This window comes from Nematostella vectensis, chromosome 4 (assembly GCF_932526225.1).
Source record: "Nematostella vectensis chromosome 4, jaNemVect1.1, whole genome shotgun sequence".
NCBI classification, from domain to species: domain Eukaryota; kingdom Metazoa; phylum Cnidaria; class Anthozoa; order Actiniaria; family Edwardsiidae; genus Nematostella; species Nematostella vectensis.
Window position 1 is genome coordinate 12,122,547 of NC_064037.1, and position 278,727 is coordinate 12,401,273.

Below are 278,727 nucleotides of genomic sequence, written 5' to 3' on the forward strand. Positions count from 1 at the left end.
CATGGCCAATAGCGTGGCACAGCTTGCGTTCAAACAATATGGACAAGTCAAGGCCAAAACATTTCTTGCGTAGTAAAACCGGGACTTCACGCTACAAACGCATGAATTGATACATTTGTTTTTTTATTTTTTCTCTAGCCTACGAAACAGGCTCTCAAAACGCGCGCCAAAATAACTCCCGGAAAAGCCGTTCTATTGGACGTAGCGGCTCGGCTACGAAATCTGCTCTCTCCGACTTTCACGCAACTTAGCGCCTATCGAGCAGGCTACTTTTTCTTGCACTGCAAAAGGTATTTAGGTGCTGCTGGAGTGAGTGCTTTTTGTAGCCATATAGCTGACAAAAGAAAATTTATTGTCTTCAGACCCGTAAACAGGGGTAAAATTTAAAGTGGGACATGGAATAGCGATATGACAAAGGACCCAAAAATTGAATCTTTATATCATCGAGTAGCGCTATTTCGAGGCTCCATTATATACCCATTCGCTTCACGCTTTCTATGCCCTTTATTTTATCTACCGGAATTAGTGACAAACAATACATCACATAATACCTGAGCACGTACGGCGTTTTTTATGATACGCCCACTATTAGCACTTCCGGTCATGCGAGTCAAGTTACTGCCCCCCCCCCCCCCTTCCCTATTGTCCGAACATCCCCCCTCCCCTCCCCCAAACACTGTCATCCTTTTCCTAGGACATGCGCACTGGAGCAGGATAGAATGTACCCCGCTGTGTTTACACTTGGTTTATATTTATTAATATGGTGGTACAGGATGGTTTTAAGAGGCCATTTTGAAACTTTGCAAAAGGCACTGTGAAGAATGCCCTTTTTTCAGATTTTTTTTGTGTGTGGAGTCACCGTTTTTGTTGCTGTGTCTTATTGTTGTTGTTTTTTATTGATTCAGGGAAGAAGCACACCATCTCAAATACTACCACAATTATATTGATTCAAATACATTTCACACAGACATGCATTTAATACATGGATGCGACCAAATTTTCTTTAATGTCATTTTTGATTCTTGCATTAATAGAATGTTCCTTTAAGTAATCTAAAGTACTGCTCGTTATTTTCTATTTCGATAAGTGATTATAGAAGGATAGCACAGATGTCCCCTGTCACTTTTGTCCCATACAATCAAAACAATTAAAACATCACAAATAGCATATTGTGTCAATATCCCCCAAATCATTTTAAAAACCCAATAGTGATGGCGAGAAGTGAAATTTAATTCACGTCAATAACTTTGTTCGAGAAACGTTGGACGGAAGAGTTTTGTAAGCCGTTTACACAAGAAGAGAAATATGTGAGCATCTTTCACTATTTCAACACATTTAAAAGTATTGCTATCAAATGAAAGTATTTCAAACATAAAAATGTGCTTCAAAAAAGACTTAGAAGTGAAGGATGCAATCAACACTTGTTAAATACTGGCGGTTTACTAGTCTCGACATTGGAGGATTTCTGTAGCATTTCCAGAGAAACAGTGAGTGAATTCAGGAACTATTATTTCACCTATGCATCTCACCCTTAAACAGAGTCCTCCTGCTTTTGTTTTCTTCAAAACAACTTCCTTTACCAATTCTTATTCCGTTGATTTCATTAACAATTTCGAATTCAGATAATTTAAGTTCAATAGTATAATAGTAAAAATATAGCTGGGAAGTTAGGTCTTGGTATTGAAATAAACGTGTTAGACAGACACATTTTTAGTATTTTAATATTTTTCTTCTCCTCCTGCTTTTGTTTTCTTCAAAACAACTTCCTTTACCAATTCTTATACCGTTGATTTTAATCACAATTTCGAATTCAGAGAATTTAAGTTCAATATTATAATAGTAAAAATATAGCTGGGAAGTTAGGTCTTGGTATTGAAATAAACGTGTTTATTTCATTTTTAGTATTTTAATATTTTTCTTATAAATGAATACCGGCGAAACCAGAGCTATCTTATTGAATGATCAGGGGGTCGTTTCTCAAAACTCCCGGTGATATCCGGGCCCGTTAGGGTACCGGGAGAGTTTTCGGGATACTTTCCCGGGCGAGGAAGAGCGTTTCTCAAAGCTTGCGGTAGCGTCCCGGTTGTTTACTGGTTTCCGATAAGCAAATTATAATTTTCAGAGTTAACGAATAGATTGGCTAAATAATTATTGAATATCAATAAAAATCGTAGACTTGTCGATGTCTGTAGACAACTGGTACCCCAAACACTGCCGTGGCATCGGCACTTTTCAAAAAAAAGACAAAGAACAAGTAGATAACGTATCATTTTGTAGCAAAACTTCCAATACCTTCGCAAAGCTGTTTACATCTTTTTCGGCTCACGGTGACAGCTAAATATCAAATCATTTGACAGAAAAGAAACCTGATTGGCTGGTAGGGAATCCCATAAAATGATGTTAGTCGTGATTGGCTCACTTCTTATCGGGCAGTGGAATGGTTTCCTCAAGTGATGAAAACTCAATACAACTCGACACAACTTGAAAATGGCTAGATTTAATCGGAAAAATAGCACCAAATTGGATATTTCAACTTATGGCTAATTCAAGATGAATGGTTGATCTATAAATTCAGCTGAAAATATTAAGGAAAAACATCGTTTTGGGTACCAATTTTCGCATTAAAAGTAATTCCCGATAAGTTAACTGGAGCTCTTGAGCTCCCGTAAGTTACCGGGATTTTTTCCGGGCCCGAAAATAGCGGGCGTTTTGAGAAACACCCGAAGTGTTTATTGGGGGCTCACCGGGTGACTTTCCGGGTTTCCGAGGTTATCGGCGTTTTGAGAAACGACCCCCTGGCCCGTACCCAGGGGGGGGTGCAGGGGGTGCGAACACACCCACCCACAACGGCCGAAAGCGAACACACCCACCCACAACGGCCGAAAGTCCACTATTGGTTCTCAATAGACGTGCTATTTGTAGACAAAACTATAAGCTAGTCTGGTATGTAGCCAAATCCGACAATAAACGCCCCGTGGAGATACTGCAAAGGCAGCATTAAAAAATCCCTTTTTGTTCTTTCGGAGTTGGTTAGATTTTTATCAAAGAACTCCCCCCTCCCCCACCCCCCACCCCTGGAAATAGAAGGGCCACTTTTTCGGATTTCGTATCCCCCCCCCCCAAAAAAAAAAAATCCTGGGTACGGGCCTGATGATTGATACATTTTCTCCTGCATTCTGTTAAAATGTAATGAGACTCACTGACCCTTCGGTTGCAGTGACAACATTTATTAAAACAGGTGTATGTATTTTGGGACCTTCCAAGTTGATAGTATTATTAAGTTTTTTTTTTTTTATCTTCAAGCAGAGAAATTTTGTTTATCATTTAAACCTGAATTTCAATCTACATAGAAGCAACTCTAAAAAAAGTTGCAAATACTATCATATTTCTTCCTTCACTTTATAATTCAAACGATTTCCAATTCATTCTTGTTAAACGAACCTAATCTACCCAAATCAAAATTCAGAAAGGGTAGTTATCCTCAGACCTGCCAAGTCACTTTTACCCAAAAATGCAAAGAAAGACTTTGATCACTGTAAATCTGTTTTAAAGAAATGGAATTAAAGAGAAAAGCACACCAAAAAACCTCTAATGACGTCATAATTATTGAATCGAGAGAAACGAAAAAGAACGCAGCAAAATAGAAGAATAGCTCGTTTTCTGTGTAGTTCTATCAGCATTGAAAAAAATGTAAAAAAAAGGGGGAAACATTTATACAACGCTAACCGGAAATAACACAGTTTTTAGCTAAAAGACCGTGTTTTACCTATAGAGGATTTTACGCTGTTGCAAAGTAGCTTAAAAAGGTCTGGTGGTCAAAGAAGTGATTGCTTGTATGTGAGATGTCGGAAGCCCTTTTTACATTGCCTAGATACTGACATTCCTAGAATAAATATATCAGTTAAGCGGTTTGCTCTTTAACAAATAAGAGGCCGGTGATGAAACAGGTGATTTTGATATTTCGTCTAGATGTTAGAGTGTAAATGACTTAATGAAACCACGCGAAAAAAAGCCCAAGCGAATGTCATCCCGCAAGGAATTCGTTTAAATCACAAGCGAAACATCTTTCGCGAGATCAAAGAAAGTGCTTGGAAAAGTAAACCGGAAAGGCTGTTCGTTTTCCCAATATTCCCACCATATAGGTAAGAGAAAACTTGAATTATTATGGTAATTAAACTCTTCCAGAATATATCGACTAGAAAATCAAGGCAAAACAGCTAGCCTGAAACGCAATCCCATAAGCATAGATTAATTTTTTATTTTTTTTTTCATAAAAAGTCAGTTGCTCCATGGAGATATCCTAATGAACCAATAACAGCTGGTAGTGACCGCTATATAAGACACTCATGAAATTGAACTTACTTGATCTTACATAACGTACTCATTTTAAAAGCAGAAAATATAACTCGTTTAATTATCTTATACCGCTATTGATTCTTAAGGAAAGCTTCATTGAAAGCTGCTAAGGGAAGAAAAAAAGGTTTAACAAAAGCGAGGTTGCTTGAGGTCATTGCCGCTGCGAATTAGGCTATGGGTGTAAGAATGACGATGGTATAAATAAACTCATGGGTGGGTTTCCTGCATTAAAGAAATTGAAATGTTGCTTGCCACATGGTATTTGCCGAAAAAAAAATTGTTATTTCCCCTAACATTATTTGAAATGGGTGTATGTTGTTTTAAATTTGACTTGCTTTTCTAAGGAAATAAACGCTGAAACCAAACATGACAAAAGGAGAATAACTTCTTACGAAAGTCCTAATGTGTTTAAACAGTTTCTCAACGTCATATTTACTATTTTCAACACTTTACTATTTGCGTCTGTCTACGTTGTGATGAAAGCACAATGTTTTTTTTAACTTTTTTCCCCCTCTTTTTTTCAGTTATCTCAAGGCGTTAACTCGGACATAACACAATGAACTCTTCAGAGGAGAGCGGCAAAATGGAGACTATCACCAGATCCCTTCCCATGATGCTACTGGCGCTTGCAGCATTTGCCGAAAACGCTCTCGTTCTTGTTTCAGTAGCAAGATTCAAATCCCTCCGTCGGTTGCCAGGCAACGCTTTTATCGTCAATCTCGCGTTGACTGATGTGATCGGTGCCAGCGTGTGCATGCCCTTGGCTATCTCGGCCGTGTTGAGCAATCGCTGGGTTCTAGGTGAATTTATCTGTCAGTTCCAAGCGTTTTTAATTGTGGCTTTATCAAATGTGACGTTTCTGACGTTGTTTAGCTACAGTGTGTACCGATACTTTATGGTCACTTCATCAAGGCAGCCCACTCGTGCCGTCATGTGGACAAGGGTAAAGACAGCTTTGTTAGCTATTTGGGCAGTAGGTTTAAGTATGAGTGTGCCTCCCCTTGGGGGGTGGGGAAGGTACGAGTACATCCCGACATTCTATGCGTGTACATTGGATTGGCATGCAAACAAAAGTTTCAGCGTCTCTATATTTATCATTATCTACTTTATTCCACAAGCAATAATGGCGTTCTCGTACTATAGGATCAGTATATTTGTGCGTCGACATAAAAGGAATCTTTTGAAACGAAAAAAAGAAAACGCCATGAACAACTTCCATAGCAACCCCGCCATAAACCTAGGGTTATCAACCAACAAAAATACTGAACCCGCGGAAAACATCACAAGAAGGAACGAGCGGATGTCAAATGTCCAATTACCCATAATCCTCCTAGAGCATCCCGAGGAGGACCCGAACAAAAAGGTCCTTTTCGGCCGAAGATTTCACGATTCCGGTGACTCACCGGACGAGTTCCCTCTTTTCGACTCACTGCGAAGACCAAGTGCTCTAAACGCTGTAAGTCCGGTTCTATCAGTTGTTGATCTGAGGGAAACTTTCCGTAGTCCTTGCTTGTCAATGGGAAATATCTTCTTGGATCAAAACGAGGTTGAAGAAGATGCAACTGAGCCCGTGGTAATTCAGAATCCGGCCAGCGTGAGCAATAATGAATTGCCTCTCAACCTAAGTCGATTCGAAAAGCGTTCAAAGCCACAGGCAAAGGTACAAAAGTTCGTGAACTGGAGACGCCTTTTCCGTGAGACGAGATTGATCAAGCTATTGCTATTCACCCTGTTGGCATTCTATGTTTGCTGGACGCCATTTGCTGTTGCAAGTTTTATGCAAACTGTCGGATTTTTGGAGCCCAGGCCTCCTTATTTTGACGTGGTGTCCATGTGGTTGGCATTCTCAAACGCCGTCTGTAACCCCGTCATTTACGCGCTTCTCAACAGTCAGTTTAAAAAGGCGTTCAGTAAAATATTGAAGAGGTTGTTCTGCTGCGCGTGTTAGAAGCATTAGTCAAGGTTAGTTCTCACTTAGACGTAAGCTTAAGCGCAGCGCGCGTAATTTTCCGATTCTCATTGAAACGCAAGCGCTCGAGTCAGAGCTTGATTTTCTTGCGCTTGTGTTTGACCGATTCTCATTTCTGTTTTGCGCTTACGTTTGCGCCTTAAGAAGAGGGCGTTGTCACTAAAGGTTGGTTCTCACTAGGACGGAAAGACAACAAGTGAGAATCGGTCAAACATAAGCGCAAGAAAATCAAGCAGTTGCGTTCTCTTGAACTTGCGTTCCAGTGAGAATCGAGCAAGGCGTGCGTTGCGCTTGAGCTTACGTCCAAATGAGAACCAACCTTAAGAGGGAAGCACAGATGCCCCGAAAAGTTGGGTTTTTGTTTTGTTTCTAGGTTTTTACAACAAACTTGCCTGCTAATGTGTATTAATCAAACTGTTACTGACATCGTTAATTAAATTATTTAAACTGTTGCTGATATCGTTACGGGATGGATAAAAATGACGAACATTTAAGGGTCACCCCTCCTCCACTTTTGAAGAAATATTCCTAAATTCAAAGAAATTCCAACATGTTTTGCTGTGGGCTACAAAAATTCTCAAATTGAATAAAGACAAAGACTTCCATTATTAGAACCCTTTAAACACCTACAGGGAATCGCACCCACTCCACGCGGCCGGTACACGGCCACGCATGCTCTCTTACAACACTGAAGTTTCGTGTTGTATTGGGCGAGGAAAAAACATCTTGTGGGACCAAAAACCCCTTAGTTTCCAACCAGAGTAAAACCTCGATGTTGTTCCAGTACGAGTTAAGGGCGGGTAAGCTAAACGAAACAAAATAATCACATCGACAAGATTGCACCATACGTCCTGCCTAAAAGCTTAAAAACGATCTGGCGTATGAATAAAAGACAAATGTGTGAAATAGGTCAAAATGTTCCGTAAAAGCGCATTGGAACTTTCTTGCTACATCGAAAACGATGTACTGTCAAAATGTTTTGAGGAGCAATAAGTCGCGAGGTCAAATCTCGTAATATGTTGCTTTCAACAAAAATTCTTTTTCTGCTAAATACACTTAACCTTGAATCAGCAGTCGTTGTTGGGAAGAGAAGTAAAACGACATAGCGCAGCGACTGCTTGGAGTCAACAGAATCGACCTTAAACTGTTTTGACAGCCGATCTTGCGGTAACATTGTTTTGATTATCTATTTTTGTTTATAACAAAAAAAATATATTTTCAGCGGGTTTCGCTTAGCCTTATTTGCAGGTTTTGTTCGAAGGCGCATAAATATTTAAACTGTAAGCCGGTGTTCCAACTATTGGAAACAAAAAATTTAAAAAACTTCCCTCGCCTATATTTTGCTATGATTATGATCTGAGAGCTCTGATGTTGACCAACAAAGAAGCGAGTATTTATACATAACTATGTCCTCGTCTCGAAGGTTATTCAAGTATCTGCTTGTGTTTGTTCTCGTACTTTCTGTCAATTCAGACATCAATGAACAGGTAAAAAAGAAGGGGTACTTGACTGTTCAAAACACGACCGCGGATGGTCGTAGAAAAGCCGATTTCGTAGCCACAATAGATTTAAACGGGACGACGGAAATTCAAGAGACTTTTGAAGATGATAAAAGCAAGAATAAGAATTTTGGTGGCCCGGATGTTGGTATTTACACTGGCTATGACGACTTGAATAAGATTAAACCAATAATGGATGGAAGTATGGTGAATGAACCACAAAATGAACCGGTGGCAAATGGAAGTATGGTGAATGAACCACAAAATGAACCGGTGGCAAATGGAAGCATGGTGAATGAACCATTAACCGAGCCGGAGAGAGCAGCAGGAAACAAGCAAGCATTTGATGAATATACAAACAGCACGGCTAACCTTGCCAGGGAAAACTACCAGAATAACAGCGGTAGGTTTTATGAGAATAATAGCAGTTCTATTGATTATAACGTATATGGCGAGACAATCAACGATGCGTCAATTGGTGCAGAGATGGCGAAACAATCAGACGGGTCAGCGGATAAACATAGCAAAAACGCAACTACTGATAGTCACGTGGCTATTGAAAGTGAAAGCCCGGATGTAACTGAGAACAAGAATGTGATCGATAGCTTGAGAGGAGTGAAGGTTGAGCCTCAAAATGTGAAGACTCCCGCTGGCGAGTTCACGATAATAGATGAGCACGACTATTTAACACAACAAGAACTCGCAGAAGAGCAGGACGAGGACACGTCCAATGTCTCGGTGGAGGCATCCTGGCATCACCCCCAGGCTCCATTAGCTAGTTTCCAGGGCTACAATGACGGCTACAACTACGCCCAGCCTCTCTCGGATGGAGAACGCGCCAAACTTGAGGTTAAATTCCCGCGGTTTTATCGCGTCCAAGGAACACTGAGTCTCCCGTATGATGAGATCGTGGAACCGTTCGAGGCTTGGTACGCGGGGGACTACAACATGAGCCGCATTGACTATTATTACGGTAAGGTAAATGCGCGCATTGAATATTATTACGGTAAGAAAAATGTGCGCATTGACTATTATTACCGTAAAAGAAATGCTCGTATTGACTTTTATTACAGTAAGAGAAATGCTCGTATTGACTTTTATTACAGTAAGAGAAATGCTCGTATTGACTATTATTAGGGTAAGGGAAATGCCCGCATATTAACTATTATTTCTGTAAGAGAAATGTGCGCATTGACTATAACTACGGTAACGGAAATGCCCGTATTGACTATTATTACGGTATGGGAAATGCGCGCATTGACTATTATTACGGTTAAGGGAAATGCGCGCATTGACTATTATTACGGTAAGGGAAATGCGCGCATTGACTATTATTACGGTAAGGGAAATGCGCGCATTGACTATTTTTACGGTAAGATAAATGCACGCATTAGCTATTTTTACAGTAAGGGATGCGCGCATTGATTATTATTACGGTAAGGGAAATGCGCGCATTGATTTTTATTACTGTAAGGGAAATGCGCGCATTGACTATTATTACGGTAAGTCAGACGCCCGTATTGACTATTATTACGGTGCGGGAAACCAAATTACAATAACCTCACTGTTGTCTGGATTTGTTCGGCACTCGATTACATTGATCGCCCATTCCCATTTTACTTTTGGCTTGAAGAAAAAGAAAACGATTGGCGGTGAAAAAGATAGTGCTACCGATTTACGTATCCTAAGACTAATAAGCCTAAATTCCAAAATTTCAACTTTCATAATACAAACCTTTAAATGATAAATAGCTACTAAAACAGACGGACCAGGAAAAAAATAATTCCGCTTTTGCTGCCGGCTCAGTTTTGTTATTTTTTTTTTCAACTAACAACTGGTATATTATTGCTTACAGCACTGCTAAATATCACAACAATGGGAAAACACCGATTGTTCATTGGCCAAAACAAAAACACATGACATATGTGATCTACAAGCTGGTTAAAAACTGGCCAATGAACCGAAGGGGAAAGTTTTTTCCTTTTTATTTCACGATATGTTTTCTACTAATAGATAGTTCAAACTATCTATTAGATTCGTGACTATATGACTATATGAATGGCAAAGGCTGAGAAGACGGAAAATGCAGAGATTCCTGTACGTATTGCTGGCTATTACTGTTGCTTGCGGCTTCTTTTTGCTAGGGTACAAACTAGCGAATATTTTGGGAAGATATAAGAAACCATCAAAAGAGAATAGTATCGCTACTAAACTGCGGTTCGATTTGCCCTCGGCCTATCACGCCATAGGCACTCTTCATCTTCCATACGACAACATCAGAGAACCCTTTGAGTCTTGGTACGCTAGGGATTATAACATGAGCCGCATTGATTATTACTACGGTAAGTTGCGTCTGAGGTCGCGGGTCACTGCTATTGATGACTAGGTCAGAGAATCTTTTTGGCTTGGTACGCTAAGGATTATAACAAGGGTTCGCAATGGTTATATTATTAAGGTAAGCTGGGTCTGGGGTCGCGTGCATATCGCGTCCTTATAGCGACCAATTACAATATCAGATAGTCCCTTGAGGCCTGCTATACACTGAGATGTCACCATGGGACCATTACTATAACTACGGTGTGTTGAGTTTAAAGTCGCGGCCTTATCGCGACTGTAATGCGACCATTATCGCGAACTTATCTCGACTTTACTGCGACCAACCTCGGGGCTAGAATCAGAGAAGTCTCCCAGATGAAATTCTGCCATAATAAAGATTTGTATTGCCTTTCCAGGAATGGACAAGACGTTTCAGCGCGGAGACCTGATGGATTACGGTGTCCTGGTGAAGGTGGTCCCTGCGCACTGGGGGAGAGATGAAGATCTGGACAAAAACACCATCAGCTGCTGGTACCGTCCAGGGTTCAGATGGTCACAGCAGCGTGGACAATCAGTTCTCCCTGCTCATCTTGAACATTTCAAGGTAACCATAGAAACATCAACAAGATCGCTATACAGTAGCACCCTCGAGAGTTGTCACCAAAGGATTTTCCTCCGACATCCTCTATTTCTCAGCATTTTAACAAATGAGTGGTTTCGGGGGGGCGGATACAACGCTCCCTACTCATCTGGGTCTTAATGAGTGTATTTTACATGATGTCCGAAGTATTGATTACGCTAATTACAATTGCCTAGTACTAAGAATTTGTTTGCATGGGGCAGCTATTTGCGAGCCAAAATCTTTTGCTTAGAGTTACAAGGTCCGGTTTACCGATAATAAGGTATATCTCCAGAAGGCACAGTTTCCATTTTATGGTGGAGCTCGAGAAACCCACCTTCCTCTGATCGTCCACGTAATTTTGTATTCTACATAGTTATTTTTTAATTTCCATACATAGCTCGCTCTGTAGAGCAATATGCGAGGGTCGATCGATTATATTAATACATTTTTGATTGCATACTTAACCACTGTAATTTATTACTCTATATTCATTACAAAGTTCATTATAACATCATTTATTGTATATTTAACGACTGCATTTATTACACTATATTCATTACAAAGTTTATTATTACACTACTAACTGATTATATATTTAACGACTGTAATTTATTAATCTATATTCATTAAAAAGTTCATAATTACATTATTGATTAAACATTTCACCACTGTAATTTATTTCTCTATATTTATTACAAAGTTTATAATCACATTAACAGTTTATCGGCGAGGAGATTCGTAGCGGCATGCCTACTTTCAAGTATCAGCGAAACACTACGATCTTCCATAAGAAAAACTCTTACACTTTCTGGATGACGAAGGCTAAGCCCCATCGTCCCTTGCGCTACGTGATGCACGGCTATGACACTCTTCTGAACTCCTTCTACGACCACTATGTCATGGACTATCTCTCCTTTCAGCCCTGGAAGTTTGACTTTGAAGTCATGAAGATTCCTAAAGGTAGAGAGTGGTTGGAAGAGGGGAAAGGGGAGGGGTGTGTGGGTGGGGGTGGGGGTGGATTAATCAGGTAAAGAGGGTGGGTGTAGATGGTGTAGGGAGTGGGTTTAGCTTGTTATAAGGGGTGGGATTAGATTAGCTATGGGTAGGGGGTGAGTGCAGTTTTGTGTAGGGGTAGTGTTAAGCTTGTTTAAGTGGTGGATGTAGCTAAGTCTTACTGGATGTAAGGGGTGGGTGTAGCTAGGTTTAACTGGATGTAAGGGGTGGATGTAGCTAAGTTCAACTGGATGTAAGGGGTGGGTGTAGCTAGGTTTAACTGGATGTAAGGGGTGGGTGTAGCTAAGTTTAACTGGATAAGGGGTGGGTGTAGCTAGGTTTAACTGAATGTAAGTGGTGGGTGTATCTAGGTTTAACTGGATTAAGGGGTGGGTGTAGCTAGGTTTAACTGGATGCAAGGGGTGGGTGTAGCTAGGTTTAACTGGATGTAAGGGGTGGGTGTAGCTAGGTTTTACTGGATGTAAGGGGTGGGTGTAGCTAGGTTTAACTGGATGTAAGTGGTGGGTGTAGCTAAGTTTTACTGGATGTAAGGGGTGAGTGTAGCTAATTTTAACTGGATGTAAGGGGTGGGTGTAGCTAGGTTTAACTGGATGTAAGGGGTGGGTGTAGCTAAGTTTAACTGGATGTAAGGGGTGGGTGTAGCTAGGTTTTACTTGATGTAAGGGGTGGGTGTAGCTAGGTTTAACTGGATGTAAGGGGTGGGTGTAGCTAAGTTTTACTGGATGTAAGGGGTGGGTGTAGCTAGGTTTAACTGGATGTATGGGGTGGGTGTAGCTAAGTTTAACTGGATGTAAGGGGTGGGTGTAGCTAGGTTTAACTGGATGTAAGGGGTGGGTGTAGCTAAGTTTAACTGGATGTAAGGGGTGGGTGTAGCTAGGTTTAACTGGATGTAAGGGGTGGGTGTAGCTAAGTTTAACTGGATGTAAGGGGTGGGTGTAGCTAAGTTTAACTGGATGTAAGTGGTGGGTGTATCTAGGTTTAACTGAATGTAAGTGGTGGGTGTATCTAGGTTTAACTGGATTAAGGGGTGGGTGTAGCTAGGTTTAACTGGATGTAAGGGGTGGGTGTAGCTAGGTTTTACTGGATGTAAGGGGTGGGTGTAGCTAGGTTTAACTGGATGTAAGTGGTGGATGTAGCTAAGTTTTACTGGATGTAAGGGGGGAGTGTAGCTAATTTTAACTGGATGTAAGGGGTGGGTGTAGCTAGGTTTAACTGGATGTAAGGGGTGGGTGTAGCTAAGTTTAACTGGATGTAAGGGGTGGGTGTAGCTAGGTTTTACTTGATGTAAGGGGTGGGTGTAGCTAGGTTTAACTGGATGTAAGGGGTGGGTGTAGCTAAGTTTTACTGGATGTAAGTGGTGGGTGTATCTAGGTTAAACTGGATTAAGGGGTGGGTGTAGCTAGGTTTAACTGGATGCAAGGGGTGGGTGTAGCTAGGTTTAACTGGATATAAGGGGTGGGTGTACCTAGGTTTTACTGGATGTAAGGGGTGGGTGTAGCTAATTTTAACTGGATGTAAGGGGTGGGTGTAGCTAGGTTTAACTGGATGTAAGGGGTGGGTGTAGATAAGTTTAACTGGATGTAAGGGGTGGGTGTAGCTAGGTTTTACTTGATGTAAGGGGTGGGTGTAGCTAGGTTTAACTGGATGTAAGGGGTGGGTGTAGCTAAGTTTTACTGGATGTAAGGGGTGGGTGTAGCTAGGTTTAACTGGATGTAAGGGGTGGGTGTAGCTAAGTTTAACTGGATGTAAGGGGTGGGTGTAGCTAGGTTTAACTGGATGTAAGGGGTGGGTGTAGCTAAGTTTAACTGGATGTAAGGGGTGGGTGTAGCTAGGTTTAACTGGATGTAAGGGGTGGGTGTAGCTAAGTTTAACTGGATGTAAGGGGTGGGTGTAGCTAAGTTTAACTGGATGTAAGTGGTGGGTGTATCTAGGTTTAACTGAATGTAAGTGGTGGGTGTATCTAGGTTTAACTGGATTAAGGGGTGGGTGTAGCTAGGTTTAACTGGATGTAAGGAGTGGGTGTAGCTAGGTTTTACTGGATGTAAGGGGTGGGTGTAGCTAGGTTTAACTGGATGTAAGTGGTGGATGTAGCTAAGTTTTACTGGATGTAAGGGGGGAGTGTAGCTAATTTTAACTGGATGTAAGGGGTGGGTGTAGCTAGGTTTAACTGGATGTAAGGGGTGGGTGTAGCTAGGTTTTACTTGATGTAAGGGATGGGTGTAGCTAGGTTTAACTGGATGTAAGGGGTGGGTGTAGCTAAGTTTTACTGGATGTAAGTGGTGGGTGTATCTAGGTTAAACTGGATTAAGGGGTGGGTGTAGCTAGGTTTAACTGGATGTAAGTGGTGGATGTAGCTAAGTCTTACTGGATGTAAGGGGTGGGTGTAGCTAGGTTTAACTGGATGTAAGGGGTGGATGTAGCTAAGTTTAACTGGATGTAAGGGGTGGGTGTAGCTAGGTTTAACTGGATGTAAGGGGTGGGTGTAGCTAAGTTTAACTGGATAAGGGGTGGGTGTAGCTAGGTTTAACTGAATGTAAGTGGTGGGTGTATCTAGGTTTAACTGGATTAAGGGGTGGGTGTAGCTAGGTTTAACTGGATGCAAGGGGTGGGTGTAGCTAGGTTTAACTGGATGTAAGAGGTGGGTGTAGCTAGGTTTTACTGGATGTAAGGGGTGGGTGTAGCTAGGTTTAACTGGATGTAAGTGGTGGGTGTAGCTAGGTTTAACTGGATGTAAGTGGTGGATGTAGCTAAGTCTTACTGGATGTAAGGGGTGGGTGTAGCTAGGTTTAACTGGATGTAAGTGGTGGATGTAGCTAAGTCTTACTGGATGTAAGGGGTGGGTGTAGCTAGGTTTAACTGGATGTAAGGGGTGGATGTAGCTAAGTTTAACTGGATGTAAGGGGTGGGTGTAGCTAGGTTTAACTGGATGTAAGGGGTGGGTGTAGCTAAGTTTAACTGGATAAGGGGTGGGTGTAGCTAGGTTTAACTGAATGTAAGTGGTGGGTGTATCTAGGTTTAACTGGATTAAGGGGTGGGTGTAGCTAGGTTTAACTGGATGCAAGGGGTGGGTGTAGCTAGGTTTAACTGGATGTAAGAGGTGGGTGTAGCTAGGTTTTACTGGATGTAAGGGGTGGGTGTAGCTAGGTTTAACTGGATGTAAGTGGTGGATGTAGCTAAGTTTTACTGGATGTAAGGGGTGAGTGTAGCTAAGTTTAACTGGATGTAAGGGGTGGGTGTAGCTAGGTTTAACTGGATGTAAGGAGTGGGTGTAGCTAAGTTTAACTGGATGTAAGGGGTGGGTGTAGCTAGGTTTTACTTGATGTAAGGGGTGGGTGTAGCTAGGTTTAACTGGATGTAAGGGGTGGGTGTAGCTAAGTTTTACTGGATGTAAGGGGTGGGTGTAGCTAGGTTTAACTGGATGTAAGCGGTGGGTGTAGCTAAGTTTAACTGGATGTAAGGGGTGGGTGTAGCTAGGTTTAACTGGATGTAAGGGGTGGGTGTAGCTAAGTTTAACTGGATGTAAGGGGTGGGTGTAGCTAGGTTTAACTGGATGTAAGGGGTGGGTGTAGCTAAGTTTAACTGGATGTAAGGGGTGGGTGTAGCTAAGTTTAACTGGATGTAAGGGGTGGGTGTAGCTAGGTTTAACTGGATGTAAGGGGTGGGTGTAGCTAGGTTTAACTGGATGTAAGGGGTGGGTGTAGCTAAGTTTAACTGGGTGTAAGGGGTGGGTGTAGCCAGGTTTTACTGGATGTAAGGGGTGGGTGTAGCTAGGTTTAACTGGATGTAAGGGATGGGTGTAGCTAGGTTTAACTGGATGTAAGTGGTGGGTGTATCTAGGTTTAACTGGATGTTAGGGGTGGGTGTAGCTAGGTGTAGCGGGGGGCAGGGTGGTGGCCAAGAAGGGTTGGTTTAGCTGTCTTCCCAGGATTTGAACCCAAAGAACATGTTGAAAGCAAAAGCGTCTGCCTAAAATAGTAAAATGCATATTCATAAGGAATATTCATATTCATAAGGAATAATAACTATCGGCATGCATACTTTAGGTACGAATTGTGAACAAACGCTGAACAAACTCAAATCAAAATTTCACTTCAACCCAATGTCCGAGTTTATGCATGAGAACTTTGACGACGCGGAGGTGATAGGAGCCTACGAGCATTTTAAACAGCGGCATAACAAAAGTTACCCGGATGTTTATGAGCACCAGAAGCGAGTCCATATCTTCAGACATAATATGAGGTAAGTCGATAAGTATTTCTGCCCTTTAGATACAGTAACAACTTAGTTCCTGGCCTTCCGTTGGTGACAGTTTCAGGTGACGTCACATCATAAACGACAGGCCAGGAGACCCGAAAGAACTAGGCTGATACTGGAATGGTCCTGGCTTCCCCAGCCAGTAGTCCAGGGCTCTATTCCTGAGTCAGGCCAATTTGAGATTTAGACATGTACGAATATCTGGACATACATTGAGGTCTGCGTGTTCCGCTGTTCCGTGTCCTCTCGGATAAGTTTGTTAGGCTTGAGGTTCCGTATCTTTAGAAGAACAGCTCCGGACGCCCTTAATTACCTATACTGACGGCCACAACCGAATGTGAAGCTTATTGAAACTTTATAATAAGCATAATAATAAAAGACGGCATTTAGTCTCAGTTTACAGTGACTCAGTTTACAGTAACTTGTTTCCGTCCACTGACTGATTAGGTATATTCGTTCCCATAACCGCGCCCGTCTGAACTTCACGCTCGCCCCCAACGAGTTTGCGGATATGACAGATGAGGAATTCGAATCGTACAAGGGACTCTTGATCGATCCAAGCGGAAGCGACGACGCTCTTAAACGCCAAGAGATCCCAGAGATAAGGTTTAACGATAAGATCGAAGTTCCTCTACCGGACAATTTGGACTGGAGGGACTACGGTACGTTCTTATCCCGTATATCCGGTATTTAACATTAACCGTGCTCTCCAATTAAATCCTTCTCAGGTTTAATGTAAATGTACGTCTTCCACCGTACGTCTAGTGTTACACCTTTCGTCTAGCGTTACACTTAACGTCTAGTGTCACACCTTACGTCTTCTGTTACACCGTACATCTAGTGTTGCATCGTACGGCTTGTGTTACACCGTACATCTAGCGTTACACCTTACGTCTAGCGTTACACTTAACGTCTAGCGTTACACCGTACGGCTTGTGTTACACTACGTCTAGCGTTACACCGTCCGGCTTGTGTTACACCGTACATCTAGTGTTGCACCGCACGTCTAGCGTTACACCGTACATCTAGCGTTACACCTTACGTCTAGCGTTACAATTAACGTCTAGTGTTACACCTTACGTCTTCTGTTACACCGTACATCTAGTGTTGCACCGTACGGCTTGTGTTACACCGTACATCTATTGGTACACCGTACGGCTTGTGTTACACCGTACGTCTAGCGTTACACCGTACGGCTTGTGTTACACCGTACATCTAGTGTTGCACTTACCATCTCAGGTGCTGTGACTCCCGCAAAGGCACAGGGACGGTGTGGCTCGTGCTGGACGTTCTCCGCGATGGGACCAATAGAAGGCGCATATGCACTGAAGGTCAGCGATACACCGGACCTTACTTAACACAGGGTACCCATGGCTCTACTGCAGGGTACCCATGACTTTCTATCAAATAATATCCATCTTCTCTAAAAAAGAGATATTGCGGAGCTTCTCTAGCACGGTAGGTAGCAATCCAAGGGTTAGAAAGCAGTTAGTTAAGCTGTCCGATCATGATAGTGAGTCCGAATTTTATTTCGTATGACATTTTTTAAATTCCAGTGATACACCCCTATCCCAAATAGATGCGGCCATATAATCTGTAACTCTTGCTATTGCAGACGGGAAAGCTGAAAGATTTCTCAGAGCAACAGTTACTGGACTGTTCCTGGGGTTTTGGAAACAATGGCTGTCGCGGCGGATTCTCATGGCGTGGTTTGGTCTGGGCCAGGAAATTTGGTGTTACGAGCAGTAGGACATATGGGCGCTATCTAGCACAGGTATGTGGGCAGAAAAGGGGGGATATGAGGGCAGGGGGGGTGGGTATGAGGGTAAGGGAAGGTGAATATGGAAGGTGGATATGATGGCAGGGGAAGGTGGGTATGAGGGCAGGGGAAGGTGGGTGGGTACGAGGGTAAGGGAAGTTGAATACAAGGGCAGGAGAAGGTGGGTATAAGGGTAGGGGAAGGTGGGTATGAGGGCAGGGGAGGGTGGGTATGAGGGTAGGGGAAGGTGAATATGAGGGCAGGGGAAGGTGGGTATGAGGGCAGAGGAAGGTGGGTATGAGGGCAGAGGAAGGTGGGTATGAGGGCAAGGGAAGGTGGATATGAGGGCAGGGGAAGGTGGATATGATGGCAGGGGAAGGTGGGTATGAGGGCAGGGGAGGGTGGGTATGAGGGCAGGGGAAGGTGAATATAAGGGCAGGAGAAGGTGGGTATAAGGGTAGGGGAAGGTGGGTATGAGGGTAGGGGAAGGTGGATATGAGGGCAGGGGAAGGTGGGTATGAGGGCAGGGGAAGGTGGGTATGAGGGCAGGGGAGGGTGGGTATGAGTGCAAGGGAAGGTGAATATAAGGGCAGGAGAAGGTGGGTATAAGGGTAGGGGAAGGTGGGTATGAGGATAGGGGAAGGTGGATATGAGGGCAGGGGAAGGTGGATATGATGGCAGGGGAAGGTGGATATGAGGGCAGGGGAAGGTGGATATGAGGGCAGGGGAAGGTGGATATGAGGGCAGGGGAAGGTGGGTATGAGGGTAGGGGAAGGTGGATATGAGAGCAGGGGAAGGTAATAATGATGATAATGATGGCGAAGCTCACTATGATGACGCTGGGTGCTAACGATGATTATTGTGGCGGTGATTGTGATGACATCAACAAGCTTTCTCGTCGTATCACAGGAGGGATACTGTCACTGCGCCAAGACGGATAAGTGCGACACTGTTCATTTTGAGCGCGTCATGACAGTGCCCAAGTACAACCAGACCGCACTGCGCCGCGGTCTAGCGCTGTACGGGCCAGCGTCTATCGCCATTAACGTAAATCGGAAATCGCTAAAGTTTTACAGTGGCGGCGTATATGATGACCCACAATGCCGTGAGTACGATACACGCTTTCAAATGGATTAACGAGCCATAATCGGCCGTACCTTAAAGCCGCATTGTCACCAGTTCACTTCCGATGAACTGCAGATGATTTTTAACGGAAAACGCGAAAAATATTTCAAATTTGTAAAAGGTGTGTTTATTAGAAGTTTCTTTGAGGATGTGTTTGATAATTTAGACAATGCGGCTTTAATCAATTGTTTTTATTCATTGAAAGCAAAGAATGAGACAAAATATAAAAGTAGCCATCTTAAGTTTAATATTCTATTGATTTTATCTAACATTCGACAATATCGAAGAGGTTATTTAAATCTGCCTATTGAAATGGCCTAAATAAAGAGAAAGCAAAATACAAGCATTTTTAGGATAAATCCACATGAGGCAAGGGTTTTCTAAGAGTCTAACCGTCAGTTTCCCACCGAAAATGTCTTGGGTCAATGAATGATTGTAGAGAGAGAGAGAAAAAAAATCGATCGATAAGTGTATCGATCGATTTATCTATCTATCTACCTACTTTTTCTTTTTGCAGCGCCGAACACGAATCACGGTGTAGTTGTAGTTGGCTATGGCGTCGAGGAAGGACAGCCGTACTGGATTGTCAAAAACTCTTGGGGAAAATTCTGGGGCGAACAAGGATTCATTCGCATCTCTCGCAAAAAAAACCAATGCGGTGTTGTTTCAAACGAACCAATATTTGTGGTATTTGACGCAAAAGAAGATATGACAAACGATAACAGTGTGGATTTTCCTTTCCAAAGAATGGATAAAGTCAAGTTTGTGGACGATGAAAGATTTTTAAATGTCTCGGCACTTAAGTTGTCGCCGTTTGATTACAAGCGATCTCACATTGACTTATGGACTCCGCCAGTGTTCATAAGCGGGAAGAAAAGGAAAGAAAATCTAGGATAATAGCACAAATTTCTAATTTCTCATAATTTATCATTAAAGTATGTTTTATTATTTCTTCGTGGGTTTTGTTTTTGTTCATATTACAAAAGCTATTTTTATGTTGAATATGTGTCGCATAAAAGATTATTATTATTTCTTTTTCTCAATTTCGGTTCTCACGAGCACACAGGGAGCCCGCGCGACAGAGACACACAGGAATCCCGCGCGAGAGATACACACTAGAGCCCCGAGCGACCAAGACACAGTTTGCGCAACAAGCCCTTTTATATGAATCGAGTATTGTGATATGTATATGGTGAGAGTGATAATAGAGAATCGATAGAGGTAGAGGCACAAATAATTGTGATACCAAAGAATTTGTACTTTTCATTTCAGTGTGTTTTAGCCTAAGCTATCAGCAAACCACAAAGTATAACGCGCATAACAAACAACTTAAAACAAAGATTATAAAGCATTTCGCTGTTTCTTCAGTACGACCACGACCACCTAGTTTTTCTGTAGTTTTTCTAGTTATAGCATCCGTTATCTAAACGGTAATGGGTTCATTTCTTTTTCCCATTCGTCTTTGCTTTTAACCTCGTGTTCAACTTTCCTTAAAACTTTATAAGGAAACTCCGCCACATGTTTGCTCTTCTTCACCGCTAAAAGAGGGCCGTTTAGCACGCCACAGGTATCCCGGTCTGAGGAGATTCTGATGTAGCCGTTCTCACCCCACAAGTGACCCCAAGAATTTTTTATCAGCCAATAAGAAGCGTTACTGTGCTGAGAGCCGTAGCCGATGGTAAGAACGGCGTGGTTTGTCTTGCGCCCTGTGAGAAATCTATATGGTTAGAAAGATAAATTTTAAATCCTTATGGCCTACTTTAATCACTAAGCCATGGATTAAGGTCAAGCAAAATATAAAACTCACCGCATTTAGGGTCATCGTAGATGCCATGGCTATAGAACCTGAACGTTTTTTGGTCAGCGTTTAGGGATGATGCGATCGGGCCGTGCGTAGCTAATGCAAACTTCAGCAACGTGGGGTTGTGTTTCTTGACTCGCATAAAACCACTTATGTGATGTGTTGTGCAGTTGCTTGTCTTACCACAGTGGCAGAATCCCTCCTGTACAAGAAAAAATAAGTAGTAAAACGGGGTCAAACTGGCAAGGTTTTCTGGCATGGCGTCACTGTGATGCCAAAGCGTTTGTGGAAGTCACGTCATTTTATCTGCCGAAATATCGATCGAAAATGCGTTGTGTCGACTTTTATTTGATGATAATCCAAAGTAAAATAGTACTTTTAAAATGTTATTTGATCCTTGTTCAAACCTGAGCGAGATAGTTCCCATAATCCTTTTTGGTTGCAACGCCGTTTCGCTTTATCCACTGCAGTGTCCTGTCCTGGAATCCGCCTCTGCAACCATGGTTACCGGCAGACCACGTGCAGTCCAGCAACTGCTGGCGGGACAGCTTCTGTAGGTCACCTGTCTAAAGTCAATCTCTTCTGAAGTTACACTCACAAAGTCTAAAGTTACATTCTTTCAGTCTGAAGTTACACTCACGAAGTCTAAAGTTACATTCTTTCACTCTGAAGTACACTCTTTCACTCTGAAGTTACACTCAAAACGACTGGAGTTACACTCAAGAAGTCTAAAGTTACACTTTTAAGTCTAAAGTTACATTCAAAAAGTCTGAAGTTTACCCTCAAAAAGTTTGAAGTTACACTCAAAAAGTCTAAAGATACCCTCATCATCACAAATCTGAAGTCATACTTAAAAAGTCTAAAGTCTCTCACTAGAACATATTTCTCTTGGAAGCCAAAGATCAATTTTACCTTGAAAAAGTGAGCGCCCTCGACGGCACCAAGAGCAGAGAACGTCCAGCATGACCCACACAAACCCTGACTATCAACACTGGTTACCGCACCTACAGAACGGATAGAATCAATCAAAATACCCAGATAATCGTGTTCGTTAACCAGAGTATAAATATGGTTCGTGGTAGTCGACTACCAGGTTTTGATGAACTAGAGAACAGATTAGATATTATCATCACCGTCATCATTATAATCATCACCATCACCATCGCCGTCACCGTCACCGTCATCGTCATCGTCATCGTCATCGTCATCGTCACCATCACCATCACCATCACCATCACCATCACCATCACCATCACCATCACCATCATCATCATCATCATCATCACCATCACCATCACCTTCACCATCACCACCAACACTGTCATCTTCGTAACAAATCATCATCAGTATCACCTCCACCATCACCATCACCTTCACCATCACCATCACCTTCACCATCACCACCAACACTGTCATCTTCGTAACAAATCATCATCAGTATCACCTCCACCATCACCATCACCTTCACCATCACCATCACCTTCACCATCACCACCAACACTGTCATCTTCGTAACAAATCATCATCAGTATCACCTCCACCATCACCATCACCATCGTCATCATCATCATCATCATCGCCATCACCATCACCATCACCTTCACCATCACCATCACCTTCACCATCACCACCAACACTGTCATCTTCGTAACAAATCATCATCAGTATCACCTCCACCATCACCATCACCATCGTCATCATCATCATCATCATCGCCATCACCATCACCATCACCTTCACCATCACCATCACCTTCACCATCACCACCAACACTGTTATCTTCGTAACAAATCATCATCAGTATCACCTCCACCATCACCATCACCATCGTCATCATCATCATCATCATCGCCATCACCATCACCATCACCTTCACCATCACCATCACCTTCACCATCACCACCAACACTGTCATCTTAGTAACAAATCATCATCAGTAACTCCTCCACCATCATCATCACCATCACCATCGTCATCATCATCATCGCCATCACCATCACCATCACCATCACCTTCACCATCACCACCAACACTGTCATCTTAGTAACAAATCATCATCAGTATCACCTCCACCATCACCATCACCTTCACCTTCACCATCACCATCACCATCACCTTCACCATCACCACCAACACTGTCATCTTCGTAACAAATCATCATCAGTAACTCCTCCACCAATCATCACCATCACACCATCGTCATCATCATCATCGCCATCACCATCACCATCACCATCACCATCGCCATCACCATCACCATCACCACCAACACTGTTATCTTAGTAACAAATCATCATCAGTATCACCTCCACCATTGTCAACACCATCATTGATTTTCGAGTATTACAATGATTATCATCATCATATTGTGGGCTTACCATAGTCCCTCCAATCCAGCTTGACCGGAATCTTGTGCAGGGCTTTCGCTAAGTCAAAGTGCAGGCTTTGCGCATGTGTGCACTTTGTGGCGTCATCTAGCAAGCCATTTGTCCTTTGCACTTCCTTCTCGGTCAGGTCCGCGAGGTGATTGGTCTTTAGTTTGTAGGAAAGGTTTTGGCGATTTTTAGAACTTATAAACCTAAGAAATTAACTCAAAGTCTTTAGATATCAAAATAAGCTTATGAAAGTCAAGAGAACCAAGCAGAATGGCAACATGTGGTGAGGGGGAGAGGGGGGATCAGGTAGCGGTCGGCGGTCTAGGCGGGTAGCGGTCTAGGATTGTTCGCGCGTCTTCTGCACCTATCATCCACTGATCAACTCCGCGCTTGAAAACAGACTGAAGTTTCGACAAAAAAAGATGAAAAAGGCGTTTACTGCAGCTGCCTGTGCTCGTCTAGTCCTGGCCTGCAGAAATATTGTTTATAAACAAAAAACAAATCAGCGTTGTTGTTGGCATTTTTCTTTAAAGTTCTTATTAATAATCAACTGTCGACGCAGACCACAAGGTCCGACGCACAGTAGATAGAGGCTGTCCGGTGGTTTCCTCCTTACATTCTTGTTATGACGTTGGAAATCGTTTTCGATTGATAATATGTTCGAAATTTATTATTAGTGAGGGAATCAGAAGGAATTCGTTCAGTGCTCGTTACGAAAAAGCCTGGCATTCGGGTATCATTTTACCTGAAATTATGTTTGTAAATGTGTTTTCGCTGGTCGTGCTCGGCGTGTGTTCGGTAATGTTTGCCGTGCTTCGCCTTGTACTCGTGATACAGTCGGGCTAGCTCTCGGTCCTTCGCATGGTCGAAGTGCATGAATTGAGACATTGGGTTAACAACATAGTGCGACTTGATCTCGTGGGCTTTATTTCCGCATATGGATTCTGAAATCGAAAATAATGCTTTGACCGTGGGGGGGGGGGGGGGGGGGGTGAGGGGCACTTGATTTCTGGTCGTCTTAGGGGGGTTCTTTGTTCTCTGTTCGCCTTAGTGGGAAGGGAATGCTTTGATCTCTGGTCGTCTTAGGAGGGGGGGATACTCTGATCTCTGTTCGCCTGAGTGGGGGGGCATCTAAGGGGGGGAGAGATGCTTTGACGGCGCCTGTATAATCATTTTAACGACTGTCACTCGGAGGGGGGGACTCTCAATTAAAATAGGCGGCGGTCCTTGCCCTATCTTTTGGGGTTTAAAATTCCGACCAACTGCTATTCCTCAGGGGTTATTAAAGGATTTTTGCGAATTTGCTATCTCAAAGGTTTTAAAATTTTCGATCACGTGCTATTCCTTGGGGCTGTTTAACGGTTTTTCCGATTATGCCTATCTTTAGGGTTAAAAATTCCTTCTACCACACCCAATTTGCTATCTCTTAGGGGTAAGAATTTCTGTTGACCACACCCAAAGTGCTATCCCTTATTTATGTGATATTCAAATGATGAATATTAAAAATATAAACAAAAAACGTTGTCACGCAATATGTATCCACGCACTTAACTAACTTTCGGGAAGCTGGAAGACAGTAGAGTTCAAAGTCCACTCGTCAAATGTGACGTAGTCGATGAGGTAGTGGTCATAATGAGACGTCAGCATGTCATCGTAGCCAATCATCTCAAAGCGGAGTGGCCGATGAGGCTTATGGGTAGTGATCCATAGAATGTACGTATTTGTCTTGTTCAGCTCGCTGAACTTCCGCTGGAAACGAAAGCTTGGATGGCCGCGGTGCGTCTCTATAGCAACCATCTAGGAAAGAGATAACCACGCAAAAATTTTTTTTTTTTCAAATGAATTCGTCTATTCGAGATATGAGCGGCTTGAAGTGCAATTTTCAAATGTTCAAGTATGAATTCTACTCGTTTTTGGGAGAAGTCGGGCACTGATCAGAAATTAAGCCAACTTTGCTCGCTAATATCTGAATTTCATATCTTCTAGATTTCTTTAAAATTTTGAATTAAGCTTTTGGTCAGAGGAACTCCTTGTACGCGGAATCTTGAGCTTATATATTGAGATTTAGAAAATTTCATGCCATTTTTTTTTCTCTCTAATCACGCCGATTGTTGAGAGTCGGCTGGTTACAGCGGTTTTCAATAGCTGGCAATTTTTCTTCTCGATTTTTCTTCTCAATGCAGTTAACGCCACGTACCTTGAATTCAGTGAGGTTGGTAGGTACGACGGACTGTCCCGCCCGCGGTAGCCACGTGGCCAGCGGTTTATACCAGCAGCTGATGATATTTTTGTCTGAAGGTGTGACGACATAGTGCATTGGGACGATCTTGAATAGCATTCCATTAGCGCCCAGGTCTCCTCTTTGAATTGTTTTGTCCATACCTGGTGAATAAAAAACCATGCATAATACTAGATGATACTATTACAGCAAGTAGAGGTGCTTAAAATCGTAAGAGTTCCTGTCAGCAACCATTTTGTCATTCTAGCAAAGTACCAAGTGTGAAAAGACATCCATTTCCATCGGCTGATTTGGGGATACTATTTCATTATCTTAGATTTAATTCGGGAAACGAAGTTTAAAACATTGCTTTTAGATGGTTATTAATCATTAAAAGGTTGTTGCTTGAGAAGGGCTTTTAATCATGTTGTCCCTGGTTAGATAGGACTTTAGGCTGGTAAGACGCTGTTCATATTCATGTTCCCCACATCTTCCCACAACTTGCGACGTGCGGGCGAAACCGAGGTCAGACATCAAAATTATAAACAAGATGTTTTATTTTATCCTCGGTTTCACGCTCACATCGCAAAGAGTTGTGGGGAGATGTGGGCAAGGTAAATTTTGCAATATTTAAGGAACGTTATATATAACAAACGTGCACCACACATTCGCCCGGAACCTACATACCATAATAGTAGTCAATCCGGCTCATGTTTAAATCCCCCGCAAACCAAGCCTCAAATGGCTCGACAATATCATCAAACGGCAGCGTCAGGATCCCTGTGGCGTGATAGCGCCTGGGAAATATCTTATCGTATCCCTCGTCGTATCCCCCTACGATACTCCTCCGGTTGCCACGTGACAATTTCCCGTTTTTCTTGTAGTGATGTGCTAGTAGTACAAGCCCGCACGTCAACACGAAGACGAAGAGGAAAAAGCGGAATACCCACAAGCAAGGGTTCAGCTCTGACATTATGAAAACAACCGTCGTGATGCACAAATTTTACCTCCTTTCGCTTGCCAGCTCACACAGTTGTAACTTGTCTTTGATAATATCACTGCTCCAGAATTCCATACGCTAACAAAACCCCCAGTTAGACTTACTCTTTTTTCGCATATCGCCTACGCAATATTTTGTCTCCTCACCAGTTTGGTTTGAAGAAAAATATTTTATTGCTGCTGCTATGGCCACTTCTTGTAGAAGGGAGTTCGTAACACGTTCTCATCGCACATTTGAATTGACTGGTAAAGCATCAGTTAATGAATCTTGAGGAACGGGTCGAGGATGAATTTTCGTGCCCGAAATGACCCAATCGGGCACCAGCAAGTATTCGACTTCCTTTGTTTCCCTTTTCCTATGAATCTTGTTGCCTTGAGCGGAAAGTTGAATCTGCAAGATGATTTTGCTCATCAATAACCACAAAAACATGTAAAATTGTTAATGGGATACCATGAAACAGATAAATTAGCAATGAAAAAGCAGAATATCTGAAGATTGAGGCCTATGAAATATTAATCATATTTTGAAAATAGTTTACTACCTGTATTCGGGATTATCGCCATGTTAAGAAAACAAATATAGAAAACTACTGGCATCTTTAAAAGATGATTATTGTAAAACGCCTACTGAAAGATCATTACAAATGATAGCAGAGGGATTACTACTGTGATCATTTGATCAACTAGAAATAAAAAATAGGCAACATAGTTCGACAGTTAAAGAATTCATGTAATAATATTTTTGTTGAAAATTGGGCGAAAGATCAATAAATTCTTCCGGCTTGTCTATGCAATCCCCAGTGTTCAGGTAAGAAGGATTTGTATTTTAAGATGTTGGTCGCAAATGGTCGAGCCAGTCAGAGGTCAACTGGTTATATATAACCATAGCAACTTGGCCGTGGAGTTGTCATGTGTTTTTCATGAATATTTGGCTCGATTAGATTATTTACAAGAATATTTCCTCAGTCTTCTCAAGAGTATCCCCTCCCATTTTAGAGGAGGAATTCTACAAAGGTTAAGTGGAAAAATTGCTTCCCCCTAGTGAATATACGAAGGATAAAAAACAGTCTTATCCTAATGACACCTCAACTGGCCTGTACCGGCTTTGAGAGGTACCCACAACACAAAACAATCATAAATGCAAAATGTTTCGATCAACACGAAAAGACAGCCGCCATGTTGGTACAAGCATGCCTAAATATGGAGTGCGTCATATAAGGCAACACTTACACAGGAACCCAACTCGTAGCACAAAATAAACACAACGAGATGAAGATACTCAGACATCAGTCTTAAGGATAAATAGTCTTGAAGATATGGATTAAATCAACGTGATAGAAACTACTCTTTAGCCAAATAATAGCTCAGGTTCTTTGAGCCAAACGAGAAAAAATCCCCATAAATTCCATCTTTGCTTGTAAACATCTGTAAGCACAATACTCAATTATTCAACTTGTGCTCGCAATAACACAGCGGCGACAAGTGATTAGAGGCAAGGGGTTAGGGACCGCAATGCATTGTTAGAAAGCTTGGATACCGCTGACTGAAGACATTGAATATTGTTACATATCCCGTTGATTGATACAAATCCGGACGATATAGTAATAACCCCGTTATAGCCGGCTAAACCACACAAAGTTAACTAGACAGAGTGTTAAATATTGGGGTCTTTCGGTAGCTTGTGCGTCTCCTGGGTGTTGACAGGTTGCTATGGTCGTGTAACACCCCCCTACCAATGACTTGTGTAACACAACAGGATGCGGATTGAATTGTCATAATACTAAATTAGATTTTCTCAAACTTAGGTAAACACTTATTGTGGATATAATATTCCGCATCTTTCGGGAGTATACTATTATTATTAAAACCATAAAAAGGTATTACACTTAATCAACAACACAACACATAATATTACCATTTCCTATTTTACTTGCCACATCCTGCACCCTATTTCGGATTATATCTCAAACTATAATATTTTGTTACGTAGAAACATTCCTTATAATTTTAAGAATGTCCTCCTTTATGAAATTGTAAAACTATTTTGCAACCTTTAAGATAGCACAACAAACAACAATGAATTATTCCTTTTGGCAATTTGCGACCAACCACATTGCAGCAAACTCATTTTCACCCAGACCTTTAATATTGAATTTAAATTAAAATCTACAAAACTTATTCGGAATTGATCCAAAAAGTGTCGAAACTCTTGTTAGAAACGTGTTATGTGTTATGCACCTGTATTTCTTAACTTATTAAGTTAGTATAAATATAGCTTGTAATTTAGAGAATATTCACTGCTACTACTAGTACTACTACTACTACTATCACTCTCACTACCACTACTACTACTACTACACTTCACTACACTTCAATCTCTGTACTCGACCATTACTAAAAATATAACAAATAACACGCACGGGCAGCCTAGCTTGTTTTATTTTAAGTCAAGCGAAAAATAATATCACCCATGCAGGCCATATATATATGATGAGTGGCGTTACATGCTGAATATTGAGTTACATTATTCGTTCGATCACGGCATCCACCTAAATATAATACTCTTCGTTTTATGATATGGTGACGTTATTTCAAGCATACGTCAAGCGTTTTTGACACATGGTATTTATGTGAGGGATGTCCGGGTATTGTGTCCGGTTCTAAGGGTGTCCGGATTGGTTTAAATGAGCTGGCAGGCTTATTAACAAAAGCCACAAGACTTGAGGCAGCGTGACTGGAAGAACGTTCTGAGGCGGTACGAACCAGTTCTGCAACCTCCTTCTTTGGGTATGAACTGTTTGCATACGTGCGCGTTTGCGTCCTCGCATCCTACAGGGAAAGAAACAACAACAAGTGAGTCTCTGGGAAGCAACCTGATGAGACGGGTAATGTGGAACGAATATTATGTTACAGGTTTTGCTCGATCTGGAGGGAAAGTAAAGATGTTGGAGGGAAGTTTTTATTTTTGAAAAAATGTCTTTAAACAAAACAAAGCTGTTTAAAATGATTTGATTTTTTCTGGTGTATACAACCAGCCAAACGATGATAAACATCTTGGATGATCAGAATTGCAAAGGCACCACAGCGTCTGACGCATATGTACCAATGGGAAGATGTAATTTTGAACTCACAAAGCTCTTTCTAGTTCAATTATGTTGTTATCGATCGAAACAAGCTGGAAGATGTAAAAGGCGACAGTTACTTACTGCAGTCGGTTTTTCCTGGCCTGAGAGCTGGGAATCCATCCGCACAACATCCGTAACGAGCACGTGACCCGTAGGCGGCCTCACACCCTTGCTCGGGGCTGCGAGATTCTATTCAGAACAAAACCAGAAGTGTTACGAGTGACAGTGCTGAATAACGTATGCGCATGCGCGTGTTCTGGCGAGAACAAACAAAATCTCAGTGTTGACTCGTTCGAGTAAAGGTACGAAAGGCCGACTTCGGTCGCTGTTTTGACTTACTGTACAGCATTAAAACCATACTGTACAAAAGATGACAGATTTGTTTGATAATAAGGGAGTCATAAAGAAAATTATAGCCTTAGGTTTGGTCTAGGTTTCTTAGCATTCCTCGAAATATGACAGTTCGCCGGTAAAACGCCGCCATTTCAAAACAAAAAGGCTGGTTTAACTGCGCGGTACTGGAACTAGTCTTGCGTTTTTCAGCACTGTCTACAAGAGTCTGGTCAATAGAATTGATGCAATACATATAATTTGCCTTTGTAATACATCCTCTGACACGGTGGCAAAAACAATTTCCAATTGCGTGCTTGGATGAGGAACTATTTCTAGTTGTTGTTGTTGCTGCTACTGTTAATATTTACTGAAAGTAATTTTGTTTTCGTACTGTCGCATATTGAACTAATTGACGTTGTATTTGTTGTGGTTATTTTTGTTAATACTGTTATTTTTGCTGTTGTTTTCTGTTGTTTCTGTTTTTGAAGATTCAGCATCCTCGGGGACCCAGGGCGTCGCGGAGATCGGGCACACATGGAGCGCGGCGCGAGAAAGAAGTCTTTCAGTGCTCTTTCTTTTCGCGCGCTCCCTGTGTGCCCGATCTCCGCGACGCCCTGGGTCCCCGAGGATAAGAATTCAGCTTCTATGTGAGTTTTATTGAACTTACTGCAAAAAGAGCAGGAGAAGGGGCATTCCTCTCTGAAGCGTCTGTAAGCTGAGTAGCATATCCTCTTGCTTATTCCCTTGCAGGCAGAGACTCGTGCGTCGTAACATAGTTTCTCTGAGGAAATAATAGTATATTTAACTAGCAGTTCTTCGACGTCGTGTTAAGGCAGATACTTTACAATACATTCCACGCGGTTTACCCAACTGGAATTTCGGAATACATTTTTTATCTTTAAGAACATTTTTATAAGAACTCCCATTGAACGAAATGATTATTGTGGACAAGACTATTGACTATTCTAATTTATGTTGGAAGTCGAAAGTAAAAAATGCACGGCTGCACTTGTCACGGTTGTAAGTATTGCTATAGCAAACCAGGGCCGTAACAAGGGGTGAGGCACTGGGGGCATGTGCCCCACCACAATATTTTCAAAAATTATGACCTGTAAGGGCGTGGCTGTGCCCCCAATATTTTCTTTTCTGTATTCTCCAATATTTCAAGGCCTTCTCCGGCACTGCGAGCACGAGCGCCATAGTAAGTATAGCGTTTCGAGATACGAAGTTATAAAAGTACGCCCTACTAAAGCACTTACTAGCGCATCCTATTCCGTTGGGTCCATCGGCCAAGGTCCTTCCATCGATGCATCTTCCGAAGTCTAAAGAAGAGGATCGTGTATTTGGTCGTTTAGTACTCCATGCCTAACCAACCAGCAACATCTTTCATATTTGGCCTTATCTATATGCAGCAACTTAAAACTGCATATTCTTTTCCTGTCATTGACTTGACGCGCATATACTCACCCCCTTTTCTCCCTCATTTGTTTCTTACTTGCTGTTCCACTCTCATACATCCATTCCCCTCTATCATTTTTTTCTTACTGCTCCACTCTGACCCATCCCGTCCCTCATTTTTTTACTTGCTCCACTCTCAAGTCATCCCTCCCCTCTCTAATTTTTCTCACTTGCCCCACTCTCGCTCCTCCTTCATTTTATTTTTCTTACTTGCTCCACGCTTTGCACTGCTTTTGGTGGCAGCGTCGAATTTCGCTAGCCAAGCTTTGTCTTCCTCGTTCATAGGCTCCACCCCGCTCAACAGCTCCTCCATTGGGTCATTCTCAGTTTCTTCGTGGTGAATCAGCTTGTCCAACTCATCTATTAGAGAGTCTGTAAACCAAACCACATATTTAAATATCAATCCCTGAGATATCAAAGCCTGAGATTTTATCAATTTTAAAAACATGCTAAGATCATGCCTAGGCTCAGATAGCGTTCTAAAATGCAGAATCAAATTGTGCTCATAGTAACAACGTTATTATTGCTATTGATCATTGGTGTAATTCTCTTCCTAATAATTCATTGGGTTTTATATTTCAGGGCCGTAGCAGGAGCTGGGGCACTGGGGGCACGTGCCTCCCCTCCCCCCAATATTTTCAAAGAATAAAAGGGAATGACCAGTAGGGGCGTGGCTGTGCCCCCCTTTGCTTTCTTAATGTTTCTGTATCCCCCCCCCCAATAATTCGGGGTGTGCTACGGCTATGTAATGTTATATACACTAAAGTTTAAGAACATCGTTAAGAACATGTCTCAAAAATAAGAACGGTCCAGTTTCAATGCATGCGGATACTCAAATATAAAGTTTAACCAACTCTTGATCGCGCTCCCACGAAAATATAATTTTCCGCAACACATTCCTCAATTATTCCTTTCTAACTGCTGAACACCAGATTGCAATAGTAAAGCTGTTCTAGATAAGAAACCAAGCGTAAAGTACTTGAATTTTGAAAGAAAGTATTGTTTTAGATAACGCACATGTGTGTATAATTGAATACTTAGATTTTGAGATACAGCATCAAGGTTACTATGAAAGATTTATCCGTGCAGATATGCAGCCACAAATTATTGACTGCGTAGGCGTGAGGCGAGGTTATTATTCAGACTGCCAGACTCGTGGCTCTAGACTTATGTTCCTGATCTATCAACGCCCGAATTACTCTCTAGTCTCATGTACGACTGGTATTCAGGACTACGAAAATAAGAAGCTTGAATAAACGCTAGATTTTATAATGTAGCATACATGACATGAAGTATTCCTGAACAATAGTGATTCTGAAGAATGCCATTTTTGGCGTTTCCTACCCCTTATCTGTGATCTGATTTCAGATTTAAAGACCCACTTTTAATCTAAAGTCACGCAAGACATAAGCGTTTTTATCGACACCGGGCTGTTGTTCTTTATCTAATCATGGATTTATTCTTTTTTCTTTTTTTAGTTTTACCCATGTTATCAAGGTAACTGACATTCGGCAAGCAACACAATTAAACTTTATAAAATAGATTACTCTAAGTAGATTCTTTCATTAGAGTGGAAAATTTCTAAGTTTCCGGATTTTTTTTAGCACGGCGTTGGTAATCCGGCGGTTAAGAATTCTAAGAGAATGTCTGGGGTATTGATTTAAACCATTTTGCCAAAATATTGAACCTAAAGGTGATTGAGTTGGACATATTTCAAAGGTCTACTCCATGAGAGACATTACAGCAAAGGTCAACTCGATGAGAGACGCTACAGCAGAGACGCTACAGCGCAAAGGTCAACTCGATGAGAGACACTACAGCACTTGATGCCTCAGCAAAGATGGAATTAATTGGTTCGTACTGTAGATTGTCCTGACAATTTTATCATTTCGATAAGGGTCAGGAGAGCAAGGTGTGGCAACAAAAACAACCTCTTTCAATTCTCCTAAGCTCGTATCAGGGCTTTGTAAATCATATTCCTTTCTAAAGCTATCGTGCGATACTTAAACCATTATAGGATAACAGTCCATCGATTGGGGTTCTCTCACGTAATGTGACGTCGTGATACGCGATGTTCTCGTGTATACCAAGATCAATGAAAAACAGCTGTTTTTTAAATGCTACACAACGGCACACGTTGGAATGCAATCATTTCTAATTTGATTACTTAACAGTCTTCGAAATCATACAAACGTTATATTAGTAGCTGTTTGTCTCTGTGGATTATGTGTATAAATGAGATATGCAATCTAGTTGCTTGTTTTTACTACAGAGATGCCTATCATCAGGGGTAACAAAATTCCTTTGTGATATTTTTCTTTTCGAAACGTTCTGGCAAAGACGTACACACGCCATTTGTAAATGTTTTTTTTAGAAATTGAACTATCTAAGCTAGCAAATGAAGTCATTTATAAATGTTTTAAAAATGGACACTGTCTATCTGCGTAGAAAGCAAATTTTCCAAATATTCGTAATATCAATCAATGCAAAAATTGTTATTCAGAATGCCAACTACCTATCTGCGCGTGCTAAAAAAATATTGAAACTAACAATGCGAGCCTTACCGGTTTGAGGCGCTGCCAGGGCAGTGCACACACATAGTAATAACACTATCAGGACCTTCATGATTGCTCGGTTTGCAGCGAATCCGAAACTTATTCTGCTTCTTTCTTGTTCAGCTTGCCAGCCTTGTGCCTTTAGGTGTACTGAACGACCCTTGTTAAAACCCCTCTACTTATACCAGTGGTCTATTACAAACATTTTTGGAATGCGGGGTCGTTCTCATTGACGCGCAGTGTCGGATTTCTGATTACGCGCGAAGCCGCACTTCAAAGTGGACGTTCTTTGAAGCATCAAAATGCTTCTATTAGCATTCCTGGTGTTGTGTTACTTGTTTTCAGACACTCTGTATCCTGATACCTTGGTTAAGGGCCTTTTTTGGTTACTCAGCTTTAGGGAGAGGCCGCCAGTAGAATTAAAATTCAGCTGACGACATTTTGCCCGCATGTCAGCTCCCCGTATAAGTCCCCGTATATAAGAACACTTACACAACTCGACACTCTTTGTATCTATTTCTGTTTAAGGAGTGCACAAATGTTATTATCGCATTCTAAGTGTGGAATGCCAAAATTGTTTTTCAGTACTACTCTATTTTTATTTTAGAAGTTTTGGGATTTCTAATTAACAAGTGAAGAGCACGTACAACTTTCCACGCAACGGGGAGTAGAGAAATTTGCGGTTACGTATAATCCCACCCTTTACCGACTAAATCAGCACGAATGCGAATAGCAAAGTTTGGACATTAATTTTCAAGATGTAGAGGGCCCTTGTCAATAGTTTAAAAGCCTGGATCTTATGTAGTTTTGACATATTTTGTTTTAAACATAATTCAGCCTACTGGCTGAGACGTTGACATTTAATGAATCTATCTATCTATACTATGCGGTCGCCTACGGCGCCTGTTAAGTTCTGCACACACAGCTCTCTAGATAGCGGGGTAAGCTCTGTTTGGCCACCAGAGCTGTAGCTGCCATCTGTCAAAGGCAAAATTACTCAACAAGTTCCACAAAGAAAAAAAGAAAAACAATGCAACCTAACTGGCTGCGTATAAGAAATATCGAGCAGAAAAATCAGCGGTTAGAAATACTCCCCCCAGATATCCAATGGTCGTCCCTTTGTTTTTGTATGAAATAATTTGAAATTTATTATCTCTTAATCTTTGACCACACAATTGATTTATTAGGTATCCTTCCTTCCCGCGTAGGCATTCACTATTTTGTTTTAATAACCATCTGGGGGATTAAAAAGCTACGTTTAGACAACACTCAGACATTGATAGCACTAATGAAACGATTTCACTTAAGGCTAATCCACCTATTTGTGGTGTCCTCAAGCACGATTGACAAACCAATCAAATTATCCATTCAACACAATGATATCTCAATGAAAAAAAAAACTATTTTCCAAAATGGAAGTGTTTCGGGATGTTTATGGGCGACTCTTCGAGGGCGTGTTTGATCCATCAATTGACTCATTCTTCTAAGGTTACTGGTTATCAACAAACCTTAATTATCCCGCAATGATTTCCACCCTAGATAAAGCAAATTTAGCAGGAAAATCTCGATCTTGAAGAATGCATGAGTCACATTATTGGCTTTTCTCTGAGGCCTTATTGTCAATAAAATTTTTCTTTTTTCAAAGTTAAATTTAATAAGAAGATACGTTACTTTTTACTTCTTTTTCTTTAATGAGCCAGTGAATAATTTCGAAAGTAAGGTGGAATAAAAGTCGTATTTTCAGAGTATTCAAGCAAATCATTTATTATGAAGTACTGTTGAGCCAAGATGGGGTGTCAAAACGAGATAACAAGGCACTATGTTCACAAGAAACAAGACAGTTAATATGCGAAGATAACACTACTGGATCCACACCACTTCTTGAATTCATGGATTTCTAATTGATTTAGTTCGATAAAGCCTTTTCCAAGTTGCGTCGTTACACGATTATTGCGGTAGTAACTATGGCAACCTTTTTTCTTTCGCGCGTTTCTTTCCCGCCTAGCGTCCCGTTTGATTGATGAATCCTTAATTTGACGTGTGACTTTAAATCTTTCACGTACACTATTTGATTGCGTTTTCTTAAAGCGCTTGATGCTGCTTGTCGTCTAAAGGAGCGACAAAGTGCTATTTTTATAACAAAATTTCGCATTAATTCAAAGGGTATTTGCTGGGAAACCCGTCTCCCAACCCTCTATCGAACTTAAGCTGTGCGAGAAGACTGGTAATGAGAACTCAATCCTCCTCAAGCAAGCTGTTTATAAGACACTACCTTAAAAATATCAGTGCTTCATGAGAGAAAATCGCACTTCCTTTATTCCCCTCGAGCAAAATTTGAAAAGTTTTAACCACATCCCCATCTCCTACCCCACAGCAAAGTACAGCAAATCAGTTTTAATAATAGCAATTAAAATCTCGATGAAGTTTGCCCGAGCAGGGCTTCTAGATCGCTACCCGCCGCGTCACGGCCACAAATACTTATCTTACGAGCCAAATATTTGTAAAAAATTACTATATCGTTACGACGTATTCTGATAACCGTTGTGGTAATATTTTTTTTATCTCCGATGCACAGAAGAGGCAAGTTCACCTTGTCGGCCGACGAAACACAGCAACCAGACAAGACGCCGGTGGCACACAGCTCCTTGCTTAAAAGTACTGACAGATAATTGGACCATGAAAACTCGTCGAGACACCAATCTGTCATTGAAAAGACGCTATGACCACGGCATCGAACGAACGAGACAAAGGCTTGGCATTGAGGCCAGTACCATTTTAAAAATAAGTGTTCTATATATACTCCTGTTTTCAATTAAATGTGTATACTCTGTTACTCTATATATCATTTGGGTGTTTGAAACATAAAGACGCGTTAGTATATATAAAAATTTTTAACAAATAAAAAATATTTGGATTGATGATAATTTGATTAATACTGATAAAGTTGTAATCTACTTTTTGACCCCTTCATCTTTAAGTGTAATACCTCCCTAGGCTCTTGTTCAAAACTATAGGGAGTATTATATGTCCTGCATCTACCAGACCAGAGTTCTTCACACACGTACAGCCAAAGGGAGTAACCTAAAAACATGCCATTCACTCATCCATGGTTCTCAAACGTGCCTTGAAAACGCTAAAACTAAGTAGACTACATTCATGTATATAATGTCGATTGTTAAATGGACAAATGACGTCAGAAAATACCGTACACCAGACGAATGCCGTCTTTCATTGCAGTGTGATGTCTGTCTCCATTATTCTAGTAGCATATTTTCCTGCATACGTGAACTATCGACACAAATTGATGGTGATTCTCTCTTGTGTTTTGTTTGCCTTTTTAAAAGTCCATTTTCTTTGTTACTGCTTGAATCTCCTCATGAATTTGTGAGTAAAAGTTTTTAGAAATGAGCAAAAGCTATGTTGTCCTGCAAATTTTGTGTGCGTTTTCTTTCCATCATTGTTATCTACGTCTTTGATTACATTCCAGCATATTTCCGTGCATGCTCCTCGAGCGAAGTCATAACCCAGTCAGCATATATTTTTGCACCCTCTCGTTGTTCTGTTTTCTCTCATAAGTTGCAGTAGGGCAAATAGAACATGTTCACACGATGTGATAAGGTAGTTTAGCACCGACATATTTTTGGACACTCTTGTGTTTTGTGCGCGTTCTTATTAACTCCAATTTTCACGGTCTAGCGAGGACGGGACCGTGTGTGCGCTCTGAAAACTAGACTATCCTTTTTCAGAAATAAGGTTCTAGGCTTGTCAATATTTTTTGGGGGACTACAAAAACTTTTATCAAAACTAGTTTATAATTGAGCGCAAAGCATGAAAGCCTTTTTTAAGTTACGTTTTCCTGCCGTAGTTGCTTAAAATCCCCTGCCAGTATCTTAAAAATTTAATATTATTTTGATTTCGTAGATCACAAGTAGCCCTGCGATTGGCGGCAAAATTATAGGAGTAAAACCCATTTAGAAAAGCGTATACTACGCAACAATAGTCAACGAGGCGCGTATTTGACTCATAAAATAAAAAAAAAACGAGTAGTTTAATTTTTTTAGTATAAATCCACTTAAATACTACCTTCGAAGAAATTATGATTTTAATAACTCAAAGTAATAAATAACCGCTTTTGGCGCGAAAACGCCGGCTTTTTTGACACTCATCATCTATGGCTCAATGGACAGTGAGTACGGAAGCGAATCGAATTGCGAGATTCATGATAGTATGTGAGTGGGTTTATACTAATTTTATGATATAATATATATCATATACTAGTATATAACAGTAACGCAGAATTTTTGTGCCCTAAATCTTGATGCGCTAAAATTACTCGCGCAAAAATATATACAAAACCAATTTTTTTTGTTTTGCTTTGTATGTTTTCAGTTTCAGAAATGCATGCCCTCGAATACGAGATACAATACTCGAAGTGTCGATCGTCGTTCTACTTCAAAGCGATCACGTTTTTCAGCATTGCTGCTGGGAGGGGCCAATTAGTGAAATATTCCAAAGCATCTTGAACCTGCGTCGCTTTTTCCTTAGTCCCACGCTCTGGACATACCATACTCAATGACGCGACGCGTAAAGCTTATCTGTGTTGGATTATTATGTACCAAATATAGTGTATCTAGGGATATGATCTGTGACCTCTTTAAGCATTTGCCCTCAAGCCATTGCTGTAGTGTATTTTAGGCGTACGGGCGTTGTCGTCTTGTAAAAGGAAGAGAGTGAATGTTCGCAAGCTGTAAAATCCCGTTCCACCCTCTAAAGCTGGTGCATCTCATGGACTAAGCATTCTTCCCAAGGACAACTCAAAATTGAACAAAAGAAGAACGTGAATTCAGGAACTTTCTATACTACCACAAGGTCATTATTAATTAAGAGTAAAGTACAGTAAACACTTGAAGATATATGCCTCGCCGTCATATGATATCCTCTCGTAGGATGTTGAATCAATTGCAAATACTTAATTAAAGGGCCCTTAAACAGTTGGTGAGTGTGGGCAGAGAATATCTCATAGAAGCATGCTATTTAGCCTTCTTTTTCAACTCCATCGGAAGTTTCGGAAGTAGTCATGACTCCAACTGCCTTCCTTACGTCATTTCCATTCCTTGCTCACGTCAGTACGCGCTGGGGCTTGAGTACCAATGGGCTATTCCTGGAGGATATGTGGTGAACACCTAGGCCTGGCGTGCGTGATGGTATTCTCTAAAGATGCCAATTATAGATTTGTCACATAATCATAAAATTATCTTCATTAATCCTGGCAAAGTGGCCATGCATGGCCACTTTGCCAGCCGAGGCAATTTCAACTTTCTAGACCATCTTAATGAAATAAATATGAAATGACTTGTAGGTGAAGAAGTAGAAAGGTGTATTTTTTATCTGGGAGTCTGGGTGTCGCAGCTAGCGGGCGTTCATCTGTAGCGCATGTTGTTTCTACCACCGGTTAGGCTTTCAGCGCCAATGTGTCTAAGCCACAGGCGTTCACAGGATTTCTGATGGGGCTTCCTGTGGTTTACAAGAGTTGTGACGTCGCAGGAAACTATCTCTCTGTTCTGGGTGAGCTCGTCCCAGACCCCAAGCTGCCTCACGGTTTATCTCAAAGGACAGAAAACCCGGTAAGACGCCTGGGACAAGGCCGCGTGTTCGTTCTCTTCTCTACTTCGTGCATTTTTCTTGCGGATTTATCTGCACAAAGAACCATAAAACTTAATAAGCGGCCGCTAGTTACGGAGTCTAAGCCAGTACAACCTCTTCTAGCAGTACCTCATGCTGTGTTCGCGATAGATGTCGCTATTTATTTCATTGGCACTGAATGTTTTATTTAAAAAATCCACGCCTCATATTCAATGTCCTTTAATAGACATATTTCATATGTACATTCAGTCGGAATATTTTCGTATTACAAAAATTATCCTTGAAATATTCCAACGATTGATAACAATATATTACACTATAACTAATAATCTCCTATTTCACAAGCGTTATGTCAACCCGCAAGTAAACCACGCTAACAGTGTACTCGAGAAATTTCAACAAAAAGGCTATTATCAGTTATAAATCAGCCTTGCTGTTAAACGAAGTAGTCCCCTTCGTCGGTCAGGGCTCACAAAAGCTCATTTAGAGCCTACAAAAGGTGCTGGGATGGGGGTGGGGTTAACACAGATGTGATATCTGTCCCACTAACTGTGAATTTTAGTAATTCATCCATGAGGACGAAGATTACATTCTATAATGGAACCACGCTAACTCGAAAAACATTTTGAGCTCTTCAAGTAGAAGTGAATGACAATTGGTAGCCTCTAGGGAGCTAAAAGTCAATTTCGATTTCCCTAAGTATCATCCCGTTAGTTTTTTTATTCTGGCCACAGTTCGTGTTAACAAAAGTAATATTTTCGCATTTACAATAAGGAAGAAATTTGGGGCCAGTTCCTAGAAAATCATCATGTGATATAGACAGCAATTTCATTGGGTTTCTAGGAACCGGGTCCTGGCCTGCTTATAAAGGTCCACACCATGAGAAACTTTTTGCCGCTGACAAAGATGGTCAGAATATTTTCTTATAACATTTTTAGAAGAATATTTTGATCTCTTCTCGTGAGCAAGTTCTGAAGCAGTATACTGGCATGTCTGTGCAAATAAACTATTCAACTCCAAGAGTGTTCCAACATGACGACCGTACACTTGTCACTACGGAAACCTGACGGTTATCTATAGCTCCTTGCAGTGTTCGGGTGGTTTATGGAGTCCCTCAGAGTCACGTGATCGCATGGTCAGTTTACGCATGTCGAACAGAGGTGTGCCGCTGTAATGCAGTCATCGTGACAAAAGGCGCCGCACATTCGACATACCTTCATCGCCTTCATACGACAGACGCAGTTCTTAGGAATAGTTCCCTTGAAATTCTTGGTTACAATTGTTGCCATGCTCGAGGAGCCCATCAGACTCGAGATTGACTTACTGACCGAGGTTTTGGACAGCTCCTTTCTTGATTTTGTCGGCGGCAGTGGGTTGGCCACTGCTCTGCTCGCCACCGAGGCCTGGGACTCGCTCAAAGAGTTCGACGACATGGCTGGATTATTAGCCTCTGTTTTGGAGGTTTCGGTACACGTTGTGGTTTTCCTTTGGTTTAAGGCTGACGCCCTGCTCTGTACCTGAATGGCTGGTTCCCTGACGGCTCGTTTTCTGGTGAGGAAGGCTTCTGCTGTCACCATATCAGTGGGTTCTGTGGTCCTGATCGCTGTCAACGCCTCTATTGCTTGGGTTTTGGTCAGTACAATACTCACCGCGTTGGCTTTTTCCAGTCTTTTAGCGGCGTCAGATTTCCTTGAGGCTGACACCCTCACCGCTTTTGTGCCGCTATACCTTCCTTTCGCGACCTGAGAAGGCAGTTTGTGCACCGGTACGGTCAGCGGCTGTGTCAGATTATTGCGCACGCGCTTCGTAGCCTTGCCGGGAGAGACGAGAGCTTCAGCTTTCGTAGCTGTTGTGTCAATCTCGTTTGGATCGGCTGGTTTCCAAGGCAATGTCAAGTTGTCGGGAAATAACCCAGTAAAGGTCCCATTTGGAGAGAGAAACTGGGGCGGCATCATAGCGTCAAGCGGAGACAAGTTCCTGCACAGAAAATAATAAAAAATAAATCAAACATGCTGCTATTTTCTTCTCACGCGAAGTCACTCTGACTTCCGTCGAGCAAGCGCTTGAGCTCAGCGGAGTGCTAATGAGCGGTGATGTTCAAAATAAACCCATTATGCTAACAAAAAAACATTGAAAGAGAAGGGTAGCAAGCTTTCCGCGACCTCAATAATTAAAGCTAATAAATTAGATACTTTTATATATATATATATATATATATATATATATATATATATATATATATATATATATATATATATATATATATATATATATATATGTGTGTGTGTGTGTGTGTGACTACGCCATAAACAACAACACAAAACCTAACAGCAAAACGAAACACAGGCCGGAGAGGCACTACAGAATGTTAGGGGCCGTCCACACTAACACGGATTCGTTTGAATCCGTATACTTTTCGATACGTTTACGCCTTCCGTACACACTAACACGGGCCATCCACACTAACACGGATTCGTTTGAATCCGTATACTTTTCGATACGTTTACGCCTTCCGTACACACTAACACGGGCCATCCACACTAACACGGATTTGTTTGAATCCGTATACTTTTAGATACGTTTACGCCTTCCGTACACACTAACACGGGCCATCCACACTAACACGGATTCGTTTGAATCCGTATACTTTTCGATACGTTTACGCCTTCCGTACACACTAACACGGGCCATCCACACTAACACGGATTCGTTTGAATCCGTATACTTTTCGATACGTTTACGCCTTCCGTACACACTAACACGGGCCATCCGCACTAACACAGATTCGTTTGAATCCGTATACTTTTTGATACGTTTACGCCTTCCGTACACACTAACACGGGGGTCGGATCCAGTAAATCCAGATACTTTAGAAAACGCTTTCGAAAGTGAATGGAAATTAATCTGTATACTTTGGTTTGTAGTGAGGACGGGCGAATTCGTATCAAAATGAAAACGAATGACGCTATCAGCTTGCGCATATCATAAAAATTACGTAACGCCCTAACTTTCAGCGTTTTCTGGCGTTTGAATCCGTGTTAGTGCGGACGGCCCGATCCAGGCGAAAACGCTGCGAAAACGATAGTGTGGACGCGAATCAAGTGATGCGTTGCCGGCGAAACGAATCCAGATACGTTTAAGTCCGTGTTAGTGTGGATGACCCCTTTATGTTACTAAAGTATCCAATTTAAATCTATTTTTTAATATTTATTCGCCAATTAGCACAATGTTATGACGGTGATGGCAAAAATACAATGGTTCAGTGTTCGTAGTCCCTGAAATGGAAACAACCAGAAAATGTAAAGAAGTTATACTTACTTCTGTCCCCAGATTGGTTCAAAATACTTAGCCTGTAGATAGAGAAAGAGAGAAGTTAGCTTTTATGCATGCCACCTTCTGCAGAATTTAACACTAGTTTTTATCATTTTTCATCAACAGAATATTACAACAGAATAGTACAACACTTATAAAAGTTGACATGGGAGAGGAAACGACAACTTACTTTCCAAGGATCTAGTTTTATTTGTTTTTCTTCTTCAATCTTTAGTCTTTGTTGCATCTCTGGTGTGAATTCACCTGAGAAGAAGTCACCATTATCATTAATGCTATTAAAATATTGTTACCTAGATAAATAGCTAGAGATTTTTTGTAAAGGTTGGGGGTAGGAGCTCGTTTACTTGTTAACACTTGATACAAGTAGTTGTCTAGTTGTAAGGAAAAAAAAAGAACTATTTACAATTTAGGTATCTTGGTAATTTGTAGGAATAGCCAATTGAAAAAAATTCCTCTGGTGAGTCAGTATGTTTGCGAGTGTTATATTATAACTCCATATAACCATTCAGAGTTGATAGATTTTGTCAATTATTTATATTCAGCTTCCAAATGGTATGTGGTTCGTATGGACCCTATAAAACAGGCGTTCGCGCGAATAACTCAAATGTGTAATATTGGGGTATTTTGGCAACCTTCGGAAAAAAGGCCGTGAAGTGAAAGGCCCAGGTCCAGTTATTTGTGACGTAGATCGAGATGTCAACCAAATCACATGAGAAAACATATGCGCGCGCTAAACCGGTTACCGTCGCTTTAGAACGTTGTGTGGTTACAACTTTTACCGTCATCTTTATATCTAGACCTGGTAGTCAAATGATTATTTGACTTCAGGAAACAAATCTGCAAAATTAAGCAGATATTTTGTAGTCTTTGAATTGTTTTTGCATTGTGCGCGCGCTGAATTTGCAATCAAGAATGGCGACATTCTCACGTGCGCGCGCTGTTTTTGAAACCTACAACAAAACTATATTATTTTTTCGCATACAATTCTCGACTTTAGATTATTCTTCGCTTTATTGTGGGTATATTTTGTGGTATTGCCGTCTCTGAATTTTAACGGAATAAAGAAAAATACGTTGTTTCAGATTTTCCCGCCAAAACTTGGAATTATTCACTCGATTCAATCTCCTTTCGCGCGGCCAGGAAAATTTTCAAAGATCTGTAGAAAATTCAAATTTCAATCAAATTCAATTCCCTTTTCAGAATTTGAAAGTTTATCTATGCTTTGTTTTGGCTAGATTGATATAAGTGAAGGTTTTTTTAAGAGCTTTAAGCTGTCTGTGACAGATTTGCCCTTAAGATGGGTAACTGCCTAGGGGTGTGGTCCTGGCTTACCGTCTCGCAGACGCTCTCTCCACATCTGGCAGTTACTAGTGAAAAACTCATTCGTAAATGCTGTAATAGATGGTCTGTAGAAGAATAATTTTTGTTATTCCATTGGTTACACAATACATATTGGATAGCACAAATACATAAGACATAGAGATGTCTCAAAAGACTTATCATTTCTCCATAGAGGCCGGCCATTTAACTTTTAAGGTGGGAGGTGGATTTTTGGTTTAAATAAACCTTCATGCCCCTTGGGTTAGAAAAGAATTCCTGCATCGTACACAAATTTTTTTAGAATTTTGAGAGGTGCTAAAGAGGGGAAACACATAGAATAAAGAGAACAAAGTCGCACCTTTAGTCCAAGACAGACCAAACTGCCCTTAGCAATAAACATCACATAATCATCAAAGCACTGTCCTACCTTAGTCCATTGTCCTGTCCAACAATCCGGTCACACTTTGGCAGTAGCAGTAGTAGCTGGTATTGATAGGCAGGCGGCAACATGGTGAAGGTGCGATGATTCAGGAGACTCTGTTGAGGAGAGAGCCATCATGGGTACACCACAAACACTTCTTTAACTGGTACTAAACTCTGCTAAATTTTCGTCTTTAACTACTGTATTGGCACTCTTGGGAGAATAAAATACAAAATTTTTTTGGGGGGGACATGTCTGCAGTACACCCCACCCCCCTTCACCCACCCCTCCCCCCTTCCCCAGCATACTATGCCACTTAATTTGTTATCATCCTTTCACACAAAAAGAACCCAGGCATCAAAATAATGAGTTCTCATTTTCAAATACACTACTTTCCAATGACTTGTCAAAGAAATAGAACAATCCCCAGTCGAAAAACCTACTGAAGAGTATAAAAACCTATTATTTTTGTTCCAGAGCAGTTCCCAATCGCGATTAGTTATCTTTGCATGATATTGTTGAGTCAGTTTTGTGTCATGTAGATTAATTTATTTTGATGCTGGCATTAAATGAAGGATATGTTTGATTTCCCTCGACTCACCCTAAGAGGGACGCTTGCTAGGATAGATTCTGGGGACTGAAGATCAACTCTTCCCTCCTTTGTTCTCTTAATTTGGTCAGCTGCCGATCGAAACATTATCAATGAGTTACAAATACTGAGCTATTACTAATACCTAAAATGGACATAAAGGACTTCTGTAGAAGGGGCCCGCAAAACCGAGTTACTTACACAGAATTTCATAAATAACAAAAAATATCTAAAACCAGACATACAAGACAATCTAAGGAGGTCAAGATTTTTAAGAATTTACAATTACTAGTAAAGTGACAGCAGTTAATACTAAAATTTAATGGCTTTCATATACAATTCATAAACTCAATTATTTCTTACCTACTCCCATCTTCTTGTATCTTCGTTGCTATAAAAGACAAGGTACATAATTATTAACAATTTGTTTCAAATTTGCAGGGGATACTGCAGAAGCTTACAGAAAAACTATTAGCCTTTATGCTTAGCAAACAAAAAAAATTCTACTGCCTCTAAGAGCCAGCAGTTGAGATGGGTGTGTAAAAAACAAAGAGCTAATACCCCAAAACAAATCCCCCAAAACAAAGACACAAAAATGAAGACCCTGTAAAAAGATTGGTTGATGATTGGTTGAGAATTTTTCAAGCACAGTTGAATTTTATCATAAATCCTCGGAAGCTTGCTCAGACGGATGTTTTCCAAATACACTTTTGTGAATACGTCTAGACATAGAGTAGAATAAAGACTTAATATTAAAATGTAAATATCTTGAGCTGTCTATTTTAGAAGTCATTTATCAAATCTAGTTAGATAAGCATCCTGTGGTGTCTCATTCAACTGTGTATAACTCACTTCTCAATTCTAAAACTATTTCATATTATTCTAGTTCTAAACCAGACAGGAAATGCTTCATAGCATAAGCCTTTGCTACTGATGAAAAACCTTTTCTTAGATAAAAAAAATTAAGACATTTGTCTGTTAAATGAACTTGTCAGTCTTACTGTACAATAAGAGTCACTTGGCAACCATTGATGAGTGCCATTAGGCACTTATTGACCTTATTACTTGATTGCCTAACCACCAGATACCACCTAGCTTACAGTACAAAACTAACAATATCAAGCATCATTATATGCTATAGATTGTGATACTAAGTAACATTAAAATAATAAAACTGATACCACCACTGCCACCAGAGTTGCTATCATATCTATAAACACAAGTTGTGATAACAAGTTTTAACCAATGAGCTTGCAAGCATCTGAAAGGTTTCTTATAGGATTTTGTAAAATAAACATTACTTGACCGCTTTTGGAAACATTTTTATTTCCTTGAGCATATTTATTATCTATTTTATCACTTGCTCACTATGCTGCGCTCACTTCAAGATAATTTATGTTTGGGATAATATCAACACTTGAAGATAAAATTCATATATGCACGCAACCATGTAATCAGGCCCGTACCCAGATTTTTTCTTGGGAGGGTGCAAAATCCAAAAGTGTGGACCTAACTTTTCCGGGGGAGGGGCTTCTCTGAAAAAAATCTAACCGCCTCCGAAAGAACAAAAAAAGATTTTTTTTATGCCTTTTCAGTATTTCCACGTGATGTTTATTGTTGGATTACAGAGTGATCTAGCTTACGATTTATAGTTTTGTATACAAATAGCACGTTTAGGAACAAAAAGTGGACTTTGGGCCGTTGCGAAAGCACCCCCTGCACCCCCCCCCCCTGGGTACGGGCCTGGTAATATCCTCTAAACTCAAATTGATCAAAGGGCAGAACAAACACCTTCTTGGTGACTAGCCCTGAGAACTTGACCATGTTCCTGGCAGCAGCAATCTGGGGAGTGGTGTGGGAATGCATGTCTTCATCGACATGGCTGCTTCCTGCTGAAGGGGGTGGCTGGACCGGCTTCTTTACCTGAGAGCAATGCGAATAAGCAACAGTCAGAAAATTATAATAGTTAATTTTTTTGCTTGTTTACTTGAGACAAAAAGTTATGTTTCTTTTTAAATAAAATGTTCATATGTAGAACACACATCATGTAGTCTGTGGGTCATGCATGCAATGTTTATTCCATTTCAACAGTTATGAATTCTTAGTATGTATGCACAAAGCTGTATGTAGTATAATAGCATAGTGCTAAGAAGTGTGAAAGAGTTGCTCACATTACCTTTACTGTCTTGCTATCTGCAGCAGGGCTTGAATGTCCAACTTTCAAATTCTTCAGGACATTTTTAGCTACAGGTCTTGGCCGGGTACTGCTAAGGCGTGGTTTTTTGGCGGACTGCCCCCCTCTAGGTCTAGCTTTTTGACTCCGCTTACTGGCCCCTACCTTAGACCTGCTATTAGCTGCCTTTCTTGGTTGGGGTGGAATAAGATTCTGGGCAACTTTTGGTTGGAATACAACCTCCTTCTCAGTTGGTGACCCGCAGATAAGAGTCTCCTCTCGTGCAATATCTGGGACCTCAATGACTGTAGGTGATGGGGTGGTTTCCACCTCCATGGGTGTTGGTGGGTGGTCAATACTCTGAGGTGGAGATAATGCGTTTGTTGCTGGTGTAGAGGGTTCAGAGTCAGATGATAATGATGGTGGATTGGATACAGTACTATTGCTTGGTGAGGCAGATGACCTGTCCACCTTCTGAATGCTCTCACCTGTGCCTTCCTCTAACAATTTGTGTTTCTATAAATGAAGTCAATAAAAGTAAGCTATCAGTGCTGTGTTGACAGTTTCAAGACAGGATACAGTCTCAATACTTTTTACACACAAATTTACAATGGATTAAAGTTTTGCATGTCTATGTGTAAGAGAAACTATAGTAACAAACATAAGACTAAACAATGTAAAAAGCTAAATAAATCAACACATGGTTGAAATTGTATTTTTTACACCATTTATTTTTTCCAAACTTAAGTGAAGCTACTCTGTTCTCACAGAGGCACAAGACATACAATTTTAACCTTGTGTTGATTTAATTACATGATTCCAGGCAGACTACCTAGTTTTTCCACAGCTCATCTATAGTTATTATAATCATACCTAATAACAATGCAAAAAGGCCACAACTGCTTGAAAGATAATTATCCTTATCTTACCTTCATGCCATAGCAGCTCATACGACCATCTACTTTGTAGAACAAAGCATCAGGACCTCGGGAATGATGGTGCAACATGGCGTTTAGGCAGGCCAGAGTAGATGGGTTACTAAAAATCATATATCAGTAAAATCAAGGATTAAATACAGCACAAATTTGAAGTTGCTGTGGCCCAGAACTAATTTTGTGAATGCAGATTGTGATTTCTTGCTACCGAATTTGAAATGCCAAAGATAAAATATATTTATTGCCTTCTATACATATATCTTAAGAATCAGCTGTAGTGGGAAGGGAGCAATTAGAAAAATACACATTGTTTTGAATTATAAATGTATCATGTCTTGCATGCCCACATTTTCTATTGGCTATGGGCAATGCTATTTCAGGAAATTCCAACAGTGGGGGAGGGGGGGGGGGGGCTTGAGTAAACGGAGACATTGGCGGGTGAGGAGAAATATTACCAAGTGAAATTTTTTTGAGTATTATTTCAACAAATAGCACAGGAAAATAAATCAAGGGAAATATATCTACATCCCCTAAGGGAATCCGAAGGTCACTCTAAACATTGTGTGAACACAGGACATTTTGTAATTGGATATGGTGCAGCCATTATCACACTTCTCGTTATATCCTAGAACAGATCCATTCATTCCTTACTTGGAATAAAAAATTCTAAAGGATAACGGATTACGAGATAACACCCCATGAAGCACATGTTTTGGTCGTGTCTGGAAGCCATGTGATGGCTGAATATATTATTCACGTAAAACCGAAATTAGAATCGAGTCTATATTTATGGTATTGTATAAAAATATTGATTTCCGTTTTCAGATTGTTTTTCCTCTAAAAGATAAGTTTGAGAATTAAAAATGGATTGAATATGACATTTATTCATGTCGCTGCGATGCCGCTTACTTGTACCATGGCATTGAATGGCGTTTCGCCCTTCGCTTTCTTTACAGTCAAACTCACCTTACATCGCGAAGATTTTCTTCTTTTATCACCTTTAAGATTTCCTTATGGGTCATAGGACGGTCGCTCCGTTCCAAAACCTACACAGATGCAAAGATACAACGGCATCGAATGTAGCAATTCCATTAAACATCGAAAAGAAGCGAAATGTGTGGGTGAAGTAAAGCGAGGCGCAACATACCATTTTCGAAGCTTCTGCCCATGTTAAACCCTTGCTTTTTCGCTTAATGTCGCTTTTTTCTGCGCTCATGTGGAAGCCTTCGATAGGAACGCTATGGTAAAATCAATAGATGGCGGGCTTGTTGTGGAAATTAGGAGTATAGCATCTTAAGAGTTGAGTAAGCGCTTACTCCGACATCATTTCGCCCGCCATCTTGACAAACGAACGACTTACGGCACGTGTCACGTGATGGGGCTGCACCGCTCAATGGGATCCAGTCCCATGAATGACTCTTTTAGTCACGCAATAAAGTAACACAACATCAAGTCTTTGTCAGCTGCGCCGCTGACGTATAAAGTACGAGATTATTTGGGGTAATTTACACGTGGCCCTCAGGTTAACATGAATAAATATAGATTTAGCCTTTGCCTAAAGGCGGTGCTCTTGGATTCATTTTTTTTTGCCGCCAGAGCTCTTGTTATATAAGAATTGTATCATAAAGTGAATAGCTTCAAGCCGGTTTTAAAACCTTGCTTTTGAACGTGCTGCAAACATTTTTGGGTTTGAGAACGACATTTGAAATGCCTCCCCGCAGAGCTTTCTGTGTATTTCGTTTATTTTCTCCACTGCACAGGAGGGTAGTTTGTGCTGAGCTAGACAAAAACTTACAGTGAATGAAATGAACAATGAATGCCCCCTTAGTGCCTAGTCAAGACCTGGAGTCCTGGACTTACTTTGAACTCGACATTAGCGCAAAGAGAGTCAAGTCTAGACTACTAGATAGTAAAACCTTTAAAAGAAAAAGTCGACAACAACGCAGATTTATGTTTTTTAGAACGATATTTCTGCAGGCCAATACCTGCCTTCTTCAGGTTATATATTGGCCTGCCGAAACATCGTTCTAAAAAACATAAATCTGCGTTGTTGTCGACTTTTTCTTTTAAAGGTTTTATTAATTAATTAACTGTCGACGCAGACCATAAGGTCCGACGCACACCAGCAGATAGAGGCTGTCCGGTGGTTTCTTCCTACGTTTTTGTAAATACTAGATAGTGTCACGCTCGAGACTGAAATTCCCGCCAAAATATCCGCTCGACCAATCAGGTCGTAGGGGCACCAACAAACACGACGGCGCATCCCACAGGAATCCCCTCGCGATCGACGGGGTTCCTGTATAAACTTAAAAAAAGCAATGATATTATTTATATTCTCTATGTATAGCTATCGTTTAAAAATTCGTTTTTTTTATTTTGAAGTGCCAAAGCAAAAATAGAAAGAGACTACTATAATAGGAGGGGAGAGAGTATTTGAAAGTTGAATAATGATAACGAAATAAAGCTGAACAGAAGAGTAACTACAATAATGCGATATAAAAATCGCATCAATTTTGTTATTGAAATATTCTGGTTATTCGGGTGTACTCCCTTGTATGAGTGAAGCTGAATCCATTTAAACTCTAAGAACTTTTGAAAAAAAAAAAGTTTACGAATGTATACGTACGAGTCAACGGGGCTCCGTCGAAAAGATAAAAACACAAGAAAAAAATAATAAATAAACAATATTTAGACTCTTTACTCATACAGCTATGAAACAATTACAGGTGTCCAATATCTTTGCTAACTTATTATATAACTAGTACTTCTTAGCAAACGGTCAAAAGTAGCAAAATGCCTCCCTTTTTTCTTCCCCCTGCAATGGCGACCGCGGTGATCCTAGAACCTAAAATTTCTTAGAACCTAAACAGAACCGAATCAGAACCTAAACAGAACCGAACCAGAACCTAATAGCAAAGTGCGTAATTGTTAATAACAAAAAAAAAAAAAAAAATCAAAATTACCTATTTTCTGCATAGAATTACAGAGTAGGGCTGGAAATACGTCAAAAAAATTTTATAGCTATTTTTGCGCTATTTAGCGGATTTAGGCTCAATTTCTATTTCAGTCATCACTAGCGTGAAATACTCAAAAGGTGTGATCCAAGCGTGACTTCCACTTAGGTGGTCTTCACCGTTCACAGCATTCATATGTCGACGCCAAAAAAATTCAAAAGTAGAAGATTGCTGTTTGAAAACTTAGCAATAACTAAGCGCTAACTCGGTATAGAAACGTTTTAGAAATGCATATTATTGCTACTTCCTTGTGATTGCATAGAAATTAGCAAGCGTCTTAAACCAGAAACCAGACAAGGGATTCTAATCAGACATTAGTCTAGGATCCACACAAATTACAGAAGTTGCTATGAATAATTCAGGAAGCCATATTTATATAATGCCTTTTCATCGATTCTAGCTGATTTTACTCGTTAAATAGATATTTTTATTTTTATTATTATTATTTGAAGTACCCCCCACCCCCTGACCGTTTTTAGGTTCTTATTCGGTTCCGATTCGGTTCATCTTTCGGGGACCCAAGGCGTTGCCACAGGGAGCTCACCTCCACGGTCTGAGTAGTTTTAGTTTTTTTTTCGGAGCGTTCCTACGGTTTAAATAAAGTTCCGAACCGCGTTGCGTTGTTGTTTTACTGCGTATGTGCCGCTTGTCTGCCGGGATGAAACTCTGGCTAATTCTTCTGCCGCTAGCGTGTTGAGCACATGCGGACGGAAGTGAAATTACCGGAAGTAATTTCAAAGCGTGACGTCACCTTTTCAAAAAACTCAACGGCAACAGAGCCACTAAATCTTCGAATATGGCTTCGGCTCTGGACATCGTCAGCTGGTAAATAACAGTGTTGAGTTGATAATATTCTTTCATTTGCTCTCCCAATTAAAAAGTTTTTTCCAGTACCTGCCTTCCCTGTAAGAAAGGTATAGTGGCCGCCGGCTATTAAATCTAGTGCTAGCTTTTGATCAAAGGGTAACCTGGAAGTACATAAAATACGGTATATTAAAATATGACAGATTTTAAACCCAAATCTACTGCGAATCCAATCTGTTACGAATGTTTATTCCTAAACACAAATTCGGAAACATTTCTCAAAAGTGCCGCATAGAAAATGTTTAAAAAAAGGTTTAAAACAGGAATAAAGTATTTTTCGACAAACAAATTTAATAAAAGAGACTAGTAGAAACAAAGAGAAGTGTACAATCTTACATGTTTTTATTTCAAGAGTTGTCTCAATCAAACATCGTAGGCGAGAGAAGCAAGCATGGGCTGGCGCGATTCGCTTATTAGTATGCAAACGGAAGTAAAATTTCATTGATGCATCTACTTCCGTCCGCATGCTTCGCATGAAACGGCAGAATAGCGGCAGAAAATCAAGGATTTGCGAGATGCTGTATTGTGGGGTTTACGTACGAATTTTAGGCCGATAAATTTCAAAAAAAAGGAATTTTTCTGGCGTGTTTTCTAGCGCAGGTAAAAAGAGTTTCATCCCTTTTCTCTCTTTGTAAGGTATGTCGTGATAAGGAAGCCATTTCGCAGTCGAGACGACAGCCGTTAGACCGCTAACCAATGAGACAAGCGCCAGACAGCGCCAGGCAGACAAGCGGCACATACGCAGTAAAACAACAACGCAACGCGGTTCGGAACTTTATTTAAACCGTTGGAAGGCTCCGAAATTAACTAAAACTACTCAGACCGCGGAGGTGAGCTCCCTGTGGCGTTGCGGAGATCGGGCACACAGGGAGCGCGCTAGAAAGAAAGAGTGTTCTTTCTTTCTCTTGCGCTTCCTGTGTGCCCGATCTCCGCGACTCCCTGGGTCCCCGAGGATGGATTCGGTTCTGAGGGATTAGGTTCTAGGATCACCGCGGTGCAATGGCGTGGTAGTATGGCGTATAATCGACAACTGATCAAACATAACACCACTTACTATAAGTGCTTAGTTGATCGTTGAGAAGATCTTTTCGGTTCTTCCTGCACTGACATTACTACATATACAAGCAGTCCATCTCGAGCGAAGGAGCAATTAGTTTTGAGAAGAAAAGTTATAAACATAGCTTGAAGCTACAAAACGCATGAGAAAAGGCACGTTTTTCTTGAAGCAGAATGAAATATCTATCAAGCCGTTTGCTGAACATAATTGCCCACTTTCGAGCGCATGTTGAGTGGCTCTTAGTCAATTGTCATGCGCACAACCGGGCTGTTTCTGCTCTGCTCATGCGTATTAAACTAAAAATACCTTGCGCATGCGTGATACACGCCACCTGCCTTCTTGACCATGCGCAGTGAAAGAAAAAAGTTGTAAATATGTTCGCGAAAGTATTTACAAAGGATTATGATTGGTCTAAATCTGGATGCACTAATATCAACCAATCAGATGCCAAGCTAGTAATGAAAAGGATACTTCTATTTGGTATTTGTTTCTCGGGGCGCATTCGAGTAAAAGCTTATACACTGCCGTTGGGGCTACTCGGGAATTTCACACAAAAAATAGTTATTTTTTTAATCGAGGGAGAAAGCGGTGTTGTGCTTTGACTTGGGTCCTTGTGAGGCCGTAGCACGCTTTTGGTAAGTCGGAGGATGTTAGACCTAACGGAAAAACATTCCTTATGGTTGTTCTGGGCTTTGGCTAAGGGCCATCATCTAAAGGAAAGGGAAATAAGAAGTCGTTTGTAGACTCAGCGTTGTCTGTGCGTCGGCAACATCTGACGTTATATCATCTCGCCACGCCTTCTTTGGAAAAAGGATCTTCTAACAAGTAGAACTCGTTTTTTAGTTTTCTTTTTGCTTCTGCAATGCGTTGTGAATGTTACTTTATAAAGCAGAGTCTTTCGTGCCGTTGTTCACGACTTTCGTTTTTCATGGCCAGACGAGTTTTAATCAGATGCATTTTTAACAAGACGTCGTTGGCGCTATGGACTAGGAACCGTTTGATCTTTTTCCTAAACCAAGGCTTGAAAAAGATTCTTTTAACCTTTTTTTAGCGATTTTAAATCTTTGTTTTAGTCTAATTTCTAGCACAGGCCATTGATTTGAGATTGTTCAACAATGCCGCGTAAAGAAAAGCAATTTCAGTTTGCGCTGATATAATAAAAGTTCCCATCAAAGGAAAAGTGCTAATGTTGGAAAGCGTATGGGATGGTCATTGTCATATTATGATCAAATGTAATAGCTTTCTTATTTAACTGACATTGATACTTATGTTTACAGGGGGCGCAAAACAGCATTGATTATTTTTATGATCTTGAATGAGGTCGTTTTGCAGAAGACAAAATGGATAAGAAATGGAGGAATGAAATGGATCGATATTTTCGTTGTTCATAATACCTTGAGAAATAGATTGTATTCTAACTCTATTCTCTTTAACAGAAAAAAAATATGCCTCCCGTGATGCGAGGAATGGTGACGAGGGCAATGAGAAGAGATATTATAGAAGCTCTTTCAGTTGCCTTTGCAGCAGGAATGGGATACAAGCTCTTTGTTGCATGGCCAAGAAGGAAGGCATACGAAAACTACTACAAAAAGCTGGACCCTGACGCAGAAGCCAAATGGATTGAAAAACAAATGACATAATAATGTTGAATCTACGAACTCCGGGGAGGGATAAGCAATGGTATGTAAAAGGAAGTATACTGACTTACAGACAAGTAAAGACATGATGAAAGGGATTATTACAGCATAACGGGATTTTAGAGCGTCAGGAAATAGGAGTTGTAACTATGATGTATTGCTTTATTCCGGCTTACAAACTGTGCCCCATGGACCAATTGAGACAGCGCACTAGACAGTATCTGATGAATTAATCCATAAAACACGACGATAAGTGACCTCGGTTAAGTAGCTTGCCCCTAAAGTGACAACTTATGCAAAATAATGTAAAACCGCAGTATTATGGCTCGAATCAGGAGGTAAATAATATTTCTCTTTGTTTTTTAGGAACGTGTGCAGTGGACCATACATATTTCTATATCTATTTTGAGTAGATGGAAAAACATCTTATAAAATAAGAGCCATTCAGTAGACAAATCAAGTCTACGGACATTTTGTTTATACAGTAAATAATATTTTTCAATACCATTTCCACTATTATATCTCAGGATTTTTTCGACCTTTTATGTAAAATATCTTATTTAATAATAACAATAAAAATCTTTAAGATTGAGTGATGATATGATTCGCTTGGCTGCTTGCGTGATGACAAAAGTTATATTCTGATATAGTTCGTCTGATAACATTTTTGACGACTAAAGCACTTAAAAATATTTTTTTGTGAGTGTGAAGATAGTCCACTAGTTTATAAGTACAATAAGTAAGCGTTGACTGAAAAGGCTTTTCAATCTCTAAGATCAACTATTGGCTGTTTTATGAGTGGTGCCTGCTTTTATTATTCACAAGAATGACATTTTTGAAAGATGACTGGTGACGTCACAATCTTAAAAACCATTTCGGTTTTGAGTTGGCGAAAGTCTACAGCTAGACGCTGGCGTAATTTGGATTTTCATCAACAGAGAAAGCCAGGACTTCAACTCTTATATATTGCTTTTTGACAGTAAGTACAAATTTTAACTTATTTTCAAATTATTTGTATTTTCTTCATGTTCGTGCATCTTTGCACGCCTTCTATTCTGAACCCGGTGCTATTCAGAGAACTCGCTCTTCGCATATTTATTGTCAAGAGCATAAAAACCATGTCGTTTGGTCAGGTAATTCGAAGACTTTCTTAGCTGTATATACTATTTCACTTGTTTCTGTCTGAGGTAGAGAATTGTTTAAACCTAGTGTTTGCTTTTTGTTCAATATGGGAACAATACGCGGAAAAGAAACTATTTTCACGGATTAACTGCCTGCGCGGTATTTATGAATAACTAGAGAGTTAGTATCACGGCATGGACATATCAACTTGCTTCATACCGCTTTTTATCCGTAAAAATTCACTATTAAATGAAGTACTATTTCTATTACATCCAGAAAAGCAAATATGAGGTGTATTAGACTTCCGCTTTATTGGAATTTCCATTCGTTCTTACTAAGAAACAGTTAAAAACAGTTCTTTTTTTCTGTCAGGAATAGATACATTTCCATTATTATTTTCACCGTTATTGTCTTTATTTTAACAGAAATAAACTACAATGGTGCCCCAGTTGCGAGGTTTAGTACAAAGAAACATGATGAAGGATATTATCCAAGCTACTGGCGTTGGAATTCTAGCCGGGTTCGCGTGGAAATTTCTGTATGCTGACCCTAAAAGATACGCTTATGAGAGTTATTACAAAAATCTAGACGCAGAAAAAGAGGCTAAAAAAATGGAAGCTGAGATAGCCGCTGCTTCGCAATAGCTAGAGGCGAAATGTGAGTAGAGCGCGCTTACGCGAAATGACTCAGCATGAGGCCAACGAGGTGAACCTCTCTCATCTGTGTTTGTTTTTTACTACTTAGAAACACGATGTGATGGATCTTTTGAATTGCGCTATACTAAAACTAGGTATAAAACTAAGTATGATTATTTTCCGATTAATTTCTTAATTGGTTCCTTTTCAGGTTCAACGATGGAGGGAGGCAAATGTGTAAAAAAATAACTGTTATTTCTGTGTTCATATTTTTAATGGCAGCCGTTTTCTGTCGTTATCACAAGATGTATATTCCTCGTTTACGCTATCGCCAGGGCATAATAAAATAATCGCTTATTATTTGTTAGTAACATTTCTTAGTCCTCTTTGCTTCGCGGGGGTGTTTAGCGCACGCCATGTAGAGTTTGCTCCCACAGGTTTCTGGTCAGCAGCTGCTGGTCAACGTGTATGCGCATGAACCGGTAAATCGAGCACGAAACGCCAAGGTTGAAATTACAACTCCAACAAGAGAATTTCAAGTGAGTTTTCCATCGATTATTTCTACTCCTTTTCTTGTTTTGTTACGTTTGATTAATGAAATACGATTATTAATTCTTTTGCTTAAGCAGGCTTAGTTTTTATTGTCCTACAAGGCCTTAGTTTACGGAGAAAGAAATTGATTATAAACGCGTTGTAGTTTTCTTAGTGGTAAATCGAGAAGATAAGTGCTTACACAATTCACCTTACAAAAAGAGATCACTAGTACTATAGTAAGTTTCTTGTATGTTTAGATTCTTGTTTGATTTTGGAATGCTGAGTTGTCAAAAATATAAATAATAATCATTCAGAGGAGGATCTTGTGTGATTCATCCTGAATTCTATGTGCAAACCTTATAAGATTTCCTAAATCCTAGAAATTGGTTATGATAAGGATGACAAGTTCAAGAGAATAAAAAATGGAATGTCAGATAGCATTATTGTATGTTATAACCCGCTATTTATGTGCTAAGGGAATGGGTTTATACACCTTTTTCAATAAAGGTTGTCAGTGCGAACGGTGAATGGCAATTGCCAAATGGCAGTTCTACGACCGAAAGGTGTTTATGAGTAGTAATTATTTGTAAAAATAAAGGTGATAAATAGACTAAAGCGATAACAGAACCATATAAAAATTATATTAAATGGATAGTTGTAGGTTTTATTTATATTTTTCTGAATTTGAAACAAATATTTTGGGACCCACGAGTCCTTTCGGTGGTTTAACTGCCATTTGTCAATGGCCATTTGCCATTTGCACTGATGATGTTTTTTGAAATAGGCGAATACTTGAAGCCCCGGCTAGAGTAACACATTGTTGAACATTTCTTAGTTTTTGCATGTTTCTGGTATAAATCAGAAACATTTTTATGTAAACATGTCTATTTGTTTAGCCTGTCTTACTCTGAGAGAAAACATAGTCATAGTAAAACACCTTAATTATATTTATATGAATTAAAAGTGTTTTATTTATCTTTTAGAGAGATTTAAAGCTATGGCTCCTCAACTGCGTGGAATAGTTGTACGCACCCTCAAAAAGGACATCCTCCATGCATCAATTGCCGGAATTGTTGCTGGCTGTGCCTGGAAGTTTCTTTATGCTGATCCGCTAAAAAAGAAGTATGCAGATTTCTACAAGAACTATGATGCTGAGAAAGTGGCCAAGGAGATGGAGGCAGATCTAGAGAACCAGTAGCAGAAAGTAAGGTGAGGCTGACCCGCTATAAGATCTGTTGCAGAAAACAGATGACTCTACAGTCAAACTTCAATATACAGTAACAACACAGGAAAGGACCAAACATTGCATGTTCTATAAAGAACATTGAAAGGATTTCACATATATCTTATGGATGCTGGACCGCAAATCAAGATTATTATACCAAGTCATTTGAAACCCCAACCCCTATCGTCCCAGGGAATTTCAGGGTTAACATGGGGCTTTAGAGTACTTTTGAACCAGAATCTGTCCTGAGGGATTGGTGGTGTTGACTGTTTTTTGACCGCTCACCCAGGAGTAGGGGTTAAAAATGACTAGAGCACTATTATTATATTGAGGTATCACTGTACTTATCAAACATACTACTTAGCTCCAAAAAGCTGCTTAGCTTGCTTGAGTCTAAACTATATTAAATTGAGAAGACTCAAAGTGTGTGACGTATAAGCCCAGTCATAACGCAACACCAGATTTCTTATTATTTCTCTAACAAGTTTTTTCTTGAAAGAAAACTTTAAATAACTTTACATGATACGATCATAAGTAGGGTACAATTAGGCTTTTACTAATATTTTCTTTTCTTTTCAGATCATTCGACTTCTAAATGCGTGTGTGTGCTAAATTCTTTGGAATCACCAGCTTGTAAATTTACAGTTTGAAATAAAAATTACATTTCTTGTTTGCTTCCAGTTATTTTGACTTTTTTTAAGCAATTAGTCCAGCTAATTGTCTACTAATTGTCTGACTACTGTCTTTTGTAATTTCCAAGTTGAATAAATGGCACTGTTTGATGTTGAATATGCATGGGCAATTAACCTAGGGGCCAAAATTTCCTGGCTAACAATAGCAGAAACAGAAATATCTGAGCTTTTTTTTAGTGTATAGAAGATGAAGTGGCCCCTTTAATGTGTATGGGTGCCTCCATGCCATTTGAAATACTGGAGAGATCCATTTGACTATAGGGGAGACTAGTACATTTGTTAGTAGCCTGCTTGCAAGCATTTCTGCATCTTGGGGAGGGAGAAAAGGAACACTGCACCATTACTATTTTACTCATGAGGGGATGCAAAATAGCTACTTGATGAAGGTGTGAATGTCGGCAGTAGTATAGGTTCTGACTGACAGGTGGAAGGGGTTGAGGGTGCTTTAAGTCGAGTTATTGGTATAGTGTGGCTGATAGTAGGGTACAGGGTGTGATGAGTCAAGTGATAGGCATAGGGTGCTGTTGATAGGTGGGAGAGGGTGCATGTAAGAATCAAGTCCTTACTTTGAATAACTGCAATTCTTCAATTTTGCCGAGGTAATTGTACCGCAAGAGCTTTGTAAACTTTATGACTTGTCATTAGGTGAGAGAAACAGTGAATTGTGATCGTCTTTAGTCTCTAGACTAAATAAGGTGTGCTGAGTCAAGTCATTAGTATAGGGTGTGGTTGATAGGAGGGGTAGAGGGTGCCATAAGTCAAGTCATTAGGGCCTGTGTTATTGATAGGAGGGTTAAAAGGTTCCATGAGTCAAGTCATTAGTGTAGGTCCAGGTAATAGATTGCTTGACCCAATAATTATTGATGAATGCTATTCATGTTCATTGGAACATTGTGCAAAAATATTCAAATATTACATAACAAACTATTGTGCCTTTTATTATTTGGTTCAAAGCATGTTAAAATATTTCTATGTATAAAATATCTTTATACATCTCTTATATTTTTCATCTGGTTTTCTACCACTTATTATGCCTAACAGATATAATAATACAAACAGAACACATATTTATGTTTTGTATTTTGTAAAATAACTCTAAAACAGGGAGAGCTTGGACCTAGCAAAACTTTATATCTCTATTCAAAATTCTCCACGCAAAGAAGTAGAACTAACCCCCTGGTAAAGAAAGATCTGCACTATAAAATGTAATACAAAAGTGGAAAATAGTCTCATTTAAATTGATATACAGTATGTGGTGAAAAACCTTTCAAAAAACAATTAACAGCATTAAAAAATATATATGATGGAAGCAAATTAATGAGAGATTAGGCCCTAGAACATATAAACTATTCAATGGTTGATAGTAGCCCCCCCCCCCTCCATCCCAATTACAGTTCTCGATATGCCAATAATCAAGTGTAGTGCCATTCCACCTGTGCCTCTAAGTTTATAGATAGGGGAATAAACAGTAGGGGCTATGGCTGCTCCCTCCCCCTAGTTTTTCTAGGCCCATTAAGGCTCTAAAATGAAAATTAAACTTTAAAAGCATTCTCTGTTCACTGTGTAACCATGATTAATTACATCTTGGTAATAAAACCTGTCTTTGGTCTCCAACCATCTATCAACTTAAGCACCTTCTTGCGCTGAAAAGCATTCATTCCCAGTGACTCTAACACTTCTTCATCCAAACATACAAACATCTCCCCATCAATCTGATTATACTCAAATTTGTCAGCAAACTGGCCGAGATGGACTTTTACCAGGACTTCAGCAACTTCTTCCACTGTCAGCTCTGAGAGATCATCAGGTATTGGTTGGACATCAGCTCCTACTTTCTTTTGTTCTTCAGTTTCTTTAATAGATGAGTCACCTGTGTTTCTCATATTTTCAGAAGAACCTTGCATTGATTCTTCAGAACTTTTCATGTGGGTATCATCAGAAACACCCTGTGTCTCTATGTTGTCTGAGGGAAGGTTATTTTCATTTTTGTCCAATCTAGAGCTTGCAAGTGATGTGAGCTCTCGATCAGATATATACGTATAGTCATGCTTGTCATCATCATCATCTTCTTCATCGTCATGACTACCAGACAACACTTTCCCACCACTTTGCCTCAGGCTCTCCTCGAATTTAGCATCACTTGAAAGAAAGCTTGGAGATTCAGGAGAACTGGGTTCTGTGGTGAGGGTGTGGTCATAAAGGTACTCTCTTATTGTCGAGCGGGATGCATACACATTGTGAGTATCCATGTGTTCAATGCGTGACAAGTTTACACCATCATGGAAAAAACGGCATACACGCATGTAATCTTTATCACCAATCAAAGCTCCCTGTGCAGCAACAACTGTGACTTGGAGATTCTTAGGAAATGTCACTATTGTTCGATCTTTGCCTTCTTTGGTTGAGCAAATAATACAGGAATCAGTGTAGACTCTCTCACATCTCAACACTCCAAGGCCTGAATTAAACACTGACACTTCTCCTCTTGCACCTACATTAGCGGGATCGACAAACTGGAAGTAAAACGGCCGAGGCAGTGTCTCGACCAGCTCTTTTAGATAATACTCGAGACCATTAACCAAGGGTTGAAACCCCGCTACCACAGAAAACGGTAGCGTGACGGGAAATCGATCTTGGTTTATGCAAACCAAGCAACTTCCCTTCTCAGTATGGATGACTTTTTGTAGCTCTAGTTTATCGCCAGGGTTAATGCTCAAGTCATCGTTATCCAGACTGTAGTACCCTTGTGTTACACGCACATATCCAGGAAAATGACGCGCTAGATCGTATACATTATCGATAACGTCTTGCATATTAGACGGGCGCTGTTCGACCTTTTTTGAACAATTCAATGGAATGTGTAATTCTCGTCTTCTTCGATCTCTTGCCATAATTTTCTCGGTGTGTTTAAGTGAATGGATAAGTAATATTTGCTCTGCTCCAAGACAGGAATCTTCGTCTGGGCCATAATATCCTTCTTGGACCTTGACAATTTGGGGAAGATAAAACTTATCCACAAAGTCGCTGATCTTGTATTCTTCTTCACTCCAGATTAGGTTGTCAACTTCGTTCAAGGTAAAAGCACTCGATCCATTTTCATTAGGGCGCGATGCTTGCATTTTGTGCTGCTAATTTGGAGCCTAAATGCCTTCTCTTTGCAATAGGGGGCTTCAACAGAGAGCTTGTCGCAAGGGAATCGATATAAAAGTGCTGGATTGCATATACACTTACCAGACTTTATGCGAAACTTGTGACAGTTTTCTCTTCCGGGAGGAGTGCGCAAGTGAACATGCTCGCTCATCTGGAATGCGATACATCTAGCCTCGTCCCCAGGCTACTCCCTTGCTGTCAGCTCCATGATGCTTGATGATGATGATGATGATGATGAACTTTAATAAAGTGTCGGAGACCGTCTAGCTCAGGAAACGAAGTCCGGACTTATATATGGGGCCACAACCAAAACATCGAAATGAGAGGAAAAAAATATATATATCTGTAAATACTAAAATTAAAGAGCTATATATACTAATACTTTGTTTTGATACCACTACTACCTGACTACTTTATAACTAAACATTCCCTAAGATATATGGGGGCTAAACTATGGAATAGCCTACCTAGGGCAGAAAGATCAATTGACAGTTTAAAAAGTTTTAAAGTGACTATGAGAAAAAAGGATTTCGAATTTATAGAAAATTGTAAGGGCTGTGCCCTATGTTCCGCATGATAATTTTTAAATCTAGTCAATTTTTTTTTTCATAATTTCATATAGATTACAATCAATTTACATGTATTTATATATATATATATATATATATTTATTTAGCTTTATCAGTAAGAATCTACAATTTTAAATTTTTAATAATCAGTATAATTTTTATAATTTTATCTTTTTTTGTGTCCCCCAATTAGTAGGGGTTTTATCCCCGGCTAGAGGTTGTTTATGACACTTTAATAAAGTTTCTATCTATCTATCTATCTATCTATCTAATTTAATATAAGATATAATAAAAAAATAAAAGAAATAAAAAATATTCGTATAAATGTAGAATTTTAAAATAGTTATTAATTTTTGCACAAAGAGCAGCATTTTGTCCCATCATCAATTAGGAGGGAAATGTCGATTTCTCTTATTTTGCGTTTAAAAGTATTTAAACTCGGTGACGATCTTATAGTGACCGACAGTTTGCCCCAAAGCTTTGGCCCAAGGTACCTTAAGAGTGCTTTCCATAAGTAGTGGTGTTGTACCTTGGAAGGGAGAAATCTGCTTGCCTTAGATTATAGTTGGCACTGTGTCTGTTAAAAATGCCGCAGATATTAGGAGGGCACAAGTTAAATGTGCACCTTGTAGATTAGTATAGCAATGTCCTGCAGCCGTCTGTTTAAGAGGGTAGATAGCTTAGCCCGTTCGAGGAGGTTAGCGTAACTAGAGCTTTTGTCTTTAAAAACAGCCCTGAGTCCTCTTTCTTGTACCCTTTCGAGCTTGCGCTTGTCACCTGATCGGCAAAAGTGCCACACAAGGTGACATTAGGTGAGATGAGGCAGAACTGCCGATTTAAATAGTTGTAGTTTGGCGTTGGTGGGGATAAGATTCCTGAGGCGCATTAGAACACCAGCTCTTTGACTGGCTCTTACAGATTTCATTGATATGGGTGCTAAAATTTAACTGGTCGTCAATCGTGACACCTAGTAGTTTGAGTTCATTAGTGTCATTTATTATTTCACCATGCACATAAAGAGCTGCGTTATCGATTACCAGTAAGATGTAAAACCTGATACTTTTTTAGATTGCCGGCTAGGAGGTTTGAATCGTACCACTTAGTAGCATGGTCTGCACTCACTCTGAGATCTGAAATCACGGTGCTAAGATCGCTTCCAGTGTGATAAATCTGATGATCATCAGCATACATGGATAAACTTCCATCAATGTGGTAGCATAGGTTGTGAGTCTGCGTGCTTTGCACCAGACTCACACTTTCCAATATGGCGGACGCTTCAAGCTGACTTCGAGTAGCCTGGCAGATCCTTCACTGATATCTCCGTTTCTCCAAAAAATACTGTTTATTTCACCAGCGATCAAAGTAAAGGTGTGCTTTGTAAGTTTTCAGTAGTTTTTTTTAGTAGGTTTCGCTGCTTACATCAGAAAAATTCGGTTTGTCAGTTTTGGAGTAGATGGAGGGTTCGAGAGCCTCTAAAAACTCTTCCCTGAGGCCCAAAACCGTACCCGTTTGGCCAAGACGAGCTAGTAGAAAGTATGCAGCTAGTTGGCAAGAGCTTGATAACATGAGTACGCTGAAAGGAGACGCTAATTTCCACGCTAACAACTCTAAAGTTCCTCCTTTCAAGGTTAGTGTAAAAAAGCTTTAATATTGTTACTGAATTTCAACAGTTAATGGCAAACTCCATACACTACATAAATGATGTAATATTGCTTACATTTGCTTTTTTTTCAGAAACAAAACTAAAGACCATGATGGCTATAGGTTTTAGAATCCTACAAGACAGTTTTTAGATCAACAACAGGACTGTTATGCCATTTGATGATATTGCCCTGGTTCTTAGAAATCAACAACATGACATTAAAGCAGCCTTTCCTTCTCTGAAAAAGAAACGTTCAGGGAAAGACACAATTTCCAGCTGCCAGTCATAGGGAGGAGTTTTAACTGGATTCAGTATCTACTTAGTCTTAGTAAAACAAACACACACAAAAAAAGACAGGTATCTGTCCCACAATTTTTGCTGTCTTTAATCAAATCTTGAAAAAAGACCTCTAAAGTTTAATGCTTGATAAACTATATGAAAAGATAATTTATCTGATTGCAAAGGATGCTGTTAGTTGACAATGGGAAAGGTGTAACAATTAGGTAAAAACATAGAATGGCGAATCCTTTTCACATATCAGTTTTTTTCATGAGGAAGCTTCAAAATAACAGTCTACAAATGAAGTCTGATATGTTATTGACAATATTTGAATGAAAATATCTTGGTCACTCGCTTGAATTAGCTGATGCAAATGGATTCTTTGCGTGACTTGGCATTGCACGGGAGCATAAAACGGTGCCATGTTTGGCCTTCTTTAGATTTGTTTGTTTTTATGAATGGGTCCTTTTTGTAAATATAAAATATGCAAAAGTACATGGCCGTAGCAGGGGGTTTCCCCAAATAAAAAAATGTACAAAGAAATGAGCATTAGGGGCATGGCTGTGCCCCCCAATATTTTGTTGATGTACTGTGCATCACACCCCCCCCCCCCCCCTACCACCACCTAAATGAATAATATATATTTTTTTCGATATATGTGCCTAGGTATGTGCTACAGCCTAATATGTCTCTCTGCACACAATGAAATTTGTTGCAGGGCTTTACTTAAGTTATCATTTAACTTAACAGCATTCATGTGCATATTTGTAAATGATGTTTGGACTTCTTGGCTCGAATGTTGCTGTATGGCAGCAAATCTTGGAGACTTATAACCGGTTGGATATCCAGCTACTGATCCATGAGGAAAATGTGCTATTTTTTACTCTGCAAAAAAGAAAATATGCTTATAGGATACACTTCCCTTTGTATGAATGAATATGTTGTATTTGATTTAAAGATTACAGTAAGTGTCAGAATAAAAGGGATGTCTATATAAAATACCTTACACTACTTTTTTCGCAGCATAACTTCTAAATGGTTAGCTATGTTTACAATAAATTTCAAATGAATATAAAAAATATATTCCACCTTTACAGTGAGGAAGTTATTTGGTCGATTAGTATCAATGGATAAATCATTAGTCTCAATGGCTGGTAATCAAAGAGTGTTGGGGCCTTAGATATAAATAAGTTATATCTAACATAGCAAAGGCAATATGCATGAAAGTTGGATTCAAACTCTGTGACAACAATAACATGAATGGGTTTTGACAATTCATCAAAAGCTAAAAGGGATATAACTTCTGAGTTCCTTTTATGCTTTAACAAAGTTTACGTGAAATTGTTAATCATCTGTTGGAAAGAAAAAAGCGTTGTTAGAACTCTACTAGAACTCAAGTGGAGTCGCAAAGTGCGAATTAATTTTCGAAAGCTTTACTAAATTGGTGTCTTAAGCCACAGTGCGATTTTTTATAATCAATTTATGAAAAAGGAGCATTTACCATTTGAAAGATTACGTAAAGCTGTTTATCTTTGTGCCAAACATGATGTCGCTCTCATAACAAGGTAGAGCGTGATAGGCCCGCCGAGAAGCAAAGAGACGAGGCTACGATACATCCACAAGCTTGAAACCTGTGAAGTATGTCATGTGAACCCGACATGAAGACAAATATTTTCAAGTGTTTATACAGAGATAAAACACAATGGAGCCGTCAAGTTCTTTTAGCAACTTTCAAAAACTTTGCTATTTTAAAATCTCGTGACTTTTCGAAATACAAACAGCAACACTTTAGGATACCTGTGGTAGTAGTGCCAGTCCTTTTAATTGTAATTCCAACTCTCTTGTTTCGCTGTTTGTTGTGTTTTTGCGATTATGGCATGGCTGTACATAGCGTTATCGCCCTTCGTAGCCGTCTTTATCTACCCCGTTATCGTCTTATTGGCGATGTACTCTGCAGCTCTGTTCGTTAATGTCTATCTTCATCGTCGACGTCAGTTATACGATGCGTACTCGGAGAATTTTTGGATCGGCGCAACGCAGACTGTTGTCGATGCGCACGGAGAGTTTTGGCACGGTAGGTTAGAGAAAAAACTTACAAGGCTTTCATAACGCCTCCCTACTCCTTCCCCCTTTTAGCTAGGGGAAAAAATGGTAATGATTTATGATTAGACGTGAATCTACGTGCCTCCAGATGGACTCGATAACCGAAGATCTACAGGGGTCAAGTTCAACCTTACACTACTAATTCTCACCATTACTATACATTAATATGAATGCTCTAGTAGTTGTTTTTACAGCCTTTATAAGTTTTAGTCTAGGACTGTTTTTTATACCATTATTACCAATGCGTGCGAGGGTGTCGGGGGTATTACGCCAAGGCTCTGGTGTATATACTCGTGACCGGAAGTAGGGCTTTTCAATCCATGACCCGTGTTTTTGCATCACGGTGGCTTCAAACAAACTAAGAGAGTATGTATTATGCTGACCTGATTTGGAAGGGGTATGAGACGTTTGAAAGTCGGAGGAAAGTTATTGGCTTTTAGAGCTCCTGTACAATTCTTCAGAAATTTCCCGGGAGGAACGGCTCTGGGAACAAGGCGTCCCCTATTCCCCTACCCCCTTTCCCTGCCCTAGTTCCCTCCTCCGGCTACGCGTGGGTGCTATAGGAGACTGCTTATATGCGCATGGCTTTGTAAGACGACCTTTCGGAGGTATAGAAACAGTCATAAGAATAGAGTTGAGTTCATGTGCAAGAAAAAGCAAGAGTCCTTGATGCATCAGACGTAAATATACACTTTTTTTATAAGAACGTCTGATTTTAAATTGAGGTTGGGCTGTTCTTATTTTTGGGACATTTTGAGTCTGAATGTGTTCTTAACGATGTTCTTAAATGTTAGTGTATATAAGAATATAATACTTGAATTATTATAGGAAGAGAATTACATCGGGGAAGTGATAACACTATTAATAATAAGCAATAAAAAGGTTGTTACTATGAACACAATTTGATTCTGCATTTTAGAACGCACCAGGACTAAAAAATAAAACTTTTTCTGCTATCTGAGCCTTGGTATGTTTTTATCATGTTCTAAGCATGTTCTTAAAAAAGGTTCTTATAAAAAAATGACGTACATGGCCTTTTAGTTTCACTTCTCAAAATATCCTGCATACCTGATGAACAAAGCAAACGATAAATAATAAAAAAGACCACGTTCGAAGCTCTGATATTTCCTTTTCAGGTTATGAAATGTTGGGCATAGAGAAACTACCGGATGCGGGTGCAGCACTTCTTATCTATTACCACGGCGCCATCCCAATAGATATGTACTACATCATGGCGAGGCTGATTCTACAGAAGAAACGCCGGCTGAGAAACGTCGCCGCTACGTTTCTGTTCTACGTCCCCGGTACACCAACATTGTAGCCTGCCCTACCCAAATATTTTCATTATTCTCGGGAAAGCCAGATTCTTTAGGGACCTACCATTTGGTATCCATCCTCCCCCCCCCCCAAAAAAAAAAATAATAATAATAATCAACCAAGTCTTAATGTCAGAGCCTCAGAACCCAGCTCAAAAATCACTTCTACTGGCCTTTAATTTCTTAATTGCTTGTATAGATTAAGAACACAAATGATAACATCTTCCGCAACATTATGGCTTGTCATTAGGAAACAGTGAAATGTGATCATCTTTAGTCTCTAGACTAAATAAGGTGTGCTGAGTCAAGTCATTAGTATAGGGTGTGGTTAATAGGAGGGGTAGAGGGTGCCATGAGTCAAGTCATTAGTATAGGGTGTGATTGATAGGAGGGGTAGAGGGTTCCATAAGTCAAGTCATTAGTATAGGGTGTGGTTGATAGGAGGGGTAGAGGGTGCCATGAGTCAAGTCATTAGTATAGGGTGTGATTGATAGTAGGGTTAGAGGGTTCCATGAGTCAAGTTATTAGTATAGGGTGTGGTTGATAGGAAGGGTGGAGGGTGCCATGAGTCAAGTTATTAGTATAGGGTGTGGTTGATAGGAGGGGTAGAGGGTGCCATGAGTCAAGTCATTAGTATAGGGTGTGGTTGATAGGAGGGGTAGAGGGTTCCATAAGTCGTCATTAATATAGGGCCAGGTTGAACCAGGATTTTTCTTGGTAGGGTGTTAAATCCGAAAAAGAGGACCTAATTTTTTCAGGGGGGGAGGGTGAGGGAGGGAGTTCTCTGATAAAAATCTAAAAACCTCCAAAAGAACAAAAAGGGATTTTTTATGCCTTTTCTGTATCTCCACATGACGTTTATTGTCGGCTTTGGCTACATACTAGAGTGATCTAGATTATGATTCTTAGTTTTGTCTACAAATAGCACTTCTATTGAGAACCAAAAGTGGACTTTCGGCCGTTGTGGGGGGTGCGGGCCTGTGTTATTGATAGGAGGGTTAAAAGGTTCCATGAGTCAAGTCATCAATAATTATTGATGAATGCTATTCATGTTCATTGGAACATTGTGCAAAAATATTCAAATATTACATAACAAACTATTGTGCCTTTTATTATTTGGTTCAAAGCATGTTAAAATATTTCTATGTATAAAATATCTTTATACATCTCTTATATTTTTCATCTGGTTTTCTACCACTTGATTGATTTAAATTGATTAACAGTATGTGGTGAAAAACCTTTGGATATAAAACACATAAAACCCTTTCAAAAAAGCATTAACAGAATTAAAATATATATATGATGGAAGCAAATTAATGAGAGATTAGGCCCTCGAACATATAAACTATTCAGTGGTAGAGAGTAGCCCCCCCCCCCCCCCCCCCCTCCATCCCAATTACAGTTTTCGGTATGCCAATAATCAAGTGTAGTGCCATTCCACCTGTGCCTCTAAGTTTATAGGGGAATAAACAGTAGGGGCTATGGCTGCTCCCTCCCCCTAGTTTTTCTAGGCCCATTAAGGCCCTAAAATGAAAATTAAACTTTAAAAGCATTCTCTGTTCACTGTGTAACCATGATTAATTACATCTTGGTAATAAAACCTGTCTTTGGTCTCCAACCATCTATCAACTTAAGCACCTTCTTGCGCTGAAAAGCATTCATTCCCAGTGACTCTAACACTACTTCATCCAAACATACAAACATCTCCCCATCAATCTGATTGTACTCAAATTTGTCAGCAAACTGGCCGAGATGGACTTTTACCAGGACTTCAGCAACTTCTTCCACTGTCAGCTCTGAGAGGTCATCAGGTATTGGTTGGACATCAGCTCCTACTTTCTTTTGTTCTTCAGTTTCTTTAATAGATGAGTCACCTGTGTTTCTCATATTTTCAGAAGAACCTTGCATTGATTCTTCAGAATTTTTCATGTGGGTATCATCAGAAAAACCCTGTGTCTCTATGTTGTCTGAGGGAAGGTTATTTTCATTTTTGTCCAATCTAGAGCTTGCAAGTGATGTGAGCTCTCGATCAGATATATACGTATAGTCATGCTTGTCATCATCATCATCTTCTTCATCGTCATGACTACCAGACAACACTTTCCCACCACTTTGCCTCAGGCTCTCCTCGAATTTAGCATCACTTGAAAGAAAGCTTGGAGATTCAGGAGAACTGGGTTCTGTGGTAAGGGTGTGGTCATAAAGGTACTCTCTTATTGTCGCGCGGGATGCATACACATTGTGAGTATCCATGTGTTCAATGCGTGACAAGTTTACACCATCATGGAAAAAACGGCATACACGCATGTAATCTTTATCACCAATCAAAGCTCCCTGTGCAGCAACAACTGTGACTTGGAGATTCTTAGGAAATGTCACTATTGTTCGATCTTTGCCTTCTTTGGTTGAGCAAATAATACAGGAATCAGTGTAGACTCTCTCACATCTCAACACTCCAAGGCCCGAATTAAACACTGACACTTCTCCTCTTGCACCTACATTAGCGGGATCGACAAACTGGAAGTAAAACGGCCGAGGCAGTGTCTCGACCAGCTCTTTTAGATAATACTCGAGACCATTAACCAAGGGTTGAAATCCCGCTACCACAGAGAACGGTAGCGTGACGGGAAATCGATCTTGGTTTATGCAAACCAAGCAACTTCCCTTCTCAGTATGGATGACTTTTTGTAGCTCTAGTTTATCGCCAGGGTTAATGCTCAAGTCATCGTTATCCAGACTGTAATACCCTTGTGTTACACGCACATATCCAGGAAAATGACGCGCTAGATCGTATACATTATCGATAACGTCTTGCATATTAGACGGGCGCTGTTCGACCTTTATTGAACAGTTCAATGGAATGTGTAATTCTCGTCTTCTTCGATCTCTTGCCATAATTTTCTCGGTGTGTTTAAGTGAATGGATAAGTAATATTTGCTCTGCTCCAAGACAGGAATCTTCGTCTGGGCCATAATATCCTTCTTGGACCTTGACAATTTGGGGAAGATAAAACTTATCCACGAAGTCGCTGATCTTGTATTCTTCTTCACTCCAGATTAGGTTGTCAACTTCGTTCAAGGTAAAAGCACTCGATCCATTTCCATTAGGGCGCGATGCTTGCATTTTGTGCTGTTAATTTGGAGCCTAAATGGCTTCTCTTTGCAATAGGGGGCTTCAACAGAGAGCTTGTGGCAAGGGAATCGATATAAAAGTGCTGGATTGCATATACACTTACCAAACTTTATGCGAGACTTGTGACAGTTTTCTCTTCCGGGAGGAGTGCGCAAGTGAACATGCTCGCTCATCTGGAATGCGATACATCTAGTCTCGTCCCCAGGCTACTCCCTTGCTGTCAGCTCCATGATGCTTGATGATGATGATGATGAACTTTAATAAAGTGTCGGAGACCGTCTAGCTCAGGAAACGAAGTCCGGACTTATATATGGGGCCACAACCAAAACATCGAAATGAGAGGAAAAAAATATATATATCTGTAAATACTAAAATTAAAGAGCTATATATACTGATACTTTGTTTTGATACCACTACTACTTTATAACTAGTTTAATATAAGATAGAATAAAAAAATAAAAGAAATAAAAAATATTCGTATAAATGTAGGATTTTAAAATAGTTATTAATTTTTGCACAAAGAGCAGCATTTTGTCCCATCATCAATTAGGAGGGAAATGTCGATTTCTCTTATTTTGCGTTTAAAAGTTTTTAACTCGGTGACGATCTTATAGTGACCGACAGTTTCCCCCAAAGCTTTGGCCCAAGGTACCTTAAAGACTGTTAAAGAGTGCTTTCCATAAGTAGTGGTGTTGTACCTTGGAAGGGAGAAATCTGCTTGCCTTAGATTATAGTTGGCACTGTGTCTGTTAAAAATGCCGCAGATATTAGGAGGGCACAAGTTATTGTGCACTTTGTACATTAGTATAGCAATGTCCTGCAGCCGTCTAAGAGGGTAGGTAGCTTGGCCCGTTCGAGAAGGTTAGCGTAACTAGAGCTTTTGTCTTTGAAAACAGCCCTGAGTCCTCTTTCTTGTACCCTTTCGAGCTTGCGCTTGTCACCTGTTCGGCAAAAGTGCCACACAAGGTGACAGTAGGTGAGGTGAGGCAGAACTGCCGATTTAAATAGTTGTAGTTTGGCGTTGGTGGGGATAAGATTCCTGAGGCGCATTAGAACACCAGCTCTTTGACTGGCTCTTACAGATTTCATTGATATGGGTGCTAAAATTTAACTGGTCGTCAATCGTGACACCTAGTAGTTTGAGTTCATTAGTGTCATTTATTATTTCACCATGCACATAAAGAGCTGCGTTATCGATTACCAGTAAGATGTAAAACCTGATACTTTTTTAGATTGCCGGCTAGGAGGTTTGAATCGTACCACTTAGTAGCATGGTCTGCACTCACTCTGAGATCTGAAATCACGGTGCTAAGATCGCTTCCAGTGTGATAAATCTGATGATCATCAGCATACATGGATAAACTTCCATCAATGTGGTAGCATAGGTTGTGAGTCTGCGTGCTTTGCACGCAGACTCACACTTTCCAATATGGCGGACGCTTCAAGCTGACTTCGAGTAGCCTGGCAGATCCTTCACTAATATCTCCGTTTCTCCAAAAAATACTGTTTATTTCACCAGCGATCAAAGAAAAAGTGTGCTTTGTAAGTTTTCAGTAGTTTTTTTTAGTAGGTTTCGCTGCTTACATCAGAAAAATTCGGTTTGTCAGTTTTGGAGTAGATGGAGGGTTCGAGAGCCTCTAAAAACTCTTCCCTGAGGCCCAAAACCGTACCCGTTTGGCCAAGACGAGCTAGTAGAAAGTATGCAGCTAGTTGGCAAGAGCTTGATAACATGAGTACGCTGAAAGGAGACGCTAATTTCCACGCTAACAACTCTAAAGTTCCTCCTTTCAAGGTTAGTGTAAAAAAGCTTTAATATTGTTACTGAAATTTCAACAGTTAATGTGGCAAACTCCATACACTACATAAATGATGTAATATTGCTTACATTTGCTTTTTTTTTTCAGAAACAAAACTAAAGACCATGATGGCTATAGGTTTTAGAATCCTACAAGACAGTTTTTAGATCAACAACAGGACTTTTTCTATGCCATTTGATGATATTGCCCTGGTTCTTAGAAATCAACAACATGACATTAAAGCAGCCTTTCCTTCTCTGAAAAAGAAACATTCAGGGAAAGGCACAATTTCAAGCTGCCAGTCATAGGGAGGAGTTTTAACTGGATTCACTATCTACTTAGTCTTAGTAAAACAAACACACACACAAAAAAGACAGGTATCTGTCCCACAATTTTTGCTGTCTTTAATCAAATCTTGAAAAAAGACCTCTAAAGTTTAATGCTCGATAAACTATATGAAAAGATAATTTATCTGATTGCAAAGGATGCTGTTAGTTGACAATGGGAAAGGTGTAACAATTAGGTAAAAACATAGAATGGCGAATCCTTTTCACATATCAGTTTTTTTCATGAGGAAGCTTCAAAATAACAGTCAACAAATGAGGCTGATATGTTATTGACAATATTTGAATGAAAATATCTCGGTCACTCGCTTGAATTAGCTGATGCAAATGGATTCTTTGCTTGACTTGGCATTGCACGGGAGCATAACACGGTGCCATGTTTGGCTTTCTTTAGATTTGTTTGTTTTTATGAATGGGTCCTTTTTGTAAATATAAAATATGCAAAACTACATGGCCGTAGCAGGGGGTTTCCCCAAATAAAAAATGTATAAAGGAATGAGCATTAGGGGCATGGCTGTGCCCCCCAATATTTTGTTTATGTACTGTGCATCACACCCCCCCCCCTACCACCACCTAAATAAATAATATATTTTTTTTTCGATATGTGCTACAGCCTAATATGTCTCTCTGCACACAATGAAATTTGTTGCAGGGCTTTACTTAGGGCTTTACTATAAGTTATCATCTAACTTAACAGCATTCATGTGCATATTTGTAAATGATGTTTGGACTTCTTGGCTCGAATGTTGCTGTATGGCAATCTTGGAGACTTATAACCGGTTGGATATCCAGCTACTGATCCATGAGGAAAATGTGGTATTTCTTACTCTGCAAAAAAGAAAATATGCTTATAGGATACACTTCTCTTTGCATGAATGAATATGTTGTATTTGATTTAAAGATTACAGTAAGTGTCAGAATAAAAGGGATGTCTATATAAAATACCTTACACTACTTTTTTCGCAGCATAACTTCTAAATGGTTAGCTATGTTTACAATAAATTTCAAATGAATATAAAAAATATATTCCACCTTTACAGTGAGGAAGTTATTTGGTCGATTAGTATCAATGGATAAATCATTAGTCTCAATGGCTGGTAATCAAAGAGTGTTGGGGCCTTAGATATAAATAAGTTATATCTAACATAGCAAAGGCAATATGCATGAAAGTTGGATTCAAACTCTGTGACAACAATAACATGAATGGGTTTTGACAATTTATTAAAAGATAAAAGGGATATAACTTCTAAGTTCCTTTTATGCTTTAACAAAGTTTACGTGAAATTGTTAATTATCTGTTGGAAAGAAAAAAGCGTTGTTAGAACTCTACTAGAACTCAAGTGGAGTCGCAAAGTGCGAATTAATTTTCGAAAGCTTTACTAAATTGGTGTCTTAAGCCACAGTGCGATTTTTTATAGTCAATTTATGAAAAAGGAGCATTTACCATTTGAAAGATTACGTTAAGCTGTTTATCTTTGTGCCAAACATGATGTCGCTCTCATAACAAGGTAGAGCGTGATAGGCCCGCCGAGAAGCAAAGAGACGAGGCTACGATACATCCACAAGCTTGAAACCTGTGAAGTATGTCATGTGAACCCGACATGAAGACAAATATTTTCAAGTGTTTATACAGAGATAAAACACAATGGAGCCGTCAAGTTCTTTTAGCAACTTTCAAAAACTTTGTTATTTTAAAATCTCGTGACTTTTCGAAATACAAACAGCAACACTTTAGGATACCTGTGGTAGTAGTGCCAGTCCTTTTAATTGTAATTCCAACTCTCTTGTTTCGCTGTTTGTTGTGTTTTTGCGATTATGGCATGGCTGTACATAGCGTTATCGCCCTTCGTAGCCGTCTTTATCTACCCCGTTATCGTCTTATTGGCGATGTACTCTGCAGCTCTGTTCGTTAATGTCTATCTTCATCGTCGACGTCAGTTATACGATGCGTACTCGGAGAATTTTTGGTTTGGCGCAACGCAGACTGTTGCCGCTGTTGTCGATGCGCACGGAGAGTTTTGGCACGGTAGGTTAGAGAAAAAACTTACAAGGCTTTCATAACGCCTCCCTACTCCTTCCCTCTTTTAGCTAGGGGAAAAAATGGTAATGATTTATGATTAGACGTGAATCTACGTGCCTCCAGATGGACTCGATAACCGAAGATCTACAGGGGTCAAGTTCAACCTTACACTACTAATTCTCACCATTACTATACATTAATATGAATGCTCTAGTAGTTGTTTTTACAGCCTTTATAAGTTTTAGTCTAGGACTGTTTTTTATACCATTATTACCAATGCGTGCGAGGGTGTCGGGGGTATTACGCCAAGGCTCTGGTGTATATACTCGTGACCGGAAGTAGGGCTTTTTAATCCATGACCCGTGTTTTTGCATCACGGTGGCTTCAAACAAACTAAGAGAGTATGTATTATGCTGACCTGATTTGGAAGGGGTATGAGACGTTTGAAAGTCGGAGGAAAGTTATTGGCTTTTAGAGCTCCTGTACAATTCTTCAGAAATTTCCCGGGAGTAACGGCTCTGGGAACAAGGCGTCCCCTATTCCCCTACCCCCTTTCCCTGCCCTAGTTCCCTCCTCCGGCTAAGCGTAGGTGCTATAGGAGACTGCTTATATGCGCATGGCTTTGTAAGACGACCTTTCGGAGGTATGGAAACAGTCATAAGAATAGAGTTGAGTTCATGTGCAAGAAAAAGCAAGAGTCCTTGATGCATCAGACGTAAATATACACTTTTTTTATAAGAACGTCTAATTTTAAATTGAGGCTGGGCCGTTCTTATTTTTGGGACATTTTGAGTCTGAATGTGTTCTTAACGATGTTCTTAAATTTTAGTGTATATAAGAACATAATACTTAATGAATTATTATAGGAAGAGAATTACATCGGGGAAGTGATAACACTATTAATAATAAGCAACAATAAGGTTGTTACTATGAACACAATTTGATTCTGCATTTTAGAACGCATCAGGACTAAAAAATAAAACTTTTTTCTGCTATCTGAGCCTCGGTATGTTTTTATCATGTTCTAAGCATGTTCTTAAAAAAGGTTCTTATAAAAAAATGACGTACATGGCCTTTTAGTTTCACTTCTCAAAATATCCTGCATACCTGATGAACAAAGCAAACGATAAATAATAAAAAAGACCACGTTCGAAGCTCTGATATTTCCTTTTCAGGTTATGAAATGTTGGGCATAGAGAAACTACCGGATGCGGGTGCAGCACTTCTTATCTATTACCACGGCGCCATCCCAATAGATATGTACTACATCATGGCGAGGCTGATTCTACAGAAGAAACGCCGGCTGAGAAACGTCGCCGCTACGTTTCTGTTCTACGTCCCCGGTACACCAACATTGTAGCCTTTTCATTATTCTCGGGAAAGCCAGATTCTTTAGGGACCTACCATTTGGTATCCATCCTCCCCCCCCCCCCCAAAAAAAAATAATAATAATAATCAACCAAGTCTTAATGTCAGAGCCTCAGAACCCAGCTCAAAAATCACTTCTACTGGCCTTTAATTTCTTAATTGCTTGTATAGATTAAGAACACAAATGATAACATCATCCGCAACATTAATATATGCATTGTTTTAAATTATACTGAGCTACAAATTCTTATTAAACACTAACCCGTTTATTGTGTGTTTAGGAATCCAGTTATTATTGGAGGTGTTTGGTGTGGTGGAAGGGAGGACAAGAGAGCAGTGCCATGAGATTTTAATGGTGGGTGAACGCCTAGGGTTTGTCTGAACGGCTAGGCCTTTCTCGATTATGCTGTTTTGGCATTTCGAAGGAAAACGAGAAATTTTTTTTTTTCTTGAAAAACAATTGCTAGCATTTTCTGTCATTTTTCACGACGGTGATCCAGATTTCAGCACTTAGAACTCAGAAGGATAAATAATCCTAAAGTTTCACAGTTTTTATTACTTGATTTGAATATTTTCTTTCTGTCTCCTCTGTTTGTGAATTTTCGTTGGGTTACTTGGTTACGATGGGTGGTCGGCGTTAACTCTTTCTCTTGCTCAGCCAAGTGGCCTCGGCCACGAACTTGCAAGATAGACCAGTACCATTAGCGGATCCATAGGGGACGAACTTGCAAGATAGACCAGTACCATTAGCGGATCCATAGGGGACGAACTTGCAAGATAGACCAGTACCATTAGCGGATCCATAGGGGACGAACTTGCAAGATAGACCAGTACCATTAGCGGATCCATAGGGGACGAACTTGCAAGATAGACCAGTACCATTAGCGGATCCATAGGCCACGAACTTGCAAGATAGACCAATACCATTAGCGGATCCATAGGGCACGAACTTGCAAGATAGACCAGTACCATTCGGATCCATAGGGCACGAACTTGCAAGATAGACCAGTACCATTAGCGGATCCATAGGGGACGAACTTGCAAGATAGACCAGTACCATTAGCGGACCCATAGGGCACGAACTTGCAAGATAGACCAGTACCATTCGGATCCATAGGGCACGAACTTGCAAGATAGACCAGTACCATTCGGATCCATAGGGGACGAACTTGCAAGATAGACCAGTACCATTAGCGGATCCATAGGGGACGAACTTGCAAGATAGACCAGTACCATTAGCGGACCCATAGGGCACGAACTTGCAAGATAGACCAGTACCATTCGGATCCATAGGGCACGAACTTGCAAGATAGACCAATACCATTTACCATTAGCGGATCCATGGGGGGGGGGGGGGTGGGGTGGCAGAGAGCGCGGTGCCCCTTGGCCCCTCCTTCGGACGGAAATTTTTAGAAATGTTATTTGCTTCATATATTGGTGCCTCCCCCCTTCCTTTGGGAAATCCTGGATCCGTCTAAGAGATGCTTCAAAAATGACGTGGCCATTTTTCTGGAATGTTTTATGACAAACAAATATCAAGTATCATCTGTTGTTGATGTGAGCATATAATGTAAGAAATTGTACGTTTTTGTTTGAAATAAAAACAAAGCATCCAATGGCATTTTCTAGGGAAATCAGGCATTAGCAGTTTTTGGCTTTATTCGAGAATTTCTAGTAGCATTGAATGCCAGTTTTACTAGCATAATCGAGAAAGATGTTTGAAGATGAGTATTCTGTCAGGGCCGTAGCAGGGGATGTGGCCGCGTCTCCCCCCCCCCCCCCCCCCCCTCAATACTAAAAAATTGTAAGCATATCGATTAATGGTTGTCGTTTTTCTAAATGGTCTAAAAGAGCCTGGGGCGAGCGTGCGGGAGACTGATATTCTAAAACGTTAGGGACTAGGCTCCATTTCCAAGATGGCTGCCATCAAAATCGTAGTAAACACGAATTCCTGCAAGTTTACGTGAAAATATTCGATTTACAAAGCTCTAGAGTGATAAAAAAAGAGATAAAAATGATTGAAGCGGACTCCTAAATATGGTCTCTAAGGCCTAATAAGGAAATGACCGAGCAAGTTCGAAAAACGACAGTTTTTTAAACAAGATTGACTGATATGGGAATGACCAATAGGGGCGTGCCTGTGCGCCCCCCTCCCCCCAAGATTTTCTTAATGTTTTTGTATTGTGCCCACCCCCTCCCCCCAATCTTACGTGGCCTGCTAACGGCTCTGTCTCTTATTCTATAGCCATTCCTGGGCTCCATAAAATAGGTAACTAAACAGCACACAAAAGTCATAACTCAATCACTTTCTTACTGTAAATGTGGCACTAGTCAATTCAATCTATCCAATGGCTACATTCGAAATCTCTCATCACTGCAAACCTTGGACAGCCCCTCCCCCCCTCCCGGACACGCACCTGAACGCCTATAGAAAACTGAAGTAAGAAGTCCGGGTTGATGGCATATCATCAATTCTAATCCCAAGGAACCCACAAGAGGCAGGGGGTAGAAATAGAAGTGGCTAGTTGTCCACAGGTCTCTGATAATTTTCCGATCGGTAGGGCGCGCCAAAGTTGATGGAAAAGATCAAAAGTTGCATTTATATGTGATAGCTCTTTCTATAATATTTTGGTGTACACACTTGCTTTTTGGAAAACTCACTCCCCTAAGCCAATTTAAGTGCCTCTCCTACCGTGGCCAACTTTTACAGTTTCGTGAAGTTAGACAATAAAGATGCGACAACCTTACTGTTTGTTTACATACAACGAAATGCTTCAGTGGATATCAGAACACGAGGAAATCCTCCTTGGTGTCAAAAATGTGTTAAACGTTTTGAGCTTGGGTATTTTTGTAAACGTGTTTGTTATATCCTATTCTTAGAACGGCGATCTCCTAGCCATATCCCCTGGGGGAGTAAGAGAGGCTTTGTTTTCAGATGAGTATTATGGCATGATATGGAATTCACGCAAGGGCTTCGCGAAAGTTGCACTCGCAGCTAAAGTTGTAAGTAAACATTAAAGTAACTTGAATAAGAATACACTATTCCCATTCATCTTCATCAACTACTAAACTCAACGTAAAGATTGCAAGAGGGGATGGCAAGGCCCGGTCCCCGGGGGGGATGGGGGTACTTCCTATATCCATCGGACAGGAATCATCGTCGTATCTTTTATGGTGTAAATTAGGAGCCTTGGGTATCCTTTAGGGGTGAAAACGAAAATGCCCAGATTTTTTTACCTCTGTATATTTTAGGGTGCTATTATAGCCATCACTCATCTAACTTGTAGCTCATGAAACAGCTCGGTGTTTTTAGATCACTAATTATTTACGTTTGTTTGAGGTATCTTTTGGGGGTAAATTCATGCCTAACCACGCCCACATTAGTATCTTTTAGGGTGAAAATATAACCATACCACGCCCACTTTAGTATCATGATTTCCGTCCGTTTAATTTTGGAGTCCCCCCCCGGGGGGGCCCGGTCCAGGATGGTTTTCATATGGTCGCACACAATCGCAGATGACCGTGTATAATTATATGGACACGAGTTCACTCTTCGATCGAGTGCATTCGTGTGCGTGTGGAAATTACTTTATGATCGGAATGCAATCCGTACGGTTAAATTATCTGCGATCGTGCGATTTCTAGTGAAATGTCCGATTTAAAAGGACCTAACTATTTTTGTTTGACATGGAATTGGAATCTGTTGATAAAAGTAAAAGCACTCCCAGGTTTTTTAGAAAGTGAGTGCACTTTTCTAAGGAAGAGAGTACTGAAAATGCTTTTTCTTTATGTTACAGCCAGTTTATCCAGTCTTCACACAAAACGTCAGAGAGTGCATACGAACCGTGAAGACCGGACGGGGTATGTTATGTCGTAATGCCTTCTCTAACCTACAAGACGACATACCACAGACATGCTAAGTCATGGCTCGTGTATACATGGACAAGAGAAGTCCCCCTGGATTCCCTTCATTTTTATTCTTGACGTCTGACACGCGATGCGGGGCATTGTAACAATAAAGGGTTGAGACATGGTTAGGGTAGGGGGAGGGGTTGACACCCTTCCCATGATGCACTTCGTCAAAGCATATTATCAACCGCCGCGCGTCGTGATGGCGCGCAGATGATCTTAGTCATGAAGGCAGTAAGAGCAAGATGGAATAGTTCCGATGCATTCCGAGGAAGAAACTACTTTGATAATCACCGAATGCCTCGACAATGAAAAAACACACACATGAGCTAGCTTGTAACTCTAACTTTTATTCCTTAGGTTTCATTGTACTTGTTTTACACATTAAAAAAGGATAATTTGACATTTTCTCCGATGCATTTTGACGGGTTTTTTTCCGCGAATTTCGCACGTTTTTTTGCTGCTAACTTAGAAAATTCCGCGCAAGTGCTCATAGACAGGGTGTCAGAGGGGGGAACGGAATGACAAGAAAGAGCGGTTGAGCAGTTGGAAGTTATTGACGAGAGTTCGCAGACTATTGAAAACCTCTGTAACTTACAAATGCCATTGTTTTTCTGTAGGATTTCTTCGCAAGCTGTATGAATGGACGAAGTTGCCCCTGGTGCCGTTATACGGAGGATTTCCTGTTAAAATGAGGTGGGACTTTGAAGTATCGGTACTCACTTTGCGAGGAGAAACGCTCCGAGTACCATTACAGAGATATATAGATACTTGAAATTCATTAAAAAGCTGTTAATTTATTAAATTTAATCTTTCAGAACAATTATTGGAGATCCTATACCATATGATCCTACTTTAACCTGTGACGAGCTTACAGAAACGGTAAATCCTAATGTACAATTCTTTTTTTGTCTTTTTGTACAAACAGGATGGAGGGGAGAGGTGTCATTATTTTTTAATTTCACTTTTCAGTATGCTGCATAGCTGTAACGAATGTTTCAGTCTTCTGTTTTTTTTCTTCAGGTTCAGCAGGAAATCGAGAAATTGATTTATCGATACCAAAGGATACCAGGAAGCATTCTAGCAGCCTTTGCAGATCGATGGTCAAACACGCCATGGGAGAGACCCATTAACAACAATCATAAAAAGACCAACTGAAGTATTAAAGGGGCAGTTTCATTTCTTCCTGTTTTCCTTGAAGTGGGCCTTCAGCCGGCAAGGCTTGGTCATCAAGTTGCAGTCCGGAATTGTTCTCAGGAAGGACATCTTATGGTACTGTGTCCGGGAAAAGGGAATTTCGATGCTCATGTTGTTAAAGTGGCGCGAGGGTCTTGTTATGGTTTCCATGGTAACAGTCTTACCCAGGTCCACCATACCAGAATGGATCTTGTAAAACAGGCTAAGCCTTAGATATTTCCTCCTCACCTCAGACATTGATCCAAGTTCACCCAGCATCTCTGTTTAACTACAGGTGTTATGATATCTGTTTAGTGTAAAGCGTGCGGCTCTACGTTGGACCATTTCTATCTGATTGATGTTTTTCTGTGTTCACGGGTCCCAAACAGGGCATGCAAATTCTAAGGTGGGGTACACAAGCGTATTGTATGCTGTGGTTGCTAGTGTAGGGTCAGCCACACATAGATTTCTTCTGAGGAAACCTAGAGTTTTGTTAGCTTTGTGAGTGATGTTGTTCACTTGTTCGTTCCAAGATAGATCATGCAATATAGCAATGCCAAGATAGGTTGCTATGTTTGTTGATTCCAACACTTTGTCATGAAGCATATAGTCAAACTGTAGGGCTGATCACTTTCTTGTTATATGGAGAATCTTGCATTTCTCAGAATGGAATTTCAATTGGCCAGCTTATCAAGATCTTGTTGTAGTGCTTTGCAGTCATTCACTGAGTAAATAGTGTTGTCTGCAAATAACCCCACGTCTGCTGTAAGCAACTCTGGCAGATCGTTGATGAAGAAGAGAAAGAGGCAAGGACCTAGTACAGATCCTAGTGGGACCCCAGAAAGGACATCTACACTTTCAGAAATCTCTCCGTCCAGGACTACCCTTTGAGATCTTCCAGTAAGGAAAGCCTGTATCCAACTACTGTATTAGTAAGGCCACTTATTCCGTAATGATGTAATTTGTGGACAAGGAGATGACTGACTTTGTCAAACGCCTTGCTAAAGTCCATCAGGAGCATGTCTATTTGATAGCCATCATGCATGGTATTTACGAGATTGTTGACAAAGCCCAGTAGCTGAGTTTTGCATAATCTCCTTGTTCGAAAACCATGCTGCAAGGGTAAAGTATGTTATGATAACTTGCATTTCTCATTAAAGAGCTTGTGATAATATGCTCCAGTAGTTTACAGCCTATACAAATAAGGGATATGGGTCTGTAATTTGCTTAATCACTCCTTGTTCCCTTCTTGAAGAGTGGGACTACATTTGCCTCACCCTATCTTTGATTTATCAAAATTGTGAAAATGTACAAATGGATCCACATAGAAGCACTTTTTGAAATCTTTTATAAATTGGGAAGGTTAGTAATCATCTAACACTTTAAAAAAAAATTCAATGATGTCATGCATCATTGTCACCAATAGTTAAAGAGACCGAAGCAACTTTCTTTTTATACTGTGGTATTTTTTTTTAAAAAAACATTCTTCCACAAGTTATTGGTATTTATAACTTATAGACACTAGTGTCATAGCCAATCAGAGCACGCATTTTGTAAAATATCACAAAAAGAATTTTAATAAAAAAAGTCACCATTTTACATCCATAAAATGTTTCTATTTGGAAATAAGAATGAGGTGTTTAGCTGTGCTAGGATTCAAAATGTAAATATTTATAATTGTTTCCTCAAATACTATGTAGTATTCTTTAACCAATTTTACATAAGCACATCTGAATAAAGATAAGAACATAAATATGTGTATTTTTAAAGCTTTGGGAAGAGGTGGGGTGTGGTTACATTTCTACCCTATTTTTATAACTATACAAACTGGATCAAGCTTTTTTACAAGAAGCAGCTTTGGCTAATGACCATGGGGTGTTCTAGATTGTATTTGTTCTTGGGTGATACAAATATTGTTGTTTTGTTTAATTTGCTTTCAAGGTATAGATATTTTGCAAAAATGTGTACAGACATTTTATGGTCATTGAATATGAAATACCCATTTTGGGTGGTAGAGGGGGATGCACGCACCCCATAAACACTCCCCTGGCTATATACCTGCGCTGCACCATACTCTCCCAGGGACTTTAGATGAAGACTCCAGCTAGATTAAAAAAGGTTAGCCTTTCTCACTGGGTCTGCTACTTCTTATAACAGCTTTACACAGCCATGAGAATACCTGCCTTTTGGAGGCATAAGACCTGAATGCCCTCAGCTAAACTCTGAGAGCTGGCATCCAGCCAACTACGCCAATACCCTTAGTTTAGTCATCATTGTCTGCTTTAACATGCTTCCTAAGTCCTTTTCTCTCTTTGTGTTTTCTCTTCACAAATGTGACTTTATCTTCTCCAGTATCATTGGACACTTCTTTGTTTTCAGAGTCCCTCTGATTCTCCCCTGTAGTAAGAGTTGTCGTGCTGATCTCCTCTTCCTCTACTTCTTCTTGCTCCACTTGTAAATGTGTTATTCCCACAGTCTTTTCCTGTGATTTGACACTCCCTTGACTCTCATCCCTTGTAACTTTCTTTTTCTGCTTGTCTGGTTTTTGACCAACGACATATTCAGGCATCATTAGAACCCCTTGTTTGCCATGAGATGATGGTGACAGCACCACTTTACTTTCCGCTACATGTTTAGTAAATACATGCTTGTCACTCTGACATGTATTTACCGCTCCGGAATCCTGCATTTCACTTGCATCCGTTCCAGTTCCTTCCTTTCCAGTTTGCTTTCTCTTTTCCAACTCAGCTATAAATGATCTTGCAACGTGTTTATTCAAGTCATTTGGCATAACCCCACTGAACTCTTCAGTGCCATCCTCTTCTAGCGAGTATTTGGTCCATTTTTCCGGGTGTAGCACATGGTCCGGCACACGATTTGGCCGTCGTCTTCTACCACGAGTGACTCTCATGTTGTCGGGATCATCACCGTCTTCCTCATGTCTTGTCGGTTCTAGGCGATCTAGACTACTAAAAACTGAATCACTCCGTTTTTGGAAATCCTTATCTCCACTGATATGCAGGAAATTCTCTTCTTTCTCACTCATACTTGGTTGAGATCGCCAACAACTGGATAATACAGCTACAGCTCTTTCGATAGAGGAAAACTGGATCCCGAAGCACAGGAAGCCCAAAACTCAGTTCTAAAGACAACAAACATCCCAACACCCTCTCAAATTTCCATTTAATCTCTTTAGTAAGGAATAAAATAATTTAATCTACTTTGGAAGTTGCATTTATATGTATCATTGTTCTTTCTAGTATGGGATTAATTTTCATATGTCTGTTTTGTTCTGGGTTTCCTGTGTCCGCCGTCCGTCCCTAGAAACAGCGCGAGTTTAGTTAGCAACCAATATGGCGGCTGTCAACCTCCTCCATACGAGAAGCCAGATTCAACTAGGAAAATGAGTGAATTAGAAAGACGCCCGGTGGCTGTCACCGCTGCGTTCAACTCGCAGCTAAAATCGTTATGCATTAAAGAATTCCCATGCGGATTTGGTCAATGGGTAAGATATAAATTGTCGTTGTTAAATTTATCTGATCGCCATGCATGACACGCGAATGTTGTTGTTTTAATCAACGAAATGTTATTGGTTTAATTACTTTCTCTAATACGAAGAAGTGTTCCAGTTTTAGAACCAGTCGCTCAGAAAAAAGATGGCACCTTTGTGTGGGACAATATACTTTAGCAAAATGTTTGTGTTCTTACTTATTCAGCCTGAAGGGCATTTTTCCCTCTAGCGTGTGCCATCAGATACAATATATGGTACTACCGTTAAATCAATGACATCTCCTGGTGTGATTACATCTACAGTACCAGGTGAGAATTAAAATCAGGTGATGACCAGGTAACTCATGTTATGTAAGGCTGTGTTTGGTGATATTGGTGTAACTTATAATCAAAATAGTTATATACAATAGTTTTTTTTCAAGAGTTTATGAAGTGTTAAACATTGGGTTTGAAATTCAAAATCATTCTCCGAAAGTTTATTTCAATTTGTGTGGCAGCAGACTAAAATTCTGAGACTATAATTGGGGATTATAGGTCTGCACATTTTTGTGATCATCAATGGTTCTTCTATCAGAAAGCATGAGTGAAGATGCATGAAATACCTGAAAATATTGCGAGCCCCTCCACCGCTCACCGTGTAATGGCCCCGCCCTGTTGTATTATAACTAGCAGAAAGCTGTTGACTTTTTGCTAAAGGCTATTTTATAGTCATGCCAAACTTACCTGACCATATACCAGGTTTCAGTCATTTGTACGTTTAAACATCTTTTATACTTGTAGAGCCTACAGCATGTTATGAGACAGTGGAAGACCTTCAAGAACTAGCAATAAAGACACCATACAATGTCGACTGCACCTGGAGCAGTGAGGCAACTACCCTTAGAGAAATTGCTGTCAAGAATCCAGAGAAACTTACAAATAGCTTTGTGTTGAGCCACTTTAAATCCCTCAGAATAGTTGACAAAAAGGTACTGTGAGGATGCTTTTTCATAGAAATCATGTAACCTAACTGTGCTTCTGGTACATTATTTATATATAAATGTAACATTGGCCCTCTCAGCATTTTATCAATGTGTGAAATTAACTGCTTATACACTGTTTTTAGGTGACAGAAATTGATGAAGGATTGTTGAACTTCAAAAACTTACAACAACTAACCCTCAGTGCAAACCTTATATCTCTTGTGGACTCCCAAAGACTGCCAAAATGCTTGAAGGTCAGTTTTTAGAGTGTTTTACAATGAAACCATGTTTTTAATGTCATGTTGACTTGAACTGTGTTAGCTTTTGCTGTGTTTTGATGTATCTGATAGAATGCTGTTCTTTATCAAGGGAGATAATATATAGGTGAATAGGACATAAGGTCCCTTATTGCTAAGCCTTTTTATTGTATTCGTTAAGAGTAGGCCTATATAAGGCTCACAGGGGCTTCATTAATGTTCAGAGTGGGTGGTGGAGATAGATAAGTAGGGGGAGAAAGTTAATTTTATTCTATTAAAGTTCAAATAAAACTTAAATCAATTTTTTTTTAAAAGTAGCCAGTGCTCAGTAGGTGGCGGTTCCTCCAGCCCCTAAAGGCCTAATGAAAACCCTTGGCTCATTATTATCATTAATTATAACTGTTCATTTTTTCACCATTAAAACACAGGAACTTGAGTTATCAGCAAATAAGATCTCAGATATCAGCTCACTGTGCCGGAATCCTCCTCCTCTTATCCACCTTGGCCTTGGCTATAACCAGATCACCTCCATCTCTGGACACATGACCCCTTTGGCATGGTAAGTCCTTTATTGCTCTACGCCTAATAGGCATTGTAGCTGATCGAGGGGGTTCTAGGAGTGGGCCCAAAATTGATTTTAAACAAAGAGACATATGACTTTTACTTTCTGTTACTCAAAAGAAGAAGGGAGGATGGATAATGTAGCTACCCAATCCAACACATTTTATCTATCCTTGTATCCAATGGGCATAGATCCCCCCCCCCCCTTAATACTGTACTGAAACCAGAAGTCCTGGATCTCCAGCTGCAACGTGTAAGGGACACTTGCACAGGTAAAAGTGATTTTAGTGTTGTTTTTTTTGGCAATCCCAAAAGCAGTCAAATCATGCGAAATAACTTAAATGACTATCCATAGTTTTATTAAAATGACCTTCAAATGTAGTTTGGAAACTTCACATTAAGCGGATGAAAGTGGATTTAAATATTACTTTTAGGTTTTGTAACAGGCTGTACCTCTACTAAAACCTTTAAAATTGCATAAATCAACTAAAACCTTTGTATAAAATACCTTTTATGAAGGATTCATTCATTTCTATTTATTAAGCTTGGGTGAAGTAATCAGGAAGATTTTACACTGTTTCGTTTAGTCACTTTTCTCTTTTGTCACTTTTCTTCTTTAATCACTTTTTGTCACAACTCTCTTAGAACAAGCATGTGAGTGCCGCAAAAAACATAAGTAATCACCAATATTTCAGGAAAATGTTATTGAAAACTGATCACCTAAGTGTGGCTGCTATTGAATTGTTCACCTTACGCTGTTTACTTTCCTGTTGACAGGCGCCATCTTCTGTCCCTTGATCTGAGTTGTAACAACTTGCCTGACCTTTACAGTACTATAAACACTCTGAAAACTTTGCCAAAACTTCGCAACTTAGTAATGCAGGGAAACCCATTAGCGGTAAGTATGAAGCAGTATGTCGAGGCTTGCCTTCTTATCATATACGATGTGTAGAATACAATAAACACTTACTGTGCAACCAGTGCAGTACCATACATAACACACATGAAACTCTACTAAAACTCAGCAAGTCAGTCATGCGAAGAAAAACATGTAGCCTGGGGTGAGGAACGAAGTGCCAGCACCCCTTGGCCTAAAAAGTTTCTCTATATCTCATATTCTTCAATGACGTCTATGACTTCATATGCCCACAGCAGTAACAGTTGCAGCTAAGTTTCTCGTAGTAATACATATTGATAATAGCTATGGTGATCTACAGCTTGTCCCTGGTTATCGTGGATATGTGATTGACTCAATTCGTGCCCTGACCATACTTGATGATACAAGAATATCTGCTGATGAAAAGCACTACTTCAAGGGACTCTCCAAACTTAGAGGTACGGGTTAAATTATATAACTAGAAAGACTACTGACAAGCTGTAGAAAAACTAGATGGTCTGCGTAGGCGTGGTGTAGACAAGGTATGGATCAACACAAGGTTGAAACAGAGTAGTTGCACTGACATTTCGAGCATTAGCCCTTTGTCGGAGCAAAAATTGTCTCTTTGGCTTACGCCCGAAATGTCAGCACAACTACAGTACTCTGTTTCACAGAGACATTTAACATACCTTTTCAACTTTATGTTGATTTATGCCTTAGAGGTACAGGTGCCTGATATTTTGGGCTGCCCACTGGAGGGGGTGAGGGAGACGTGTTTGGGGTGCACATGGTGTGCCCATTCCCCCTATGGCAGCCAAAACAAACATACTTTTAGGTTATGCCTGCATTCCACTCCCCCTGAGACAGTAGTTTTGTGTTTAATGGACACTTTCTTTCACCACTTTTTCAAAGTCGTCCTCTCTGATAATTGACAGAAAAGTAAACTTAACAATCCATTAATTTTTCTGTCACAGATATTCCTATGGATGAAGCAAGACTTACAATAGCCATCAGCGTTATTCAAGGAGTAAAAATGCCCCCAGAAATTGAGGTGAGAAGAATAATTTTTTGGTTGTTGTTTTGCAGAGAGACCATTCCTTTTGCTATTTGGCACTTATTTTGAAACAAATAATGACATTTTTAAATGCAGGATCCTGAGTCCAACACGGAGTATCCCAAGATTGAGCATCGATACCATGTGGAGTTCAAGTTTCTTGAACTTCCCCATGTAGTACGCAGTGCCTCTCCAGTTCCCTCCATTCCAACCATCTCCATTACAAGCCCAGAGGAAGAGGAGGGTGCGACTGAACCATATGTGGACCAGGAAGACTTGGAGGTGAAAGAGAACATCCAAACAGGTACTGGAGATTAATGGGTAATGTATACGCAGGGCCGTAGCAGGGGGTGGGGCACTGGGGGCATTTCCCTCTCCCCCAATATTTTCAAAAATTGTAAGGAAATGACCAGTAGGGGCGTGGCTGTGCCCCCCCATTGTTTTCTTGATGTTCCTGTATTGTTCCCCCCAACCAAATAATTTTAGGCTTGCTACAGCTATGATACCCCAATCCCAAAGAACCTGTCATGTCCCTCAGTTTACTGATAAGCCATGCTCCTTAGCCTAGGAATAGCTACATACGTTCGAAGCTCTTGAGCCTTTATTATTATTATTGATATTATTTATTCTTTATCATTGTAATTTTATTATTGTTTTGGTATTTAATACCAAAGTTACAATAAGTATGTCAGTTATTGCTAAGTACATCGAGTCTATATAATCATTCCAGTAATTTATTTGATACCCATATGAAGCTATGTAGATTATCTGAATGCATCCTCATTTAAAATAGGTGTAACTTGTGTCTCAGGCATATCAATATGCACAAATCAAGTCAATAAAGTGAGTCAGGTATTATAAGATGTACGGGACTGAAGCATTCCCTGTCATTCCAGATGCCTTGAAGCTGAATGCTACAGATGGGCACACATGGACAGAAGAACCTATCGAAATCAACTACTCCAATGATTTCCACACCAGAAAGCTTTCTAAGCTTCGTGACTTCTTACAGCAGGGCATTGAGTTTTCTATCGTTGAATCAAGGTTGTCATTTGTGTTGGAGGACCCCAACGCCCCACCCCTAGGGGAGGACGAGCCATCTTCAGGAAAAGGTAAGAGAAAAACGGAACACCAGAGATATGTGTGGAATGTTCATTTTCTTCTGATGGCGCTTCAGGCGCTGAATTCTCGCAGAGACACGTTCCTAGTGGACTGTTTGCAAATCTTGCATGACATTGGTAAAAACAAACGTTCAATACATATTTACCACTGTTCACGGTTTTTCTTTCCACCTGTCTCACCCTCTATCATCCTTGACTACTTTTGGGGGATCATTTGAGGTTTTTCTTTCAATTTTTTTTAGACTTGACAAGTGATGAATCAAGTGTCTAGAAAGGTTATTTCGACTTTTTTAATTGATTTTTAGGTCGACCTGACAGTAAAGCTGATAAAGGCGGGAAAAAGAGCGGCAAAAAGGAGGAGAAAAGAAAAGACTCTGCAAAGGCCAAGGTAACTGTATAGGAAGTCTCACCTCCTTTTAATAACGACTTTAGCCCGCTATCCGGCTATACTGTGGGTTAAGAAATTACTACGGGGTTTTGGGAATTCCCAAAACAGTAATTTCCGAATAAAACCACTGGAAAGCCGCCTAGCAGGCTATGACATTGTAACTTTGCACTTGCAGTAAAGACGATATTTAATCCACCATTTTCAAGTTGAAGAAGTTTGTAGTGGGTGTTTCATCAAATTTTAACAAAAGGGCCTTGTCGCTTTTTATATGTCACTGCATCGTCGGAATTTTATAAAGGCGTAAGTCGCAAATACAGATAATAATTTATTTATTTTCTAGCGACAGAAAAGCCACTAGTCCGTCTTGCCTAGTCCGTCCCTAGCTGGCGTCTTTGGGGTGTAAGGGAGGTAATATAATAAGACCCGCCTAAAAACCTCTGCCAAGCTGATTGTTTTCCTTCAACAGGGCAAAGACGGTAAGAAAGGCAAAGGCAAGCAGGAGGAAATGGAATTGTTTGAGCTGCCACGAACGCACCGACTCCTGGGCTCGTGTCACGTGTCCCTCGCATCTTTATTAGATGGAGAATTCGAGATCTCAGCTGACTGTATATGCCAGGGAGAGAAAGAAGATGCAGGCCAGGATAATGAAGAAGCTAAGAAGGCAGATGGTGCGGACAAGAAAAAAACTGGCAAAGGTGAGTTGGAGAGCCAAGTGGAACTGCCTAAACGGGATTCACATATATGGGATACACGCGTTTCTTCAGTGCCGTAGCAGGAGGCCTCGAAATATTGGCTGGTGGGGGGAAGATACAGAAACAGCCACACCCTAATAGGTAAATTCCTTATAAATTTTCAAACTATTTTGGAGGAGGGCATATGCCCCAAGTGCTCCACCCCCTGCTACGGCCCTGTACCCTTATTTCCTACAACGGATTTCATATAAAACAGACAAACACTAGTCCCGATGAGTGAAATTTCCATAACTTCACCATCGTTAGGTTGGTTTCTGGGTTTTTTTTATGAATAGTGGTCCGTGCACGACATTCATCCTCGTTCTCCATTCTCTCTTCAGAACACAGTGAGAAGGCTAGCAAAGGTGGCCAAAAACCCAACACCGACTCCAAGAAAGGCGGTAAGGATGCACGTGGGAAATCAGCTGTAAAGGGAGGCAAGGAACTCAAAGGCAAGGGAAAAACAAAAGAGGAGAACATCACGGAGGAAGACGATGAACCCCCACCCCCTCCCCCTCTGGCCACGTTTGTCAAGATCACGCTTCACCGATGGAAATCTGCAAAAGAAGCGACACTTGCTCAGGATGGTTGCGCTGTGGAAGCACACTGAACCGGGTCTAGTGATGAGAGTGATGATCCAAACCAGGGAAAAAACGTTGCGGGGACTTCACTGTAGTTTATTCAATGTACATATATGTAATAATATCTTTGTAAATAAATTAGAGATGGATTATTCTTTGTTTTTTGTTTTTTTAATTGGGAATATATTTTTGGGTTACCTGCGTTAAGGCTGTGGATTTCTATTATCAACAGGGAATAGTAAAAGGGCAACAAAAGTTTTTTTAATATATATATATATATATATATTTTCCCTATAATATCCACAATTTAAAACCAGTTAATTTAACTTGACCCTCACGGTGATTAAGGCAAGCGCCCGATAACTAAATATTTTCTATACAATTCTACAATTAATTTCTATACAATGTTTTACAATTAAATAAGCTGGATGAAAGCCATTCCTAATAGACAGCCTGTTTCTATTTGGTTGTTTTTTTTTTTTTGGGGGGGGGGTGGCTAAGGTCTTTAAAGCGAGATCTCTACCTGGTAACCTTTCCAGATGTTCTATGGATTCATTCGCATTCACAGTCATCGCCTTTGATTTAGGTGGTTCTCGGGATCACAAGAGACAAGTCAAGCTTGGTTGAAAAAAAAAACTATCATGCATCTAAGTTATCCTCGGGGTAGATATTCTGTAACACGTAGTTAGGAATGTATCGGTGCCCCTTCCAAGCCTTGAAATATTTGCCGAGGTCTGGGTGACGATTGAATTCTTGCCCAGTTTCGATGACCAGGTTCTCTGAGATGGGAAAAAAATATGTCAAAAGATAGAAAGTAGTTCATCTGGGAAAAGAGAAAATAAGACATGTGCGTACCTAGGATTGGCTGAGGGGAGGGGGGGGGGGGTAGCAGCCATAGGTATAATATGGAAAAGCATAGTATTTTAGGATTCCTTAAGAAGAAATGAGCCACACTTTGATCGCCAGGGGGAGAGGGGGTGTGCACCACACCCTGCGCACCCCTATGTGTACGCGCCTGTCATATTACTTCTCATACGTAATACATTAGGGGTTTTTTAACCAGGGATGACACGTGACGGGTACACACCTTCGGCAGCATATCTGCTCGTGCCGTCATCGCCAAGGACGTTATAGAAGGGCTGGCTACGGCCGTTAGGGAGACGGTCCACACCCATTTGCTGGATCCAGGCGTCGCTCATATTGCAGAATGGGTCCCATCCCCAAATCACACAGCCGTAATGATATCTATCGACAACACATATGATAAATAGGCGCCTTTATCAAAACCTGTCTTCCCCCAAAACACAACCAGTTCAACTCGTATTGACAGAATTAGCTAGAACCAGTTTTATTTAAAAAATAGACCTCATTTTTGCGTGTGTCTGCCCTCTAATAGTACAAAGATGACGTCACAGCTTGTCATGAACAAAAAAGTACGCAACAAGACGCACAGATGCTGACGCCAAGCGGGCGTGTGTCCTCGTGGACCCTTGACCAATCAGAACGAGCGATTTAAGAGTGTCTTTCTATAAATACTCATTTCAAATAGAGATGCAATAGGTGCTCATCATGTAAGTAGCTTTATTTCGTTAATTTCCAATAACAATCTAATTTGTTTGCATTGGACACATGAACAGTCTGACGTCTGAATTGATAAAGTTTGGCACGAATTAAGTTCGGCACGGCGCCGAGCACGGCTGCACCAGTCATGCTGCACGGCAAAAGTACGACACCGATTCAAACGTCGAGCTTTTGATCTGGCGATTAAAATACCACAATTCAACTTTTACTACTCGCAACCTATTGAGTACGATTCATTTAGTGCAACGTCTGAATCAACGATGAACCCAATGTAGATAGAAAAAGACAACTAGATTCGGCACGGCAGGAGCGTTACATCGGGCCTAAATTCGGCCAATGCACTGGGCGATACACTTACCTCCTGTGACGCATTACCATGCCAACTTTATAGATCACTTTGGAATGTCGGGGATCAGAACGAAGTTTCTAAAAATTGAAAAGAAATTAAGAATACACCACTTTTCGGCAGTTGAGGGGAGTGGGCGCGCCTTGTGTTCATCCCACGCACTTGGGTTTCTTATTAAATTTACTACAAACTATCAACAATGATTATGATAAAAAGAAACACCCTGAAGCCGGGTCACAATTCTGCACTCCTTAGGACACAACATTAGCCCAAGCTGGTTTGACTTCGTATAAAGGGATACCATAGGTCCACTGCTTAGAGCATAGCACTAACCGGTTTAAGACGCTGTGTTTCATCTTCGGTTTCTGAATCTTTTTGGTTCTTTGCGTCTTGAAGAAGGAAAGCCAGTCTGTCCGAGTTATTCCAGCTGCCGAGGTATTCTAGCGTCTCAATTGCCTGGGAAGACACAGTAATTATACAATTCTGATGAGTTATATGTACCCAGAAATAATCTTCTAGAATAACCAGATAAATGTCAGGGGAGCAAGCAAGAGTGCTTTATGTTAGGCACAGACATGGGTGGGGTCCTAACCAAGGGGAACCTAGTGTTATGGCACAGAGCATGGATATAGGACTAACCAGGGGCACCTAGTGTTATGGCACGGAGAATGGGTGGTGGTGTAACCAGGAACTTGTGTCAGGGCGCAAAACATGGGAAAGGGTGTACCCAGGGGCAGGGTGTACCCATTGGGGTATCTAGTGTCAAGGCAGACCTTGGCAGGGTTGCAACCAGTAACTAGTGTTCAGTGTACATAATATTTACAGGGGTGTAACCAGGGACTATTGCCAGGGTGCAGACTATAGGTGGGACAAAGGGTGCACAGTTTACAAAACTTTGTTTTGATTTAAAATTGAAGGAGCAAACCTCAGTCAAGTTAATACCCAGGTGGACAAACACCCTGGCTTGTAAGAGCCTGCACTCTCTATCCTCAGGGCATAGCATACGCTTCAGTTCTAGCACATGCCTTAGACATCTTAACCTGGAACAAAATGAAAAGATCATTTTCATGTCAGCTATACATTGATCCCCCCCAAAAAATAAAACAGAAATGCTTTCATAGCCTCGTCGCAGCAAACTAGTCAGGTTATGAGCAAACTGTATCATCAGTGACACAACCACAATTTGTTCTGCTTACCTGCTATCAAGCCTAGTTGTTGTCTGACAGACATAAATTATGTTTGAGAGCATTCTTATCCACACATCTCTGGCAGAAGCAAGTTGAGGCTCGATATTGCCTGCATGAATCCCTCTGAGCATAGGTGAAATTAAATTCATGCATTGATCCTTTGATAAAAACCGTCCTCCATTGAAGCAGTCAATATATTGGTAATCTGAACCATCAGCAGCCCTTGAAAGAAAAACAGACAGGTAAACTGGTGATAAATGTGTAATCTGCAACTGCAACTTCTCAAGACTTACTGCAGATCATGATTACATTTCCATCGAAGTAAGAAGTGATTGGGAAAATTGACCTGGATGTTTTAAAAGCAAACAAGCACAATTAATTTACTTTAATCTCCTTTTGGACAACATACCAATAGAAAGGTACTCACTGGCTCTACTTTAACTCCAAGTCGTCGAGCAATAGCAGTAAAGACAACAGCCAATGTTATTGGAATTCCCTTCTTTCTCTCAAGCACCTACAAATTGTGAAATTGAAACCACTCAATAAGTCTCTACTTTTTCATCATTTCTTTGCTGACCTTTCATCAGCATCATCTACTGCATTTTAGTTTTCTTTACCTTTTTTCTTTAAGTTTTTCACCTATATGGGGGGGGGGGGGGGGGGAGTGGATAGGTTCATGGATCAGCGGATTCGGCCCCGAAGGCTCATGGATTATGGATTTTGATGATTGTTTCAGCGGATTGGGGAATTTTGGAAATACGGCAGATCACGGATCTGTCAACAATTTGGGCTCAGATTTCGGATTTTGACTGCTTTGACGGTCCAATTTCGGAATTTAAATGAATTTCAATTGATTTTTTTTGTTATCTGTCAAACCATGCAGATCTAAAAATTTACATACATATACATACATACCCCTATTCACCCCCCCCCCCCCCCCCCCCCGCCCTATATGCTTTTTTAGTAATTTGAATAACCAGTCTCTTAAAAAGCTGTTGAACATAATGGAAGCATGTTCCATATCTCCCCCACACCCCTTGGTCCCTTATTCCTGGAAATCTGTCAATTCAAATGCTAATGCAAATACATTTATCAATTTTCCAAATATATAGCTCGTGAGCCAAGAAGACAAGTGGTCCACTGTCCCCAATGTAGAGCCAGGTTTTTTACACCCCAGAAGAAATCCAAAGCTGGCCTGCCACGGGTTTTAAAATTGGACATCATGCTTGGAAGACAAAGCCAATATCACTGAGCAATTGTGCCACTCTAGCAAGATACAGCTTGTTCTGGGACGCCACAAAGCAGTATTCTAAAGTAGTCTAGCCTACATTAAAAGAGAGAGGTTCAAATTACCAATATATACCTCATTGATCATTGAATTGTCCAAGTCATAATAATCCTCTGTGTTGCCTGAGAAATTTTCTTTGGTAAACATGACATCACGGACAGCTTCTAAAAATCTTTGATCCGTCACAGGACAAGTGGTGTCTTGGAGCTCAGTTGAGACAGCTACTGTTTGTCTGACCTCTTCGGTTAAGCGTTCAAGCTCTTGGCTAACTTTATTTGTGATCTCTGAAGGCTTATCGTATTGAACCCATTGTGCTATAAGCACAGCCCCTGTAAAGGGAAAGAGTCAGTGTGTTAATACTGAAAGTGGAGAAGCAAAGCCTTTACCGCCGAGCTATTTTCTAAATTTCAAGCTCAATTTCCATTTAAACCTAAAACATATTTCTGTCGTCAGACATGACTTGTCTGGCATTAGCATAGTGTGCCTTAATATACTATCTTGATTTGACAATTGTATCTGTGCCATTGTAATTCAGCATCCAACATGTGAGTGATGATAAGCTACCCAATATTTTATTTTATTTTTGTATAAGCATGCCTTATATGTGAGTCCTTTTAGGTAAGTTCTGCTAAAGTACCTACCATTCACAAGAGTCTGCTCTTCTTCTGGCTTGCATAGAAGGGATTCCCACTCCTTTATGAGTTTAAATCTTTGCAAGCAAGCTAACAGTCTGTCTGCATAGTGCTTGTGAGTCAGGTCTTGTACACTGAAGCATGAATGATACAAATGAACAATTTCTACACTGTATGTAGCATCATTTTCTAGCAATTAGAGTAGAAAACACCCACATACATTTTGTGGTGGTGAGGTCAGTGTATGAAGGAGAAGGCAAATTTCAAACTATAGACCTAAAAAAACCTTGAAAACAGCAATGAAAATCTAGTGAAAAAGAGGGTAAAAAGAAAGAGGGTGATTCTATAAGTAATAATCTTGTGATGAGCTACAAAACCTTGTGATTTTTGTGAAGACACCTCAAATCTTTTGACAGATGGCTTATACCGTACATGTGAGTTGACAGCTATGAAGAGAGGGGAGGGGAGGATGTACATAATTAATGAGAATGAAACAAAAAAGGAATTCCTGTATAATTCCTCCACCCCGCATAAAAAACTTTAACAAACGTAATGTTTTCCCTGCCCATAATTTTGCACCCCCTAAAATGCTTTGTATCTCCCCCTTATAAATTGATAACATTGTTCACCTACTGTATATAATGTATTTCATGCATGTGTGTGGAATTAAAAAATTGCTCACCTCAAATCCACCTCAATCAATTCAACCAATGTATTCTCTATATGGCCCTTGCTATCACAGTCATGCATTTCTATTATATCAGTCATATCTGTGTACTGTTTGTCAGGAACGTCTGCTTTAAAGAATGCATTTCTGGTCAACCTTTCTATAAGATGCAGTACTTTCTGCTCAATTTGCAATCTCTCCCGAAACACCTGTCGCCAGTCCTCTGATGAAAACTTTCGCCAGACCTTCCATCTGCAGTAAAGATATGACCAAGATCAGTGTCAATGACTTGGGTTGAAAAGGCTTTCCTCGGGACGGGTCCAGCATTTCCCAAAGAAAGGGGTGTCACAGGCCTACAGGACAGTGATGTACCAATACATCAAACATCTGGCATGAAATAATTGTGTGTAATTTTGCTCTAATATACAACTTTTCACTGCATTTTCACTATATGGAGCAACACTTTTTGTATTTGAAACTACAATAGGGATTTGCCGATAAGCCAATGGGAAGAGCTTTCTGTATCTGCAACACAACACCACCTGACGACTGCGATAAGGTTATTCATCTTTATTGTTTTGACAAAGGTATTATTGTAATTACATCGCGCCATTGTTACCTCTCTCTACAACAACAGCAATTGTCTGGAATTTTTAAGAAAGGCATTTTTAGGTTGCAATGGGTCTTCTTGACGCGCTTATTTTCATTAGGAGCTTAAATCCATCAGGAGAAGTCACTTTACCTGCGAACACATCTTCGTCTCCACACTTCATTGCTCGTCGCTATCGCATTGAAACGACTGCAGACTTGAGCAAATCGGCAAATATCTCTGTGATCCAGTAAGTCATAAGCGAGAATCATGTCAACAAGCTCGTCAGCAAGAGTCATAATCGATACTTTCGCTCCGTCTGAATCAGCCGCCATCTTGGGTTATGTAAACACAGGCAAACCGGAAAATATCAATTATATTGGGAGTCCTGTGTTTTTTTGCTTATTCGATCGGAAATGGCCTGGGGTAGTGGGAGAGATTTGAGGAATACTTCTCTTTGGACTGCAGATAGCCTTATTGCTATAACATTTTCTGTGGTTACTATGATGATGTTTTTCTCGATGGTTCTATCATTTTATTTTAAACTGAAGGTACATTTCAAAAATATTGCGTTGATGTGACGTCATTAGGGAGAACTTGTTATAGGACGCCGAAATAGGTATCTCGTTATAAACCAATTGGATTGAAGCGATTCTTATAGTTAGTCCAATCAGTGCGTGCGGTGGGGCGAGGAAGAGCCCAGCCAACAGCCTCCCCAGAATAATCAATGTGATGGTAACTTGGTGAAGAGAGTTGTCTCGGAGTGTTTTTTTACTAGTATCAACATTGTTTCATCGGTGGCGAAGGTTTGCGGATCCTGTGGCAATCTATTCCTTGACAAGGTCAGTTGCAGTGAATTTCTAGGTTAAAACGATGCCTTTAGCTTATCCCTACAATGATTTACTACGGGTGTGGCCCCATAGACGCTTTGAAATTCAAAATCGCGGGAAACTTGAGTAAGTAGTATAGCGACATGGTATAGCGAGTTTGAAACCTTGACGGTTGTTACTAAATCTATCTACAGATGTCTGAAAGGAAAGCAGTAATAAAAAATGCCGACATGGCAGAAGATATGCAAACTGATGCTATTGAATGCGCCACACAAGCACTAGAGAAATTCAACATCGAGAAAGACATCGCGGCTTTCATCAAGAAAGAGTTTGACAAGAAATACAACCCTACATGGCATTGCATCGTTGGCAGGAACTTCGGCTCTTATGTGACACACGAGACCAAGCATTTTATCTACTTTTACCTCGGACAAGTTGCTATTCTGTTGTTCAAGTCTGGATGAATAAAGAACATTATTTCCTGAGGCGAACATTTGATGATAAATTTAGTCAATGCAATTGCAAAAGCCATTCGATGTTTCCCGAAAGTGTACGCCCAAAATAGCTGTACAAATATCTTATTCAAACATTTCGTTAAAAAGGTTGATCACATTCCTTTCTCAATTTATTCCCGTTTGTCTTTCCGCATAGTTGCATGCTAATGTTTTTTTTCGTTTTCAAACATGACGATTTTGTAAAATAAAATGGACGCCTATCAACAGACAACTAATTTCGTTATGCAATTACAGCGACAAGATGTGTATATATATATTTAGTAGTTAAAGAGTTTAAATTGACAAAAAATACTTGGCTTGAAAAAAGTTGGCGGTTTATTTTTCTTTGTTGTTAGTTACTACCAGGGAGATGAGACCCCCCCCCCCCCCCCACACACACACAATTGTAAACGCTTTTTCAAATAAGAGTGGTTTCGTATAAATGGAACATTAGTACTAACTTGGGATGGTGCTGGAGCAAGTTCAGCCACAAATAAAATCATTTCAACAAAACATGTAACAAATAATTTTCCTGTATTTGTTCTTTGTATTTTATTCGGGCACAGGCCGGTACCCAGGATTTTTCTTGGGGTGGGGTGGTGAAATTCGAGAAAGGGGACCTGATTTTTCTTGAGGGGGGGGGGAGGAGCAAGTCGATAAAAAAACACCCCTGAAAGAGCATATGCCTTTGCCTCATCTCCAAGATATGTTTATCTCCAGATTTGGTTACAATAAAGTAACTGACTTATGGATTGATGGCATACCAGAGTGATCTAGCTTATGCTTTACAGTTTTGTCAACAAAAAGCACGTCTATTACCCTATTGAGAAACAAAAACAGACTTTCGCCCCCCCCCCCCTCCCTCCCCTGGGGCACATCAGACCTCAGAATGAAACAAGAAGTTTGTTCTTTTTGTAGTTCATATCAGCAATTTCAAACAGAATATGTTCTTGCAGACATCCTTCGGGTGCACATAGATGTCATGAAAAAAAAATCGATGTCCCATCACACCCAAGCTATGCAGCTGCCTTGCTTAACTTGTTCCATAGACTTGAAAACAACATGCACGTTAGAAGATTTGGAACCTAAGGCCTGGAGGAACAGAGTTCTAATAGGCCGAATCTTAGTAAACCACAAATTTCCCTCTTAATTGGCAATATATAACTTTTATGCAATGCACTGTTCGATAGAAAATCCAGTCCAGTTACGTTGCATGATCTGAACTATTACCCTGTGGCGCATGAACTGTCCACGTGCCAGTCAAAATGTGCCTGACCAATCCTGCTGCCCTTGCCACCCGATGTGACAGGATCATATTTAACAAAAACATTACACCAAAAACTGGTATTCGACTCAGACAAATTTTCATCTTTAATTAGACTTTTTTTCTGCCTTGAAGAAGTCTTATTAAAGACGACATATTTATTCTTCTGGTTCATGAACACAACAATTTGGCTTTATGTATTTATTCACAAAAACGTTAGATGCATCCTCAGAAATAGAAATACATCCTCAAGCACCCAGGGCATCAAGGTAAGCACAAGGAGGCACGAGAACAAGACAGTGGATGGGGTCAGGAGAGAAGAGAGTCTTCGTAATCAAGCATAACCAAGACATAAACCATTTAGAGTAGTGTTTATTTTCAAGCAAATGCTGCAATTGAACAATGTTAGTGAAAAGGGACAAAAAAATAAGGAAAAAAGCTAGTTGTCCTTTTTGGAAGGTAAAAAAAGAAAACATTGTAGGGGAAATATTCAAACCATTTAGTTGTTTATTAGAAAGCATACCACCTCAATGTAATGCCTCCAGAGTGCCAAGTCCCTGATATCAGTGATCCAGATAAGGGTGACATTACATGATCCACCAAAGAGAAGAGTGAAATCAATGATCCAATCCAACTGCTAAACTCCAAAATAAAAACAAGTCCGTCCTGAATCCATCCCTATTGCTATCCATGTTTATCCATGGTGATCCCTTTTCCCTTCCAATGTTAAATGCATCCCTTTATCTGTTACAAGACAAGTGAAAGTATTGTCATTAAAACGTCAAATACACACTTTGAACATCACAAATTTACTGCCAAGGAATTCTAGGAAATATGGTGCATATTTTGTGGTCAGTAAAGGTAAACTTTATTTCGAACCATGGCTAGAAGCAACTACAAAAAAGAAAAAAAAACTGATATATGAGTAGAAAAAGTAATCGCGGAAGTGGTTAAATTAAAACTAAGGCTACATAGGCTAAAAACCTATGCATACCATATTCCAGTGAATGATCCAATCCGGTCTTTAGAAGACAGATCCTGTGTCCTGTCCGACATTTGGCAAGTTCACATGCCCTTTATGGGTCCTGAATGAAATATGCATGATTTCCCTTGCACATGTCATCTACAAAATAAGGCCATACAAATTTCAAGCTATACACATTTGCAACATTTAAAAAAGTGCCATTCAACGAAATGTCTACTTGACTGGATGCGAAAAACATGACTATAAAAACAACTTCCTGGCCTCAGTATCAGCCTATAGTTATAATACGAATGTGTGCAAACACAGTGTCTATTCTGTCCTCATATCAAAGCAGATCTTTTATGGAGGTTAGCTATGAGCGTGAACTGGATCTTGATTTTGAGCGGGACCGGCGAGGTGACCCTGATGGGGATCGTGAGTAGGACTTAGGTCTACGACGAGGTGACCTTGAGCGGCTGCGGGACCTTCTCCTCGGAGAGGGGCTCCTTGAGCGGGAGTGACTTCGAGATTGCAAGTCTGATTTCACCCTTATGTAGGAGGTTTCACCCTAGGAAAGGACAAAAAGCTCTTCTTAATATATCATAATATACATCAAATATTTTAAATCCTTTAAAAACCCAGGTTTTAGAAAAAGCCTCTAGGGAACAATTTGTCAGAGTAGGTGACAATATACAAGGATAGACTGCACATCTGAGAACACAAGTTCTAATAAGTTGTTCCCCAGAGCTTACATCTGTTGTTTCATTTCTTTTTGTAAGTAAGAAAGACACTTGGAACTCGAAAGATGGCCATTTTCTAGGCACTTACCTCGTGTGATCTAAATTTGGAATCATCAAGATTCCTGATTGCAAACTTCATGTCGTCATATCTAGCAAATTCCACTACACCAGTCCCATCCTTGAACACATCAGTAAACAGGACATCTCCTGCTTCGCGCATGTGGTCTTTCAGGTCTTGCCAACTACCGGTGGGTGGGAGGCCTGAAACTTGGACTCTAAAGTCAGAGCGTCTTGGTGGTGGGCCTCTACCACGAGAGCTAAAACCTCCTCCACCACCTCTTCCGCCTCCGCCTCCACCACCACCACCACCACCACCACCCCTACCACTTCCACCTCGGGGGAACTCGACTCTTATGCGGTAGCCATCAAATTCATGACCATCTCTGCCTTTCACTGCATCTTCAGCATCTCTGAAAAAAAAAATGGTTGTATCAGCAGGGCATTTCCCCTTTATAAGCTTCGCCTCTACTCTATTAATTATTTACATGTCTGAGAGCTACAATTTTATCCTTGAAGAGCCAAGATAAAACTAATAAGAAGGAACTGTATGAAGAAAAGGACACTAGCTATATAGAAAATGACATATTATAATATAATTTTGCAGTCTAGTCGAATAAGTTACGAGGAAGAAAAAGCTAAATCAAAGTATTTAAGAACATAGCTTGATGTTTGAATTGAAATTCCGAAGCGCCAATTTACAACGGTTTTCTACAGTATAATTTCAAGACCACAAAATGTTGTTTCCGATAGTGCAAACTTTAATTACATGACTATCACAGAGAATCGATGCCCTCGAAGCTTACCTTGGGTCCTCAAATTCGACGAAAGCGAACGGTGGACCAGCACCACGACGATTTTTCAAGTCTACATCAGCGATGTGCCCGTACTTGTAAAATATGTCATGCAAATCTTTTTCGCGGACATCTTGAGGCAAATTGCCCACGTAAACGCGACAGTCATTGCTGTTGCTTCTATTCATGTTGCTACTCATTAAACTTAAGGTGGTTTCCGTTAACCGGTCAGTATCTGAGGGTTTTAGTTTAGGAATTCGGAGGAAGAAGCTGTCTACTCGAATGGCGTCGCTTGTGAAAGAGACAAAGCCCACGTGGCGTCACGATAAACGGGGTGCACCGCGTACAACACAGGGGCAACGGCACAGGGAGCCAGTTAAGTCAAATGCCCATCCTTTCTTTGTGTAGGCCGGAGCGGTCTCCGAGATGATACGTATATCCTTTCTAGGAAGCTCATATATCAATATCCTAGCCGTCGGCAAATATATATATTTTTTTACAAGAACCTGTAATTTTCAGTTGGGGCTGGGCCGTGCTTATTTTTGGAGTATTTTAACGAAAATGTTCTGATTTTCTTTTTCAAATCCTCCCAGAACCAAAAGAGAACAAGCATTTCTTCTAACGTCCAGTCCTGTCTTCATCAGGGTGTATACAGTGTAGGCGCTTATCCTGAGGGGGGGGGGGGGGGGGGGGAACATTTCACATTAGTTGAGGGAGGCGCTTGTTTGAGTATGATGTGCGGTGAACGCCACCCTGGTTCCAGAGCCTCGAACGTCTTTCTATTTAGTGGCCAGCGAGGTTGAGACGAGACCATAGTGGATTCAACAAGCAAGCAAGCGATTGTACTGGTCATTTGTCCCATGAGTTCTTTGATAGACTCGTTCCGAGGATAACTGCAAGCTTATCCACGATTTTTTTCATCTTGAAGCGCTTTCCCGAGAAAATGTTGTATTCCCCACCGCCTATGCACAGATTCTTGTCACTAACTCTACAGTAATGATCCAATGGGTTTTCAGATGAATGTTGTTGTTTTTAAATCAGGTTTTCATGCGCTTTTCATACTCATGAATCTGATTCCCGAGCGAAGAGATACATCCAAGGTAGCACCACGTGAAACTGACACATGCTAATCACAAAGGAAGCGAGGCAAAAGTCGAAATAGCGCTTCGAGAGGCCAGAGCCTCGTCTCAACCTCGCTGGCCACTAAATAGAGAGACGTTCGAGGCTCTGGAACCAGGGTAGGTGACCGCTGACTAGCTGCTCACAGATGACAAAAGGTGCTCGTTCAAGAAATAATGCTACATTCCCATGCTAACCATTTACTATTTCTATCAGGTGATTACTTTATCGAAATCAACCAATACTGTAATTTAAATTGTGTTTTATTTAACAATGCCATGGCTATTTATCCCGGGGGCGGAGGGGACTCTAGAAAAGTAGATGGGGGTGCTCAACCAATCTTTTAGGGTATAAAATTCTTACCAACTGCTATCTCTTAGGGGGTGTTTTAGGATTTTCCCGATTTTTCCGTTGTTGACCACGCCCTTAGGATTAAATTGATTTTGCTGTCGAGCACCCCCGTCTATTTTCTCGAAGTCCACCCCCCCCTCCGCTCCCCCAGGCTATTTATCTACCCTGTTCCAGATGTTCTTGTACCGCCGAATATCCGAAAGCGCTACTAGGAAATGCCGATGACCGGGAGCAAGGCCTGTCGGGAAATGTCTGTGAGCAGCAAGGTACTATTTTTACTGTACCAAAATCGTTTTCTAATATTTGTCAATATGTTCTGTCTTTATCCTTCTTGTTTTGTTAGGTACTAAAATGTAAGACGGGTTATTCCAGGTCTGAATCCACTATCATAATTTGAAACCAGAGTGGATGGCTGCTATGCCTGAGCTTAAGTTCTCATAGGTAACATTGCGAAAACCTGCATCTTCAATCATGCCTTTAAATTCCTCCTGCAAAATAATAACAAAACATAGAGTGAGATGGTTTCATTGCAACAGGAACGTGGCAACGGTTGACTAAAACAGGACGGACTGTTTTTACTTGCAATTTTCCTCTTTCACCTTTGAACACCTAATTCGAAATTTCAACGTTTTTAAGGCAAACAGTGAATGGCAAATAGCAGTTGCAAGACCGAAATGAGCTTATGGGTACAAGAACTGCAGCGATGCCAGAGCCAGACATTAACGACCTTTAATGGATTATCGTATAATTGATCCATATTAATCTGCTTTTGGTTGAAGTATATTGGAGTCTATGGTAGCTTTTGGTCGTAGAATTGTCATCTGCCAATCGCCATTTGAACTGACCACAATTTTTTTTTGAAATAGGTGTATGTTGGCTAAATCTACGGGATGCAATTAGTTATATCCTTGCTTCCTAAATCTGTTGGCTGGATTTCCAGAACATCTTGAGCCTCCCCCTGTGTAAAAGTCTGTACAGGACCCGAAATGATCCCAGGACCCGAAACGATCCCAGGACCCGAAACGATCCCCAAAAGTTCCCCAACTGATCCCGGGACCCGAAACGATCCCCAAGAGTCCCCGAAATGAACCCCAAGGAATTGCAAGTAATGGACAAACAAAAGGAATGTGGAAGGATTGGCTTTCAGTTTTAAAAACATATGAAACATTTTAGCGTTATTTGTGTTACTATCAGAGTAATAAGATTTTAATATACGACATGCGCGGGAAATACAGTGGTTGAGTCAGAAATTGGGGTCAAATGACAATTTCCGTGATAGTAATTTGAAGAACCAGGCGTGAATAAATCATAAATCTCCACACCGATCCACATATAAAACATAAGGTTACTTTTGTTCATGTTTGTTTGTATTCGGTGAATGAAAGACCTATCATATCATGAAATCATGCAGGGTTGTACGGCCGACTACATAAAGGGAATTCAAAACTCACATAAATATTGCTTTCAACTAAAGCCACATCTTGCAACGGTAGTAAAAGGGTTGTCCGAGTGCATTAATCAGTGTGCTTTTGTCATTCCGCCATCTTCTCGGCCAAACCGGCTGCCTAAAATGTGTCGGTAAATATTCGCTCATGTAAACATGGATTTCGTGGTGAAATACACGTTTGGTTGTCAAATGAATATGGAATTTTAGGGGTGATGTTTACCGGAAACGAGATTTATATTGTCAGAGTCATGTTTCGGAACTGCAAATGTTTAGAGTGTGATGGAAGGTCAACAGTTTGGTTGTTCTGAGCAAGGCTGTGCTATGTTAATGTTATATTCATTTCAGTAGCAATTAAAAGTTGTGTATTTGTTTTGGACTCTGTTTATGGGTTTACCGCTGGGGCAAAACCCTTAATTACCCTTTAAGATTTGTAAGTGATTTTTTCTGCTTTGCCTTTGTCAATTACCGCAATTCCTTGAGGTCGATTTCGGGGACTCCTCGGTATGGTTTCGGGTCCCGGGATCACTTGGGGTAATTTTGGGGATCATTTCGGGTCCTGGGATCGTTTCAGGTCCTGGGATCATTTCGAGTCGTGTACAAGTCTGTAAGTTTAGTCTGTTGGAGTAGTGCTTCTGATAGAGTAGCAGCCTTTACTGTGGGGTACATCATAAATAAGGTCACTGGTAATCAGGTCCATACCACAGGGGGTGGAGGGGGGTCCATAGGTATTGTATGAAGAAGGGAAGTATTTTGACCATCATGACAGGAGCAAAAAATGGCAAAGTTCAAATTGTAATGTCGTCTTAGCTTATATTTGCTTGATTTTTTTAATAGATGTTTCTGTGTAATATAAACCAAAATAAGCTTTAGTATTTTTGGTAGATGATCCGTTCTTGAGATATTGCAAATTGTAAGACTCTTGATTTGTCTGAGATTGCCCAATTTGGGCGAAATTGCTACTTTTTTCATGATCTATGGCAACTTTGCTCAATCATATCTCAAGAATGGATCACCTACCAAAAAATACTAAAGCTTGTTTTGTTTTATATTATGTATGGAACCTCTAGGCAAAATTTAAACAAAATATAAACACAACCTTACAATTTAAATTTTGCCTTTTTTTGCTCCTGTCGACGACCATCATAGAAAACCTATGTTTTGGTGGTCAAAGGGGGTGCAACCCTCCCTTGTGTGTGCACCTGGGTGATTACCTGATTGGGGAACTGTCTTATGCTCTCTACCAGATACTGATATGAATTCCAGTCACTGGCAACCACGTGACCCATGACAGGGATCACATTGAAGGAGAAACCGTCATATAACCTATAGTAAATAATAATATCACAATTAACAGCTAAAAAGGTCTTCTTAAAGGTCTTCTTCTAAGGTCTTCTTTGTTAAGCAGGTGTTTGGCATTGGCATTTTCAAAGGATATAACGTTCACATGGAAGTAAACTCATCGTCCGGGGTTGGCAATGAAAAGTGTTATCTACAGAAGTTAACAGTGTCATCAAGAGAGAGAACAAAGAAGTTGAGACCACAAGGGTCTGCATGAAATGATAAGGTGTTATATACTGAAGCCACACTATGAAGAGCTTTGTTTTATAGAGATTAACCTTTCAAATGACTTTCATCTCCAATCAACAGACTAACCCCAGCTAATAGCTGGGATTTGCTAAGGAGGGGTACACAGGCATAACTATCATCTAAAAAACACTGGATGATCGCTTGATTCTTCGATAAGAAAAGGAGCACTTTGGAGGCTGAGGGGGTGGGGGTGGGTGAAGGTTGCATGACTACCTGTGTCCATCACTTGCTACCTGTTACCATTGTACTAATAGAGCAGTAACAATGGACTGATCAAGAAAAGTTGCTGCAGTCAACTGCAACCAACTGCTTTATGACCCACCTTGCTAGCACTGGGTTTGTGACTTGGCTGAACTCAAGACAAAGAAATCGGCCTCCTGGAGACAGCACCCTGAATGCTTCATACAACGCCTAGTGAGAATATTATATGTCATCTTCTAGAGTCTCTATACAATGCCTAGTGAATAAATAATACGTTATCCACTAGATCCCTCATACAACACCTTGTAAAATATATACAGATATATATAAAGACAAACTCACCTCTTGAATTCTTGTAACATTCCTTATGCCAAATGCAATAGTGTAGGCATCAAAAGAATCATCAGCAAATGGCAAAGACTGGGCATCTCCAGCCACCCAGGATATACCTGCACAAACATAAATAGCTCCCTGATATATGGAACTGCCATTGACACTGCACATCAAACAGGCCTTGACAATCAAATTTGTCTGAGTGTACATCCACTCTACATATATTATACAGTCCATACAACGTTTAAAACTGGTCCTTAACAAGTCAAGGATGGGAGTTTCTTTTGCTAAGTGGTCCCGTCACAGTGAGTTCATTCAATGATGAGCCCTTAATGAATTAAGACTGATTAATACCCAACCGTTTTAAGAATGGATAAATGATTTTGGGTGAGGTTTTGCTGGGTCAACACTACTAAAACAATCAATTGTGTCTAAATTCTGGAATGCATATGGTAAAACAGAAAGTGAAATGAACTTCAGGGATATGACAGAAAAACATGACGTGACATTTCAAATAAGCCCTTTTCACATCTAATAAGGCAGAGTACTGTGTCATTGAAAATTTGAGCTTTTTGTCCCTGAGCCCATTACAATACATAGAGCAATCTTTTAAAAAGCCAAAATCTGGATATGTGCATTTTGGCTTCATGTTATTTGTGTTTTGAAAATCAGTCCGGAATACAAGGAACCGATGGCCATGGTGAGAAACCGTGTCTCCTTTATCTATCTTGAATTGCGCATTTTCCAGGTTTTTCCATCATGTCAACTTCACACACAAAAAAGACCTTCTGCTAGGGGTAAAAAAATCCAAACAAAATACCATGATTTGACACATTTCTTACCTTTTTTTAGATTCAATGTTTGTCCTTTCTTTTTCCCAATGCGTAACATATATTTATTGATGTCACACACAGTGACATGAGATGACAAATTTTCCGTTTCCTTTTTCTGTTTCGCCTTTTTCTTGGTATGATTTAGGAATCTGAATGCAATATCACCTGAAAAGAGAGTATATAACAAATAAAGATGACCAACCTACAAAACCTAATAACTACTAAAGAATTTAAAAAAATATAATAATTAAGAACGCTGACATAAATACAAGTGTTATATCCTTGTAAATAAACATCTGGCAGATTGGACAATTTAACACATTGACGAGGATATACAACACTTTCGTTGGGGTATAATCCGGTATGTTTAACATAACACGGCAAAAAAATTTCAAACAACCATTAACACGAACATGCTCAATTAAAAACACAATTGACCCCTCAACCGGCCTGTACCGGCTTTGGGAAGTACCCACATCCCAAAAAATTCATAAATGCAAAATAAAGACAACAAGATGAAGATACTAGGGCATCAGTCTAAGGGATAAATGGTCTTGCAGATATGCATCCAACCAAGGTGTTGGCATCTACTCTTAAGCCAAATAATAGCACAGGTTCTTTGACAAATCTCGAATCGAACAAGGAGAGAAAAGCAGAATCACCCCTCTCAATAAAACGCTCAAAATACCACACAAGGGAGAGAGATCAGAAAACACAGCTCAAGACACAAATAGATACCTTTATTCTGATCCTCCAGGTACATTTCCATGGCCTTAAAACACAATGTCCACTCCTTGAAGGCTTGTACAACCACGAAGATGTCTTTACGTATTGCAAAGCATTCTGGGAGATCCAGGGGAAAATTCACGAGGGGAGGGCCAGTCAACACTCCTCTCCCCAAAGTCAGATGGTTTTTTATAAGTTTTTCCACACCGAAGCCAAACGAATCAATTCCAGGTCATACAGACCCAAAAATCAAATCAACCTCATACAGGGAAAGCCAAACAAGAAAAAATCATCATGAATCCACCTTTGCTTGCAAATATCCATAAGCAAAGCACTCAATTATGCCCCAAAAGACTTCATGATGTCCTGAGACACTCTCCTAATATGCTCATAGCTGTATTTTTGATGAAAAATACAAGCAACCATCATCTTGTGCTGGCTTCAGCACAACGACAAGGGATTAAAAGTGGGGACCGCAAAGCACTGTTGGAAAGCTTGGATACCGCTGACTAGGTGCAGCTGTGTTTGACTTTGACGGGCTGTATAAAACTCAGAATAGGGGGGGAGGTATCTGTTTTCAGTCTGTTTTTTGGAGTCAATGGGTTAAAAGGCATTTTTACTATACAATTCACACAGTTTGTGTAGCAAACTTTGGAGGCTTCATAATATTTAAAAAATGTGCTCATATATTCATATATTTTTAAGACTTTCTCATGCCACTTATTTTTAATACTTTCTTGCAGGAACTAACAGGAACAGTTCCATAAATTTATAGGGAGCCTAGGTAATGCATAATTAAGTCCCAACATTCCATACAGTATCTAGTTATTTTTTAGCAAAACCTAGTGCTATTTAAGCCTTCTTCCCAATTCTACTTGTTAATACCTGTTCCCCCTGCCACATCTAGTAGCTTTGTGCCGGGTGCTGGGTTCATGACTGATATAAACCTGTCCTTCCATAGACGGTGAATCCCAAAACTCATCAAGTCATTCATCACGTCATATGATGTGGCAACATTCTCAAACACATGATAAACTGAAAATAAATAAATTGGTTACTATAGGCCAATAAAGGTTTCACAGTTGGCTTCAAATAGATGGGCCTCAAGACAAGCCTAATTTTTGTGAGAATGTTCATACATTCTCTGTATCCACCCGCATTGGCTTTCTTGGGTTTTTTCGCATGTTTACTGTATTTCACCCGATTTCACAAGATTTCTGTCCAAGTTGGGTTGACAGTTATGTGTTTAGGTGAGGCGCTTAGGGTGTGTAGGTAGGCTGTATAGAGGATAATCACATCTATTCAAATAGGTATAAAGGTTTCAAATTTTTCCATTTGAGGAATTTCCCGCACATTCTGGTAGCCGGAACCTCCATTTTACTCTTATTTATCTCGATGTATGGATGAGAAAATGGTTTTTGTATTTTAACGAGAGCACAACAATTGCTGTGGAAAAAAGTAAGAAGTAGAAGTACCTTTCTCCGTCTTTTCTTGTTCTGTAACAGTCTCAAAACCAAAGTGTGTTTGCTTCTCGTGTGCTTCATCGCTATAAACACTGCGAAATCCTATCTGCGAGTTGGTGAGAGCTCCACGTTTCGCAGAATTCCGTAAAGTTCTTATAACATTGCGGCACAAGGTGGCCGCCATCTTGAATAAGTCCCAGAATCCACTGCGTCGCGGGTTGTTTTCATTCCGGGATTTCGCACTTGTTCGGCGGATTTTTGACAGAATGGTAGCAGTTTACGCCGAGAAGGTTTTGATTGATTCAAAATACCTTGATGTCAGAAAATAGTAATGGATAGGACAAAAATGATCTCGTTTCGATCCCGAAAGTGGTTTTGTTTTTCATTTGCGTTGTAACCAACAAGCAAGACCGTCCCGGTGGAGTGTTCGAAAATGGCGGTAAAAAAACGAGGTAGGAAAATAACAAACCTTTAATATCTCGATAAATATGCGATCGATTGATAAACCTATGGTTCTTGTTTGTAAAAGATTTTCAGAAGATAGCGCAAATGGTACAAGACTTCCTTGGAAAGCTATCATGCGAAGAGGGGACTGCAGAACTGAGAGATGCCCTGAATTTAACTTTGCTCTACATGCAAAAATACTACAAAACTCTTCGAAGCCGTAGCCAGTCAAATACGAACGGGATTTCACCTCGTTGTGTTGGCGGAACTCTGTTATTTACGAGCAGTTGTGGAGCTATAAGCCCTGTTTCTCCTGCATGTGGATTGCCGGATATATTTGAGTGGAAATGGTTCAATATCGAATCGCCGAAACTATCGGCAAGTTTGGGAACCGATGAATTCTCGATGCTTTCAAATGTGCTCCAAGCAACCAAGGCCGGCGATCTTGAAGCCGTGAAGGATTTGATCGAAAAAGGTGCGACCCCTCCATTTCTGATCTTAAAAATCAAATAGATAGTAAATGGTTATATGTTTTATTTCGACAAGTGTACATAAAGTTTATAAAGTTTATGTAACGTTCCCAAACTTCTCATTAAAATTCATGTAAACAATTAAAGCGATCAGCTAGAAATTATTAGCGAAACAGATCCATCCTTGTGGAAGTTTAATTAAAATCAACCCTATTTTAGGTTTAAAGAACATGCATAATAGATTATTTCTATTGTCCAAAAGTGCCAAGAGCGCATTTCTTGTACTTTTAAGTACAATATACTTAAAAGTATATTGAAAAACAAAAAATTAATCATCCCACAATTTAAATTATTAAAATTTTATTTTACCTTTGTTAAAACTTTACTTAACTGTATTCTATTGATAAGGAAAAACAACTACGTTTTCAACCAATAAGGTTTGTGATGAAATAGTTGGGAAAGTTAAGGGCTGGAAATTTTAATTTAAAAGACTTATTTGACTAAACTTTGAAAAAGCAAATACAGGAGCACACCCATAAATGTATATCAAAGAGGGGGGGGGGGGCTAAAGGGGCCTGAGACAAGGTAAAATGTATTGTTAAAAAAACAAGGGACAGAACTTTTCTTCTTTTTTTTTCCTCTAGTATTTTTACTTAAAAGGGGAATGGGTATCTACCTCCCATATATCCACCCTTGCATTTGAAAAGGCACCTATTCACCACTTTTGAAATGTTTCCCTGTTAACAGATCCCAAATGTGTGGAGAGTAATGATGGACTTGGAAGGAATGCAGTCATGTATGCAGTCCATGGGAAGAGTGACCCACATACTGAATGTCTTGAGGTCCTACTTGAGGCAGGTTCAAATGTTGACCACCAAGCAAATGGTAAGACTTGTTCACTGATACAAGACGGAAAAACATGACTTAACGTCTCCAATAAGCTCATTTCACATCAAATAAGGCGTAAAATTCCCCTAAGTACTTAGTGAGTAATATCAAACAAAATATCAAATGCGACTTTTTTTAAATCGATGCGACTTTTTGTAAAGTGACATTGAAATTTGAGCTTTTCGTTCCTGAGCTCATACATAGCCCAAGGATGATCAAGGAATAAATAACTTAAATAGCCAAAATCTGGGTATGTGAATTTCAGCCTCACATTATTTGTGTTTTGAAAAGGGAAAATCAGTCCGAAAATACAAGGAGCTGATGGCCATTGTGAGAAATTGTCTTTCTCCATTTCTTCGAAGTGCGCATGTTCAGGGTTTTTCCATCAGTTCAGTGACAGATCCTGGGGGGGATGTTGGAAATGGGGCATGATAACCTCTCTTGACTCAAAATTTGTAAAAAATTAAGCTAAAATCCACAAATGTACCCTTGCGATATGTTTTGTTTTGTTTTGTTTAACCTTCGATGGCTGCAAAATCCTGTCAAAAAATTCTAGACCCAAATCCATATGTTTTGGATAACCAATAACAAGAGCCTAAAGTCTACTTGATGATTCCAGTGTGAGGAACGGACTGTCATCAGTGTTGCTCTCTCACGCTGCAAAGTAACATAGTTTTCTTTTTCAAAATTGTATTCTTGTAGATACTTTCCCCTTAACCATAGAAGTGCAATACCTTTTTAATAAAGTATTTTTTAATCAATATCAGATAAGTCAACAGCTCTTCATGTAGCTGCACATGAGACAAATAGTGCTGCTCTAAGTCTTCTGTTAAAATACAAGGTCAGTATGATTGGTGATCATCAGCAAAATCAATTTTAACCCTTAGGGGTAGCAAATTGGGTGTGGTCAACAGCAATTCTTACCCCTTGAAGATAGCACATTGAGTGTGGTCCAAGCAGTTTCTAACTTTAAGAGATAGCGCTGGAAACACACCAGTTTTCAAGAATTTTGTTGCATATTGTTGTTGGGGGAAACATTTTGATGTATCCTATGATACCTTAGGCATCTTGTAACATTGAAGACCATGAGGGAAGAACACCTCTCCATTGGGCTTCAGGAAACTCAAGTCTAGATAACCTTAAGGTAATATTTATGACTAATATTTGCCACTTTTTTATATTCTCATGCTCGAGGCAAGGTGCTTACAAGGTTTATGTCTAGATAAAAATTGCTTTTTTTTACAACACACAGGGTGTATTAATCTTCCCCCAGAACCATAGCAAAAAAGCAAGTTCAATAATGTAATGCTGTGGTGGGTGTCTGCTTTTATTACTTCCTTTCTAACGTTTAGTCTCTTCATCATCTTTTGAGTGCAACATGTTTACGCAAAGCACTTGCTAGTAGAAAGGCTTATATTTTTACTGTTAGGAATCTTGTAAACTCCAAGACTATTAGAAATTATGGACCTACTACACACTTCCAAATTTTTCTAGGATTTTTGGAAATTTTTTAACCTTCCTTAGGAAAGTTGCTTAATATTTGGGGGAGTATAATTTCAAAGTATAATTTTCTGTCTCTACAAAGCTTTTGCTTCAGCACGGTGCCAATATCAATGCACTTGACTGTGAGGGCTTGACAGCAGCTATGTGGGCGTGTCATTATGATCAGAAGCACAACCTCAGCACACTCAAAACGGCTCTGTCAAGATTTGACCCAAGAGAGGAGGCGCTGTTTGAGCAGCAAGATGTGAAGGGAAGAACTGTTGTCCACTGGGCAGTAAATAGAAGCACTTCGTTGGAGTGTCTGAAGGTAATACAATGAAATCAATCAGCCCGTCAACCAACAGTTAAAATGTCTCATCTATAATTTTTTTAAACAGCATTTGCCAGTGAATTGTCCCCAAAGGATAAACCTGTTTGCCCCGAAATAAGACACAAAAGCACAGTTTACCTATTTTCATGAGAGGTCGTATGTTGTTATTTTATTTGGCACACACAAACAAAAAAATAAAACAAATCTTTTCACATACTAATTATTAATTTTTTTAACAAATTACAGGAATTTCAAGAGTGATAATACATTTTGAATTATAGACCATTTAAATGCTGTAATGTGGCTAAAGTTCAGTAGAGACATATGACTGTGCTAACTATTTCTAGGAACTTCTTACTAAAGAAACAGGGAAACTGCTTGATGGAGAAAATAGAAGCATCTTACATACAGCTGCTGAGCAAGGTACTTTTGTCTTTATTATGTAACTTAGACAAAGTTTAAATGTTGTATTATCCATGAGCTGTATTCAAGCTGTATTAATTCCCTTTTTTTGCTCCGACGAAGGGCTAACGCTCGCAACGTCAGCGAAACCACTCTGTTACACACAGGCGTTCAACAAACCTTGTCAACCTTGTGTTGATTCATACCTTGTCTACACCACGCCTACGCAGACCATCTAGTTTTTCTACAGCTTGACTGTAGTCTTTTTAGTTATACCGTTCACAGCTCAGCTTTTTAATAATTAATAATAATTTATAATTTAATATAGCATTATAAAAATCTCAATGCTTTACAAACATCCTACTCTATTCTACTTATATTTCTAATGGTTAAAAACTAATCAATTGTTGTAGTGCTTACAAAATAAGTACGTCTTTAAAGACGATTTAAATTTGCTGAGACAGTCGGTGTTTCTAATGTGTAGGGGGAGGGAGTTCCATAATTTAGCTGCAAAGTTTGAAAAAGATCTGTCCCCATAAGTTTTTGTTCGTGATTTAGGAATGACGAGAAGGTTCTTGTTAGCAGATCTAAGGGATCGAGATGGCGTATACGGTGTTAAGAGTTCAGTGATATATCCAGGAGCCTGGTTGTGGAGAGCTTTATGTGTGATTGTAAGAATTTTAAAGTCTATTCTAGAAGCAACAGGTAGCCAGTGAAGTTCCTTAAGAATGGGTGTAATGGCGTCCCTCTTCTTAGCACCAACGATTAGTCTTGCGGCAGAGTTCTGAACACGCTGTAGTTTGGCTATTTCTTTTTCTTGGAGTCCAGACAGAAGACTATTTCAGGCATCTAGTTTTGAAGTTATGAAAGTATGAATGAGCTGCTCACAGTTATTGCGGTCAAGGTATTTCCGTATTCTGCCAATGTTCCTTATAGAATGGTAGGCTGATTTGCAGATGCTGTTGACATGTTTTGTCATAGATAAACTCGAATCAATGATTACTCCGAGGTCGCGTGCTGCCTGGGCTGGTTTGATGAAATGTCCATCAACGTCGATTTCAGGAATTATGTTGGTTGACGTGAATCGAGATGAGATATGTACAATTTCCGTTTTATCGGGGTTACAAGCGAGGCCATTTGACGTACACCAGATGAGGATATCCTTGACACAGACTTCAAGCCTTGATAGAACTGAAGACCGATCTTCGGACGGGCAAATGGACACATATAACTGCGTGTCATCAGCATACATCATCGCACCAAGACCATGTGCACGAACAACATCTTCGATAGGCGCGAAAAACAAAGAGAACAACAACGGGCCGAGTACAGAACCCTGAGGAACGCCATAACGCAGTGGTTGGCTGGAGGATAGAACACCGTCTATAAGGACTTGTTGAGTTCTGCCAGTTAGATATGATTTGAACCACTGGAGTGCTATCTCATTAATTCCATAACGATGTTGCATACGCGACAACAGAGCCGAGTGTTCTATAGTGTCAAACGCAGCTGACAGGTCAAGGAGAACAAGTACTACTTCCTGTTGGCAGTCAATAGCGGTCGGAATGTCATTAAAGACGCGCAGAAGAGCAGTCTCTGTGCTGTGGAAGGGGCGGTAAGCAGATTGTAACTTAGCCAGTAAGCCGTTGGGGATAAGATAGTTCATCGTCTGGTTAGCAGCGACACGTTCAAGTGTTTTTGATAGGAAGGCAACGTTTGTAATCGGTCGGTAGTTTGGATATACTTCGCGGTCAAGACTCTGCTTCTTGATGGAAGGGTTGATCACTCCACCCTTGAGAGAGGTAGGGAAAACACCAGATGACAAAGATGCGTTGACAATGGAAGTGATGGCCGGGGCAATAACATCAATGGATTGTTTTAGTACACTTGTCGGCACAGGATCTAATATGCACGATTTAGGCTTGGATTGTTGTAAAATATCACGTATATAACTCACTGATACAGCAGAGAACTCAGGAAATGACGCCACACATTGTGGCTGAGCTGGCGTCACTGACATCTCCATCGTTAACAGGGGCGATGATCGTAGGTTGTCCTTTAAATGCTGAATCTTGGTAGTGAAAAATAAGATGAAATCTTCTGCAAGAGCTTGAGGGGATTCATATGATGGTAGCAACGGAACCGGCTTCACCCTGAAAAGGCCATCAATTAAACGAAATAACTGCGTCTGATTGGAACCAGATATTTGATCCTTGTAGAAGTTCCGCTTAGCTACATTCAGTGCAGTGCTGTAAGCTCTACACTTCTCTTCGTACATCTGGCGGTGGATTTCTAATCTCGATGAAACGTATCTCCGTTCTGCTTTGCGTTTCTGTCTTTTCAATAACCTAAGACTATCATCATACCAAGGTGAATATGGTCGCAGTGTAACTGAAAAAGTGCGAACAGGAGCATGTTTCTCGATGAAGTGGTTTAGCACAGTGTTATACTGATCACATAAGACGTTGCAGTCAGAGTCATCACTCGGAGCAGAACTGTAGATGGCGGAATCCCTGATGTCATTGCACCAAGAGTCGAAATTAATTTTCCGTATCGGACGCCGATGCAGTATTTTCTTGGAGGCACATGGCTTTGGCATGTCAACATCACAAATAATGGCACTATGGTCAGATACAGAGTTAGGGAATGCAACGATTTCAGGACGTCCGCGCACTGACAAGTCGCCGTCCCGCACAACAACTAGGTCAAGGGTGTGGTCTTTTCTGTGCGTAGGACCTACTACCTTTTGCTCGAATCCAGCTGCATCGAGCATATCCAACAGTCTGACAGCATCAGCGTCACCAGGGTCTTCAATGTGAAAATTAAAGTCACCTGTTATAATTAATTTCCCAGGATCCATTGCAAGGTGTTCAAGAAGAACAGAGAAATCATCAAAGAACATTCGAGTAGTAAGCTTGTTTACTTTAGACGGTGGAGGTCTATAAACGGTGACTAGACGCATTGATGAGCTCGATGCAGTGATAGAGAGATCAACATATTCCAGAGCCTTAAAGACAGTCGACGTATTAGGTTTGACATTTAAAGCCTTTCTAAGAAAGAAACCAATGCCGCCACCTCGTCCAGCACGCGGTAGGTGAATAAAGTCGAAGTCCCGTAGAGTGTTTATTACATCGGCAACAGTGGGATCTGAGCAGTTAGGAACAGGCAACCGTGTGCTTGTGTCTTCAACCACGGTAGACTTAGAGTTGTTTTCAGCAGTCAGCCAAGTCTCAACAAGGGCTAAGACATCAATTCTTTTGGATATGACAAGATCACAGATAGATGCAGCTTTCCTGTTCATGGCACGAATATTCCAAGTAGCTAAGTGTAATCGAGGCGCACTGTCCGGTGTAATTTTTCCAGTATTTATTTTTAAGAGATTAGATGAGTTCCTGGCATTATGAGTGTTGGCGCTGGTCGAATAATCATGGCGTGTGGTGATTAACACAGGTAGGTGTTGGCTATTGTTCTCGCAAAGCTTAGTTCCATGAACAATAGAATGGTTGCGACCAGGATCACTTGAGATCGCGGTGTTGACATGAAGTTGTAACTCAAGTTGTAAATTAGCTTCAGATCTCTTCCTCTTTCCAGCTCTTTTCCCTCTGAATCTGAATATACCCAGGTGCTTTAGTGTGCAAAATAATGAGATATTAACAGGTTTCAGAAACAGATTCCTTGTTCTCATTTGGCGACGAATACTGTAGAGGGACTCACGAGAGAATGTTGGTGTTGTTTTAGTGTACGAAGCTGTATGCAAATCCATAGCAGGTCTCGAAGAATAATCTAAGTGAATTTCTGGGCCAGGGTTTATAGAAATGTCCATAAATATTGTAACATCAATCGGAGGATCATGTCCTGGGATTGCTAGGGATGTGTAGCCATGTTTTGATATCTTGGTGAGGGAACGCGTCGATCGGTGAAATCCTGATGGCACCAAGCGCAATAAGACTGGCAAAGGCTTGAAAACAGTGCAAAAAAGCCCGAACTGGTGTTGCCTTGGGCGTTTCGGCGAAGACGAATCCATTTCATTGATTGAGAGATTTTGATGAGGAACAGTACCGATCATACACAAAATTAAATACAGAGCAAAAAACATCGTGGCCGCCATGATCGGCGCCTGCGCAAAGGAACTGGACGCCTCTAAAAGGTTTTCCAACCACAAAACATTTGCCTCTCCATGCTTTTGCTGTTGACCCAAGATCCTCGTCTCCATGCACTTGCCCCAGTCCTGTTGTAACTATCGACAGCGAGCGGATACAGCCTTTACGACATACACCTATTTCAAAAAAACTTTGTTAGTGTAAACGGCAAATGGCAATTGACAAATGGCAACACTACGACCCAAAGGACTCATGGATCCCAAAATACTTTTTGCAAATTTAGTAATATATAAATAAAAGATATGACTTTCATTTAATATAATTAATATATGGTTCTGACATCGCTTGAGTTCATTTATCACGTTTATTTTTACAAATAATTACTACCCAGAAACACCTTTCGGTCGTAAAACTGCCTTTTATGACAACCTTTATTGAAATAGGTGTATACTCTTAAGACACGAGTCGTATAGCACAGCATAGTGTACTGTAGCTCCATACGCCATAGCCTGTGCTGTCAAATTCATTGGTTACCCTAATGTAAGGGTCTTAATGGGGGTACCTAATATCTGGTTACCAAAAAAATAGGCGTTTTAAAAAATAAAAATAAATAAAATAATAATAAAAAAAAAATAAAATAGGCGTTTTTATGTTTAAGGGTTCAAAAACGCTTAACAATTATCTTTTTTGCTGTTTTATGTCTAATCTCATTAAGAACCTATTAATGCAGACCTGTCTGTGGGTAATATTTATTGTTGCTTTACAGGTTGCCTGGCTGCGTGCGAGCTGGTACTAGATGTCAGCGGTTGTGACTGTCTCAACTTGATTGACAACCAGGGACGGACACCTCTTCATCTTGCCGCGCTGTGTGGCCAGGCTCAGATTATCAACTATCTCTTAGATGTTGGGGGTATGTTATGAGCTACTTTGCTGTCATTTTGCTCATGGCGTAAGTTAAGACTTATGCAGGGACTTTGATTAATAAGGGTCATTTTTTTTTATCAATCTATCGCTTGATCTACTCTTTTTTTAAATTTGCTCTGGGCAAAAGAAAAAAGGAAAAACAATGGAAAAAATTACAAACTGTTAAAAGCATTAAAGTGGCAATCTCAACATTTTTATTTCCGGAGGGCCGATGGAAACCTCAACCGACAATAGTCAAAAGAATCTATTAAAATCCGTGCTATTTAACGGGCCATCCACCCTAAATTGTCAGTCACATCCTCAAAGAAATTTCCAATAGCATACTGCTTTTACGATTATGAAATATATTTCGCAATTTCCGTTAAAATAATGATCGGAGACCATTAGTTTAATCCCATTCTCTTTCCGTAGCGGACTTGCTATGTGAAGATAGAAATGGAGCGACTCCTGTGGATTATATCAAAAACAAGCAGCTTATTTATAGCATGATGGTGTTGAGCCTTCATCCTCAGTACCAGCGGTTACTCAACACAGAACAAAGCAATCATAACATTAGCATGGAAATTCTTCCTCCTTCCATTGCGGGCCCAAGACTGCACGCATTTGCCCACAAGCCTAACGATAGGTAGGTGGCTGTCTCTGCCGTCCACCACACCCACCACCATCTATGGTAGCCTGTGATATGCCTTGGTGGTAGAACAGAATGTTTTTTGCGTCACTCTCTTGATTTCGTGCCGTTGTAAATCGGCTTCAGGAAATTCTTTTTTTTTTTATCTTCCAACCCCTCCCATAAGTTAAAGCCCCCTCTCTGAGCTCCGTCTTTACCTTGTTTTAATTGAGCATGTTCGTGTTAATGGTTGTTAGAAATTTAAACATACCCGATTATACCCCAACGAAAGTGTTGTATGTCCTCGTCTATTTCTTTACTGTTATGGACAGGAGTAAATGTCATTTTAATTTTCAGGGCCACGCCATCAGCACCCCCTGCAGAGGATTTTTTACAAAGACACGAATCCCCGGATGTACCACAGGAAGACCACGTGGATGAAGTCGACGGCAACGTAGACGCCTCGGTATTCGACGAATCGGGAGGACGAAAACACTCGGACCCACGCCCCCCACGACCGCTACCTAGAAAACATAGACATGAGGGAGTGTCGGGAGATCGTGAGAACACAGAAGAAGACGGTGGCGCTAACGGGTCCCCAAGGGGTGGGGGTGACACTAAGAGACCCCCTTATGTTACTCGGCGGCACAGTTTGCTGACTCGTCAGGGTGGGGTCCAAGAGGACCACGCTGCGGATGACATCCTCGACGACTCCCAAGATAACGGCGACGTTGAATTAGACGCGGCAAAATTCGACATGCGAACGACAGACGGTGACGTAGTGGTGTTGATGGACGACTTAGACTCGCTTCAGGTCTCTCCAGATATAGAAGAAGTTATCGATGGGAACCCTGTGGTGGACGAGGATGAGGAGTTTGGGTACACGACCGAGCGGCTTCAGCAGGGTAAGGGGAGTGCGTCGAGCGAACACAGCGATCCTGACCACGCTGACAACTTTAGTGTGAGTGTTGGCTTAAGCGTCTCCAGTCTGGGCAGCGGTAGTGATGATGAGGTCATGCGCAACGATGGGAGAGATCACGTGAAAGATACTAGCCCCAAACAGCAAGAGGTATGAGGTTTACCGCTTTCTTTAAAAAATGCTTTTAAGCTTTTGACTTATCGGCAATAATTATTGCATACATACTCGCAAGGATAGTTTGGCAATCCGACGGATACTAGGCGAAGGTCGCATGCGTGATCCGCACGATTGGCATCACGCTAGCGCGGTCGCAGCTTTAGATCCAACATGATCTAAACTGTAGTTAAAAGCACTTTGTTCGAGTCGAAGTCGCCCTGCAGTTTATTGTTGATGAAGTTTAACTGAGGCTATGCAATGTTGACAAGTCCTAAAAAGGACGAAACAGCTGTCCATGGTTGCCGAACTGCAGGGTAAAAGACTGTGCTAGTCTCCCGTCTTGGCCCGACTGGTGCCAATGGTGTGCATGCTAGTCTGTTTTTAAAGTTCACTCAAATTCGCGTTACAGAAAGTTCGCATTCCGGCGCCAACCATGACGCAAGGCTGGAGCAGCCCGACACCTCAATCCCTGGGCCCGGCCCGCTCCCCACGCCCTCCTCCTCAGTCTCCGCGTGCACCCATGCCGAACAACGACGAGAGGGTGCACCCAAAAGGCCCTATGGTTCCTGAACCGCTAGGTGCGTCTGATCCGCAACCGAGGAGGAAAAAAGATAAGAAGAAAAAACAGAAAAAGTCACCCATAGCCGAGATCCCGCCCCCTCGGGGATTCGTCGCGCCATTAGAGTCCCCGGGATTTCGACAAGGACCGGGAGCTAAACTTGGGGGTCTGGATCCTGTGAAAGCTCCCCCTTGGGAGCACGCTGGCTTAGGGGTTTTGCGGAGAGGATCACCAGAGTCCTCTCCCCCTGGGGGTAAAATGATGGAAGCTTCGAGGTTTTGGCCTCCTGGATATTATCCCGCTGACGAACTCGAAATTGCTATCTCCGACGAAGAAGGTAAGGTTAGTTTAGTCTGATAAAATAGATACAGAGATAAAAAGCCATTTATTTAAATCTTCCTTTTTCAATTCTCTACATACCAAAACTATGAGAGGTCAGATTTTATTGTATTTCCTTAAAAAATATTGATTTGTTGAAAAAGAATATATAATTTTCGATCTAACATTTACAATTTGTAACGCTGGGTACTTAGCAAACACTAGTTGACTTTCAATTCGTGCGCAATTCTCTCTCATTGTACAGTACAAGCACTACTTTACTATCATACCCCATTTTCGCACTTTTCGGATTAACGTTCAGAGATTCGCAATAAGCTATTTACAATGTGAAATGAAAGTTATGATAAATATATATAATATGGGATTGTCCAGCATTACATTACAATAAACTCGCAGTTTATCCCTCACAATCTGGATCGCTGCTAGACCTCGCCATGCATTGACTACCACTTCGTCGTTGTCGCGGAGATGGTATGTCCAGTTGTTCTTTCGCCATTTGTTTCTCCAACATTTCAACCAACGATTCGATTTTCTCTTCGTCTGTCTGGTTATTGTCATGTATAATTTTCAGAGTTGCTGCCAAACTTATGCCGGGACGTTTTCCTTTTTTCTTTTCGAACTCTTCAAGGATTATTTCCAAAAGGTCGCGAAGAATTTTGTCTGTATATTTCGGACTTTCGCGCCATGACTTGTTCTTCGTTGGGACCTTTTCAAGTTCCATGCCTTGACTCATCCTGTGCTTCACCTTTAGTTTCTCGTGAGTAGTCTCGTTTTCCTCCATTTCTCGATAGCAAGGCAACCATTTTTTTTAAGAAAAGCATCGCGAATGTTCACTCACCGTGTGATAACAGTGGAATGTGGAGACTAACTTCAGTTGTTTGTTCATTTTGTTCAATTTGTGTCACATCATGAATGATGACGTCATATGTGAACTCGCGACCCTTTACTCTGACATCCAGAATACGCCACGATTTGTTTTGCTTCTCAGTGATTGGTTGACGGAGCGAGACTGGCCTTGATTTCCTGGACTTATTAGAGGCGGCCCTTTTGACCAACACAAACCCCGCATACTTGGAAATGACATGCAAACATAACAAATAACAACAACATAATTCAATAGCTAAAATTTGGGGAATCGAAATCAGTATTTAAACCTAAATAAAATGGTTGATTATTATGGATTTCACTTCAGAATGATGTTTATTTATGTTTATTTCACGATTTTATTTTTACGAACCTAAAAATATCTAACGTATTTGTAACAAAATATTCAAGCAGGGCGAATTCGAACAAGTAATCCATGACTTTAATTAAGGCACAGTGGCATTCAAGAGAGAGAAGGAGAGAAAAAAATTGGGGCAAGCCAGCAATCCACAAATAAAAGAATGTGTATTTTTATCCAGAATTCACTAACAATGTGTTTAAGCTGCTCGTCGATCCCTTCTCCCTAAAGATCGAATGATCCATCTTGAAGAATTTATTGAATTTTCACCAGTTATACTCGTGCGGAAGGCACAACAGAGCTAGGTTTCAATTCAAGTGCCTTGTGAGTATTGTTAGTAAGCATTGTAAGCACTGTTAATTGGGGTGAGGGTTTATTGCGTCGCCATTGGTCCGTTTACGCCCCTTCAATTCAGGTAAGTGTGGTCAGTGTAGTGCAGCGTGAAGCGACGGGACCTCGTGTCCTTACCCGAGAAGGCTGGAAACACTGGAGAATAACTTCAACACACTTGTGATACAAATTCGAATCAAGGCAGCGACCCGGTAAAAAAAAAACAGTTAGAGCCAGGATTCGAACCTTTTCCACAGCGCCCAGAGGCCGACGCGCTAGCATCTACATCTTTTCAGTTTTCTTGTTCATGTGCCCCTCATGTGCTGTTCAACAGCGCTGTAGGCGAGTTGCCTTAGTGACGATGGACCCATTATGTACTTCAGAGGTTAGTAATCAGCTTGAAACGTCGACCTTCCAGGTGCATGTGGAAATTTCGCACTTTCTTGTACAAACTCTTTCAATGTCAGTTTATATTATCTTCTTCTTTGTCAATGAGCGATCAGTGTACGCGATAGGTCATTTGCTTCTATCTGGTAATAAGTGTCGTGAGAAACGACTGCTTGCAGCCGTTTGGATTAATTGTCCAAAGAAAAGATCATGGGTAAATCTGCATTCAAGTATATCAGCATGCGCCGCTATGACAACATTCCTTTGGGGAAGCTCTTCTGGAGTTATCCTGTGTATGGCGAAAGACGAAAGTGCTTCGGTGGGGAGCAGCTGGCAAAAACATATGCTGGAAAGGGAAACAAAACGTCACAGCCAGGAAGCTCTTTTCATGCTCCATATCACAGAATCAGGACAAGCCTTTCGGAAGGAGCTGATGTGCTGGATGGGTCGCAGAATCAGTGCACGCCTTTATCTTGGAGTTGATGTGGTGTTTATATGGATCGGCAATGCAGGACATGCCTTTCTCTAGGAATTGATGTGGGGTTACTAGATTGGTCGCCAAATAAAAAAATGTCGTTTTTACAAGCAAACTGTAAATTGTAAAATGTGGAACATATGACTTCTTTATTAGTAAATAAACCTGTCATCTTTTGTACACTGTGGTTTTAAAGCTTTGCACTTAGTGAAAGCAACGAATGTAGTCAACCTTTCCTTCGATTCCTTAACTTTACTCAAGTGATTCAACACTACGATTATACTGGCTTTGCCCGATCATGCGCATATAATTTGTAATCACCTTTCCATAATTAAGAGCTTGTGATCTTTTTCAAAAAATAATATATTCACTCATGATTCCCCTTCTTCGTGGCCTAAGAATTCCTTTTGAAGACTTTGCCTTTGGTAGAGTAGTCTGCCCTTTTTAACCCATCTGATTTATAGAGGCTTACCTTGTCCCACGAGAAGTCGCAGTGTTCAATGCTCAGCGCGACCTTTGAGTTGCTCGGTTTGTCCAGGAATGGTGACAGCTCCTCCATTTGCATCAAGCTCTAAAAAATCAATCCATCAATTAATCATCATCATTCTCGAGAAACATACAATCAATCACCATTCTCTACAAACATGCAACAATCATGAATCTCTACAAACATACAATCAATCATCATTATCTACAAACATACAATCGATCATCAAACTCTATAAGCACACAAAAGGGCAATCTCTTAATTTAATTTTCGTAAGCATGATAAGGGTGATAAGTTGTTTGGGCAGTGCTAAGTTTAGCACGTTACCTGCTCTTAATAAAACATTGTCTTACCTTAGTTGATTTAAAAAAGCGACGATACACCAAAAACTGGTAGTCGAATACCAGTTTTTTTGTGTATTGTATTTATTTTTCTGATCTTTCCGGCCTTTTGTATTAAAATAGCGACGATATTAAGTTAATATGTAGTAGTAATATATTCCAGGTAAATATACGCAATACATATTTAACAATTATACCATTTCCATTGAGGTCAATAGTGGGGAAATATCCACCTCCTAGGAGGTGTATATTGCATTTATCCCGAGTTTCTCAACCAATCAAGTCGCTTGTTCTTGCGAGGTTCCCGAGTTTTATATACTAAATATATTTAGTGAATACATTCGAGTAGTTAAGGAAGTACAGAGAAAACCCATTTGCAGACTGGAAAACCAGTAATTAAAGCCACCAGGAATGAATTTGTAAAAACACGTCCTTAGAGTAGCTGACGTCATATAGCACAAACTCGTTTGTATAACTTTTCTTAATTTTATCGTTGTTTCGAATATAGATGTTGCTGGAGCAGTTTGTTGGCTCGTCAGTTTTTCGGTTCATTGTTCGTTATCGTCCCTAACTGTACAAAGTTTAGTAAATTCGATCGGATACCTCCATTAACTGGCCGCCTTTGGCGTCAAGACAAGTGGCCTTTAATAGAGGTGCCTAAATGCAGGCTTACTTTAAGACTTCGAAATAGAATCATCCTAGATGCTTGCTTTTCTTGTCAGGAGAAGGACACCTATTGTTTGTTATTGTGATACTTACTGCTCGGTCTTCCTGTTAGGCTACATGGATGAGGTGGACTACGGCCGACCTCGCACTCCTGAGCCTGCGCGCAGCCCCAGGGACATAATCACCAAGGGAGCTTTTCACCCAGCTCCTCCAGGGAGAGGGCCCGTTGATGATAGGGCCACCGTATATGGTCCCTGGGGTCCAAGCCACGGGCCACTCGCGCACAAGAATGGACAAGCTTTGCTGAGGAACACGGTAGGATCTGACGACTGTTCCTCTTTGTTTTCGTGTACTCGTCCTCTTTGTTTACGTGTACTGTTCAACTTTATTTACGTGTACTGTTCCACTTTTATTTACGTATACTGTTCCTCTTTGTTTACGTCTACATTTCTTCTTTGTCGCAGGATATGGGCGCCATGCGGGTTTCTCCACCAAACAAGCTGGATCCTAGAGGGGGCTTGTCGTCATTACCGCGTAGCCCTAGGGGGCCTGGAGCCCAGTCTGGATTTGGCTTACCACAGAGTCCAGTCCCCCATCCTCCGCCCAAGTGAATTTATCTCGTCACGAGTAGTGACGTGTCGCGTGACTGCGTGTAAAACGTATTTATTTAAAAATGCAAATTAACTGTTATTGCTGCTAGTGGCTAAAAATAACGCTGCACTTTAAAAGTCCATGTACCCAAAGTTGCTACAAGCGTAACAAATTCAATAATTCAAGTTTTTGCCATGCGGCTGTTTGGTTTTTGTTTGCTTATTCTGTTATATGCTGCTTGTTTATGGGTATTTGATTTCCAAGAGGCAACCTGGAAGATACGTGGCTACTTGCAGTGTCGCATTATTTGAAATAGGCGTTTGAAAAGCTTTAGATAGAGTCCTGTTCTCAGACAGGCTTTGTCAGCCACACCAGGACGAAAAAATGGCGGCTGTAGAGGTTATCTAAACGAGTCCTCCTCATCCATACAAGTTTAATGCAGGATTTCGTTACTTGGATAAACACGGCTCTAGGATGAACATATTCTTCAAATAAATATCCCCGCTGGGTGCCGCGGCGTCTAAATAAGTACCTGTATCTGTTGGAAGGTGTAAGATGGGAAGAGGATGATGATAATTTGTACTATCCAGACATGTTAGACAATGACCTGTTGCAATTGACGAACTAATTCTCTAGTATTTATACGTAAGTTATTATCGTTCTTTTATGTACATGCCTACAAGTATTCTCATATTTGTTGGGGAGTTTGACTTTCATCTTTTATTGTATATACTTACTCGGGTCGCCTAGCGTACATATAAGTTCATAGAACACTAAAGTCGACAGGATTAGCAAGTCGAACCAGCTGTTGTTTTTTTTTCTACGACATTATAAGGGGAAGCTCAAAATTTCATATACCAGCATTGCTCGAATAAGCGCCTCCCCCGAATTAGCGCATCGCTTAGGGCATGAAAACGAAATAAGCGGCGGCGTTTATTCGTGCAATAATAATTTCTATTAGCTTAAAGTACAATTCAATCCTTCAATAAATTTGAAGTTGCGAATTAAAGATATAGTTTTCATTTGTTAGCTATGAACACGTGTGAATTTCCAGTCCCTGGATCCGCCCTTGAACGGATTTACTATGAAGATCCGCCCTTGAACGAGTTTACTATGAGGATCCGCCCTTGAACGGGTTTACTATGGAAATCCGCCCTTGAACGGGTTTACTATGAGATCCGCCCTTGAACGGGTTTACTATGAGGGTCCGCCCTTGAACGGGTTTACTATGAGGATCCGCCCTTGAACGGGTTTACTATGAGGGTCCGCCCTTGAACGGGTTTACTATGAGGATCCGCCCTTGAACGGGTTTACTATGAGGGTCCGCCCTTGAACGGGTTTACTATGAGATCCGCCCTTGAACGGGTTTACTATGAGGGTCCGCCCTTGAACGGGTTTACTATGAGGATCCGCCCTTGAACGGGTTTACTATGAGGATCCGCCCTTGAACGGTTTACTGAGGATCCGCCCTTGAACGGGTTTACTGAGGATCCGCCCTTGAACGGGTTTAATATGGAAATCCGCCCTTGAACGGGTTTACTATGAAGATCCGCCCTTGAACGGGTTTACTATGAAGATCCGACCTTGAACGGGTTTACTATAAAGATCCGCCCTTGAACGGGTTTACTATGAGGATCCGCCCTTGAACGGGTTTACTATGAGGATCCGCCCTTGAACGGGTTTACTATGAAGATCTGCCCCTGAACGGGTTTACTGAGGATCTGCCTTTGAACTGGTTTACTATGAGATCCGCCCTTGAACGGGTTTACTATGAGGATCCGCCCTTGAACGGGTTTACTGAGGATCTGCCTTTGAACGGGTTTACTATGAGATCCGCCTTTGAACGGGTTTACTATGAGGATCCGCCCTTGAACGGGTTTACTATGAGGATCCACCCTTGAACGGGTTTACTATGAGGATCCGCCCTTGAACGGGTTTACTATGAAGATCCGCCCTTGAACGGGTTTACTATGAAGATCAGACCTTGAACGGGTTTACTATGAAGATCCGCCCTTGAACGTGTTTATTATGAAGATCCGACCTTGAACGGGTTTACTATGAAGATCCGCCCTTAAACGGGTTTACTATGAGGTTCCGCCCTTGAACGGGTTTACTATGAGGGTCCGCCCTTGAACGGGTTTACTATGAAAATCCGCCCTTAAACGGGTTTACTGAGGATCCGCCCTTGAACGGTTTTACTATGAGGTTCCGCCCTTGAACGGGTTTACTTAGGATCTGCCCTTGAACGGGTTTACTATGAAGATCCGCCCTTGAACGAGTTTACTATGAGGATCCGCCCTTGAACGGGTTTACTATGAGGATCCGCCCTTGAACAGGTTTACTATGGAAATCCGCCCTTGAACGGGTTTACTATGAGGATCCGCCCTTGAATGGGTTTACTATGAGGGTCCGCCCTTGAACGGGTTTACTATGAGGATCCACCCTTGAACGGGTTTACTATGAGGATCCGCCCTTGAACGGGTTTACTGAGGATCTGCCCTTGAACGGGTTTACTATGAAGATCCGCCCTTGAACGTGTTTATTATGAAGATCCGACCTTGAACGGGTTTACTATGAAGATCCGCCTTTAAACGGGTTTACTATGAGGTTCCGCCCTTGAACGGGTTTACTATGAGGGTCCGCCCTTGAACGGGTTTACTATAAAAATCCGCCTTTGAACGGGTTTACCGAGGATCTGCCCTTGAACGGGTTTAATATGAGGATCCGCCTTGAACGGGTTTACTGAGGATCCGCCCTTGAACGGTTTTACTATGAGGATCCGCCCTTGAACGGGTTTACTTAGGATCTGCCCTTGAACGGGTTTACTATGAAGATCCGCCCTTGAACGGGTTTACTATGGAAATCCGCCCTTGAACGGGTTTACTATGAGGATCCGCCCTTGAATGGGTTTACTATGAGGGTCCGCCCTTGAACGGGTTTACTATGAGGATCCGCCCTTGAACGGGTTTACTATGAGGGTCCGCCCTTGAACGGGTTTACTATGAGGATGCGCCCTTGAACGGGTTTACTATGAAGATCCGCCCTTGAACGGGTTTACTATGAAGATCCCCCCTTGAACGGGTTTACTATGAAGATCCGCCTTTGAACGGGTTTACTGAGGATCCGCCCTTGAACGGGTTTACTATGAAGATCCGCCCTTGAACGGGTTTACTATGAGGATCCGCCCTTGAACGGGTTTACTATGAAGATCCGCCCTTGAACGGGTTTACTATGAAGATCCGCCTTTGAACGGGTTTACTGAGGATCCGCCCTTGAACGGGTTTACTATGAAGATCCGCCCTTGAACGGGTTTACTATGAGGATCCGCCCTTGAACGGGTTTACTATGAAGATCCGCCCTTGAACGGGTTTACTATGAAGATCCGCCCTTGAACGGGATTACTGAGGATCCGCCCTTGAACGGATTTACTATGAAGATCCGCCCTTGAACGGGTTTACTATGAAGATCCGACCTTGAACGGGTTTACTATGAAGATCCGCCTTTAAACGGGTTTACTATGAGCATCCGCCCTTGAACGGGTTTACTATGAAGATCCGCCCTTAAACGGGTTTACTATGAGGATCTGCCCTTGAACGGGTTTACTATGAAGATCCGCCCTTGAACGGGTTTACTATGAAGATCCGCCCTTAAACGGGTTTACTATGAGGATCTGCCCTTGAACGGGTTTACTATGAAGATCCGCCCTTGAACGGGTTTACTATGAGGATCCGCTTTTTAACGGGTTTACTATGAGGATACGCCCCTGAACGGGTTTACTATGAGGATTCGCCCTTGAACGGGTTTACTATGAAGATCCGCCCTTGAATGGGTTTACTATGAGGATCCGCCCTTGAACGGGTTTACTATGGAAATCCTTTAACGGGTTCACTATGAGAATCCGGGTTTGCTGGGAATCGATTAATAGTGGGTTTTTTTCATATTTTTTTTGGCAAAACGGGAAAAAAATGGAATACCATATATCTTCGTATTTTTGATAGTTTTAATAATGTCATAAAATAAAACAAAATTCTTGCACATAAATGAACATCTTTACAAGTACATATTAATGATATATTACAAGGTTGTCATGTAACAGAATTTAAAAATTAACAGTTCATTATTTAGTTATATGTAAAACTATTCTAGGAAACTATTGAATAAAGTAGTTTGGAATAGAAACTGTTAATCTTTGAATGCTATTTTCCTGAAAGCTAGTAATTTGTAAAACAAAACGGTGTCATCCATAGAGTATTTTGTGAATCAAAATTGATAAAAGTTAAACATCACAAAACAGCGATGCCTTTGTACACTCAAGAAATCCCTTCTAAATCCAATCAACATTAGACTATGTCTTCATTTAATTAAACTACTACTTTGAATACAAATACTTTGAAAACCAAAAGTTAAGCAGATATGAAGTGGCATTATAAAAACCACACGGAACAATTTGGTTCACAAAATACTACTTATATTTATACATCTCAATGCATAGCCATCAATATACATACAGCCCTATCTCTTTATCTTCCCCACCCCTACTACCTAATAAAACTTGATAACCAGAGTTTGGTAGTGATATGAATGGATATATCCGCGTCATCAGGTAGAGTGCACAGTCCAATATTATGACAGTCAAAAATGTACATTGTGTCATGCAATTCTAGGCAGGAGTGTAACCTGGTGTACACTACAAAACAGACTGTATATATTACATTAAGTAGGGAGCTTGGAGTAACATTGTGTAAATCTATTTCTTCTTGGCCTTTTGTTGCTGGCCTCGGGGAGGGGTGACGGGGCGACCAGAGTTAAGCCCTCCATATGGGAACTTCTTTTTGTCAGCTGGCTTTAAAATCTAAGTATAATACAAGATTCAGTGTCATATAATTAAATATCATAAAATAATTATTTTGTAAAATAGGTTATTTTAGAGTGGTTTTCAAAATCCCACGCAACAAAATGTAATTGTTAAAGTGTTATAGTCAACCAGAACAAGAGAGAACAAAGAGATTACAGTGTATTAGTACTAAATAAACTAAATAGTATTTCACTGGCTTTTGAAAACCACTCTAACATAAGCATCTCAACCAGCAAATTTGATCATCTTATTGTTAACAAGATATCTGGTATAAAAAATGTGAAAATTGAAAAACAGGGTTTTCCCAAAACCGTTTTTTCTCTCTGATCTTAATAGAAAGCATGTTAGTGAAACAAGTTATCTGCTGTGTTGGCCGCTTGTTTTTTTTTTTTTAATGTTTGCATAGAATACAAGCAAGAAAGCCCAAAAACATGCATGCAAAACACAAAGGAGATCTCGAGGCAAGCCTTGAAATTGAAAGAGATTTGATTTCTTTGTCTTTCTAGTGAAAACCCTTGAAATATTGTTTTAAGTACCTGGAAAGAGCACATGAGTGTCTCGTCAACGCTCATCATGGCACCTGCATTATCAAACTCTCCACAATAATTGGGAGCTGAGAAGAGTGTCACCAACTGTCTCTTGGCGAAGAACTCGTAGCCATCTTCAACAACCTGAAGGAAGTAAAACAATGAGAATCATCTTGCAATGGGATAATAGGGGACTAATTGTAGAGATGAGAAATAAGCCCTAATGACACAGTTATGTGGGGTGTGACCATTAGCAATCAGTTGAAATGTTCAAAAATAAGGTGCAGATGTGCAACAGAGCTTTTGTGACAAAATATACAGGTAACACGGTGGATCCAAGATTTCACGAATGGGGAGACAATTTTATACTAACAAACAATATATTTACAAAAACATAAATAAATGAAACAAACAAATAAATGATATAAACAAAATAATAAAAAGAAAAACAGTGGAAGGGTCGTTTTATGCACTATTTCGGAGATAAACAATATACAAATTTGTATTGATCTCAAATATTGTGGTTTATGCAACAATTTCTGTTCTGATAAGTTTACCTTAAAAACGATTGATTAAAAGAAAGTCCCCCCAAAGAAAACTCACCTGATGTGCTCTACATATTAGGTCTAGGTCATGCTTGTGGAGAAACTTTGCTACAATGTCTGGTCCAAAGGTGAATGACACACCCCTGTCGTTCTCCCCCCATCCTTGAACGTCCTTGTCTGGGTCAGACCACAGCAGATCACAGAGCAATCCTACAATTAAACCACAAGTCTAGTATAGATAGAAAATAATATATATGACAATAATTTTGACCTATGCTGTTTCCACAGTCAGACATGAGTCATATGGCATCTTCCAATGTCTTGTAAATGACTGTTGTATCTATGCTCCTGTTATTCAACATTTTTAGTCTGCAAAACACATCCATGTTTTCCTAACTCGTGGTCAACAAAGATAGGGAAAACATTATTAAGATATTTGGGGGGTGCAGGGTGTATTTGGGGCGATAGTAATAGCTAAGATTGGTTCACTCCTGTAATAAAGTATTCTCCCTTTGTAAAGTGCAACATTTACCCTTAATATACTGTATATAAGTTTATTATTATTATTATTATGATACAGCTAATTATATCAAGAAACATGAGAAAACCATATGATGTTCCAAGTAACATATGGGAATGCCTCTCTGTATGATAAGAACCAGATTGTGCTAAGAAGGATACCTGATAGGAAATGTCTAACTTGCCAAAACAAACACAATATTTGGCTAATTGCATGCCTTCAAATAATTTATTTTTGAAACATGAAAAAAAAAATGCAGTATGTGAACAATAATACATATCATTTTTGGTAAAACATTCTTGTTGAATTTAAGACAAATGGGGTTCACTTAGTGCTGGCTATTAACCTTTAGACCTTTGAGCAATAACACTATCAGATGAGATAAAAAACAACAGATCAACCAGCCTAACCCTAAAGACATTTTCACATTCTTCACTATAATAATCATTTCAATTGAAAGCAAAACCTTATATCAGTGGAGGTGGTAAGATGTGCAATACATTAAGGTGTAACAGACTGTCAACTTATTATATATATATATATATGGGTGGCATGTTCAAGTTCCCTCAAAATTAAGACAAAAAAGTGGCAAAAGATTAAAAAAGTGGTTCTTTTTATGGTTAAGAAGTTGATGAAAGTGGGAAGAATAAAAAGAAAGAAATAGCAGGCAGTATAACTCCTCAGGGTATGGACACTGCCTCGGAGATGCTCTTTATCTGAAATGTCCAAAGAGAAAGAGAGACTATATGGGTGTGAATCAACAAAGGCTTAATCCTGTGTTGGCCATTGGAGTTAAAAAAAACTTGTGGGCAATAGTACAACAGGAAGGAATGTTATAATACAGAATCATATAAGTTTGGTAAAATACATCTATCTTGAAAGTTATTTTCTCTCACAGACTTGGGCGGAATATTTATATAGTATCTAAGAGATAACAGTTTGTTGCTAGGTAAATTTGTAAATAAACATCCATATAGAAACTGTTTTGCTTTTTTAATTTGTGTTTTGGATAGTGTTTGTTAGCCAGGCTGATACCAGAGGCTTTCTATTAAGCTTATAAAGTAAGATTGAGATTTGTGTAGAATACATATAAATAAACAGGAAACTAACTGGGGTTTCAATTAGAACTTCAGTAAAACAGAACCAAGCAGCTGTCATGCTTTTTTTTATTTCAAAGATCGATATCACATCTCATTTGTCATTATCACATTTTCTGCACTCCAAACAAACAGACTTTGATTTTCTTTTGAAATTGTCTTAGACTTTTCACTCTGCAAGTAATCCCGACACCATTTAGGTGTCCAGTGTGTACAAAGTTTTGAAAAGTGGGCCCCAAATAACCCTGTTGTGTCAATAGTCTGATACCTTATGACAAATATAAACTTGGATTAGAACCATTTCTATTTCAGCTGATATGTTATTGTGAACATATTGACAAGTCAAAGCCACAGAGATATATTTTCTTGAACTCTAAATTTTCTAGATATATTTTCTTGAACTCTAAAAATAATAACAAGTACATTCTGACACATTCTTAAGAGTAATTTTATCAGTTGTACTGTACTATGGGACTTTATAGATAATGTTACACAACCCATTAAGAACTTGACAGCAATAGGCAGCCCAAACAGACCAAAAAACATCAACAATGAGCTTTGGGGTATTGACATGAAGGAGTCAAATTATATTGGATTAAAAATAAAAATAAAACTCAGTTATAGAATTTAAAAATAATGGTGACTAAAAAGAAAAAAAATGAGTACAGTACATATGACCATCTAGATGAAAGAAAACCCTATACACCCAATACAAATACACACAGAAGTGTTATCCTAGGCCAGTAGATCTAGAAAGTTCCAAACTGGGTTCGTAGACAAAGGGCATAAACCACTTCCATATTTGTAAGGACTAATTGGGAAACGCTAGATACATAGACGACATTCCAACAATACGATATTATATAAAAGAAATGATATTCTAAAGTAGGACTGGAGATATATAAAGTGTGTCTTGCGATGTAGAGTAGCTTTCTCGGTTGCCCAAGCGGCTAATGGCTGGTGGGAACACGTAAACCTTATTCATAAATAATTTAGCGCGCGCGCAAAAAAACAACAACAGAGAACAGCGATTGAAAGGCCTTCTGTATCAAGCGAAATTCACTACTAGTACTCATTACATGGCCCGTATTATCACAATCGCAAGTTTAAATAGAGCATTACAGGGAATATAATTAAGTAAAATGACTCGTCGTAACGATTTGTAATAGTAAAGTCATAAAGGTTTTGCAGCTAAAGGGGAAATTTAATGCATCGCCTTGGAACAGTAAACATCGTTTGGATGCATTCGTCGCTTTTAGAAAGCGATCGAGAGGAAATAAATCCATTCATAGGTACCTAGATCACAGGAGATAACGCTATGGGAACATATTTAGGAGAAATTTTCGCAAGATTTTACCTTGATCGGGTACATCTGTCGGTCGCATAATCCTTCGAATCTGTTCCATCGATTGGAGATCGGGGGAAAGGCCTGCAATGTAACGCCATCAAAAATTCTTAGAACGCCATTCTAGAACTATGGAATTCTCGGGGTGTCTTGCAGAAGTGTACACAGTATAGCAGAGGGTTCTTAAGCAGCAGTTTATCAATTACAAAACTAATATGTATACGCACCTCCATGACAGCAAAATATTTTTTCATCTAAGATGGCAGCGACAGGCAAGCAATTGAAACAGTCTGTAAAAGTCTTCCATAACTTTATATTATATCGCCTTTTACCTGAAAATAAAATACGACATTTACTAGGACCCCGATCTGTATTGAAAGCTTCAAAAAGATGTACACACACAAATGTTGGAGTCAATTGAAATAGGCGAACAGATTTTGAGCGTTCCTTGGCAAGTTTATAACAAGGGATCGAAGTTTGTACTTACATTCGTCGTAGAATCCATAAATTCGGTTTATGCTAGCGCATTCGTGGTTTCCTCGGAGGAGAAAGAAGTTCTCCGGGTATTTGATTTTGTAGGCTAGCAAGAGACATATCGTTTCCAGCGACTGCTTGCCTCGATCGACATAATCTCCAAGAAAGAGGTAGTTCGATTCGGGAGGGAAACCACCATATTCAAACAACCTTAGCAGATCATAATACTGGCCGTGGATATCTCCTGTGGTTGAAAGAATAGAAAAATAAATAATGTCAGTAACAGTATAGCTAGGGTCCGTCAAACGATCAGCATTAATGTTTTAAATTCGAGAGCTGTCGGATCACCGATAACGTTTCTTGTACTTACCACAGATTTTGAGCGGTGCTTCTAGTTCTAATAAGATTGGTTGACTAAGGAATATTTCTCGAGATTTTAAACACAGTCCACGAATTTCTGCTTCTGTGAGTTGTACATTCTTTCCTGGCCGCGAGCCTCGAACTGCAAGAAAGATAAGCTCAATGTAAATTCTTGAAACGACGCATATTCAAATAACACCGAAGAGGAGTCGAAGGTTGCGAAACGTACCTTCTAAAAGACGAGATATTATACTATCAACATTTAACTTCTCCGGTTCTGCCATTCCCTAAATAACTCAAGTAATCTTAAAAGAGGCTAAATAAAATTTTTGACCGCTTATAGGAGCTATTTTGTGCCCGATGGAAATGGATTTTACTCTGTAGATTGGTTACTGACAAAGATGGCGGCCTAGAAACCGGTTTACATTGACTGGTCGCATGACGTCATAACGGTTCAATAACCAAATTTTAGGAGTGGAATGGACCCGGATTTAAATAATCATCATGCAAATTAGGGAAAAGAGAGTAGAAAAATTAGGAGAAATGCAAGATCTCGCTAAAAACGTTATCTTCTACTAACCAAGCAGAATGACATTGTAAATAACCTTTTTAATCTGAATTTTACAGCACGCGCTTCATGAGAAATAAGGGCAAAATAAAAAAAATCGGCCATAAACCAGCTGAGGATGTAGTTGCTAGAGAAAACAAATAGCTCAGGCTATGAATGATTGTCTATAGCGAGTTTTAATTTGACGAGAAATGAAAGAGGGATACGCCTTCCTGCCTTCCTTCTTCCCGCGCCTCATTCAATAGTGCCCAGTCTTCCACCGTCACCAGGCCTGGCTGCAAATAGGCACTGTCCACGAGGGGTTCTGAGTTTTCCTGTCGAGGTTTCTTTGAAATTTTATCGGTCTCAACGCTTAAACGATGTTGTCGAGAGCGTTTTTCAGGGGAGCAAGCCGTATTTTACAGTCTCGTGGGCAAGCAGTGTGCCGGTCGGGGAATAGATGCTGGTCTGTGCTCTCCAGTACTCGGTCTGTTTCGCTATCACAAAGGCACTGGCTGAACAGATTGTGTGCTTGCTCCAAAATCTGTGTGTGCGGAGCGCATAAGCTTACCCAAGGTTAGTAAGCAGCGGCTTAGCCAGGATTTTTAACAGGAGGGGGCCCAAAAGGCCATTTCAAGGCATTTTCTCCTGTATTTTAGATAATGTCTCATACATTTACTGTATTTTTGGCTTCTAGAAGGGGGGGCCCGGGCCCCCTGGGCCACCCCCCTTGGCTTAAGGTTAGAGTAATATAGTATTGTGTGGAGAGATCAATGGGAGATCAATTTGGTATATTCAGTCAGCGGATAAACAAGACTAGAAGCTGGCATTGCATTAGTTTGATTGAAATAAAAACCACTTTAATATCTGGTTATGCATTTATTGGCAGGCACTGGGTACCAGGGGAGTTCTCTAACCATTTTCTAGTCTGTCTGGACGAAATAAGGCATTTTACTAGGGATTTGTTCAAGGCGTACATGCACCACCCCCCTTCCAGAACATGGGAACATTTTGCTTTTTCTAAAAGATATCTATATCAGTGCACTCCACGCCCTTTAGTAAGTCCTGACCATGTGTCTGAGAATAGTTTTTGTGGAAGAACGTAGCGTCTACAGCAATCCCACACTCACCTATCAAAAATACGGACTGACAGAGAGTTTACCTTATGAACAAAATTTTCCAGCCATGCTAATCCCAGACAAGGTTGAATGAAAGCCTCCCCGCATCAACCCCACAAAACATATACATTTGTATAAATAGGTTGTGTGGAAGAACATAGCATCTACAGCAATCCCACACTCACCTATCAAAAAAAAGGAGAGAGTTTACCCTATGAACAAACTTTTCTAGCTACAGCCATGCTAATCCCAGGCAAGGTTAAATAGAATGCTCCCCCCCCATCAACCCCACAAAACATACATTCGTATAAATGGGTGATTGTAGCAATTGGGTTATTGAATGTTTTAAACTGTATGTTAATGAAATGTTTTCATGGACCAGGTGACAGTGACTTGTTAAGCTTCCTGAAAGATGAGATCAAGTTTGAACAAGATAATTCCCGCAACGTTCCAAAATCTGAGTTATTCCAGGTAATTATGAGGCTTATGGTGATATTTCGGAGATATGTTCCTAAGTTGCTTGGGCAAAGTTCATGTTGCAAAGAGTATATGCTGTGGAGGGGGGAGAACTAATAGACGGGGGTGATCGTCCTATCATTAATCACATAAAAATAAAATTTTGACCAACTGCTATCCCTTTGGTGCTGTTGATGGATTTTTCTGATTCTGCTATCACTTAGGGTAAAAAATTCTACCAACTGCTATCTCTTAGGGATAAAAATTGATTTTGCGGACATCATCCCCGAGTGTTTTTATTGGACTCCCCCCCCCCCCCCCCCCCCCCCGGGTAATAGAATAATTCTTTTGCTCCATGCTTGCTGTGTGCTTCCCTTTTTGTATCTTATTTATCAGGACTCATTCATGTTACCCTATTTATATTCTGTGTATTTTTGTCTTATCCAGGCAAAAGTTGATGATACCATAGTCAGACTTGAAAGAGAATTCAATGGTGAAAAGTGAGTTGTTTTTATTGCATAGTAGAGGGTGGTGTGTATTCATGGTAGTGGTCATTGAAGTTGGTGATTAGAATTTCTATTTCTGGAAAAAATGTTGATTAAATAGCATTTTGAATGTTATGGTGATTTATGGTTACCATAGCATGACAGTGACTTATTATGGTTGGGATTATAATGTTACATAATAGGAGTGATGATTTTAAAGTGGTGATGACGGTGTTGGTGATTGACATGATGATAGCGATGATTATAGTTGTGGCAGTGGAATGGTGGTGGTCATTCTGTAATATAAAAAGTTACAGTAAAGTTGTACTGTGATACAAATGCGATTGTAAACTACCAATAACTGAAAAGTGTTTTTTTTCTTTAAGGGTTGTCATAACATTTGACATCAATCAGAATGTCAATGAAGATCAGTCTTATGTCAGTGATGCAGAGTCAGACAACGAAAGACCAGCTAATGAAGACACTGCAGGCAATGTAAGCAAATTTATTAAATCATGAGCTTTGTTTTCTATCAAGTGTGAGGTGCAAGGTATAAATCTAGAACAAGAATTTTAAAAAAGCTCAAAAGCCTTTGAAGGGAAAGAAAAAAGCTTTTGCAGTCTAATCCCTGTAGGTGTGGCAAATTTCCCCTAAAATTCTGGTTTTCTGAATTTCAGAGATAAAAAGTACTTATTAGCGATTGATGGATATTTATGTGTCAATTGTAAATTTTGAAAATATCATAGTAATGGACTTAATCTTGAATTAAGAATCATGAATATGCTGCCATCCAGGGCATCCTCTCTATACTCTAGAGGCAGGGCTTCTGGAATTACGCGCTTGTGCGGAAGCGCATAATTTGGTTTTATCCACGTAATCCACAAATTTTCGCGTAATCCCGCGTAATTTGGCAAAATTTTGAAAGACAAAACATTTAATTGCTCAGCTGATGTGTTCTTTTAGGGTTGTTACCTCTATTTCTCATGAAAAAAAGAGAGATATTCTTTGTAAGAGTGCGATATTTTGAAATGAATTTCCGAAAACAAATAAAATGACTAGGTGTTCTTTGCTAAAACGCGAAGGCCTAGGACTAATAATAAAATACTTTTTTTAATTGGCTGGTGGCTAGGAGCCAATGAAAATTCGCCTAAGATATTTTCACACAAAAAATTAACCTTTTCAAGTTATTTCGTGCTTTCCTTCGGTACAAAATGTAGTTTGGGTGTAACAGTTGATATTCCGTGCAATTTAGCACGTAATTTAGTAAAGAATCGCGCAAAATTTTGATATTTAAATTTAGCGCGTAATGATTGATTTCCTGCGTAATTTAGCCAAGAATCCCGCATAATTTTAATTTTTTTTCCGCGTAATTCCAGAAGCCCTGTAGAGAGTTTTCTGGTCACTAATTATGATTTTATTTGCAGATTGTATCATATCCATCATTTACTGTTGACGTCACTAAGCATACAGTAAGTGAAACTGAATTCATTCATCCACCTACTGCTGTTCTTGTTTACATAAACAAGCACGTTAAATTCAATTTTCTTTATTGTGTTGTTGTCTAGGGGAGCACACTGCGATTCACATGCGAATACAACCAGGGTGTCATTCCACCGGCAGATGAGGGTGCTGATAACAGAGAGGAGGAGGATGTGTTTCAGATCATCAATGTGTGTGTAATGGATAGCCCCAATTCTGCTGACAACAAGGCTATTTATGCTGCTGAGACAGAGAATATTGACCCTGTAAGTACGTGCAAGATATACTGGAAGAGGTCTTTCAATTCTTAGGCTTTTTAAAGGGACAAAATTATGTAACCATGCCTTTTACTGAAATCATTGCTCCTTTAAAGAAGGTTATTCTTGATATATGCAAGTTTCTAAACAAAATGGGTATCAAACTGACTAAATCTGACAATATCTTTCAAAATCAGATGGTCATATAACATATTACACAGAGATGCACTTTTTGAAAGAGACCACATTTTGCATTTTTTATAATGCAGGCACAAAGTTTGTGTTTATTAACCTTCATATCATGTTTTCCCATGATAGAATCTCTACACCATGCTCTTGAATATGCTTGCGGAGAGGGGAGTCGACAACAGCTTTGGCCACTGGCTTTTGGATTTCAGCACTGCTATAGAACACCAACACTACATCAAGTTTTTAAAGAATTTGCAGGGATTTGTGGAGGAGGATTAAGATGCTAACACCCCAAACAACTAAAAGGACCCTAACAAACATTAAGACAATTGAAGACATTGGCAAATTTGCAAGTTGTAGGTGTTAGTTCAATTTTAAAAAGTGTTCTAAGGTAACAGCGATAATGAGGGTTTCAGGGAGGATGGCAGCAGGAGACATGATTATATTGTGGTTTTTATTAACAAAAACCTGTTTTCAGTCTATAAATTCAAGCTCTTCCTGTTGAACAAAGTAACTTAATTTAATCTTTAAGACACAAACTACTTCGTTAAAGACTGGTTGTACAGTAAAAAGTAAAAAAACAAAAACAACAACAACAAAAAGACAGGAGAACAAAGTTTTGAATTGTTAGTAGATAGTGCATTTTACTAAGTTTGATTACACTCAACCAGCTCTATACTCTGTAATCACTGGCTCTTGTTAAACAAAATAGAAGCATATCGTGTAAGATAACTTGAAAGGGCTTGAATTAAAGAGACAGTTTAAATTAATGATGTGATTCTTTGTGTGTACTAACTTCCACCAGCTATACTGGTCCGGAAAATACATGGCTCCACTAAGGGTGGTCACTGCCAGAGGGTTTATAACATCCCCATTGGTTCTTTTGAGTCCCTTCAGTTCAGGTTAGTGTAGTGCAGCTTGAAGAGACGGGACCTCTGGTTTAGTGTCCTTATCTGAGCAGACTCAGACATAGGAGAACAACTTCAACTCACTTGTGACACAAATTCAAATGAAGGCAGTAACCTGGAAAAATCTCCAGGTTGAGTCAGGATTTGAACCTGGACAACAGCAGTTAGAGGCCTAAGCACTAACACACTAGGCCAACTGTGCTTCCACTTTGACATAATGGAAATAATCAAAACAATTTACAGACTGGATACAAAGGCAGAATTAATTTTCTTAGGGAATGACTCCCAGAAGAACTAGGAGAACAAATAATTAGTGTTCCTAATTTTAGGTAGAATTTCGTAGTCCTCCCAAGTAAGAACTGCCCCTTTTATAAATTAAAATTTGGTGGTAAAAACAAGTCGAAATCCTTGAAGCGGGACAAGTAGCTCTTATGACTTCATCGTTTTGCCACAGCACAACCTTCTTGCTTAGGGTTGCCCTGTGATCCTTTTGGAGCCAGACTAGAGTGACTTTTAAAAAAAAGCATGCTTAACTTTGGTGGAATAAAACTCCACATGTAGACTGTAAAACATATCAAAATATCAAACAAAGATGCATGAATAAAATCCCCTCACCCATCCATGTTTGTCGAATATTTCCAAGCAAATTCTTTGTAAAAAAAATTGGAACATTTCTTAGATGGACTAATTTGATGATCACATTAGCCACATAGAAGATAGACCCAGAGACGTTGATCTTGCTGCATGGAGCAGCCACAACATTTACAACAAAAAATGTACACTGTTTAAGAAACACTGCTATCTGCCTTTGATAACAAAATGTGGTTCTTCTTCCTCTTCTTCACTGTTGTCATCTTTTTCTTCAAATTTTTCTGTATAAAAAATGTGAAATTAGCAAAAAAGTGCCAGTGGTGCTGAAGATATTGTGATATATTGTATGATATTGTGATATATTGTATGCCTCCTTTTAGGGATGTCAATTTCCAAGGTTTTTGGTCTTATTTTCTGGGCTCCCAGATTTAGGTTAAAATGTTGGAGATTGTCAGCCAATCAAAAATTACATGTGATATGGTATATTTCACACAAAAAAATTCCCTGATCCCTGTTTTTGTAGCATCCAACCCTCCTCCATAGTAGCCAGGTTTGCAAGACGGCAGAATGAATTACAAACACCCACCTTCTTCTTGCTCGTTGCCTTTTGCTGCAGTTTGTTTCATTTTCTTAGCCACTTGTTTTTTCTGCTTTTTCTTTTGTCTTTAAAAACAAAACAAATTTACAATTAGATGCATTACAATTCAGAGACAATCAACTCAGCCATTAAAAACAGACGGGGTGATCCTCAGCAAAATCGAATTTAACCCTAAGGGATGGCATTTTGGGTGTGGTTAACAGAAATTCTTAACCCTAAGAGATAGCGAATTGGGTGTGGTCAAAGGAATTTTTAACACTAAAAGATGACAGAATCGAAAAAAACAATGTCAAACAGACTCTTAGGAACATTTGGTCAAATGTTATACCCTAAGAGAAAACAGAATCAGAAAAAAACATTTAACACTCCCTTAGAAATAGTAGCTGGTCGAACTTCATAACCTTAGAGATAGCAAAATTAGAAAAATTGTTCAACGCCCCCTAAGGTATGGCAGTTGGTCAAAATTTTATACCCTAAAGGATGTGACGGTCACGGCTGCCTACTTTTCTGAAGTTCCCCTCTCCTTGGGCACCTCAAGAATACGTTTTAGTAGCAACTGATGCAAAATGGCAGACTTTTTTCAGGAGTTCTGCCATATCCATTATACATGTTTTAAGTAACAAAGTGTCTAGAAACCCGAGAGCTGGGAACGCATGCCCAAATAGTAATTACCCGGCAACTTTTTAATTTTGTAAAAACTAGCCATATGAATCATATTTATCTATCCCAAACCAAAAGGCAAGGGTTTTGACAATCGCTCCTGTGAGGTTTGTTCGCTCGAAATTTTTCCAAGTGGTGACAGGAATTTCTTTGTTATGGTGTGCCCAGCCTTTGCGAATCGCTCTTAATAACAAACGTTTCTTGCATTGGAATCGCTTCCAAGTTTTTATCAATGCTACATGGCTTTAAATTGATAAATATGATAAATATGGCTAATTTTTATGAAATTATAAAAGTTGTTGGGTAGCTAGTATTTGGGCATGCGTTCCTGGCTCTCAGGTATGTAGGCACTTTGTTTAAGTAATGTGTATTTGTATATTATGACTGGTAAAAAAGCAACCTTTTTGCACGTTTCTTTGCTGTTTTTTCTTCTGCAATTTTTGCATTCTGCTCAAGTTTCTTGTGATATTCATTTTGAATCTCATCCTGAAAGAAATAAATCAGTATGAGACTTGTAAACAAAGAGAAAGCACCACCAAAACAGCATCATTAGAACCAAACGGCATAATTAGAAACAATCCAACAACAACAACAACAACAACATATTTTATTAGCACCCTCTATTATACAGATATTACTTATTAAATAAGAAAAGGAGAAAAATAAATATAATTTTTATAATTGGGCACCAGCCGCATTAAGAAATAGCATAGCTAATCGAGCTTAAGCGGCTAGGTCAAGCGGAAAATTGCCTGGGTAAACAACGTGATACATCAATATAATATCAATACAAACAGAAACGAAAAACAAACGATAATAGATGCGCGCACAAGAACAAAACACGCACAAGCAAGGGGAGGTCGATTATAGGGATCATTTATATATAGGAGAGAATCTTAAGTTTGTAAATTACAACAATAATAGAGTTAGCTTTTGTAACGATCTAAAAGAGAGCTGATCATTAGTGTCTTGAAACTGGAGCGAGATTTAGATTTATAATCATCCTGAATATCGTTCCAGATTTTTACACCAAGAAAGCGAATGTTAAATTTGCCATAGTTTGTGCGTATCTTAGGCAGGTAATAAGTCTTCCTACTAGCAAGTCTTGTATTATATTGATGTATCCTGTTAATATTTGTGAAAAATGATTTGAAGACAGATGGCAAATGATCTGAATGGAAGTCATACATAAACAGTGCATTGTTAAGATAGATTATGTCATGAAGTTTGAGGAGACTAAGTTGGTAGAATAATGGATTTGAAGGGGTCCTAAAATCAGAAAAAGTTAATATTCTAATTGCCCTTTTCTGAAGTATAAAAAGGGGCTTAAGAGTAGTTGCATAGGTGTTGCCCCAGGTCACAACTGAGTAAGTTAGAAATGGAAATAATAATGTATAGTAAAGCATTTTTAGGACTGAAATATTTACATAATGTCTTATTTTTGAGAGAACACCAATGCAACGTTTAATCTTTTTAGCTATATGAAGTATCTGATATTTCCAGCTAAGATGGGAGTCAATATAGATGCCTAGATATTTGATGTACTTCTCTTTCTTGATGCATTTGCCATTTATCTTAATACTTAGAGTATATTTAGAGATTTTCTGTGGTGGATGAAAAATGATGAAGTTTGTTTTATCGATATTTAGAGAGAGCTTATTGGCAGCAAGCCAGCTAGAAACATGAAGAAGATTTTCGTTGATACAGGATTCCAGAGCAAGCAAACTACTGTTCGAGTAAAATAGGTTAGTGTCATCAGCAAAGATATGAAAATCAAATATACTACTGCATCTATGAAAGTCATTGATATAAATAAGAAATAAGAGGGGGCCAAGTACTGAACCCTGTGGGACTCCATGAGTGAGGACAACTTCATCAGATTCTGAATTATTAACTGACACAAATTGCCTTCTATTTGACAAGTATGATGAAAACCATTCATTTGCAATTCCACGAATTCCGTAGTGAGCAAGTTTGCTAATAAGAATTTTATGATCAACTGTGTCAAATGCTTTTGAGAAGTCGAGGAATATCCCACAGGAATACTGGCCCTCCTCTATAGCCCTTTGAATTTTGTCTACAATTAGAAGTGTTGCATGAAAAGTAGTGTGATGCTCTCGGAATCCAAATTGCTTGTCATAGAGAATATTATATTTGTTAATAAAGGCAATAAGTCTTTTATACATTAGTTTCTCCACGATTTTGTTAAAAATTGAGAGCAGCGAGATTGGTCTATAATTATCCATGCAGCTAACTGAATCTTTTTTATGAATTGGAATTGTTATTGCAATTTTAAACTGATCCGGGACACAGCCATTACTAAATGAGTGATTGTATAATATTTCCAAGGGTACTGATAAATAGGACTTCAATAATTTTAGAAGGCAAACTGGGATGCTATAAGGACCTGATGCCTTGGAGGGATTTAACCCAGAAATAATATCCTCTATCTCAAATGCTGTGACCGGAGAAAGGACAAAACTGTTTACTAGCGGTGGACCAAGGAAGGATTCAGGACTTCTATCTACATGTGGAATTTTACTAGCAAGCTGACTACCAATTGTAGCAAAAAAGTTATTAAAGGCTATTGCAATAGCTTTGGGGTCTTTGACTGGCTTATTATTAATGATAAGTTTGGAGGGTTGGTTTGAGCAAGTAGGCTTTGTTGTTATCAATTCCTTAATACCTGACCAAATATTTTTTATATTCTTACTATTGGTAGCAAAGTAATTCTGATAGTAGTTCTGTTTGCTAGTTCTAATAAGCTGACTAATCTTATTGCGATAGCATTTGTATTTTGAGAGGTAGTACTCACTTCTAGATACAAGATATTTTTTATAGAATTTGTCCTTCAACTTGATTGATGTTATAATGCCCTTGGTAATCCAAGGCTTGGAAAGTGATTTAATCTCCTTTCTTGTCCGTTTCCTCAGGGGAACATGTTTGTCAATAATAGCAGAAATATTTGAGAAAAAGGATTGAAATATATCGTTAACATTTTTCGATCCATCATTAGATGGTAGGACATCGATCCAGTTGATGGACTGAATATCTGATAATAATGCTTCTTTATCAAGCTTGGAGAAATCTCGTTTGTACATTTTGTAACTCTGGGGTAAAGGTGCTAATTTATTAATAATTAAGAAATTAGGAAGATGATCTGTAATTCCAGTAAGTATATTTCCACTTAGGGTCTGATGTTCCAGGGAATTGAAAAAAATGTTATCGATTAAAGTTGCCGAGTGTTCAGTGATTCTGGTGGGCTTTAATATATGAGGGTGAAAGTGGTAAGCACCCAGGCTATTTACAAAGTCATTTGTGTCAGAATTAGAGTCATAATTGAGCAAATTCAAATTAAAATCGCCCATTATTAAACAGAACTTGTTTTCTTTGCTTACTCGTTCCACAATATCATACAAAAAATTGAGGGTTGTATCTAGATTACTATTTGGATGTCGATAAATAGTCCCACAGACAATATTACGTTGCTGCGGGATTTCAATTTCAACCCAAAGTGACTCAAATTCTGGCTTAGAACAACAAAACTCATCCCTTTTTGAGTATACCAGATTATTTTTGATGTAGAATCCAACCCCCCCTGCATCTGACAGTGTTGGCTGTGAGAGAAAATTATAACCTGTCATGCAGGTATTTGTAAGAGGGGGAAGCCCATCCAAGATTTTGGTTTCAGACAGACCGATAACAGGAAAAGGATTCTGTAGTTCATCCAGCAGATGGCAAAAACGATCAAAATTTTTGGATAGACTTCTGATATTAAAGTGCAAAGCAGAAAATGCTTTTTCAGCTAGGGAGGATTGGATCTCTACATTTGAATGAAAATCATGTGCAGAAAAATAATCAAAATTTATAGAAAGTGGCAATTGAGAATCAATATCAATGTTGGAAAGGCTGGAAATCTTTTCAAGAGAAGACATTACATCAAAGCATGGCAAAGAATCTAGATTTAAATTAGCAATTTTCCTTGAGCACAAACAAGCCTCATTAGAGTTATAAGCAAGTTCGGCTAGAGCTGTATTGTTGACAGACTGGAAAGGAAAAATAGCATGGCGGCAAAACAAACAGATCCAAAGATCATTTGTTCTAGAAAAATAATTGTACTCTTTAACTGAGAGTACAGTACACTTTAAGTGGAACCATTCGAGACAGATATCACATTGGATTCCTCGAGAATTTTTCTTGACTACCTTAAGGCAGTTACGACATTCAGTAGAAGTCATCTAGATTATAAACGAGAGAAAAAACTATGAAGGAATCATACTTGGAAAAGCTACACATAATTAATTGGTAGTACTTATCTGTCTCCGTTAGGGGTCCATTAATTAGTAATCTTTTAATTTTGCCAGTCACGATGAAGCTTGGTCAATTGGCCTTGAACTTCTAGATACATCAGCTATTGGTGGCTGGATAGCATGAGACCTTCTTAGCTTAGCTATGTCGGTAGGCGAGTTGATGTATACTGCCCGACTCTTCTTATCCTTTTAAAGATAAACTTTTCCATTTGCAGTCCCAGCATAGGCGAACTTCAGATCCTTCTTCGCTTTTAGGCATGCTTTAAACAATTTTTTCCTGGCCTGGGTTAAACTTTCCGCGATGTAAATATGATTCCTGTGATCCGTGCACTTGAAATCTTCTAGGTCCTGGGTGGTTTTGTCCTTCAAACTAAAACGAGCCTTGTAGATTTCATAGATTTTTCGAGTGAATTAACCCTCTCGAGTAGAGTCTCATCCATCGCCCTTGCTTCAATGACACAGACGTAAATAAACACTTAAATAAACACGTAAATTTAAACAGGATTTAGCCGTTTTTGGGGAGCCGAAAAAATGGCTGCCATCTTGTCCAAGAACCGCTGACCACTTTGAGTATGAACAACTACAATACAACTATTATGCATTATCCATAACAGGATGCAGTATTAACGATGATTTGATTACTTCTACTAAGTGCAGAACTTAATATGTATATACTGTATTATATAATCTGCTTTACAATTTTCCGAATTACACTTGCCTCCTTAGATTTCTTTTCGATATATTCCTGTCTATTGTATTCGCGTCTTCTTGTTGCTCTGTATACGTGAAACTCGCCACTGCCAGCACCAGCACTCGAGCCTGTGAGCCAACATCCACAACAGTGAGTGTTTTAAACACATTCATTTTTTACACTTGGGGTCTGTAGCATTATCAGACATACCCATTACAAATCGAACAAAATCTTTAGGGTCTGATGGCTTCCACTCCTTCTTCGTCTCAGGAATATGAACGTTCCTCTCCTAAAAATTCAGAAGACTGTTAAAAAAGCATAATACAAAAAACGTTTCTTTCGTTCACTCTCACCAATTCAGGGTGTTTTTTCATAAACAGCCATTTTCTACTTACTGGGTCCCTCATAAGTCGTTCATACTGCATTTTTTGTAGCTCTGCCGCAGTTTGAGGCACGAAAGGCTTGGCCTCTTCATCTTTTTTCTTGGATTCTGATTTGTTATGTTTCTTCTCGTCCGCCATTTTGAAACCTTTACTAGAGCCTAGTTCTCATTCGCCACAGCGTACCCACCTAGGATAAGTATGATACCTTTGTGATTTAAATTTGCCTTCTTTGAAGCTTGTTTTGGGGATTTCCTTATAGTCTAGTCTTATAATTGCTTTACTTGATATTGGAAATGATATGAGAGTTTTTTTTTTCTTGTTATACAATAGGCGAGACAAAAAGGCGAAAATGGACTCCACAGGGAACCCAATCACGTACCCTTGTGAATCTCGAGGAGAGGATGGAGCCTCCGACAGCCAGCGTTTGTGTGGCGGCTGCCGCAGTAGCCGCCGGATTGTACATCTACTTTGGGCCCTCTAATCCACCCAGATCTCGCAATCCAAAAGGCAAGTCAACATATAATAAATGAATCTTGTTAAAACACCCCAAATGCTTCAACATATCGGAGGTGGCTATTTACAAATTATCAATCAGTTTCTACAAAGAAGAAAGCATCTATTCTTGCATGTGATGGCTCTTTTCGATTGAGATTTTTATTTTCTTAAGTATACCTGGATATATGGCGCTAAGATTACACAAAATTGGTGTATTTTTAATCTATTTCGTTGAAAGCAATTTATTATTTTTGTAAAGCAGATGTGAACATAGCCCCAGGGGAATCATGGGATATTTTACAGCTGAAGTATATTGTATGTAATCTTTCTCTTGTCGCTACTTTTGCTTTCCGCATTTTACGTGTTTATTTCTATATTTTTAAAGGATTGGACATGCTTAGGAAATTGTACAAAATGTAATTTTTTAACCCAGGGTTTTACTTTTTTCTGTATCTAGACAATATTCTCCCCATATCCTTACTTAGTAATGCAGAAATGCAGCACATATCTGAGTTGTAGTGTTTCTATTATGTACGGCTCTTTTATTTCCCAAAGGAAGGGTTGAGCATTTTAAATTATGGACTGTTTTTTAATACAGGTTTGTGTGCTGGCCTCTATAATCTCGGGAACACTTGTTTCATGAACTCTGTGTTACAGGTATAGTAATGTCTGCTAAATAATAACACTGTGACTGCAATTTTTTAGTTATCTGAGACACTTGTGCACTTAATTGCAAGCAACAAAATAGCATATTGCCTTATTGAACTTTGTTTGTTTACCCACACTGTAAGATCCTGTAGCTTGCAAACATGTTGCAAAATATTGGGGGGGGGGGGGGGTAGGAAGGGGAGCATTGAAACATAAGAAAAAATTGGGCGCACAACCACACCCCTTTCACAAAACACTTCTAGAGCACTAAACGAAGAAAGGACGACAGGACAACTTAATGTAAGACTTCTGAATTTATTTACTAAAAATAACAGCACAGGACTTGGGTAGCCTGTGCCCCTACTGGTCATTCCCTTGTAATTCATAAAAATATTGGCCTCTACTATGGCCCTGCGTGTTAACTAATCAAAGGTTCAAAAGGTGTTTTATAACAAGTTTTAGACTTGAATGACAGAAGTGATGACAGAAGTGATGACAGAGTTTTCAGAATTTTGTTACATATCACACAAGTAGACAGTTTCCATCTTGTGCTTAACCCTTTCACTCCTGGATACTTTTGAGCAAAATTGTAAGAAAAACAGACTGAAAACAGAAACCTCCCCGCTATTTCAAGTTCAACACTACCAGTTAAGCTAAGCTACCACTGACCCAAGATGGTAGGCCTTGAAGTTTCCAACAATGCACTGCGGTGCCTTTTCTTTCTAGTGACGGCACTGCTACAGCCTGTTGCTTACAACAGTTTTGCTTGTAATTTGCTTAAAAATTACAGCTTTTTTACATCTGGAGAGTGCCTTAGGACATCATGAAGTCTATGTGGGCATAATTAATGCTGTGCTTATGAATGTTTGCACGCTGAGGTTGATTCAATGGGATAATTCCTTTTCTGGGCTTCACCAAGTGAGAAAGAAATTTTCTTGTGAATGCCTCATACTCTCCAATGTGGGCCATCTTTGCTACCTAGCCTTGTTCAAAAATTGTTTTCAGGCTTATTCTGGGTTCCTTGGAACTGGAAATGTTATGATCGTGGGGGAGGAGATTGCTCGCCTGTCTGTCAAGGTGTTTCCAAGACTCCCGTGATGCAGTGCAGGCATGCAAAATAGGCTAAACATGGTGGCTCGCTTCTAATGGAGGTTTTAGCATTGATTATTGTGACTGATTACTGTAAAATGGGACCTGATGGAGTGCAATAAAGTTATCTATTTGTGACTTGATATGTGTTTACTTGTCTCTATTTGTAGTTCGGGATTTTGTGTCTTTTTTGGTAAGAAATGTTTCTGAGTTTAAGCATTTGTTTATGAATTGGTCAGAAATCAAGGTTGATATTTTGAAAAAAGAAATTGTAATTCTATTACATTTCTTAGATGCGCTTTTGAAGGTCATCTATGCCTTGGAGGAATCTATGAGTATCCGGGTCTGGTGATGTTTAGTTTGCATTTCTGACATTTTGGAGTTGGGCCTATATTTTACAGGCGTCTCAGGGTGCAATGGTAATGAAAAACTAAATGGGATCTGATTGTACGTTTTTTCCTTGACTGTCTTGTTGATAAGTATTTTTACTAGCAACTCATAAACGCTCAGGCAGGGGCGTAGACAGGGGGCTGGCCCAGTTCCCTCCCCCCCCCTCTTCTAGCAGCCAAAAATACAGTAAATTAAAAAAGACATTATCTAAAATACAGGAGAAATGCCTTTATAGGGCCTTTTGGGCCCCCTCCTGTTAAAAAACCCTGGCTATGTTGCTGTAAGCCAATTTACTACCAAGCTACTATCTAGGGGTGTTGCTTCCCTTGAAAAAAAGGGGACTAACTGTTAATATGACGGACAACTCTTATTCCTCAGTATTCAATCAGTATTCAATTTTTCTGGTCTATCTAGAATTTGTCCTTCACACATATACTGATTTTTTTCTTTTCCTCTCAGCATATATCTTCCAGGACAATAGTGTTTCATAATACATTCATTTTATGATTAACCCGAGCCTCTTTTATTATCCACTAGGGCCTTGCATCCATAGCATCATTCGTTTCCTGGACAGATGAGTTCACATGGCGCAAAGAGCAGCTAAATCAGGATGGGAACTTGCTTGGCGAGGCGATTGTTGAACTCATGAAAGGTACAAGATACTGTTGTTGCACTTTCTTTATGATGTACCAACTGTGCTAACTTTTACTCACTAAATAGTAGAGTCCACAATTACAATAGATGTGTAGTCAGGATTTTCTGTGGACTCGAAAGGGGTGAGGCTGATGCAGGTATTTTTGATAATTCATTGAGCTCTGGCTAAATTTGAGCTGAATTTACAAAAAATATATATAAAAAATTCCCAACAGTGCTTAGCCATCACAACTTTCATCCCACGTGCTGCATTAAGGCCAGCGTATAAAGACAGTTGGTTTATTGTTCATTAAAAAATACAGCTATTAGCATATCAGAGCTGTAAAACAAGCCAGCAACCAGCAGCGCTCTGCCGGCTATTTCACATTGTCTAATTCATGTCAACTACTTTTTGTGTGAAGTTTAAAATTAATAATATAGTTGGTTTGGTGTCAATCATTTCGCAACCGGCTACTTTATATTGGGAGAGTGCCCTTGGACATCATTGTCTATTGGGTATACCTGAGTGCTGTGCATATGGATGTTTGCAAGCAAAAATGGATATGGGGATTTGTGGATTTGTTTTTGTTTGGCTTACACCATGACGAGAAAAATGAAAATGATTTTATAATGTATCACAACAACTCTGTGTACTGGAGAGAGTGCATGTGTACACAAAATGGGAATACTCAGTTAAAAATGTGCACCCATAGATGGCAAGGGGTGGTCTCCCACAGCTGCTTACTGTACATGGTCATTTTAAAGCCTAATTTAATACTTTTGAACATGACTGCCATGCATAGCCCTCCATGGCCTCTTCCTTATCGAGTCCTATCGGGCTATATGCACCTTTTACATGGCGCCCGTACTTTTAATGCTGTGTAGGTCAGTACCTCTCATTCCTGATTTGAACCTAATTACACTGATGTGTAATCTGTAAAATGTGATGATTCTATTTTAGAGCTTAACATTGAATGGAACGAAGATGATGCAGTGTTATCGGCAGGGCCCATCATACAAGCCTTACAGCACCATGGATGGGTTATACCATCTAACCAACAGGTAAGCATATAAGCCTTGGAGCAGTAATCATCTAAAATGATAGGCAACTTACAGTTAACATTCATATGTGTTTTTTTGGGTGACAAACTCGCATGATCTAAGGCTTTTGGTGAGAAAATAGATGATAATAAAAATAGGAGACAAAATACCAACAACTAAAAGCAGTGCATACAAATCAGCTAGAAATTTTCTTTGGAAGTAGGGGCTTTTTTCATTTTTTTTTCACCACTCTCTGGCATGATCCACAGTTTAACATTAAAAGGTACTAAGGAAGGCTAACTGGGTCCACTTTGAAAAAAATGTAGCTGCGCCTCTTTTAAATATTTTGGGATCAAACTTCCTGTGTTTGGAAATGCATGTCATATGCTGTACTTGGTGTAGAAGTTTATGCCCTGCCACGCCCAGTTATGGTTATAACTGTATCCATGGAAACAGCAATTTTTGGAGTAAAAGTCTTATTTCTGCTTCATATTTCAATAAAATCATAAACAAATGACAATTTCAGACACAATTCCAGCTTTTTTGTTTAAATTCCAAACTGTTGATCTTTTTTTTTGCTTTGAGGTACAGTCAACATAGAGAAACAATTTTTTTTTTTTGAAATCTCAGGCTGTCCCTATTTATAACAGGGTAGTTTTAAGTGAATCTATTTTTGACCACCGATCCTCCTGGAATCCCTTAATTGTGTACTAGTCTAAGTCATGTTACCAAGAGTGGGGGATAGACTTTTTGAAAACAATTTCATGCACTTTGGATCTAAAAAAAGTGCCCTGCATTGCTTGGTAAAAAAGCCCTACTGTATGAGAAAAATATTCAGCACCCTAGTTACTGTGAAAAAAAAATCCTACTCAACAAATAAGCCCCCTGTTCTCAAAAGTTTAATGTTTGACATGGAGTTTATGTTATAATATGGTGACTTCTTTTGTCTATATTTTGTTAATGTTTTATGTTGATCTTTGTCTGTTTCAGGATGCATTTGAGTTCTTCCAAGTTTTATCGTCAACACTTGAAGAGGAACTTGGAGAACTTCCAGCCATATTGGACTTAAGTAGTATCACATCAGTAGAGGTAATATGAATAGTACATTTTGGACTTAAGTAGTATCACATCAGTAGAGGTTAGGAATAGTACATTTTGGACTTAAGTAGTATCTCATCAGTAGAGGTAATATGGATAGTACATGTTGGACTTAAGTAGTATTACATCAGTAGAGGCAATATGAATAGTACATGTTGGACTTAAGTAGTATCACATCAGTAGAGGTAATATGGATAGTACATGTTGGACTTAAGTAGTATCACATCAGTAGAGGTAATATGGATAGTACATTTTGCACTTAAGTAGTATCACATCAGTAGAGGTAATATGAATAGTACATGTTGGACTTAAGTAGTATCACATCAGTAGAGGTAATATGAATAGTACATGTTGGACTTAAGTAGTATCACATCAGTAGAGGTAATATGAATAGTACATGTTGGACTTAAGTAGTATTACATCAGTAGAGGTAATATGGATAGTACATGTTGGACTTAAGTAGTATCACATCAGTAGAGGTAATATGAATAGTACATATTGGACTTAAGTAGTATCACATCAGTAGAGGTAATATGGATAGTACATTTTGCACTTAAGTAGTATCACATCAGTAGAGGTAATATGAATAGTACATTTTGGACTTAAGTAGTATTACATCAGTAGAGGTAATATGAATAGTACATTTTGGACTTAAGTAGTATCACATCAGTAGAGGTAATGAATAGTACATTTTGGACTTAAGTAGTATCACATCAGTAGAGGTAATATGAATAGTACATTTTGCACTTAAGTAGTATCACATCAGTAGAGGTAATATGAATAGTACATTTTGGACTTAAGTAGTATCACATCAGTAGAGGTAATATGAATAGTACATTTTGCACTTAAGTAGTATCACATCAGTAGAGGTAATATGAATAGTACATGTTGGACTTAAGTAGTATCACATCAGTAGAGGTAATATGAATAGTACATGTTGGACTTAAGTAGTATCACATCAGTAGAGGTAATGAATAGTACATTTTGCACTTAAGTAGTATCTCATCAGTAGAGGTAATATGAATAGTACATTTTGGACTTAAGTAGTATCACATCAGTAGAGGTAATATGAATAGTACATTTTGCACTTAAGTAGTATCACATCAGTAGAGGTAATATGAATAGTACATGTTGGACTTAAGTAGTATCACATCAGTAGAGGTAATGAATAGTACATTTTGCACTTAAGTAGTATCTCATCAGTAGAGGTAATATGAATAGTACATTTTGGACTTAAGTAGTATCACATCAGTAGAGGTTAGGAATAGTACATTTTGGACTTAAGTAGTATCTCATCAGTAGAGGTAATATGGATAGTACATGTTGGACTTAAGTAGTATTACATCAGTAGAGGCAATATGAATAGTACATGTTGGACTTAAGTAGTATCACATCAGTAGAGGTAATATGGATAGTACATGTTGGACTTAAGTAGTATCACATCAGTAGAGGTAATATGGATAGTACATTTTGCACTTAAGTAGTATCACATCAGTAGAGGTAATATGAATAGTACATTTTGGACTTAAGTAGTATCACATCAGTAGAGGTAATATGAATAGTACATTTTGCACTTAAGTAGTATCACATCAGTAGAGGTAATATGAATAGTACATGTTGGACTTAAGTAGTATCACATCAGTAGAGGTAATATGAATAGTACATTTTGCACTTAAGTAGTATCACATCAGTAGAGGTAATATGAATAGTACATTTTGGACTTAAGTAGTATCACATCAGTAGAGGTTAGGAATAGTACATTTTGGACTTAAGTAGTATCTCATCAGTAGAGGTAATATGGATAGTACATGTTGGACTTAAGTAGTATTACATCAGTAGAGGCAATATGAATAGTACATGTTGGACTTAAGTAGTATCACATCAGTAGAGGTAATATGGATAGTACATGTTGGACTTAAGTAGTATCACATCAGTAGAGGTAATATGGATAGTACATTTTGCACTTAAGTAGTATCACATCAGTAGAGGTAATATGAATAGTACATGTTGGACTTAAGTAGTATCACATCAGTAGAGGTAATATGAATAGTACATGTTGGACTTAAGTAGTATCACATCAGTAGAGGTAATATGAATAGTACATGTTGGACTTAAGTAGTATTACATCAGTAGAGGTAATATGGATAGTACATGTTGGACTTAAGTAGTATCACATCAGTAGAGGTAATATGAATAGTACATATTGGACTTAAGTAGTATCACATCAGTAGAGGTAATATGGATAGTACATTTTGCACTTAAGTAGTATCACATCAGTAGAGGTAATATGAATAGTACATTTTGGACTTAAGTAGTATTACATCAGTAGAGGTAATATGAATAGTACATTTTGGACTTAAGTAGTATCACATCAGTAGAGGTAATGAATAGTACATTTTGGACTTAAGTAGTATCACATCAGTAGAGGTAATATGAATAGTACATTTTGCACTTAAGTAGTATCACATCAGTAGAGGTAATATGAATAGTACATTTTGGACTTAAGTAGTATCACATCAGTAGAGGTAATATGAATAGTACATTTTGCACTTAAGTAGTATCACATCAGTAGAGGTAATATGAATAGTACATGTTGGACTTAAGTAGTATCACATCAGTAGAGGTAATATGAATAGTACATGTTGGACTTAAGTAGTATCACATCAGTAGAGGTAATGAATAGTACATTTTGCACTTAAGTAGTATCTCATCAGTAGAGGTAATATGAATAGTACATTTTGGACTTAAGTAGTATCACATCAGTAGAGGTAATATGAATAGTACATTTTGCACTTAAGTAGTATCACATCAGTAGAGGTAATATGAATAGTACATGTTGGACTTAAGTAGTATCACATCAGTAGAGGTAATGAATAGTACATTTTGCACTTAAGTAGTATCTCATCAGTAGAGGTAATATGAATAGTACATTTTGGACTTAAGTAGTATTACATCAGTAGAGGTAATGAATAGTACATTTTGCACTTAAGTAGTATCACATCAGTAGAGGTAATATGAATAGTACATTTTGCACTTAAGTAGTATCACATCAGTAGAGGTAATATGAATAGTACATGTTGGACTTAAGAAGTATCACATCAGTAGAGGTAATATGAATAGTACATGTTGGACTAAAGTAGTATCTCATCAGTAGAGGTAATGAATAGTACATATTTTTCTACTTACATAGAGTACTTGTAAAAAGACTCTAAGATTGTTTAAAATATAAATTAATTGAGAAATTGGTAACCTAAAGGAGGAGCAGTCAGGGGGGGGCCTGCACGTTTCATGACAACACAGATCAATCTGTACTCGTAAATCACGATTGTTAAAGAGCATATATCATGATTCACACTGATCAAATTTCTCCTTTCACAAATCACAGCGAAGTTAGCAATCACAGATAACGGTTTTCAATCCGTCCTTTTCAAGATTCATGGCAAACAAAAAAGGTTGTTCACGGATCATGAATAAAATGACCCTTTCTGCTAAAGCAACATTTATTTTTTTTATTCCTTTCATTCTAACTTTATATTTTATTTTTCATTTTTATAAAGGATCAGACTTTAACTGTTTGTGGTTATTTAATTGAAGTTTTAAAATTGTAACTATCAACCATTTACCTGTTTTCTTTAATTTTTAGAAATCCAAAGGAGGCCTTGATGGCTCTGTTAGACACAGAATATCGAGAGGTATGGATTTGATTTGTTTATATCTTATTTAATACTAGATAAGTTTGCTTGAAAAGTCTGCTATCTGTGGCTGAATAGGGTGCTTGCATGCATGCCAACATTCAAAGTTAAGAAAACCGGAAATTTTGACTTCAGATAAAATTTGCTACCAAACGAAGTTTTAATTCCAATTTTTGCCACTAGAGGGATCTGCCAACACAACAAAAACACTAACAATGTAAATTATTCTTTCACTCACATAGATGCCGCGGATCAACTTTGACAACCGTTTCCTAACTTTTAACACAATCTCAAGCAGAAAAGGTGCATTTTAAAAATATTTTAAACCAAGAAATTAAAAAAAAAATGGAGAAAACCGGATGTCATTTTTTCAACCTAAAAACCAGGAGTCTGTGGGTGAAAACTGGAATGTTGACATGTATATGTGCTTGTTCCCTCCACCTGTTCAGTAAATGTGTCTGGAGCTTACTGCATAGTATCTGACCCCTTGTTGGTTTTGTTAGTAAACATTAACTAATTCATTAATATGTAATAAATACATTATAATAATACATTATAATACCAATCCAGTTATTATGACCACTCCTTTTAACCCAGTTTGTAATCAGCATTTTGTGATGGTGAAAATATTAATTCAGGGTTGAAGTTTTATGTTGTCTATAATGTACTGTGTTTTGCTGATGTTTCTAGTGTCATGCATTCATCTGAGCAAAAGGGCTAATGATGATGATGATGTAATATTTAATGCTCTTATTGATGGCAAAATCAAGTTCGACACTGTTTTGTCTTGTCCATATTTCCACAATGCCTTTGCAGACCAGTATTTTCTAACTACAGCTTGTCTAGGGTTTAACTATAGCTGGTTCATGGTATATAATTTTTAAGTAACCCTGTGTTCAACATGTTTTTTGCTTTGTGCATTTTGAAGTGTCTTATGGAAGGCACTGTGTCAAGAAGCATGTGCCCTTTAGGGGGCTTTTAGCAAGCCAGCTGGTGTGCAAGGAATGCAGATTTAAGGTAGACTTATCAAGTGTGCTTGCAAGTTGTCACAAACTGCTAGATAGTTGGACTTCCTACATTGTTTCTGATTGTTTTTTGCTTATATCAGTGCCCTGTCAAGTTTGATGGATTTGATAGCATTTCTCTAAGCCTACCAATGACACTTCAGGTAGGCAATCATAAGTCTCCGCTCGATACAGACCAGTAACAGTATGGTTTCACCTAACATCTTAACACACCCAGGATCCAAAGTGAAAGTCGACCTAGTTTCCTAGATACTGGCGACTTGCTGCTGTTTCATATTTGTAAAACTGTACAAAAAAAATAAAATGGCTTTGTTCATTTTTTTAGTGCCCAGCTTTCAATAAGCATCCACTTCAAACTAGTGCTTACCCCCCCCCCCCCCCACCTTAGGCACCAATTATGAAATAAGTGCCCCCTTCCAATAATCATAAAGAATAAAGTTACCATTTTCTTAACCTCTATGTCACCATATGCTGTGTCCCTTGGTGGCATGTGGAGAGGGGACATTGCAACAATTTCATCCTGAAACATTTCTTGGTAGATCCATCACACTAACAGAAGATCCACTGTGGCATTTATCTCTAGTTGTTGTTGCTGTTGTCAGCAAATACCACATATTGCCTTTCACTATTGGTGGGACTAGTTACAATGACTGGGTTTCAATTACCTTCTAATCTAGGTTGGGCTGAGCTTAGAGGATCTGCTACAGAAATTTGTTTGTTCAGAATCCGTAGACTCCGTGGAGTGCAAGGGTTGTGGAAATCTTGGATCAGAAAACACAAAGTCGTCCTTCATTAAGCGCCTCACAGTTGGGAAAGTAGGTTATACAGGGGAGTTCCTGGGCTGTTTTCACCATTTAAGCAACCACCCGATTATTGCAAAGATATGGTTTTTCAGATGTAAATTCTTATCTGCCTTTTTAAGAGATTGTTAAAAAAACGTTTGCTTAACTAGAAGCTATGCTGCTGTCATGGGTAAGATTTATCGAATTTTGAAGGGTTATTGGGCAACTAAAATAGTTTCAAGAAAACTAGAAAATCATAGAGAAAAAAGAACAGTTGTTTGTCAAAATTCCATCTTTGTAAAAAATTTACTTTGTCATGTACTCAAGTATTAAGTAAGTTTACTCATTTATTGTTCATACTTATTCATAAGGTTTTCATAATTCCAACTCGTAGGTCAATGTATAAAGTTCAATGCTTAATGTCATTTCTTTGTCATGTTCCCAAGTCTTAGAGACCTTTTTTTACAGCTGCCGCAGTGCCTCTGCATCCATGTCAAACGCACCTACTGGCACAATAATGGTATGCCGTACAAGATCAATACGTTTGTGAGATTTGGGGAATATCTCAACCTTGGTCCATACATGTACGATCCAGTATCCCGCAGCCCCAAGAGATCCCGGTCAGATCTTAACCTGCCCATGACTATCAAATTACTAGCAGAGGGCGATGAGGGCATGAGGTCGCCCACCAAAAGAGTTCGCACAAGTTCTGTCAACATGCAGATGCTGTCAGAGCTGGGCAGTGCATTCCCAAGTGGATTACTTTCACCCATCAGCTTTAGCAGACAGAACTCTGAGAGCAGGTTTGTACATCGCTTGTGACCAGCTTCAGGCCCATAACCTGATTATAGCCAGAGTTTGTTGAGGATAAATGCACAGGCATATATATTATCGATTCAATTCTTGATAATGACTTTTGTCAGTCGGAAGGAGGGGGATTGCATGTCCCCTGCACCCACCCCTAGCAACAGGCACCATCTTCACCCACCCCTAGCAACATGCACCATCTGCACCCACCCCTAGCAACATGCACCATCTGCACCCACCCCTAGCAACACGCACCCTCTGCACCCACCCCTAGCAACATGCACCAACTGCACCCACCCCTAGCAACACGCACCACCTGCAGCCACCCTTAGCAACACGCACCACCTGCAGCCACCCCTAGCAACACGCACCACCTGCAGCCACCCTTAGCAACACGCACCACCTGCAGCCACCCTTAGCAACACGCACCATCTGCACCCACCCCTAGCAACATGCACCATCTGCACCCACCCCTAGCAACACGCACCACCTGCAGCCACCCTTAGCAACACGCACCACCTGCAGCCACCCTTAGCAACACGCACCACCTGCAGCCACCCTTAGCAACACGCACCACCTGCAGCCACCCTTAGCAACACGCACCACCTGCACCCACCCCTAGCAACACCCACCATCTGCACCCACCCCTAGCAACACGCACCACCTGCACCCACCCCTAGCAACACGCACCACCTGCACCCACCCCTAGCAACACGCACCATCTGCACCCACCCCTAGCAACACGCACCACCTGCACCCACCCCTAGCAACACGCACCATCTGCACCCACCCCTAGCAACACGCACCACCTGCACCCACCCCTAGCAACACGCACCATCTGCACCCACCCCTAGCAACACGCACCATCTGCACCCACCCCTAGCAACACGCACCATCTGCACCCACCCCTAGCAACACGCACCACCTGCACCCACCCCTAGCAACACGCACCACCTGCACCCACCCCTAGCAACACGCACCATCTGCACCCACCCCTAGCAACACGCACCATCTGCACCCACCCCTAGCAACATGCACCATCTTCACCCACCCCTAGCAACACGCACCATCTGCACCCACCCCTAGCAACACGCACCATCTGCACCCACCCCTAGCAACACGCACCATCTGCACCCACCCCTAGCAACACGCACCATCTGCACCCACCCCTAGCAACACGCACCATGTGCACCCACCCCTAGCAACACGCACCATCTGCACCCACCCCTAGCAACACGCACCATCTGCACCCACCCCTAGCAACACGCACCATCTGCAACCACCCCTAGCAACACGCACCATCTGCACCCACCCCTAGCAACATGCACCATCTGCACCCACCCCTAGCAACACGCACCATCTGCACCCACCCCTAGCAACACGCACCATCTGCACCCACCCCTAGCAACACACACCACCTGCACCCATCCCTAGCGACACGCACCATCTGCACCCACCCCTAGCAACACGCACCATCTGCACCCACCCCTAGCAACACGCACCACCTGCACCCACCCCTAGCAACACGCACCACCTGCACCCACCCCTAGCAACACGCACCACCTGCACCCACCCCTAGCAACACGCACCACGTGTACCCACCCACCACACCACCCACTGATGCCACGCACTATGTTCGTTACAGGTCACGCACTGTGTACCAACTCACCGCGGTCACATCCCACACGGGTGATGTTGACGACGGTCATTACGTCACTTATCGCCGCTTCGTGCCATCACACCCAGACGAGAGAGGCTCCCTGTGGCTCTACACCTCGGACGAACTTGTGGAAGTCGCTACACACGATCAGGTGTTCTCGAGCTCTGCGTACATGCTTTACTATGAGCGATGTCCCGCGGGTTTCGAGGAACTCGCTAAATGTTTCGAATCGGTGATGGAATGCGACGATTGATGAGGCAAATTCTACTCGTGTGACGCCAATAAACGAATGGCTTCACTTTCGACGGACATGCTCAGACATCCAGTGTACTTTGCGGTCGTTCTGCAAATGACATGTTTATAGAGTATAATTCGTACTTGCCAAATATGAAATAATGATGACGTGAATGGCGGAAAATATTCGTGATGTCGTCTTAGCGAGTCCCTTTAAGCATTTGGGTATATCCGTGGCTAAGAAAAGGGTATAAAAACATTCAGCTCTTCCTCAATATCACTATAAAATGGCATTGACTGGTGGAGTCAACAATACCAATACATTGTAACTATTTGAATGCTGTATATTTGAGATTTCTTTCTAGTGTAAATTATGTATATGCTGATGGTGTACCTAGCATAAGGAAGGGTTTTTTTTTCTATTTGCAAGATTAAAATTAAGGAAAAATATATGATATCGACAAATTCTATGTGTTTTCCTCGGGTAAGAGGATGAAGGATACTAATCCCATTACTGGTAAAAACACAAGTCAGAAGCAAACCAGAAACGACTAAAGCAAATCAGAAAATAACAAAGTTATGCCACTTGAGAGAGATGTTATACGGGTTCAGCAATGTTTTATGGGAATAGCCAATCAGGGCAAAGATTTATCTGGGACTTTACTCCCAAATAACGTTTAAGGAATGCCATAGCCATTCAGCCAATCAGGAGATATGTGATGGCATGCTTACATTCTAAAGGTTAACTCGATACAATTTTATGCCAATCAAAGGGATTTATATTTGACAACATAATTAACTACATCTTCAGACAAAGAATAACACATACACAAAATCGCTATAAAAACGTTGCTTACAAGACATCGGGAAACCAAACTAAAAGCATTTTTCGGAGCCACCAAAACTAAAAAAAGCGCTTGGAAAACATAACAATTAGGCGCTATAGAAATTGATTTATTTTATTTAAAGAGACCATGACACGAAAAACACATAAGCTTTTATAGCAACATATAGCTATCGATGTTTGGTTTTAAAAATGCCTTTGGGCTTATTGATAACAGTAATTTTTGTAATCGTGTTTTGAAAATGTCTTGTCTTGGCGACTTTTTTTGATTGGCTAACGTCAAGAGTTGTACACACCAAGAGACATCGTGGTCTCTGTTTTTGACATAATTGATGACGTCATGCCAATTCCCCAATTCCCCATGCCAATTCCCCAAGTGTGGTTGTTTAACGATGTTTCTATAATGAGATATAATAAGATGTGAGTATCCCAGTTCTCACCCTTCCAGCGCCTCGAACGTCTCTCTATTTAGTGGCCAGCGAGGTTGAGACGAGGCTCTGGCCTCTAGAAGCGCAATTCCGACTTCAGCTAGGTTCCGAATCTGAACTTGGTCGCTGGTTGGCCAATTGCCGTGTGGTCATGGAAACCAAGAAATTCTGACAGTTTTCAATTGTATTTTCGCTTCAAGGTCAAAACCGGTTTATAATTCTTGTTGTTCACAAACATCTAAACGAACGAAGTAGACGAGCGATATATTATTTTGATCGCAAGTTTAATAGTGCTCAGTTCGAATTAGTTACAAAATTTACTCAGACTCGTACCCAGTCGCCAAAATGAGAAGAAACTAAGAAGGAATAAGGGAAACAAAATTAATGCGCGGGTTGCCTGTGGCGATTAATTAAGCGCGCTCTACTGTGTGGGTAGTATTTTACCACAGGAAAATTATGTTTCCCTTATTCCTTTTTGGCGACTGGCTACGAGTCTGAGATTTACTAGTATAAAAAATCTAATGTCTGTTTAAGTCTCTTTACGAGTTAATCAAGCGGCGAGATGTCTTGTCTGTGCTGCCGACCGGCTACGGGAAATCGCTTATTTTCCCAGTTATATCCGTACTACCTGACATATAGGGACGTTACATATAGACGCGTGACATATAGGGACGTTCGTCAAAATTACCTATACGGCACTCATAACAACCAACTGAGCGCCTGACATATAGGGACGTTACGAATACGAGTCCGTGGGAAACAAGGGGGAACACACTGATCAATTTATACTTTGTAGGGAGGGGAGGGTGGGTGACAAAGTACACCTGTCCAATGTGAAAGTGTGACAACTTATGCACTAGACCTGTCCAATGTGAGAGTGTGACAACGTATGCACTAGGCCTGTCCAATGTGAGAGTGTGACAACTTATGCACTAGACCTGTCCAATGTAAGAGTGTGACAACTTATGCACTAGACCTGTCCAATGTGAGAGTGTGACAACTTATGCACTAGAACTGTCCAATGTGGAAGTGTGACAACTTATGCACTAGGCCTGTCCAATGTGAGAGTGTGACAACTTATGCACTAGGCCTGTCCAATGTGAGAGTGTGACAACTTATGCACTAGACCTGTCCAATGTGAGAGTGTGACAACTTATGCACTAGACCTGTCCAATGTGAGAGTGTGACAACTTATGCACTAGACCTGTCCAATGTGAGAGTGTGACAACTTATGCACTAGACCTGTCCAATGTGGAAGTGTGACAACTTATGCACTAGACCTGTCCAATGTGGAAGTGTGACAACTTATGCACTAGACCTGTTCAATGTGAGAGTGTGACAACTTATGCACTAGACCTGTCCAATGTGAGAGTGTGACAACTTATGCACTAGACCTGTCCAATGTGAGAGTGTGACAACTTATGCACTAGACCTGTCCAATGTGAGAGTGTGACAACGTATGCACTAGACCTGTCCAATGTGGAAGTGTGACAACTTATGCACTAGACCTGTCCAATGTGGAAGTGTGACAACTTATGCACTAGGCCTGTCCAATGTGAGAGTGTGACTATGCAGGTGTCCAATGTGGAAGTGAAACAGATTTTCCGTTCCTGATTGTCAAGTAGTGTAAATGAATGGGATGAAAATGCAATTGTGTGCATCGTTAATGCATTTCCTTTTAGTTCAACTGATTTTACTTTCGCATAAATGACAGTACGTCGGCGTAAATGTTTGTAAGTTTGGCTAAAATGACTGGGTATTTCTCGGTAATGAAAAGCAAAAGGTGTAACAGCCTCAGCAGATTGTGCTTCCATCACAGTTACATTAAGTTGTTTTTCTGCAGATCTTCCTTTACGGGGGTGGATCTTCCCTAGGGGTCCTATCTTTTAAGGTATATCAGTCCCTCTCTGCTACCCCTTTGGGGATGTCCAATTTTTTTTTTATTCTGCTATCCACTCTAAAAGATCGTCAGAAGAGGGGTGCTTGATGTGTCATGGACTGCAAAAGAATTTATGAGAACTGTAAATGTGTTTGTTTGTAAAGCTACCTCATATGGTTACAAATTGCTTTGACCACACCCAATGTGATTTCTCTTATTTTAGGGGCTAGAATTGCTGCTGGCCGCATCCAAAGTGCTATCCCCTGGGGATAAAATTGATTTTTCACTTCCTTTTTTTCCTTGTTTGGTTTTTATTCGACAAGAAAATTTATTCTTAATAAATTAAATCAATGTCCCGAATTTATTTTCTGAAACAATTTTTTTTCCAAATTTTTTTCCAAAATTGTTCACGCTGCTTTTCTGGGTCTGTCTGACAGGGAATGATTTATCTGATTTGGGGCTGAAAAACTTTTGAACTATATGTACTATCTATTAGTTGTGTTTGCTGATCTCTCTTCTTTATGTTCTATTTGGAGCATTTTGTTGAGGGGCAATTCTACTGTTTTTCCTTGTTCGATTTGGCTGTACAGTGGTTTCAATGACCATATTTTGCAAACATTTATCTTTTATTCTTCACATATTTTCCTCTAAATACAATTTTTGTACAAACGCCTTGGAAAATAATATTGACAATAAATAAATAAATGCAATTTGACCACTATTTCTTCTTCTTCTTTGGCCTTGTTGGGAGCTTGAATCTGGTTCTGCAAATGTGAAAAAACATTGATTATCCAGGAGCTAATCCAGAATCTCAAAATGGGGTCAATCAGAGGATCAGCACATAAGTACGATACTTTACTTATTATTTGATACAAAGAAAAGGAGAAACATGACTTTCCTTTTCATACTCAAAAGGAGAGGAGGGTAGACACCCATCCCTATTAAAAACATAAACAAGTAACAATGGTATAAATACTTACTGACATGTGCGGCAGATTGGAATAGGGTTACAATAAACTAGAGAGGAGAAGAAGCAAATGCAATAAGCAAAATAATAACAAACATGAAAAAGGCTTGAAGTCCTTTAATGCATTTTGTCTTATGTAGTAAAAACAAAGTCTGTGTTGCAGGTAGTTAAGTTTGGTTTTAATTTCCAAATAATTCTATGTGAAACAGGGAGGGATACCACTCAATAGCGCACATAATATTCTCATCACACAGTAACATAATGGCACAAAACACAATAACATAACTCCACACAACACAATAACATAACTGCACACAACACAATAACATAACTGCACACAACATAAAAACATAACAGCACACAACACAATAACATAACCACACAACATAATAACATAACCACACAACACAATAACATAACTGCACACAACACAATAACATAACTGCATACAACACAATAACATAACCACACAACACAATAACATAACTGCACACAACACAATAACATAACCACACAACACAATAACATAACTGCACACAACACAATAACATAACCACACAACACAATAACATAACTGCATACAACACAATAACATAACCACACAACATAATAACATAACCACACAACATAATAACATAACAGCACACAACAATAACATAACTGCACACAACACAATAACATAACCACACACAACACAATAACATAACTGCATACAACACAATAACATAACCACACAACATAATAACATAACAGCACACAACATAATAACATAACAGCACACAACATAATAACATAACGGCACACAACACAATAACATAACCACACACAACGTAACATAACTGCACACAACACAATAACAATCACACACAACACAATAACATAACTGCACAAAACACAATAACATAACCACACAACACACAATAACATAACTGCACACAACACAATAACATAACTGCACACAACACAATAACATAACCACACAACATAATAACAATCACACACAACACAATAACATAATCATACAATAACATAACCACACACAACACAATAACAATCACACACAACACAATAACATAACTGCACACAACACAATAACATAACCACACAACACAATAACAATCACACACAACACAATAACATAATCACACAATAACATAACTGCATACAACACAATAACATAACTGCACACAACACAATAACATAACCACACAACATAATAACATAACCACACAACATAATAACATAACCACACAACACAATAACATAACCACACACAACACAATAACATAATCACACAATAACATAACTGCATACAACACAATAACATAACTGCACACAACACAATAACATAACCACACAACATAATAACATAACCACACAACATAATAACATAACCACACAACACAATAACATAACTGCACACAACACAATAACAATCACACATAACATCAGCACCAAACAAAGATATCATACACAATCCTTTCAAAAAGAGCAATGAACTCTCCAAAGTCTTACTTGATAAACAAACAGAGCAAACAAATCCAACATCTACAAGCTTCTTGTGACAAAAGCAAGCAGCCCTGTAGTCAATTTGTGTTGATGATGGGAGTACCATCATGGCCCTTGTGGAGAAATCTGGCAAGTACAACCACTGAAAGCCAATCAAGATAAAAATGAGACAATCACTCTCTTTCAAAAGGCAAATATGTTTTAGGCCTCATTTGAGAGTTCTTTTTGTTTCTAATAAATCCCCTAGCGTAAATAATATTAATTCATTGTGAATTACCCACAATGTAGATAATTTTTTATATAAATCTGCAAATGAAAATCTCATTTCAAGCTCTAAATTCTCTACAACTTAAACATCTAACAAAATTGAATGTTACAAATCCCCCTACATACCATTAGGTATTGTAGCAAAGCTTGAGTCTCTGGTATTTTCAAGTATACACCCCCAGTAATATCAGTTGCCTAAAAAATGAATTTTTTTTAATGGTAACACACAAATCATGAAGACAATGACACCAATTTTACGTTGAATATTCTGCTGAAGTTCCTATGACACTTTGTTAGTCCACTAAAATTTGGCAAAGCCAATTTTGGGTACTTGTAAAAAACACTTCAAACATTTTGCTTTTACAAAATATAAACACATCCTCTGTTTTGGCCTATATTATCCAAGCTGCTAACCTGTTGTAGATAACCAGAATGCTCATACAACACACACGCATCTATGCATGTATTCTGTGGACAAAATGAAAAAAAAAATACAACAACAGTAGTTTTGTTTGATTATCCTCAGGGGCTCCATTAGACAGTAAACGAGAATAAGAGCATAAGGACCAACAGAAAAATATGGGGTTATGGTGTCTTTGAAATAGAAAAAAAATGCTGTTTAAGCTAGAGCATCTACCTTAGGGACTTGAAGTGCTAATGGTGATGATGGTGGTTATGATGATAATGATGATGATGATCTGATGATGGTGATGATGGTGGTGATGATGATGATAATGATGATGATGGTGATGATGATGGTGTTAATGGTGGTGATGATGATGGTGATGATCATGATCTGATGATGGTGTTGATGGTGGTGATGATGATGGTGGTGATGATGATGATGATGGTGATGATCATGATCTGATGATGGTGTTGATCGTGATGATGATGATGGTGATGATGATGGTGGTGATGATGATGATGATGGTGATGATCATGAACTGATGATGGTGTTGATGGTGGTGATGATGATGGTGATATTGAAAGTCATAATGATAATAATGATGGTGACTAAGATGGTGATGACACTTTTAAACAATTTTCATGCAAACTAGCTAAACTGATTTATCAAATTGCAATTATTTAACTTAATGCACTTACACTTTTCTGTGCTGCAAATATACTATTCATAACAGGCATGTAGTGAGATGCATCATCTGGGCTAGCTTTGATAATCTAGATGACACAAAGGGAGTATTAGCCCTTGCTCAAGGGTGAACAAAACACAAATTGCTAATTCCACTATCACTTACCAATATTCTAGGCTGAAGTTTTGCTCCAACTAAATCAGAGGAATAGATGAGCTAGTCAAAACAGAGCAGGGCACAATCAAACAAAACAAAGCCATGCTTAAAGAGTACAGTACCAGAGTATTCCTTTTCCATTCTATGGATATCTAACAGGTGAAGTCAAGAAATAGTTTTCTGAATCAATTTCCATGTCAATTTTAGACTACCTGAATACTTTGATACATAGCTTTTCCAGCACGAAAACCCCGAAAACACTCCAGGGGGTCGTTTCTCAAAACTCCCGGTAATTACCGGGCCCGTTAGGGTACCTGGAGAGTTTTCGGGATGCTTTTCCGGGCGAGTAAGAGCGTTTCTCAAAGCTAGCAGTAGAGTCCCGGTTGTTTACGGGTTTCCGATATGCTCTTGAGCTCCCGTAAGTTACCGGGCCAGTTACCGGGATTTTTTCCGACAATAACGGGCGTTTTGAGAAACACCCGAAAAGTTTATCGGGGGTTTCCCGGGCGACTTTCTGGGTCACCAGATTTATCGGGACTTTTGAGAAATGACCCCCAGCTTTCCCTCCTCCTGTGTAGCACATAATCCAAGACGGTGGCCATGAGATGCAAACTCTGTGTTTATAGGGTTCCAGGGCGGACAAATTATCAAAGCCTACAGGTAGGCTATGTCATTTATTAAAACTTTGAAAAAAAAGCATTTCATGGCAGTGCAAACAGCACTGTTTTAAACTATATAAATTCACAGAAATTATCTTGGTACATGATTTTGGCTCATGGGCTGCTGATGGTCTAACGAGTTATCTTTTAAGTGTTTGCAAGGATACAGCAAAGGGCCTTGCATAGGGCACCAGGAAGGTCGGACACAAGCTCACCTCTGCTATTATCTGTAGTCACATATCAAGTTGAAGAAGGTATGTGCATGTTGAATATAATATGGTTAACAATTTATCAAACCTCAGGGACATAAACAGGCACTGCTTGCTAGAGTTTACTTACAAAAACGGTATCTTTAATACTTTAAATACTGGAATATAAGCATCTCCCTCGAACGAGCACCTTGCTTTAGAGGTAAAATATGAATAAACTCCTCCCCCAAATAAGCTGTTTACTTAAACATAGCACACATTGACAGATTGAATTTTTCAAAACCCAGACTTGTGTTGTTTTGATTTCGGCTTATATCATCTGTCATCATATTACTAGCAGCTGTCAACTTCTAACTACAGATTTGAGCAAACAGATTTTATAGACTTTGACCCGATGTTTCCTACCCTGTACTTTTATAAGGCAGGCACTTCTGCTGAATTAACTGATTAATGATTAACTGGCGCTTTGTGTTCTACAAACAAACCAAGTCAGTAGCATGTGTGGGTCACTAAACAGCACATTGAATTGGAGGTTAATAAAAGGGTTTGTGGTGGTTTAAAGGATTTGTGGTTTTTTTTTAAAGTTTGAGGTTGAATTGGGATCATTTTAAAGGTGAGAAAAGTGCAAATTGGCTCAGTTTTAGTGGATATCAATAATTCACTAGATGCACACACATAACGATTCTGGTTGAAATTCAAATTTTCAAATACAGATAGTTTAGAGAATGGGACTACCCTAGCGCCTGTGGTACAATATTGTATGTCAGAAAAAGATACTGTAGCATAGCTGTCAACTCTCCCGCGGGAGTCTAAAAGTGCCCCTAGCATCAAATTGCAGTAACTTGTAATGTTTGCTTATCCTGAGATGAAAAAAAGGTAAAGAGTTTTCTTATGGTAACAGAAAAACGGGCAAAGATACAAGCGTTTAAAAACAGCTCTTCCTTTTTCCAAGTTGACCCCAAACAAAACCGTGCGCAGTGAGAACAGCGGATGCTTGCATCAAGGTAAAATGCCCAAGAAATTTTCTAAATAGATGCTCTTTAGGGGATGTTAGCAATTAAAAATTATTCGAACAACCCTTTGTTGTGAAAGAAAAGGACTAGAAATAAAAAAAATGTTAAAATAAAATAAAGAAAATGAAAAACAAAAAAAATCGTAAAATATGCAGGTAAGACTGCAGATCGAGGTATTCGAATTCAGGCAAGCTACCTGCTAGGCCATTGAGGCAAACGGGGAAACTTAAACGAAAAAAATTAGGTATTTATCTGTTACCTGTTGTCATCGAAGCATTGCGTCGAAAATTTATGAAAAGACGGAACTCATTTAAAAAATTGAGACCTTAGAATTTTTCATTGACGCTGTATTAAATTCTGAATAAGTTTTTTTCTCAAATAACTATAAAAAATTCTATCGACAAATTTTTCCTCTAGCGATAAAAGTATTTGATTCGACAAGGACAAAATATATTGCTCATTTTTGGAAGGGGGTTATTTTTTTTAAAATTTTGAGAATAGGAACTCTTAATTTCAAATTAGATAGATTAATGTTTGCTGTTGATTACAGTTAAGAATTGGTAATATAAAACTTAAAAGATTTAGAATTTTCAGGCTTTTCTTTGATCATACGATAACTGATACCCCAACTTGAAGAAATTGATTCGAGGCCTCGTAATGATTCAATCCAATTAGAACTGCGTACCTGCTTTGTTAACTCAAAAACTGACAAAAAACTAATGTTTAAAAAAATGCTATCGACAATCTTTTTCGTTAGCACATTTTTCCTTAAAAAGGGGAAATTCTGTAATTAAAAGACACACAATTTGACACCTATTTCGGAAATATTTTTTTATAATCATCCAGATGATCATATTGAATAAGAAAAATAATGATATTGCTCTGGTAACAGGGTAAAACAAGCCCCTAAAATAATAGAAAATGTGCCCTTCAGGATTCCTAAATCAATGAGGAATGCCTGGCGCTTTCGTAAAGTGGGGTCCCTTTTCGCTCGAGAGTGCGATATTATTTACATTTTAAAGCCGGCAAAACCCCACGAAAACCCGTTGATCGCAATAAAACTTGGTATGGTTTGTTTTCAAGTCCTAAACTACTGATATATTGGTATAAACCCGGAAATTAAGAGTTTGATGCTACGGGCACTTTAAGATTTTGAACCTTTTCTCAAGCCTAATTTTCTTAAAGATATCCATACATTTACTGTATTCTCCCGTATTCGCTATCTTGGTACTTCTGATGCATTCATTGTATTTTCTCAAGGTTTTTCCTAAAGCGAGGTTAACAGCCATGCCGTAGATCAAAATACAGTAGTGTGTGGCATCTTAGAGGTATGTCTCTTGCCTGTACTTTGGGCAGTCCCAACAAGCTCCTTGATCTCTCTTAACACTGTGTCATTGAATTCTGCAAACTTCTCATATTTGCTGTCTTGGGATGGGAGAGACTGGATGCCTTCACAGGAAGCTTTGGGGTATAAAAACTTACTACAAATGAAATTAGACAATCAAACACACCAGTTATGTTAATATTTTAATATTACTCTGATTTTAATTACCATGTTGGCAAAGAAAATAGGTAATGTATTGTATGAGATAGGGGTTTTGATTTCCATTGGAGTATGTGGGTGGGCAGTTTTTATCTTTCTATCTCTTTTTATGTTTTCTAGGCACTGTTGTAACACTTTTTGGTGCAGTGAAATGGAGGGGTAGTGATGGGTACCTCAAAATTTCAAAATTCTTGCAAAAAATTTGCAAAGTCTCTGAATCTTGACGTTTTTTACGCGAGTCTCAAAGTCTCTTTTTTTTTATTTTAAGGGCTTAATAGCCTTGGCTGTTTTTCTACCCAGGTTTCAGAGTCTTTGATTTTTTATCTTTTGTTACATGTTTTTTTTTTGGTTCCATGCTACAGTTTACTCTTTTTTTCGAGTCTTGAGCCTTTCCGTTATAAACAGGAACTTCATCTACTGTAGCAAGATTGTATTGTAACTCTACTTATTATTTTTTCAACTGATGTTTATGACATCCCTAGAGCAAGTCATCAAAAAACAACCTCGAAAAAAAAAAAGCTTGGCCTGGGTTGTTAAGAGACCAGAAAAGCTCGGGCTCTGGTTCTGAAGTTTGACAAAAGTCTTTGGATGCTTAAAGCCGCATTGTCACCAGTTTACAACTGTCGTTTACGTATCAATCTCCGATGATTTTCAACGGAAAACACGAAAAATATTTCAAAATATTGAAAGCATTGTGTTTATTGGAAGTTTCTTTCAGGGTGTGATTGATAATTTAGAGCGGATGGCCTGTTTTATATCTCTGATTTTAATAGATTCTTTTGTCTTTTAACTGTTGAGGTTTCCGTCGGACCTCCGGAAGTAAACTGGTGATAATGCAGCTTTAAGCACAGGTCTTGACACATCGGCAAGACTCGGATTTACCCATCACTACCCCTAAACAGTTCTCGGAATCAACTGTCGTTGTATGGCATGAGTGGATGTCGTATTATTTTCCATTTCTTGATATCAAGAGGTTTAACAGAGAAAGACTAAAAGGTGCAAGCGGCAAAAAAATCTGGGCGCAGGCGGTGACCACAAACGACAACTTTTGGAAAACTTCTTATTAGCTAAATTTGTATCTTACCTTCCATTCGTACTAGCTGCCACAAAGGCCAGTAAGTTGTTGTGTTTCAAAAGTAGATAGGAGTTACAGAGCACCATCAAACTTTCAAGGCATCGTGTCAGTGAAATCTAAACAACATGAAGACGTGAATTCAGGCGACCACTCAACCAAAACAACACGAGCCAAGGCACACCGATTCTTACCTGAGTTTCATTGCCCTCAACTGCAATTCCACCCCAGGCAACGGGATTTGCATCAAATATCACAACCAGTAAGCTTCTTGAATTTTCTAGAAGGTTATTCAGGAATATTAAAAGTATGCACGAGTATTATAAATATAAAACTGTAAAATTGCTTTTAGAAAGTTTACGAAAAATACCGCTCACCGTCCGCCATATTGCTTTTGGTGTACGCATGTATTATGAACCGAAGCCGCTTGACACTAATATTTTGCAAGGCTCAAGTTTGACCTTTGATCCTGTCACGCGCACGAGAACTCCGTTAACCAATAGGAAAAAAAGGATTTAAATTATCACGTGATGTGTGCTACGGGAAAAAAACATGAATGAAAACAACGAGAGAAGAAGTTCACGTTTGTCAGTGTGTAAAACTTCATCGTTTGCACTGTAAGTTCTTTTGTTGAAAAAAGATAATCGACGAAATGGCTTCAAAGTCAAGCATGCAACAGGAAAGAAGGAGGAGTTCCTTCAGCGATCGCTTCAGTTCGTCAATCACAACTCGTGCCAAGATCGCAGAAGCAGAGCAACAAAAAACAGCAGCAAGGAAGTACCCATCTTTTGATTGCAGTGCCAGTCAAAGCATCTCAGCCGATTCACAATCGCATCAGTTCCTCGAAAAGCTTTTGGAGCAAAAGATTCTAATTCAAGAGGCTGTCAGGAGGATTCTGGAGACAGAAAAACGAAACGGGATGGCTTTGAGGAGGGAAACAGCCCCGTCCTCGGTGTATGGTTCTAAAATGGCAGAAACCACAACAAGGAGAAAATAAAATATGAGATCCCGCGCAATCGCAACCCATTTAGCATTTACCATGAATGAAAACCTGCTGCGATAAATGAAACAGTTCAGGAGGCGGCAAGATATGACCAAGGAATGCGAATTAACAAACATTGATCGATACCGCTATTTGATGGACGCTCTTGCGAGTCCGCAGTACTTTGAACACAGGCGGCCCAAGCTATAATAGGTCTGCGTTTTATCATTAAAAAAAATGTTAAGGTATAATGAAATATTTTAATCTGACTTTTTGTGTGTTCACTTCGTTGTCAACCCCCTTGAAAGTATCTTGGAGGCCTCCTCTTGCAGCTATTTTTAATAACAGGGTTGAATTATGTTTTAAGTACGCTTTTGAAAAGTGTAGTTTTTAGTAGCAAAACTATCTACTACTTCCCTATTTACAGACCACATGCTTGCCACCTTTGCTATACCACCCTTGTTGCACATAACGAACAACGAAGACGAATTTCAACCCGTGCTGATACTTTAGCTCGGGACTGCAAAAAAGTTTTCGTCTGGGTCAGGGCGTACGCTTGCTAGGTTAACTGTTATCCGATTATCCAAGTTAGAATTGTATTGTTTTCTTGCGCCGGTTAAGATAGGAAAGATCTTGGATGCTTCAACACCCTGTTTAAACGAAAACCCCAGATTTTCTTGGGGAGCATGTCCCCGTGATAGTTCTTCTCTCTTTTTTTATATCTGTATTTTAACCAGTTTTGGCAATGACAGAACTAGCGCGGGAAACAAAAAAAACATGTCAGAGAAATCGCTTCGTTTTGCGTTTGTTACGCTTGTTTACTCAAAAAGTATCTAATTAAAATGTTTATTTATGTAAAGGCGCACAATATGAGATGTTGATTCTTAGGAGCAGCATACACGCATCAGACTCGAATATCTCTTCAATGCAAACACTTGAGACGATATTGTCTGCGCGGGAAAGTATATTGTCAAACATAATTTGTTTTCTTGGGGTGTATGCCCCCGTGATAGTTCTTCTCTTTTTAATATCTGTAATAGCCAGGTTTGGCAATGGCATGTCGGAGAAAGCGCTTCGTTTTGCGTTTGTAACGTTTGTTTGTGCAAAAATTATCTGATTAAAATGTTTATTTATGTAAAGGCGCACAATCTTATTAGTCTGCTAATCTAGTGACACTGTGACAGTTACTAAAACTTCCTCGAATCCGGGAGAAAACAATTCGTACATGCTATGACTAAGCATAATATGCATTTTTCTGATAGTTTTGATGTATCCGTTTTGTTGCGTGCTGCCAAACAAAACGGATACATCATCATAACGTGCTGTGTATGAGAGAAGTCTAACAGCCAGGTCTGGTCAAGGCAATGAGACTGGAAGACGCCAAAGTTAACAGACCATTGCTAAGTCCTTTTTATCATTGGCATGGTGCAGTAGGCTGGGAGCATGGCTTCGGAAAATTTGGAGAATTCGGAAAGATAAAAATATTGTTAAACAGTCGTTTGTTACAAAATTGCGCGAGTACGTCTTTGCATAAACATGTAAAGAGAATAATATACAGAAGACGGTTTGTTTTGTTATATGGTATAAGCATTCGATTTTAAATTTAAAAAAAATTCCAACAATATGCAACAGGCGAGAAACATGCAATATTAGCTAATATTTTTGCCAAAAAGTAGAAAGAAAAAACAATACCAGTAGAATATAACGAGAACCTTAAAAGGCTGTCCATAATGGTCCAAACATTCTTTTTCCGCCGTAAATAACTGAGGAATTGATAATAATACCACGTTTACTCTTAATAAAAAATATAATGCCAAGACATGCTTAAAAAAGAACGTTTTTCGTATGGCGACATTTCTGCACTTTCAAACACGTGTCAACCATTCCGATGAATCCACTCTCATGAGCACGGCAAACAAGTGTGACCTTGGTGGGACAGCGAGTCTGTTTTTGGAAAGTGCAGTGGAGCGGGTCCCAAATCACCTTGGATTTGATTGTCAAAGCTTACAGCTGACAGGCGCATCCATCTGTGACGGGCGAGCCGTACTTAATAGAGTATCCTGCAAGCTTGCGACACTCTGCACAAAGAGCTACACGATAATCACTAAAAAGATATCACAACGAAGACTCACAAAGTCTAATCCAAGTTACAAAGAGCTACAAGAACAAGTTAAGAGAGATACGAATCAAAATGGCATTGCAGTATTTGGTAGATTACGCAGCCGAGAATCTAAGCGTAGTGATCGCCATTGCGCTAGTTGCAGTGATCTTCGCTGCAGCATCGATAATGAGCTCCAAGGCGGGATCCTCCAGCCTTCCAGGTCCCTGGAGCTTACCAGTCGTCGGCAACATCTTTCTGTTCGGCTCCTCGCCTCACAGGAACGTCACCAACCTTGCGAAGCACTACGGAGACGTTTTCTCCATGAAGCTGGGCAGTATGGAGGCCGTGATACTCAACTCCGTGGACGTCGTCAAAGAGGCCCTCGTGAAGCGCGCCTCCGACTTCTCCGGGAGACCACCACTCCACACATTCCTGCTCTCTAGTAATGGTGGCCAGAACGTCGCGTTTACGGACTTCGGCAAGCGCTATATCCAGAACAGACGAGCCCTGGACCTCGCGCTGCAGACTCAGACCCAAGACAGCGTGGCTTTCACAGAGAAAATCCAGGCGGAGGCAGATGCACTCGTGTGCAGTCTTCTGAACTCACGCAAGGAGAAATTCAACTCTGCAAATCAAATTGGTAATATCGCCGCAAGCCTTCAAATCGGACTGTTCTTTGGCGAACGGCTCCGATCCAGGTATTTGAAGGAAGCGCAAGAGTTAATGGACCACTCCACAGATTTTATTGAGAACAGCGCAGTTGGCAACGTGGTGGATTTCATGCCATGGGTGAAGACAGTCTTTAAGAGTCAAGTCCGAAAAGTCGACGAAACAGTCCGGGGTCTGACCACATTTGTCCGTAAACTGTACCAACTGCGAATGCGCGAGATTCAGGAAAAAGGTGACGAGAGCACAACGATTGCTGACACGCTGATAAAGATCAAGAAAAACCAAGACAAGTACTTAGCGAGTGATGAGAACGGGAATTCATCAGACGAAGTTGACTTTGACAACGAGAGGGTCATAAATCTAATGGCGGACTCATTTGGCGGTGGCTATGAGAAATTAGGAACCGCTATGAAATGGTTCGTGGCGTATTTGGTGGCGTACCCTGAAGCTCAAGAGCAGCTATATCAAGAAATAGCGCACGTCAAAGGTACCAACCCCATCTCACTAGAAGACAAGAAAAAACTCCCTCTCCTTGAGGCGACCGTGCTGGAAGTGCTACGCCGCAGCTGCTTCTTGCCCTTCGCTCTACCGCACTGCACAGTCCGAGACACCACCGTCGCAGGCTACAAGTTGCCCAAAGACACTATCGTGTTTGTAAACCTGTGGGGGTGTTGCCACGACCCTAAGTACTTCAAAGATCCGTTCAAGTTCAACCCTCTCCGCCATCTCGACACGAAACAACAGCAGGTTAAACCAAACTCGTGCATGATGGCGTTCAGTGACGGAGACAGGCGTTGTCCTGGTGAGGGCTATGCAAAGTCTGCGCTTTTTATCCTCATGGGAACACTAGTGCAGAGGCTGCGAGTAAGGAATGGAACAGAGGAACCTATCGAGGAGAAATTTGGACTGACGCTCCGCCCAAAGTCGCACTCTGTTAGAGTGCAAGCGCGGTAAATATACCAGGGTCCAGGCGAGGACTATGAACACTGTGGAAACAGAGCGAACTTTGCAAGGAGCACGAGATAGGCACATGTTCCAATGCAGAATCTGTAACATTTGCAAAAGACAGCTCGTAAAGGGCAATGAACAAACTAAAATTTTACTCGTATAAACAAGGTTTTATAAGACGTCCCAGCAACGGGCTGGAAAATTTAAGGAATTTGTGCGTTTTCGTGATGAATGCCTGGTGATACCTGAACAGTATTGATATTCCAAGAGTTTGCTAATTACGGTTTTTAGCGTAAAGAACTGAGTGGATTTATATATTGTTTATCGTAAGAGTTGACCCCTGGGTTGTCGCAACCATGTGCTTACGCTGGAACAAATCCTGACAAAAACTCTGCAAGAGTTTGAATTTTTTTACCGTGGTAACTGTATTTTTTTATTTCTCTAACGAAACAAATTCTTGAGCAAATACTTGTTAAATAAAAAAAAACCCTGAAAATATAAATGTTTACGCTATTTCTAGCCAGTGTTTTATCCCTTTCGCGAAAGAGGAAGCTATTTATTATACATAGACCAAACAAATAAGCTACGGTGGATATTATATGCCCAAGCAAACATATTCTCTTGCCAAAGAAACTATTTATATAACTCTGGGGTCATAGAACTGATTTAGAATTTCGATTTGCCCTTTTATCTTTGAACTTTTTACCACTTCAAGAGCCTCCAGTCCATACGCATTGTTTTCATCTGCAAAAAGCCCATAACAAACCTTATTTCAAGGACTTCACAAGAGTTTCTACTACAAAAATGGTTGCTTTATCATTTTACTTCTTTAGGCTACGGGTGTCATAAAAGAGGCTGCCAGGCTACGCTAGGCAGCATCAAATAATTGACATTTAGAAGAGCAAGAAAGACAATTCCTCCCAAATCTGACACAAATAATAATGAATCCTTGAGTGAAGCTGGAGTGAAAATATCGCATGATTTAAAAAGATACGTGACCTCTCTCCGTATCGTAGCACACACATTCTTCTTCGACCTGGCTCACTGGTCCGCATAATGTTATATAAATAGCCTTTCATACTAAAGGTATTTTTAGTAGATAAACAGTCAGTTGAGCCCCTAGGCAAACAAAGAACAATTCACGTTTATTCAATCAAGAGTTATATTTTATCAAACTTGACGCCTTTTTCTATTTGACTGACTTTGAGCGCGAGAGGCTTTCGCAAGAAGTTATAGGTACCAAATGTTTGCAGCTTTTTTTTTTACCAAATTACCGCATTTATATAACCTTTAAACGAGGCGTTTAGCCTCGAGCTTTATTATAAAACAAACAAAAGCCCGTCTAGTTAATGAAATAAATCTCACTTTTTTTATTCTACCAAGATGGCATAACAGGGTTCCCACTAATCTGAAAAAGTAAAATTCCCTGACTTTTCCCTGACTTTTCCCTGACCATAACCCATTTTTCAATGACCATGCAGCATGTCTTATGAATACTTTTAATGAATAATCTATAATTTCAATAACAGCAACAAAGCAATAGTGTCTCAAGATTGTGAGATTTTGACTTAACGTCTTTTCAAAAGGATTTCAGCTTCTTCTGTAGAAGATCAATATTTTGTTCTTCCTTCTCTATTTCCTTCCTCTTTTCTTTTGATTTTACCGGCAAGGCGTTCGACTTTGCAAGAATGCTAAAGTCTCCCTTCATTTCTGCATTAGTAGCAAGGTCATCGGCTTCTTTCAGAAGAGCAGTAGCTGTAGTTTCAAGCTTTTGTTTTTTCTTTTTTGCTTGCTTGATGTCTTCTTCGACTTTTCTTTTCAAGCTTTCTTTATGGGTTTTTGCCTCAATTGATTTCTTCTCTGCTAAAGATTGTCTGTATCTGTTACTAGCATATTTACAAGATGTAAGCAGCTCAGTTGTGATAGAATCTTCAATTGGACATTCCAGACTTTTGACACCACTGTGAGCTCTGCGAAATCCAACAAGCGTGTCTTGGTGCATATTGTTGCTCACGATATCCTTGTTATCAGAGAATCCTCTTTCAACACAGGATTGACCATGGGACAAGATAAGCAGCATCTTTACTGTTTGCCAAAGGTCTGCATACTGTGGTTTCTGGTGAAAGTACTCTGCTAGGAAGACATCAAGTGCTTTGTCTGATGACTGGTAGGACTTGAAGTCCTCCTTACTGTATCTCTCCACATCAGCAAGGAATGCCTTGTACTGCTGTAGAGCAATATCACAACAATGGGTAGATTTCATTTTATGCGATATCAGTTGCTGAAGGACATTGGAGAATCTGGTTGTTGCTGCTTCAGGGTTTGATGCCATGTAAATAGGATTTAAAGACACCAGATTCCTAGCCATCTTGTACTTTAGAGGAGATCTGTCCATTACCTTGCTAGATAATTGTTTCAGAAATTCAAGGCAATTATTCTGGAATTCCAGGATTTGTAGAGGTGTGGCTTGCTTAGTACTTTCCATCTTATGCACTGACATCTTCGCAGCAAAACCTACATCTACCTTCCTTGGTGGTAGAAGATTGTCAGACTTGCTAACATCAATGTTAGCAAGCTTAGCACATGTTGTTGCCTCTTGAAGCACAGACTTCTTAACAAACTTGGAAAGGATTGCTTCAAGTATGGTTTGTACATCTTGTGTAAGAAAGGGGACCATGGGCTGATCGGTTTGGAATTTCTTCAAAAAAGGCCCAAGAATGCGTGCGATACTAATAAAGAACTCAAGTTTGGCAACAATGAGTGCATCTTGTACAAATGCCTGTAGATTTTTGAAAGATTGGCTTGTAGGAATTTTGCTCTTTGGTAGCTTTGACACCTCGTCAACATATTTCTTGATATTTGGCCAGATAGCCACTGCTCGTTCTGCCACTGGCAAATCTTCCAGCCACCTTGTTCCACAAAATCATAGTGGCCACATGGAACTTCCAGAAATGGCTTCATAATCTTCTCTTTTTGCTGGTGAGTCTGAAAAAGTGTACCAGAGAGACCTCAGAAGTTTATCAAGACGCCAGCCTGTGGCTGTAGCTCCATATTTAAAAGCCCCATGTACCACATGTAACCCACAGGCACCAATATTAATGAGCTTTGGAAGATCTGGATCAGTTTGTTCTCTATCTTCTAATAGGTCTTCAAGAAATTTCCAGTTAACATTAGGACCATCCATCGATACCTGCACAAGGTTTGCAGGATTCAGCTTTTGTAGACCTAGCTTGAAACTTTGAAGTAAATCTGCAGCTCTTGTGTGACCAAGAAACTGGGAATCAATGTATCTTGATACAACTTTATTCTTCTGAACATCCCAAAAGCACACAATCAAATCCATCTGTTCTTTCTGGATCACTTTATTCAGCGATTCATCAAATGAGATAACATACATTGTTCCTTGCTCTTGAAGTCTTTTCATTAATTCATCATGAAAAAATGGGGCAATGCCAAAACAAATCAAGTATGAACACTTTGTTGCTCCACATTGGAACTGTTTGGCAATTACACTGTCTGGAAACATATTGGAAAATAGCTTGTCAGTGCCTGCACTACTATTACAGGAATAGTGAGACATGAGGACTTTTATAGCCCACAGCACCTCTGCTTTTAGAGTTTCATCTTTGGTAACATACTTTTTAATTGTGCCTTTAGATGAATCAGATGAACTGGCAACTTGAGAAAGATCGACGGGAGGAGGTGGTACAGTCATTGTCCTTTCTGCTGCTGAAGAATTTTGTTCGGATTCTTGCTTTTGCACAGTGACAAAAGAGTTCAAAGAAACTTGTTGTGTCGATGGAGCAACTCTCCTAAGATGTTTTTTGCCTTTAGCATGACTTATCAGTGCTTGTTTTCCCATATTTCCAAGCTCAAATGTAACAGAGCACATTTTACACCTTGCTTTAGTTGATTCCTGAGCTTGTGCAACCCAAGGAAATAGTGGGTCTTGAAGCCATAGATTATTAAATACAGTTCGCTTACTCATCTACAAACCAATACAAAAGTTATAAAAAATAAGTGTTACGACTGTAAATAATTTTGTATAAAGTCATGCTGCAATTAAATGCAATGAGAATGGACAAAAAAAATGTATATCTAACTAAGTTCAGGCGTGGTTTCCTCTTTTTCAAAATGCAAATCAGGATAAACAAAAATAATTTTTAAAGCTTAAGACTAAGACTGAACAGTTACGAAAAAATTCGCTGCATACAAAAATATCTTGAATTAAATGTCGTTAGTTTACCGATTTTGTCATTAAATGATCAATAAATTGTTACATTATGCATCCCCCCACTCTATCACTGCTAAGGTTATGAAATAATGCCCTTAAAATAGCTAAAATACTTAATTCCAGCCCTACCTCCACGTGCTTTCCAATACTGCAACAAGATGGCCGACATAATTCAGACCCAGTCCTCCACTTCATTTTCCTCCACAGGAAAACCACATAGGATAATTCGTTTATACTGATGTATTGCGATTTTTGAAACTTTTAATTAACAGTGAGGTTGCTTGATTATCGCCAACACAATTCATAATAATGATTTTTGAAAAATAAGAATTATTCCCTGACTTTTCCCTGACTTTTTGAGAATTATCAAATTTCCCTGACTTAAATCATAATTCCCTGACAATTCCCTGACCTTGAAAAAAAATCGAATTTCACTGACTTTTCCCTGACTGTGGGAACCCTGCATAAGATATCTTTTGCCCTCTTGGTTCTGTTGCGGCTATTTAAGTCTACACGCTCGCACAGCCTGTCACTATGAAAAAGGAGCTATGCTGTCGTTTATTTGTTTCGTTGCTTTTTCTTAATGGGAAAACCGATATGTATCTCTTTTAATCAAAAACGCTTCTATGTTGTACTTTATTTTTTTGTAATTTATTTTTGGGGTTAATAAAAATGCAGTGACTAAAGGTGTGGCAACCGGATGGGGTCCTAAAAAAACTAACGGTCCGGCAGTCCGAAATAATCCCTACTCGATAAATTCAATTAATATCTATTCCAAAACATACCATCTTTGCTGGGGATATCCAATCACTTTATTTTGCGTGTATTTATTGGGTTTTGCGTTTTTGATAAATGCTGTACACAGAACATATCAAACTTTTGGTGTTATTCAAACTCGCTCGGCCGCTTTTTTAGAGACTGAGACTAGGAGCTGTGTAACCTGGCAAATTACAAATGGGTTTTCTCTGAGCTATCCAAGATGGCGGACGAAGAGCGATTATTTTTGGAAAACAGGGCTATTTAACCTGAGATTTCTGCTTATAGAAGCGAAAAATACCTATTTTTCTCATGAAATACCCCTGTAGGGGCTAGATCTTTCTTCTGCCAGCCTAACTTGTGGAAAAAAGCCCTCGTAGGTATTTTAATCGACTACGTCCTTGTGTGATCCTGATGCTGAAGAGTACAGAAACACCCGAAGGACGAGAAGCTAAGTATTCCTTTCTAATATTTCCGTTTTTTGTTTGTATAATTTTGGCGCAATTCTTATCTAGATAATCTTCACGGGTTGTTTTTTGGGGATCATCTTGCAGAATCTCGGTAAACTTAGGCGGGAAGAGGTTCAAAAGTTTAGTCGTCTCGTTTGCTTGTTCATGATAGATATCTACTAAAATGATGGTGCAAGGGTATTTGACAAATTTTTCACAAGGTCCTCCATTGAAAAAACAAAGATTGGCTTACATGCTACCTCAAGTCCGTGAAATCGGGCTGTGTGATTCTCGGGACTCTAGAATCGAAGAGCTCGAGAATCAGCTGTCAGAGCTAAAACATCGACTCGCTGATGTTGTCAAAGAGAGAGATGGCATGAGAAAGGAGCTAGGCAAGGAAAAAAAGCCCTTTCTTCAGCCGAGAAAGCCTTTTTGTGACCTTGAGCCAAAAGCTCAATTTCACAAAAAGTCAGAGATTAAAAAATGGCTTGAGAAGCAATTTGAGAAGCTTCCAACAGATTGGAAAGTTGTTGAGGTTTGTTTAGAATTTTTGTACACATGGAAACAACCTAAATTTACCAATTCTGTTATAATGGCATTTGTTTATCATAAAATGTTTCCTTATCTCTAGGTTCAACTTGAAGTTGGTCAGTTTTGCCCTACATTTCAATGTTTCCTTATCTCTAGGTTCAACTTGAAGTTGGTATGGTCAGTTTTGCCCTACATTTCAATGAGAGGGTTGAGCCTGAGGAGATTGACCATAAAAAGATCCAAAGAGCTCTCAAGGTAGGTATTATAGAAGTACATGTACAGTACTGTAGGTTTCTTATTTTTTCTATATTTAGATTATTTTTATAATCTCAGGCCAAAGATGATGGTGATGTTTCTGACTCAGCATACCATGAGCTAAAGATGGTAGCTGGGTCCAGCTTGCCATCACTGTATGGGATACAGAAAGAGAGAAAAGCTCAAAATGCAATCATTCCTATTACAGAATTTGAAGGGGTTAGTCTGTTGATAGTCTTAATTCTGATTTGCTTTGTGCACAGCACATTTTGCATCCTTTAAAACAAGCAAATACTGTACAAACCCAATAATTCATTAAACAAAGTTTCTCCTTTCAGAATGCAAAAGGATGTTCAAGATCCATCAAGGACATTCTAAGTTATAGTTCAGATGTCATTGGAAATGCAGGGGGCAATGTTATAACCCTTCGGTTTTCTGGTGATGGTAGAAAAACCACCAAAAAACTCGGGAGTGTTATGACAACCTTCTGCTTTCCAGCAGAAAACTCTGTTAAAAGAAGCCCAGAAAGGGAATACTGTATATCTATATATGATGGTGAGTTGGTTGCAGCTAATTTATTGCAGCTGTAAGCGAGAACAAATCTTCCTAATGATATAGTCAACTAAAGCCATATATCTGTGAACACTTTTTATTATAGGCAAGGAGTCATATGACATCCTAAAGGCGACCTTGAGAGGGGTTTTTGATGAGATGAAGGCCCTAGGGAGAACTGGCATTCTTGTTAATGGCCTTGAATACACTATTGATTGGTAGGTTTCATTTTTTTTGCAACCAATAATCTTATGATCTGGCATTAAACAGGACATATGTAACTTTTATCCCTTTTTTAAGGGTGATGTGTGCTGACTGGAAGTTCATGGCGTGTATTCTCGGAATTAATAGTCCCTGTGCCTTGTACTTCTGCATTTGGTGCGAATGCAGCAAAAGGATGATCAGAGACTTTTCTAGTAAGTTTTTTAATTTTGTTACTTATATAATGAATGTTATGTAATGAATTAAATGATTTTTGTTTTTATGAATTATTCCATTGTCAGCTATATTATAAATAACTAGATAAATTTGATAAAAATTTCAGTCCCACAATGGCCCATAACCAGAACCTTAAACCAGTGCCGTGCACGTGTTGGGTGTCCAAATGCCAAGGGAGTTCAATGTTTACCTCTCGTGGACATTGAATTTACCAAGGTCATACCCGACACCCTGCACCTCAAATTGAGGATCATGGGAAAACTTCTCAACCAGGTAAAATTATGCTTATTTAACAAATTCAAATCTCCATTGAGCCATTTTTTAAAAAAGTTCCTGGTATATATTAAACTTCTAGGTTGCTTGCTGGGCTATAGAGCAGAATGTTAAAAAAGCCATGGAAGAAGCAATAGAAGCTTTGGGTAAATAAAAATTTCATGTATAGGGTAAATGGGTATAGGGGATGTCTTATGGTGATAATCATTTTGTTTTCTTGCCATATTGTATTTGCAGGTGTGAGGTTTTGTTTCTATGATGTCCAGGATGACAGTGGCAAAACCACAACCAAGTGGAGCTCTTTGGATTGTAAGTAAATAACTGACTAATAGAAAAGACTGTTATAATAACTGAAACTAATATGAAATTACTATAAAGTTTCGTTATTTATTTTCTTTGAATCCTCTTTTCCTTATAAAGGTGATGATTTGGAAACTATCATTAGGGGGCTTGATATCCATGCCTTCCTAGGAGACATGGAGAACAAGTCCATCACCAGCCTTGACTGTCTGACCAAAGCCCAGCTAGTGGAGGAATGTAGGAAGTTCCATCTGAGGTCGACAGGCACCAAGGACTTCCTACGTGCCACACTCAAGGATCATCTTGACCGCAACAACATAGTGTTTGAGGTATGATTTTTATTTTCATTATAAAAAAGACCAGCACACCCAGGATACTACTGTGTATAAAGCTAATTTAACAATTGCTTTGTGTTTTGTAGCCATCGTCCACTCCCACTTGTGAGAAAACAGTTCTTAGCATATCAGAGCTGACACAAGTGTGGAAAAGTTTGATGGTCCTCACTGATGCTCTTGGGGCAAATCCTGGAGATGAAGCATATCTTCGAGCAGATGCTTTTCAAGAAAAGGCCCGCCAATGGGGAACCAAATTTAGAAAGGCCACATTTGATGAGGTAATTCTACATCCCTGTGGTTAGTTGAACTGGCAGGACACAAGCCTCATTTGATCATATGTCACTGAAAAAATAACAAGTAGATATATTATTTTAATTGTGCTTTCTTTTATCTCTCCACAGGATGTAATTCCATATATACATGGTAAGATTAAAATGAGATTCCTTAATTGACTTGGGATCTCCGAGACCAAGTAATTTTATGCATTTTTTTCTCTACAGTTCTTGTTTATCATGTCCCCCAATTTTTGGAGATTCATGGCACGATCCACCAGTTCAATTGCCAGACAGTGGAAAAGAAAAACCACATGCAGAACAAGACATTCCACAGGGGTAGCCAGAAAGGGGGGAAAAATAGCAACTACACTGTACAGGTAATTCCAAGTGAAAAAAACGTCATGTTATCTAGACTAATCGCTTGCTACAACTGTGTATTTTTATCTCTATAGATCATGGAGAGGGAAAACAGAAAACTGTTCAGTAGGGAAAATAATTTGGAAAGGGTCAAGAGAAAATATCAAAAGCAGTGAAGACAAAGAAAAAATGTATTTATTTATTTATTATATTTTTGGTGCTATTTATTACTGTTGTAAATATCACTATTTATAACTTGTATAACTATTTGTACCCACATTATTATATAAAGGCATTAAAACCATCAAAACAATCTGTATCATTCCCTGGATCTAAATTCCCCCTCTTTATTTTCGACTGGAAATACAGTGAAATCGGTTGAAACAGATGTCAACAATTAGTTTATATAGAGAGATTTTAACTTACCGAGCCATAGTTGTGAAGCATATTCCGTCTACGCCGTACGAAGCTGATCTCCAAAAAGCTCAGCGGGGGATACTTGCGCTCTAGCGGTCGACACATACTAGGCCTTTCTTCCTCTGACCCATATTCAGAGATGTAAGTACAACGGGGACACGAACTATGATCATAATTTATCCTTAGCTCGTATCCTCATGATATCCACATCTTCGAAGATGAGTCAACTTCACATATTGTACTCGAATCTGGCAGTTGCCGAGCCATAAACTCCGTACCAATAACGGTGCCAAACTCGACAGCAGTGCACGGGAACCGAATATTACGGGTCCCTGAAAAATCCAGCTTTCGTGAGGTAGCAAAAGAAAATGTCCCTTTACCAAACAAAGCGGAAAAACCCCCCTTTGAAAGTGGGACTTTCACTTGTACTCTCCGAATGAGTCCCGTGTCATTCTCGGGTGTACGAAATTGGAGCTCATCGAACAGTGCATGTCGAATCAGCCACAATTCCTTATCCTCGGAGCAAAGAATGGGAAGCTTTTCTCTTGCTACCTCACTACTGTCGGGGTTCCCAGCATTCACGGCTAAATAGCATGACAACTGCGGATTCAATGAAAGAGAAACCGTAGAATTATATCTATCGCTGTAGCCTTTCCATTTCACAAAGGCATAGTCTCCCTCAACGTTTAAAACTCTCTCTATCTCCCAGACTTTTTCTTCTTCCTCTTTCTCTTCTTTCACGTACGTATCAACTGAGGAATGGTCTAAATATTTGACCAAGCGATCCGGTTTCTTTATAATTCTTCCACTACGAGTCTTTAGGGAATCAGTGTTTGCCGCCATGTTTGTTGGAGAAGCGCGAAAGGGGAAACTCCAGTACTTCTAAATATGGGCATATATGACCATATAAGGCACAGCGAACGAAGGACACTATCCGTGGGGAATATGTTTGATATGTATTAATATCTTATCGCTCAGACTTATCTATCCAAAAAATGTGCTATTTCTTTTGAACCAGACATTTAATTTTTATCTAAATGGAATAGCTTTTGGGGTGTTGTAACGTTTGTTAGAAAACCAAAAAAAAAAATATTGAAAACCGTCAATTTTAAGCAAAGTGGAAAGGGTTTCGGCGCCACAGAATTGTGAAAACCACAAAACTTCCAAAAGCGTGATCTCTGTATTCAGCTATCTACTTTGACGGATTTTCTAATGTTTTTTTTTTTATAAAAAAAAAAAAAAATGCAAAAAGAACGTCATCGGCCAAAAATAAAAATTACATATCACTTGACGTACAAAATGTAAATAAATATCGATAGAGCCGTTAAACTTTTTATTGTATTTACAGTGATAATAATCATATTTACAATTCATAGCCATTCTACAGTAAACAAAATGTCAACTATAACCTTTCTGAACAGAGTAGCTTGAGCGTGATGTAATACAAATGTGAAAACGTAGCTCCGACATTGACAGTAACCAAATACCATAATATTTTAAGCAGTGAAAATAGAGTCCGTGTTTCCAACATGCACGACGCGTTTTTTCTCCCCCCCCCCCCCCCCCCCCCTCCAAATAAAAAGAAGATAATACATACAGGTTGTTCAGTACAAGTTCTTAAGTACAACATCGGTTCAATATAACATTTGTTTAAACAAATAAGAGTTTGAAAGCAGACAATAAAACCAAAAGAACAAAACAAAATCATACAAGTCGGACACAATACAATAATACAGATGCAATGTTCTCGCGACCATTAGAAGTATACCAAATCTAATGTATCCAAGCCACGGCTAGGGTTTGTCACAGCTGGTAGAACTGATCGGACTCGAGACGTTTGAGATGGGGCACTACCTCCCACGCCGGGATGTGAAGATTAAAATCAAGACCCACCAGCGCTTGGAACTCAAAACTTAGCAGCTCCCGCACTTGAACTTTCATCTTTTCAGCAATTTTCTGGGATAAAAAATGATAATATCCGACAGTATTACAATTAATTATAATTACAGCGACGTGAGCAATACGCGAGGTCTTCAGGGACAAAAAATATTACGTGCAGAGAACAGCAAGCTAACCCATATGAAAAAGCAACAAGTCTAACGAAAGTGCTGAAGGCGATCGTTATTTGGTCGAAAATAGGAACAATTTGACTGTAGGATACTAAAAGTCATGTATCTTACTTGCTTTGCAACAACTTTGGGGGGTATTTAACAAAATGTTACGCATCTAGGAGGAGCCACTTATTAGAAGCTGCGCCATAATAATATAAGCATTTATTGTAAAAATACAAATAAATATATACGGTAAAGATAAGTATCGTTCCTGGAACTTACATCAATTACAAACTTAATTTTCACCCTCTTATCGTCATTGAATTTGGCAGCTAAAAGTAAACAAGCTCCTACAAAATAAGAAGATCAACCACATTAGCTTGGTCCATGTCACGAAGGGAGAGGCAAAGTGTGGCAGAGGAAGCACAGGGTGTGGCTGCTGAAGAGGGGCAGGGTGTGGTAGTTGAAGAGGAAAGTCAAAGGGTTGGCAAGGGGTCCTGCTATTTTTCTAGTGGGTGTTATGTTGGAGAAAAAAAATCATATGCATTATAATCCATATACAAACCTGCCATCAATTTCCTGTTTGGCTTGTTGATTTTTTCCTAAAACAAATAAAAAAATTCTTGTTATATCATAAAAGGTATCACCAACAAAATCGTTACTATAAACTAACTCCTTACCTTCAAAATCAGCTTTTCAAAGTACACAAAAGCATATGCAACTGATGTAAGGTCAAGACTGCAGTCCTGTAGGTAAAGACGAGACATCAAGATTTCACTGTCACTTTCAGAAATTATGAATTGAAGATACAAATTAAAATATTTGTTCTGACTTACCTGAGATGAAGCAACCTTTAAGATGTCTCTTTTCAGGCTAAAACCACAGCAAATATATTTTACAATAACAGTATATAATGAAAAAAAGTAAAATCTTTCATTTTGTGGATCCAAAAATATAAAATTAAACTTTATTCCTACAACTTCAATCTTGTTGTCAGTGATCCCCTTCCAACAGCAACCCCACCTAGCGGCACAAGAACATGTACCTTCTCAGCTTAGTAAGGGTGACTTCGATATGAGGAAACTTCTCCCGGAACCTCTCATTAAGATCTTTTTTCAGTTCTGATGGCTTGGCATAAGCAGTCATTGACACCTGGAATAAAAACAATTATCACCACAGTTTTACATACAAAGTTTTGAATTTTTCGTTTTTTTTTTCCATGTTTTATTTCGAGAAAGAAATTTGCAAGACTCATAAGAATGCTTGCCTAATGAGGATATCACATGACTCACCCTATAAGAGTTTAGCCAAAGCACTGTTCTCTCCTTGCCAGATGCCATGACTCACCATATAAAGAGTTTAGCCAAAGCACTGTTCTCTCCTTGCCAGATGCCATGACTCACCATATAAGAGTTAAGCCGAAGCACTGTTCTCCCCTTAACCAGATGCCATGACTCACAATATAAGAGTTTAGCCAAAGCACTGTTCTCTCCTTGCCAGATGCCATGACTCACCATATAAGAGTTAAGCCGAAGCACTGTTCTCCCCTTAACCAGATGCCATGACTCACAATATAAGAGTTTGGCCAAAGCACTGTTCTCTCCTTGCCAGATGCCATGACTCACCATATAAGAGTTTAGCCAAAGCACTGTTCTCTCCTTGCCAGATACACATGACTCACCATATAAGAGTTTAGCCAAAGCACTGTTCTCTCCTTGCCAGATACATATGACTCACAATATAAGAGTTTAGCCAAAGCACTGTTCTCTCCTTAACCAGATGCCATGACTCACAATATAAGAGTTTAGCTAAAGCACTGTTCTCTCCTTGCCAGATGCCATGACTCACCATATAAGAGTTTGGCCAAAGCACTGTTCTCTCCTTGCCAGATGCCATGACTCACCATATAAGAGTTTAGCCAAAGCACTGTTCTCCCCTTAACCAGATGCCATGACTCACAATATAAGAGTTTAGCCAAAGCACTGTTCTCTCCTTGCCAGATGCCATGACTCACCATATAAGAGTTAAGCCGAAGCACTGTTCTCCCCTTAACCAGATGCCATGACTCACAATATAAGAGTTTGGCCAAAGCACTGTTCTCTCCTTGCCAGATGCCATGACTCACCATATAAGAGTTTAGCCAAAGCACTGTTCTCTCCTTGCCAGATACACATGACTCACCATATAAGAGTTTAGCCAAAGCACTGTTCTCTCCTTGCCAGATACATATGACTCACAATATAAGAGTTTAGCCAAAGCACTGTTCTCTCCTTAACCAGATGCCATGACTCACAATATAAGAGTTTAGCTAAAGCACTGTTCTCTCCTTGCCAGATGCCATGACTCACCATATAAGAGTTTGGCCAAAGCACTGTTCTCTCCTTGCCAGATGCCATGACTCACCATATAAGAGTTTAGCCAAAGCACTGTTCTCTCCTTGCCAGATACACATGACTCACCATATAAGAGTTTAGCCAAAGCACTGTTCTCTCCTTAACCAGATGCCATGACTCACCATATAAGAGTTAAGCCGAAGCACTGTTCTCCCCTTAACCAGATGCCATGACTCACCATATAAGAGTTTGGCCAAAGCACTGTTCTCTCCTTGCCAGATGCCATGACTCACCATATAAGAGTTTAGCCAAAGCACTGTTCTGTGCTCGCCAGATCCATATGACTCACCATATAAGAGTTTAGCCGAAGCACTTTACTGTGCTTGCCAGATACCTATGACTCACCATATAAGAGTTTAGCCGAAGCACTGTTCTGTGCTTGCCAGACGTCAACTCAGGATCATCAAGCTGGTATGGGTCATATGCTGACAGGTACAATGCTTCAGGATCACAATACACAGTATCTTTCATAAAGAAAATAAGTCACAGTTACAAACAGGCAGGCAGACTGACAGAAATGATATAAATCATTATCTAGCATTTGTTGCACTTTATTATAACATAATAGATCTGTTAGGGGGATTTATCCATTATCAGCAAATAAACCTGTGAATTTCTACAAATGTTGGTATTAAACATTCGAAAATATCATTCTCTGGGGAAAAACCATGCACCAGTAAATTATAAAAATAAATCTGAACACTGTCTTAATAGAAAAAAAACATCAAATGATGACACAGAGCAGACATGAAGCACTTGACCTGCAGTCTCATGCAACACCGATCTGCTGTTAAATTCTCCAAAACAAAACCACACGTATTGCAGGATCAGTGCACACAAAGAAAACTTTCTTTTCTTGGTCAGATTTTTTAGAAGTACTTGCATAACCCTACCTGCTTTATTTGCCCTGAGATCTAATGACTGAGTCAGTAATACAGGTGAGGCAGAGGGAGCCCACATACTCTCTTGCCAAGCTCTGTATGTAGCCAGTGGGTATGAAGGCACAAGCAGTGAGCTATATGACACACTCTAAAGGGAAAAAAAACACAGATTAAATATCCAGTACCACAATAATGGGGTGGTACAGCATACCTACCAGGGGTTAGGCCCCGCCATTAGGTCCCGCCGGCTATTTCCAAGTCAACTTAAGTTTTATTTGAACTAAAAAGATAAAATAACTTCCACCCCCTGCTTATCAATCTCTGAAAGTTAATGAAAGCCCTGCCTACCTTTTCTCCAATACCAATTTCGACACCTTCAATGGCAGGAGAGCTGCTAGAAGGACCTGACATGTGCTTTTTGCTGAAAAGACAAACAGTTTTTTTTCAACGTAAATTTGGTAAAAGATACTACAAACTATACAGTATATAAATACACCTTTTACTAATGTTGCAGAATACTATATTATCAGGGGCGAAGCAGGTAGGGGCGTGGCGGTAGGGGCGTGGCAGGTAGGGCCGTAGCAGGTAGGGGCAAGGCTGCACCCCTAAATATTTTCTTAATGTTTTTGTATTGTGCTCCCCCCACCCCCCCCCCTCCCCCCCGAAAAAAAAATTTCATTTTACGGCACTGTTTATTAGTAGTGACAAATGGTCACTGAAATCCACAACATCTTATGGTTCTTGAAGACATTCTTAAAGGCCCAGGTCTTTTATGTGTCCCACTTGAAGTCTAGAATCCTGTCCCACTAATTCTTGAAGATGATGAACAGACAGGTTGACAGTATGGATGACAACATATTAAAAAATAAACCAATTTCCACTCACCTTGTCCCTTCAAAGCCAACTGCTTGGTTCTCCTTGTGATATTTCAGCACTGAATATGTTATAAATGGGATTTTTCGAGAGGTGCATAACACAACCCTGAAATATGGCAAAAAATCATAAACAGTAGTCAACTGTTACAGAACAACTCGGTTTAAAGCCGCATTGTTGCCAGTTTACTTCCGGAGGTCTGACGGAAACCTCAACCGTTAAAAGACAAAAGAATCTATTAGAATCCAAGATATTAAACAGGCCATCCATTCTAAATTATCAATCACATCCTCAAAGAAACTTCCAATAAACACACTGCTTTAATTAAATATTTTGAAATATTTTTCACGTTTTCCGTAAAAAATAATCGGAGATTGTTACGTAATCGACCGGAAGTAAACTGGTGACAATGCGGCTTTAACATTTACAAGTTTTATGTGTGTAGTTAGCATGCAGTCTGCAAGTTTCATAGGTCTAGTTTGAGTTCAATTCCACATATTAAACTACAGTCAGTCAAAATTATGTTACACAATCACCGAAAAAGGTGCTGCATTTAGAAATAACTCAATGGCACAAAGATGTGGATTGGTCACAAGCTTCTTGGAGTTTTATGAAAAAAGATAGATGTCTACTTTTGCACTCAACTAAACACACTTTATTTATAAGCAAAATTCATGTCAACTCAACCAAAATGTATGACAAAAAATAAGTAAGAAAATGTGCAGATAAAGAAAAAAGTCAAATTCACTGCTATTATAGATTCACTTTTAAAAGGACAAGCAAAATGTTTGCCTATTTATCGGTGACTTAAACTTCAGAGAAAAAGAAAAATCAATCTATAATCCTTTTTTTTCATAGAATGTCTTTTCTATTCTTGTAGACTGAAAACATCTCTCAAATTGGTAAGTTCATTAGGAAGGATAAAGGAAAAAAAAGGCAATTAAACTTCTGTGAATGTAAACAGCACAAGAAAATATCCTGATTCCAAAGTCAATTTTAGGGAAAATTGGAATAATTCTAACTTCAGCCTACATTTTTTTCCATTCCTTGTCATTCTGTTATTCAACATTTCAAGTTCGCCTCAGAAATAAAATTATACACAAGCAAGGAATTTCTTCCCATTGTTATTTAGTTACATCTTGTCTCTATTGGTTGATAGGAACTTGGAAAACAATAACGGATCTTATTAAGATTCTTGACCAATACAATAAAAACATGGTTAAAATTTGATGACGTGGGCGTGAGGTAGACACCGCAATTCGTAAACAAAATAAATATAGGTATAAAAACGAAAAAAAAGACAAGAACTAACCTATTACTAGAAATATTTTATTCTAAAAGTATAATAAGAAATTCTACGGGTAAGAGATTATATATTCTCTTCATAGCAGATGGAGCAAATCATTGCGAAAAAACACTTCACACCTCCACTCAGTAAAATTTTGTGACGCAAAGATTCCCATATGTTTATGAAAAAAACTGTTTCAATACTGTTTTTCCATGGTACCGTTATAATTAAACTATCCCAAAAACTCTTACTTTCATGATTACTGACCGTTTATCGTTGACTTTTCTGCGGAGTCTGTATGAAGATCCAGACATGCATGTTATCCGATGTCTTGAAGTATTCCGAAACGAAAGACTATCCGATGTGGCAGAACTTCCCATCGATTCAGAAACCGAAAAACTTCGACGAACTGCAGTCCTATGAACATCCACAGACAATCCTTTATCTCTGGTTATACTCCTGTCGCGGTGGTGTGAGGATTTAGCACCACTAGCCGCAGATTCGGAGATTGAATGCAAATATTTCGGCTTGCGACAATCTCTCGTGACAGGACTAGGAGTCCCGAAGTTTTCCGTAACCACCGTTGGCGTTGGTTCCAGGACTTTTTCGTCGTTTCTCTCGCGTGTTCTAGGCTCACGCATAATGCGACCGTCAAGGGATATGCCAGAAAGAAATGACTGAGCCATCGCACGGCGGGATTTTCGATTTTGCGGACGGCCATCTCTCGTACTCGCCACGGCTGAAGCCGCCGCCATGTTGGCCGGCAACTCGGAACTCATGACCAGTCTATCTCACCTCAAGCTTCATCGACCACAGGATCCCCACACGACATTTTGCTCTTGTCACGCACCTAAAATATTTCACCCCTAAAACTGTAAGTATCAAGGGGGCGTGGTTTATTTTTTCGTTAAACTGTAGTTTATGTTAATATCCATCACTAGGTTAAGTTTTGTGACCGTAACATGAAAAGTATTGGTTTTATTCAGGTTTTTAGGGAAATTAATTCCACGGGGTGGGTCTATATCCTGGAGCCCGTTTTTCGAAACACCCGAGAATTCTCGGGCCCGAAAACCTAATTTTTCATTTTTGCTTAGAATTTCGCATGTTTTCCTTTTGAAGAAGCGCTTTCATGCTTTAGAACAGTGAAAACTTCCTCTTGTTTTGTATTCCAAATGATATACGCTCAATAGGGCTATTTTCGAAGTTTTGCTGAAGCCAAAAAGTTACCCCCAAAGTCTCGGGTGAGTGCGAGGTCCCGAGAACTTTCCTAATATTTAAACCATGTGAATTTTGGTTCCGAGAAGTTCGGGAAAGATCAAAATCTATGAACCTATAAAGAGGATCATCCTTCACATGAATCTTTGTCGATGTTTGACGATATTTCAACACATTTAGATACCGCAAATTTTATAGGAATTAGCCAGCTTTTCAAATTTAAGGAATAAAACGTTTTCGGGTCCGAGAATTCCCGGGTGTTTCGAGAAACGAGCCCCAGAATTGCTCAGTGCGAGATTCTATATCACTGTGCCAAATTTAATAAATGTTCCATAAATTTGAACAATGCTGCACCATTTTCTTCCACAGTGTTGACTGCGACAGTGACAAAAAAAATTAAATGCTTTGTTCTCTTTTCTATACTAGGCTCGATAGAATTGTTTTTGTTGTCTCAAAAAAGTTTAGACAAGGCTGGAACTGTTTTTATGTTCTAAGTAGCAAACAAGATAGTCTAGTTTTTAGCGCGCACGTTCCCGTTCTCTGGTTCTTGCTATATTTTATTTTTTGTTTGGAGAAAAATGGTTGAAATGTATCAGACAAAGTGCATTCACGTCTAGGTCTTTTCCGCTGTTTTCTGCTTGCAGGCGTTTACCCGGTGTTTTTTTTTTCGCTATGTTTTCTCGGTGTTTTTGCTATGCGCCGAGTCGTGGCCAAAAAAACACCGGGGTAAACGCCCCAAAACTTAACGCATAGCGAAAAAAACACCGGGTAAACGCCTGCAAGCAGGCTATGCCAACTGTGGCCGGACAGGTTATTCCATATACACCTATATTAATATCAATAACAGGCCCGTACCCAGGTTTTTTTTTTTTTTTTTTGGGGGGGGGGGGGGGAGGGGGGGTGCGAAATCCGAAAAAGTGGACCTAATTTTTCCTGGGGTGGGAGGAGGGGGAGGGAGTGAGTTCTCTGATAAAAATCTAACCACCTCTGAAAGAACGAAAAGGATTTTTTTATGCCTTTGCAGTATCTCCACGGGACGTTTATTGTCGGATCTGGCTATACCAAGAGTGATCTAGCTTATGATTTTGAGTTTTGTCTAAATAAGCACGTCTATTGAGAACCAAAAGTGCCGTTGTGGGGGGGGGGGGGGGGGGGGGGGGCTACGTTCGGGCCTAAATAAAGGTTGTCAGTGAGATCAGTGCGAACGGCGAATGGCCATTGCCAAATGGCAGTTCTACGACCGAAAGGTGTTTATGGATAGCAGTTATTTGTAGAAATAAAGGTGATAAATAAACTCAAGCGATCTCAGAACCATATATTTCAATTACATTTAAAGGATAGTCGTATGTTCTATTTATATTTTAATGAATTTGGAACAAATATTTTGGGATCCATGGGTCCTTTCGGTTGAAGAACTGCCATTTGTTAATGGCCATTTGCCACTTGCACTGTCAACTTTTTTTTAAAATAGGTGTATGACGACGTGAATTTGTTTAATGACACGCATAATCAACAGCTGCATAATCAAATTCATCACGCCATAATGGGTCGGTAGACGGATGTTGGACGAAGGATCCAAATTTTACCTTTTTCACATAATTTAGGTTTATCAATATCAGGGCCGTAGCAGGAGGTGGAACACTGGGGGCATGTGTTTATTCAAAAAAATATATTTAAGAAAATGACCAGTAGGGGCGTGGCTGTGCTCCCAAATATTTTTTAAATGCTTCTGTACCGTGCCCCCCACAGTATTTCGAGGCCTGTCACGCCTAAGTTATCAACTAAGTTATCAGGGCACTGAATATTCAGATATGGATATATCTTTGATGTGATGCATAGTTTGGGGGATTTCTTGTAAGGACAGGAGGAGCACATGAAAAAATACCTTTGTGTTTAAAATTAATTCTACAAACTACATCAGGACCCTGCAAAATGCTTTTTTGTAGGTGAAAACAATCTGTTTGAAGCAAAACAACTAAAGGGTCTTATTTGTCTACACATAATATTTCCACTTGTGACCTCTTGCTTTAGCCTCCTGTGTAGAGGCGTATGCGTGAAATCTGGGCCTGAGTTAGAACTATTTCTCCCAGGTCTCTTTGCGGTCACACCACCTTTCACCGCCATCTTGGCAAAGTGAACTCCTGTTACCTGAGTAAAAATGGCGTCGTTATTGCTTCGCAGCGTTCGTTCTGCCACAGCCAGGCCTTGCTTAAGAATCCTCACATCAAGGACAAAGCCTGTTGCATTATCAAGGGCATTTGCTAGTGGTAAGAACATAACAAAAACTTACAAACTTTGAAAATGTTATCGGGGTGAATGTGACCCTCTCACGAGTGAAAAAGCCGGTTACGCATGCGACCTCTTTATAGTGCGTGATCAACATCGGAAGTTAGCTTCTTTAGCGATCAGTTATAACTACATTATTGTAGGGTGCTAAGTAATTATTCTGCTATCCCAAGAGAGTGTTAACAGCGTTTCTTTTACACCCAATGTTCTTAGTATTTTACTTCCCCTTCAAGTCGTGTAATGGTGCACGTTTCAGAGTCACTTCGGAAGAGGATGCACGCTATTAACGGCCATAATATTCAACTCATGCTATCGAGCATATTAAGACCAAATTAAAATTTGAATGAATAGGGATACATTTTTTAGTTTATTTATTTGTGTTTCACTGTCGAATGCATGAAAATACAGTGAAAGTAACTTATTTTTATTAGAAATATTATACTTATTACTTGTATCGCAATGGTTATAAGTTAACTTATTTCCTATGTTATGGAGTTACACCTTAGACATCAAGTGATCTTAAGCATGGAACAGTTCTAAATGTATTTTATAAAACAACCTCCCCCTTGATATTACCTCCCCAATCATCCATTTTGTTTGGTTTTGACACTTTTAACACCTTTTAATCAACAACCTCGGCTTCATATTTTAGTCCTTTTGGAGTATATTTTTACCCTGTTTCAAGTAATGAAAAAAATGTTATTTAAGATAGACAAACACTACCAAAATCATTGTGTGTGACTAAATGAAATTTATTATGTGGTGCTAGATACGAAATTTGTATCAGCATTTTATTCACTGCCATTTTAACTTGGGTATTTTTTTTTAAACTGTATTTCATTTCTTTAGATCCTAAGACAAGTATTGCTACAGACGAGGAGCAGGCAACTGGTCTAGAAAAAGCAGAATATGATGCTTTGGTTGCTGGTTATGAGGTACAGAAATACTACATCTATTACTTTATTAATTTATTATCATTGCTTTATAACTTTTAGTGCCATTGCCCACGGGGATTGTTCTTATTCAAGTAAAACTGTTGTTGGCTGAATTCATATTATATTCATATTATAATGTTCAAAACATCAATGATAACAAAAGTTTGGATGATCCAAAGTTTATGATATATATATTTTTTTCAGAAAATAGCAGCACTGTCTGGTTTTTAGCTTTTGTACATTACATTTTCTATTGTTGAAAGGACAAGTTACACCACAGTCACCCCATTATTATTTTTAAAAAGAAATAAATACTAGTTATTTTCACCTTCTTTATTGGATGCTGACTCATGATGAATTTACTATAAAAAAAACAGGATATACTTGCATACATCGATAGTACAAAAATCCAACATGTTTTCGTGAAAACGATTCACTCAAAGTGAGACATAAACACATCAGAGGTCAATTGGGCTTTTTGAGAAAATGCTGAGTCACCTGATGCTTAGTCATACATGACCTAGTTTTGACACATGTTGAGCTTAGACATGCATTTATGCCCCTTCTTTGTAAGGTTTTAAAATCAAGTTTGATGTATAAATAACAGTAATATTGATAAAATACCTGATTCAGAGTTGACTAACTCTGCCATCAGTTTAAGAATACCAAATTATCAATGATTAACTGGCAAATTTCTGTCTATTGAGGCAGCCAAAAGCAAATAAATATAAAAAGTAATCGTAATAAATAGTTTCATGATGTAACCATAACAACCATCAGTGAACCACTTAATCATATGAAGCAGCCATTTTGAATTTACATACATGTATGCAACTGTTTCTGCTTTACTGATTTACTGTACCTTCATCAGTTCTACTTTGTCTCAACTTTTTCTGAGCCCTGCAATACTTATTGTAGCTGTTGTTTTCCATAAAGAAACAGTCCACCATGTAGAATAAAGCTTTACTGCAGCCTAAAATGTTGTGACATTTATTATGGAAGGCTGATGATAAATATGTTTGTTAGTCATCCAGATAAAGGGCCATTGTTTAGATATCACAATGTGTTGTGCTTTGTGCTACTAGAGAACATGCACAGGATACTTGACAAGAATTTGGCAAAAAGAAATCTTTAGTATGGCTATGAAAATGACATGTTTTTATCCCGAGAGCAACTAGATTTTTCTAATTTGCAACCATTGCATTTGAGTTAGTTCAAAAATCGTTACTACTATAGTCACTCCTTCAAAAGCTTGTTTGACTTAATTCCTTTTATGCAACCAAAAGATGCATGTCACATATCAGGTTTTCCTAACTACCACAGGGAATCACGGGTGGCGCAATGTGTTAGCACGTCAGCGTATAGGGCCTCTCACCTTTGCTGAAACAGATTCAGTTCCTGGTCAATTCATGGATAGTATCTTTCTGTTTCTCAGCCCTGAATTTCACTTGTAGAACAATTTCAAGACAGGACATTCCTAATACATATGTAATAGGATTTTAAATGTGGGGCGCTTTTAACTGGGCTTCTGGAATACCCGCTTGTGCGGAAGCGCGTAATTTGGCTTTCTCGCGTACAAATTTCCACGTAATCCAGCGTAATTTGGCTAAATTTTGAAAGACAAAACATTTAAGTGCACATCTTACCTCTAATTCTCATTAAAAAAAAAACAGATATTCTTCGTAAGAGTGCTATATTTCAAACTGAATTTCGAAAACTAATAAAATGACTAGGCGTTCTTTGCTAAACCGCGAAGGCCTAGAGCTAATAATAAAATCCTTTTTTAATTGGCTGGTGGCTAGGAGCCAATGAAAACTCGCCTAAGATATTTTCGGTCAAAAATAAACCTTTTCAAGTTATTTCGTGCTTTCCTTCGGTACAAAATGTAATTTAGCGCGTAATTGAGTAAAGAAACCCCCAAATTTTTTATTTATAAAGAAAAATGTATTGCAAAATCCATCCAGCGCGAAATGATTGATTTTCCACGTAATTTAGCATAGAATCCCGCATAATTTTGAGGTTTTTTCCGCATAATTCCAGAATCCCTGTTTTAATCATCTTGTCATGCTAGGCCTATAGAAATATGTGAAAAATGTTTTTTATCAGTTCTGTGGTATAGCTAAAGCTGCTTGCATGTCCGCTGAACTTATCTGGGCATATTCTTTTCTATTGTTTAGGATCCTTTCCGGCTAAAGATGGCAAACGGACCACCTGGTACCAAAGACAACCCAACTATTGTGCCATCAGGTTATGAAGAGCGTATTGTCGGATGCGTGTGTAAGTGTTTTTTCCTGCCCATGATTTATTTGTTGTTTTAAAGTGATGATTTGCGCAACATGGTAAGAGCTAGTCTGTAAAGGAATGTAAAAGGTGTTAATGTTATATTATTTAAGCTCGGTTTTCTATTGGATGATAGTTTGAAATTCTATAGAAAAGCAATGAAGACATTCGTTTTCAGTAAATCACTTTTGAAGATTGAATTTAGCATTAAAAACATTTCTTGGTCAAATTTTCATTATTAAAAATGCCTTAGTTCTCTCTCAATCTTATTGGCTGAAAAGTATTTGTTGATATGTTTTCCTGTAAAAGAGGTAAAAGAAATTTCCTTTAGCTACTGAATGTTTTCCGCTATGTTTCAATGTAAGAAGTTTAAAAAGACTTTAAGCCAAATATAATTGAAAATTTTATTAATAATCTTATTAATACATGTCAATATTATATGTCTGTTTGGTAACTCATTATCTTGTGACACTATTTAGGTGAAGAAGATGCGACGATGATCAGATGGATGCTGCTCAAGGCTGGCCCCCCCCAGAGATGTGATTGCGGCAACTACTTTCAACTTAAGGATGCAGTGCCAGTTGATGTTAAAATCTAAGACTAGTTTCTTGCATCTTCAAACTCCTGTAATTTCTCAACTGTAATCTAAAGTTATCTTGTGGAATTTAATAATATAAGCTGTTTCAATTCAAGCCAAACAGCTTTACAGCATATAAAGTTGTAACTATTACCACATGACAGTTAAGGATCTGACCAATTTTTATGGTGTGAATAAATGTTACATAAATACTTGTGAGTTTTTTTCCATTTGTAGAAATAAGCATTAGCAAAATTTCAATCATGTTTTTGTGCATGTTGGAAATAGAGCCTATTATAAACCCAGAGTAGATAAAAATCATTTGGGGATGGTTATAGTTTTCTTGGTACCTTATCAAGATGATAAAGTAAATGGTAATTAACAGAAATACCAGACAACAAAAGGGTCAGTGGAACTTGGACAGAAATCTTGTGAAATCTGGTAAAATGTGTTAAATATGTGAGGAAACCCAAGAGAACCAATTTGGGTGAATACAGATAATGTATGAACAGGCCTTTAACCAGAATCAAAATTTTACCGAGGCAAAGCTAGTCAAAGGATGATAAATCCAACAAAAGCAGGTGTTTTATCGTAATTTTCAATTGTGAAACACTAAACATCAAATTTTTACCGAGGCGAAGGCCTCATGCTGGATACAGCCCTAATGAACATTCTCACAAAATGTGTTGAGGTCCAAAATCTTGTGACACCTGCCTATAAATGTGGGTGAGTTGAGGCGACATTTGAATGTCTCAACCCAAATATGTTTTAAAATCACCTGAGAACTTTAAAAATGTTAGAATTAATAGCAGACTTGATGCACACTAATTGATCATTCATGTGAAAGCAAAATAATAAAATGCAACTTCTGATCAGGACAAATAAGCTTAAAATATATAGTATACCCTGCTTTAGACAAGAGAGCCTAAAATATATACCCTTTCTATCTAGGACAGAGAAGGTTGAAAGCCTTACCCTATCTAGGAGCACATGCCCAGGGAAGAGCCCCTCCCAAGGGCACACAACGAGCCCCCTTCCCGAAACACGTTAAAATCGTTTGAATATGACAGATCCGTTTATTGCCCTTGCCCTCCATACCTATCAACCCAAAAAAACTCAAGGCTTGAGAATATTTTGGGGGAGGGGTGGGGTATATTTATGTTTTAGAGGAGGGGTGGGATAAACCCTCACAGGGGACTCGGGAACAGCTAAATGGCTTTTCTAAAAGTGGCCCACTGGCTCGGGATACCTTATTCAGCCATGTTGCTTGAACGCCTGGTTCTTTTTGACGCAAAATGGCAGCGTTATCCCTGTGGTCGTCCTGTCTGTTTTTGGTGCTTTTGCTGTTAGCACAAGGTAGTAATGCACAGAACGCTGGAACCAAGACAAAAGTAGGCTTACCTCAACTTGGTGAGTGATAATAAACAAATATTCAGAGCATTTTCCATGGTACACGAAGCCCTGTTATTGTTATTAAATTCAAACAAGCTGAAGGCAAAGCTAGTAAATATTACCATACTTCAATCCAGGGGACGGAATAACCCATCTCATTTCATGCATACAAGTTACTTTTATGCCATGAATAAGTCTTTGTGTTTTAGTTGTGACGTTTACGTTTAATGCATTACTCCACAAAGGCATAACCATAATGTGAAGGAAAAAATGACTTTGATGACATGAAATATGAAATATTTAGCTGAAACATATAGAAGCAAATTCAGTGGACCCAATTGCAAGCTTGATATGTGAGCCTGCCATCAGATAATAACAACCTAGACTAGGCATCGTAAGTGTATGGATTTTAAAAAGGGGGATCACTGATCTCTTTAGGTGTTGTCTCTTTTAAATAATTTGACCAAGTGACAAATCAGGTTCAATGAGGCCCGGTTTGGGGGCAGTTATTTGGCATGCACAATCCAGGTGTCCAGAATACATATAAAGCCATGTGTTATCTATGCAATGCAAACCTGTATACACCCTATATACCCTTTTTCATGGTTTCCGCTATATAATATTTATAAAGTGCTTATGTTCCATATTTAAAATTATTAACAAAACAGCCTGATGCTATTGTCAACATCAACATCCTTGCTAATGTCTGATTTGCTGTCTTCCTTTCTCTCTTTTTTTCTTTCTCGTGCGTTGCTTTTCTCAAGAGGAGAAGAACGAAGAACCTTTTTACTTTTTCTGCGTCATATATAGCATCAGCCTTTATCAGGTTGACAACCTGGATTTAGTTGCACCTTTGGGAAATTAAGTGCCTTCACTTTTTCTGAATTAATATTTTTAGCAAATTCTTTCCCCTCTACTTTCTGACCAGCTTGCAGCTAATCTCTTGCTCGCGTTCCTTTGACATTGTCCTTTTCGTTCCTTCCTTTGCTCCTTCTTTCTTTGGTTTTCTCGAGGTGCGGGGAGGGGTGCACCAAAAATATTGCGAAAGCATAAGGGGGGGGGGGGGGGGGGCATTGAAAATTTTGTTCCTCCTGAAGGGTGGGGGGCAACTAATTTTTTCCCTTACTTTTATCAAAATCCTCACGAAACCCCTAAGGATAATAAATGAATTCCCTTATAGATTTATGATATCTAATTTGCTTATTCTTTATTGTTTTGTCTGCAAATAGCTCATCTATGAACTTGAAGTAGACTTTCTGTCATTGGGGAGGGGGGGGGGGGGTGAATCCCCTACACACCCACCTGGGTACGGGCCTGAATTACAGTGTTTTGTCTCTTAGCAGCCACCTTTGGGACTTAGGCAATCAGCAGCTTAATGGGGGCATTTAAATCCAGGGGGGTACTCTCCTGTACTCTCAGGTACTCTCCCAGTTTTTTAAATAAATTCTCAAGTAAAATATTGTCAAGCCTTTCCATCAAGAGACTTTTAAGGTTCTGGAGGTATGTACTCATATACCCAAACAGGGACTTAGTCCCTCCCTTTATATACATCATGATGTACAAAATCACACAGGAATGCACGGCTGATGTTAGGTATAAGTGCTACTATAAATGTCATATATGAACATGATCTTTTAATACAGGGCTGATATACAAGCTCCTGTAATACAGGGCTGATGTTTAATCTCTTTTGTACACAAGATCTTATAATACAGGGCTGATGGTTGGTGTAAAGGCCACTGTCTAATTTGTCATGATCTTAGGGAAGGGTCATTATTTAACAGGGGGGGACTGCTATGTTTGGGGAGAGGGTTACGACTTTTTGAGCGTCGATTTTTGGGAGGGCCTCAAATTTTCCCACAGGGCTTAGAGGAGGGCTTTTTTTTAAACAAATATTCTTAAAGTCTTGAATTTCAAGTTTCAGAAAAATGGGCTCAAAATGACACTTCTCCTGGCTTGGTGTTGTTTTAGGTCATCTCTTCTGCCCCTTTGTGAGCATGCTAAAGTCAGTGCCCCACCCCCCTTCAAACACAACCATTTGCATGCAGAGAGAGGGTGGTGCCTGTCTCTTCACAATTTGAATTGAAACAGCGACATTCAGGCCATGTTTTCGTTAACAAATATAAAGTGCCCAATCCCCTTTTTGTGTTTGTACTGCACAGATTGCTCGTTATTACAGTTATGTGGGCATTTGTGGGCAATTCTTTGTACAGTTGTGGGTTTATTACATTTGTCGGTGTTTATTACATTTGTGGGCTCTGCACTCATATAATACAGTTATATAATTTTCTGGTGGTCCTGGAAGAATGTGCTATGCACACAGCATCTCACAACTAGAGTACAATTTCAATAAACTAACCAATACGTTTTTTATTTAGCATTCTTTGGTTCTGAGGTGGGCCTTTATTTTTGGTTGCCTTTTTGGGGGAGGGTCACCATTTTTGTGCTTTTGAAGGGGGGAGGGTCGAAATTTTTGAACCAGAAAAAAATTTCAACTTAGCAGCCCTCCCCCACCTTCCCCGATAAATACTGATCTTTCCCTTATATAACAGGGCTGATGTTTCATGTAAAGTCACTATCTATGTCATGATCTCATAATACCTGGCTGATAGTGCTACTATTAATGTCTTTTATAACATAATTATATAATACAGGACTGACTGTTGGTATAAGTGCTACTCTTCTGGTCCTGCTTGTGGCTTTGGCAGTATTCATTTACAAACCAAAACGAAGATCAAGGACGCAGCACAGCACAACCGCACCCTTATAACCAGATGTGTGTAGACCATCTGTGCTTGGTAACCCAGTGGTCTTGGGAAGCATTCATGAGTCCCTACCTAAAAGAAGAAATCCGGATCCTTAAAGCATGAAGACCTTTCCACATATCATTATAGATACTACAAACAATTTATATCAAGAAATGCTTCAAAGAAATTTTAAAGATTTTTACATTTTAAACGGAAATTAAAACATATAAATTATTTGTAAATACAACACCAATTATATGAAATAATGTCAAAGTAGAGATGTACTATTTGGAACAATTGATGCATGTGGTACTAAAAATATACAACATGTTGTGGCCATAGGTCTCAGGTCCCAGGGACTATTGTGACCCACCATAGAAAGTCTGTGTCACCTGCTATGTTCTAACAACATACCAAAGTATATTTTTATTGAATTTGGTAGATGAAGAGTAATATTTTGTTTTTCGGTGGTATGGTCCGAAAGTCCACTTTCATTTTACATTTTAAAAAAAATAGGAAAACTATTAAGTATAAGCGAATTAGATGAAAAAGGAATTCTTAATCGCCCTGGTATGTCATAAGTCAGTATGTTAAACTTTTTTGTAGCCAAATCTAAAAATGAACTTGATGTGGAGATACTGCAATGGCACAAAAAAAACCCTTTTTGTTCTTTCGGGGTGGTCAAATTTTAATCAGAAACCGGATTTATTGGGGGGGAATGTAGAAACACCCCTCCCCCTACCAAAAACCTAGACCCGCCTCTACTCACTGTTAAGCATGGCCGATTGTAATGTTAAAGGCAGATGTACCTCCCGCATTGCTCAGGGGTTGGGGTACAGTGGCGTTTTGATGCCAACAACATATAAAGAGATTCTTGGCCTCGCGGCGAAGAGAAAGGTTCGTCTTCAACAGGATGACAGGGTTAACTGCGGCATTACACAAAAGAAGCATCTCCATCCATATTGCCGTTAACAGGAAGTAGTTATTTCCTAAGGACCTTAAAATGGATACCACGATGATCGGTATATAGCAGATGGCTAGTGCCACTAGGGAGTACGCCACGGTCGCCGCTACACGATGTTCAATTGCTTCCTGGGTTACCTGTGTAGACGACATGTTACTTATGTTGTTACCATGCGCCTTGATGCTGCGGTAGACGCAGATTTGAAGAACAGCGATGATTATACATGTCAGGCCGAACTGAGCAAACACCAGAAGGTACCTCTCGGTGGTGTTCATAATCCAGGAAGCCAGATAACTTAGCACGATGCTGAACACCCAGATTACCAGCGCGCACGTGAAGACGCGCTTCTTGGTCAGTAATCTACGGTACGAGTTTGGGCGCCGGATCGCCAACCAACGGTCACCAGATATGAAGACCCAGGCAGTCAAGGACACACAGCGGTAAAGGAAGATCAGAAACGGTCTTATGTCATCCACGGCGAACTTGTAGCAGAAGTTGTTGTATAAGATGAAGAGGGATGACCGGTATACGGCCACAGGCTGAAGGATGGAGACAATGAGGAGGTCCTTGACTACTATCACCATCATAAGAAGAGTGGATGGAGTCCGAAGCCTCGAGCGCCTCATCACGGTAATCAGGATGAGACTGTTGAGTATAGTGGATACGAGAAATGCCAGGGAGTTGATGGGAGACACGATGGCGTGACTGGCAAGTAGGTACTTGTCCAGAAAGGCTGTCGAGTATGACTTGAGGTAACACTTTGTCCTGGCCATGGTCAGCTGACTGGTGGCGTTTGACATATTGCCTTAAAGATAAGGTAAGATAAGGTATAAACTATAAAAAAGAATCCCAAACACCCGCCATATCCATTTTGATATCGGGTTATTAAATCAAATGAGAAAAAAGGGGGTGCTATGGATTTGTTATATAACCAATCTGTTGAATGAAGATAATTATTTCATATTTGTGATTGACTTCTATAATACAGTCAGGCGCGTACCCAGGGGGGGTGGGTGCGCAGTCGTAGGTATCATATGGAAGAAGCATAGGATTTGAAGATTCCTTAAAAGAAATGACCAGCTATTTGACTGCCAAGGGGGGTGGTGCGCGCACACCCTGCGTCGCGCGATGCATTTTGGGGAGGTTGAATAAGCGCATGGTGCATGACTGTCCGGATGCGGTTTCGGTGTCGGAATTCGCATGGAATTCGTAATTTTTCCGTCTTTGCTTCAGGGTTCCTGTGGCTGTCCCCGCAACAGCTAATAACGACTGGGTACGAGTCTGTTCTTATCGCCATAACAACAAAATGACAACATCTAAGTTATTACAATATAAATATTAAATTTGTATGACAAGTACGCGAGCATGTTTTTTATTCGACGATTTCATTCCTTTTTTTAATATTTCCTATATTTCTAATAGCTAATGCACAGCCAAAGTTTAAATATAGAACAGCGATTCTCATAAGGCCTACCAAGAGAGATGAATATTAGGCTTGCCCGCGCATCGCAAATCACTAACATTTGAATTTTCGTGCTCGCGTAAACAGGTAAAAAGGAGCGGTGCGAGAAAGAACCATTTGCTTTGTATCCACAAAAAGCTGAATTCAAAGTAAATTCGCTAATGAACTCTTAACAAGAACTATTGCGATCGTCTCTAAAAATGATGATGAGCGATTTCCCCTTTAAAGCTTTCACTAAACCCCTTACCTTACTGATTGTTCTATCCTGGATGCTTATTTCTAGTAGATATAGCTTGTCTTGGCAACACTAGCTGATGGGTCCGCTAAAGAGTAGAAAAGCTATTAATCTCCTTTTCTTAGGTTGAAAGTGGACTGGGCTGATGATTTCAGTTAAAAGCCAGAAATCCTTAAATGGGATAGAATTAAAAGTGGCAGAAAAAAGAGTTATTGAAAATTGATCATAACTTTTGTGTCACGTTCTTTTTTTTCCCCCATAAGCCATAGTCGCCTTTCAATTAACACTTAACAATGTTTTTATTAATGGTCCTCATTTTGTCTAAATTTATAAAGATGACTAGAAAAATAAAGTGATTATTTATAAATAATTGATTATTATGAAAATTCAAATTGTTGTAATAACTGAGTGCGTAATTACTAATCCGTTATTACAGTAAGAGTAAGACCCTTCGATTTAGGAGTTAGCCTGTAACAGGTTTTTTGTTTGAATGATGTAAGTAATAACATGCTTTATTACTCTGAAAGGGAAAAATGTGTGGAAACAAAAACTAGCAGCGACAAATAGCTAAGTCGTGTTTTTATGTTTTTATACGTTCTTTCAAAAAAAAAAAAACTTTTAACTTCACTCAAATTCGCACGGAAGGTAAACAGGTAAATAGGTGAACTTTGGTCTCCGTTTAGTACTTTATTTCTAGACGCTTACCTGCATTTATCAAATCGCAGTGGCGATGTTTTGTCAAAAGCTGTTACTGTGTCAGTGAGTCACCGAAGCGGGGTCTTCTGCTGCTTGTCGGCAGCTTGACTGATTGAAGGTCCCCTGTGTTTCTGTTGTTGTTAGCAAAATTTAATAGTTGTGATAGACTGATGTTTCAATTGAACTCACTTTAGAGAACGCGGGAGTCCAATAAACATTTTTTGTGCTCCTTCTCTGACAATTCATTAAGAAGCTTTTTTTGAATTGTTGAACCCTAAAACTGTTGTGTGTGGAAAACTGTTCGTTGCCATTGATGCGAAATATGCAGTTCCCACGAAGGGGAAAACACCATACCTATGACAAATCTCTAAAACCCAGTTCAAACAGCTGTAAAGGTCTTTTAACCACGAAGGCTAAGATTTTAAAGATTTAAGTTTGTTTTTTTTTCTTTCTTTTCAACTGACCCAATTTTAGCCTCCGGTAATAATAAATAAAGTAGGATGTTTATGCATTTCCAAGCCAGTCTAACTTCCGTTTGTTCCGTTACACATTTTTTTTTTGGCCATAGAATATAGAAGCTTGGATGTTATTTGTCTTTTTAGAGTGTTTTCTTTTTTGTCGAAATATTAAAAAAAACATGGTTGACTTGAAATATATTGACATTACTGCTAAAATCATGAAATAGGATGCCAAACCTCAGCTGATGTTGTCGTTATAATTTAACTAGTTAAAAGAGCAATTTAATATTATGGTTGACACCATGTTGACTACGTGCTGGTAGCTCTCAAACATAGCGTCATATTGTCCATTAGTCCTGATTACTTTAAGAAGTTCATGAAAAAATATTTAAATTGCATTAGTGAAATATTCAACACGAAAAAAAACCCGAATATTTCAAGGAAGTTTTTATCCGGATCCGACTTTATTTATCAAACTTGAATACAAATTATATGAAGTGGACGAGAGTGTGGTTGGAAATAAACAGATTTTCTTCTTTCTTTTTTTTTTGCTCCGACAAACGGCTCTATTCGAAATATCAGCGAAAATACTCCTAGAGACCCCTAAAACATACCGTTTCAAGCTTGAGTTATTTATTTCCCTGAGTCTCAGGATTTTTTATTTATTTTTTAATTAAATAAAAGTCATAAAAAAGACAGGCCTAGACTACTGTTAAAACTTGCTCTTATTCAGGATACCTAATCCAGCGGATCCAGCGGAGCATCAATGTTGAGGAAAATGCTGAGCAAAACCTTTCCAATGTCATATCTATATTCATATCTCCTAAAAACGAATCATAATATGACAACCAAACTTGGTATGTGTCATGTATGTCTCAAGGGGTGTGCAACATGATGGTCGTGTGATCTTTGACGTCTCAATGACGTTACTTAAAGCGAAAATATGCTGATCTCAACAAAATAACAAATATATTTTTTCATAAAAAACATCGGACGACAACCAAACTTGGTATGTGTCATGTATGTCTCAAGGGGGGTGCAACATGGTCGTGTGATTATTAAGGGATATATGAGGTTGGTTTTAAAATTTTCCATCTTCAAAATGCCCCCCCCCCCCCCACAACGGCCGAAGGTCCACTATCGGTTCTCAATAGACGTGCTATAAGTAGACAAAACTATAAAGCATAAGCTAGATCACTTTGTTATGTAGTCAAATGCGACAATAAACGTCCCGTGGGGATACTGCAAAGGCATAAAAAACCTTTTTTTTTCGCGGGTGGTCATATTTTTATCAGAGAACTCACCCCCCCCCCCCCCCCCCCCCCCCCCCCACACACACACACACACACACACACACACAAACACTGGAAAAATTAGGTCCACTTTTTCGGATTTCGCACCCCCCCCCCCCCCCAAGAAAAATCCTAGGTACGGGCCTGGAAAGGGATTCGAAATGCGATCGCGTACACAATTCTAGCAAAAATGATTATCAGAGAACTTGGATCAAAGTTCCTATCAAAAATCCAACCATGGAAAACATAATAATACAGCTCAAAATGCTTATGACGCGGAATCAGAAAGTTTGATGGATTTGCATATTCCATTGGTGCGACCCCTAGAGGGACTTCAGGATACAGAGAGCGATGTTTCCACGCAAAATACTAAAAAACTACAAGTACCAGTAACCTTGTCGGTCAATGAGATGACAAATAACTTGAGTGAAGTCCGGGCGGCGTGAATTTACCAGGACGGTTGCCAGACTGCAATGCTGCTGACACTCCATTGACTGTTAATTGGGGGCGGAGAGGGGATGGGTCTACAATAAAAGTCTATTAACCAGTCATAATAAAGGCAATTTATTATGGGAGAGTCGGGCGAGAGTTTATTGATCACCTTACGAGACATATAACCGACTGCAACAATGCAACACAAATGCAACACATTTCTGCTATTGTTCTCATGGTAACGGCACTACAAAAACCAAGCATGAAGTCAAAAGCAAAAGTTAATCAAGTGTCTGGCTAAGCGCTTAGCGCTATGGAAAAGAAGGCGAAATCGATAGTCTTCTTTGCGAAGGGATGTCTATCCAAAAGCGCCTTATTAAGACCAAGAGGGCAGAACCGCCAAACAAAGCTAAGATATTCGCTAAGCTTGTCATGGAGGGTCAGATTAATTCAGCGTTGAGATACCTTAGTGAGAACAAGTGTGGCGGAGTGTTAGCGCTGACCGCCGACGCAACTCAAAGAGAAACACCCTGAGGCTGAGAAACAACCTGAGGCTGAGAAACAACCTGAGGCTGAGAAACACCCTGAGGCTGAGAAACAACCTGAGGCTGAGAAACAACCTGAGGCTGAGAAACACCCTGAGGCTGAGAAACACCCTGAGGCTGAGAAACAACCTGAGGCTGAGAAACAACCTGAGGCTGAGAAACAACCTGAGGCTGAGAAACAACCTGAGGCTGAGAAACAACCTGAGGCTGAGAAACACCCTGAGGCTGAGAAACAACCTGAGGCTGAGAAACACCCTGAGGCTGAGAAACACCCTGAGGCTCAGAAACAACCTGAGGCTCAGAAACACCCTGAGGCTGAGAAACACCCTGAGGCTGAGAAACACCCTGAGGCTGAGAAACACCCTGAGGCTGAGAAACACCCTGAGGCTAAAGAAGCAACGCTGGGCTTGTTACTATTCGGACCAGTTAAAGAAGTGCACGACTCGATATAACAGCAAATCGATGGCGAAATAATACGCGATGCGGCTCTACGAACCAATAGGCTCTGGCGGTCCTTCAGGTGTAGACGCAAACGGTTTCAAGCGAATTCTCGCGTGCAAATCATTCAAGAACTCGCGTGCAAACCTGTGTGATACCTTGGTAATAATGGCTAAAAGGCTTAGCACAGAGTTAGAGTTCGTTGATCTTCGAACTATAGAACCAATACTAGTTAACAGGCTGATCCCTTTAGACAAGGGCGAAGGCGCGGTTCGCCCCATTGGTGTTGGTGAAGCATCAGGAGAGTGATAGGGAAATGCATTATGAAAGTTACGAAACAAGACTTGATCGAGGCTAGTGGTTCGTTACAAGTCGGCGCAGGCCTCAAGAGTGGAAGTGAATCCGCAGTCCATGCCGTGCATTCTATATTCGAAGCTGATGAGACTGATGCCGTACTCCTGGTCGACGCATCGGATGCATTCAATGCACTTAACATAGCTGCTGCCCTCCACAATATTAGAGTACTCTGTCCGGTTATTACAACGTACGCAATCAACACGTATCAAGAACCACCTAGATTATTCATAATCGGAGGAAAAGAGATCAAGTCTGCAGAGGCCACAACACAGGGAGATCCTCTAGCGATGGGGACGCCATCAGTCTACAACCTTTGATCACTCGCTTGAGGATTTCAAACAATCTGAAGCAGTATTGGTTTGCCGGTGACGCGAATGGTGCTTGTTCGTTGGAAGTTGTCAAACGATGGTTGGTTGTGATGACCGAGGCAGGGCCCGATCGGGGGTACTACCCTCACGCTGGCTAATGATAAAACCCGACTAGGAGGACCAAGCAAATGCTATCTTCAAAGGGACTGCGATTAACATTTCTACACAAGGCCAAAAACATCTAGGCGCCGTGCTGGGTTCCCGCGCTTATCTAGAAGAGTACGTCGATGGGATGAGGTAGAGGAATGGGTGATCCAGGTGGTAAAGCTGGCCGAGTATGCCACACCACACCCACAGGCGTGCTATGCGGCATTCACCTTCTGATTACGCCATCGCTGGACATACTATCTAACAACACTCCCATACATAGAAGATCTATTAGATCCCCTGGAGCGTGCTATTTCAGGTGTACTAATACCGTTAATCACATACCATCACTGCACAAGGGGCGAGAGGAACCTAGTGGCACTTCCAGTAAGGCTAGGGGTGCTTTGACTTATAATTCCAAGCCTAGATGCATCTTCCCAGCTCAAGGTGTCGATCAAGACCACAGCGCCCTTAGTGGAGAAAATAGTCGCATAAGATCACCGGATGAGACTGCTATCAAGATACGACAGCAGAGCGTGCGAAAAGAAACCAGCGAAGCGCTCCAGACCAGGCTTGACCATGTCAGGGAGTCCTTACCTCAGAAGACACAACGAGCCATTGATCTTACAATTGAGAAAGGTGCTTCCAAATGGCTCACGGTTCTCCCGCTAAAAGACAAAGGTTACAACTTGAGTATAGAATTCAGAATTCTCTCACAGCAATTTAGGTCGAAAATTTTACGATATAGCTTTATTTTTATTACTACTACCCGGTTCATTATCTTTTTATTCTAGCTTTTCTTTAAGTCACTTTAATTTATAACAATTAAACAATTTCAATAGGCTTAGTTTTGTAATCCCCAAGGGTACTGTATGTATATATTGTAAATATATTTTAGTGTGTTATTTGGTGGTCGATTTCATTTTTTATTATTATCATAAATCATTTATATTATTTTTTAACACTATCTATACTCGCAGCCCGGCCCTGTCTGTATGTAAGCCATGAACAGCTCCGGCAAAGGTAGCAAGGCTGTATTATATTTGTATTATTATTGTTATCATCATCATTATCATTATCGTAATCGTTGTCAAATACTATCCTTTTCCATATGATACCTATGGCTGCGCATGGCCTACTTATGACCCCCCCCCCCCCCCCCAAGCCAATCCTGGGTACGCGCCTGAACACGCACATCAGCGATAGAACCAGTTGCAGCCATGGAGGGTGCAGCATCATCCGACTCGCCATGAGCCTGAACACGCACATCATAGATAGAATGAGTTGCAGCCATGGAGGGTGCAGCATAAGCCGAATGGCCAAGCGGCTGAACACGCACATCAGAGATAGAATGAGTCGCAGCCATGGAGGGTGCGCCATAAGCCGACTGGCCAAGCACCTGAACACGCACATCACAGATAGAATGAGTCGCAGCCATGGAGGGTGCAGCATCATCCGACTCGCCATGAGCCTGAACACGCACATCATAGATAGAATGAGTTGCAGCCATGGAGGGTGCAGCATAAGCCGAATGGCCAAGCGGCTGAACACGCACATCAGAGATAGAATGAGTCGCAGCCATGGAGGGTGCGCCATAAGCCGACTGGCCAAGCACCTGAACACGCACATCACAGATAGAATGAGTCGCAGCCATGGAGGGTGCAGCATCATCCGACTCGCCATGAGCCTGAACACGCACATCATAGATAGAATGAGTTGCAGCCATGGAGGGTGCAGCATAAGCCGAATGGCCAAGCGGCTGAACACGCACATCAGAGATAGAATTAGTCGCAGCCATGGAGGGTGCGCCATAAGCCGACTGGCCAAGCACCTGAACACGCACATCACAGATAGAATGAGTCGCAGCCATGGAGGGTGCGGCATAAGACGACTGGGCCAATCGCCTGAACACGCACATCAGAGATAGAATGAGTAGCAGCCATGGAGGGTGCAGTATAAGCCGACTGTCCAAGCGCCTGAACACGCACATCGTAGATAGAATGAGTAGCAGCCATGGAGGGTGCGGCATAAGCCGACTGGGCCAAGCGCCTGAACACACGCACATCGTAGATAGAATGAGTAGCAGCCATGGAGGGTGCAGTATAAGCCGACTGGCCAAGCGCCAATACACGCACATCAAAAATAGAATGAGTCGCAGCCATGGAGGGTGCGGCATAAGCAGACTGGCCAAGCGGCTGAACACGCACATCATAGATAGAATGAGTAGCAGCCATGGAGGGTGCAGCATAAGCCGACTGGCCAAGCACCTGAACACGCACATTATAGATAGAATGAGTTCAGCCATGGAGGGTGCAGCATCATCCGACTGTCCAAGCACCTGAACACGCACATCGTAGATAGAATGAGTTGCAGCCATGGAGGTTGCAGCATCATCCGAATGGCCAAGCGCCTGAACACGCACATCGTAGATAGAATGAGTTCAGCCATGGAGGGTGCAGCATCATCCGAATGGCCAAGCGCCTGAACACACACATCGTAGATAGAATGAGTTGCAGCCATGGAGGGTGCGGCATAAGCCGACTGGGCCAAGCGGCTGAACACGCACATCGTAGATAGAATGAGTTGCAGCCATGGAAGGTGCGGCATAAGAAGACTGGGCCAAGCGCCTGAACACGCACATCGTAGATAGAATGAGTTGCAGCCATGGAGGGTGCGGCATAAGCCGACTGGGCCAAGCGCCTGAACACGCACATCGTAGATAGAATGAGTAGCAGCCATGGAGGGTGCAGCATAAGCCGACTGGCCAAGCACCTGAACACGCACATTATAGATAGAATGAGTTCAGCCATGGAGGGTGCAGCATCATCCGACTGTCCAAGCACCTGAACACGCACATCGTAGATAGAATGAGTTGCAGCCATGGAGGTTGCAGCATCATCCGAATGGCCAAGCGCCTGAACACGCACATCGTAGATAGAATGAGTTCAGCCATGGAGGGTGCAGCATCATCCGAATGGCCAAGCGCCTGAACACACACATCGTAGATAGAATGAGTTGCAGCCATGGAGGGTGCGGCATAAGCCGACTGGGCCAAGCGGCTGAACACGCACATCGTAGATAGAATGAGTTGCAGCCATGGAGGGTGCGGCATAAGCCGACTGGGCCAAGCGCCTGAACACGCACATCGTAGATAGAATGAGTTGCAGCCATGGAGGGTGCGGCATAAGCCGACTGGGCCAAGCGCCTGAACACGCACATCGTAAATAGAATGAGTTCAGCCATGAAGGGTGCAGCATCATCCGAATGGCCAATCTCCTGAACACGCACATCATAGATAGAATGAGTTGCAGCCATGGAGGGTGCGGCATAAGCCGACTGTCCAAGCGCCTAAACACGCATATCGTAGATAGAATGAGTAGCAGCCATGAAGGGTGCGGCATAAGCCGACTGGCCAAGCACCTGAACACGCACATCACAGATAGAATGAGTTGCAGCCATGGAGGGTGCAGTATAAGCCGACTGGCCAAGCACCTGAACACGCACATCGTAGATATAATGAGTCGCAGCCATGGAGGGTGCGGCATAAGCCGACTGGCCAAGCACCTGAACACGCACATCACAGATAGAATGAGTTGCAGCCATGGAGGGTGCAGTATAAGCCGACTGGCCAAGCACCTGAACACGCACATCGTAGATAGAATGGGTTCAGCCATGGAGGGTGCAGCATCATCCGACTCGCCATGAGCCTGAACACGCACATCGTAGATAAAATGGGTTCAGCCATGGAGGGTGCAGCATCATCCGAATGGCCAAGCACCTGAACACGCACATCACAGATAGAATGAGTCGCAGCCATGGAGGGTGCGGCATAAGACGACTGGGCCAATCGCCTGAACACGCACATCAGAGATAGAATGAGTAGCAGCCATGGAGGGTGCAGTATAAGCCGACTGTCCAAGCGCCTGAACACGCACATCTTAGATAGAATGAGTAGCAGCCATGGAGGGTGCGGCATAAGCCGACTGGGCCAAGCGCCTGAACACACGCACATCGTAGACAGAATGAGTAGCAGCCATGGAGGGTGCAGTATAAGCCGACTGGCCAAGCGCCTGGACACGCACATCAAAGATAGAATGAGTCGCAGCCATGGAGGGTGCGGCATAAGCAGACTGGCCAAGCGGCTGAACACGCACATCATAGATAGAATGAGTAGCAGCCATGGAGGGTGCGGCATAAGCAGACTGGCCAAGCGGCTGAACACGCACATCATAGATAGAATGAGTAGCAGCCATGGAGGGTGCAACATCATCCGACTGGCCAAGCACCTGAACACGCACATCATAGATAGAATGAGTCCAGCCATGGAGGGTGCGGCATAAGACGACTGGGCCAATCGCCTGAACAGGCACATCAAAGATAGAATGAGTTGCAGCCATGGAGGGTGCAGCATAAGCCGACTGGCCATGCGCCTGAACGCACACATCATAGATAGAATGAGTTGCAGCCATGGAGGGTGCAGCATAAGCCGACTGGACCAAGCACTTGAACATGCACATCATAGATAGAATGAGTTCAGCCATGGAGGATGCAGCATCATCCGAATGGCCAAGCGCCTGAACGCACACATCATAGATAGAATGAGTTGCAGCCATGGAGGGTGCAGCATAAGCCGACTGGACCAAGCGCCTGAACACGCACATCGTAGATAGAATGAGTTCAGCCATGGAGGGTGCAGCATCATCCGACTGGCCAAGCGCCTGAACACGCACATCGTAGATAGAATGAGTTGCAGCCATGGAGGGTGCGGCATAAGCCGACTGGGCCAAGCGCCTGAACACGCACATCGTAGATAGAATGAGTTGCAGCCATGGAGGGTGTGGCATAAGCCGACTGGGCCAAGCGCCTGAACACGCACATCGTAGATAGAATGAGGTGCAGCCATGCAGGGTGCGGCATAAGCCGACTGGGCCAAGCGCCTGAACACGCACATCGTAAATAGAATGAGTTCAGCCATGAAGGGTGCAGCATCATCCGAATGGCCAATCTCCTGAACACGCACATCATAGATAGAATGAGTTGCAGCCATGGAGGGTGCGGCATAAGCCGACTGTCCAAGCGCCTAAACACGCACATCGTAGATAGAATGAGTAGCAGCCATGGAGGGTGCGGCATAAGCCGACTGGCCATGCACCTGAACACGCACATCACAGATAGAATGAGTTGCAGCCATGGAGGGTGCAGTATAAGCCGACTGGCCAAGCACCTGAACACGCACATCGTAGATAGAATGAGTCGCAGCCATGGAGGGTGCGGCATAAGCCGACTGGCCAAGCACCTGAACACGCACATCACAGATAGAATGAGTTGCAGCCATGGAGGGTGCAGTATAAGCCGACTGGCCAAGCACCTGAACACGCACATCGTAGATAGAATGAGTAGCAGCCATGGAGGGTGCGGCATAAGCCGGCTGGCCAAGCGCCTGAACACGCACATCATAGATAGAATGAGTAGCAGCCATGGAGGGTGCGGCATAAGCCGACTGGGCCAAGCGCAGGCGTTAGGCAAAACTGCTAAAGTTTTCATTTCTTCAATAAAAAAAACGAACACGATGTACATTGTACATCAGGGGCTCATAATTAGGAGCAATCATCTGTTTTATATAAGTGTCACTGCGTTTTAGGCTATTTTTAGACGCGCGCGCACGAACGGGCCAATCAGCTACGTTGACGTTGGTGCACTATCCGTCGGTTTTGTTTGTTTACAAAAAGAATTACAAGTTAGAATTCAAAGTCGTAGGTAGGGTAGGATTCATATTAAAGAAGAGAGCAACGAAAGTCAAATTACCGAAGAGAGAACATAAATTTTCGTCTGCGTTTGCGCGTGCAGTTGACCTCAGCCAAAACGTCAACACAAAAGTCGAATCTGATTGGCTCATCCGCGCGTCTAAAAATAGCCTGATCCTAGGAAATGCCATGACACCTATATAGTACCAGAATGTGGGGAAAATGATTGCCCCTACTTATGAGCCCCTGGTACATACATTGTAAAGCTCGTTCTTGTGCCCTGGGTACTTGTTTATTAAGCGGGGCGGATAATCAATATCTGGGCTTAAACTCGAGTCGATGAACTGTCGTTTCTTTATTCCTAATTTAAAAATAAAAAAAACAAGCCATACCATCGAAAAGTTAGAAATAAAACGAGAATTCCAACAAAAAGTTCAAAGGGGGAGCTTATTTTATTGCCTCTTTGGAGTGGGGGAAGGGATCGCTTAATAGAATTCGAATTTGATTTTATTTACATTTATCAAGCATCAATCAAGAGAAATTTATCTGGTTTGTAAGTTCTCGTACGGCGCTCGCACTCGGCCAATAAATAGTTATATAAGAGACAAAACACAGAAAAAAAAACCTTTAAAATGATGTTCAAAGGGGGTTTTCGGTGCCAAATAATCGATGACGCCGCAACCGAAAATATCGTCGGGTAATAGGGGTGTAAAGATTTGTAATGCTTTATTTAATTAATGATACTTCGATACTTCGATTTATTACTCCTATAAGTAGCTTTCGCTAATACTAGGAGGCCGATTCCTTTGTAATCTTTGTTTATCGAGGGTAGCATATTTAACCGAATATACAGTTTTTCTAACATATGGCCCTCGGTAAGTAAGCACTGTCACTGGGGGTGGTCACTGCCAGAGGGTTTATTGCGTCCCCAGTGGTTCTTTTACGTCCCTTCGGTTCAGGTTAATGTAGTGCAGCTTGAAGAGACGGGACCTCCGGTTTAGTGTCCTTATCCGAGAAGACTGGAAACACGGGAGAATAACTTCAACTCACTTGTGACAAATTCGATTCAAGGCAGGAACCCGGAAAAATCCCCAGTTTGAGCCAGGATTCGAACCTGGGCCACAGCGGTGAGAGGCCGACGCGCTAACACACTAGGCCACCCGTGCTTCCACTTCCACTGATCCATAGAGGGTTGAATACAACGTGTAGGCGTGGCACTTGATGCCGATAGGGGTTTACAGTGTCTGTTCAAATAACATTGTTATGGTATCCCTGTGTTATAATATGTTATGGTATCCCTGTGTACTAATTAGCATGGACACATGTAAACGAGCCAAGATGGCGTCTTAGTAAACCTCAGTTTTTGTGTTACATATCGAGTGAAATCTTCTTGCATCCGAGCCATCCGATATCAGAAATATAACAAACACATAGGCCTATTAAATATAGTTATTGCGTGACTAATTTAATTTGATTACATCCCCCTTTCCAGGCTTATTATGTAAAACCAAGATGTCAATTTTAACTGTAAGCGTTATTGTTTTAAATATTGTAATATGAAAACAGTTTATAACCGATTGTCCAGCGTGTGATCCGCCTATGCTACCATTATGTTACACGAATCTTTCAGGTGGTCTGACAAATCTGCCGCTCTACGTCGTCGTGATATCATCTGGCTGGATCTTCACTGTGTTCATTAGTCGCTCTTACTGGTTCTGCGGTGCTTGGCATATCACCTTGTGTGCAGGGCGGGGCACCTTGCTGAATGTGGGGTTGGGCCTTTGGAGCACTCCCGAGTTCTTCTCCTGCGGCTTTCTCCAATCGATATGATCGCGGTGCGTCGTTTAGTTTCTCCTTGATGACTCCGTGTTTCCACGTGTTTGACTTGCGGTCGTGTAGTGTAATAGGTTGTCTGTCCTACATGAAGTGGTGGAGTGGCCTTGCGTGCCGGTCATAATAGTGTTTTTGTACTTCCTGGCGATACTGAAGTCGGTTGATGACATCGTCGCTGTCGGTTTGTCGCTGTATTGTAGGGGGTAGGTTGTCTTGCACTTTCCTACATAGGAGTAGCTCGGCTGGTGATAACAACTTGTTGTATCAATGTGAGTAGCGCGTAGACAAAGAAGTATATGTATACACAACTATGATATAAAGCATAAGCTAGATAAGTCTGAAATGGAGCCAAATCCGACAATAAACATGCCGTGGAGATACTGCAAAGGCTTCGGAAGTGTCCAGATTTTTATCAGAGAACCCCCCCCCCCCGGAAAAATTAGGTCCACTGTTTTGAATTTCGCACCCCCCCCCCCCCCCCCCCATGAAAAATTTTGGGTACGGGCCTGTTACTTGTGGTATTTTCCTTACAAATAGATACTAAGAATAGTAATCCGATATCAGTAATAACTCAGTGTTTGTCGATGTGAAATAGGTCGGATGCGATGGTGTGCTACGGGCGCGGTGGTACTTCTGTTTGAATCAGGGGCTCTTTGCACTGTGCTGTTTGGTACTAACATGTGGAACATGACTGGGTGGGGTTGTCTATGTCGCGATTCATGTTGCGCCAAAAGACTGTTGATCGCGCCCGACGACGCACAATAAAAACAAGGAGCTTAGGGTGAGCCTAACGAACCCCTGGGCGAGACGACGCACAATAAAATAGGGACTTAGAGGGAAACAAACCAACCCCGGCGCGAGTCGACGCACATTAAAACAATGGGCTTAGGGCGAACCTAACGAACCCCGGGGCGAGATGACGCACAATAAAATAGTGACTTAGAGGGAAACAAACGAACCCCGGCGCGAGACGACGCACAATAAAACAATGGGCTTAGGGCGAACCTAACGAACCCCGGGGCGAGACGACGCATAATAAAACAATGGGCTTAGGGCGAACCTAACGAACCCCGGGGCGAGACGACGCACAATAAAACAGAGACTAAGAGCGAACCTAACGAACCCCGGCCCGAGACTATACGCACAATAAAATAGGGACTTAGAAGGAAACAAACGAACCACGGCGCGAGACTATACGCACAATAAAATAGGGACTTAGAAGGAAACAAACGAACCCCGGCGCGAGACTATACGCACAATAGAATAGAAGGAAACAAACAAACCCCGGCGCGAGACTATACGCACAATAAAATAGGGACTTAGAAGGAAACAAACGAACCCCGGCGCGAGACTTTACGCACAATTAAACAATGGGCTTAGGGCGAACGTAACGAACCCCGGGGCGAGACGACGTGTGCCATAAAACAAGTGGGCTTAAGGGGAACCTAAGGACGCAAAACGACGCACCATTAACAACAAGGGGCTAAGGCGATCCTAACGAACCGAGAGTTATGCGATCACAAACTCTAGATGTAGTGTCAGATTTTTTATGATCTGAAAAAAGAAAACAAAACAAAACTAACGGCCCTTATTAAGTTAACAGATAAGCTTGGAGCTCGGCAGAGAGGTGGTTGGTGCTTTGGCATGCATTGCCTATGTGGGTCACCGCAATAGGAGCACTTGTGGGCGTTCCGACAGCAGGCCGTACCCAGGGTTTTTCTTGGGAGGGGGGGGGGGGGGTTGCGAAATCCGAAAAATTGTACCTAATTTTTCTAGTGTTTGTGTTTGTGTGTGTGTGTGCGTGTGTGGGGGGGGGGGGGGGGGGTGGAGGGGGGTGGAGGGAGTTCTCTGATAAAAATCTGTTTTTATGCCTTTGCAAAAACCCCACGGGACATTTATTGTCGGATTTGACTACATACCAGAGTGATCTAGCTTATGCTTTATAGTTTTGTCTACTAATAGCACGTCTATTGAGAACCGATAGTGGACCTTCGGCCGTTGTGGGGAGTGCGTTCGCACCCCCTGCACCCCCCAACCCCCTGGGTACGGGCGTGGACAGGTTGGATGAGGCGAGGTGCATCTGCACTGATTCCAGGAGGTGCAACACGCTTCCGATGTGGACGTTGGGGCTAGCGAATCCAAAAAGTCCTGCTCACTGTACAAACTCTGGAAGAACAGTTTGCCCCAGAGGAGAGGAGGGATGGCCGGAGGCCTTAATCAGGAACCTGGACCCAGGCCGGCGCTAACACAGCCTCGGTAACTTCGTCTAAATTCGTTAGAGACACAATTAGAGACTGTATTTCCAGTACATCCCGCGGGGCAATACTTATATCCTTTTTAAAACAGCAAAAACACGCGAAAGTATATTCTAGAAAATCGGGAAGAAACGCCTTTAGAAAAGATATACAATTTTTACAGACCCGACCTTCAACTTAGTGGTTGATTGGACACTTTGGGTAAAGCTTTGCTTTCATAACTAGGAAGGGGAAGGACCAATGTTTAATTGATTAATTTTGTGCCTCCCTAATACAAAACGTACCTTCCCAACACGGCACCGGCAAACATCGAAAAACAGCCCTTGAAATGTAAACAAGCGACCATGTGATACGATGCGCGCCGTAATCTTAGCGTCTGCAGTGGAGAGCAGACGAATTGCCGAAAGTGGACTGTTTGTTACCGCGAAATGGAAAAGAATTCCAGTAATTTTTTTCGGCGATAGAAATGGAGGAAAAGCTAGAGAAAAATTAATTTTTTCTTATCTTGCAAAATATATGGAAAAGCTAGATTTAAAAGGAAAAAGTAGGACATTTTTCTGAATTCTTGACAAGGTTTAATTAGCAAAAAACTGGATCTTAATTTATTTTTCAGATCGACAGGAAAAGAAAAATAAGAAATTTCAATTTTTCAGGTAACTTATATTCGGCCGAAAAGTAAAAGTAGAATTGCCGAAACTGGTCATGGATTAAAGGCAAACCTCATTTAGCGCTTTCGTATAATCCAAAAAGTGTCTTTGTCACAAAGGGTTTATTATAATTTAGATATTTTAACTCTTTGCGCTCTCTGCGTGACGGGCGCAGTCATTACTTTGTTTATTTTTTATGAATTTGGCACTCAAAAAGTCACGTGACTGTAATGCAGTTTTTATAGTTCGAGTTAATCGAAGCAAAAAAGACTGAGAATAATTTTTAATCCAAGGGAAATAAACAAGTAAAATTAACAGGAAAGTTCGAGTTTTTCGAGTTTGAGTTAGCAAAGTTCCTCCTGTCATTTGTGTTAGTTTTAGAAAGCGATGTCTCAGATTCAGTTATCAGAGTATTTTGTCAAAATAAAAGAATACATTTACGGAGCAAGCACTCGGCGTTCCCCCTTTTCCGGACCATCTTCAGGTTAATGGATGCATGAGAGCCTTCGCAAAGAATACGCTTTCGGAAGCAACGAAAAGTACCTTATAATTCCCGCCCGGTTCCATTCAATGACGTAAAAAAAAAACTCTTCAACTGTTCAAGGTCGTTTCGTATTAAATTTATAGATAAAGGCTTTCAAAGAAAAAAAAAAGCTTTCAAAGACCATCTCAAAAGTCCCACATGAGACTATCATTTGTATTTCTCTGTTTATGTATGACGTGACAAAAACACCACCAGTCACGGAGTGCATAAATAATTGACAAAGTACGCCCCCTTTTATCTTTCAACAGGGCCGTAGCAGGCCACGTAAGATTGGGGGGGGGGAGGGGCACAAAACAGAAACATTAAGAAAATATTTGGGGGGGGGGGGGGGGGGGCTCACGCCCATACTGGTCATTTCCTTATATTTTTTAAAAATATTGGTGGGGTAGGGGGGGGGGGCATGTGCCCCAGTGGACCACCCCCTGCAACGGCCCTGTGTGATCATATCTAAAGCTGTCAATCAATATACAGTTTCATGACATCGACTTGAAGGGTTTGGCTGTCTTCTCACAAGACCAAAGAATCCCTGTATCTCCCAAATGTAAACAACTTTTGCAACATCCTCGAAACTAATGTTAAAATCATTTTTTGAGTGTCATGTACTGTCACTACGTCATTAAGTAGCCACTCAAAGCGATTCTGTTTGTCTTTTTGAATTAAACTCCTTAAAGTACCCTTCAGAAATTATTCTTCTGAAAAAGCCGACAGTTGATCACACAAAAGGCTTTTGCTGAGCTTTTTAATACTCCTACCGCTTGCGCAAGAGGGTTGTGACATTTGCGGGCGATAACAATCTCTGTCTTTGTTAGTTCACTGTTAAGAATCAACAACTGTTTTCTTTGCACTTTCGTGGCGTTCAAGTATAACTCTAGTGTTTATTTGTGCGCTGTAAATTCCGCCAGGCCTAGATATTAATCAACCTTTTGAACCCTGTTTTGAAAGCCTTTTGTAGCCGCATGCCGCCTTAACCTTCTCTAGTCGAGATAAGTGATAGCGCAGATGTGAGCTGTCATCTGTAGTCTCTCTACAAAATTTTCTCCCAATCCCTATTACTGAAAACGCAAACATATACCAGAAATACTCCGTTTCTCGCTAACATTTGGTCGATTGGTACGAAGTTTTGGTTGAGTGTTTTATGTGTTTGTGGTATTTCGCTGACGTTAAGGTCATTTTGCGCGAGGGGAGTCTATGCACCTCAGGCTATCCCAACAACTGACAGCGAGAGAACTCTGTATTAGTTTCGTATCTTTACCGTCATCTTCTATTCGTTTTATTCTTTGCTGCTTTTAGTCATAACTTGCGCTTATGAACGGATAATTGGCGACGTGAGTTCCGCTATTGTGGCTGCAAATTGTTCCCGGTCTTGACATTGTAATGCCCAATTAGAAACATTGTTTGGAGTAGAGTGTGTGTTATTATAAAGGGGAACATATTGATTAGTGTGAGAGAAAACAATTATAGTAAACAGCGAAGTCTGTGTATGATACATCGCCTACAAACAATCTTTACACGACTCATTTGATTGTATAGGGCTGTCACTAATTCATCGTAATTAAACTAATTATGCTGGTGTCCTTATCAGGGTGCCAAAAATGAGTCAAATGCGACCTCGATTGGCTTCTCAACTGTGATCAAAGCATTTTGCCGCTACGAGACCAGCATCCTTTGCGAGCTGCTCCCGCTTCGGTCAGTGTGAAAGACGAGGAGCCCTTTTCGAGTTGGTTGCGTTCGTTTGGTGTTCTCCGATTACAACTTAGCATTTTCTTCCTCTACGAATCCAACCAGAGGGGCAGTGTTTACTCGATAAGGTACAGAAATCTAGGTCATCGTGTGACGGACACTGGAGATGTAGCGTTGCTTGCAGGTTCTGAAACTGACAATGTTGACGGATCGCTTGTGTTGCAGGGGGCTTTCTCGACTGGTCCATGGCTGTGAATCGAGTCGGAAAGCAGCGCGAGTTTTGATTGCAAGCGGTGAATGGTGAATTAACGTAAGTTGAGTACTTTATTCGTATCATTACTGCATAAAAGGATCGTGGATCGTATCGATTTTAGCACAGTGGTGCTGAACCGTAGCCGTCTACAACACGTGCGTTCTTCCTACCACTCCTCGCGTTCAAAACTCTGCAAGGATTTTCAGTCCAGTTTTTAAGCCGAATTTCTAGATAAGGCTTGTGTAACCTGCAAAGAGCTTTTTCTAGTGTTTATAACGGCCACCATGTTAGCAAGGAGACGCTAGCTTGTGCAACGAAAGCGTTTGTTTTGATTATAACTTTGTTCGGGACCTCGCACGGCATCAAAGTTTGGCGATTGTGAAACTTGTTAGAACCTAATTTTGCGCCTTTTCCGGGGTTTGATCCGTAACTCAAGTGAAGGATGTTTTTATTTTATTTTATTATTATCGGGTTTGTTATTAATTTTATATGCATTTGTTGTATGGTCATAAGTTGATATTGTATTTGTCATGTCGTTTCGGAAGTTTGTTCAGTTCGTTGTATTTCGTTCCAATGTCGGATGGATTTTTGAGGGGTTTATCCCGTTTGCTTACGCAGTGTGTAAACGAACCACGGTGAACTAAAGCATCGACAAATTTATCTAAGAACTTGTTTTGATTACTGTAGTTTCGCTCACAACTCACACGTCCTAACATAGAAGCAAGTGTGCTTATTTAGCGGGGAAAGGCGCTTCAGGCTCAAGTCTTGTGTCAACTTTCCGCTTCGTTTGTTGTATAGTTTCACACCCGACAGTTTTATTGTTTGCTAGTTCGATTCTATCACCTTCAAAGCCCCCCCTTTGTTTCCACCAATGATTAGTGTAATTGTTTTGCCCTGTTGTCTTTGTATAAACATCAGCTTTTGCCGGATGTGAGCTTCGCGCGGGTAACTTTTTCCTTTTTTATCGAAACTTCTACCTCGGATACAGCCCGACTCGAAAGTACCCTTCCAGCTTTGTGCTCAGAAACCTGAAGATCTTTTCAAACATTATTTATTTCATTTTCTCGTGATATATATTATTTTATTATTTTTTTCGAGAGGGGTCTGCTCATTTTGCTTTGCGATAAAAAGATTGTTTATGTGTCTTTGATAAAAATTAATTAGTCGACCGTTCTCTTTAACTGCCGTCTGTCCTATCGCTAGGTCGCTGCCCCCAGCTTTTAATTGTTTGCTTTTTCATGTAAACGCTGGTTTCATTCAAGAAGTTTCTCTCATCTAAGTACACGCATAGTCTATCGGTTTAGCAAGCACATGTTTATTTTTCATATTAGTAAAATAGTGTTCAAGTTGGTTTAGGGAAAGTATGTAATCCCTTTACTAGCTACCGGTTAATCCTTGTGTCACTGTCTTAAACTTGATTCAAAACAATCTTCCGCGTGGAGCCCGAACAAAGCGTAACCCTATCCAATTTTCGGTACCTGTTTTGCATATTTTAAGCATTGAAGAAAACTACTAGAAAGCTCGTTGCTGCTTGGAGGGAATCTTTACAGCTTTTAGCGGCCTTTCATCATGGCTTTCTCCTCTCGAATGTAGGTAGAACGTATCTCAAGAGGTCGTATCTAGCCGTGTTTTTATTGACACAAACCGTGACAAAGCATTTTAGGTCGATAAACACTGGAAATGCACCGGATTTGCCGAAAAAGCCATTTCATGGTTATTTAAAAAAATCAAGAAACCCATTAACGGTAACTTTTGAATTGCCGCCAATGTAAATATTATTCCGAAACTCTTTTATTTTTAGATATTAACATTTAAGTTTATACGTCAAGTTGATAAAACATTTTATGCTATTTTTTCTTTGGGATGGATTATACCTTACCTGTCTCTATACACAATTATATTTTGTTGGCTTTCATCATAGGAAAAAAAGGTTCTAAGATAGCAAAGTTATTACATTGGGTTCTTGTAGACTCCCTGTAGTTTTTCTTGCCAAAACATTCTTTAGAAGTTCTACTCAATTGAAGCACCTGAGTTTTCTACATTGTTTTTTCCCTTTTATCTACCACCTCAAAGCTGTCAAAGAATATGCCATGTTTTGTATCAACATCACACTTTTTGGAAAGTAATTTTCAACCTAAAATAACAACCAAAATACAGTCTTCTACAACGGAGAAGTGTTTTGAAGCTTTATAAATGTGTTGAGCCTCTAGTTTGACAATGTTGCCTTTGTTGATTTTACTTTTTTTATGTGTAATGGAAATTAAATAATAACCATTAACTGTCAGCTGTTTAGGCCTAATGTATGCAAAGCAAACTGCATTGACTGAAAAGAGTAAAACAGTGGTAGTGTTGTCTGCCGTGACCTAGCTTCCTTTGAGTTTTCAAGGTGGAAAGATGGCAATAAGGCAAGTTTTTAGATCTACCTGGTTTATGCCATTCTATTTGGTGAGGTAACAGAACATCTCTTATGAATAGCAATATGATTAACCAAATTGTGGTCTGTGGTGTTCAAAGAAAAGAACAATTAGATGACTGAGTTAGTTAATGTATAGTTTTGGACCTCTTCTGATAATTTTATTTAAGTTTTGTGTTATTTTTTAACCCTACAGTTTTTTTGTCTTTTGTGATATTTTGATGTTTTTTTTTTTTAGTTTTTATGTGTTCTAGTCTTGTGAAGTGACATTTTTCAAAGCTTTCTTGATTCATGAAGCCTGTTTCAGTTTTCTTACCATTAACCCTATTAACAATCCTTGGAATAGCTGGTGATGTACAAGTTGTTTAGTCTATGACAGTCATTTCACACTGGACCCCAGTGTGTTTCCTGAGGCTATAGAAACAAATCTGTATGGTGCCTTGGTTCCCAGCATGTGATAGGGCTTTTCCACAGAAACACTGGTCTATTGACCATCAAGATCAAGTCTGACTTTGCACCAAGCAAAACCATTTTGTGAAAGACTTGCCTATGCTCAATAAAGCAATATCTGAAAACCAATGGTACAAATCATTTTTGGTTTTGCCCTGGCATGGATTGGAATTGCTGAAAACCTTACCTAAATGTTAGCATTCATTTATATCTGATTTCTATTCTGAAATTAATGTAAAAAATAGCCATCCATCTGTTGTTATCCTTAATATTTTGAAAAAAAAAATTGTAAGGAAATTTCAAGCTTCTCTTGTTACCTGCCAAATGGTCCAGCATCTGAAGAGAACTCTTTTTGTATAAAAAGAAACTCTGCAGCAGAAAGGTAGAAGGAAAAGGTGATCTTGTCTGTAAAGGTAGTGGCATTTATACGAGAGTGAAACATATATTGGTGAGTTAGGGTCTTAGTGAATATCAGGTAACTGTCTTAACTCCAATTGTGCTGTCTCTTAGCAGGAAAGACTCGTTCAGAGTTTTTTTCTATGCTAACCATAACACATTGCTTTGTTTTATTATCTACTTCTGGTACAAGGATCTGTAAATTTTTGTCTTAAAGGTTACAAAGTGTATCATGATTTTCATGGATGTTTTCTACACCAATAAATGATGTTCTCATTTTGACATTTCTTGTGATTATTGAAAAGTGTTTATTATGTGTGTCACTTCAGTTTAGCTCTCCATAAAAAAGCTAGTTAAAATTTATAGTATTATCCAAATACTTATTAGCTTTTATTATTGTTATTTTTTATCAAAAAGACTTGGTTCTGGAGGGTAAAAATGGCAAGGGAAAAATATTTCAAGGGAGTTAGGAGCTTTTTGCTTTAAGATTTTTTTTGCTGTTGTTGTCTTTAATGACAGAATTTTTTGTAGCTTTCAGACTTGTATGATACATGCTTATCTTTTACGGAAATGTTAATGAAAAGCACTTAAGAGGAGCTGCTTTTATCTTGAAAGTATCAGTGGCTTTTAGTGTTTAAGACTTAGTGAATCAATTGTCTGTTATGTTTTAAAAATGTTAATGGTATTTTTTTACTTTATGGTTTTCAAAATGCAGCCAAAGAAATTTCCAATTTGTTATGATTACTGAATTTATATTAATATTACCTCATTGCCTGCTTTGATAGAAACTAGTTAATAAGCTCATTCATTGGCCTGCATTTGTTTTTTTATTGTTAGATCCTCAGACTAAAGATTTATTTTGCTTGATTTATTTTTGTACACTTTCATATCTTCCTCGTGTGATATTTGGTTTTAATGTAATCCTTTGTGGACGACTTGCATTGGTACTTTATTTGTTAGTACATACTGGTTTTGTTATCTAATGTTACTATGCATTCCCACAAGTTTATTTAACATTTATATTATCAAAATTCTTCCCACATTGATTAGGAGTGTTTTTCAATTCTAATTTAATTGGTTTTCTTTTGTTTAAATACTTTTTATTATTATAACCTATTCTCATTCACTGCTTCTTTCCTGATCTAGTGTCACTGTGAAACTTCAGTGTAACCTTTGTTTCATCAGAGTATTTTAATCAGAGTATCTATAAACCAAGTTCTCTAGGGTTTTCTTTTCTATTTTTGTTTTATTTTGTTTTTGTCTAGGAAAGCTTTGTGTAGAATTTATGTAGGATTTTCTTCGGGGGTGCTTTTGTCCAGCTCTTTACATAGCTGTCAACCTTGCTCTAGGAAAATCTCGAGAAAATACAGTGTATGTTTCAGAAGTACCAAGATAGCTAATGTAGGAGAATACAGTAAATGTATGGATATTTTCAAGAAAATATGGCTTGAGAAAAGGTTCAAAATCTTGAGACTCCTGCCTAATGCAGGAGAGTTGACAGCTATGCCTTTAATGGCCTTGTGCAAGATGCATATATTCAGAAATGGCATGATATTTTTATTTATTGTTATTAGATTGTGACAGTTATAACAGCAAGAAGTGTTTTTGCCTCATACAAACTCTGATTACAGACGTTAGACCTTTTTTTTATCAAGTGGAACTTCAATCATGATGGTGTTTTTCTCCAGAGAATGGCATCCGACCAAGGACAATCTGATTCCAACAGCAGTTTGGATGGTATTCCTGTAAGTTTCCATCATGCATTATTGAGCATGTCCTTGCACTGCTGTACAAGTATATACTACAAATATAAAAATTTAGAAACATGTAAACTGCTGTTACTCTGCTTAGATTCCTTAAAAGGATAATTAGGCTAAAATTTTAGATCATAAGTCTACATCAAATCTAACAATTGAAGATAAAACTATAAAAAGCTAAAAGTGGCTGTGTGCTTCAGATGTATAGTTTATAATTTGATGCTCCATATGCTTTAAATTAGATTTAAATCTTGGAATTAATTCAAATCTGTATAGCAAGTACATCCTATCAAAGTAAAAGCAAAATAAACCAATAAAAAGTAACTTGTTCATTTTGAGTTTTGTTTGTTTCTCTGCCACTTATTCTTAATCGCCTATTGATCACACTGAAGTGAATATAATTAGGGTCTTATGTTGTTGTAAAGACTTGATGAGTAACCTCACATTGTGTGTACCTAAGGAATAATATTGAAAACAAATGAAAGGTGATGCAAATCTTCAGCATTACATAACCTTTGTTATAAATAGACAATCACCCTATTGCTTAATAACCAAGTGAATGAAATAAAGTAATATCACGAATATATATTTTATTACATAATATTTGTTGAGTTATCATTTTGTGATCAAAACTTAAGTTTATGTGCTCAATTGCAATGTTTTATATGTATGTATTTTTTTAAACTTTAACATCTTTTTGCTATCTGAATTATCCATTTGGACATGTTTTCTTTTTCTTTTTGAATACTGGTAGCAAATCACAATCAAACACCCAGCATATTGAGTAAATATTTTCCTTAACTGTTTATTTAACATTCAGCTTTGTGTGCTTTATATTTTCAAGACAATATAACCTGTTGAGATGTATTGATTGTTTTCTACATCTGTGTTTAGACAGGGGATTTTAAAAAGATGAAACTTATCATTACCTGTATAGTATATTCACTTTGCAAAGAACAATGATTTCCTCATGCTTAGCTCTCCAAGTTTGCAAGAAAAGGGTTTTATACTCTTGTATGTATAACCATCCACCTATTATTTTTCAGGTAAAAAGAGCTCGCAAGGATAACAGCCCCAATGACAAGGATAGGTAGGAACTTGTTCTTTATTTTTAAAATTGTTATTTTCCTGTTTTATCATAGCATAAGCATTTTAAAAGTCTTGGAATTTTCCTGAGTTTCTACCCTGAAATATGTTAAAATTGCTGAATCTAGAAAATTAATTTTTCTTACAGGCACACCAAACCTAGTGTTCCTTTCTTTTGGCTGATTATATTGGAGAAATGTAGATTTGCATATCTGAATTTTATAAGTACAATATCAGTTTTGCAATGATATTGAAATTCAAACTAAAATTTTGAAACATTGGTACTTCAAGTAAGTGGCCTCTCTTGGGACCATGCTAAGCGGCTGCCTAATAAAGGTTTTTTTAAAAAAATGATACTGAAATCATAATATACCTTACAATAAAAGCTGCTGCCATTTCTAAGCCTCATTAATCGCTTGTATACTCATTTAACATCAAATTTCTGTTGCTCTCAATAGTCAACTTTTCTGCCTGTTTCCCAAATATGAAAAGTCACAAAATGGTGGGTTATTTCTTGTGTTAAGCAAATTTGCAAGCTTGTAGTCTAGATATTTATCTGTCTTATCATGTCTTTAATAATTGATACTGCCTTACTTAAATATTTTAATGGGCCTTTTGTGACAAAAATCGTAAAAGTTTGTGACTTCAGACTTTGACCAATGGTTATTCACAAATGAGGCAGTTTAAAGTTAAATCAAAACATGCTCTGTCAGTAGTACGTGACAATGGAAAGGATATCAAACAGATCACTTGTGGTAATGCTATAGTCAATTTGAATCTTTAAAAAGTGTTGATTTCAGACAAGAAAAAAAGTACTTTAAATTATGCGTATAAGGTAAAAAAAAATACAATAATTCAGCTTTAAAATTATATGTTGTTTGCAGGTTCCCATTTAATTCAACACAGGTTCAAGCAATTACATTTTGTACAATCTTGCTATATCCATCTACAGAATCCTTGATGCAGGGCTTCTGGAATTACGCGGAAAAAAAAACTCAAAATTACGCACGATTCTTTGCTAAATTACGGAAATTACGCGCTGAATTACGCGGGATTTTGCAATACATTTTTCTTTAAAAATCAAAATTTTGCGTGATTCTTTGCTAAATTACGTGCTAAATTGCACGGAATATCAACTGTTACATCCAAACAACACTTTGTACCGAAGGAAAGCACGAAATAACTTGAAAAGGTTAATTTTTTGCGTGAAAATATCTTAGGCGAGTTTTCATTGGCTCCTAGCCACCAGCCAATTAAAAAAGGTATTTTGTTATTAGTCCTAGGCCTTCGCGGTTTAGCAAAGAACTCCTAGTCATTTTATTTGTTCTCGAAATTCAGTTCAAAATATCGCACTCTTACAAAGAATATCTCTTTTTTTACTAGAAATAGAGGTAAGAACCCCAAAAGAACACATCAGCTGTGCAATTAAATGTTTTGTCTTTCAGAATATAGCCAAATTACGCGGAAATTTGTGGATTACGCAAAAAAAGCCAAATTACGCGCTTCCGCACAAGCGCGTAATTCCAGAAGCCCTGTTGATGGAAGTGAGCCGCCTTGCAGGCAATGCTTTTGCCCCAAAACAGCATTAAGAAAATAAGGCTATATGGGAAACCTGTGGCGAGGACACAAGCTTGAATTGTCCCCCTCCCCCTTAACAAGTGAATCTGTTCACCACAGGAAGCCCATGAAGCTGTTTCTGTTAACTCTCAGGTCTTTTAACGTTTAGAGACACCTGCGAAGGTGGATAGATAGAGGTATAGAATGCAGTGTTTGAGTTATCAATATTTCAATACTCTTGGAAATTGCCGCCTCATAGAGGGTAACCTCATAGGTTTGAGGTCATACATATTTGAGCATTCCACCCCTTAAAGAATGCTAACAACGCGGTCATTTTATGCTCCCGCTCAATGCGGAGTCACACGAAGCATCCGTTTCCATCGGCTAATTCAAGCGAGTAACCAAGATATTTCCAATCAAATATTGTCAATGTCATATCAGACTTTGTTCTTAGATTGTTATGTTGCGAATAAACTGTGGTTGTATTTTCAATGATAAACAATAACAAAAAAGTGGTAAGTCATTTAAAGTAACCCTGGGTCAACAAATGGTAACACTTTCAATACTTTTTAGCAGTGTAGATTCCAGTGGTGGGAGTAGCCCTGAGGATACGTGTGAGGCCATCAGCAGGCAAGAAACAGTCCTCCAAGGAATGACTCCAGATCCTGACAAAACTGAAAACTGGGATGTTAGTACAGAATCTGGAATCTCTACAGCCGGCAGCGACCTTGGAGTTGGAGGACCAAACGTTATAGCTCCTGTCTCAACATCTTCTTTAGAATATACAGAATCTGGCACAACTGTTACAAACTTGGACCAGTGTGCATATGGTGTAAATATGAATTCAGGGGCAGATAATTCACAGTTTCAAGGAAATTATTTAACAAATCAGGGGTTCTTTAATCAGCGGTCTTATCCTCATATCGTGCCCACCCCTGCACAACAGACGTTGGCCACTGGGTTGTCTCAGTATTCATCTGGTGGTGTTATTCAAGGAACAGGCGTCTCACCTGGCACTAGCTATCTCTACTCGCAGCCAGGCTCTCTTGGTGGCTTTCCCCTTGTCCAGACAGTACGATACCCTACAAGTAACTCGCCACCAAAAACTAGTAACGACACAAACCCAGTAACAAGCGACCAAGCTCAGACAGGCCCTATTCCCGACATATCCATCTTGCGACAGCCTGTCAGCACTTATAACAGTCCATATGGAGTCACTGCATATTCCAGTGTCATTCAACAAGGGCAGACAGGATTTAATAACAATTTTCAGCAACAGCCATACATTGTGGCTTCAACTGCATCTCCGTCAACTACTACAGGCGGTTTCACCAACCAACAAGCACAGGGGCTGCAGCAACAGGCCACCTTTCAATATGGATACTCCCAGAGGAATTCCCAGCAAGGGGGATTTGCGTACAGCTACCTTAATGCACCGCCACCAGCATACTCTCCACGCACCTACATCACACAGATGAATAGCACACCCCCTCCTAATACGGTTGCTGGACAAACAAGTGCTTACCAACTTACCTCATTAGTGCCGACCCAAGGGACGCAGGTTCTTTCTGATGCAGGATCCAATGGTTAGTGCTTTCCTTTTATTCTACATCCACCCAAGGCCTCTCTTCCTTCCACCCCACACCCAAAGTCCTCTACAGCCTTCCGCTCCACACCCTGGTCGCTCCCTCTTCCTCTCCAACACCCAATTTCCCCTCCCTCGTTCCATCCCACACCTGATTTCCTCCCCCTCCTTTTTCTCCACAACCACTTCCTCTCCCTTTTAAGCCATATACATGGGTACTTTTTTACTTGCATCTTACCAAGATACAAGATACTCTCTCTCTTTTTATCACAAACCCATTGGTCTCTCCCTCCTTCCATCCCAGCAGTTCCCCTTTCCATCCCCACCCAAAGGCATTTCCCTTTTATTTCTAACCTCTCTCCCCCTCTCCTTCCCACTTTCAAGGGCCCTTTCTCCTTACGCCATACACTTAGAGCCTCTTTCTTTCTTCCAATGCCAAAATGGCCTCATTCAACCTCATATTCAAAAGCATCTCCTCTTTATCCCACATCCATGTGACCTGCATTCCCTTTATTAGCTTTAATGCCTTGTCCTCTTGATGTTTTTTGTCACACAGTCAAAACAAATATGTATTTGTGTATTTCAGTAGTGCAATACTCCCCAACTATGGCCTCAACTCCAAGCCCTCCAGACTCGCCTGGTCGAAATGATGCCAATCTCAACAACACATCACTGTCATCATCATCATTACAAGGACAGGATGGAATTGTTGGCATCAATGATGGGACTGGGGGGCTTAGTAATGGCAATGACAGAGCGAGGGGTAGAGGTGGGCGTGGTGGCAGGGGTAGAGGGAGTGGGCGTGGCAGGCGCTCAACCTCCTCAGCACCTACCCCTGAATTGGACCATAGTTTAGAGGTAAGAATTGAGGCATTGTGTTTGATTTTTTTTTGGATTTGCCTTTTTTAAAGGACATTTTTTTAAAGTTCAAGCTTTATTGTTACTAGATGGTTTCTTCTCAACAGAGAATTTTTATATGGGATCTTGATGAGACCATCATAATCTTCCATTCCCTGCTTACTGGCTTGTTTGCCACCAAATTTGGAAAGGTAAGTCCATTTTTAAGTGCAGGTGAATAGGCGTATATTCATTCTAAAGGATATGCCTGGTTTGACATGGAATCACTGGGTTTGACATTAAATCACCATTTTTGGCAAAAATCACAGAACCTGTCTAAAGTTGAACGATATACTGTGAATGAAGAATCCTAAATCTAAGTGTGAAAACTTTACTGGGAATAATTCTTTGTTATTTTACTTCACAAAATAAATTTTAAATTACATGCATTTCATAACGAAAAAAAGCTTGTATCTATCTGGAGATTTAAAGCACCAAGTTATAGTCTACTAGCTTAAAACTATTCAGTTTATTATAGTTTTCTCGCTCCTTTTTATCCAATTGATTCACCAAAGCATGGGGAGGGTTAGCGTCATAGGTTTACTGATTTATACTTTTTGAATTGCATATAATCTTTTTGTGTAATGTAGGATTCGCCGTCCAGTGTTGCTCTTGGGTTACGCATGGAGGAAATGATTTTCAACCTCGCTGATACCCACATGTTCTTCAACGATCTTGAGGTAAGTGTGCAGCCTGTAAACTTGAAATCAGGATTTCAGAAAACTATCCCAACCCCTCCCCCCAAAAAAGAATATAAGCCAACTTTAAAAATTATGCTTATTAGTGGCTAGATTTATGTGTAATTGCCTAGTTTTGAAAGTCACTGAAAGTCACAAGAGTACAAGGAAGCTATCAGGGAAAGACTTGTTTACTCTTGATTTTTATGGGAAATACTGTATAATACCACCCCACACTGCTAAATCTGTTTTTTTTTTTATCCTGACTGTAGTGGCATTGGGATTCAATGACACTATCCCAAGTCAAATTGGCTGGACACTTTGTAACTAGCCACCCAAATATCTGCACTTATGCAATGACAAAGTTAAGGTTAGGCAGCAACAAAGCCTAACTGCTTGTTACACAAAAGTTTGCACTGGGGGACACAATAAATAAAAATGCACCCCAAACATTTTTGTCTTTATTCCTATATTCTTCTTGATTATTTTTGGGGAAGGCTGCTAACTCCCTCTGTTGCTGTCTCTTAACGCAAATGTAGAGCAACATTAGGGGAAAACCAAAACCTTTATTGTATATATTTGTAGGACTGTGATCAGGTCCACATTGACGATGTTGCTGCTGATGATAATGGCCTTGACCTCAGGTAAGCATTCACCACTCTAACAGGCGTGTATTTAAAAAAAAATGATAAGTTAGTGTAGTACCTAAGTGTAGTTTTCCATCAGATGGATTATATGCAAAGGGTTACACTGGTTTATTTTTTGCAATTTCAAGATGAGTGGGATTGCTACTCGGCAGAAAACCCATTGTTCAGAGTTTTTCCTCGTGCAAGATGTGGGATGGTTCGCCTCCCCTTCTCCCACCATCTGGAATCCTGGATCCATCCCATATCTGAAATAACATGCCCTGTTTAGGGCAAGGGACAGATGATAAAGAAAACCCCAATTTCCCCCTGGACCTCAGAAGTCTTATGTTAAAAATCAGGTTCCGGTCAGAATGGCTTGAAATATATATCCCTTTTATGTTAAATAGCTTTAGATAACCCGTCTCGGCCAGAGAAAGTAAAAAATTCTACTCTCGTAAGTGGCTTGCATTAGTAAAGTGGATATAGGGGAAACTTTTAACTTTTCATCTTTTTGTAGTACCTACAATTTTGAAGCAGATGGTTTCCATGCTGCAGCAACATCTGCTAACCTGTGCATGGCAACTGGTGTACGTGGAGGTGTGGACTGGATGAGGAAGCTGGCCTACCGCTACAGAAAGATCAAGGAAGTCTATAGTAGCTATAGGAACAATGTAGGGGGTGAGTGCTGTTGGCTGTTATTTCATGTCACTGAGTGACAATTTAACAAACAAGCCTTGCAAGTCAGTTATATACAAACGTTTTAAAGCTATATAACTTAGTTGTCAGATCAGACATATTGTGCTACAGTATATTGAGCTAAATGATTTGCTGAGGAATGTGTGCAGTCATAGATATAACATGGAAAACTAAACTATTTGACAATCTTTTTTTTGTAGTTAAGTGGATGTTTGCACCCCTGTACATACCTCAAGCTACACGACAGTCAGTTAACCTTGTATTTCCTTTGTGAAGGTCTTTTAGGGGCTGCTAAGCGAGAGACATGGCTTCAGTTGAGAATGGAGCTGGAATCTACTACAGACTCTTGGCTTACCCTTGCTCTCAAGGCGCTGTCAATTATCCATTCAAGGTGCTTTCCTTTATAAAATTGCAGGTTACATCTCACCTGCTCTGTCTCAATTGTCTATTTTTTTTTTCACCCTTATTGTTTTTGCCAATTGAACCTGAAAGTTTTTATCTTAGGTCCAAACCCTTTAAATTTGATTATGGTATATCCTAACTATTTTTTTTTTCATGTGTCCTTAGAACGAACTGCCTCAACATAATGGTCACTACAACTCAGCTGGTACCGGCCCTGGCCAAGAGCTTGCTTTACGGTCTCGGAGCCCTGTTTCCCATTGAGAATATTTACAGTGCAACCAAAATAGGTAAGGTATTTTGGAATACTTGGCAAGTCACCTGTTATTTTTACCCTCCTATAGGACATATAGGCATTATTATAATGTCTAGAGTGAGGTAATGGCACATACTGGACCTAATAATCATGGTCTTGGTGGGCAAATGGCTCATATAGGACCTAGTAAACTTGTAATGGGTGGGCAAATGGCTCATATAGGACCTAGTAAACTTGTAATGGGTGGGCAAATGGCTCATATAGGACCTAGTAAACTTGTAATGGGTGGGCAAATGGCTCATATAGGACCTAGTAAACTTGTAATGGGTGGGTAAATGGCTCATATAGGACCTAGTAAACTTGTAATGGGTGGGTGAATGGCTCATATAGGACCTAGTAAACTTGTAATGGGTGGGCAAATGGCTCATATAGAACCTAGTAAACTTGTAATGGGTGGGTAAATGGCTCATATAGGACCTAGTAAACTTGTAATGGGTGGGCAAATGGCTCATATAGGACCTAGTAAACTTGTAATGGGTGGGCAAATGGCTCATATAGGACCTAGTAAACTTGTAATGGGTGGGTAAATGGCTCATATAGGACCTAGTAAACTTGTAATGGGTGGGTGAATGGCTCATATAGGACCTAGTAAACTTGTAATGGGTGGGCAAATGGCTCATATAGGACCTAGTAAACTTGTAATGGGTGGGCAAATGGCTCATATAGGACCTAGTAAACTTGTAATGGGTGGGCAAATGGCTCATATAGGACCTAGTAAACTTGTAATGGGTGGGTAAATGGCTCATATAGGACCTAGTAAACTTGTAATGGGTGGGCAAATGGCTCATATAGGACCTAGTAAACTTGTAATGGGTGGGCAAATGGCTCATATAGGACCTAGTAAACTTGTAATGGGTGGGTAAATGGCTCATATAGGACCTAGTAAACTTGTAATGGGTTGGTGAATGGCTCATATAGGACCTAGTAAACTTGTAATGGGTGGGCAAATGGCTCATATAGCACCTAGTAAACTTGTAATGGGTGGGTGAATGGCTCATATAGGACCTAGTAAATTTGTAATGGGTGGGTGAATGGCTCATATAGGACCTAGTAAACTTGTAATGGGTGGGTGAATGGCTCATATAGGACCTAGTAAACTTGTAATGGGTGGGTGAATAGCTCATATAGGACCTAGTAAACTTGTAATGGGTGGGTGAATGGCTCATATAGGACCTAGTAAACTTGTAATGGGTGGGTGAATGGCTCATATAGGACCTAGTAAACTTGTAATGGGTGGGTGAATGGCTCATATAGGACCTAGTAAACTTGTAATGGGTGATCAAATGGCTCATATAGGACCTAGTAAACTTGTAATGGGTGGGTGAATGGCTCATATAGGACCTAGTAAACTTGTAATGGGTGGGTGAATGGCTCATATAGGACCTAGTAAACTTGTAATGGGTGGGCAAATGGCTCATATAGGACCTAGTAAACTTGTAATGGGTGGGTGAATGGCTCATATAGGACCTAGTAAACTTGTAATGGGTGGGGGAATGGCTCATATAGGACCTAGTAAACTTGTAATGGGTGGGTGAATGGGTCATATAGGACCTAGTAAACTTGTAATGGGTGGGTGAATGGCTCATATAGGACCTAGTAAACTTGTAATGGGTGTGTGAATGGCTCATATAGGACCTAGTAAACTTGTAATGGGTGGGTGAATGGCTCATATAGGACCTAATAAACTTGTAATGGGTGGGGGAATGGCTCATATAGGACCTAGTAAACTTTTAATGGGTGGGTGAATGGCTCATATAGGACCTAGTAAACTTGTAATGGGTGGGTGAATGGCTCATATAGGACCTAGTAAACTTGTAATGGGTGGGTGAATGGCTCATATAGGACCTTATAGGCTCTCTAGCTTCCAGACGGCGTTTTCTTCTTTGTTGCATTAAATCTATAACCAGCATAAGTATCTTGAACCGAGGATGTATCGGTAATATTTTATCACTGAATTTCTTCCAAATGTTTTTTCCTTTAGGCAAGGAGGCTTGTTTTGAGAGAATATTGAACCGGTTCGGCAAAAAGTGTACATACATCGTTGTAGGAGACGGGAGAGATGAGGAGACTGCAAGCCGACAGGTAAATGATAGACGAAGGGTGTTTGATTACAACCTTACCCCCCCCCCCCCCCCTCCCTCCCTGGCTGCCAAGTAGACAAAATATGCATAATAATATCCTATATAATTTATTGGTGTTCATTCCCCTAATTATTTTGTGTTTATTTCTAACTCCACATGAACTTTGAAGCCCCTACGATGGCAAAATACAATTTTCTGTGGAATCATAAAAGGCATGTGGCTTTCCGTGCATCTTATTTTTTTTTTCTTATTTTCCAGATGAATTTTCCATTTTGGAGGGTCAACACTCATTCAGATCTAATCAACCTCCACCACGCCCTAGACCTGGGTCACCTCTGATTATTATTAAATCGTCATCGGCTCTGCCCATGCCAACATCACAGTGATGCACATCTCAGCCATCTGTTGTTTTAACCAACGCATTCAAAATGAACCGTTTCCAAGGTAATGGTGGTCCTGTGGAAATCTAGCGCTAAAGCGTGGCTCTGGCATCATAGCACTCTTTTACAGCCGCTGTAAGAGCCACTTTTCAAGCCCTTTTAATCGCGATGTTTGCCTTTGGGCTTGAAACGAGCGAAGAATACAACAAGTCGCAAAAAGGGCGAAAATCAAACCAAAGCCTCGCTTTCGCGCTTTAATTACACAGTACTCCCAATATCTGGAGAAGGCCTGTTTGGTCCTGGTCGCTTGCATATTCATTTGAATATTTAGTTTCAGTTTATAGTGGTGTTGCATTTTTACAAGGACGTTTGAATGCTGCTTGTCCTTGTTTTCCTTTCATATATATAAACCACGTAAGACCCGTAGGACTCGTAACTCCAGCTTTAGCTAACTCGTAGTTACCACATCACAGCCGGAACACTCAACGGTTGGGAGCGAGACAGACTACAATTAATTTCCCGCCAAATCATATTTTGTTCAATTACAATGTGTTTTTGCTTAAACGTGACGTCAATGATTGCCATTGTACATGCCTGTTGATAAGATTCATTAGATAAAAACGACGAATCATTCGTACTCCTTGGGGAGCAACAAATTACTAAATACGTTCACCATGGCTTTGGTGAATTAAACGAAAGGTCCACGTCTAAAAATAAGATATTCTAAAAATGCAATGGTAAATTGGATTTCTCACTCGGAGAGCGTATAACTAAATGGCATATTTTTCTCGGTACAAATAAGATTAGTATATTTTAGGAGACAAATTCACAGAGTTTATGTAAAATGTTTATAGAAATGTGAAATTTTAGTTTACTTACATTTAGGCCATTTGTTTGCGGGTGGATGTGCCGTCTTTTTCTCGGGGGTCGGGGCAAACTGCCCCTCTTCTTGTCCCACTGTTTATCACACCTCTATGTGCATAACAGCTAGGGGAAAGATTTAGTAAAACCATAAAGTAAACACTCCTCGGTGTATTAGATCTATATAGAGAAGTTAGAGACAATACAAGTATTTTTACAAAATGATTGATAGAAGCGATAAAAATTAAAATGCATCCGGTTTTGTACACAACATATAATGATTAAGCTGAATGATGAGAGGCATATAGAAATTGATTATATTTGTTATTGCGGTAATTGTACGTTTGAAGATTTTCAAGTTCGGCAAAGCAATGAAATTTCTGTGGTTCCCAGTCGAGCCCGTTTTAATGTTTTGAATCCCAAGACCTGTGCTAGAGAATTGTAGTTAGACTATTGTTTACTGGTATAGAATTGTGTATTAGAATGTATCGTGGTAGTGAGCTCTCCTGCAAATTAACCGCATTTAAATAAATGGGAGTAGACTTAGAACAACAGAAATGTTTCTACTTTGCCATGAATCTAAATAGTATACCTTCCAATAGTTCTTGTTTTAAACAAAATAAAACTTTACTCAGGCATCCGATAAAATTGACAACACTGATAATCGAGATCACAAAAGTCAATACTAAACTGAGTTACTTACGTCGAATATTATCATAATTATTTCCTTGATCCGCCGATGTTGTCGATTTTATCAATTGCCTTGACCACGCCCGAACAAACGGAGAAGAGCTTATGTGCAATTTCTGTACACCACTAAACATAGCAACTAATATATTTCGTAATTGTGTCATTGCAACCTCACTGTATTTTATTTGAAATATTTAGAAATCAATGAATGACCGTTACTTCTATGTAATGTACATATAAAATCGTGTAACAAAAGATTTACTGCCTATACTCTTGTTTGGTGTTTTTTTTTTTTCATCTCCCGTTATATATGCTTTTCTGTAGGCACACACGAAGCTCCCAAAAAGGCTGGGGGGGGGGGGGGGGGGGGGGGGGGAGGGGAGCTTGCGATGCAGGCTACTACCTCTAATGTCCAGTGTCTCCTTTTTTGTCTTTCAAAAAAAATACTGACTCAGCGTTTCTTCAGGATTCACACGTGCACTTGTAGACAGCTCGGTCTCGAAATGTTCGGGGGCGGTGGCACCATACAGAAGCATAAACAAAATATTGAGCCACGCCCCTACTCGGTCATTTTTAATAGTTTTTTTTTTAATTTTGAGGATGGGGTACGTGCCTCCTCCTTCCAGCGCCCCACCCACTGCCACGACTCTGCAACTTATAGTCACTATCTTTACTAAGAAATACTTGTTTCTGTGAGACCCCGCTACGCTTGGTACGCATTGCTACTCTTTTTAGTCAAGTCAACACCGCATTCTTATTGGCTGACCTCAAGCAAGGGAGCACGGCAGAGTGTATTCCTATTTATCGCGCGATTGATATTGTTACGAAAATAAACGCGTCACATGTGTTTGTTTTGTAAGGAGAGATATCAGTCGCGCTGTTGGGGGGGGGGGGGGGGGGTAGGTCTCCGATTATGAAGTGGATTATGTTTGTCAACAGGTTCTTTATTAGTATAATGCCCGAATCCTTTCCGAGGATAGATAGTTACAGTAGAGCCTCTCCGAGGCTCGCGATGCACTTCGCGATCTTTGTGTCGTGCCGACACTACGCATATCCGATATCTTCGGGCCGATGATAAGAACAAAGTCCATGTTGACAAACATCCAACAGCGCAACAGTGCATAACAGAGTGGTTTATTTTCGTAACAATATCAATCGCGCGTTTAATAGAATAAACACATTCTGCCGTGCTCCCTTGCCTCAAGTAAAGTGTCGGATTTTATTCGCGAGGTGGTGGGAGGGGTTCGTTTGGCCATTAAACTGACCATTTTCCCCTAGATCACATTGCTTCCCAATTGTGTCTAATTTCAGCGGACCTTACGCCGTCCTATGAAGGCTCAAGTCCCGCCCTAATTCTCAGAAACGCATTTATTCTGTCCGTTTGAAAATAAAGAGTTGTTTAGGCTCATTTCTAGCTGATAGAGGAAACCAAGAAGGCGCGCTAGATTTGTGTCTCCAGACTTTGAGAAATCCTTAGTTTTTACCTACTTCCGCTTCGAATATTATAACATTTTTTATCATTATTATTGTTCATAGAATTCTGGTGAACCAAAAACGTGGATTTCTGCAACTTTTAACTTGTCATGGGATCCCTGGGGAAATATGTACTTTCATCCGGGACCTTTGCTTGGGTCTCGTTATAGACAACAATGGCGATCACCAGCAAAAATGCGAGGGACGACCTTCACATACTAAAACTTATCGCTAAATTGGGCTTTAAAAACCTGCTTTAATATGGTGAAAACAAGAAGAAGCTTTGAGATATCAGATTCCCTTCCAGGCAAGGGCAAGGCGACCGAGGGGAAGAAGAACTTGGAAATTCCTGAGGTACAAACCATTGTGTTGGTCGAATGGCGGATGAAATTGACAAATCAATGGCAACATGGGTTTTCCTATGTACGATTTTTTTAGTATATGTTGTATCAAGTCATTACTCTAAATTGCAGGAGCAAAGCAGTGACGAAAGTGGCTTAGAATCCATTCCCGTATCTTCTAAACGGCGTAAACTTCACAGCAAAGAAGCCAAAGAAAGCAGATCCCTTCATAAGCGCGAGGAAACCACATCGGAGAGGAACTTTTCCCCTCTGCGAACGAGACATGGAACCATTTTGAGGTCAATTTCTTTTAACATTAGAATTTGTGTTTGATTTGCTTAGATGGCAAATGTGTATATGTGTTTGTTTATCTTATTTCTAGATCTGGGAGAACTGAAGGTACACAATCTCGAAGCACCGGTTACAAACAAGAACAAATGGAGGCCGATGATGGCCGGAGAAAATCTGCAGGCTAGTGTTTATTTTGGATATTTTCGCTTCTGAACTTCCTGTAGTCAGGGAGGTAGGGAATTCTATAATCTGATTTTGTGTTTCTTTTGTATAGGTGCAAAAGCGTGTTTGAAGTTCCGAAAATGCCTGTCCGAAAGCCCAAAACTTGTTGTAAATTTAGATAACAATGAAATAGTTGCTCCCTTGTCAATACGCCGAAGTCGTCGAGAGCGAAAAGAAGTCTACGATACACTCAACATACAGATGTTGACCGATCATCGATATGTCCATCCGACATTTGAAAATTATAACGAGAAAGCAGACGAGAAACAAAGAAAGAGGAGAGTGTTGGAAGACCCTTCGGACGACAGCGAAGACGTGAGTTGAAGTCGGCGCATTGTTTGAATTTCCCGCCGTTTTTGAAATTCGCGGGAAGTATGAATACTTTGCATTTTAAGCATCAACAACTTTGTCACTTTTGAAATAATTCTAATTAATTTGAAGACTATAATACCTATTATGATATTTTCATGTTTTTTTTAGTATTTTTTCAATTTTTCTGTATTTTGTTGTTTTGTGGGGGAGGGGGAGGGGAGAGAATTTACCCATTCGTTGAAGTACTGTATTTTTACAAGTTTTAGATCATTTCAGTTTGCTCTTGTTGAATTTTTCCAACCAAATCCTCTATTGCAATGTTATATGAAAACAAAATTTCAAAATTTATTTGGTTATATAGAATTATAGAAATTTTACAAAGATAAATTACTTGGATAAGAACAGCAGCTGTGTTTTGGGCATAAGCTCCAATATGAAACTTTACCTGTGTCATTTTGAGTCACTTTTTCTCATTAATTTTTTTCAAGTGGTATCTATTATTTATCCAATTAAACCAATCAAAGGCTCTGTGAGCCAACTTGTGAATGCAAATTTATTGTTCTAGTTATTTTCTTGTGTGCATAAAAGATATACAGGATACTGAACAAAGCATGAACACATCAAAGATGCTGAGAGTACATAAAAATATCCTTATACCTATTCTTCCTTTTCAATCATAACACACCAAAAATAGTACAATTATTATTATTATGATTATAAAAATAATAAAAAAAGATTGCTGTCAGTGGGAATCAAACCCTGGTCGCTGCGGTCCGAGACTAACGTGACATTGCTGAATCGATACGTAACTAAAATTAATTTTAATGCTATTGGTATCGTACCGTTCGAAAAGTTTTTGCTAATGTCAAATTTCGGCATATTTTTTTCGGAAACCAAATAGAATACCTGCAATAATTGATCACGCTACTGTCATACAAGGGTTTTTTCTGCATGTTAACATTCTAGAAAGGCGCAAAATTGTTATTCGATGAATAAGCAAGGTCCATGTGTTTGTACGAGTTTTGGTTTGATATTTAGTCTAGCTGATTGGGAAGAATTGTAAAAAATTAATTTGTGGAAATCTCTGCTCTTTGATTTTGTCCTTCTAACAGGGTTTCTTTTTATTACCCTGCAAACAGAGACCCTGCTAACACAGGCTTTTCCCTTGTGTTTTTTGGACTTAATAAAAGTTGCAATTTTGGCTAGTCGCTCTTTGAGCACAAATTCAAACAAACAATGGGAAACCCAGAGACGCAAATCGGCAAGTACTTAAACAAAGAGAATTAAAAGCTTTGCTAGCATTTTACTTGTTTTGTTTGCAAACTAACAGCTTGAATTGGACTGAACCGTAGAAGACCGATTGACATCAGTCATGAAGGTGCATGCGCACGCTCAACCCACATGGAAGACTTTTCTGAAGAAACCAGCTTATATATACTTTACGGTCATACTAACAAATGACCGTAGTGGTCACAGGTCGATGACACAGCCCTTTTATAGTACTAGGCTTTAACCGGAAGTTGAACACCTGAAGTATACATATGATCTAAGGATCGCTGTGTTGCTAAAGCACAGAAAGACCAGAAAGTCCCTCCAATAACTCGTAAATGCTTTGCAAGCATTCATGAGTTAAAAAACCATTCATCTCTTCAATGGTTTTGATTTATATTGGTATTTAATATATATATATATATATATTATGAAATACAGTACTTAAATCAACTTTTCTATCCAGCAAACAGCAAACAAGAAACAATAATATATGCTTGTAAGTTGATGTCTTTCTCCAGAAAAGTCAGTAAACATGTATGACACTGGGAAATGTAGACATGACTTTTATATAATATATTGCTATCTTTCTGCAGAGGGGCTTTATGTATATGTATGGTGCTGCGAAGCATAGACATGACTATCATATATTGGTATAAATCCACTCACATACTATCACAAATCTCGCAATTTAATTGGCTCCCATACTCACTATCTATTGAGCCATACATAGTGAGCAGCGAAAAAGCCACTTGAAGCGAAAGAGACAAAAAACCTTGATTCAAATTTGAGAAATTTGGTTCGCACTTTTTTCTATTAAATTTCTATTATTTTTTATCCTTACAAAAGGACACTAAAAGTAACATAGATTAAGGGTATTGAAGAAAAAGTTTTCAATTTTCGTTTATTTGCGCGAGCTGCAAACACCGGTTGTATGTGTTAGCGCACACACTAGAAAACACGCCATTTCAAACGAGCGCGCACTGTTTTGATATTGTAAAATACTATTTTTGTTGTTTGTGTTATTTATTACTGAGAATTATCAAAATCTTCATTTATTTGAAGGAAGTATGTGAGTGGATTTATACTAAAACAATTAGACTACTCATTCTCATTTTCTATGAGTCAAATAGTCAGCTCGGCGCTACATGCCTCGTTGACTATCTATTGACTCATAGAAAACTCGAACTCGTAGTCTAATTGTTGAATATATCTCTGTCTTTCTGCAGGAAAGGGCTGTAAACATGTATGACACTGTGAAGCGTAGACATGACACACCCTCTCCTGTTAAACATGGTCAAAGACATCAACAGGAAGAGGATGATGAGGATGACGACAGTGATGATGATGAGGAGGAGGAGGAGGGGGACGGCGAGGATGAGGGGGAGGATGAGGAGCAAAGAAAACGCTACTTATTGAGAAAGAAGAAGCCTGTCACTAACCGATACATGGCCCCACCTCTAAAGAGCAAAAAAGGTAAAGAGGATGGGTATTCTTCCTAGTAAAGGTCTATCAAGTGCAATAGAAAAATGAGAGAGAATAGAGAGACTTCTGCCAGCCCTAGATAAGTACTTTGATGTACCACCATTCACATTTCTGGATGAAACCAAATGTACTGACATGTCCTGGCTCTGTCTGATCTTATACCAATGGTTTTTATTTTATTTTATTGTAGAGCTGTGAACGGAACAAACATGAATAGTCGCCAATCACTTTTAACAGATAGACTACATTTTGTCTTTGCTTTAGCAAACTTACATTAACATTTCACTCAACTTAATTCTTGTTGATTTAAATATAGAAAAGCGGGTATTCCAGCTCACAATGCATAGAAGAGGCAGAGGGCGCGCCCCACCTCATGCCTCGCCTATCAGGCAGTATCGTGCTCCCAAAAGAAAGGCCATGAACATGAGTTCTTCTACTTCATCTGGTCAGTATTATCTCATCGCCATTAGTCACTTTAAACACTCTTTTCTACATTCTATGCAAATAAGGTTTACCAAGGTAAAACAAACAAGAAGTAATGAATATTTTTTTTAAGCTGATTATATTTGGAAGCCTCAGGGAAACCAAATAACAAAATTTCATTTGCAAAATTAGCACTTATGTGATAGATGTGATAAGGTTTACCAAGGTAATACAAATAAGAAGTAATGAATAATTATTTTTAGCTGATTATATTTAAAAGACTCAGGAAAACTGATTAAATAAATTTTATTTGCAAAATTAGTACTTGTGATAGATAAATCAAGTGAGGCCCAAGCTTATGATTAAAATAAAATGAGTCCTTCAAATACTCTAAAATAAAAATGTCATACTATCATAGTACAAGGCCATTTTGTTTTCATTATACTAATTTATCAGATGCTTTTCACAGAGGAGTCTTGTGATGAACAAGATGAGAGAATGTTTGAGAGGAGGAAGAGCAAAAGCATGGCGAAGGCCAGAAACCGTGCCTTGCCCATCAACTTGACCATAGAGGATATCTCCAAAGGCGTTTTGAGGGACCGTGAGAGGATTGGCTCAAGCCTTGCTGATGTGGATCCTATGTCAGTAGACAGAAAGGTCAGTTTAAAAGGGCAAGAACACTTGTCACCATAATCTCCTTTTCTACTACAAATAACATCAAGTTTAATAGAGCGTCTAAGGAACAGACCACTAGAAAATTGAGAAGACCTTGACATATTATTTTATGCTTTTCAAGCAAACTTACTAGTCAGAGCTTTTCACTATATTCAAAACGAAAAAGTCATGGAAGTTCATGATATCAAATTTAGCAAACAATTAGAAGTGATTGGAATCTAGGCTATACTAACCCTTGGAATTTCTCTTTTGTTTCTTAGGTGAAGTTTGACAGTGTAGGAGGCCTCAACAAGCAGATACAAGCCCTAAAAGAGATGATTCTTTTCCCACTTGTCTATCCAGAAGTGTTTGATAAATTCAAGATTACTCCACCTCGGGGTGTGCTGTTTTTTGGACCTCCAGGTTTGTCAGAAAAGAAAAAAAAAGCCCAGCTTCATAGAATGTAGAATTTCTTTCCATACACTTGGTTGGTTTAAGTATGGGTACTGTAGCTCTTTCCTCCCAGGGACAAATCAAGCAAACACATAGGTGCTAGGGCTCAAAGCTCAAAGGTGCAATGCAGGCAACTAGTTTCAGTTTTTTAGTTGGTTTGTTCATGTTTTTCATATGATTCATTTTAATTTGTGTATTCTGAGTGCACCAGACCTTTGAACGTTCACAAAGAACAAAAGCTTGGGTTGGCTGTGTAAGAGCTAATGATACATTCAATTTTTTTATGCCATCTCATGTGCTAAAATTTTTGTAACTTGGATATCTACCTGTTTATTGATTGATATTTTGATAATTGTCTGATTGTAATCTAAGGTATACAAGCTGGTAGAGTAGGTCACTAGAGTGGGTCAACTGTTTATTTACTAATCTTTGAGCCCTGTTTTATTGTAGCTATTTTCTCCAATGACATTTACATCGGTCTTTCCAGGTACCGGCAAGACCCTAGTTGCCAGAGCCTTAGCCAATGAATGTAGCCAAGGTGACAAGAAAGTGTCATTCTTTATGAGGAAAGGTGCCGACTGCCTAAGCAAGTGGGTAGGAGAGTCTGAGAGACAGCTACGCCTCCTTTTTGACCAGGTTAGTACTGTAGAAGAGTCAGAAATACAGGGTAATGATTTCAAATAAGTGCCTAGTGCGCTTATTTTAATTTTCGGGTCTTTGGGGGGGATGTGGGGGGTGGGGCTTATAGGGTAGGGTGTGTTTATTTTGATGGAAAATACCAGTTTCTGAATTGCTTAAAAACAAAACTTTATTTGGGATAAACAGGAATGATAGTAAAAGTATTGTTAGCTAAATACAGTACATTCATTGTTTATAAATCAATGACAATATTGTTGTAATGTGAAAATACCAATGAGAGCTGAATAAAATGATTTACAATTTAAGTGGTGCTTTTGTTGGTATGTGTTTAAAGGGGAAGGGGAGCACTTATTGGGGAGGGGCACTTATTCCAAAATCAGACTGCCCATACTAACTTTATATTTATTATATTGTATCAATTAATCATTATTTATTATATTTGATATTGGAATCCTGTAATTTAGCTTTTAAGGCTACGAGAGGACTAATAAACAAGTATTATTATTATTATTATTATTATTATTATTATTATTATTATTATTATTATTATTATTATTATTATTATTATTATTAAATCCAAGGTCAAAGGGGAGCGCTAGTTGGGGAGGGGGCACTTATTAAAAGGAGGGTGCTTATTTAAATCATTACTGTAATTCAAAATAATTATCTGAAATCTAACTATATCAGTTAACTGTTATAGAAAAAAGGGAAAGAGCAGGGAATTTGTTTCCACAGAATGCTACAGACCTTGCATAATACTGACTGTGGTGATCGTTAAGGTCACTAAGCAGTAATTGTGTCTTTCTTTTCCACCAGGCATATGCTATGCGCCCATCCATCATCTTCTTTGATGAGATAGACGGCCTAGCCCCAGTGCGCTCCAGTCGTCAGGATCAGATCCACAGTTCCATTGTATCCACTCTTCTTGCACTAATGGACGGCTTGGACAGCAGAGGGGAGGTGGTTATTATTGGGGCCACTAACCGAATCGATGCTATTGACCCTGCCCTTAGACGCCCTGGAAGGTTTGATAGGGAGTTCCAGTTCGCGCTGCCTGATCGTGATGTAAGTGATAAGGTTTAAAGAGCAGCAATGATGTTCTTTTGTCTTCTAGAATCTGTTACAGATAAGAGCAATCTTATTGATTTCTTTCTCTCTACAGGTCCTCTGACAGGATGCGAAAAAATCTTCTCATTTCGCGGAAATTTTGGGCTGAAAGTTGCGGATAAAATTCAAAATTTCGCGGGAAAATGGCAAATTTCGCAGATTTTTTAGGGGGGTGGGGTGCTAGCAAAGTACCACGAATTTACCTCCGTTAATGACTGCGGTGATCCTAGATACTAATCCCTTAGATACTAATCAGACACTAAACAGATACTAAAAACGGTCAGGGAGAGTAATTCATAAAAAAAACTAAAATAATAAGAATAGCTATTTACCGAGTAAAATCAGCTAGAATCGATGGAAAGGCATTATAAATATGGTATCTTAAATTATTTACAGCAACTTCTGTAATTTGTGCGGATCCTAGACTAATGTCTGATTAGAATACCTTATCTGGTTTCTGGTTTAGATGCTTGCAAATTTCTATGCAATACGCAAGGAAATAGTTATAATATGCATTTCTAAAACGTTTATATAGGGTCAGTACGCAGCTCTTACAAGCTGCAATTTGATTGGGCAAATGTCCGCACCTCGACACAAAGAACGTGAAGAATAGAGACAAAAGAACTCCTTTTTAGAACAAAGATAATAGAAGACAAAGCAGCTGCGTACTTACTCTTTTTATACCGATTCAGCGCTTAGTTGTTGCTGAGTTTTCAAACAGCAAACGTCTACTTTTGTACTTTTTGGCGCCGACATAATGGATGTTTGCGGATCACGCGCTTGGAGTATTAACTGCGCTACATTGCAACAATTACGGAGAGTTAAATATAAACTGGACTCGAATTGACCAGGATAAAATCAAATCATCGGAAAGAAGGTTTTTTCCTTTTGAGATTTGCATAATTTTTGGATGAATTTCTGATCTGTTCAAACAAAAAAGAAAGAAAAAAAATGTTCCTACCTAGCTGCTATTTATACTAACAAATCCAGATTCGTTCCTCGCCCCGTATTTTTTATTCAGTTGTATTAAACTATTTGTATGTGTGGGATCGCCTTTTGAATATTTCACGCTAGTGATGATGATAAAAATGAAATGATAAAATATAAATTTAGCCTAAATCTGCTAAAAAGCGTAAAAATCGTTCTTTAATTCTGTGCAGAAAATAGGTAGTTTTGATTGTTTTTTGTTATTAACAATTACCCCCCTTGCTATTAGTTCCTGTTTAGTATCTGATTAGTTTCTGATTAGTATGTTTAGTATCTAAGAAATTTTAGTATCCAAGATCATTGCGGTCTGTTAAAATGTTGAATGTAATTTCATGCACGTACAAATGTCTTCGAAATTGGATTTTCCCTCTACTCGCATACACTTCACTGCACGTTATCAAATGAAATGTTGCTCGTTTTGGTGAGTCTGATATCTTAGGCATTTCTTCGCAACGGCAGTAACGCTATTGTTTTGTGGTAACCTGGAATCTCACGTCAACAATGCAAAAACATTCTAATATTTCTCTTATAAATATATTTTTTGGCTCTGCGATGTGCTATTCATCTTTTTTGTGTTAATTCCGTGCTTTAGTATACAGTGGATAATGGTGACCAACATGCTAGGTTTGATTTGAAAAAGAGGAATGTGAAATGAGGCTAGAACTCAGTCTACGTCAGCTCCATACTTGTAATTCCTGGTAGATTTTACAGCTCATGAATTGACATTGTCGCCAAATCGCGATATAATAAGTATAAAACAACTGCTTTTTTCCCATTTCTTTGCGTTTTGAACTCAAAACAATTAACAATATCGTGAAAGAATACATTGAAAGTTAACTTTAGGCTTCTTGTTTTTGCTTAATTTCTTGAAAGAACCAAAATTTTGCTGAATATCGGCTCAGGATGCGGAAGTTGCGGAAAATGGTCTAGGTTGCGGATCCGCATCTCCGCATCCTGTCAGAGGCCCTGTCTCTTGCATGAGAGCTTTCCAATTATCTGTACCGCTTTTTTAAGAATGACACTTTGAAAAATGTCACTCTACAAATGTCTTCATGTCAAAAGGACTTAACACTAATACCTCATTGTTATTTGATGCAACAGAGAACAGTTTTCAACCTGCTGTTTTATTGTACTTTGTGAATGTCTTTAAAAAATAGGAGAATTCACATTTATCGCTTTATTTATAATACTGTAGGCTTTTGTTTTGATATATTTTTTATTTGAGTTGAAAAGTTTTACCAGTTGGGCTGGCATCCACCCTGAAAGATCCACTTTTTTTCAATCTCTTTACATTATGAATTATGTCTGGCATCCACTCAGTAGGTCCTAGCTATATCCCCACTCACAGTCCTTTTGATTGCCTTTGCAGGCCAGACGGAGTATCCTCTCTATTCACACCAGGGAGTGGGAGCCAAGACTTTCTCAGCGGTTCATCTCTGAGCTTGCAGACTATTGTGTTGGCTATTGTGGGGCAGACATCAAAGCTCTTTGTACAGAAGCGGCCTTGTGTGCGCTAAGGAGACGTTACCCACAAGTTTATACTTCAAGTAGAAAACTGCTTCTTGACATCAATGACATTGAGGTAGGTGTGGTTATCAATGAACCAAAAGGCTGGAATTTAGGATGCCCTAGAATATTACCTGTTCTTTCATGCTAACAAAAAGAGAACAAATGAGAGTACTGATTAGTTTGTTAAAATTGTTTACATTTTTTGGTTCTCACATTATTCACACTTTAGCAAAGAATGAACCGAAGCATTATTCATGCTCTCAGAAGATGTGTTATGTCATCGATTACCAAAAGTACTGTTTTTTTTTTCTCACAAGCTTTGTGTTTTGTTGTAGATCACCTTTAAAGACTTCATCAATGCCACCAAGAGTATAGTCCCTGCCCACCAGAGATCAGTGGCATCTCCGGCAAGGGTGCTGTCCACAACAATCAGACCGCTGCTTGAGAACACATTCAACAAGGCACACCAGATGCTAGTCAAACAATTCCCTGCTGCACAAATGGATACAGGTACTACCAGCTTACCAACTTTTATATGTTGCATCTTTTGGTTTCCTCTGCAAGTAACTTCTGAGTGCACTGTAAAATAAACTGCTTCTCTAAAACACAAAGCAATAGCTTGGGTAACTGCTCAACATCATATCATACACAGTGCTCAATCCATAAAGCCTGTGGGCTTTGTTTTAGGGGAACACTTTCATAGTTCATTTTTAAACTTTTTAAAAATTTTGTTTTGTCAGCTATATGACCTACCTTTTGTCACCCTTTTCCTTTTTTCTTGACAAATGTTTCTCAGACAACTGTATCTTATTTACCTGCAGGAAATGCAAGCAGTACTCAACAAAAACATCAGGAAATCCCATCTGATGATGACTTGAGTTCTGATGGTGAGGATGGGCCGGACATCTATGACCACACCCATCCCACAAGCTCTATAGCAGGATCTAGCAGGAGTGAGCGCTATATGCGCCGCATCATGCAAAGGCATGGGGTGTGCCCAGATGTCAGTCCAGGAGCCTCCAAAACATTTAGCTTCTCAGAGCAAGTATTCAGGGGTGCAGTGACGTACCGACCTCGAATGTTGCTATCAGGGAGAGAGGGCATGGGGCAGTCAACACACATGGCACCAGCTTTGCTGCATAGTACGGAACACCTCAGTGTACATTGTCTGGATCTTCCTGCTTTGTATGGTGTTACTTCAAGGACTCCTGAAGAAGCATGCGCACAGGTTGGTCTACCAGCCAATGATTTTATTTTTGGAATATTAGAAGGAACATATGTAAGCTCAGAGGTTTGGTAAGCTAGTTTGCAGGTGGTAAACTGTTTTTGTTTTGTTTAATTTAAAAACAAAAAAATCCAATAACATAACTCACCAGCTCATCATACCTAGTGGTTGTGCAGTGCCAACCTAGGCCGCATGGTCACTCCTCTTTGGCTGACCAAAAGTTGATAATTTCTTATTGAAGGATTGCCAAGTACTATTCCTTTTCAATATACATATTCTGTTGGCCACCATGTGCATCAAAAGACGCTCACAAATTATTTTTTAACTCCAAATAATACTGTCAATCACCTGAAAGCTTTCTTGGATTTGGTTTGACTCGTTATGCAGTTATACAAATTATTTTTTGTGTATGCTAGCTGTTCCGTGAGGCCCGGCGCTCTTTACCCTGCATTGTCTACATGCCGCATCTCAACTCTCTATGGCTGGCTACAAGTGAGAGTCTCCATGCTACTCTCATATCACTGCTACAGGATCTGCCTCCACTCTCACCAGTCCTGCTACTTGCCACAGCAGACAAGGAGTTCTCTCAGCTGCCTTATGAGTTACAGCAGCTCTTTTCACAAGATACTGGCCAGGTAATGACACAATCCCATTTATTTTATGGATATCAAGGGACTTGGGAAAATGGAGTATAAAGATAAGAAGGGATGTGTAATTCTTGATCTTCAGAAAAACCAATAATAAGTATAGTAAGAAGTTTGAGACTGTTTGGAGTTGGGATTGAGATCCCACATTTAATTCCTCCTCTCTATATTGGATTGAGAAAATAATTATAATACGCCATTCCAGCTATAAGCTTGCACGCACATTACTAAAGAAACCTACCTAAACTACCAGAAAGCAGTGCACGTTTTTTTAAAGCTTGAACCAAACAAAGTGCATGCTGCATGATGGTAGCTGAGGTGCAGGTTTCCATATCAAGTGTATGCGCATGCTTATTGCTGGAATTTAGACCAGGGGACATTTTTGTCATCCCAGCAAATTATCAAGCACAAGAGAGAGTCCCCTTCATGTTTCCTTGGGGAAAGACCATCTTTCTTAAATGCCCTGAGATTGCTACACATAATATTTCTTCCAGTATCAAACGAAAACAATTATAAGTGTTTGGCTGACTGAAGGTCTCATAATAGTTAAAATGTAATACTATGATCACCTCAGATTCTTTTGGTTTCTGAGGGACGATTAGTAGCGAAATTCCCTTGAAAATAATAGATGGTTCTAGATTTCTCTCATGTATTAATGGTGAGAAAAATTTAAAAAGGCAAAAGAATCTTTTGTCTTCAAAATTTCCCTCTACCTCAGTGCGTGAGAGAAATTTTAGAACCAAGATGCTTGTCTTGTCTTTAGAACCAAGATGCTTGTCTAGTTTCACCAGGGGTACAAATAGAAGGCAGCTTCCTGATAAGCGCAGGAATAGACCCTGTGCCAAGAGACCAGGGTCGGGTTCCTAGAAAGCAGGTTAACGCTAACCCAGAGTTAAATAAGGTTGTTATCCAATCAAATGTCTCGATAAACATATTTGTCCGCGGATATGCGCTAACCTGCTTTCTAGGAACCGAGCCCAGAGTATGTGATATTGTGATACCTAAACAATGTTAACCTAGATCCATGTGGGATGATTCTGGTTGCTGTACACATGGGAGCTAATGACGTCAAAGAACTAAACTGTTGATATGTTGAGCAACTATGTAAATCAACCATGTTTGATGTGAGAATTGTTTGTGAAAATGTGAGGGTCCCTAGAGGGATAAATAGAACAATGTGTATGCAATGCCCTGATCCATTGAACCACGTTTGTTCATCCAACCTAATATTGCTCGTAGTTGGGAGTTTAGGTCCTCGGTGATCATTGGTATTACAAAGTTATAGCATGGCATCTGCGTCGTCAGGACTTCAACTAATCATCCCTCGGTGGCGAAGACATTTAATCACTAAATTCCTCTCGTGCCATGCTACAACTTTAAAAACCTAATAAACTATATTTCACTTTTTTGAAAAAAAAGGTCATACTGAATTTTGATTGAGTAAAACTAAAACTTACCTTTTGCCATTCCTTTCCAGGTATTAGAAGTAGCGTATCCTAATGCTGAAGAGCGCCGTGCCTTTTTCTGTGCAATATTCCTTGACTATGCACTTCAGATGCCTAAGAGGAAGAAAAAACGTAAGTTGCTAACACACACTATTTTAAAAATTCAGTTTTTAGCTATATAAATATTTGGAGTGTATCTGTCTGTGGCAGTCTTGGTCAAAGGAAGCAGCTATCTTGAGATTTTTTGTGGTAAAATAAGATATAATGGTAGATAGTGTGTACTTTTATGAGAGAGTCTTTTCTTTTTTATTTGGCCAATTTTGTCACTTTTATTGTATATTATATAGGCTTACGACCTAAAAGCAGAGCTACTACATCTAAACTTTAAGAAAAAGTCCTTGAACTTACAAAGATTTATGTGTATCAGGGCGTGATCACAGTAATGAAGTACTCCCGTTCGCCCCCTCCCCACCCAGCCGACAGCTGTCAGAACAGGAGAAGCAAAAGATCCAGCAGAACGAGGAGAGCACCATGCGGGAATTGCGCATCTTCCTGCGGGACGTGCACCACAAGCTCATCATGGACCGCAGGTTCAAGGAATTCTCCAAACCTGTTGATCTAGAAGAGGTGAGGGCTACTCTCCTTATGTAGCATGCGCCTTATGTATGTAAGCATTTGGACTCTTGGTGGGGATGAGGGTTGCTCTTTTCTAGAAGAGGTGAGGGCTACTCTCCTTATGTAGCATGCGCCTTATGTATGTAAGCATTTGGACTCTTGGTGGGGATGAGGGTTGCTCTTTTCTAGAAGAGGTGAGGGCTACTCTCCTTATGTAGCATGCGCCTTATGTATGTAAGCATTTGGACTCTTGGTGGGGATGAGGATTGCTCTTTTCTAGAAGAGGTGAGGGCTACTCTCCTTATGTAGCATGCGCCTTATGTATGTAAGCATTTGGACTCTTGGTGGGGATGAGGGTTGCTCTTTTCTAGAAGAGGTGAGGGCTACTCTCCTTATGTAGCATGCGCCTTATGTATGTAAGCATTTGGACTCTTGGTGGGGATGAGGGTTGCTCTTTTCTAGAAGAGGTGAGGGCTACTCTCCTTATGTAGCATGCGCCTTATGTATGTAAGCATTTGGACTCTTGGTGGGGATGAGGATTGCTCTTTTCTAGAAGAGGTGAGGGCTACTCTCCTTATGTAGCATGCGCCTTATGTATGTAAGCATTTGGACTCTTGGTGGGGATGAGGGTTGCTCTTTTCTCCCCTTGCCTAACCGCTTAGGAGCAGGCTCAATAGCTCGCTCTGATGAGTTGTGTTTTGTGACTCCTGAACTTACTTCTGAAGTGGAGCTTGTTGGCTCTTGTACTTGCTATTCGTGTTATGAGGTAAGTCACGAAGTGTAGCTGGCTACACCGAATGCCCTATGCTCAACAAATTATTCAGCCTAGCTCCAAAGAGAGTTAACTACGCATTGCTTGTACCAGTTGATATACAAACCCCCCCCAACCTTGGCCACTGCCTTGCTCAGCTGGCATCAAGATAAAACCTTTCAAATTTCAACAAACAGTGCCAGTACGCTGCAATTATGTCTGTTTTAGCGAGTAATAATGATGCTGTTGGTAAACCTTTCTATTTGTTACTTTGCAGGTGGAGGATTACCTTGATGTAATTCAGGAGCCGATGGACTTATCCACCATGATGGAGAAAATTGACCGTCACCAGTACAGCACATGTGCTAATTACTTGCTGGATATAGATCTAATCACTAGCAATGCCCTGAAGTACAACCCTGACCGAGACCCACTCGACAAGATCATTAGGCACAGGGCCTGTGAACTACGTGACTTTGCACACTCACTTATCAAATCTCAGCTGGAACCAGAGTTTGAAAAGGTATGATGCTTCTTTTAGGCCTGGCTCAAATCTTTTTCACGTATTGAACTAGGTTATTTTATTATATTTTCACAAAAAAATAGTTGAAAATTGTATTTATCCTCCTGCTGTTTCTTAACCCATGTCTCTGTTTTAGGCTTGCGAGGAGATCGTAGAATCAAGACAACGGAGAGGTAAATATATGTACATTTCCATCCCAAATCTGGCTCCCTTATGAAGTTTTAGAATAATAAAACCTCTATTATGAAGTTTTAGAATAATAAAACCTCTAATACTCAGGCTAATCCTTCCAATTTTATACTGACTACTCGCATTCCTTATTTAATTTGTTTGATCGAATAATCTTGTAAAAACCTATACAAGAAAGTCCAGTCCTTTAAAGTTGAATTTACCCTAATTTAAAGCTTGTACATAGTTACTTGGAATTAGCATAATTAATAGCATGAGGACCATGTCTGATTTGATGCTTGTGAATACTTACCTGGCATTTGGCATAACTAATAGCATGAGGACCATGTCTGATTTGATGCTTGTGAATACTTACCTGGCATTTGGCATAACTAATAGCATGAGGACCATGTCTGATTTGATGCTTGTAAATACTAACCTGGTATTTGGTATAATTAATAGCTTGAGGACCATGTCTGATTTGATGCTTGTAAATACTAACCTGGCATTTGGCATAACTAATAGCATGAGGACCATGTCTGATTTGATGCTCGTAAATACTAACCTGGTATTTGGCATGTCTGATTTGATGCTTGTAAATACTAACCAGGTATTTGGCATAACTAATAGCATGAGGACCATGTCTGATTTGATGCTCGTAAATACTAACCTGGCATTTGGCATAACTAATAGCATGAGGACCATGTCTGATTTGATGCTCGTAAATACTAACCTGGTATTTGGCATGTCTGATTTGATGCTTGTAAATACTAACCAGGTATTTGGCATAACTAATAGCATGAGGACCATGTCTGATTTGATGCTCGTAAATACTAACCTGGTATTTGGCATGTCTGATTTGATGCTTGTGAATACTAACCTGGTATTTGGCATAACTAATAGCATGAGGACCATGTCTGATTTGATGCTTGTAAATACTTACCAGGTATTTGGCATAACTAATAGCATAAGGACCATGTCTGATTTGATGCTCGTAAATATTTACCTGGTATTTGGCATAACTAATAGCATGAGGACCATGTCTGATTTGATGCTCGTAAATACTAACCTGGCATTTGGCATAACTTATAGCACGAGGGCCATGTAAGGTCCAATAAAGCTTTTTTGAAGCCTTTGCAGAATGCCTGTTGTTTGTTTTTGTTATGTTCGAGAATCAAACATTTTGTTTTTGTAAAATTCAACGTGCACACTGCACTTTCTTTGTTCACAGGCGAGAACCTCTCTTCTGTTGCCCCGGCATACGTCTTCACAGCACCTCGCACCAAGCTTATTGTACCTCCTTCAAGTTCTAATGTACCCCTCAACGAGTCAGTGACTCCCATGTCAGTGGGAGAGAGCTCGGCGGGGTCTTCACGGATGGAAACAAGGTCTGCCTCGCATAGTTCCTCCACTGGCAAGAACACAGACAGTAGTGGGAAAGCATCAAAGAAGAAGAAGCGACCATATGGGGGACGGAGGAGGCGAATCAAGCGCAGACAGCTGAGCAAGGAGCTGAATATTGCAGGGAAGGAGGGGGAGGAGAAAGATAAGAATGTTAATGAAGAAGATGAAGATGTGGAACAACATTATGAAAGCATGGATACTAATCAGGCGGAGACGGTAGACAAGGGGGAGGAAGGTGACGGTAATGAGATAGAGAGAGAAACTGATTACAAGAAGAAAAGGGATGAGAATAATGCAACGGATGTGGACAGGATCGAGCAGAATACCACAGCAGATGGAACCAATGAAAATGATACAGCAGATGGTTGCAAGGTCATTGCGGATAATGCAACGGATGTGGACAGGATCGAGCAGAATACCACAGCAGATGGAACCAATGAAAATGATACCGCTGATGGTAACAACGTCGAAGCCAATGAGGTGATGGCAAGAGACAAGGCCGGTGATAGTGTATTTGGAAGCACTTCTGAGAAAGACGAGAAAGATGACGAAATCTCTAGAAGTGGTCCAACCCCATTGGAAATCTCAAAAGACTCTGTCATTAATCAAAACGGTGATATACCAGTCAATCATACAGATGCTGATATAGATGTCACTGAAGGGAAGGGGAAGCACAAATCCCAAGTGCTTATAGAGAATGGGGAAATGTACAAATCAACAGTGGAGGAAGATTCCATGGTGAATAATCAAGCTGACGGGTTTGATCCCCCAAGTCCAAACAGGGAGGTAAAGACAAAGAAGTGTGTGCAGTTCGCAGAAGAGATAGAATTACCAAATGGATTTATTGCAAGTGATGCACAGGAGAGGATCAGGGTAACACAAGGCAGCGAAACGCTAGAAAAGATGGACAACAAGCGCCTAGGTAAGGCTGTGTGGAGTCTCTCCGTTAAACTAAAACTGCTTCTTGCACCAAAAAAAGATGTCAGTAGAGTGTTGAAAGATATGTTGGGGCAGTTGCTGACATTTTAAAATTCTAATCATAAAGAATAAATAAATTTCTAACCCTACAATAATGAGTTTATGGTAAAATGGCAAAAAAAAAAAAATTCTTCATGAAGTAAAAAGCCCCCTTACACAATACGCATTTTTTTGTACAGCTTGCATGTAATCTTTTTCCCGGCTAGCAGAGGCCTCTTTTCTCTGTATTTCGCTGGGCTGCACCGGCGAAATAACGAGAAAAAGGCCCCTGCTAGCAGGGAAGTAATCTTTTTTTTTTTTGTTTATCTCGGTATAAAAGTAGTTGATGTTATCACTGTTCCTACTGCTGTTTTTATTCTCATTTTGTTAACATTTCCTATTGCTGATCCCACTAGATTCTGAAGTCACTGAGTGTTCACTAGACGTCGAAGAGCCTTACCAAGCTGACCCAAGCCAGGAGTCACAGTTACTATGGAAACAGAAGCTGGAGCTCCTGCTGGCCTGGCTTGTGGATATGACAGAGGGCTCAGCTGTTGCGAGTTTGGAGCAATGTCACAGCAGTCTACAGCAGTGCGTTTACCAGCATCGACGGGATGCGGACAAGACTGTATTGATACAGGTAGAGCAGACAGAGACCTGTAGCATCGCTATCGGATCTCTTACAGCGCTTTTCGTGGGTTTGAGAGAGTTACGTTTCCTATGAGTGTGTCTATCAGCACGGGTGGTCTAGTGTGTTAGCGCGTCGGTCTCTCACCGCTTAGGCCCAGGTTCGAATCCTTGCTCAAACTGGGCATTTTTTTCCGGGTTCCTGCCTTGATTCGAATTTGTGTCACACAAACACAAGGTTTATTCCTAGACTTGTCTCAACCACTAACACAAGGTTTATTCCTAGACTTGTCTCAACCACTAGCACAAGGTTTATTCCTAGACTTGTCTCAACCACTAACGCAAGGTTTATTCCTAGACTTGTCTCAACCACTAACGCAAGGTTTATTCCTAGACTTGTCTCAACCACTAACGCAAGGTTTATTCCTAGACTTGTCTCAACCACTAACGCAAGGTTTATTCCTAGACTTGTCTCAACCACTAACGCAAGGTTTATTCCTAGACTTGTCTCAACCACTAACGCAAGGTTTATTCCTAGACTTGTCTCAACCACTAACGCAAGGTTTATTCCTAGACTTGTCTCAACCACTAACGCAAGGTTTATTCCTAGACTTGTCTCAACCACTAACGCAAGGTTTATTCCTAGACTTGTCTCAACAACTAACGCAAGGTTTATTCCTAGACTTGTCTCAACCACTAACGCAAGGTTTATTCCTAGACTTGTCTCAACCACTAACGCAAGGTTTATTCCTAGACTTGTCTCAACCACTAACGCAAGGTTTATTCCTAGACTTGTCTCAACCACTAACGCAAGGTTTATTCCTAGACTTGTCTCAACCACTAACGCAAGGTTTATTCCTAGGCTTGTCTCAACCACTAACGCAAGGTTTATTCCTAGACTTGTCTCAACCACTAACACAAGGTTTATTCCTAGACTTGTCTCAACCACTAACACAAGTTTTATTCCTAGACTTGTCTCAACCACTAACGCAAGGTTTATTCCTAGACTTGTCTCAACCACTAACGCAAGGTTTATTCCTAGGCTTGTCTCAACCACTAACGCAAGGTTTATTCCTAGACTTGTCTCAACCACTAACACAAGGTTTATTCCTAGACTTGTCTCAACCACTAACACAAGGTTTATTCCTAGACTTGTCTCAACCACACGTGTTTACACTGTTGGAATTCACGGCTAATATTCACTGCAAAAATGGGCATACGACTCAATTAAACGGGTGCATAGTTAATAAAAACAATAATAAACAAGTGTGCATACGTTCAGGGTGCCAATCCCGGGGATTTACAGCGTTCAACAACAAACGAATTTGACAATTTACAATACATTCCGAACTTTCCAAATAAACTTAGTTCGACTACTTTCCACCCCCCTGCGGGGCGCCCCAGGCAGAGTTAGGGGCCACAGGAATCCCGCGCGCAGGGAAAGCGTTCCGAATTCCGTGTAACCAGTCTTCTCGGATAAGGACACTAAACCGGAGGTCCCGTCTCCTCAAGCTGCGCTATACTAACCTGAACCGAAGGGACGTAAAAGAACCACTGGGGACGCAATAAACCATCTGGCAGTGACCACCCCCAGTGACAGTGCTTACAATGCTTACTAACAATACGCTCAGGGGGGGGGGGGGGGGGGGGGTACTTGATTCGGAATACCTTCCGCACTAGCCTAACTGGTGGAAATTGGATAAATAAATTAAGAAAAAAAATTTATATAGCGCTTATACCAGGTTCTAAAATCCTATTACGTATATTATTAAGAATGTCTCGTCTTGGAACTAAGGAACACAAGCATCTAGTAAGCTCACATACGTTCAACAAGTAAATTAAGGGACGAGAAACAGAAAGATATTATCCATGTCTCGACCGGGAATCGAACCCGTTTCAGCAGAGGTGAGAGGCCCCATACGCTGACGCGTTAACACACTGGGCCTCCCGTGATTCCTAATTATTGATTTGTTTATTTATTATAGTCGCTGGAAGATATTTTAACTGGTTGGGCCAGCCGAATGCCTTACACAACCAGATAAACTCTCCAAGGCTATGCTCACAACACCAGGGACACTAGAGTTCTCAGACTCCTCGCAGTCCCTTTGAGATGGGCGTGGCCTCCCCCTCGCCACCAGAGCATTGGTACCTTCCAGACTTGAGCTGCCTAACACTATCATTGATGGCACTGTAAAGGCTGAAGCTTCACCATCAGAATTAGTACGACTTTCTGAACTTGAGCGGCCCAAGCGAACTGTCCGAGACGGATGCGTCCGCACACCACCAGAGCATTGGTACCTTCCAGACTTGAGCTGCCTAACACTATCATTGATGGCACTGTAAAGGTTGAAGCTTCACCATCAGAATTAGTACGACTTTCTGAACTTGAGTGGCCCAAGCGAACTGTCCGAGACGGATGCGTCCGCACACCGCCAAAGCATTGGTACCTTCCAGACTTGGGCCCCAACTCCCATCGGTGGACTGTATAGATAGAAGCCCCCGCCCCCCTCACTTCGGCGAGAATTCGCAAAATATTAAAACTTCAGCAAAATACTTCAAAAGAAAACCAAAAAATATAGAACTCTTTCTGAAGCTTGGCACATGTTTTTAATTGTAATGTGCATTTATTTATTGAAAAAGATTTTTTTATGCCAGAAATCTCATACAGCTAGTAGCGGTAATAGACTTTTCTAAATAGATTATAAATTTGCAATGTGGATAACAGGATTTATGTAATAAACAAAAGACAAACTATTTTCAGCATTATTTGTACTGTAAACGTGCCCATTTTAGTAACCATTGAAAAGTTATATTTTTTTCGCAACAGTTTTTTTTTCTTTTTAGAAGTTTTCTTCTTTGTCTCAAATAAAATTGATAAAAAGATGTCCACTTTTATAGTAAATCGCTGTATATAAACTATTTTAATGCCTATTGCCATATAAATATCGTTTTTCTGTCAGTGTCTTATTTGTTCCATAACATGGTCCAGCATATTCAGTTAAGAGAAAGCTTTTTGGAACTTGGTACTTGGGCTTTACCACTCACTTACCATCCTCTACACATACTACTCTTTTAAATAACCCCCTTCCACCAATCATATATGCGCTTTGCAGCCCCTGGTCTAAATCATAATTAATATTTAATATCCCAAGGGGCGTAGTCTACCCGACTTGACAGCCGCTTAGCAAGGTATTTGGACAATACCTTAAAAAAGGCAAATAAACATCTATAATAAAGCCGAATGATAATTATCAAAGTTCAAATGGCTTAAGAATTATTTACAAAAGCGCAGAAAGAAAACCACCGGACAGCCTGTGCTGGTCTGCGTTGGGCAGTTGATAATGAAATAAAACCTTTACAGCAAAATTCGTTGTTGCGCCACCTCGGTGAATATCCAAAATCCTTGTCTTGTTTGGTAATAGCCGCGTAGCCAGACACAAGCTTTTGGGGCTGTTTGTCTGGTTTTGATTGTTTGGTTTGATTGACTACGCGCTATTCCTAAACGAAGAAAATAATTTTTGATTCCGTGAGGTCGCGCAACAACGAATTTGGCTATAAAAGAAAAAGTCGACAACAACGCAGAATTTTTTTTAACGATATTTCGGCAGGCCAATACCTGCCCCCTTCAGGTTATAAATGAGTTACAGTGGCATGTTAAAGCTAGTATATGTACAAAGTTCATTGATGATTAACTAACAAAAGATAACAATAGTAATTGAGTAAAGGAGTAACGTATTAGGAAAATAATGGATGATGATAAACAGGGGTGTGTGTAATCCACTTACCCCTATTAATCATCGGTTTCTTTACGCCGGTTGAGGCCACCGGGTTCGAAAGTGCCAGCGCGAGTCTCAGTGTGCCTGCTTGGCTTTAACGAGGATGTCGCGGAAGTTAGGTGTGGCGAAAGGGGCCAAGAGGGGACATCGCTTAGACGAGAGTAGGAGGTTGTAATTTCTACTGATTATGTCGTTGATGTTAGGTAGTGTAGGGTTATAAGTAGTGACAAAGGGGATGCGATTGGACTTTTTGTGGTTGTTATTATTAGGACGTAGGTCGTCAATGCGGGAAATGTTAGCAGCGCGTTGGGTTTGTCTCTTGAGAAAAGCGGGTTTAGCCACGCTTGAGGAGGTAGTTGGTGAATTCATTGCAGCTGTTGTCCAATTGATATTTTTAAAATATCGTCGATGTATCTGAACCACGTATAGGGTTTATAAGGGGCGTCCCGGAGAGCGTTAGTTTGAAATCGGCCAAGAAAGAGACAGGCGAAAGAGGGTGCCATGCTTCTGGAGGTAGTGTTTGTCATTAAAGGAGAAGTTGTCCATTTAGAGGATCATATATATGCGGATTAAGTCCGAAATATAATAGTGCCAGCGGGGATAGGGTTAACGTTACATGTGCGAAGGAAGTCGTGACAAGCGTTTTCACTAGATAAAATCAAGTTGTATAATTGTTTTTTTATAAGTACTTACCTAGGTCTATCGTTTGGTCAGGCCGGGTTACTAAGCTCGGTCGTTCGGTCAGGCCGGGTTACTAAGCTCGGTCGTTCGGTCAGGCCGAGTTACTAAGCTCGGTTGTTCGGTCAGGCCGAGTTACTAAGCTCGGTCGTTCGGTCAGGCCGGGTTACTAAGCTCGGTTGTTCGGTAAGGCTGAGTTACTAAGCTCGGTTGTTCGGTCAGGCCGAGTTACTAAGCTCGGTCGTTCGGTCAGGCCGGGTTACTAAGCTCGGTCGTTCGGTAAGGCCGAGTTACTAAGCTCGGTTGTTCGGTAAGGCCGAGTTACTAAGCTCGGTTGTTCGGTAAGGCTGAGTTACTAAGCTCGGTTGTTCGGTCAGGCCGGGTTACTAAGCTCGGCCGTTCGGTCAGGCCGGGTTACTAAGCTCGGTCGTTCGGTAAGGCCGGGTTACTAAGCTCGGTCGTTCGGTAAGGCCGGGTTACTAAGCTCGGTTGTTCGGTAAGGCCGGGTACAGTTGTTTACATATAAGGTGACGCAGGGACAAGAAAGCCAACCATGTCCGGGGAAGTTCGTTACCCGGCACCACCCCCCTCCCCCCCCAAAAAAAAAAATAGACAATACAATGTTACTGAAAACTCTAAATTACAAACATTTAAAATCCTAATTTTAACTAAATCTATTATAAAACGGCCCAGGAACGCCCCTCATATGGGGTTCTGCGAGATCCAGACAGACCGACAATAACAAGACAATCTTGTTCAGTGTTCGAGGTAGTTGTGTTTGAGGTAGTTGATTTTATTAATTAATTAAGGACTCTTCGCCGCTCTTTTGAATATCTTATGTTGTCGGAGACTACTTTAGTCGAACATATGGTGTTGTAAAGGGTGGTGGAATCACGCTTTTTATCTGAGACAACTACCTCAAACAGGTAACAAGTATTTTTTTCGCCGAGCTTCCCAAGTCCTTTTCAACAATGGCCCGACGGTCATTCTGAGTTGGAGTTCTCGGTCTCCGATCTTTAATTTTGGGATCATTAATTGGTCCAACATTTTACAATTGGGGAAAATAATCATGATGTCATGCATTCCTGTTGTTTGGGTTCGTCTTCAATTGGATATATTTTTAGGACGATTCCAACTGTACGTGGATTTAACTGGCTACAGAGTGATTTGCGACTGATACATTGCGAGTACAAACATAATGATAAATCCACATATCATTCCCACGTTCTGCATGGCGAAGACCTTCAGGTTTTTACGGACCGAACCTTGTCCTGCCCTCATTGACATTTGGTTCACCTCAGGGAGCTGATAAAAAAAAATTCACAGGGGCTCATCAGTATGGGCAATCAACGTCCCACAGATTGTTCTTGTATTATAGTCACAGCGTTTTCGTAGATCAGGCTATTTTTGGACGCGCGGATTAGCATTTACCATTTATTGATTTAGCCAGATGTTTATATACCAACAAAATACTGTTGGCATGGCGAAGGATGGTTCTATCTTATATGTGTCCCATGCGCCGTGTATTTGAGGGTAGCACTTATTAGGAAAACGCCACAGTGAAGCTGCAAAGCTCGTTTGTACATTATGAAAAGACTCTAGACTAGTAGCCTAAAGGCCGATTTAGACAGCACGATTTAGTCGTATGACTTCGTAGGCGACCTGCCTACGACATTGCCTTAGCCCACCACTTTCGTAGCAGAGCATCGTAGCCGAGTTGTAGGCTGATTTACACTCTACGATTCGAGTTGTATTATTGTCGCTGGCAGGTCGCATACGAACCACTGCTAGACAGCTCTAGAAGCAAGCACTCACCATGGCAACTAGAGCAATGTACACAAACATTCCACCAGCCAAAGCGTAGATCCACTTGACAGCATGGGTGGTGTAGCCAAGCAAGAGTCCAATTGCCATGCCCACGAAGCAGACGCACGCTGACAGGAAGTTGAAGCCAAGAGCCTGACGCACTGTCATACCACCGCTCAAAAGTACAGCAAAGTCGCCTGACAGGCACAAACCACTCTCACGTCTCAAGCCGCCATTCATTTATTATTACTATTTTTTGCTAACAAAGCGTATAGACAAAGAAGGCATTTGCCTCCGTTACAGCCAAATTTCTTGTTGCGCGACCTCTGCAAATCCAAAATCCTTGTCCCGTTTGGGAATAGCGCGTATCAAACACAAGCTATTCACAAACGAAGAAAGGATTTTAGGATGTCGCGCAACAACGAAATTGACTCTTAACAGACAGATGAAGGAGATGTTTACCTAATTCGTGTGGAACCTCTTCGCAAAAGATAGCAAGTGATGTGCTGAAGCCCTCGATGATCGAGTTACTGAATGCCGCGCCGATAGCAAGGCCGTCAAGGAAGTTATGCATACTGTCCCCAAGGAGGACCATCCATGCGACTGGTTTGATCACTTGCTTTTTCTTTTCCGGGTTCTCCTCTTCCAGGGGATCGAGAGGAACTGAGGCACGATAATAAAAGATTCACTCAGTTTGATTTCGCTACGCCATGCCTGACAACCTTGAGAATGATTATTTAGCGAGAGATAATTTTGTAAAAAAATAATTATTTGCTTAAAAGATCCAGAACATCGCCTCGCGCACGTTCGATTGCGCGCGCACGCTTTTCTTGCCGGCGTCGCGTCCTGTTCAGGATGGCATTTCATGCTTTTTCACGTCCTCTTCAGGCGCCTGTTTCTCGAAACACTCGAGAATGCTCGGGCCCGAAAACTTTATTTTGCTTTTTTGCCCAAAATTTCGCATGTTTTCCTTTTTGAGAACCGCTTTCATGTTTTAGAACAGTTTAAACTTCCTCTTGGTCCATATTCCAAATGATTTCGCTCAATAGGGCTATTTTCGAGGTTTTGCTGAAGCCAAAAAGTTACCCGAAAAGTCTCGTGTGAGTGCGAGGTCCCGAGAACTCTCTTGATATTTAAGCCATGTGAATTTCGGGCCCAAGAAGTTCGGGAAAGATCAAAGTCTAAAAATCTATAAAGAAAATCATCCTTTACATGAATCTTTGTGGTAAAATACGATGTTGACGTTATTTCAACACATTGAGATACCATAAATTTGATAGAAATTAGCCAGCTTTTCAAATTTAAGGAATAAATCGTTTTCGGGCCCGAGAATTCTCGGGTGTTTTGAGAAACGAGCCCCAGGACTGGACGCCGGCAAAAATTAGCGTGCGCGCGCAATCGAACGTGCGCGAGGCGGCATCCCCTTGCCGGCGTCGTGGACCTAAATCACCCTATTTCTATTGGGTGTTTTGATTGTAGCGCGCTTGCATATATACCCGTGCTTTGAGAAAGACCGTTGTTGTTGGTACCACCTTGTCCTATATTTCCTTCCGTGATTGGACGATACATCTCTTCTGGTGGCTTCACCGCCTCTAGGGGTGTGTGAACCTGAACAACCATATAAGGACAAGCAAAGCCATATAAGGATAAGCAAAGCCATATAAGGATAAGCAAAACCAAATAAGGGCAAAATAACATGAGGAAAAATAAAGTCATATAATGACAAAACTATATGAAGATGAAAGAAGCCATACATGGAAAATAAAACCATATAAGGACAAACAAAATCATACAAGGACATACAAACCAAATAAGGACATAAATTTCATACAAATACAAGCACTAGAATATGCACCAGAAATATACGGACAATTTCTATTTTCTTCAATACGCGAATAGACAATATGCCAAGGTTAGACTGTACCTCTGTTAGCTGGTGCGTATGACCGTGGCCGCCCGAGAACCTGAGGTAAATCTGCATAAGATACTCCATGATAATAAACAGGTATATCCCTGCAGCGACTACTGCACACTTGTACAAGTACAAGTAGTCCCCATCTCCACCATGACCCAGTGCCTACAAGTTAGAAAAAATATAGCGGCATTACTGTCGAATCTGTTGTATCGCGACCCGCGTTTTAAAAACACGATTTGTTTTGGTTTTCTGTTACGTCAGTAAAACCATTCTGAGCCAATCAGAGTCTCGCTTTGTGCACTTCCCTGGCTATCCTTGGGACGAAATCCAAACAGTGTCGCGACAGAAAGCCAGGCAACTGCACTAGGCGAGAGATGGCAAGAACCTGATTGGCTAAGAATAATTTGACTGGCGGGACAGAAATTCCCAAAAGACAAAAGCAAATCGATGTTTTGAAAAAGCGGGGTCGCGATACAACGTCTGCTTGCTTATATGTTTTGTCTGTACGTCCATCCCTCCTTCTGTCTTTCCGCTTATCATCATTACGTCCAACTGTCTGTAGATTATCTGTCCATCCTTCTGTTTGTCTGCAGTCATTCTGTTCGTCTGTAGACTGTAGATTTTCTCTGTCCGCATTTCTGCTGGCCTTATTATTTTGTTGGTTTGATTGTATGTGGATTGTTTGTTTTTCTGTCTGCCCGTCTTTATGACCTCCGGTTATTATTTTTGGTCGTCTGACACTATGTGGATTGTCTTCCTGTCTATCACCGCTTATTATTTTGTTTGATTGGCTGTATGTAGATTGTTTTTTCTGTCCGTCTGGCTGTCTGTCTTTTTATTTTGCCACTTATCATCATGTGAATCTCACGTATTCTTGGATAGGGACGTTGAGCCAGGTCCGTCTCTCATAGGTCTTCATTAACTTTAGTAATTATTAGGAAACTTTTTAAAGTTCTTTAAAAAAGTGTTGGGAACGATTACCCGTGGTCCAAAACACTCTAAGTGAGTGTAAACTGCGTGGAGTTAACATGTCATTCATCAAGTCATTCACTTGTTTAATCTTTTTTTAAAAAAAAAGCCAAACCTTACCCCAGGGATGAGATGAAATATTCCGACACCCCCTAACACGCCCACGGCCAGAGATGACATCATCATTAGAGCCATCTGGAACATGGAGTGTCTGATACAGGGGACCGCAACAGCTCCCACCATGGACCCGACACTGATAATAAACACTGACAGGATGCTGTACCCCCATGCTGCCAAATAAGTACATAGAAACTATAGGTTAGTCCAAAAACGATCAGTTAGCTCATACATTGATATGAAAACAAAAGTTTAGTCCATATTTGGACATGAAAACAGTAGGTTAGTCCAATAACCATAAGTTAGTCCATATATTGACATGAAAACAATAGGTTAGTCCATATTTGGACATGAAACAATAGGTATGTCCAAAAACGATAAGTTAGTCCATATATATGGACAAAGAAAAAATAGGTTAGTCAATATAAGGACATGAAAAAGGACATAAAAACAATGATTTAGTCCATATATGGAAATGAAAAAATAGGCTAGTCCATGAAAGTACATGGAAACAATAGGATAGTCCATATTAGGACAGGACAACAATACGTTAGTCCATACAAGGTAAATGAAACAACTTGTGTGGGTATTCAAGGGTATTCAAGGGTATTCAAGGCACGTTCCCAGGATTTTATTTGGGGGGAGGGTGGGGAGGGAGAGGGAGAGTGAGAAAGAACATAAAGGGATTTTTTATGCCTTTGAAGAATCTCCACAGGACGTTTATTGTCGGATGTTGGCTATAAAAATGTCTGACTTATGGATTGATGACATACCAGAGTGATCTAGCTTATGCTTTATAGTTTTGTCTACAAATAGCACGTCTATTGAGAACCGAAAGTAAACTTTCGGCCTTTGTGGGGGCACCCCCTCTGGGTACGGGCCTGTATTCCTTGGTGTTACGGAGAGCTTTGTTTTTGGTGCTCAAGGCCTTTGTACTCTATTTCATTGTCTCGTTCTAAGGTCTTTGTTTTTGGCTTTAGTGTTTTTGGTGCTGGTGTTCCGTAACACCAAGAAACTACCACTTATGTGGACTAGCCTATTGTTTTCTTATATCCCTATATGGACTAACCTTTCAGTTTGGTAGGTCGTGCTGTGTGCTTTGTTGTTGTTGGGGCGTCATGACACGCTCCAGAAGCAGCCTGTTGCACAAGGGCCGGGCAAATATCACGGAATGCGGACTTGTCTACTTCTGTCTTATTGGCTGCAGCATAATTCATCAAATCTTTGGTTGCCCAGCACTAAAACAAAAAAGAGCCGCACGTTAAATGGGAGTTTGGCGTAAAAGAAAAAAAGCGTGGAAAATGAAATATCAATCAATGGCTGTCGTTTTTTAAATTGTCTAAAAGAGTCTGGGGCGAGTGCGCGGGAAACCTGTGATATTCTAAAACGTTAGTGACTAGGCTCCACTTCCAAGATGGCTTCCGGCAAAATCGTAGTAAACACGAATTCCTGCAAGTTTACGTGGAAAAACACGACTTACAAAGTTCTAGAGCTATAAAAAAGCGAAAAAATGATTACAGGCCGTAGCCAGGTGGTGGTGGTGGTGGTGGTGGTGGTGGTGGGAGGGGGGGGGGGGGGGTTTTCGGGGGGCTCGGACGAACCCCCCAACCCGGCTTGAAGGTCTGCTCATAGCAAACAAAAATATATAACGTTTGGCCGAAGATGATATACCGTGCACATCAACATGTCTTTAAAATGACTATAGAAACCTTTTTATAATAATTATCCTTATTATTATCGCTATATGTTAAAAAGTACCCTATTAATAACATTTTAAATACAAGATTGATTGCCTGATGCAATAAGGCGAGGAGAGGGGTATACCGGAAATTTGGTCCGCTGAAATGGAAAAACGAACCACCTCGCTCAAAATCCTGGCTACGGGCCTGTGATTGAAGCGGACTCCCAATAAGGAAATTACCGAGCGAGCTAGAAAAAAGGACACTTTTTAAAACAAGATTGTACCCGTATATTAGCGTCCAGGCCCTCTCACACACTAGGGTCCAGGCCCCCTCACACATTTGGGTCCAGGCCCTGTCCTACAACAAAAAGAAGCAACGAAAACATGGAAATCGATGGACATACAACGATAAATATCGAAGCTAACCAACAAAACACGAAATTCCCATGAAATCCATGTAACGATAATAAAATCATTCAATACGGTATCATATGGTTCAATCATATGATGGCTTTTTTATGTGAATTTTTAAAACCGCGCGCTCTTTTCACTAGAGCCCATATTTGCAATTACCCAAACAGTCACGCACCCTCACGTTAGAACATCACGGTCACGCAAAATATTCACATATAACCATACAATGTAGCGCATAAGTAAATGTTACCCGCGTCGTTATTTTGCGACGTTTTTTTCGTGGTTCACCGTTGATTATATCATGGCCAGATTTGTGATACAGCAACACAGTTTCTTAATCGACTTCATATTCTTGCGTCAATGACGAATATCGAGGAAAACGATGCGTGTAACAGGTCTTCGGCCTTTTTTGCGCAACGCTTTGCCAAAGTAAATTTTTTGGTGTTGTCAGCAAACAAGATGGCGGCGATAGATTGACAGACATTGATTAGTGTATCAGTAGAGAACACGAGCGCTGCAGCAGAAGCTGTGAGAAAACAACAAAGGAAGCCAAAAAAATCAACGAAGAATGGAGAAGAGCCTTTTGACTTTCACAACACCTCTGCAGAAATAGTGTTAGTGTGGAAAAGTCTGAGAGCGTCGACGCTTTCATCATTGCGCGCGGTTGGAACTTGGGTCACAAAGCAGGCCCGTACCCTGTACCCCCCCCCCCCCACAACGGCCGAAGGTCCACTTTCAGTTCTCAATAGACGTGCTATTTTGTAGAAAAAACTATAAAGCATAAGCTAGATCACTCTGGTATGTAGTCAAATCCGACAATAAACGTCCCGTGGAGATACTTAAAAGGCATAAAAAAGCATTTTTTCGCGGGTGGTCAGATTTTTTCAGAGAATTCCCTCAAACCCCACAGGAAAAATTAGGTCCACTTTTTCGGATTTCGCACCCCCCCCCCCCCCCCCCCCCCCAAGAAAATTCCTGGGTACGGGCCTGCAAAGTAGTGTTGATGGTCTTGTGCAGTGATTGTCTTATGCTTATGATATATGTAAAATTACTTGAACCTCTTAAATATGTATTTTTCGACGTTTCGGCAATGCTGCAATGCGGCAATGCTTTCATCATATTGAGTTACAAAGTGTTGTGCGCACGTTGCTCTAAAGGGCAATCTTCCAAATGTCAAGATCACAAGATAAACAAAAGGATATGTCCAGACAAGACAGTGACTATTCTCTCGAGAAACCGCGCAAAGGTCATCAGGACGTCGAGTGTTTACGATCTCATTTCACGTAGGAATGCATTAAAGATGACCTTCGAGATATAGAGGACGGCGAAGGTGCTTAGACTTTCAAATGTGTCAGTGGACGGGCCTCAAAAGAAGAAGATCAGGTATCTTTTCGCCCAATCCCCCGCTCCCCCCACGCGATAATATGTTCGCCGCCTCTAGCCTCGTTCCCACGCTTATCGTGACAGCCCTCCGTCTGTTGTCAAATTCTCTGCGATAAGCGGCAAATCAATATGCTATAAACTAGAAGTTTCTAAAAGAAAGGAAATGCTGCGACAGTGATATACAGTTACTTTAGAGTTGAAATGTTACAAAGTAGCGAGAGTGTCTTTCTTCGCTAAAATACCAACGTAAGGTCGGCTAATTGTTAGAGGGTTTGGCAATATATTCTTTTTCCGGGAGTCGTGATTGGTAGGAATTTTTTTTTGTCATATCCATTTCCTCCCCGTCCTATTTGGTCAGTTTTAAAAACAACACAACAGCCTTGCGTTATATGTACAAAAGCATTCAATAATCTGTTTTGATTGTTCTACATTATAAGCTCTTCAGGCATTGGGTCATTGTTTTGAACTGATAAGTTTTTCTAAACGCCGTACAGTCCATAAGCAATTGGGCTAGAGTATTTAGGCATTGAGTTAGGATGCTCGTTGTGTTGAGTGTCCAATTTTGTCGAGATGGTACGCTACCGACCCGGCTCATATAAGTCGGGAAAATCGGTCTGATACTGTTTCTAAATTCTCCTTCAATACTCTTTGAAAGCTGTGGTAACTCGTCCCAAGTAACTGGCGAGTGAACATTTTCCAAACTTACCGAATTTTGCTCTAAAAATCTTTCTTGTGTACTCCTCGCTGATTTATTAAACCGTACGAGAGATCACGAATCCCATGTCAAAACATGGCACAATGTTCGATTGTTTGTCTGTCAAAATCTGTCAAACTGAAGTTTAGTTCTAGTCTATTGCGGCCTTAGTTTTCAAAGTGAGGCTGCGGAACATGACCCCAAACCAAAATCTTACCATAAAATGCTGCCCCTGCGTCGCAGAAACTTTTACTTCATTGAGTCCATGGTAAATATACTATAAGTGATAAGCTATTCATAGTTCTTGGGTAATATATATATGCCATAAACTATGAATTCATAGTCCATGGCTGATTATGGCAGTTATGATTTTATACGATTACTTCATAGTCCATGGGTAATATATTATAAACTATTACTTAATAGTCCATGGGTATAATATGCTATAAATTATACTTCATAATTCATGGCGCGCGAATCACTTCTCTAAACCAAAATAAAACCCATATTTCCCCTTTACATCCACCCTCATCCCATCTCACTTCCTCGGCTCTTAAACAGTAGACATCCTAGATGCACTAGACGGTTCAACGACAAAGAGGCGCAAAGGCTTCCGTCACGCCATATACCCTACGATTTCCGTTCTACGTATTTTATAAGATGCCCTGCGCTAGATATATTTAACTACTACGACGCGCGGAGCTCTCATCACGCGATACACCCTAGATTCCCGTGGAACCAAGAGACCATGGTCTCTTGGTTCCAT

General features: G+C 40.0%; 32 protein-coding genes and 4 long non-coding RNA genes across 57 annotated transcripts in view; 18 read left to right on the plus strand and 18 right to left on the minus strand.

Annotated features, from left to right (window-relative positions):
* Positions 1-1,221: 1,221 nt before the first annotated feature.
* LOC5516646 (5-hydroxytryptamine receptor 1A) lies at positions 1,222-6,777 on the plus strand. Of its 2 annotated transcripts, none has more exons than XM_048727071.1 (2): positions 1,222-1,487; positions 4,881-6,777. In XM_048727071.1, exon 2 carries the CDS (start codon positions 4,913-4,915, stop codon positions 6,302-6,304), a length of 1,392 nt encoding a protein of 463 aa, XP_048583028.1. In that variant the 5' UTR covers positions 1,222-1,487; positions 4,881-4,912; the 3' UTR covers positions 6,305-6,777. The 2 variants fall into 2 exon arrangements, with proteins under 2 accessions (XP_048583028.1, XP_001636641.2); XM_001636591.3 differs by lacking the exon at positions 1,222-1,487 and adding an exon at positions 3,194-4,142.
* A 207-nt stretch (positions 6,778-6,984) lies between these two features.
* On the plus strand, positions 6,985-19,862 carry LOC5516587 (counting factor associated protein D). 2 transcript variants are annotated; one of them, XM_048727065.1, is made up of 9 exons: positions 6,985-8,797; positions 10,557-10,744; positions 11,482-11,722; positions 15,820-16,015; positions 16,478-16,692; positions 17,270-17,361; positions 17,646-17,804; positions 18,699-18,894; positions 19,432-19,862. In XM_048727065.1, exons 1-9 carry the CDS (start codon positions 7,732-7,734, stop codon positions 19,809-19,811), a joined length of 2,733 nt encoding a protein of 910 aa, XP_048583022.1. In that variant the 5' UTR covers positions 6,985-7,731; the 3' UTR covers positions 19,812-19,862. The 2 variants fall into 2 exon arrangements, with proteins under 2 accessions (XP_048583022.1, XP_048583024.1); XM_048727067.1 differs by lacking the exon at positions 6,985-8,797 and adding an exon at positions 9,530-10,166.
* Positions 19,863-20,136: 274 nt separating this feature from the next.
* LOC5516588 (pro-cathepsin H) lies at positions 20,137-26,699 on the minus strand. Of its 2 annotated transcripts, none has more exons than XM_048727069.1 (9): positions 25,996-26,699; positions 25,288-25,472; positions 24,647-24,887; positions 23,836-24,034; positions 23,094-23,293; positions 21,628-21,719; positions 21,123-21,266; positions 20,722-20,917; positions 20,137-20,620 (listed from the first exon to the last, which is right to left on the minus strand). In XM_048727069.1, the coding sequence occupies exons 1-9, from the start codon at positions 26,279-26,281 to the stop codon at positions 20,334-20,336; spliced, it is 1,830 nt and encodes a 609-aa protein (XP_048583026.1). In that variant the 5' UTR covers positions 26,282-26,699; the 3' UTR covers positions 20,137-20,333. The 2 variants fall into 2 exon arrangements, with proteins under 2 accessions (XP_048583026.1, XP_048583025.1); XM_048727068.1 differs by having other exon boundaries at positions 21,123-21,281; positions 25,996-26,697.
* A 196-nt stretch (positions 26,700-26,895) lies between these two features.
* LOC125561959 lies at positions 26,896-36,697 on the plus strand. The gene is made up of 2 exons (XR_007307667.1): positions 26,896-27,115; positions 36,354-36,697. It is a non-coding gene; the product is annotated as an uncharacterized LOC125561959 (long non-coding RNA).
* On the minus strand, positions 28,729-33,953 carry LOC5516589. The gene is made up of 6 exons (XM_001636654.3): positions 33,788-33,953; positions 31,434-31,595; positions 31,025-31,087; positions 30,433-30,546; positions 29,514-29,621; positions 28,729-29,136 (listed from the first exon to the last, which is right to left on the minus strand). The coding sequence occupies exons 1-6, from the start codon at positions 33,846-33,848 to the stop codon at positions 29,009-29,011; spliced, it is 636 nt and encodes a 211-aa protein (XP_001636704.1). The 5' UTR covers positions 33,849-33,953; the 3' UTR covers positions 28,729-29,008.
* Positions 36,698-39,624: 2,927 nt separating the features above from the next.
* On the minus strand, positions 39,625-49,573 carry LOC5516590 (putative Polycomb group protein ASXL2). The gene is made up of 12 exons (XM_032386449.2): positions 49,340-49,573; positions 49,159-49,238; positions 48,187-48,295; positions 47,261-47,773; positions 46,876-47,007; positions 45,448-45,475; positions 45,097-45,176; positions 44,502-44,611; positions 44,087-44,160; positions 42,924-42,997; positions 42,740-42,771; positions 39,625-41,398 (listed from the first exon to the last, which is right to left on the minus strand). Exons 1-12 carry the CDS (start codon positions 49,406-49,408, stop codon positions 40,558-40,560), a joined length of 2,142 nt encoding a protein of 713 aa, XP_032242340.2. The 5' UTR covers positions 49,409-49,573; the 3' UTR covers positions 39,625-40,557.
* Positions 49,574-53,602: 4,029 nt separating this feature from the next.
* Positions 53,603-55,353, plus strand: LOC125561958. The gene is made up of 3 exons (XR_007307666.1): positions 53,603-53,762; positions 54,564-54,807; positions 55,131-55,353. It is a non-coding gene; the product is annotated as an uncharacterized LOC125561958 (long non-coding RNA).
* A 164-nt stretch (positions 55,354-55,517) lies between these two features.
* On the plus strand, positions 55,518-58,952 carry LOC116620732. The gene is made up of 5 exons (XR_004297188.2): positions 55,518-55,743; positions 56,312-56,543; positions 56,733-57,060; positions 58,039-58,264; positions 58,860-58,952. It is a non-coding gene; the product is annotated as an uncharacterized LOC116620732 (long non-coding RNA).
* A 1,552-nt stretch (positions 58,953-60,504) lies between these two features.
* Positions 60,505-62,114, minus strand: LOC125561957. Its single transcript, XM_048727070.1, has one exon. It carries the CDS (start codon positions 62,089-62,091, stop codon positions 60,550-60,552), a length of 1,542 nt encoding a protein of 513 aa, XP_048583027.1. The 5' UTR covers positions 62,092-62,114; the 3' UTR covers positions 60,505-60,549.
* Positions 62,115-66,317: 4,203 nt separating this feature from the next.
* On the plus strand, positions 66,318-68,793 carry LOC125561944 (transmembrane protein 68-like). The gene is made up of 2 exons (XM_048726979.1): positions 66,318-66,686; positions 67,852-68,793. Exons 1-2 carry the CDS (start codon positions 66,485-66,487, stop codon positions 68,034-68,036), a joined length of 387 nt encoding a protein of 128 aa, XP_048582936.1. The 5' UTR covers positions 66,318-66,484; the 3' UTR covers positions 68,037-68,793.
* Positions 68,794-69,567: 774 nt separating this feature from the next.
* Positions 69,568-71,346, minus strand: LOC5516591. Its single transcript, XM_001636656.3, has one exon. The coding sequence runs from the start codon at positions 71,152-71,154 to the stop codon at positions 69,613-69,615; it is 1,542 nt and encodes a 513-aa protein (XP_001636706.2). The 5' UTR covers positions 71,155-71,346; the 3' UTR covers positions 69,568-69,612.
* Positions 71,347-75,029: 3,683 nt separating this feature from the next.
* On the plus strand, positions 75,030-83,529 carry LOC5516647 (transmembrane protein 68). 2 transcript variants are annotated; one of them, XM_048727110.1, is made up of 8 exons: positions 75,031-75,329; positions 76,499-76,666; positions 76,973-77,046; positions 79,572-79,694; positions 80,489-80,552; positions 81,221-81,296; positions 81,419-81,482; positions 81,624-83,529. In XM_048727110.1, exons 1-8 carry the CDS (start codon positions 75,119-75,121, stop codon positions 81,756-81,758), a joined length of 915 nt encoding a protein of 304 aa, XP_048583067.1. In that variant the 5' UTR covers positions 75,031-75,118; the 3' UTR covers positions 81,759-83,529. The 2 variants fall into 2 exon arrangements, with proteins under 2 accessions (XP_048583068.1, XP_048583067.1); XM_048727111.1 differs by lacking the exon at positions 79,572-79,694 and having other exon boundaries at positions 75,030-75,329.
* On the minus strand, positions 83,331-84,897 carry LOC5516592 (protein TSSC4). Its single transcript, XM_001636657.3, has one exon. It carries the CDS (start codon positions 84,820-84,822, stop codon positions 84,040-84,042), a length of 783 nt encoding a protein of 260 aa, XP_001636707.2. The 5' UTR covers positions 84,823-84,897; the 3' UTR covers positions 83,331-84,039.
* Positions 84,898-85,076: 179 nt separating this feature from the next.
* Positions 85,077-91,970, plus strand: LOC5516648 (leucine-rich repeat-containing protein 43). Its single transcript, XM_032386420.2, has 13 exons — positions 85,077-85,281; positions 85,517-85,595; positions 86,067-86,254; positions 86,392-86,502; positions 86,934-87,064; positions 87,844-87,964; positions 88,284-88,401; positions 88,918-88,994; positions 89,094-89,301; positions 89,894-90,109; positions 90,424-90,506; positions 90,973-91,201; positions 91,579-91,970. Exons 1-13 carry the CDS (start codon positions 85,180-85,182, stop codon positions 91,845-91,847), a joined length of 1,932 nt encoding a protein of 643 aa, XP_032242311.2. The 5' UTR covers positions 85,077-85,179; the 3' UTR covers positions 91,848-91,970.
* On the minus strand, positions 91,897-98,645 carry LOC5516593 (F-box only protein 21). 2 transcript variants are annotated; one of them, XM_001636658.3, is made up of 12 exons: positions 98,262-98,645; positions 97,535-97,771; positions 96,862-96,986; positions 96,296-96,549; positions 95,360-95,446; positions 95,226-95,278; positions 94,942-95,154; positions 94,671-94,785; positions 94,079-94,201; positions 93,758-93,825; positions 92,906-93,063; positions 91,897-92,597 (listed from the first exon to the last, which is right to left on the minus strand). In XM_001636658.3, the coding sequence occupies exons 1-12, from the start codon at positions 98,441-98,443 to the stop codon at positions 92,458-92,460; spliced, it is 1,755 nt and encodes a 584-aa protein (XP_001636708.1). In that variant the 5' UTR covers positions 98,444-98,645; the 3' UTR covers positions 91,897-92,457. The 2 variants fall into 2 exon arrangements, with proteins under 2 accessions (XP_001636708.1, XP_048583066.1); XM_048727109.1 differs by having other exon boundaries at positions 97,535-97,872; positions 98,262-98,401.
* Positions 98,646-98,796: 151 nt separating this feature from the next.
* Positions 98,797-99,945, plus strand: LOC5516649 (dynein light chain LC6, flagellar outer arm). The gene is made up of 2 exons (XM_001636595.3): positions 98,797-98,950; positions 99,133-99,945. Exon 2 carries the CDS (start codon positions 99,133-99,135, stop codon positions 99,400-99,402), a length of 270 nt encoding a protein of 89 aa, XP_001636645.1. The 5' UTR covers positions 98,797-98,950; the 3' UTR covers positions 99,403-99,945.
* A 1,107-nt stretch (positions 99,946-101,052) lies between these two features.
* On the minus strand, positions 101,053-103,569 carry LOC5516594 (serine/arginine-rich splicing factor 1). 2 transcript variants are annotated; one of them, XR_004297186.2, is made up of 4 exons: positions 103,264-103,569; positions 102,489-102,870; positions 101,691-102,228; positions 101,053-101,440 (listed from the first exon to the last, which is right to left on the minus strand). XR_004297186.2 is itself a non-coding variant. In XM_032386422.2 (3 exons), the coding sequence occupies exons 1-3, from the start codon at positions 103,449-103,451 to the stop codon at positions 102,034-102,036; spliced, it is 765 nt and encodes a 254-aa protein (XP_032242313.2). In that variant the 5' UTR covers positions 103,452-103,569; the 3' UTR covers positions 101,053-102,033. The 2 variants fall into 2 exon arrangements, 1 of the variants encoding a protein (XP_032242313.2); XM_032386422.2 differs by having other exon boundaries at positions 101,053-102,228.
* Positions 103,570-104,615: 1,046 nt separating this feature from the next.
* Positions 104,616-111,574, minus strand: LOC5516595 (2-methoxy-6-polyprenyl-1,4-benzoquinol methylase, mitochondrial). Its single transcript, XM_001636660.3, has 7 exons — positions 111,324-111,574; positions 110,734-110,883; positions 109,132-109,287; positions 108,299-108,405; positions 108,078-108,166; positions 107,380-107,491; positions 104,616-105,209 (listed from the first exon to the last, which is right to left on the minus strand). Exons 1-7 carry the CDS (start codon positions 111,493-111,495, stop codon positions 105,108-105,110), a joined length of 888 nt encoding a protein of 295 aa, XP_001636710.2. The 5' UTR covers positions 111,496-111,574; the 3' UTR covers positions 104,616-105,107.
* A 46-nt stretch (positions 111,575-111,620) lies between these two features.
* Positions 111,621-128,440, plus strand: LOC5516650. Its single transcript, XM_032386419.2, has 13 exons — positions 111,621-111,763; positions 111,841-112,230; positions 112,973-113,110; positions 113,881-113,954; positions 114,177-114,257; positions 114,699-114,923; positions 115,274-115,349; positions 120,195-120,338; positions 120,764-120,977; positions 121,317-122,028; positions 122,444-122,930; positions 126,953-127,155; positions 127,305-128,440. The coding sequence occupies exons 1-13, from the start codon at positions 111,745-111,747 to the stop codon at positions 127,449-127,451; spliced, it is 2,910 nt and encodes a 969-aa protein (XP_032242310.2). The 5' UTR covers positions 111,621-111,744; the 3' UTR covers positions 127,452-128,440.
* A 2,973-nt stretch (positions 128,441-131,413) lies between these two features.
* Positions 131,414-137,612, minus strand: LOC5516597 (serine/threonine-protein phosphatase alpha-2 isoform). Its single transcript, XM_001636661.3, has 8 exons — positions 137,384-137,612; positions 137,165-137,296; positions 136,808-137,038; positions 136,548-136,652; positions 136,333-136,404; positions 133,417-133,568; positions 132,823-132,957; positions 131,414-132,283 (listed from the first exon to the last, which is right to left on the minus strand). The coding sequence occupies exons 1-8, from the start codon at positions 137,436-137,438 to the stop codon at positions 132,179-132,181; spliced, it is 987 nt and encodes a 328-aa protein (XP_001636711.1). The 5' UTR covers positions 137,439-137,612; the 3' UTR covers positions 131,414-132,178.
* Positions 137,613-137,978: 366 nt separating this feature from the next.
* LOC5516598 (complement component 1 Q subcomponent-binding protein, mitochondrial) lies at positions 137,979-142,452 on the plus strand. The gene is made up of 7 exons (XM_001636598.3): positions 137,979-138,277; positions 139,202-139,290; positions 139,723-139,775; positions 140,147-140,255; positions 141,185-141,229; positions 141,326-141,505; positions 141,815-142,452. Exons 1-7 carry the CDS (start codon positions 138,082-138,084, stop codon positions 141,962-141,964), a joined length of 822 nt encoding a protein of 273 aa, XP_001636648.2. The 5' UTR covers positions 137,979-138,081; the 3' UTR covers positions 141,965-142,452.
* An 872-nt stretch (positions 142,453-143,324) lies between these two features.
* Positions 143,325-150,083, minus strand: LOC5516599 (PRKR-interacting protein 1). The gene is made up of 6 exons (XM_032386404.2): positions 149,839-150,083; positions 149,654-149,732; positions 149,471-149,571; positions 144,843-144,928; positions 143,771-143,847; positions 143,325-143,465 (listed from the first exon to the last, which is right to left on the minus strand). Exons 1-6 carry the CDS (start codon positions 149,962-149,964, stop codon positions 143,392-143,394), a joined length of 543 nt encoding a protein of 180 aa, XP_032242295.2. The 5' UTR covers positions 149,965-150,083; the 3' UTR covers positions 143,325-143,391.
* A 9-nt stretch (positions 150,084-150,092) lies between these two features.
* Positions 150,093-163,869, plus strand: LOC5516600 (ubiquitin carboxyl-terminal hydrolase 30). Its single transcript, XM_032386402.2, has 11 exons — positions 150,093-150,333; positions 150,920-150,978; positions 152,986-153,100; positions 154,043-154,143; positions 155,113-155,211; positions 158,864-158,912; positions 159,841-159,929; positions 160,021-160,080; positions 160,615-160,752; positions 161,188-161,522; positions 163,172-163,869. Exons 1-11 carry the CDS (start codon positions 150,228-150,230, stop codon positions 163,437-163,439), a joined length of 1,419 nt encoding a protein of 472 aa, XP_032242293.2. The 5' UTR covers positions 150,093-150,227; the 3' UTR covers positions 163,440-163,869.
* Positions 163,870-167,178: 3,309 nt separating this feature from the next.
* LOC5508886 (general transcription factor IIH subunit 3) lies at positions 167,179-175,562 on the minus strand. The gene is made up of 13 exons (XM_048726209.1): positions 175,435-175,562; positions 175,252-175,337; positions 175,070-175,176; positions 173,742-173,923; positions 171,388-171,447; positions 170,684-170,713; positions 170,571-170,599; positions 170,419-170,493; positions 169,729-169,782; positions 169,441-169,509; positions 169,054-169,189; positions 167,552-167,588; positions 167,179-167,335 (listed from the first exon to the last, which is right to left on the minus strand). Exons 1-13 carry the CDS (start codon positions 175,442-175,444, stop codon positions 167,290-167,292), a joined length of 921 nt encoding a protein of 306 aa, XP_048582166.1. The 5' UTR covers positions 175,445-175,562; the 3' UTR covers positions 167,179-167,289.
* A 2,412-nt stretch (positions 175,563-177,974) lies between these two features.
* LOC5508885 (cytochrome P450 1A1) lies at positions 177,975-180,255 on the plus strand. The gene has a single exon (XM_001629397.3). The coding sequence runs from the start codon at positions 178,231-178,233 to the stop codon at positions 179,761-179,763; it is 1,533 nt and encodes a 510-aa protein (XP_001629447.3). The 5' UTR covers positions 177,975-178,230; the 3' UTR covers positions 179,764-180,255.
* Positions 180,256-181,242: 987 nt separating this feature from the next.
* Positions 181,243-184,463, minus strand: LOC125561972. Its single transcript, XM_048727115.1, has 2 exons — positions 184,121-184,463; positions 181,243-183,745 (listed from the first exon to the last, which is right to left on the minus strand). Exons 1-2 carry the CDS (start codon positions 184,184-184,186, stop codon positions 182,681-182,683), a joined length of 1,131 nt encoding a protein of 376 aa, XP_048583072.1. The 5' UTR covers positions 184,187-184,463; the 3' UTR covers positions 181,243-182,680.
* A 398-nt stretch (positions 184,464-184,861) lies between these two features.
* Positions 184,862-189,713, plus strand: LOC125561971. 3 transcript variants are annotated; one of them, XM_048727112.1, is made up of 13 exons: positions 184,864-185,982; positions 186,061-186,201; positions 186,321-186,537; positions 186,641-186,752; positions 186,835-186,950; positions 187,079-187,245; positions 187,328-187,391; positions 187,483-187,554; positions 187,666-187,874; positions 187,967-188,158; positions 188,282-188,303; positions 188,381-188,532; positions 189,371-189,563. In XM_048727112.1, exons 1-13 carry the CDS (start codon positions 185,902-185,904, stop codon positions 189,515-189,517), a joined length of 1,692 nt encoding a protein of 563 aa, XP_048583069.1. In that variant the 5' UTR covers positions 184,864-185,901; the 3' UTR covers positions 189,518-189,563. The 3 variants fall into 3 exon arrangements, with proteins under 3 accessions (XP_048583071.1, XP_048583069.1, XP_048583070.1); XM_048727113.1 differs by lacking the exon at positions 189,371-189,563 and adding an exon at positions 188,608-188,825 and having other exon boundaries at positions 184,868-185,982; XM_048727114.1 differs by lacking the exon at positions 186,061-186,201 and having other exon boundaries at positions 184,862-185,982; positions 189,371-189,713.
* An 814-nt stretch (positions 189,714-190,527) lies between these two features.
* On the minus strand, positions 190,528-197,196 carry LOC5508884 (CDK5 and ABL1 enzyme substrate 1). Its single transcript, XM_001629376.3, has 11 exons — positions 196,683-197,196; positions 195,140-195,235; positions 194,603-194,675; positions 194,267-194,402; positions 193,719-193,837; positions 192,026-192,132; positions 191,817-191,853; positions 191,661-191,726; positions 191,546-191,582; positions 191,263-191,330; positions 190,528-190,885 (listed from the first exon to the last, which is right to left on the minus strand). The coding sequence occupies exons 1-11, from the start codon at positions 197,192-197,194 to the stop codon at positions 190,733-190,735; spliced, it is 1,404 nt and encodes a 467-aa protein (XP_001629426.3). The 5' UTR covers positions 197,195-197,196; the 3' UTR covers positions 190,528-190,732.
* A 2,530-nt stretch (positions 197,197-199,726) lies between these two features.
* On the plus strand, positions 199,727-203,920 carry LOC5508883 (cytochrome c oxidase subunit 5B, mitochondrial). The gene is made up of 4 exons (XM_001629396.3): positions 199,727-199,897; positions 200,766-200,851; positions 203,029-203,128; positions 203,611-203,920. Exons 1-4 carry the CDS (start codon positions 199,789-199,791, stop codon positions 203,727-203,729), a joined length of 414 nt encoding a protein of 137 aa, XP_001629446.2. The 5' UTR covers positions 199,727-199,788; the 3' UTR covers positions 203,730-203,920.
* A 3,530-nt stretch (positions 203,921-207,450) lies between these two features.
* On the minus strand, positions 207,451-211,987 carry LOC5508889 (adrenocorticotropic hormone receptor). 2 transcript variants are annotated; one of them, XM_032377720.2, is made up of 3 exons: positions 211,214-211,987; positions 210,521-210,596; positions 207,451-209,616 (listed from the first exon to the last, which is right to left on the minus strand). In XM_032377720.2, exon 3 carries the CDS (start codon positions 209,609-209,611, stop codon positions 208,619-208,621), a length of 993 nt encoding a protein of 330 aa, XP_032233611.2. In that variant the 5' UTR covers positions 209,612-209,616; positions 210,521-210,596; positions 211,214-211,987; the 3' UTR covers positions 207,451-208,618. The 2 variants fall into 2 exon arrangements, with proteins under 2 accessions (XP_032233611.2, XP_048582938.1); XM_048726981.1 differs by lacking the exon at positions 211,214-211,987 and having other exon boundaries at positions 210,521-210,753.
* A 1,753-nt stretch (positions 211,988-213,740) lies between these two features.
* Positions 213,741-214,383, plus strand: LOC125561797 (RNA polymerase II degradation factor 1-like). Its single transcript, XM_048726212.1, has 2 exons — positions 213,741-213,825; positions 213,908-214,383. The coding sequence occupies exons 1-2, from the start codon at positions 213,741-213,743 to the stop codon at positions 214,381-214,383; spliced, it is 561 nt and encodes a 186-aa protein (XP_048582169.1).
* A 4,736-nt stretch (positions 214,384-219,119) lies between these two features.
* LOC125561798 lies at positions 219,120-219,986 on the minus strand. Its single transcript, XM_048726229.1, has one exon. It carries the CDS (start codon positions 219,984-219,986, stop codon positions 219,120-219,122), a length of 867 nt encoding a protein of 288 aa, XP_048582186.1.
* A 7,865-nt stretch (positions 219,987-227,851) lies between these two features.
* On the plus strand, positions 227,852-245,272 carry LOC5508888 (eyes absent homolog 1). 9 transcript variants are annotated; one of them, XM_032377695.2, is made up of 14 exons: positions 227,852-228,012; positions 228,110-228,194; positions 233,085-233,141; positions 234,200-234,243; positions 236,370-237,382; positions 237,968-238,239; positions 238,329-238,430; positions 238,869-238,958; positions 239,541-239,599; positions 240,099-240,259; positions 240,554-240,668; positions 240,845-240,966; positions 242,974-243,074; positions 243,332-245,272. In XM_032377695.2, the coding sequence occupies exons 3-14, from the start codon at positions 233,088-233,090 to the stop codon at positions 243,410-243,412; spliced, it is 2,214 nt and encodes a 737-aa protein (XP_032233586.1). In that variant the 5' UTR covers positions 227,852-228,012; positions 228,110-228,194; positions 233,085-233,087; the 3' UTR covers positions 243,413-245,272. The 9 variants fall into 9 exon arrangements, with proteins under 9 accessions (XP_032233586.1, XP_032233588.1, XP_032233587.1 ...); XM_032377697.2 differs by having other exon boundaries at positions 238,347-238,430; XM_032377696.2 differs by having other exon boundaries at positions 236,373-237,382.
* Positions 230,789-231,414, minus strand: LOC116615757. Its single transcript, XR_004295108.2, has 2 exons — positions 231,318-231,414; positions 230,789-231,118 (listed from the first exon to the last, which is right to left on the minus strand). It is a non-coding gene; the product is annotated as an uncharacterized LOC116615757 (long non-coding RNA).
* A 1,349-nt stretch (positions 245,273-246,621) lies between the features above and the next one.
* Positions 246,622-267,487, plus strand: LOC116615758 (ATPase family AAA domain-containing protein 2). 2 transcript variants are annotated; one of them, XM_032377701.2, is made up of 21 exons: positions 246,622-246,831; positions 246,951-247,117; positions 247,201-247,289; positions 247,384-247,646; positions 250,142-250,388; positions 250,714-250,842; positions 251,290-251,477; positions 251,756-251,897; positions 252,415-252,563; positions 253,383-253,631; positions 256,030-256,242; positions 256,505-256,679; positions 256,991-257,397; positions 257,811-258,029; positions 259,516-259,615; positions 259,911-260,110; positions 261,127-261,372; positions 261,509-261,545; positions 262,772-263,866; positions 264,318-264,541; positions 266,514-267,487. In XM_032377701.2, the coding sequence occupies exons 1-21, from the start codon at positions 246,739-246,741 to the stop codon at positions 266,568-266,570; spliced, it is 4,689 nt and encodes a 1,562-aa protein (XP_032233592.1). In that variant the 5' UTR covers positions 246,622-246,738; the 3' UTR covers positions 266,571-267,487. The 2 variants fall into 2 exon arrangements, with proteins under 2 accessions (XP_032233592.1, XP_048582150.1); XM_048726193.1 differs by lacking the exons at positions 246,622-246,831; positions 246,951-247,117; positions 247,201-247,289; positions 247,384-247,646 and having other exon boundaries at positions 250,286-250,386; positions 250,710-250,842.
* A 2,113-nt stretch (positions 267,488-269,600) lies between these two features.
* Positions 269,601-278,727, minus strand: part of LOC5508879 (metal cation symporter ZIP14) — a 9,836-nt gene continuing 709 nt past the window's right edge. Inside the window, exons 1-8 of one of the 4 annotated variants that reach the window (XM_032377678.2) lie at positions 277,974-278,229; positions 274,859-275,027; positions 273,793-273,962; positions 272,713-272,865; positions 272,285-272,396; positions 271,251-271,451; positions 270,798-270,985; positions 269,601-270,287 (exon numbers count right to left, since the gene is read on the minus strand). In XM_032377678.2, the coding sequence (XP_032233569.2) occupies positions 270,138-270,287; positions 270,798-270,985; positions 271,251-271,451; positions 272,285-272,396; positions 272,713-272,865; positions 273,793-273,962; positions 274,859-275,006 (1,122 nt within the window). In that variant the 5' untranslated portion in view covers positions 275,007-275,027; positions 277,974-278,229 and the 3' untranslated portion in view covers positions 269,601-270,137. Of the gene's footprint in view, positions 270,288-270,797; positions 270,986-271,250; positions 271,452-272,284; positions 272,397-272,712; positions 272,866-273,792; positions 273,963-274,858; positions 275,028-275,754; positions 276,537-277,973; positions 278,230-278,727 lie in introns of those variants that run through there. The other 3 variants (XM_032377677.2, XM_001629373.3, XM_032377676.2) reach the window with 3 other exon arrangements.

Bases quoted from the DNA above. Each gene is read 5' to 3' on its own strand.
- LOC5516646 (XM_048727071.1), top strand. From the start codon at position 4,913: ATGAACTCTTCAGAGGAGAGCGGCAAAATGGAGACTATCACCAGATCC.
- LOC5516587 (XM_048727065.1), top strand. From the start codon at position 7,732: ATGTCCTCGTCTCGAAGGTTATTCAAGTATCTGCTTGTGTTTGTTCTC. The intron at 10,745-11,481 runs GTAACCATAGAA...TCACATTAACAG, and splicing joins CTCATCTTGAACATTTCAAG to TTTATCGGCGAGGAGATTCG. The intron at 16,693-17,269 runs GTACGTTCTTAT...TTACCATCTCAG, and splicing joins TTTGGACTGGAGGGACTACG to GTGCTGTGACTCCCGCAAAG.
- LOC5516588 (XM_048727068.1), bottom strand. From the start codon at position 26,281: ATGTCAGAGCTGAACCCTTGCTTGTGGGTATTCCGCTTTTTCCTCTTC. The intron at 21,282-21,627 runs GTAAAATTGATC...GATTGACTTTAG, and splicing joins AGGGCGCTCACTTTTTCAAG to ACAGGTGACCTACAGAAGCT. The intron at 20,621-20,721 runs GTGAGTTTTATA...GATTTCTCACAG, and splicing joins CTACGATGACCCTAAATGCG to GGCGCAAGACAAACCACGCC.
- LOC5516589 (XM_001636654.3), bottom strand. From the start codon at position 33,848: ATGAAGGTCCTGATAGTGTTATTACTATGTGTGTGCACTGCCCTGGCA. The intron at 30,547-31,024 runs GTAAGTGCTTTA...TTATTTCCTCAG, and splicing joins CAACGGAATAGGATGCGCTA to AGAAACTATGTTACGACGCA. The intron at 29,137-29,513 runs GTAAGTAACTGT...CTTTCCCTGTAG, and splicing joins GCCAGGAAAAACCGACTGCA to GATGCGAGGACGCAAACGCG.
- LOC5516590 (XM_032386449.2), bottom strand. From the start codon at position 49,408: ATGAGCGCAGAAAAAAGCGACATTAAGCGAAAAAGCAAGGGTTTAACA. The intron at 45,177-45,447 runs GTAAGAAATAAT...TTCGATCGGCAG, and splicing joins ATACAAGAAGATGGGAGTAG to CTGACCAAATTAAGAGAACA. The intron at 42,772-42,923 runs GTAAGTTGTCGT...CTCTATCTACAG, and splicing joins TAAAACTAGATCCTTGGAAA to GCTAAGTATTTTGAACCAAT.
- LOC125561957 (XM_048727070.1), bottom strand. From the start codon at position 62,091: ATGCAAGCATCGCGCCCTAATGAAAATGGATCGAGTGCTTTTACCTTG.
- LOC125561944 (XM_048726979.1), top strand. From the start codon at position 66,485: ATGGCATGGCTGTACATAGCGTTATCGCCCTTCGTAGCCGTCTTTATC. The intron at 66,687-67,851 runs GTAGGTTAGAGA...TTTCCTTTTCAG, and splicing joins GCACGGAGAGTTTTGGCACG to GTTATGAAATGTTGGGCATA.
- LOC5516591 (XM_001636656.3), bottom strand. From the start codon at position 71,154: ATGCAAGCATCGCGCCCTAATGGAAATGGATCGAGTGCTTTTACCTTG.
- LOC5516647 (XM_048727110.1), top strand. From the start codon at position 75,119: ATGGCATGGCTGTACATAGCGTTATCGCCCTTCGTAGCCGTCTTTATC. The intron at 75,330-76,498 runs GTAGGTTAGAGA...TTTCCTTTTCAG, and splicing joins GCACGGAGAGTTTTGGCACG to GTTATGAAATGTTGGGCATA. The intron at 77,047-79,571 runs GTGGGTGAACGC...TCCTATTCTTAG, and splicing joins AGTGCCATGAGATTTTAATG to AACGGCGATCTCCTAGCCAT.
- LOC5516592 (XM_001636657.3), bottom strand. From the start codon at position 84,822: ATGAGTGAGAAAGAAGAGAATTTCCTGCATATCAGTGGAGATAAGGAT.
- LOC5516648 (XM_032386420.2), top strand. From the start codon at position 85,180: ATGAGTGAATTAGAAAGACGCCCGGTGGCTGTCACCGCTGCGTTCAAC. The intron at 87,965-88,283 runs GTAAGTATGAAG...GGTGATCTACAG, and splicing joins TGCAGGGAAACCCATTAGCG to CTTGTCCCTGGTTATCGTGG. The intron at 88,402-88,917 runs GTACGGGTTAAA...TTTCTGTCACAG, and splicing joins GGGACTCTCCAAACTTAGAG to ATATTCCTATGGATGAAGCA.
- LOC5516593 (XM_001636658.3), bottom strand. From the start codon at position 98,443: ATGGCGGCTGATTCAGACGGAGCGAAAGTATCGATTATGACTCTTGCT. The intron at 97,772-98,261 runs GTAAAGTGACTT...TCTTTACTGCAG, and splicing joins AGACGAAGATGTGTTCGCAG to ATGGAAGGTCTGGCGAAAGT. The intron at 93,826-94,078 runs GTTAGTGCTATG...TTCAATTTTTAG, and splicing joins AAACACAGCGTCTTAAACCG to AAACTTCGTTCTGATCCCCG.
- LOC5516649 (XM_001636595.3), top strand. From the start codon at position 99,133: ATGTCTGAAAGGAAAGCAGTAATAAAAAATGCCGACATGGCAGAAGAT.
- LOC5516594 (XM_032386422.2), bottom strand. From the start codon at position 103,451: ATGAGTAGCAACATGAATAGAAGCAACAGCAATGACTGTCGCGTTTAC. The intron at 102,871-103,263 runs GTAAGCTTCGAG...TTTTTTTTTCAG, and splicing joins GTCGAATTTGAGGACCCAAG to AGATGCTGAAGATGCAGTGA. The intron at 102,229-102,488 runs GTAAGTGCCTAG...GTCCTTTCCTAG, and splicing joins CCAAATTTAGATCACACGAG to GGTGAAACCTCCTACATAAG.
- LOC5516595 (XM_001636660.3), bottom strand. From the start codon at position 111,495: ATGGCGGCCACCTTGTGCCGCAATGTTATAAGAACTTTACGGAATTCT. The intron at 108,406-109,131 runs GTAAGAAATGTG...ATGTTTGTGCAG, and splicing joins AACATTGAATCTAAAAAAAG to GTATATCCTGGGTGGCTGGA. The intron at 107,492-108,077 runs GTGGGTCATAAA...TATTTACTATAG, and splicing joins ACAAACCCAGTGCTAGCAAG to GTTATATGACGGTTTCTCCT.
- LOC5516650 (XM_032386419.2), top strand. The intron at 114,258-114,698 runs GTAATATTTATG...GTCTCTACAAAG, and splicing joins CAAGTCTAGATAACCTTAAG to CTTTTGCTTCAGCACGGTGC. The intron at 127,156-127,304 runs GTAGGATCTGAC...TCTTTGTCGCAG, and splicing joins AAGCTTTGCTGAGGAACACG to GATATGGGCGCCATGCGGGT.
- LOC5516597 (XM_001636661.3), bottom strand. From the start codon at position 137,438: ATGGCAGAACCGGAGAAGTTAAATGTTGATAGTATAATATCTCGTCTT. The intron at 137,297-137,383 runs GTACGTTTCGCA...TCTTTCTTGCAG, and splicing joins AATATCTCGTCTTTTAGAAG to TTCGAGGCTCGCGGCCAGGA. The intron at 137,039-137,164 runs GTAAGTACAAGA...TTTCAACCACAG, and splicing joins AGCACCGCTCAAAATCTGTG to GAGATATCCACGGCCAGTAT.
- LOC5516598 (XM_001636598.3), top strand. From the start codon at position 138,082: ATGTTGTCGAGAGCGTTTTTCAGGGGAGCAAGCCGTATTTTACAGTCT. The intron at 140,256-141,184 runs GTAAGCAAATTT...TTTTATTTGCAG, and splicing joins ATGAAGACACTGCAGGCAAT to ATTGTATCATATCCATCATT. The intron at 141,506-141,814 runs GTAAGTACGTGC...TTCCCATGATAG, and splicing joins AGACAGAGAATATTGACCCT to AATCTCTACACCATGCTCTT.
- LOC5516599 (XM_032386404.2), bottom strand. From the start codon at position 149,964: ATGGCGGACGAGAAGAAACATAACAAATCAGAATCCAAGAAAAAAGAT. The intron at 149,733-149,838 runs GTAAGTAGAAAA...CTGAATTTTTAG, and splicing joins AACGACTTATGAGGGACCCA to GAGAGGAACGTTCATATTCC. The intron at 143,466-143,770 runs GTGGGTGTTTGT...TTTTTTATACAG, and splicing joins AGGCAACGAGCAAGAAGAAG to AAAAATTTGAAGAAAAAGAT.
- LOC5516600 (XM_032386402.2), top strand. From the start codon at position 150,228: ATGGAGCCTCCGACAGCCAGCGTTTGTGTGGCGGCTGCCGCAGTAGCC. The intron at 153,101-154,042 runs GTACAAGATACT...ATTCTATTTTAG, and splicing joins GATTGTTGAACTCATGAAAG to AGCTTAACATTGAATGGAAC. The intron at 155,212-158,863 runs GTAATATGAATA...TTTAATTTTTAG, and splicing joins GTAGTATCACATCAGTAGAG to AAATCCAAAGGAGGCCTTGA.
- LOC5508886 (XM_048726209.1), bottom strand. The intron at 170,600-170,683 runs GTACTGTACTCT...CCTCTGATTTAG, and splicing joins AATGGAAAAGGAATACTCTG to TTGGAGCAAAACTTCAGCCT. The intron at 169,783-170,418 runs GTAAGTGCATTA...TTTTGTCCACAG, and splicing joins TATTTGCAGCACAGAAAAGT to AATACATGCATAGATGCGTG.
- LOC5508885 (XM_001629397.3), top strand. From the start codon at position 178,231: ATGGCATTGCAGTATTTGGTAGATTACGCAGCCGAGAATCTAAGCGTA.
- LOC125561972 (XM_048727115.1), bottom strand. From the start codon at position 184,186: ATGAAGTGGAGGACTGGGTCTGAATTATGTCGGCCATCTTGTTGCAGT. The intron at 183,746-184,120 runs GTAGGGCTGGAA...ATTGGTTTGTAG, and splicing joins GTATTGGAAAGCACGTGGAG to ATGAGTAAGCGAACTGTATT.
- LOC125561971 (XM_048727112.1), top strand. From the start codon at position 185,902: ATGGTCAGTTTTGCCCTACATTTCAATGAGAGGGTTGAGCCTGAGGAG. The intron at 186,202-186,320 runs GTTAGTCTGTTG...TTCTCCTTTCAG, and splicing joins CTATTACAGAATTTGAAGGG to AATGCAAAAGGATGTTCAAG. The intron at 188,159-188,281 runs GTAATTCTACAT...ATCTCTCCACAG, and splicing joins GAAAGGCCACATTTGATGAG to GATGTAATTCCATATATACA.
- LOC5508884 (XM_001629376.3), bottom strand. From the start codon at position 197,194: ATGAGTTCCGAGTTGCCGGCCAACATGGCGGCGGCTTCAGCCGTGGCG. The intron at 191,331-191,545 runs GTTTGTATATGG...CTTATTTTGTAG, and splicing joins AAACAGGAAATTGATGGCAG to GAGCTTGTTTACTTTTAGCT. The intron at 190,886-191,262 runs GTAAGTTCCAGG...TTTTTATCCCAG, and splicing joins AAATTAAGTTTGTAATTGAT to AAAATTGCTGAAAAGATGAA.
- LOC5508883 (XM_001629396.3), top strand. From the start codon at position 199,789: ATGGCGTCGTTATTGCTTCGCAGCGTTCGTTCTGCCACAGCCAGGCCT. The intron at 200,852-203,028 runs GTACAGAAATAC...TCTATTGTTTAG, and splicing joins CTTTGGTTGCTGGTTATGAG to GATCCTTTCCGGCTAAAGAT. The intron at 203,129-203,610 runs GTAAGTGTTTTT...GACACTATTTAG, and splicing joins GCGTATTGTCGGATGCGTGT to GTGAAGAAGATGCGACGATG.
- LOC5508889 (XM_032377720.2), bottom strand. From the start codon at position 209,611: ATGTCAAACGCCACCAGTCAGCTGACCATGGCCAGGACAAAGTGTTAC.
- LOC125561797 (XM_048726212.1), top strand. From the start codon at position 213,741: ATGTCTATCCAAAAGCGCCTTATTAAGACCAAGAGGGCAGAACCGCCA. The intron at 213,826-213,907 runs GTCAGATTAATT...CGCAACTCAAAG, and splicing joins CGCTAAGCTTGTCATGGAGG to AGAAACACCCTGAGGCTGAG.
- LOC125561798 (XM_048726229.1), bottom strand. From the start codon at position 219,986: ATGTGCGTGTTCAGGCGCTTGGCCCAGTCGGCTTATGCCGCACCCTCC.
- LOC5508888 (XM_032377695.2), top strand. From the start codon at position 233,088: ATGGCATCCGACCAAGGACAATCTGATTCCAACAGCAGTTTGGATGGT. The intron at 234,244-236,369 runs GTAGGAACTTGT...AATACTTTTTAG, and splicing joins AGCCCCAATGACAAGGATAG to CAGTGTAGATTCCAGTGGTG. The intron at 237,383-237,967 runs GTTAGTGCTTTC...TGTGTATTTCAG, and splicing joins TTCTGATGCAGGATCCAATG to TAGTGCAATACTCCCCAACT.
- LOC116615758 (XM_032377701.2), top strand. From the start codon at position 246,739: ATGGTGAAAACAAGAAGAAGCTTTGAGATATCAGATTCCCTTCCAGGC. The intron at 247,118-247,200 runs GTCAATTTCTTT...TCTTATTTCTAG, and splicing joins AGACATGGAACCATTTTGAG to ATCTGGGAGAACTGAAGGTA. The intron at 250,843-251,289 runs GTCAGTATTATC...TGCTTTTCACAG, and splicing joins GAGTTCTTCTACTTCATCTG to AGGAGTCTTGTGATGAACAA.